Raw genomic sequence first — 288,358 nt, 5'->3', positions numbered from 1 at the left:
GGAGGCAGTTTGGCATGGCTGTGTGAAGCTGAGTTGCAAAACTTGTCTCCTATGTTGCATTCTTCTTGTGATGCCTTCTGGCTGTAGCAGACTTTCTGACCTTCTGTGCTCTGGTGGTTGCTGTTGCACAGACAGGGAATGTGGTACTTGGAGTTGGAGTTCATTTGACAGTTTGGTTAGTGACTGAGGTGATGTCCTTTAGTACCTCAGATTTTTCATCAACAGTTGGCCGTGAAAGACTTGTTCATTCTGGGTTGTTGTTGAACAGGTGCTTGTCATCTCTGATGCGGTGCACCAGGTGATCACCGGCCTTCCGTTCTGTCGCTGGTCACAGCGAGCATGACTCAACTTTGTGGTCACCTGCATGTAAATTGTCTTGAAGGAACTCTCTTAGTTGTTCCATGACTTGTTCCGTGTCTTCTAATGGTAAGCGGTTATGTTCTTGTGCATACTCAGCACTGTGCATGTCTGAGTGGTGCTGAGGTGGGTTTTGTTGTCGCTTACCCACACGAGTTGCTCTTGGATGAGTCAGGTGATTACCTTTGGATATCTGGTTAGGTTTCCAGATGTTATCCTTTTGGTTTCTTGAGAAGCGTGGCTGGTCCCATGGATTTTCCCAGCAGTTGGGCTGAAAGCGGTCGTGGATATGGGCGTCACGTTCTCTGTGCTCTTGATGGAAGACTCTGGTGTTGTGATGCCACTGGGTGTCGTCCAGTGCAAGGCTTGAGTCTTTGTTGACAGAGTTCAAGAGTGTGGATGTTTTGTTACCTTTCTTTGAGGCCAACTTCTGCTTGTTATAGGCCTTCTGTGTTAGGTCACGCAACTGTTGGATGGTCATGGAGTTCGGACAGGCCATGACACCTAGATGGTGACTGACTCCAGGGTGCAGATTCTTTAGGAAGAGGGTTTTGAAGTTCACATCCTCTTCAAGGTCAGAGTTGTTGTGTGCACCAAAGTAGGATTGTCGGAGTCGGTTGTAGTAAGCTTGTGGAGTCTCTTGACGACCTTGTTTGGTTTCCAAGGCAGTTAACAGTCCATGTTCAGACTCTGGGTCTGTAAACTCTTTAATCAGGACCTCACAAAGTCGCTGGTAGTTTGACTTGGTTTGACTGGGCTGTCGATCTAGAAAGTTTCGTACCTCGGGACTGGACGTGGCTCTAAGGAGGTATAACCAGTCTCTGTCAGTCACATGAGGTCTCACTTCCAGGTGAAATTCGATATCTCGCAGATAAGCTTGGATGTCGGGGCTCTCTGTGGAGTTCGGGTTGAACCTGCTGATGTTTTTAGACAGCTTGTTGAGGTCTTTGATGGTCATCCCGTGTGCAGCTCCAAGGCCTTGGACGGGAGGTTTTCTTTCGTTGGCAGAAAAGGTTTGTGTGGCGAAGGCAGGTGAGGTTTTGGGTTGTGGCCCTTCGCTCCTTTCATCAGATGCCAGTTCTTGGACGTGGGACTCTGCTCTGCTCAGCAGTGATGAGGCTAAGAGATGTTTCTCTTTTCTTGGCTCTAGTTTGTGCTTGTAAGCATTTTGGAGTTCTTTTCTGACCATGTAGAGCTCATCGTTGGTATCATCTAGTTGTTGGGTCAGATTGTCCATTTCAGTTCTGTACCTTTCAAGGTGGTCTTTCAAAGCACTGATTTCAGAATTCTTGTTTCTGATGTCTATCTTGGCTTTCTCTAGTAGCTGTTCGGCATACTGGAGTCTGTTTACCAGGTCTTTCTGAGCAGCCGTTGTATGTTGCTGGTCGAGCTGAGCTGCTGCCAGGGCTGCTAGGAGCTTCATAACTTGTTCTGTTGTATCCTGCTCCCTCTCGCTGGGTGCTTTGAGTTGATTTTGAACTTTCACTTCCAGCTTGTCTATGCGATGTTGAGCACGTGTCAGCTCCTCTTGAAGGTGGGTGATGTGCTTGTCGCTCAGTTTCAGCTGGGTTGTGAAGGCATAGCTTAGTGAGCTTGTGATCTTGACTAGCTCCTCGTGGTTGTTGTTCTGGCTTGAATCTTGTGTCAGGAATCTTCTCAGGATTAGGATTATTATTAAAAATAATAACAGTTCAAATGTCTTTAGAGTGAGGCTGTCTGTTATGCCTCTCAGCCAAATGTTCACATCTTCCCCATGGGAAATGGGGTCTGCAGTCTGCGGCATGTTGGCACGCTGGGAAGAAGAGAGACTGACACAGATCTGTGTGGAGTAAAAGCCTATGTGTGGTGGGACAACTAAGTGTTGTATCAGTGATTGTGAACCACTAGTGAAATGTGGTGATGACTGTGTTGGTCTCAGGGTGTCTAAGTAGACTAGAGATGCGAAGACTTTGTCACTCTAATGAGGAAGAGGAAAAGAGAGACAGAGGTGAAAAACAAATTCAACTGACAAGCAAAATTTCTGTTTTTCAAATGAGGAAAATTATTTTTTTCCAATTAAATGTTATCAAAAACATAAACAATATTATTATATTTCTTGCTTTGGACAAAAGAATACAAAAATAATTCTGATATCTCTTTTCTTAGTCTGACAGGATTGACACTGTACACCTTTCAGTTGGACCGCTCACCAGGGAGTCAGCGAAGGCGACAGTTGCTCAACACGTATCTCTATTAAATTGATCTAAACGTTGGATGAGATGCTAAAACTTGGATTGTGTTTCCAAATGTAGGGAGGTTAGGAAGAACATATGAGAGGATGATTACAATCAAATTCATAAGAATGATTCGTCGTCTTTGGCACGATTGTGTATTTACTTCACTTAGAATTGATTGATGGTTCTTACATGTCCTACAAATGTAAAAAGAGAAGAGCAAAGTAAAGGAGAGAGAGGACGGAGATAGTAAGTCTCAGTAGCGGTTACCTCAACTACAAGGAGAGCGTTGTGTTAGTTGCTGCACAACTAATCAAACAAAATAAACTTTAAGTGAAAGAGAGTTGTCTTTCTAATTTATTTGAACTCGTAGTGAGGGATAACAATGTCTCCTTTTAGGGCTCAGGTTTGTCGTTCCCAGGCTAGGATACACAAAAGAAATGGTAAGAAATAGGAAAATTAAAAAATTAATAAATGGGCAAAATATGCAAAAATAAAATTAAAAAGAGGAAATCAATACGTAAAACAATAGTGGTTAAGTGTATAACCAAAACAGGAAGAGGGGTAAAACGCATTCAAATAAGTAAAGGTCTGAATAGCATATATTCAGATGGGTAATAAATAAATTAGGAAGAATAAGTTTAACTTCCAAAGAATAACTTCCAAAGTTCAAGGCTTATTCATTCCTAAAATAATTAGACCCAAAAGAGAATACTAGAAATAAAAGATCATATGAAATGATCTGAGAGGGAAATTTTAAATGATTCAAAATAAATTTAATGTTTCAATTAAATTTCAAATTGACAATTAATAATTGTGAGTCAGTATTTCCCTTTCTAGTAAAATGAAAATAAGTGGTCTAGTGAGAAAAGAGAGCGATAAAAAGAAAGGGACTAACAAGTGTTAGTTAAGATGTTCAAAATGGTTAAATCACGTCAGCGTTGCCCAAACACACATTATTCTACCACTGGATGGTGATGCTAACGGCTAACCTTTGAGGCTAGTGGCTTTAGTATAGACTTCAATGTAAATGCAATGGTTTCGTTAGCTTAGCGACACCGTGGAGTTTGTGCGCTGCGCGTGCACAGTTCAGAGTTGCTCCGGAAGTACGTTAGGCTTCCTGGTCACGGTCGTCACTATGGCAACCAAAACATATTCTAGTGGATTAGCACATGAATCGTTGCATTGTTGCAAATACAGTTAAGCATGTTACATGAAATGTCGGCTCATTTCAACACTGTACAAATAACAACACCGCCTTTCAGTTGGTTTTGCGATGTGGCACTTAAACTCTCAGTTTGTATAGAGTTAAATTTATCTTAATTCAAATAGCAGCTTCCTGCTGTAGTTATTATATCAATCTCAGCAATTTGAATCTCCGTGCCAGTTTTTCTGGACACAAACATAAAAGTTTTCCTTCGCTGTTGGTACACAGTTAAAATTTACTTGATCAAGCTTTTAAAACACTCCCATTCAAATTACTCTCGGACACACGCAGTGTTACGCGAGATTGCATTCACTTTGTGAACGGATACAAATGGGCAAACATTGTTCTCTAATGTTTAACGTTAACTTAGGGGAGTCGAATATCAAATTTGATTCGGCAGTGGAACACGCACTGGCAATCAAACTATATGAAATATGAATACGGGGACTTTGATAAATAGATTGAGGAACCCGCTCAAAACTATTCTTTATTCACCGATTTATATCCCTTTTGAAACACAACAGTTTAGCTCCGTTCAGCAAACAGTGACTGAGATAGCGTTTGAGACACTGGAACACGCAGTGAAATCAAATCAGCTATAAAACAAGGCATTACACAAATGAGGAACACGCTCAATTTCTACCTTATTGCACGATCTCAGATGTTTACTTTTAAGTTCACTTACTGCTGTTAACAAAGGGGAGACGGACTCGAGTTAAAGTCTCCTCTAGCTCCTTTCATTCAAGCGGGAGGGCGCGCGCTGCTTACGTCACACTCTCAAACACACACGTCTCGCAAGCTTCTCATCTTTCATTCCTTTAGCAAAATCAAAGATTAAATAACTTGGTTTATGCTCACAATTTAGATTAAACTGCCCGCAATCATTCTCCACCATTATAAATGTAAGGGAAACAGGTCAATTTAGCTCAAAGGGAATCATTTAAGATTTTAAAGGGAATTTGAACAGAATCACTGTTTCACGGCTGTTCACGGAGACGCGCCTGCGGTTCAGTGAACGAGCCGTTTAACATCAAATCTGCGCTGGATACTAATATCCAAACTATAGTGAAAACACTATCAATTAGCACAGTAACAAGATCGGCAGTTTAAGACATTAACTTGTAAGCACAAAACACAAGATACTTCTCTTTTCAATATGAATAAGGCTTTATTAGATAAATCTAAGACATATAAACTAATCTAACACATAAACACACGCACACACACATTCACACAAGTTGCAGGAAGGTCGAAAGTTAGGGAAAGATGAGTTTAAGAGAATGGAAATATGGAATCCCAAGTTAACAGCAATACGTTAAATTGCATAAACATGAACAACCATCAATCACGTAATTAGCGCTCGCATTGAGTTCCTCAATGAGGTTAAAATTATATTAGATACACCAGTAAAGGTCACAGTCTGGAGGTAAAGTTACTTGCATCTCCTGTGAAGAAGGAGCCTCGGTGAAAGGGCTATCCCGAGGTCGTTGATTGGCTGGAAGTTCAGTCTCTGAAGTGACGTCTTGGGAAGCCCGTGGTTGTTGGGCGTTGGCTGAAAGTGCAGAGTCGTGTTCGCTGGTTGAAGTTGAATGGACGTTACAAAACTTAACTCAGAACACGAAACTCTCAAACGGAAAAGAAAAGAAATAAAGTTTGACGAGACTAGGTTGTGTTCCTTCTCATAGTAGCAGCAGGCAGGCACGCTGGAACCGCGCTCAAAGAACAATGATGACTACCGCATGGCTAGATGCTACAAGCTAAAGCTGGGTAGCAAAGCTACAAGCTAAAAGCTAAGAGCAGGCATGACTGATAGCACGAGCAATGCTAGAACTAAAAGCCGACATGGCTAATAGCAGCAGCTAGACTAGAACTAAAAGCAGACTAAAAGCAAGGCATGACTAAAAGCGAAATTACATCGTGTCCAAAGTATTTAAAACTTCCTGTTGGCCACCCCTCAAATGTTGCCTTGACCAATCAGATATGTTCTTGAGTCTTGGGTATCATAAATCATTTGTTTATCTTACCAAGCATGTGGTTCTTGCCTCACAGGGTCTAATTTTGGACATGATTCCTATAACATGATTATGATATATTTTACAAATAAATGATTGTCAGGACAATATCAAGCAAGAAAATGCGATTATTTGAATACTAGACATGACTAGGTATCCTATAGTTATCAAAAGACATACACAATAAGTGATTATACATGATAGTCAAATGTGTGGGTTACACGTAAATGAATATGGAGTTAAGCAATGGAATGATTCATTCATAAGTCTTTTTTGAGTTCATTCTGGTCCATATATAATGTATAAAAAGGGTTTCTTTGCCATTCTCTGGCAAAGGACTTTTCTGTGAAGACAAAGGTTTAAAGCCCTTCCCCCTTAGGAATTTCAGTCTGGTTTCACTGGCTGGGGGGGGAAGTCAATGCAAGTATTTAACTTGATCTCCTGGGTTTACATGTGATGTCCAGCGTTGCATTCCAATCACGAACAATAAATTTGACAATCTCTTCTTCGAATTAAAATTGTCAATAATTGTTCTATTGGTGTTAATGTTGAAAGCTGTTGTGTGAACAAGTTGGTTGGTTGGTTATCTTGCTTGGTTCCTGTGGCACTAGAACTGATTTATGACTTCCTTGAGGAATTCAGCTCATGTTTCAATGCACACAGCTCTGATAGACTCTTTGATTTGTCTGATTTGACTCATTTCTGCTACAGGTGAACTAACCCTTTAAAACCGCAACAGGCAAAAATGTAGGAAACCAAAGATAAAAGAAGAGGATATTCTATAAGCATTTCATGTTTGTAAAATCTTCTTGCATGAAAGTCTATGTTCGCATGACATAAATAAAAGCTAAAACAGTTCAGCAGTGTGAGCCACAGAGACGGTTGTATTGTATTGATGTCAGAACAGCTGGGCACCGCCTCAGCCTCGCTGCTCATCATAGCAGGTGTGTGCACATCCTCAAACGCACACACACAGAAACAAACACTAACAAAGTGCCTCTGTGATGCAGCAGAACAGCATCTTTGATACTATAATGTAAACTGTGAGCATCATCTAAACTTATGTGTTTGTGGAGTCTTTTTCCACCTTCTGTTCTTGTTAGCGAAATAAAAGTACTGTGCCACCCTAATCTTTCTAAACTGTTGCTCACTCTGCAAATGTTGGAAAGCTTGTGACTTTCAACATAGACCCCCCCTTTTGGACTTAAACACACAATTGCACGGCAGACAAATTCACGCCTGCTACTCTGCAGGATTAAAAGTGAAATAATTCCCTGTCACAGCCTTTGGTTTTGGTAAGACACCCTCCTTCTGTTGAAATCCTGCTTTAAAAGCGTGTTTTTATTGTGCTGCCCATTTTCTGAATGCTGAAAAGCTGCCATAAATAATAAGAAAAAACAACAACAAAAAAAAAACAAATGAGTCACCACAGCAGCTCTCCAACATAGAGAGTGGGGTGAGGGAACATTTCCAAATCTGCACTTCACTTATCTATAAAAAGCCCATGCGTTTACGGAATAACACATCCGGTGCCGGGAACTGTGTGTTGGAGGGATGAAAATATTGGTAAATGGATTGTATAACAAGTGAGGATCTCAGCTGCCTCACACTCAACGGGGAGCACATCAGCAGGATTAAACATGCATGTGCGGGCATCGTCCATCAATGCAAATGCTACAATTTGCACAAGATCTTAGAAATTATTTGCATGTGCTGCAGACTGCTGATAATGTCAGTTCAGGGTCTTTCGCTCTACATGTTGGCATGTCTGTGGACAGCGGCAGGAGACAGCTGTGGTTGGGTGGTGTTTGGTTCCAGTGCATGGCCTCATTTGGCACCCTGCTGCCATACACTGTAAAATGAAAAAAAGAGGGTTTGACCAGCTCTGTGGTGGCGGTGAGGGGACAAACGGTCCGATGCCGTCTGAGGATACAGAAGACACTCATGTGTGGGCATTCTGCCCGGTAACATTCGACATCAGACAGACGATTGGCCAACATTGAGTCTTCAGAACTCAAACTCTGTGGCCTCTTCACGCAGGCATGGCGCCAAACGTGGGGCTCTCTCCCCTGCATCAATGCATTCAACCTCTCATCTTTTCTTTAGAGACAGATTAATGTGAATGTTGTTGTGCAAAATTGATTTCCAGGGTCAAGCCTTCAAAGTTTAAACATGCATTCATTTCCCAAATCAAAATGTGCTTCAAGGCTCTTCGCTTGAGAAGTCGTGCTACTGGAGAAAGAGAAAAAGAGACTAACAGATTTATTTCACTATTTTTCGCTTTACAGTTCGACTGCGTTTGTGGGGACTTATTTCTCTCCTTTCAGTAGGGCCATCCGTTACTTTCTTTAGATACACTCTCAAACGCAACACAACAGGATAAAAAGAACTGAGTGAGTGCGCAAAAGAATGAGAGGGCACAAAAAAAAAAAAAGAGGTAAAGCCTTGGTTTTGTCCTTCGGTAAGGCATTAGAAAGCATTTGGAGAGCAAGGATGGGAAATTAAAGGCTGTGTTGATTAATTGAAGGCAGGAGGACTGAGCTGGAATCTAGCTAGTCTCATAGTATTTATTAACCGGAGACACTGTCAAGAGGAGCAGACGGGCTCCTCAGAGTTTAAACCAATTGGTGGAAATACAAATGTTCAATGTGACAGATAAAGTCTGTATTTTCAATTTAAAATATTCAATTGGCTTTTTGTAGATTCAGTACCTCATTTTTCAATGTAGAAGGTAGCTTGCCAGTTTAGACTACTGAACTGGTCCCTGCGTTCACCACATGGCAAAAATGAACCACTTTGTTGGCTTCATTTCTGTAAACACCTCTGAATTCATTCAAAATTACTAGCTTGACCAATGGAAACCAAGTTAAGAACACTAAACCACCTTAGGTTTTTACAAGGGGAGCTAAACCATTACTGTTGGATCTTATGTGTTTCAAAAAAAATTATTAGAAGTAACTCATTTTGGAAATTTTTATAATTCTTGGGTGCGTCGGCAAGCTGGCTGTCGAGTAAACCAACTTGCTCCATTTGCATACTAACAATCAGTATGCAATACAAAAATGCTTGAGAATACAAGAGAGCTAGTTTACAACAACGTGTGGGCATTTATTTTGAAAAGCTATGACCTCATGGATGAGAGGATGTTGACCTTCCATCGACTACATAGAAGTCAATACGACTACTGAGTTTTCTTATCCAGCATTCCAGAGCCCAGTCGATACCATAGTTAGTAGAAGAGAACTAAACTGACAAATCAACAGAGTACAAAACACACCGTGATTTATATAATCAGATAGACCAGAATAGAACTCGATCCCATAATGCACCACTTTCTTTATTTGCAGACACAGTTGAATGCCTTAAAAGCAGTTAGCATTAATGTGTTTCTCAACAGTAAAATCACAGTCACCCACACACAGCTTCTTTAATGTTAGTAATTGAGTATGCTACAGTCGGTCATTCTAGTGCAAGTTAATTTTAGCAAGCTTCTTTCTTTTTAGGGTTAATATTACAATAATTAATCTGGCACTCACAATCATTGTCTAAAAGAGTACTTTATAGATTTGGACTTAAACACTGTAAACTGATGATTTATCTGACAACATACACGCTCTTATGAGACTGTTACAGAGATCATCGTGAATTGTAGTGAGACTGATGACAAAGGATCTTGCTAGACCAGTTCTGCTGTGTCACAGAAATCGAATCCGGGCGTTGACTCTCAGATGGGATATGGGGGTTTCAGATGAGACCTACACATGAAGAAGCGCTCTGTTTAGTGATTGTAGGACTTACGGGTGGTGCTGGTGGGGCTGGGGACCCAGTTCTCTGTGAAGTTGACGTTGCACATGTTGGTGCTGCAGCAGCAGAATCTGTAGGTGCCATTCTGGATCTGTGACGGCGTGGTGGTAACCACGCAACGGTCGTCATGGCAGTCCTGCTGGTCACCAATGTAAGTCCAACAGCCTGCAAAGAAACAATGCAGATGGTTGAGTGAACGATAGTGAGACACTGAGATAGAAAGTCTGTAAAAAAGTGCATGGATGAAAAACATTTGTGTGTGTGTGTGTGTGTATATGCATCGTAAGGTCCACATTTCTATGAAAAGGGCCTGTAAGGGGTAGCTTCATTTAAAAGAATAGTTCAGTCAAGATGAAAACCAGTTGCTACAAATTTTGCAATGATTTTTTCTGGTGAACTGTCTCTTTAAGAAAAACACAAGTCAATGGCCAGTCATCATAAGTATATATGCAGAAGTTTTTATGGGTGTTTGAGTTCATTTTGACCTTGTTTGACCAGGCGGATCTCTCCGTCATGTGTTTTCTCCCACAGGCCATAGCAGCGGCTGCTCTTGCTGCACAGGATGGTGTTATTTTCTCTGGTGATGTGCCAGTCAGCAGCCACGTTCTGCTCATCCACCTGCTGGTGCTGGTCATTAAATGCACACTCCCGCTCTCTCTCCTCACTCTGAGCAGCTGCCGAGACACAAAATGAGAAAAAAGATGAGATTATTAACAACAGAACTCCAGCAGGAACACTTGCTGTAGGCCTACATACACACTATGGAAAAGCAAAGTGATCATTACTTATACCAGGCCCTTTGAGGCAAGTCCACATGGCAGCCATATTGGAAACACCCCCAGGTGGCTATTATCTTGTAAACAACTATTTAAAGTCACCATGAAATCTATTTTCTAAGTGCATGTTATAAATCTTACTGTGAACAATGCATCTGTGTAGGTTTTATTTTTTGAGCTCATAATTTTTAATCAAATTGTCATAACTGGACTTCTACAGGATTCTCCAATCATTTTGCCCCTGCAAGCATCTTTACTAAACTCAACAACCAATGGATAGAACCCTGTCCAACGTTTTGTTTCTTTTGTGATAATCAATAGGGAAAGATCGAAATCTCCAAACCTGTTGGCTGAGATGGTCAATAACGTATTTTAACATCAATAACGTATTTTAACATCAATTACGTATTTTAACAATTTAATCATCAAGAAAAATCTTTTTTGTTGTACACGCTTAACGAATTATTATTATTTTTTTTTGTCAAAGTTAGTGTGTTAAGTATGATGATATACACATACATACATAAGTATTCTTTTTGATTTACTTCACCTTAAGTCATCAAGAAAATCCTTTAATAATATGAAATTTCTTACTCTTTTAACAGCCATACTTAGGTTAGAAATTAAAATACTTAAGGTTTCACAATGCACAATAAAGAATTCCATAGTAAACTCCACATACTTCTACAGAATTCAAACACACATCATTCAACAGAGTCCTACACATCCCCTGCCTGTTGCATTCTCATTTATTACCAATTTTAATAAAGCCTTCAGCTCCGTACGTTCATCTTTAACACAGATTTCCCCCCACAATCAGTGCCGGATGCCGTGTGCACCTACTTGACTTTTTTCAGTCCTACAAAATGATTTCCCGCCTGGAGGAAGTTGAAGAGTTCATTCTGTGCAGAGGATAATCAGGTTGAATGTGGGCGTGTACTTCTGATCGATGGCTAAACATTTGATTAATCGGATGCAAAAGGAGGGGGAGGGGATTTGAAATGGTCTGATGGCTTCATGCTGGGAGCAAAACACCTGGGGCCCCCACGGCACCTGCTGCTCCTCCATCCAACCACGTACACATTCACTTACGTGTACACAATGCGCACCACCCAAAAAACTCCCATTACAGAGCTTCCCGTAAGTCACTGTAATGACAACAAGGGAAGGGACGGGGAAACAACAGTGTGCTGAACGTAGGTGTAGAAAATGAACCTTTTGAGCGGTGCCGTGTTTTTAGAGAACACAAAACCGTGATGACAGATAAGGGCCCTAGCCAACGGGACTGCCCTCATTTCCATGAGCAGAGCCAGCAGGGCTGAATTCTGCTGTCGGCTGATCGCAATCTCCGTCGCAGCTGGCCAGCGCTCACCCCAACTGTATCCAATGAATTAATCCTCTCTCTTTACCACACTGTCATGCAAATTGTCGGGCCAGTGTCTGAGTTACCGAGAGGGAAAAATTATAATGCCACTCATTTAACAGGCTTGGCGAAGTCATGCATCTGGACCATTGTATACACCGCATTCAGACAAGTGAGCTGGGAGGGGGAAAAGCCCCCTGGTAGCATCATCGCCGGTATCCACGTCCCCTCGGAGTCCAGAGAGAGAGAGAATTGCCGCTGTATGTCCCTGGGGGTGTCCTTTGTCTGCTCCTCTACAGGAGCGGAGCCTGAAACGGTTGCACCGGTGTGCATCCCGCAACACACACACACCAGCAAGAGGCAGCGCGAGCACAGATGAATGTGTCCTCAGCGTAGCTGCGGATTCCTGACGCTGCAGGACTCCTCATTATACCAACCAATCCTTAATCAAAAACACGGCTGGTCGACCCAAGACCGAGGTGTAAAAATGGTCCCTTAGGGGCTTGGAGGGAAAAAATAATAATAGTTTCAGTTTGCCGAACCCTTCTTCAAGACAAAACACAGAGCTCCACTGGGGGCCGATAAGGGTCACTAATGCCTCCCAACTATGGGGTAAAGATGGAGGATCCAGTCTCAACTGACGGTAATGAGTGCATGAGGGCTGAGCCAGATGGATGGCACTCACGTCCTCTTCAAGCATTTGTTAGGGCAGTTACGAGAGAGTGACCGGGGTGTAATATCACATTCACGTTGATTGAGTATTTTAAGCCCCTTCTTTGTTTTTGTCAGTGAGACATTAGGCGCGACAGTTTCCTGTAATTTGGCAGTGAAGCCGCGCGCCTATCCCACAACATAGGGGTGCAGAGGGAAAAGAGAGGCCTACAGCAGGGCCTTCAGATCCAATCACAAAGCAACACGAGGTGAAGGAAAACACTGAATCATTTTGGCTGGCTCCAGAGCAACGCCTCAGAACATAAGTGGCTTAAGAGTCTGTGCGCTGGAGAAAAACAGCAGGATGCTAAACCTTAGAGCAGGTCACTCAGACAAATTCTCTGTCTATTAGCATAGATTTGGTGAAGGAGCTTTCTCAACTGTCGTCTTAAAAATCAAAGTGAATTTTCCTCTCTGAAAATGGACCCATGTTTCTGAAATAAAAGAAAACAAAACAAACAATGCTGGTTACTTGAAAAGTGTTTTTACATTTGTTGTTGGCACTTCTCTTTTGCACTGATGAATTTGATGGAGGCAGAGGTTTGCTCAGGATGGAGTGTTTAATCCCAGTCCCACAAGATTCTATCCTGCTTCTGCCTGCAAGAGATCTTTGCCAATTTTTCAGTCTCGGTCTGGTTAGATTTAGTCTTGTTCCTGTGTCATAGGCTATATTTTTTCCAGTTCCCAAAATAAATAGGCTTTCCATTGCCATCACATTCATTTGAGAAACAAAGATAATATCCAACCCTGTGCCTACGTAAAATGATGTGCAATAGATAATATTATACAAATTACATTTAAAAGACATCTCTTAAAAACATTAAATAAACTTTTGTGTCAATTTGTAAAAATAATTTTTACTGTATTATATACACATTAGGGGGACTGTAAAATGAAAAAAGGTGCTGCTGGCACAATATATTTGCCCTGAAATCTCAAGTGATGCTTTTGTCTCATAAATAGGACTGACAGCGTTATCTAAATTCCTTTCATGCCCATACAGTAAAGCTGGGACGAGAGCATTCTGGTCAAGCGTTTTCCTCATATCGTGATTAATTCATCTTTCACCAACTGGCTCCGTTCCATCCGGACATGCAAGATGGGCATCGTCGAATCTTCCAAATCTTCCTTTACTTTTGCCTGGTGGGTCACAAGAGAATAATCCTCCACCTCTAGGTGGCAGGGTGCTCTACTTTCCACCGAGAAAGGACACCAGAAAAGGGAAGAGGGTGGAGGCAGGGGAGGGGAGAGGGGATTGTGGGATTGTTTTTGGGAGCAGACTTTACCAGCCTCTGTCCTGCTACTGTTTGTGCACCAGCTCAAGGTTAGAGCTGCCGCTCAGAGACATGTCAGCATTTTCCCCAGATAACACTCAACTCTGCCTTACTGAGGACCTTCAGCCCGCGTTAGTCCCACCTCTCAGTCTTCATTTTAAAGGGAAAGTGCAGTCAAAAAAACTGGTGTTCTCCACAGCAGCAGTAGCTGACTTGTCTGCTAGTGCTGGGAAAAACAAAATGTGCTTTCTTTATAAAGCAAACAAACATCAGAGTAAAAGGACTACATGAACCTAAGCAGAGTACAAATCGTGATTAATTTATTACATCTCCGGCTGAGGCCAAAAGCCAAGGCAGTGTCTGCCAAAGAGCCGGAGGGCCTGCGGCCGTTTCCTTTCGAGTAGATTATCTGAAAGTCTGGCAAAGGCCCCATCTCCTGCCAATGTCTTTATGGACAGGGAAGCTGTCAGGCTGGCTCTCAGATACAGGAAGGTAGAGGGGGAGTGCTGGCCCTGGAGGGGGCACCAGCAGAAACCTCTCTCCAGCTTGGCCTACGAGAACTTGGGGGCCAAATGAAAGCAAGGATGATGGTTCAGCAATTCCAGGGCCATCTGGCAGAGCAGAACCACGCAAGACCATCAGTCAGTTAAATTAAGTGGCATATTTATACAGCTTGAAGGTGAAATGCAACTAGCGTCATCAAATAGAATTGAAAATATATAGGTTTCCTGAATACTCTTCTCATCTGCCATCAGTCGGTCAAACAGACTGTCCCGCCTGCAAAGTTGCACCACTGGTCAATTCAATGTTGCTGTTGCAGTCCAGTCAGGATGCTGAAAGAAGCTTTACAATTCCACAGAACCACAGTATACACATTTTAAATCAAATGGACCATGTACCATATCAGTATTACAGATTATGATTATCTATTCTGGATCGGTATGTTTAAATGCACATGCTAATTTTCTATTTTTTACAGTTAGATTACCTTAGTTGTCATCTAATGCTCACCATAAGTTATTTAAAACATATTTTATTTACATCAAAAATTAATCAAAAAAAGTCATTTGATTGCAACTGCAATTACAGAGTCCCGTTTTCATGAGGACGAGCTCAAGGCGGCGATCAAACACAGGAGAGAAAAACAACAAATCCATCTTTTTAAAAGGCAGGAATTTATTTGGACTTGTGGTTTCATAAGATAACATCTACCGGGCCTCAGGGACCATCAAGGCCATCGACTTAGAACAGCCAATTGAAAAATAATACAATTACTGCTTTACAGCTTTTGTCCCTTTAGCTCAGGACAATTTGTGTTCATTGTATCTCTATGAACTCGTTTAATCAAAGTTGAAGAGAAAACCCGGCTGCACAACAAACACGTGCGAGAGAGATTCAGCTGCAGGGTCATAACATATAAAATACATGAAAATGTATCTTAAAAAGTTTAATGCCAGTGATATCGGGCTTTATAGGCTTTCTGAAACAAAAACATGCCTCTAGATAATTAGCAAATCACCAGGCAGAGAGCATTTTAATGAGCTGAACAGAGAGCTCACAGTGCTACTCAGTTTAATAATAATAATCAGAGTATCGTCCACCTCGTCCAGGACATTACTTCCGCAGGACTCCAGCTCTCCATCCCTGAACGCAACCACTAATGTCTGCTTTATATCATGGTCATCTCAATAAGATTAGCTGAATGCATATGAAAGCAGAACGGATGTAGATAGATACAAGACAACAATGTGCTTGCGCTGTTGGTTTCAAAATAAGGCTAATTAGTTATTAGATTATCTTCTGATTACTTCTATACACATCTGATATCTTTCCCAATGCTTTCCTTCAAGCATATGTGCATTGTGAGCAAAAAAATATCAAAGCCTTGTTGCGGCAAACTAGCCAATCTTAAACTATGCTAATGACCTTCTTTGAAGTGTTTAATATGAAGCATTTTGGACAACTTGCCTTGTGCACTTTTTTTCCCCCCACTATTTCTGAACCCTCTGGCATTTTTTCATTTTTTCAGGATTTTACTGCAATGTGACATCAAGGATGAATATTATAATATAATGATATTAGTTGCTGACCATTTTCACTATCGATTTTAATCATTTGGTTGTTCCAGCCCTGCTTCGAACCAGGGTTATTATCGTAAGCTTAAAATAAAATAAAATTTACTTGACAAACATCAACTAAATGAAATTAGAAATGTTGCCTTGGCAATTAAATAGAAGTAAAAGTAAATAAATAAATAAACAAACAAACACTAAAAATAGACTAAAACTCAAATAATACAAAATTACACCTAGCAATATGTAAACCATACCTAAAATCACATAGCCAAATTAATGAAAACTGAAACTATAAAAAATTTATAATAGTACATAATACTACACTAAAAAAAAAAAAAAAAAAAAAAAAAAAAAAAATCTGTAAAATAAGGTCAAATGTAAAGTATTAATTTGAAGGAGTTTTTTACACAGGTGTTTTACCTGTAATTTGAATTTTACACTGCAATGTGTTTTGTTTTAGAGTTGACAAATGTCTGTCAAATAAAATAATGGATAATGTCCCGCTAATGAGCTGCCAGTACATGTTCTGTGATTTTACGGATTCATTTTTTTATAGTGTCAAATAACTAAAAAAATAACTGCTTAAACTACAAAACAGACTCAAACGAGTCAAGCACCAAAATGCAATATGTGTTTTGCTACTGCAGGCATTTGACGGAGGTTTCATAAGTGTGATATTAGCGTGCAGTGCCTGTTTGGGGCCCTTTGGGAATTTTTTTGCCATTGCTCAGAAGTTTTACATTGCATTACAGTACAGCTCATCTGCCTGTGGCTCTATGAATGCAGACTGACAAAAACAGAGAGAGCGCGTGCGAGAGAGAGAGAGAGGAAGTTTTCCCTGCAATTCCACTTCCTCAGGACAAAACTGACCCGCATAAGTGGCGTTGCTGCAGGCTAATGTTAGAGAGTTTTGTAGCCATTTGTCCCACAGAGAGTTGGTTGAAGAGGAACACAGGGATGTGTATACAAGAGCGGCCCATAAGTCAGTCATTAATCATCCGAACAACACAAAATTCTTCCTTCAAAATGGCCCCATGCAATACAGCAAAGCAATCCCAAGAATACAAAACCACCCCGAAGGAAACATAACCATGCAAATGGCCTTTTCTCTACAACAAAATGGAAGTGATTCCAAAATGTATTTATTTTTCTTCCATGTGAATCAGCCATATACTGCCATTACGGTGGGATGACTGTTTGGTAAATGGACAAATGTCACATTCAGCCTGTTGGCAAAGTCTAATGGGAACCTCTAGTATATTTTGAGTGTGAGAAGGAATTACACGCCACACAACAAGACACTCTGACCTGAACCTCACAAAAAACAAACCTCAACCTAATGAACAATCATGACCTCTGACCAGATCCTACTGCCTAGTGTCCTGACAGCTGGTGGGAGATATGTACACTGCCATGTGTGTGTGTATATCTATGTCCAGACTTTGAGGGGGCTAAGCGGGGGAACAGATAAGTCTGTCTGGACCCCTCCCCCCTCCTTTTTTTTTCCTGACAAACCAGGCTCTCCCTTAATGCAAGGGAGTCCTAAAGCTGCTTTGGCCTGAGTAACCCCAGTGTCTCTTTCTGTGTCCGTCTGTCTGTCTGGATAAATCCAGACGTAAAAAAAAAATCTGGCTGCTCTGAGGGGCTGATTGGTTGCAAGAGGAGGTCAGCGCAGCAGGTGGCTACAGAGGAATGGAAAGTTCAAAAATGCAAACCCAAGATATATAATAGATAGTTCAAGTCGAATCTGAACTCTAATTTGCTGGGCTTCAAATCGAAATGGTTGTAAAATGGTGATAAACACAAACAATGCTACGTTGAATGGCAGCAATGTTACTTAGTAGAAGAATGTTCACAGTCTCCAAACATAATTACAAAAATAATAATTGCAATAATTAAAAAAAAAGGTTTCTCAAATAATCCCAAAATACAAAATAAATACGCTAAATAAATATTCTTTCACTCACAGAGTGATAATTATTTTTTTTTTAATTAAAACACTAAATTAAATGCAACTGAATTCAAACATAGAAACCAATGTTAAATTAAAGGTAACTGACTTAAAACATCAAATATATTTATTTGAATTAAAACATTAAAGAAATGAAAATTAAATTAAAGCATAAATTGAATTTAATTTAAAAATAACAACACACATGTAAACAGACAACATGGGACATTTGAACTATGGCATTTGGATGAAATTTGGTGCTTTTGGTACATTATCACATTATGGTTGCTTGTCACTATTTCTGTTTCCTGTCATAGCAGGGGGTGAAGAATGAATGCACTTGTCTAGAGCACGCTATCCCATCACCCAGGCAACAGACATCATGTAGCCGAGTCTGGCTCCTGTGTCTAAGCAGCAGAAGACAAAACATGCACGTCTTAACATATGCAATTCTCACGCATGTAAAACTTGTGAATGACGTGAGTGAAGGTCGCAAGAGGAAGTCAGATGCTATCTTACAGCAGAGCTGACAGAGAACAGGAAAACAAAGTAAAGTGTAAACTGTGGTGGAGAGCTGCCACAGAACACACCTTTTCCTCTTGGTTTGTGTAGGATCTAGACATGTTCCTGCTTTCCTGGTGAACAGTGCCGCTTTAAAACTCGCCCCTGATTCATCGCGCCAAACAAGACACCTTTAAATAGTGCGACAACTGTAAAACCTTCACATGAACCGTGTCTCGTGGAGGGTTTTCTCAGTTGGATGTAGCAGGCAGTGGTTCAAGAACAGCATTTAACAAGTATGAATCAACAGAAGCAGGTGCGATTAAATGGATGACATCACTCAGAAAACAAGGAAACACTTTCTCAGTCGGCTCACCTGTCGGCCCACCTGCGGGAAAGCAACCAGAGGCACTGACACACCCTTGCTCTTAACACTACAAACAAATCTCTCTGATAGTCAAACTCCTACCAGGACAAGTCCTGACACGCTCCACCTGCAGCAAGTCATTGTACAATACACACCTTTTTTTATTGGCTAGACGGCAGTAGTAGTCATGAGGACGATACATTTCTGCAAGGAGAAAGTAATGCCAGTGGGTTCAATGACGTGTTCACAACAAAGAAAATGAACAAAATAAAAGTTTAAACATATTTGCCTTAGAAATTTAAGTTCTTAGAAATCTACACTTTTTTTTATATATAAATTAATAGATGGAAAAAAAAAAAAAAAAGGTTACGTAATAGACCCAGTAAATAGCTATTACTAACAACAATCTACATACTGCCTTACTTTTCGCAACATAGAAAGAGATTAATAAACGCATCTAATCCTAGATATGAGGCGGCGTTGAGCTTCACTAAGGAAGGAAAGTCTTAATAAGGAAGCTTCTTCACTGGGGAGGAAGCGAATGAATGATTATTATAAAGCATACTGACGTAATGAGCAGAAAGAATAGTCTGAAACTTAATTTAGTTTCACCCTGCCTCATACGGCACAACGTTCTAATTAAAAATGATGATCTGAGAACAAAAGGCATGTTCGGACATGAGCTAAACTGCCTCCATGTGATCCACAGTCAGTTAGACTGGATATTAGTCTTAGCCTCAGACGTCACACCCACGGACCGTCGGTTAAACGACTGATGCAAATGGGACACAAAAGTGGAAACACTTCAGAAGTGTTGAAGTCGTCATCGGATTGGTTGAATTCTACAGGATTTCCGCGAGACGTTACAAAAATGACGTGACGCCAAACCCCCTCAGGAAAGAAGAAAGCCGTAGTGTTTATAACTGTGATGACGAGCGCTTATCAAGATCAACTAAACACTGGAGTTTCTAAAGTATGTGAAATATTTAAATTTTGCGGCATAGAATCCTTCAAATATGTCAGAGTTTTACTCACTGCTCTGTTATTGTGGCGCCTTGAAACGTGACGATGAACAAAACAAACTGTGATTGGTTGTTTGACATGTCGGTCAAACGGCCTCATAGGCAAGCTTTGACCAGTGAAAGCTGCCATGAATTCCAGACCTTCAGCTGTCAGTCTGGCTACGCGAGACTAGCTGGATATCGACAGGCTTCGAGACTGATGGTAAGAGTAAACTTGGGAGGACTGCACCTGCTGTCCTAGTCGGTCACACTACAGCGCCCGGACACGGCTCACTTATGTCCCATTCTTCCATACGTTCATCCATCTGCTCCACAGAACATGGACCTCACAGCTGATTGCATTATTGGAAGAAAAACATCAACACTGGAGGGACCAGAAGTCAATGCAATGTATCTTGATTGTTGTGTGCTTCATTTAGGCATACAAAAACAGGATTACATATAATAATGATCACAATACCATGTTTTCAATGCCAAATATTTAAACATACCAAGACTTGTTTTTCCAACTCAGTAGTTGAATTGCCGTGATATCATAATTTCCACTTAAGCAGAGCAACAGAGAGATGGTTAGAGATAGTACTGATTTTCTGATGTTAATGCAATATCTTAGAATGCAAGGTGGCCAATGGCCAGTATTAAGCTGATATATATTTATGGCATCAGATCAGACAATATAATGTAACAAAAATAAACAACACATGCATAATTTCTGCAACTACATTTATATTTATTCTGCATTTGTTGGTATAGCGGACTACTGTTTAAATGTTGTTTTGTTTTGTTTTTTCATAAAAAGTGAAGAACAGACATTTACAATTCTACAAAAGATTTGTAGTTCAAATTAACGACTGTTCTTTTAAAGTTTCTATTCAATTATGTTTCTTGAGCAGCAAATCAACATATCAGAATGATTTCTGAAGGGTCATGTGCCACTGAAGACTGAAGTAATGATACTAAAGATTCAACTTTGCCATCCCCGGAATAATTTACATTTTAAAATATATTCAAATAGAAAACATGTATTTTAAATTGCAATAATATTTCATAATACTATGTTTACTGTATTTTTGTTCAAATAAATGCAGTCTGACTACTGAACAAATATTATCATAAATAATAAATATTCACATGGACAATTTCTAAATAACTTAAGTTTGCTATAAATATTTCATTTTTTTTTTTATACAAATTGATCATTTATATTCATTTTAAAACATTTATGTTTTTTTTTTTTTTAATTCTGTATTTATTTAAAGGTCCTTTTGAAATTACTTTGTGATCATTTTATGTAAAAGAATCAACAATTATTCATCTCCAATACCACAATTAAATCTGAGCCTAAAACATTTTCATCTTGCACTTTCATGACAGCAAATTGTTGTCTCAAGGCCACTAGCTTGGCTCAATAAAACAATGCTCTGTTGGAAAGTAGAAGGTCAGCTGAGCTCTTGTGGGACAGCCACTATTTATAGTCCAATCCTACATCTAAATGATGCCAAGCCAAAACCCAAGTAGAGGCTCCAAAAGGCAGAGGTAAACATTCACATGCAAAGCATCACCTTTTCCCTTCCTTTGAGGGGATTGAAGAGGGAGAGAAAGGGTCCCAGCAGGGGAAATAGCCCTAAATTCGGACCCATCCCAAAGCTCTTAGCTTCGCAATAAATGCTGAATGGGCTCACAGTTGCATTTTGTGTTCCAAACGATGAAAGCCAGGAGAGAACTTGTTGATCATGTGTAGAGAACTGGTGGACAGTCAAGACATACATGTCCCAATCTGATGATTCAATTTGCACATTTACGAGACAGAATAATGATGACACATGGCATCAGATTGCAATGAAATCAGAGAAGCTCCACCGCAAGATAAAATTATGACGCTGTGATTTATTAGCAGTCAGTAATGGAAAGAGAAGCAGATTTTTATTGCATATTACAATGGAGACAATAAGCCTCTGGGCTCTTCCACGAAGTACGTGTGATAACAGTGCAGATAATTCGATGCATTAAGGCAGTGAAGGTAAAGATCGAGACGCCAGTCTCACAAGCTGGTTTACTCAGACCTAACCGAATCCATATAGACTATGCATGAGTGACTAGTTGATTAGTGAGGAAAAATGAATACATGTAAAACAATACAGAAAGCAAAGTCATTTCTACTTAACAACATTCATGACATGTATTTTCTATAATTATGGCCCAGACAATGATCAACAAAGTTAACTCAAATAATGCACTGACAGGATATTTCTATGTAGTATACTTGTTCCTGTTTGCAATTGTACTGTAACATGGCAACTCTGGTAAAATTACGCTACCCTCTCATTCACTGATCTGCTCCCCGCTATGCTCTGCTCACATGCTCTGCTAATAATAGCTTAGTAAGACTATAAATTATTTGGATAATTAGTAAAAAAAAAAAACCTAAAAAGTTATATCTGATTCTGTTGCATAAAACTGGATAAAAATAATATTTAATACTAATATATTTTCTGTCCAATTTTATTGTTACTTTTAATAAAAGCATGGTTATTTTATTGTTTTTTATTATTATTATTATTATTATTCAGTATCACTGAAAACATTGAGTTAAATTAAAAAGTCTTTATAATCATTTATAAATTATTTATAATATTTAATAAAAAAAAAAAATACTACAAAGCATTTCCAGTTTCGGTTTACAACCAAGTGCATCCAAAATTTTCCGTTTCAGCCCAGGATTTTGATAGCCACAATATTAAATTTACATGAGGAGAGAATCTGATCACATTTACATCCAAGCAAAAATGAATTAGTGATTAAATTCTATCCAAAGAGGCCTATTTCTATCCAAATTTTGGGGTAGAAAACAAAGATAACACATACAGGCTAACTGTACCGTTTTTATTTAATAAGAAGAAATAGAAGAAAAATGTAAAAAACTACAATGGAACAGAATGAATGGCTAGATGTGCATCAAAAAAATTCATGTCACACTCGTTTGAAAGAGTGTCCTGCACTAAACAGGCAACAGTGCAAATCAGTGAAAAGTCATGTGACTAAATAATAAACCATATCATTGCACCAATATCATCACCAAGCATCTGTAATAATGTGCCATCTCTAATAATGTGCCATTAAATGATTGGCTACTATTACCTCCCATAATTGTCTGACAAGCACTCACTCCCAGACATATGGCATCTGTCGCCAATCACTGACAAACAAGAAGTTCATAATACACATCCCCAGTTTTGGTAGTCTACAGGTCACACACAGTTTCCTACCAGCTAAGCATTAGTCTCATTCACAAGTAAACAATTGAAATGACTTAAATACAAACATCCTGTGCCAAAAATGAACACCAACAACAACAAAAAAGGCCTCAAGAGCGAAGAGACTCCTTTAAGAGAGGTTTTCAGAGAGGCAGGTTTAATATGCAGCTGCATCAGCCTCTGAAATGTGTGAAATGTGAGCTCACAGCAAGCGGCTGCTCCTCTTACTGATTGACGACGCTGAATCTGATTACGTGCCAGTACCTAGACCACAAACACACCTTGCTCCTTTTTACACCCTGCCCACTTTCAACATCCACGTAAACACACTGTCAGACACCTGCCGTTTGTCTGCCTTTCAAGGGGCAAGATCCAGGCTTAATCCTGCAGATTCATATTTCGTGCACCAGTGAGATGAGGAAGTAGAAAATGTCAGAGGGAAAAAGTCAAAACCAAAATAAACTCAGCCGTGTCCTTTAAAGCACAACGGCACCATATAGCACCTCATCCTGAAGAGCCAACACAGCCCGCAGATATACAGAGCTTAACAATAACACGAGGAAAAAAAACAAGTCCTCCTTGCACTAATTCTCCACCTCTTTCCCTCCCTCCCTGCACGTTCCCAAGGAATACTGCACAGACTCACATCTTAGTGGCTGGCAAACTTCCAGACTTCAGTAATGCACTAATGAGTATTTGGAGACTCCCCTCAGCATTGCCGACGCCATTTGGGACATGAAAAAGGACAAAAAGAAGAGGGGGAGAGAAGAAAACATTGGCTGGCCTGCTGGCCCGACAGTCAGAAACTACAGTGACTTACTGTCAGGGAGTTTACTGACGCTTATTTACAACACTGACTGACATGTACATTCATCGTTTGTGACGTAACATTAGCTCGACATATGCCACTGCTAAAACACACTAAACAAACACACGCCACACAAAAGAACAAAGACGTGGTGATCGGCGCCAGTGCAGCAAACATAAACCACAAGCAGGGATGCTATGGTGTAGCATGAAACACTCCACCGAGAACTCCAGAAATAAACAAAAACCTCATAAACACATTTAAATAGCACAAAAGCAGTGACGCGGCCCAATGCAGTGAGGGCTCAGCTTATCAACAGAGCTGGAGAAGAGGAACAAAACACAGAGAATAAACAAGAAATGAAGAAAAACAGAATGAATCACATAGCACATGAGTCATGAGCAAGAGTACACATAAGTGGTCTGCAGGGTCGCATGCACGATCAAAATAAAAGATGCGCTGTAAAAATAAGTTCTGACAGCGAATTTGCATGGTTGACAGCTGTTAATGAACAATTACCATTTTATATTTACCACTATATGAGATTTCTATTTAATGTGAAAGCATAAATCTAGGCTATCCCATGCCGTTTTCAAAGCACAATGTAAAATTGTGGCATTCATTCACCAAAGCTCTTTAATCAGCAGCAGCGCTACATCCAGAAGATCGTATACTGACTTGCCGGCAACCCGCCAAAATAATAGCCTGCTGATTTTAAATTTGGAATTGTTTTGGTTTTGGACGCTTTTATCCAAAATGACTTACAATTGGGGAATACATAAAGCAATTCTTCTTCAAGAGGCAAACAAAGAAAATAGTACTAAATATTAGCATTTTATTTTTAAGTTTACTATAAAATAATTGTATTTGTATTGGGCCTACCTTTTAATTTTAAATGGTATTGTCACACATTATTATTTTGTTTATAATTTTATAAAAATAAAAAAAACTAACTAAATAAAGTGCAATAATATTATAATTAATTCATTTTATCTAGTTGTATTTAATGGGTCACGCTATATGCAGTGTGAGGACCAAACCAAATCTCCAGGCTGAAAAGTGATGTGCACTCCTGGTCATGAGTTTTACTCCTCACTTCAATAGTTCAAACCCAGTTTCCTCTTTCCTCCAACTTTTATTATCTCCAGCTTGAGCAAAAGAAGTTTTCAGCAATTTTTTTTATTTATTTTTTTTACTTTTTTGAAACTTTCATGGACAGTAATAGTTGATCCAAAAGGGAAGTGACAGAAATTTGACTCACATCCAATTCAAACTTCTGTTATCTGCATGAGAGAAACAAATGATGTGTTTGGGTGCACGTGCTAACCTCTACACTGTTGAAAAAAAACAGCATATGCTGGTTCATTATGTTTTGAAGCTGGGATGCTGGTTTGAGCTGGTCCTTTGCTGGTTTATGCTTGTCCTTAGATGGTAAACTACAAAACTACGATGCTGGAATGAGCCAGTGACCGAGGAAGGTGGTCTGGAGACGGGAGGGGTGAGACGCACAGTCTTTTAAGCCCCTCAGACGCCACTCTGTTCTGGAGGAGGTGTTTGGGCAGTGAAGCTGTCAGCTCAGCAGGAACCACTGACACATCAGCAGCCTCACAGTTACTGCAGTCTTCAACACACTTCAACATTACAATGACCTAAAACAGCAGTCTTTGGCAAGTAAATGGTGAGTTCCTCACTAAGTTACACTAGGTTGGAAATTAATTGCAAGAATGACCCTCAGTGATACAAGTAATTGTTTTTGTTTTATTTTTGTTCTTCAAAATTCCAGGTCTCGACCAGGGATGCAACAATAAAAAAAATTCAGAAACGATCCGATCCCAAAGATTCTGAGTATTTGCCGATATCGATCCAATCCGATACCAGTGCAGTGCAGGAATGTAGAATTTCTATACCTCTCTGTGTTGACCTGATCGTCACTCTTTTGTGTGTTAAACACAATCTACTACATATAGACAACTTAATTTTAATTAAAATTATAAATGAAAAAAAATATATAAACAATTACTATTATAAACTATGTTAATGGATAATTCAGCAGCTAAAGATACTCTCGAAAAATCACGGGTGCACAATAATTGTATAAAATATAGTGAAATATTTTATTTACAAATAAAAGAGTAAATGAATTACTCTGAGATATTGGTTTATTTCGACTCAGAGTGAGTGTCAGTCACGGTAAAAAAGTGAATAACTTAAGTAATTTGTGGATTAATGTTTAATGGAGAAGTTAACCATTTCAAAGGATTCAGTCTGTACAAAGTTTAACCTGTTCTTCTTAGCGAATGATTACAAAGGGAAGATGTGCGTTAGTTTGAAACTTTTCTTTTAACAGTTTTAAACTCAATTATTGTGTATCTTGAAGAGAGTTTTATCGTTTGAAATGTAGTAACCAAATGCAACACGCAGTTTGATTTCAGCTTCAGAACACTTTAAATATAATGCACAAAAGAACATTTTTGCCTTAAGTGGGGCACAATAATAAAACAAAATAATATGCTTACAATATCGAATTTGGATCAGACTCGTCTGACTGTTAACCGATCCACAGAAAATGCTAGTATCGGAGCCGATACCGATCCTGAGAATCAGATCGATGCATCCCTAGTATCGACAAAGACCTCTGTTAAAGGTGCAGTCAATATTTTGACAAAATGTTATAGAATAAAAAAGGTCTTTAGTCAATAGCATATATGATGCTATACACCACACAATGACCTGTGCTGTTGGTCACAAATACACAAAATCTTAAAAAATCCAGCAAAACAATTAAATAAAAAATAACTTCTTAAAATTAAACATGGTACATATTTTGCATTATTTCAATTAAAAATTGTATATCTTTGTATATTTTAATACTATTTTACATTGTATAGTTTAATAATAAAACGCATATTTCTAGGGCTGGGTACCGAACTTCGATGCCTTTATGGTATCGAACGAAAAAGTTCGATACTATGAGTATCGAAACATTATTTATCTTTCGGTGCCAAATTTCGGTTCCAAAAGCCAAGCTGCAGGCCGTTTTTTTTTTTTTTTTTTTTTGCCAAATGGCTGTGTCTGTGTGAGCTTGTAGCATACGTGCATATTAGGACCTAAATTCGCCCTGATTGGCTGTCCACCACCATGTGACGTGACGGGGAGGATTTCTGAAGATACTCGCAGTCACACAACACAAGTGTAGTTGTTTTTTCTCAAAACGTTTCCGTTTTACAATGCCAAAGAGGTCTAAAGTGTGGCAAAGTGCAACATATGCGATAAGAGTATTGCAACCAAAGCCGGCAATACCACCAATTTAATGAAGCATTTGTTTGGATGAGTTTTTTTGCCCTCCCTCCCTGTTTAGTTTGGTCTACTCCATTGCGTATCTTTAAACACGCCCCCTTTCACGTCGTCTAAAAAAACAGAGAGAGAGAGAGAGAGACAGATTTATCCGGTACAGCGAATTTCTATAAGCAGCAGGCCTCTGTATAAGATCACTTAAAACATAACCGACTGTGTTTATGAGAATACTTGCAGATACAATTATTTTGATATAATTGTGTGTGTATGTGTTCATTCAGAAGTTACGATACGCGAAAGATGAATTAATTCTCTGTACGCGCATTGTCTGAAATGCTGCTCGCAGCGCGTGCTTTGAATGAATGAGTACAAGCTCCGATCGCGCAAATTGTTTAAAACACTTGAATCAGCAATATTTAGAAACAAGTGCAAACGATCAGCTACGATCAGTTTCACCCCTTCAAGCGAGTGAACAACGCGAAGCAAGTTAGGAATTTATTATTGGAGATGATCTATTATTGAACATCTCGAATGAATAAAGACTTCAAGTTCATCTGTAAAGCACATAAAGCTATCGTTTGAGTTTATAAACTTCTATTTCATGCATGATTCGTATGGATCTGATAACTGAATGCAAAGTGTGAGTTCTAGAAGAATGTTTGTGTCTTGATGAGCATGTAACGCTCACTAGGAGTTGCTAAATGAACAGCTGCTGTTCCTTTTTTTTTTTTCAACGGAGGATCAGTTGCCCTATTGGTTAAAATCCCCAAACTGTTTACTTAAATATTTAATTAATAAATGACATCAAAACAGGGCTGTGTTATGATGGTGGTGGGCTGCTGTGGGCCAGAAAGTCCAGGGCAACTTTTTGGTCCCAGTCCGCCCCTGAATGGTGCACCCCTATCCAAAAAGCACAACCAGTTTTAGTATTAATAATGTTATCCTGAATGTGAAGTGTTACCAGTGTTTTAATTAAGGTTAAAAATAAAAGTTTTGTGTTAAATGTATTTGTGTTGATGTTGAAATGGATTTTAAAACAAATGGTATCGTAAAAAGCATCGTTAGGAACCGGTATCGAAACTGAAGTATCGAAATTGATTGAAAGATTTTGAACAATACCCAGCCCTACATATTTCTTATACTTAAAAAAAAAAATTGATGCAAAATAAACATTTTCACGGCGGGTAAGGCACATGTAATTACTTTTTAAATGCATTTTTTACTACCGCAAAGTGACATTGCTTCTCCATGTGACTACACCTATTCAGCTAATCAATAATGAAACTCACTGTTGATCATTTTTATTACAGATTTTATGGATTCATTGTTGCATCCCTAGCTGCTTCATTTGCATGAAGACCAGATACAGCTTGTGACCACTGAATCTCCCTCACACTAGTCTGTCTAGTTTGTGGCTATCATAAGAGAAATGCTGGAACAGACATCAGATCAGCTCTGTGCAGTAATGTAAGATTCCACACTTTCTAATCCTACTGACTGAAAAGTAGATGGACTAAGACTGGAATAAACCATGCAGATCAGACCACTGCTCAGCCAGATGGCGTCTCTGTCTCCGTCTCCATCCATCACGCCCCATTACATGGCCCAGATTAGCTATCTCCAGACTTGTTTACCTATCACCAGTAAAGAGGAAGTCCAAGATTATCCATGCAAAGGATCAGGAGGTTTGTGAATGCGGTAGGGGGAATTAAAACTCGCTGAACGTGCAGTAACCACAGGCCTTCGCTGTCACTATGGGAACCTGCTGCGAGAAAAAAGACAAAAAAGAAAGCCACAGCTTGCAGAAATGACCACAATGACTGTCACTAAGTGACTGGCTCTTTCCTCAACAAAATAAGACAGTAATTAAAGACACTCCTGAACATCCTTAAGCTTATTAACAAGGTCAAGGACCTTAATACATGAGTGCCACCACATTCATGGCTGGTTGTGAAGATACGAGGAGAGGACTACACAACTGGACAGAAGACGGTTAGCTTTACTCTGTGGAGATGTGCCGAAATCGCGTTGGGTCTTGTACTGTATTGTGGAACTTGTCAGTATCGTGCACTTGCTCGGCCATTTGTTGTGGTAAGCATTAAAGCATGTCAAATTGAATTCCACTGGAGTTTTGTTGAATGAATATTAAAAGCTTAGTATACCGCGGCAGCCCTCGTGTGAAGACCAAAGAGTTTAAACACCATTCGAGTCCGCCAAGCAGGGACCCTGACTGATTATCGACCCCCTGGACCACTAGTTAACTTTGTGGAAGAATTATATGTGCTCCTCTCAACCTTTCCTGAGGATGTTACTCCCCTATTTATGCTTGGAGACTTCAACGTCCACCTAGTTAAACCTCAGGCTTCTTGCCTTTTTTGATCTCAGGCAAGTGTTAACTACAGCTACACACAAACCAGGCAACCAACTGGACCTTATGAACACACAACACTGCTCCGCTGCAAACTTCAAATAACTTCCTCCTCCCTCTTAACCTCAACATGGTTCCTGACACAACACATACCCCATCCACATGTCACTTTTCAACATAACCTACGCTCACTCTCACCCTCCCGGCTATCTGCTATGGTCTCATCTTCGCTCCCTCCCCCTAATTATAATCTCTTGATGTTAACAGTGCTATTGATACTTTCTGCTCCACTTTAATGTCATGTTTTCCCCTGGGGTTTCAGGCCAGCTCGTCCCACCTCTTCTGCCCCTTGGCTGTCTGATGTTCTCCGTGAGCATTGTTCTAATCTCAGAGCTAATTTTCTGCTAATGTCACCACTGCTAAAAGAACATACTATTACTACAAAATTACTACAAATTTAACAAATCACCTAACTCCCTTCTCTCCACTCTTTCAGGCAGAAGTCTCTCAACTCATCCTTTTCAATCATCCCACTACTTGTCCGCTTGATCCCATTCCATCTCATCTCCTTCAAGCTATTTCTCCTGTCATTGTACCTGACCTGTACTCACTCACATTGTTAACACATCCCTTCACATGGTGTTTTCCCTTCAACATTTAGACAGGCTCATAAAACCCCAATTCTTAGGAAACCCAGTCTTAACCCAACTCTTTTAGAGAACTACAGACAGGTTTCCCTTCTACCTTTCAGTGCAAAAAACACTTAAACGAGTCGTGTTCAACCAAGTCTCTGCCTTTCTCACACAGAACCACCTCCTGAACAGCAATCAATCTGGCTTCAGAAGTGGACATTCGTCCGAAACAGCCTAGCTCTCAGTTATTTGAAGCCTTAAGACTGGCAAGAGCGGCTTCCAAATCTTCTATACTTATCTTGCTGGATCTGTCTGATGCTTTTGATACAGTGAACCACCAGATTCTCCTGTCAAACCTATTGGAAAATGGCATCTCAGGAACCACACTCCAATGGTTTGAGTTTTACCTCTCATCTCAGCATATCGAACAGATATTTCCTGTTGGATGACGGACCATCACCTTCAACTCAACCTGGCTAAGACAGAACTGCTTGTGGTTTCAACAAACCCATCACTTTAACTAAATTTCACCATCCAGGCTCATCAACCATAACAACTAGAAACATTGGAGTTTTGATTTATAAGATGAACTTCTTAGACCACATTGCTAAAACTGCACGGTCCTGCAGATTTGCATTATACAACATTAGGAAGATCAGGCTGTGCACCCTTTCACCTAAATTCATTACTTCAGAGTTATATGCCCCCTAGAAGCTTGTGTTCTGCAAGCAAATGATGCATTATTGTGCCATCTCAAAGAGACACAAAGTCACTTTCACTGACTTTTTTTATTAACTGTTCCCTCCTGGTGGAATGACCTGCTCAACTCAACCCGAGCAGCCGAGTCCTTAGTCATCTTCAAGACACGATTAAAACACATCTGTTCCAACTTTATTTGATCCTCTAACTCTATCACTTTCTATTCTATTTAAATTCTACTTTATTTATCTTTTTTAGGTTAAAAAACTAAACACTAGCTTTCTATTTTTTTTACATTTTATCTACTTGTTTTACTTTTTGTGTGTGTATATACACATTTATGTGTGTAGGGCTAGCCGAGACTTATTTGCACTTGCATGTTGTTGCTCTTTTGTTGGTTTTGGTTGTTTCTATTGTCCTCATTTTTAAGTCACGTTGGATAAATGTCTGCTAAATGACTAAATGTAATGAAAATGTTAAGACAAAGCAGACAAGGCCCTGTAAAACCATACAGTTTCAACTGTGCTGCAAGTGATAAGCTGCATAGGTCAATGACATGATGGTTATTTCGTTAAATTCATTCCAAATTAAAAATACAATTCATACATATAACGGCTTGAATAGACCTCTTCAATGATACAAATGTAATGCCCCAATATTCTTCAGATGAAATTAAAGAACAAAACTGATGTGGCGTCCTTAAGAACAATATCAGTCCAAAATGAAGTTTTGGGAGTTTGAATTGGCTTGAAAATGAAATATAAATATATAAATATGAAAAATAAAAACTGTTGCACTGCTTATTAATATTTGTACATCAAACAAAACTGTGACCAACATGCTGAAAAAAAGGAAATAACATTATAGAAAGTTCCCCTGCAGACCCAAATGAGTGTGTGGCAAGGTCAATTATTTTCTTAAACTATCAGATAAACTGACAAGGAAAGGTTAGTTCAAGTTGTGCAATTTCATGTGGTAAATTAGTAATTCATGACAATTACTATATATTATATATATATATATATATATATATATATATATATATATATATATATATATATATATATATATATATATATATATATATATATATTATTACTTTTTATACATGATGGTTACACCAAATAATATAATTCATTTATTATACTTGTTAAAAGCCATATGAAACCAACAACTTGGCATGTGTTTAAAATAGATTTTTAAAAGATTTGTCCCTTTTTTTAAATCACAAACACAATTAGAAGTCATTGACCTGCCTAACGTTTTAGTTTCACTTTTGTTTTTGGCCATCGTTCTAGACGAAGACATATCTTGTGGAAAGAGGACACGTACCATCAGGACTACTCATGTCTACAAACTCCAAGTTTCTGAAGCACTTGCACGTCTGTGTCCAGACAGCATTAATCACACGAGGGGCCTGACAGCGGCAAACTATTTTTGTCACCGGCAGAAGCTGAGGGCTGAACTTGTATCTCATTAAAACGTATTAAATACTATACAAATTATCTTGAATCCAGCTTGCTGGAATTCATAAATCGTCGATGGCTTTGGCTCGAGGTCAAGCCACTGACGCAGAGCTAATGTTGAATGTGTCAACAGTCATCTTCCACTGGGACGAAGCATGTTTGCTCACCAACCTCCCACGAATGTGAAAGAACTGCATTAAGTGTGTTTGTAAATCAGCAGAAACTCACACGACAGGACAAAACGAACCCACATTAACATGCAGAACACCTTTCATGCACCGACAACTACACGCCAACTGGGGTGATTAACGGCTGACAGGTTTGTCTGCTCCTCACCTTTTCCACTGTCTTTGCTCATCAGGTTTGCCGTGTGACTATGACGGAGATCAGCTCGAAAAGCTTCGGAATTGAGCCACTGACCACAGAGAGAGCCATACCAGGGTTTTGAAATACCCCTCCACAAATACACCTCCCATCCAGAGAGCTCCATTTTGCACTTGCCTCTCACCACCCAGACATGTAGGCGCTGTTGGCAAGAGAATGGATCCCCCTCCCTGCGCTGGAGTGACACTCGCCAAGCTTTCCCTTATGCAATCCGGCTCAACTTTGTGGGGTAAAGTCTGCTTAATGCACATCTTCGTCCAACTCAAAGGTATTTACGCATTACCTTTACCGCAGCATCTCTGTGATGGAGAGGAATTGTGACTTAGAAATGCAAGTCCAAAAGAGGTTTTATTTAGTCTCTGCTAGATTTGTGCACAACAAATGGCGAAGCTTGACATAATAAAAGCAGTTACTTAGTACGTTGTGTACAACCCACACCATTTTAATGCAATTTCGAGCAGGTTCCATATTATTTGATAAAAACAATCAATTCATCAAAGCTGCATCTGTTATTTCACAACAGAGAAACTGCTGCGTGGTTCTGAAAGCAGCAGGCACAACAGTGCTCAAAGACAACTGAGGGAAAAAAGGAACCGAGCATTGGACTGAATGTGGCAAACAGCCAGAAGAAAGCCAATGCATTCTAATGTGAGCTAGCTTGAGTGTTTGCATCTCGGTGCTCAAAGTGGGGGAAAAAAAAGAGGTGCCGGTACTTGCTTTGATATTAATCGCTGCCACATTTAGCTTATTAGATTAACTAAATATTTACTGGTGTTAAATGTAATTGAATTCTAAAGTCCATTAGAATAAAAGCAACAGCACAGTGAACATCACAGTGTTCAAAAAACAATACTAAATGTTTAATGAATACCTTTATGCTGAAAAGAAGACGGCTAGGGAGGACTTGACCCATTATTTTTATTTAGAATCATATTTAGATCAAAATTAAATCATTTGCAGTGCAGGCCTGGTGAAATGTAATTATTTCAGTAAGTATTAAGTTCAGTAAGAAATATCACCCAAGTCATGAGAAACATTGTTGATGGCACAAAAGTTACTGGTTATGGACAACTTTGCATCCATCCTTTCTCCGAAGCACTTCTGCTCTGTAGGGTCATGGGAATGCTGGAGCCAATCCTAGCTTCTTAGAGCACAGACGGGAACACACTGGACAGTCCTCACACACACACCTATGGGGAATGTATTTTGTCCAATGCATGTCTTTGGATTGTGGGGAAAAACAGCATGCAGAGAACATCCACTCCAACACAAATGGAGAATGTGCAAACACTACACAGCCAGGACTCAAACTGGGCATCTTCTTGCAACCTAAGAAAAACTAAATGCAAACAAAAATTGGGGGGCAAGTAAGATTTTTTTTTTTTTTTAAGTTATCTTAAGTCTCTTATGCCCACAAAGGCTGCAAATATATCGTAAAATCAATGTTATTGTGAAATTATTACAATTTTAAATAAACATTTTCCATTTGACTACATATTTCCAAATGTTACTTATTCCTGTAATGGGAAAACTGAATTTACAATAGCATTACTCCAGTCTTCAGCATCACAGAAATTTCCTTCAGAAATCATTCTAATATGCCAAATACCATCATGAAATGTTGGATTGAAGTTATTGGGCAACTGTCATAATATAATCATTTTAGAAACCAAATACTTAAAGCTGCAATCGGAAACTTTTGACGCTCTAGCGGTTAATAAACAGAACTGCTTGCGTCTTGCGGAAGAACATTGTAGCCGGATCTACTTCTCACTGTTTATGTCTATGAAGAATCACAAAGGTACTGGGTTACTCCGCCGCGGTATCCCCGAAGCAATCTAAAATAGTCCGAATATAAACACTTATTATAGGTGCACCCTAGTAATTCAGGACAGGTTAAAAACACGGTTTGGAAAATGGATTCATGGTGTACTCGCTTATTATATAAATTTTTCTACATTTTGAACACAAACAAAGTTACGGACCGCAGCTCTGATTGGTTGTTTCTTAACGGGAGTGGATGACTTTCTGCAAATGGCAATAGGGAGGAGCGAGAGGAGCTTGATTTTTTCACAGATTATCTGTCTCATATTCTACTGTCAGGACATAATGACAGGTTTAACAAATATGTAAAAAATATATATTTACAAAAGTTACCTACTGCAGCTTTAACCTTTAGGAATTATTTTAAGTAGGTTGGCTGCAAATTAGATATCTCTGCTAATTCATTTGTATCCTATATACTACCCTGACTAAGGTCCATTATATTCTACAGCATATACCAGATTTAATGACAACAGTCAACACTTTGCAAGACTGAACAGTCTGCCCTATTGCTCTAACTACACAAAGACTATCTTGTCAAACAGGGAAAGAAGCAAAAACAATAGGTTACTGTGAAAAGCATGTTTCAGAATCGACCAGAACCAGAACTCACATCAAGCACTGGTGTGTTTATTCCACCACAGTGTGCGCCATCCAGCATTGAAGGACTGTAATGCACCACAACAGGTCCATAAACCGAAGATGTAGTTTTATGACGGGAGTAAGCGAGGAAAATAATAACACTGAAATAAGCAGGGCTTAGAAACTGGTGGGATGGAGCGATTAGAGAAACATAAAAAGAGCAAGATTGAAATGAGAGCCGGAATATGGTGCCCCCCCACCCCCGAAGCAACATGGAGAAGAGCAAAGGGCCTTATTACATTCCTCAAGTGAAATGATTTTTCAATTAGTGTGTGAACTGCGTTTGGAAGAAGGGGAGTCTATCAGAGGAGGGGTCTCAGATTCAATCAGTTCAGCTGCAGAGACGGAGGGCACTGTGTGAATGTGAGAGGGGGGTTTGGCGTCACCGCAAGGGAATGTCTCTCTGTCTTTCCTCCCCCTGCCCAGCCGCCTTGCCCTGGAGCCAACGAGAGACACATTGTTTAGTCTAATCCTGCAAGTACAGGGCAACACACTCCAGACCCAATCACACACACAAATAAACGGAAATGCATTTAGAAAAACAACCGAGAACTTCAAGAATGGAAAATCTGTACGTTTGCTGCTTTATTTTCAAGTGAAATGCTACAGACAGTTGTATATACATGATACTTGCAGAATGAAATGCAGGTGCCGCACTGACATGACTTGCAATACCGCGCTGCGTGATGCCGCTCATGCATACAGTACACCCAAACTGAAGCACTATCAGAGTACAAATCAAAACCGTGGAAATGCTTGACAGAGTGAGACAGCCAACTCCTACTTCCGGCCCTCCCCCACAGACAGACGGGCAAATTCCTTAACCGACAGAGTTCGCAGACGCAGACGAGGAGAAGGAAACGCACAGGGCAACAAAACGCCACTGCGGTGGGAAGACGGTGTGTTTCAAAGAAAATATCAAAGAGCGTCACGTCTGTGCTAATTTGCACTCGTTTTATTACTCCGCAGAGATAATTATCTTTGCTTCTCAAACGCTCAAATCAGAGTGCCAGAAACCATCAAAGGAAGTTATAAGACCAGACGTTTGAAATCATATATTTGTGTAAAAACAGAACTGGATCCAAGGTCACACTTCCCTGCGTGTAATTTTCTGTTAACCCCTTCAACGTGATGAAAAGAAATAAATGTGAAGACCAATGCTGAGGTTTTCTGACATACAGTATACTGGGAGGGGGGTTCAACTTTTTTTAAGACAGAAATAATTGTTGTACGTTAAGCCTGGCCTACGTATAACAATGTGTGTATAGTCAATACTAATACTTTAAAGGATAGTTCACCCAAAATTGAAATTTGTGCTATTATTTATTCACCCTCATGTTGTTCCAAACCTGTATGACCTTCACTCTTCTGAGGAACAAGGAACAAAGAAGATATTTTGAAAAATGTGGGTAACCAAACAACTTCCGGTCCCCATCGACTTCCACTGTTTTTTGGTGTATAATATGGAAGTCAATGAGGACCATCACCTGTATGATTATCAGCACTCTTCAAAATAACTTCTTTTACATTTCTCAGAATAAAGTTATTTAGTAGATTAGTGTTCCTGTGGCTCAAGTGGTAGAGCATTGCGTTAGCGGCGCAAGGTTGTGGGTTCGATTCACAGGGAACACGTTAGGTAATAATGTTAGCCTGAATGCACTAAGTCGCTTTGGATAAAAGTGTCTGCAAAATTCAGAAATTTAATTTTTTATTTCATTGAACATTTTAAAATGTAAAGAAATTTGGAAGATCCCGAGGGTGAATAAATTATGACAGAATTTTCATTTTTGTGTGAACTATAAGCAAACTTAATTTAAAACTTTTAAAATTGTAGTTAGTTTAAGGTTAACTTAAAATTACATTTTAACAAATATTTGTTTATTTTTTTTTTTATTTTTTTACAAACATTAATTAGCCATTGCAGACTTAGCATTATAATCCTGTATTATAAACTTGTGTTCAAACTATAAGTTAAGTTGGATAAAAGCATGTAAAAATGCAAAAAACCAAAATATTTTGTATAGAAATAAACAATAAACATGGCAAAGCTTACGGAATTCTGCCACTTGTACATGAAGTAAGCTGCTAGTTTGGCAGCAAGGTTTGATACTGTGTCCAAGATAAGACTTGAGGTCAAGACGTGTTTCTAACATGGTGACACAGCCCATTATCCAGTAATTGATGCAAAGTACTGGATGCTCCACAGAACGTCCTTGATCAAGAACACAATATCTCTCTTCATGGCCCGGCTAGAATCTCATACCATGGCCTGTCGTATTTAAAAACTGCCAATACTGCGTATGAACTACCACCAGAGCCATAATGGTCATGTTACACATATACGAGTGTGTGTGTGTGTGAGTAATGAGTGCTGATGGGCTTAGCAGAGTGGCAAAGGATCCATAGCTTCGTGCTTTCACAGGGGTCACAGACGGGGTAAGGACTCTCATACACAGCACAGCCTCCCCTTCATCTTAATCTTTTCCATGCTCGACAAACCGTCCTCTCACTGGTCTCTAAAGGGCCCAGGCCTAACTGTGGCATAATAGTGCACAACCCCCTCAAGTGAAACTAACTACCTGTGCAGGGTCTAACTCAGGTCTAAATCACTGTGGCAGCTCCTAACGGCTTTAAAATGAGCTTGTGATGAGCCCTCGAGCCAGTTTACCAGCATGGTTGGACAAGACCACATTTTAATTACCGTGTCGCTCTCATTGTAAGCTCATTGTGTGGTCTTACCACTGCATTCCTCACAGGACATGTTGGTGGGCTGGACAGATGATGGTGGAATATGGACCCCAGTACGCTACTTTAACTAAGAAAAATTATTATAGAGATGACACGGAGCTGAAAGAATTTGCCAAGAAGCTTTCATTCTAGAGATAGACTATATGGGAGATATGAATGTGCCATTTCTATTGGTGGGGGTTTATTAGACGATTAATGGAAAACCATAGCTGAAGTTATGACTCATAATAAAAACAACATTTTGCTTTTAGTTTTTAATTTTCTCAAAAAAAAAATATACTGCTATACTGTTATACTGTCATTTGCATGACTAGAAACTGTCTCTGTATTAATATAATGGGAAATATTTTGTGGATGCACTTGCTGCATTAAAAGAAGGTTCCATGACAATATTAACATTTTGAACGTGTTCCATAGTGCCATTGTCTAGTACCATGTACATACTATAGTATTTGAATATGGTAAATATTCAGTAAAGTGGATCATGGGATTACCATCTGTCACATCACTGTACCTCAGTAAGGTTTCAGGACTCTAAGGTCAAAGTGAAACAATGGAATAAATCATGTGCTGCTTTGTGCAATTACAAATCCTGAGTTTTGAAAAACACATGCTGTATATAAATCCTGCATTTTCCCAAAGGGAATATTCTCGAACTCAGAATCTTGCTCTCCATTAAACTGAAAGATGCACTCAGTAATTTTTGGGTTATTTTTTATACGTATTCATCCCAGTGGTCTTGGACTTTATACTGACAAATCAACATTGACATGATTTTCCATTTTTCATTAGAGCTGCGTGGTTGACTTTTGTTGTAGTCCTTTACATTCATCTACACTACTGTTCAAAAGTTTGGGTTCGGGAGATTTTTTATTAATTTGTCTCTTATGCGCACCAAGGCTGCATTTATTTCATTTCAAAATGCAGTAAAATCTGTAATATAATACAATATTATTACAACTTATTTGGGCTCTATATATTTTTTTGTTGTTATTACTATAAAATAGAAAAAGTTAAACAGTGATATATTTTTCTAAGAATTTGAGGAATAGAAAATTCAAAATAAAAACGGACAACATTTTTTTATTATAAAGTTACATTGCATGACACATTTGTTCATGGGATCACAGCATGGCAGCCTCCATGAGGGAGCAACCCACTCCATAAAACAGCTTTTTCGTGGCTACGTAGGACTGGAGTCTTTTTCTAATGCAATATTTTAAACATTTGTCAAAAGTTCTAATTTCATTAGGGGTGTGATATATGATGCAGCCATATGGATATTTGTATGTATGTTAACATGTATATATGGGTATATGCATGTATATAAGTACGTACGTATTTACATATAGGTGTATATATGCTATACGTCTGTGTAAGAATGTATATATGTACAGGTGTATGTATGCGTATATAATTCCTTCCCCTTTTTTTTCTTCATTGGGTGTAGAAAAGGGGAGAGAAGGGGTAAGGAAAGGAGAAAGGAAAGAAAGGGGAAAGAAAGAAAAGAGAAAAATAGTGTGTCAACACTAAATGTATGATTGTTATATGAAAAACGCCACAATAAAAAGTCTTTTTTTTAAAGTGTATTTCATTAGGGGTAAAACATTATAATTGAGGAAATATTGCTGGATGCACCTTTAAGGGATAGAGCACAACTGACACTTATCTCTTGTACCTGTGGAGACAGAGTTAACATTAAACACTAACCCACAAAACTCTGTATATCTTGTGATTGATCCTTGATCAATGGGGCAGAGGCTTGAACAAATTATTGCACACAACATGGGAAATATATCCATCTATCACATTCCTGCAATTTTTAGGGACTTTTCTAGGGTCTCAAAAGAATCAATGGTACAATATCACATGCTGCTGATTAGAGCCCGACCGATATGGATTTTTGGGGCCGATGCCGATATTAACTCGAAAAGAGCCGATTTATAAGCCAATATTTTGATTTTGAAAATAAACTGGATATTAGACCCATTTCCTATAAACTGCACTTACACAACATTCAATAGCAAAATATCTGCCTGTTCCATGTATGTGGGCTGTATAAACCATTTTCCAGAAGGGATTTATGTTTAAAAAAAAAAAAAAAAAAGCCTTAGATTACGGTCTCAATGGCTAAACAATTGCACATCAAAAGTATATATTTTTTAATGATCAAAAAACTGTCTGATTTTAAACATTTAACACTTTTACTTTCTTCCAGTTGAAGCTGGTTTTAACAGTCTGTGTGTGTACTGTAAATAAATTATAATACTAAAGTTAAAGTATTTGCAGAAGTAGTCCCACACTTTGCTGCTACAGCATTCACCTTTTTCAGGTATCTGTATATATATATATATATATATATATATATATATATATATATATATATATATTTTTTTTTTTTTTTTTTTTTTTTTTTTTTTTTTTGTCAAGCAATAGGTATGACATATTACCTACTTATATTTAACCATATTATTACAACATTTTCCTGTTATGTCTGTAAAGCTGCTTTGAAACAATCTGTAAAAAAGAAAAAAAAAGAAAAAAAGCTCGTGTTCAGCTCATATTTATTTACATGTCCTCTCTGGTTTAATCATTTCTGATGCACCTACTGTAGTTACTCTAACTACACTATATTTGCTCTCACAGACATTCACAACGGACCCGTATATCTTCTCCTCTTCTCTTTGTGCAGGGAAGCGACGCGCACGCGGTGCAACGCGCCCGTTTTATCCAGGCGCGTCCGCACCGCATTGAGTTAAAAACATTATGTGGGAAACACTGCAGATATATTTAGAATAAGATAAACGCTAAAGTTATAGTTTGACCTTTTATTAATGTTAGCGCTCTTCCATTGATAAACATGGTATTAGCTTTGTGGCTAATCTAATATAGCAATGCATTAGCGGCTGTAAGTGATGTTACAGAATATTTAGAAGTGATAATGATAGGACCGTTAGCTAGAACTAAAAACACCGTTTTTATATACAGTGTATGAACTAAATCGTCTCACATGACGAACGACAGACTTACCGTCAAAACAGTACATCTCTGTGGCTTGGCTGATCGCTTTCTTCTATAGTGGAGTTGCAGACTCTCTGCAACTGCGGAGCTCCCTCTGGTGGGCAAACTATGCAACACTCATAACATGAGTGAAGCATGAGACTCTGTTTCTCATGTTTCATCGGCCGTTATAAACGCAGATGCCTATTTAAATGCAATAAGCTCATATCGGCCGATAATATCGGCCGGCCGATATATCGGTCGGGCTCTACTTCTGATCTGATGACTAACTGCATATCTATAACAACTGGGCTCTAATGGCCGACACACAGCATGGACGAACTGATCTGTATGAAAGCAAGAGACGAGACAAGAACACAAAACACTCTCTGATAACAATGATTTATACATGAACACAGCCTTACTTTCAACGTGATCCTACACTACACTACTGCCAGCATTTATCACAAATAAAACTGCCCAGTCAATATTTGCAATGTTGTAGCCTGAATCCTAATAAACCATAAAACATCACAGGCTGCAGGTCATTTTCATTTCGACTTAAAACTACCACTCTATGAGATTAATATACCAGGAGACATTGTCAATGCATTTGCTGCATACAAAGACAAAAACATTCAAAATACAGACAAAACAAACTCAAATAAATAAAGTCAATGGCAATTCAGAGATTTTTAGGACATGTGCCAGGATAGTGCTATGGCATAGTAGGGTCGCTGTGATTTTGCCAAGTATTGCTCCTGGATGAACATCTTTTGATGATCCTGGATCAACATTATTTTCCAAAATTATAGACTTAACCCAATCCCTACCCCTAAACCTATCCCTACCCATAATTTATTCCTAAAATCAGTGGTAAATGATAGCTGATTAAAAAGGTTGTAGAAGCATCTAACCCTGATTTTAAGCCTAAAACAGATATTTCTTGAAAAGTTATATCTCAATTCTGATTAGTTGATTGGAATGTTGTTCCAGGATCAACAAGGATGTTGATCCAGGAACATGTTGTACTTGGTGAAATCACGCTCACCAGCATGGTCACATGTAAATGCAATAATGCATGAATAAGGAAATAATTCAGAAACGTGGACCAAAATATTAGCACTTGACACCATTACTGTGCTATAGTACCACAGCTGCACCCACCTTCAATGTTTTAGGGAAATGCACCTCACCACAGTGCTAATGTAAAGACTACACAAATGAATTACCATCAAGTGAGTTCTACATGCATGTAGAGATATTCTCCGATTTGGTTCTAACATTTATTTACAAGTAGTAGGCTAATAAAAGCATCTGTGTAAATTTTGACCAATTCAAAGTAAATTTGGTTTAACTTAACTAGACCGACACACAGAAGACCCCCTTCAAGCCATGATACTGACATTGAAACTAGATTCAACACAACACATCTCTTGTAAATAATAAGTCAGCGAAGCACGACACTTCAGACCGTTCACATTCGTACAGTGAACCGATTCAGTTCACTTCACAATACAGCGTCCATGCAACAACGCGTGACTCTGATGAACAACACGCGCTTAAATCTGCAAATAATGTAACATGGACCCTGTACATCTCACAGGTAAATATTTGAAATGTAGCTCTGAAGCATATTTACCAGCCACAGCACTGAGCAGAAGCATTGAGCACAGCCCCAGTGACAGCACCGATGTTCGGGTTAGGATCCGCAATCCCATCCTGATGACCATCCTGGTGTTTCTCGATAGGTTCAGCTCCCCCGCAAAAAAAAGTTCCAGCCGATTTTCTTTTTTCCTCCTTCTCTTTTATCGACCGAGTTTCAAGCTCATGTGCTCGGAAGGAACAGTCCGAAATGAGACGTGCAAATGAAGTTTTGGAGGCAGTGCATGACTTCAGACGCCTTTGGGTTTGTGTGTGCTGTAATAAATAGATTATAAACGCATTTTCTCCACGCTGTTTCAGAGTTTGAGCGATTCAACTTAAAGCAATGTATGTTACCCACTTCCTCGCATGTCTTCAGCCCTCTTAAGAGAGGTCTCAAAACATGCAGCGATCGCGTCCCGGTAGTTGTCGGTGTTTATAAACAAGATTTCGTTTCGATGTATTTGGTTCTGGTCCAGAAGCTCGAGCAGTATCTTAATATGGGTCAGGTTTTTTTCGTGTACATCCGCTTCAGTCGATGTTTAGCTTCACGAGCTGACGACATGCACGACATTTCCCGGCTTTATTTGGTTTTATTCCTGCATTAATGCAAAAATAATATGTCTGAAATGAAGCAAATCTACGGCAGAAGGCGTCGAGCACATCGGTCGGTCCAAGCGGCCGAACAGGAGCGACATTGAGTCCGATCCAACGCGACAGAGGCCTTTAACAAACAGCGCAGTGAGTCTCAGTCGATGATTGTCGGTAAACTGATCGCCGCTCAGAGTCTGCTCGGGTAAATTAGCGCATTCCCCGGTGTGGATGATTATCGCCCCGCGGATCACGTCGAGCTCCCGTGGCCGCTCTCGGTAACTTCAGCTCCGCCTAGAGCAGACAGATGAAGGGCAGCCAGTCCTCCTCCTCCACCCCCAACTCCACCTCTCTCCCTCTCTCTCTCCAAAAACCAATTTATAAGTTGTCTCGCTTTCTTTCTCCCCTCTCACCCATACAAATGTCCCTTGGTTACTTTCCGCCAAAACACCACACTTTCTACACTTATGATTACTACAACTCAGTTAGTTTGGTTTTACACTGACATAAATGGTTCACACCAGGTAAACAACTAAGCAAAATATTATTATAAATACCTTGGTGTAAACATACCTATTATTGTGCTATTAAAGTCCTTTTTTTTTACTTTGTAAAAATAAGATGTTAAATAAGAATAAACTGAAATTATTTTTTTCTTTTTTCTTCTTAATGGCCTTTTAATGACTTATTTATTATTATTATTATTATTACTATTATTATTTTCAAGAGCATGCAGAATGAGAATATTGGATCTTCAGGAATAACTAAATGAATCGTGGTTAATAATTCAATCAGTATATCAACGCTTCCAGTTTTTCTTAACATAAAAGCTTGCAAACAAGCAACGTTGTCATTGTTAAAGTAGAAATACCAGAGGAAATATCTGTGCCAATAGGGGGGCATTTCAAATATTTGTGTTGTAAATGGAGTGTCTTGAGAACCGCTATTGTTTGATATTTTTTGCAGAAGTAACCCATAATTAACTATATACATGTATAATTGTTCTAAATTATGTAATGATTACAATGCAATAATGATTATGTATGTGTGTAGGTATCAGAAAGCCAGGAGTTCAATTACTGTTTTTCTTTCCTAATATATATATTTTTTTTTTACATAAATGCTTATGACTACAAATTAAAAACAAATATATATATATATATATATATATATATATATATATATATATATATATATATATATATATATATATATATATATATATATATATATGTCACATTATATATTTGTTTATTTTGTAATTAAATATGCCTAGAAATGTTTTTATTCAGTTCACCTACGTATGCAACAATACTATGTTAAGTCCTGACGTCTCAGTACATTTTACAAGCAATGCTTTATTGTCATGTTTTTATTTGGTATTGTGAAGACTGAGGAAGCACTGCGTGTATTTTGATTACGGTTGGTAATGTCAAAGTTGATTAAGATAAGACTACAAGCATGTACGGTAGGTTTGGCTGTGCGGGTGACTTGGGGCCACACAAATTTTCCATTCAAACAGCGCCCCCTGGTGACACACTGTAAGAGTTCATATGAAGTAAAGCAACAAGCACTCACAGTAGCATGAGAGCCTTTAAATTACATAACCCGTCATTAAAATCAAGTGCTTTGTAATTAATTGTAAGACTCTGGCTTTCAAGAGAGATGCCGACACTGAGAGACAATCGGAGCTCTTCCTCTCTGATGCTCCTGTCCAGCCTCTGTGTCTCTGACTCCAGCGCTGAGGGGACGGGCCACTGGGACACCGCAGCTAGAGACTCAGTCAGAACCTGTCTCAGAGACATCAGACTCTGGCTGTTCTTCAGAGAGCGATCTATGAACTCTGCCCTCTGCTGATGGTCCACGGCCAACATGAGACGAAGATGATGAACCTAGAAAATTGAGTTGAAGTTTTGAGGGTTATTTTATATGCCAAAATACAAATGAAGGGTTGTATTAAGTGTTAAGAATGAACCTGTTCCTCCACCTCATAGGCTCGGACTCTGAGACATTTAAGCTCTTCCTTTTTCGGTACCATCTGATGGCCTATACAGCACAATGTTTAACTATTTTTGCTTTTTCACTAGCAATTACCCAAAAAAAAAAAAAACATAAAACACAACAGACTTTAATATTTTGTTATTAGCATTTTACTAACAGTGTTTTTATTTTTGACAAACTATGAAAAAATTTTTGGGTAAAAAGCTAATATAAAATAAAACAAGTATTAGATAACTATTAGATAACAAATAAGAAATATAAGTCAATTAAAGCTGCATAGACCTATTAAAAACTAGAATAGCATGAGTAAAACATTAAAATTAAATTAAATTGAAAAAAATATTATATATATATATATATATATAGCTAATCAAAATATAAATAAATACTATAAAATTATATAAGTAATTCTAAACTAACACTGGTTGTTAAAACTAACACATTTATATTGTAATAATAAAAATAATATATTCCACATGATATTTTAAATAGTGGCAATCACAGATAGACACCCAGAACAAAACACAAATGTATTTCCTCCATCGTATCAGAACCAGAACTCCAGCTTCTGTCTGAGAGCTGACCGCTGACACCTTATCTTCCCCCTCTCCAGCTCAATCTGGTGATGGCCAAATATATACAGTGATCATGGCTATGAATCATACTGACATCATAATATATGGTCCCTTTGTGAGCCGTTTAGGTCCCTGTGTCAGCATCTCTCTCAGATGCTGTCGCTCAGTTCTTAGTCTCTCAATCTTCTCCAGATGAGTGTATTTCTTCTGCAGAAGGTTCTCTTACATCCAGCTGTGCCACGGCCAGCTGCATCGCTGACAGACGCCCCAGTACAGCAGAGTCTGTCTCCAATTCATTTACAGACTGGGCCTTTGGTTCAAGCTCTTTCTCCTACTAATATTGCCCAAAACAATTCAAATTCACTGAATGTGTGTTCAAAGGGGACATGTCATGAAAAACAGATTGTCCTTGCTTTTTAGCATTATAAGAGTACTACGTATAAATATCCCATAGCTCAAAACAAAGCTCTTTAAGAGCACATACTTCAACCCTTCTTCTCTCGGAGGCTGTCCCTCTCCTCCTTTTCTGAAAGGACAGCAGACATTTGTTCGTTAGCCTTCCCCAGTCCTCATTCTCTAGTGGTCTAGTTTTTATGTTCTCATTTCTTATTGTGGAGTGCAGTCTGTCTGTCTCAGTCTGCAGGGTCTGAGCCTTGGTCCTCAAACTCTCTGTTTCTGGTTTCTTTTTTGTAAGGTCCTTTCTAAGTGTGTCTGTCTCTAACAATTTGCCCTGAGACAGCATTTATCTCTACGAAGTCTGATAGAGTACAGTGGCCACTATCCCTCTTTGTTCCTTAGGTTTTTTTTTTTTTCAGATTCTCTAAGATTATTTAAATCGTCTTCCATTTGGTCCATTTGGTCTCGACATCTCTCTTTTCCACTGTTTCTACTGTGTCCTCTTTTTCTTGAATGACTGCCTCCATTTTGGTATTGAGATCTTCCAATTCTCTTTTCAGTTGTTTCTGCTGTTCTTAAAGCTCCAGTTGCTTCCGGTGCACCTCTCTGCTTCTCCATCTCCTTCTCTTTCATCTTTGAGTTTTGCTACTTCAGAAGTTTAAGTTGCTTGTTCTTCTGCTCAGCATCGGTCTCTAGCTTCTCTTTGATGACCTCTGAAATCTATCCTTTGAGATCACCGGTGTCCTCTTCTCTCTTTTGCACCTCTTCCTCTCTTTCTCTAAGAAGCTCTCTTAGTTCTGTTCTCTCTCTTTCAGCAACCCAGTTCACGCTCTCCTTCACATTTTCTATGTTGTCAGCTCATCTCTTCCACCACTCCACCTTGTTTTTCACCTCTTTCAGTCGCAGTTAAATACTTCTTTATCTTTCTTCCAAAAAAAATGAGATATGTTCTTTATCGCTCATCAGTTCTTCATTTCTGCTTTTGAGCTCTATCAAGTCTCCATCTTTCTGTTCTATCCGTCTTCTCCACCTCATTTCTTTCTCCCTCTCTTCTCTTCTTTTCTTTTGTTTGGTTTCATTTTCCCTTGTTTCCTCCAGTTCTCTTTCACTGGAGTGTTGTGTTTCTCCAGGGCTTCTAATCTGCTCTCCAAGGTGTCTTGTAACTTTATTTCCAGACTCTCAATTGTTCGATTTTAACTCTTCAATATCCTCTCCTCTCTTTCGTATTCATCCTCCTCCTTTTTTCAGTAGATCAGACATCTTTGCCTTTTCTCTCTTTCTGTGACCTTGAGGTTCTGACTTTCTCTTTCCACACTTTCTATAAACTTCTGATTTAACTTTTCTTTCTCTCCCTGAACCTCATTTTCTCTCTCCTCCCATCTCTCAATCTCTTAGTTTGGCTGTTTTCTGCTCTGCTGGTTATTTCGTATGTAGTTTCTCAAGTTCTGTGTTTCATTTATCTATTTTGTGTCTGAAAGCTCCTCTTTTTCTTTTAACAAACCAACAATCTTGCTCCTCAGTATCTCCACTTCTCCATCGCTCTGGGTGTATTCAGAGCTTCTCTCTCTTTTTGCCATCTTTCTCTCTCGGTTTTGCTCTCTTCAGCTTGTACTGTTTTTGTATGTGTAAGTGTACTGTATGTAAAACATGTACATGTTTTCCTGTGATTCTTGTTCAACATCTCTCTGAATCCTCTTGTATTCCGACTTTGTTTTCTATCTCTCTTTCACTCTTCCTTCTTTCCTCCGTTGCTTCTTTTCTTTCCCTTTCTGTTTGTGCCGTCTCTCTCTCCAAGTCTGTCTGTAGACACTGAATCTCTCCTACACAATTAAGAGAGAAAAATGTAACATTTTAATTACACACACAAATACACCAACACATTAAACCAAAGTTATTTCTAATAAAACAGTTTGTCCTAACAAGACATCTTTGGTCTGTGTGAGTGTTTCCACCTGTGTTTGTAGCTGACTGCACTGCACCAAACCTGAGGCCTGTTCCTGAACTGGTTCAATCTGCTTCTGGAGGCATGCTACCACAAGAGACAGCAGCATGTTAGAAACTGATAGGAGATTGGTGCAAAAAATGGTTTAAACAAAACCCTTTTAAAATGTATATCAATATTAATATCTGTTTGAAATACCCATTTAATAAGTTTGATCTATTTAATTTGATTAGATTCTGATCTAGTATACATACTTAACATAAAACAGTTTATGTTGGTTTTAAATGTAACAACCTAGCAATAATTATTTATTTTAAATAATATACACACACATGTATAGAGAGAAATACTTGGAAACTTGTCACCATGCACCTAGTTAGAACACACTGTTTACTTTTTTGTTTCTCACCTCTGCAATCCTTTGTTCATTCTTCTTCTTCACTTCTGCGAGAGCAGTCACCTCCCTCTCTCTGTCTCCAGCTCTCTCTCTCTCTCCCTCTCTCTGTCTCCAGCTCTCTTTCTCTCTCTCTCCCTCTCTCTGTCTCCAGCTCTCTTTCTCTCTCTCCCTCTCTCTGTCTCCAGCTCTCTGTCTCTCTCTCTATCTCTCTGTCTCTGTCTCTGAGATGCTGCAGAGTTTTCAGAGCAGTCTCTCTCTGTTCCCCGGAACACAGTGCGATCATGAACACAGCTGCAGTAAAGAATCACTGGTTGAGAAAGCATAGGGTCAACATACGACAGCCAAATATAACAAGCTGTTGAGATAAACTCAGACATTTATAGTATCATCTAAAGCCCCATGTATTCATTCATTAGTATTCCTACCAAACTCATTCAAGCTCATTATGGAGATGATTAGCTGTTATTTAGAGTCACAGACACACTTCATCTACAGATTGTAAACTGCCTACACAAACATATTTTACTCTGCCTTGTGAATAACAAGCAGGTAAAAGTAAGGGGTAGGCAATATAAACAATATTTAAATCAAGATATTCTTAGTTTAGTAGTGTTATAATATATTATATACATTCTTTTTTATTTTGCATTTCCACCATTATAAATATGAAGCAAATGCTTCCACGTGAATATACTCCACAGACTTTGATTTACATCACATCTATAGCCTTTTCATCAGCTGACTTGTCTGTTATGAATTTCTAAATATGTCTGTTTCACAATGTCGCCGCACCTTAATTCGTTGGCCTCTAGTGACGAGGTCTTCACTTTCCCGCTCAGACCTGGCATCTCTGCACCACATGTCTGGATCGGGGCCTGGACTTCTGCCACCTCCGTCCCCAGCTGAGGGGTCAGGAAAACAGAACTCACACCTCTCATCCCTCCATTCCAATCCTGGCCTACTAGCAACACAATCTGGCGCTGGATCAAGTAATTACAAGCAAGAGGCCACTGGCAGCATGCAGGGATTTGGTCACATCCCTAGGAAGTGTAAGAGATCTATGCTAAAGATGGGCTAAAACCTGCATGCCAAACCTGCAGAGCACGAACACAGAGTTCTCTCTTGTCCTAAGCCAGAGCTTCATTTAAAGTAGCCATTTTCTCCAGGCATCTCAATCTTCTGCCAGCTCCCTCTTGAGTTCGGTTTGACTGGATGACAGGGCCACTAATGACTCCCATGCCTGGAAGTCAACATAAGAGGCTACATAAAGCAGGGGTCTCCAAACTCGGTCCTGGAGGGCTGGTGTCCTGCAGAGTTTAGCTGAAAGTCTGGAGACCCCTGATGTAAAGGAATGATGGAGAGGTTTGAATGGATGACAAAAAAAATGGATGGGAAACAACACAACTCGGACAAAACTCCATGGATCTATTTAAACAGGCAGAACTGCCTGATGTCTGAGGGCCAGTGTGTGGGAGTTTTGGGTGAATTGACATTATTATTTACATATACTCTCTCTGGCCATGTACATTTATTTATGTTTTGCTGTCCAGACTTTCAAATACTCACCTGGATGAAACCTGGATATGCAAAAAAAAAATAAAAAAAAATTTGCCGACAGGCGAACGATTTGGCAAATCGATGGAACCCAAGAGTAATCATGTGCACGTTGTAAAACATAGAGGGAACGAATTAGTAAATTGTGCAAATGATTTAGCCTACTATTTTTTCCTGCATGTCATGTGCGGGGCTCCGTAGTTTTCAACACTGATAAAAAGAAAAGTTAGAGCAACTCTGTATGAACATTGTAGTAATACACTTTACATTATTACGGTTTCTACTGTATTTTTATTAAAAAATAAATTCAGCCTTGGTGAGCATAAGAGACCTTTAAAACAAACAAACTTTTGAACGGTAGTGATGAGGTCTTGCTGGAATTGTGAGAATGTTTTGTGGCAGTCTCTTCACTCTATCAGTTTATCTTTAGTGTCGCCACCTCTTGCTCAGCTCGTGCTCCGTCCAGCTTCTCTCTCTCTGCAGGCTGTGCATCTCCAGACAGGCACGAGTCTCTCTCCCACACAGCTGAGCAGTCTCTAGCATCTCTGCCTTCATGCTGATTTACAAATAAACTTAATCTATTTTATTTATTTACCAGCAGAATGTAGCATGATGAGCATGACTGAACAGGGCTCTAATGACATGCAAATCCTAAATGAATTCTGCATAATGTAAAGTGGTGATCGACGGATAAGCATACCGTTTCTGTCTCTCTCTGTCTCTCCAGCTGAATTCTCTCCTCTTTCTCCTTCTCTTTCTGTCGTCTCAAGTATTCATTCTCGTGTCTCAGCTCCTCTGCGAGTCTCTCAGCCTCCTCTATCTGACTGCCAAAACTAGTTACCATCTCCTTTTCACTGCCACATTCAACACCTCCATAGATTATTCTTCTATATTCAACCATGTCAGTTTACAACAATTTCAGTTTGACCAATTAGCCTATAGCAATTAGCCAATAATTAATTGTAATCACCACTAATAAATTCTATGTTATGTTGTGAAAAATACATTAGCGTTCAAAAGTCTGGGGTCAGTAAGATGTTTTTTTTAATATATAATATATATTTTCAATTACTTTTTTTATTTACATATATTTTGTAGCTATTATTTGATAAAACTACGACAAAAACAATAATATTGCTAAATATTACAATTTAAAAATAAACAGCATCACTACCATAGTCTTCAGTGCCACATGATCCTTCCGAAATCATTCTAATATGCTGCTCAAGAAATATTTCTTATTAGTATCATCAATGCTGAAAAGAATGTTCAGACGTATATAATCTACTTGAAATAGAATTCAATGTGACTTTGCTGAATAAAAGTCGTAATTACTTTCAAAAAATATCTTACTGACCTGAAACATTCGAACAGTACTGTAAATTAAAAGTAAAAATAAAACTTCATTCTCGTTTCAATTTAAAAATGAACTTATCAGTTTATCAGCATTTTAAGGATAAAGGTTTTAAGTAATTTTGAAGAACAGGTTCTTTTATTTAGATATTTTTTTTCCTTGTTTGGAAAAACATTCACTAATGAATTGTCCACAAGAAGACAAAAAAAAAAAAAACAATTATTAAACAGGGTTAATTGTGATTTCACAATGACCAACCTGTACTTCCTGTTTTCTCAGTTGCAGGACAGTCTCAGATTGAGCGATGATAGTGAGGACAGAGGACAGTCATCTGAAGACAGAGAGCCTGACTGCTGAGAGCTGAGAACCCTGGACAAAAAGGCAGTGAATACATGAATTAATTCATGCTTCACTAAAATAAGGACAAATTATTTCCTGTCCCCAGTGATGTGACAGCATGTCTGACAGACTCAAAGTTTCTCTCTATTTCTATCAGATTCAAGAGCTTTTATTGTGATATTCAGCTCTGTGATCCTGAAAAAAAAGCAAAAGTAAAACATCAATATACTGAAACACTGTACGTAATTAACACGTAACTTCTAATACCTGCCTGGATATTTTGTTGTTATTATGACAATGACAATAAAAGATACAATATAAGATAGTGTAACTTAATATCTAAATATTTTTGGAATGATGGTGTAAAGAGGATGCATTCATTACCATTTAAAGCTTCTTTTTTAGAGAAAAATACAGCTTTTCTTCAACAAGGACACATCTCTTTTGACAAACACTGATCTTCTGAACTTTCTATTTATCAAAGAATTCTACAAAAACATTAAGAAGTTTATATTAATAATATTAAGCATTAAATATAAAAAGATAATAAATTTTTTAACTGTGAAAATAATAATAAATACAATGATTTCTGAAGGATCATGTGATGATGAAGACTGGAGCAATGGTGCTGAAAACTGCTTTTTTAGTTTTAAAATATAAAAGTTATTTTAAATTGTAATAATATTCACATATTACTGTTTTTTTTTTTTTTTTTGTATTTTGATCTCCTTTCAAAAAACAATTCAAAAATTAGTCTTCAGAGAGTGACCCTGGTGTCTGAGAGTGACAAATTAATAAAAATGAATGTAAAATAATAACTATTGCTTATATTGCATCAATGAAACCGGAAGATGCTCATGTTGCATTGCGGCTTATCTGAAGTGTACAGTTTCTCAGAAACAAGTAGTTCAGTCAGTGTACACAAACACTCATCCATCTGTGTCTGCCAGTGGAAATACAGGAAAATACAAAAACAACAAGTGCAGCAACATCTCCCAGCTATATTTACAGAGCCTTTCTCTGCAATTCAGTCTGAGCAAGAGAAATAATTGTGCCAATGGTAATGTTTACAGCTGCAGAGGTGTGAATGAGGTCACAGACAACCGAGTGATGCAATCGTTACTGCATAACAACATTGTGAGTCAAATAAAATGCATTTTAAAACATTTGTGCCCTAATATGTAATGTGAAAAATGACTGAACGCAATCTTTGAGGTTGCCTTTTCGCTCTCATCCACTTTTGGAGGACACACATTCAACTTGTTTAATGCACTGATAAAATCCTCAGAAAAACTGAGCCATTGCTAAGCAACCTGAAACGTGCCACGCACGCACTGCAAATTTCAGGACTGACAAATACATTTACAGCTGCACATTGAAATTACTGTAATTACGAACTAGGTGACAACACAAAGATACTTCTGCATTTACATCTTCAGACACAGAAATGAACTGTTTCTATGGCAACACTTAGAAATTGATTTTGTTGTTGCAACATAAAACCTTTTTTTTTACATGATATAAAAAAAGTTGGAGAAGGCAGCGATAACATAGATATAAATAAAGTTCCTATTAAAAAGAAGCAACTTTTTATAGATTTACACGTATCACTATTGCTTCATCCAATCAAAATTTATTTACAGTGCATTCAATATTTTATCAGTATGTGTGTTGACTGCGATGTCTGGGAATCTGTCTCTAGATCTGAACTGACAAATATACAAGAATGTCACAAATATAGTACAGTAATAATTCCTATGGTATAATAATAGTTATTCCTCCCCTTTTTATCTTTTTGCCAATCGATTTCCTTCTGCACCACCCCCTCCACCGCTTTGGACCAATCGGCTGTTAGCTTTCGTAGGTCGTCCTGCAGGGCTTCATTAGCCTCTGTCGAAAGGCTGAGCAGACTCTACAGAAGAGCGCTGACCCCCGAGAGCCCCAAACATCTGCTCCGGTGAACAAACACCTCTCAGTCACAGGAATTCAAGCTCTGAAGACGTAATAATCTTTATTTACACTGTGTGGCTGCGTTCATCCCGCAGCATCCTCTGTGAAACGCACATACTCTTTCTTTCACTCTCTCTTGAAAAATCTACTGTACTATATTCATACATGATAGAGATGTACAACACATATGCGTAACACAATCTTAAAACAACACTACACTGTATGTACTGTATGTACATTTAACTTCATTGTTTTTGTTAATTGTCAGACTTTATATTTGTTTATATATGTATGTATAATATTTACATTATATTTATATAGATATATCTTTCTAAACCCCTCTTTTCCGTGAGCCTACTCTGCTCTGATTGGTCAGATGGCCCTGTTTGTTGTGATTGGTCTACCACGTACAGCACAAGTCGGAAACAATACACCCATTGCCACAGCTGTGTATTGAACGCTCGATTGAAAATGTAAACATCTATTATTTATCATGCTTACAGTTTTTGATTCAGTGGAGCCAGCTGGTCCAAATAAACCTGGCCCTGAGCCATCTTTCAAGAGCAAGGGTTTTGTGAATCCCACGTTGAACTCCTGAGATTAGAGAAGCAGTCATCGGTAAAACAACGGGAACACAAAAAAGAGTTTGCGGTTGTACTGCTAAATGAAATTTAACCACTGAGTCTTCGCAGCCTCGTCTTTCGGAAGTAAAAAGTAAAAACTAATTTACTTTCACAGTCTTCTCGACGGCCGGCCAACACACTGGAGTCAAAAAGGTTGAGAGTCAACTTTTCTCGACTTTGTTGCTTCACTGGACAAAGTTGCTGTTGTTAATGTCATGCAATGACTAACACTTACTGAAGATAAATAACTTCCAGTTACACTTTCACTACAGATCACTGCAAGTGTGAATTCCCCTCAAATTCCTACAGGGACCTTCACCATCACTATTAAAGGAGTTTAATGAAGCGTTATTAAAGTTGCGATGAAGTTGCTGTGAGCTCAGACCTTGTTCTGAAGTGTAAAGATTATCAGGGCCTGTCTGGCTTCTCTCTCTCTCTCTCTCTGTCCTCTCTGGACTTCCTCCACCATTCCCTCTGCTCATCATCCAGATGCACTGTTAAAGACAGAGAGGGGTCCAGCGTCTGAGACAGCTCCACAGCATGGGGACAGACAGATCGTCAGTTTGGCAAGTGTTCACTCTGTTATTGATGGACCAGACTCCTCTCCGCTCTGCTCTCTGCCAACTCGTCCTGCAGACGTGATAACTCCGCCCTCAGCTCCGCCCTCTCCTCCAGCCAGCCAATCAACAGTTCGGATTCCATAGTCAGCCCTGAGCTGTGAAAAACAAAAACATTTATTTAGAAGAAATGTTTAAATGTCACATGAAACACTGATTGCAAGGCACTACACTTGAAAAAATGTATTTGACTGTGAAAATGATGGTGGTTAGAGGGTAGAGGCTGAAATAAAATTTAGCATAAGCATTATATTTTGACAGGAGATTGACAAGACAATCATTTTCTGTATTTTTTATTTATTTTTTGGAATGTTTGGAGCGTCTAGGTTTTGTGTTAATCGTATGGAAGTATTTCAGTGTGACTGCACTGACCCATTCAGATATCTGAAGCATGTTATTATATAACGTATGTAATGAAGACTGTTACATCCCAGTCAGTGTGTACAGAGAGCTTTTATCTGCTTCATTAAGTGTTCAAGTGCAAATATAAAGTAATGTTAGTAACTAACTTTTGAAAACACGGATTAGACTGAAATATTTTTACAAATATTTTACAAATAAATGACTAGACTACTAGACTACTAGACTTTGAAAACAGAAGTGAATGAAATTTTAGACTCTCTGCTTTGTCCTTCTGAAGACAATAGATTTTAAAATTGTGTCAATGTTATATTCTGTCCACTGCAATATATTTCTTGTGCTACAGTTCATCTGACTGAACGCTTCCTTCATGGTTCTGTTATATTTTCCTCACATATCTGTCTCTCTACCTTTCATTCAACTTCCTGTGAAGTTTACTCACCCTGGACAGTGAAAAGCAAAATGTGACTGCAAGAATTCGCAGAAAGAGATGGCGGAGGGGAAGGTTGTCCAGTCGGATGGGTTTAGCCGAGAGAGACTTGATGGATCTTGTGTGAATTACATCTGACCACTGGCCCGAAGTATTTACAGATATGTTTGCATGAGATGCTTTGAATTCTGTATTCTCATCTTACATGATGACACACATCTATGACTTGAGATAAAAGCACAACAGGAACAGGTTTGTAATCTGTTTTATTATTTTCATCTTCAAGATGAGTAAAATAATAATAACATGACACTTATTTTGAATGGATCTATTAATTTATTCAAAAATACATAAAAAATGCAATTCATACATACAATGACCAGAATGTACTTCTACTTCTGTAATGCTGAACATGTATTTCATTTTTGAATTGAAAAAAATAAAAATAAAAATAAAGTTCTAAATTAAAGATTATTGGAGTACATTTTACAAGAAAATACCATTTTAGTCTTACTATTTGACATTTTTTCATTCAGTTCAGTGTGTTACTTGGTATTTTTTAGTTATTATTTTTTTAAAATATACTAATGAGTAAAAATTAAACCCTATTTTTTTTTCAGAGTATATGGAAAGATTAGTTAAGGTTGAAAATGTCATTTGGACCCCACAAAAACCTAAAAATTGTTACAATAAAAATATACTTAATAACATTTTGTTTTTTAATTATGATGATTAATGCATACACACATATGTATTCAAGGTGTAAGAAAAAACTGTCTTGTGCATATATTTTAGTTTATGGTTACAACATAGTTTGCTTTATTTAACATGATCTGTAATGTACTGTAATATAAATTGTCTAAATATCTGGCACTGCCAAATGAATCATAAAACGAGAAGAAAAGGTAAACACATGTCAGTAGTCTGTTGTCAAGTGAATTATGTTGGGTCCATTTCATAAGTTTGTTGTTTCAAACACGGCCACCTAGTGGACACACAAAAGAAAGATTAAAATGAACAACAGATAGGAAGCGTAGTTAAGTAAACCTTAATGAAATTAATACCTACCACAGTTATACATGATGTTTATTTTGTGAATATCCGTAATACTCGGTCCATCTCGCTGTCCCATGGGAATGTAGGGGTCTGGTTTAGGGATGATGGTGGGTTCACCATCCTCTGAGAAGGCATACCTGTATGTGCATTGGTATTAATTTAACCTAAAATGAATTGCTATTGTTTTTCATTGCTTCATTTATAAGAAACAAAATTCTTGGGTTTAAGAGACTATTTAAACAGTTATAGACACAATTTTTAAAGCATTTTAGATTGACAACTAATACTTTAGCAGAAGTAGGGCTATGCATACTGTACAGTAGATTTCCAATACTCACCTCCCATAGTGCATGACAGAACTATAGTCATATGCAGTATTGAGGTTGCTCGTCTCATACTTCCTAAAGTTGTCCCTTTGATCTAGGAAAAGAACCGTGCATTACTGTCATACGGAATGCATTGGCTCAAAATAAGTGCTGGTTTCATAAACATACCCTCAAGGATGTTTTCCCACAGGATGGAGATGTGGTAGTCACGATCAGAGCGAGACTGTTCGTGTTCAAATCCCAGAGCATGCATTAGCTCGTGTGCTGCCACTCCTGACCACATACAGCCCGGAGACTGCAAAGACAAGGCCTGACTGCCTCCTATCATTCCCAGATATGACCAGCAGCTATGGGGTCGACGGTGGACAACAATAATAATAGTAAGTAAATATATAAATAGATATGCATACTGTTCAAAGTTTAGGGACAGTATGATTTTGTTTTTAAGCTCTAATTCTCACAAATCATTTATTTGATAGACTATACAGAAAAAAAAAAACTGTAATATTGTGAAATATTATTTTTATTATTTAAAATAGCTGTTTTCTATTTAAATATATTTTAAAGTGTCATTTATTCCTGTGATGTAAAACTGAATTTTCAGCAGTCACAAATAACAGGTACAATGAGTTAATAATATTCAGACTTTTCATATGGTCCTGTAAAATGTGAAATCTTAAAAAGAACATTAATAGAACATGGCTGTATATGAATGCAACGCACTCACCCAGTTCTAGACTCGATATTAAGGAAGTTTGCTTCATGTGTGCGAGGCACAAACTTCACACACGTTGCAGAGGAAATGTCCAACATTCCTGTTTCTATGGTGATTCTATCCATATCCTCTGTTAAGACAAATTATATAAATGTGCTTTTTAATAATAAAGACCTTGATTTAACTTCCCTTTATATTATCTGTCATGCACTTCCATACAGAGACTTTACTCACCATATAGTGGGGAGATGATGTACGGTACATACACAAAACCGTCAACAGATCTGGGCCAGCGGCAAGGATCTGCTAAACATGTGACATGTGCACCGTGGGATCCGGAACTCAGGATGTCACCCTCTCTTAAAGGAAAATCTCTGGACACTGGCGGAGTAAGATAACCACACGTTTCATGCTAAAGGAGTAACTCCCTGTAAAAATATATCTGTGTCTATACCACACATACGTTGATTGACTCCGAGGATCCTGTCCATGGCATTCATGTCCTCTGGTTTCACATAATGCTCTGTTAAAGAGATTAAAAATGGTACATTTACTGTACATCAATTCATTGTAACAACCTACACTGCTCACCATGAAATACCAGTTTACCTGGATAGTCTCTCTTTGACCTCAGCCTTGTCTGATGAACCAATGAGGAGTTCTAATGCAAAATAAATACTTAAATTGGGTATGCATAAGATATGAATAATATCATCATAACTGCAGTGGGATTTAGCTGCTCTTACCTGCACAGGTAAAGACCAGGACTCTAACACCAGTCCCACAAAAATACCCACACAGAGCATCTTGGTAGTCACTTCTGCGTGCGTCCAGGTGTCTGGATGGTATTGCATGTGAACTAAAGTTGGAACAAGAATATATATACTCCGAGAACCACCCATCTGTGCTCCAGTTTGCAAATGGAGGGTTAGCGCGACATCCTATGTCATTATTTGATATTCATGTATTTTCCTAATGAAAGGTTTGGAAAGCATTCATTGGAAAGACAGTTCAGCAATTTTAAGACCGATCGCAATAATGGCAATCTGAAGTCGTGCTGATTCTTGCGTTATTCACCCTGACCATGCAAAATGTGCATGTAGTGTTCAAACTCATTTTAATCTGTGAACCAAATCTCAGTAGTTTTTTTGTGCTCTGTTCAACACGTGATGCAAATAAATAACACCTCGCCCTTACTTAAACATATATTTTTTTTTATAAATGATACGAAACAAACAAATAACAGGCTGTTTGTAATTCAGCTTGCGTATTTCATAGGGTTGACACCTCAGTGCTTATTCATTAGCTCTGAGATCAGCTGATTCTGAACATTTACGTAATATTATATTATTCAACTGATCTGATTGCAGCTGACTCATGTGCAATGAAATGAAAGCTTAAATGAAATTTCAGAGAAAGATATGTTTATGAACAAGGTTTATTGATGTAATGTGTTTATATAAGGCATCAGATGTGGAAATCTGAAACAGCAGGTTACAACAGAATATTCTTAATATCGATTATATTAGCAATTTTTATATCAGCAGTCTTCACAATCAGCCATTCCCCTTTAAACAAATTATGATGCTAAAGTGTTAAAAGAAGTAAAAGCATTAATGCATTAATAATGTCAGACTTTTAGCAATGTGATGGATCATCCGTTACTGTAAATGGATTTTATTACACATTACATTTATACATATTATTAATCTTCATTATATCCAAGTCGCTGGGTCCAAATCGCTGTCCAAACTTCACATTCCAGTTCCTTTTTGGTACAATAGTAGGTTCTCCGTCCTCAGAGAAGGCATACCTGAAATTACAAAGAATATGATTATAGAACTGCAGTTTATTATATGCCTGACTTATCATTTCAAATGTACGTCGACATACTTTCCAAAGTGCATGATAGAGCCGTAGTCGTAGGGGGTGTCCAGGTTGTTTGTTTTAAACTTTTCAAAATTCCTCAGCCGGTCTAAATTGAATGAACAGGAGAATAACTGAATGATAAAGAGACTTCTCAGTAAAAGAACATGGGAATATAAGAATGTTACTTTACCTTTCCATATATTGGACCACATGATGGTGACATACTTGTCCCGGTCAGCTCGGGATTGCTCATGGACAAAGCCCAGGGCGTGCATTAGCTCATGGACGGTGACCCCTGACCCGGTGCATTCGGGCGTCTGAAGAGAAATGGTCTGTCTACCACCACGTGCTCCCAGATATGACCAGCATCTAAAGTATCAGTCATCAAAAAAAAAAAAAAAAAATTAAGGTAAACTCAAGACTGCTGAAGTAATGAAACCACTGAATCTAATGCCAATACCCAGTTTTTGGCTGAATATCCAGGTAATCCCTCTGGTAAGTTCTGGGCACAAAGCGCACACAGGTGTCCTCTTCAATGAGCTTCATGCCTTTCTTAATGTTCTTCACATCTTCCTCACCTATGTAGAAGAACAATTGAAACCAAATTGCAAGAATTAGCTGGTGATTACTGCGGCACTGTTTATAAAAAAAAAAAATGTGTTTGCTTTTCCTGCTTACTGTATGCATGAGAGAGTGAGTATGCAATGTAAACTTTTCCATCCACAAATTTGGTCCACAGGCAGCTCCTGGCGAAACATTTCTTCTGACTCCTACCGGATACGGCTATATCTCCTTCTCTGAGGTTGGTGCCGTCCACGGAAATGACACCTACAGTAAGAGAACAATGGTTCTTGATTGGCATCTGAGGTTGAAAACATTTCAAAATCTATGGAAACTTTCCATTGCACAAAATGTTCTTTATAGTGGAAAAATGTTCTTTCCAGTATCAAACTGTTCTCCACACTAAGAACTGTTCACTGAATGGTTCTTTAGGCAAACTAAAATGGTTATTCTATGGTATCAATGTGAAAACTCATTTTTAGAACCTTTATTCATAAGAGCGTTTGGATATTACAATAAAACAGAAGCTAGAACATTTGCATCTTTACAGATTGTGCAAAAGCTTTACCTTGACGGTCATTAGCGTGTATGATCTTGTCCATTGCAGTTGAAGTGTTTTCTTCAATATAATCTGGGGAAAGGTATAAAACTGTTCAAATATAATTCATTTTCAATGAATAATGACAATTAATACAACACACTTTACCAGAGTGGTTTCTCCTTTGTCTTCTTTCTCCAACAACTGGGTGAGAGGAAATCTGCAAGAAAAATTGACCAAAATATGTGGTTTTGACTATATTTTGATAAAAACAAAATATACACTGACTGATATGCAGTTACCTGACCAGGCAGGGACAAACATGGTCCTGCTAAGAAGTCAAGCAGTATGATAACTAGTGTGAACTCCATGAGTGCACTGAGATTTGCTGTCTATGTTCATGCTACCTGCCTTTTAAGGGATCTCTACCAGCTTCCTGCTACATAATGTTTACTTTCGGTGGCCTACCAAATTTATAATTAACACATGCACTTACACATACTTATCCACTATTTTCATTATATGATATCTGTGTTTTATTTAGGACATAAAACTTCATCGCCCGAACAGGGACTTGAACCCTGGACCCTCAGATTAAAAGTCTGATGCTCTACCGACTGAGCTATCCGGGCTCTTGCGTAGCATTTTCGATGTGAAGCTTCTCAACTTTCTATAAATGTGTGTTCATTAAGACTTTTCACTGTAAAACTTTCAATATTTTTCATGTTTGTATGTTTTCCATAAAAATATAAATGTAATATAAAAGTAAACGGTGGAGTCAGTTTTGTGTATAATCCACAGCCGCTTTGAGCGTCATTCATTGGGATTGTACACGGTACGGTCCATTTCATTAATTCAGTTTATTCGATATAGAATAGAAGTGTCTTTTGTTCATCAAACAGTAAAGTCGGTTTGGATGCAAGATAAAGGTTTGCTTGGCTTTAATAGAGACCCCACGAAACTTATAGACAGTAAAACTCTTCAAACATCTCCTTCCAGGGCGATATTAAGAAGTAACTTACAGGCGAGACTCGCGGCCACATTAGCAAGTCAAATGTGAGTTTAACTCGAGGTATGGGTTTTGTTTTTGTTTTGTTTGTTTTTTCCCGCTGTCAGGATTTTTTTTTTTAAACAACTCAGGGATGCCTAAACTGAACTACAGCTTACTAAAGACGAGGTGGAGCAAGTAAACAAACATCGGTCTGAAATGAAGATTCAGCATGAGTTATTTATATTTAGAATGTAAACGTAGTTTGAAGATCATAGGGTGGCATCATTTACCTCATGTAATAATAAAACCAAAGTTTAATACTGTACAAAACAAAGTATATAATTATTTCGCTGCATGCATCAGGGTTGTACACAGCCTTTCTTTTGCAGACATGAAGCAGCTTCTGTTAATATTTTTGTAGCACAGAGGAGATGGAGATGGAAAGCCGTTGTAACATTTAATCTGTAAACCGTGATAGTATTTTTTTAGTACTAATTAATTTTAGATACTAGTATATTTTCCTTTAAGTACTAGTAGTACTTATTTATTAGGTACTAGTGCTTATTCTTTAGCTACTCGTTTATTCATTAGGTAGTGTCTTTTGTAAAGTTACTAGTACTTATTAATTAGATACCACTTAATCGTTAGATAGTAGCCTACTTATTCCAAAATCCAATAATGACTAGCATTTAATTAACCTCTTCTTGTTAAGAATAAATAGAACTAGTAGCCTACTTATTTTTTATTTAGGCTACTAGTAACTTTTTAGACCAGAGATATCCTGAACTTAACAGATACTAGTACTTTTTAAATTTGCATTTCTGCCCAGTATAATCGTATGTTGAATATTAATGAGCCAGCAACATATAGGAGAGAGATTATACAGGAAACTGAAACAAGAAGATGGATGTACTTTTCTGAGTAAACCAAATAGAAGATAAACAATTATTTGTACACAAGCACATAGAAAACATATTTTTGTCAGTTTTGTAAACACTAATTTCGTAAACAGCCTAATGTATTTGTTGGTCATCGAGTGACCTCTGGTGGAAGAATGGAGATAAGACACCAATTTTATTATCTGTTATTTTCTTATTTTCATCCAGTAAAAACAACCATGGCCGAAGCTGGGGTTTGTGGGACGTGTTTGAAATTGTTTAATTTATATGTTCATTCTATTTATTTATTTGTGCTAATTGCACAATGTTTAAGTTGTTTCATGTTTTTAGGTGTCCAGGTACAGAAAACAAATAATCAAATATAAAATAGCACTGCATAGCCTTCACTGTAAAAATTAAATTAACAGTTAAACCAAAATGTATTCAGACACCTTAAACTTTTATTACATTATCACAGTTTATTTGCTCTAGTTTATAAAATGGTAATAAAATATGACAAGAACTCAGAGTTGAACTGTCAGAACAAATTCATCTTGACAATGTCAGATAACTTTGATAGAAAGATATGTAATGGATTACAATCAACCAAAACTTCAGACAACTGTCAGTATGACAATATTTGCACAACTATCAATACTTTGTTGAACAATTACCAAGCAATGCTTAATTTTGTTCAGTCTGTGGTGTGAAAAGTTTGCATTACCAGTTCAGGAAAAAAAAAAAAAAACACGTAAGCAAAACATGGTGAGGTCAAAGTGTCTGAATAATTTTTTATCCCATTTTTTTTCTATCAATTTCTCTAGTAGTCCAATGTATGAAGTTTTTTGGGTATAATATGTCACAGCTCACTTTATTTTGCTAAACTCTCTTATCTAAATTAATTATAGTGTCCTGCACCTACTATTAAAACTTAAAACTTTATTTTCTTAGATTAACATTACAGCAGCTAGTAGCTAAATTAGGCGCAGTCACTTTAAGAGACGATGAAGCGTCCAATATAATACACATCCGATATTTTTCTCAACTGTTTACTTTCACTTAAGACATAACCTACATTTTAATGGTCTTACATTAATATTCTGTACAGAGCACACTGCAGGTGCTACAGACACTGATTGTTTTACATGAAAGGGTTAGTTCACCCAAAAATGTAAATTATTTCATATGATTCACCCTCATGTCGTGCCAAACCCCTGAGACCTCCGTTCATCTTCGGATCACAGTTTAAGATATTTTAGATTTAGTCCGAGAGCATTCTGTCCCTCCATTAAAGCTGTGTGTACGGTACACTGTCCATGTCCAGAAAGGTAAGAAAAACATCTTCAAAGTAGTCCTTGTGACATCAGAGAGTCCGTTGTCATTAGAGGGTCAGGGTCATTTGTTGAAGCATCGGAAATATATTTTGATCCAAAAATAACAAAAATTACGACTTTATTCAGCATTGTCTTCTCTTCCGGGTCTGTTGTGAGTTCAACTGCTGTTACTTTTGACATACAATGCTGCTGACGTGTTATCTTTGTTATTGGCTGCGCCAGAAAACAGGTCAGCAGCGTCATACACCAGCAGCGTAGTGAATGCTCTCACAACAGACCGGAAGAGAAGAAAATGCTGAATAAATTTGTCGTTTTTTCTACCTTTCTGAACATGGACAGTAAACTACATACATTTTCAATGGAGGGACAGAAAGCTCTCTGCACACTAAAAAATGTTGGGTTAAAAATAACCCAACCTGTAACCCAGCTATGGTATAGCACCTTCCCATCTGTGGGTTATTTTAAGACACATGAAGTCAATAGGGAAATAAATTATTGATCAATATTCCTATGAATTATGAGATATTCTTATGAAAATGTTGCCAAGTTATTACTTCCATTATTACACTTCTTTTTTCATTATGGGTTGCCGCTAGAACACATTAATATGCCAATCAGATGCAATGTATAGATATATTGTATAGAATGTTAAAACCCATTTATAGTCATTTTATGTACAGTTGCAGTCATATATCAAATCATTTTGTTATATCTTTCATAACATAGTTGAGAATCATCTTCACAATCATCACAAAACCTTTTTTTTTTTTTTGGTTATGTTGATGCTGCTCTTTTCCTGCAGGGTGACTAAAAAGCAACATAAAGTACCATAAAAGTAGTCCAAACTGCTGCTCTGCTAGTCTTCTGAAGTCATGTCATAGCTTTGTATAGAAGGATAGAAATACATTTAATGTGTTATGTTAATCCAGCCCCCGTCTTTTAGTAGATGGAGCACTGCAGACTTGACTTACACCGCTTCGACCTGAGACAGCGGCTGGAAGGAAGATCAGTGGTCACCGTGGAGGAGTTTGAGAAGAAGACTGGCACAGTCATGCATCCTCACTGAGAAACTGTTTTATGTTATCCGCTTTGCATAAGTGTAATTTTTGCATAATCTTCCTGTCTGCCTTTCTGTTAACAGGCGATATTTCAAGCATTTCGGGTTCAGACTCAGACAGTGAGGATGATGAAGTGGGGCCTGAAGAGACAGACAGTGCTCTGGACACAGATCAGTCCACACAACAACTTTCTACCAAAGTAATCTTTCAAAACATGCAGGGACAGTACCTGTCATTGTATCGATTGTACCCTTGACAAAAAAAAAAAACTAAAATAAACAATATGATTTTCCTCTTGTCATTTGGACTATTCCAGAAAATAAGCTTTGTGACTAACAGAGTTTTACGATGTGCTTTGTTCATCAAGATAATCTTCACTAATGAACACACTTTTTAATTTTATTTTTATTTGAAGCCTAATAAATAATCATTAGAGGTAAAAAGCTAAAATTGTACAGTAAGTTAGGCTGTAAATGAACTACACCATGGTAACTCTTTCAGTTTGTTTGAGTGAGAATAGAGAGTGTGGGGTTAAACAAGGCTGTAAAAGCAGACTAGTTAGTACATGAGTTGTCCTGTTTGGTGTGATTTTGGTGATATTTAATGCCCTATTAGTCCCATTTAGCCACTTGTTAGCAACCCCCCTTTTCAAGACACATAAAAGCTTTAAAAAATGTAAAAATGAATCACAATTGAATGTCGTAGAATAAAACGTGAAAATATCTTGAGCTTGTGCAGACTTAATTTAAGGCATTTAACCAAAACCCTAATCAAAAGACCCATTGACTTTAGGACAATAGAACCAGAAGTTTTAAGTAGCACTCTATTGTTTCCTTCTCATCTAATTCTGTTGTCATACTCAGGACAATGAGCACGACTTGGTTTCCTCTTTACGGAAAATATCAAACAACACTATTTGGGTTGTTCTGATGACTGGCGGTGGACACTTTGCTGGAGCAGTTTTTAAGGGGTCAGTAAAAAGTTCAGACGTTTGTCTATAACTGCAAATATTATCTAAATGCTATTCCCCAATTGATTTGTCTAACACATAGAAAAGAGATTCTGCAGCATAAGACATTCCATCAATACACAGTGAGAGCGAAGCAAGGGACCGCACAGGGACCGAGGGACTCTCAGAACCACAGCCACAGGCCGAAATCAGCAGGGGCGGCCCTCAGACGCTACAATGAGACAGCGCTGCTCAAAGTATGTTCCTCCAACTCAATTCTGAATTCTGAAAACTTATGACACTGACTTTTCTAAATTCGTGAGTTTGGAGTTGTTTTTGATGTACACGTCCTTTTTTAACCAGGATATTCACAACCTTCTAGAAAGCTGGGTTGAGTATTTGAAGGAGGCAAGTGCCATCTTCCTGCGCGCACCAAGTTACAATAAGACCATTTTTTGGAGGTTGTGGAGCACCACTGGACAAAAAAGATCAGAGAGTCCGTGAGAGTCCCAGAGAGTCTTTGATCTTCTCTCAACAGTACATGTTTATCCTAAGTTTAGATTTGCTACCATGTAATATATATATATATATATATCTTTTAATTTCTTTCCTTTAATATGAATGTCTTTTACATTCCAGAAAAGGACACTGAAATCTCTAGTATTTTCAGTCCTTCGAAGAGAGTGTGGAAGAAGAAACCTCCTAAACCTGTTTGTCATCCAGTCTCAAGCACCAATGGTGCGTCTGAAGCACTGATCAATAAAAGAGAACTGGATTGCTCATGATGACATAAAAGTGAAGCCACCGCTGACACACCAGCCTAAACTATTTCAATATCGTGTATCCTGCAGGAAAAGCCACATAACTATAGCCGATAACATATGAAGTGACAATTAATTTACAAACATGTATCCTAAAAAAACAATCTTGCATGACTGATAGGCATCAGATTGGGTGATTTCATGTCTGTCAAATGATGCTCTCTGCCGGGAGGGAATAGTAAGATGGCTTCACCTCCAAATGTTTAGAATGCCATGAAAAATCCCGACATTACTGTACATGAATCAGTGGTCTGAACCCTGACTGTGTCTTAAATGCTGTTTCTCAAAACGTAGTTCTTAAAAGGCTTTTTTGTGGTCAGTGCCTGCAGAGGGAGAAGAGGTTAAAGAAGAAAGTTCAGGGGAGGAATACCCAGGGACGATAGAGATTGTGGAGATGACACTAGGAACTCTGGAATATGAGGTCCTGCCTAATAAGAGGAAAAGAAGGAAATGGAAAGAGAAGAGAGAAGGTAAAGACCCTTAGCTGAACAAAAGGAACATGCTTTTGTAAAATATTTCCTGTTTTTTTCTTGTGTCAGACTCAAGCAATCGTGAAATAACTGAAGAAAAGTCAAATTATGAAAAACTGGAAGAAGGTAAACTGAAATGTGAAGATGACTCTAAAGAGATGCAGAAAAAGTCAAAGAGCAGGAGGAAACCCAAAGGCACAAAACATCAGCCAGAAGAAGGTAAAACACTAATATTGGAGCCAAGAGTCAACTCACAGTTGACCATTTATAAAACGTTTCTGAGCAGCAAATCAGCATTTATTTACATGCAAAACTAATTATGAAGTATCATGTGACACTGAAAACTGTAGAAAAGATGGCTGAAAATTTGACTTTACATTACAGGAATACATTACATTTTAAAATATATTCAAATAGAAAACAGTTATTTAAAAAAAAAAATTCTCTAATTTTAGAAGAATTGGATAAGTCTTGGGAATATAGTTTGATGGACACTTTCTACACCGCCTGTAAAACAGGCGACATACAATCATTACACACCCTCCTGCTTCTACCAGAGGACCAGGGAGAGGAAAAGGGCAAAGGAGAGAGAAACGCCAAAGAGAATCCTACCTCGAGGGTCTCATGTCTCCTCAACAAGCCCATAGACTCAGCAGGCTTTACTTTACTGCATGTGGCATCAGCAGCTGGACAGAGTTCAGTCATCAGACTTTTAATGGATGAAGGGAGTGATCCAGCTAACAAGTAAGCACATACATAATCATTGCAATAATCAATTAGCAGCAATAAAAACGTACCGCATGGATAAGCTTTCATGTGGCCAGATGGATTGTTCAATTCTAAATAGTGGCCAATGTGTTTTTCAGGGATAAGAAAGGACAGACTCCATATGGAGCTGCTCCAGAAGAAGATACCCGCAACACATTCAGAAAATACATGGCTGAACACCCTCATAAGTATGACTACACTGAAACACAGGTAAACAAAACTAGCAGCACAACAAATAGTAACAAAACCTTCATATGCATGGCAAAACAACAACAAAAATAAACAGTGAAAGTCAATTTTTTATTTATTTTACTTTTTAAAAAATCATTTTGTTTAATGCACATTAAAAACATTTATAAAATATATTTACTAAAAGAGATGAAGATAAAGGTTTAATATGTCATTACATATTTTTTTTTTGTTTTGTTTTTGGCTATTGGTTTCTGACCTGCACCAAATACAAAGGTTTAAAAATAAACGGGTTTTTTTTTTTTTATTAATTTATTTCATCGTGTTACCATTTTATATCATAACATTTTATCAAAATACTTTTGTTTTCGGTTTAAATAGTTTTTTTGTCTTTGCAACCCAAAGTAATATATCTGTCACTTACAGCTGTATACTTTTTGCTTTAATGTGCCTGGACCACTGACTGAGGAAATTGAGTCAAAAAAGGCAGAGAAGAAAAAAGCCCAGAAAGCAGCACGGAAACAGAGAGAGAGAGATCAAAAAGAAGAGAAACTCAAGAAACACCAAGAAGAGGAGGAACAGAGGAGGTTCATAACTCTTAGTAATAGGGAGAAGGTGACTACTTAATTTCTTCCTCTTACTGTAGTTCTAACCTGGAAGAGCTCTTGTGATTGGCTGATTATGTCATATTTCTGATGTCACACAGCGAGCTCTGGCTGCGGAGAGGAGATTGGCTGAACATATGGCCACAACTGGAGTAACACTCAACACCATTAGGTATTACCTTTTATTATGATGTAATATATATCGGTCCTTTATTTAAGTGATGTTTAAAGGAATAGTTCATCCAAAAATACGTTTTGTAATCATTACCATAAAAATATTTTTAAAGGCAATGCTTTCAATTTGGGGAGTCATTACTGGGGAAGATTCCTTTTGAATATCTGGACTACTCTTTCTGTACGCCTCGCTGTGTCCAAGCCCACCGCAAAGCCAATGCTGCCGCCCGACCCTGACCTCTCACTTCCTGCCACACAGTATCAGAGGAGGGGAAGGTGTTCTGCCATATTTTGGACATATTTCATCTCACATGATCTGGGAGTTCACTGGATTTTACAATAAACATATATTATGGATTTCACAGTTGTCTTTGGAAATAAGACTATGAAAGATTGGTACCTAGAATAGGAGAAATGAATGATAATTAAGTCATGAATGATTTACAGAAATCTTGATTTACTGTAATTGAACATAGTTTAACTCAGGACACGGACCAACCACTGTGATTCAAAAAAAGTTATATATCTTCATCTATACTTGAAATTATTTAATAGCTCATTAAAAATTATATCTAATTCTGAACTGTAAATTAAAATTATGGCGTGTTTTGTGTTTGAAAATGCAAAACTGTGGGGAATTTGCAAACCTTTGGTTAAAATGATGTTAAAGTTATCCGTCCACATTGTTTGGCAGCTGCAGCAGTTTCAGGTTCTACTAATACAGTTTCTTGCTTGAAATCATCATTGATGTGATTCTTTGTATTATTGTTTCCAAACTAGCATGATTTATGATAAAGAACATAAGGTAAGGCTGACAGCACAAAATGCTAGTCAATTATATTAAGTCAAGGATTACAGTTTAATATATATATATATATATATATCCTATCTATTATTATTCTATCTATTATTAATTTTTTACTCCGTTATTGTGTGAATAGAAGGTTTTTATTTTAATGCAAATATTTTACATCATGCCTGTAAAAAATGTTGAATTGTTATGAGACTCAAAAAATGAAAAGAATTTTCTTTTGAAACAGAAAAACTTTAATGTGCATCAAGGTCTTGAATTCTTAGATTTGTCAGTACGAAAATTAACTGAAGCATCTTGGTGTGGAATATTTTTTTTTTAGCATTTTCACCTTTTCTTAAGAAATAAATTGACCAGTAAATCTGGAAAATGTGGCAAAAATGACATTATGATGACTATTTTAGTGTATTTCTTTGTAATACTTATGCAGATACTCATTGTAGAGATGAGGCGAGATGAGAGGAGTCACCAGCATTCTGTGGCAGTGTCGTTCGGTAAAGCATGAAGCCATAGTACAGCACACAGTTGACATAACACAAGCTCAGACCTGCTATTACTCTGAACTAAGAGCAGCCTCCAAACCCCAAGCCATATATCCACATCTATAGCCATTTATGAGGAATTAAAACACTGGCCTTTAATGGCTGGCTAAACACAACAACATAAAACATTACTAATCATAATTACATTCTGAAGGTAATCTTCATGGACGGTTTTAAGTTCTTTTAAATATCATACCTGTTTAATCTCCTCAAACGTCACAGGATATTGAGATTGTACTGGATATTGAGGTGACAGCATATCCAACAAGACAGCATGTCCATACCTTCTGAAGTGTAACAACGCCAAAAGCAAACTTTGGAGTGGCTGGTTGCATGGGACCAACTGGAATATCACGAAACTGAAAACAAACTCATATTATTATTATTTCAATATAATGGAGGTCTGTTTTGTGATTCAACAGGTGCTGGCTACAAATACTAGCTGTAGTATATGTGACCATTGTTGACAATTACTGTAAATGCTAATTAATGAAAGTTAGTTGACGTGTAGTTACATAGTTACTTATAGTGAGTAGAATGTCTAAAGTGGATTTCCAAAATAAAGAGTAATAGTTTTTATCTTTTATTTATTAAAGTCTTAATTTTTTTAGCTGCTTCAAATTTCTACATTTGAATAACATACAAGAATCCTTTCTACCAACTAATACTTCCCTGTAAACTGAATATTGTCATAAATGTATACATGTACATTGAATTACTGTATGTACAGTATGCTCTTACATTCTTAATGACATCTGAAGGCAAGCAGTTTGTCAGTGGGGTCTCTTGCCTCTGATACAGTTGCATTGTAATCATAACTGGTCCCCACAGACCGAAACCTGGTATCATGATCCGCTCCTATGAGTGATGACATTACATTCATTCACACATTAAGATGATTGCATTAGGTATTATCAGTGATATCGGAAGGGGTATGATAGCAGATTTATCATTCCAGTAGCCAAAGTTTGTTCCTCCCTCAAACATGTACCTGTGATTTGAAGAAGGCCCTTTCAGTTGGATTATTGTGATGCATCAGAAGTTTTAATATTAACTAGTTTTAATTAACCAAATGGCTTTATACTCATTATCCCAAGGAAAGCATTACATACATGTTCACATTGGCACCCATGGACAACATCTGTTCAAGCGTTTTGCTCACTTTGACAGTGTCCACAGATGCATGTTTTTCATCCCAGTGATCCAACCAGCCCGTATAGAACTCAGAATTCACCTGAAATCATCACACATCAATTACTGCCAAATCCTACAGCTTGAGAAATAGAGATGCAAACAATCAATACATGAATGCTCTATCTCTTACTTACCAATGGGCCTCTAGGTTGAAACCTTCATGAAGGCTGCAGTGACCTTAGTTATGCCAAAGTCTATAGCTGCGTACAGGCCCCCAAGTGTGCCAAAGATCACCTCTTTATCCGTGTTCCCATCTGTAGTGAAGATAATGACGTGCTCCCCCAGGAACAAACAGAAAAGAGTGTGAATGCTGCATGTAGTTGTAATCACAGGTAAAGTAACTGCCATACTAATTTTCTACCTGATGAGAGAAAACATGCACAAAATATTCACACTTGGAGAGCCATACTTGTCTATGCACTGTAAAGAACTGTTTACATATCAGCACCATTCATAATTACTATGTAGAGGCTCTACAAAACATAAGCGCCAGTCACGGTGATAAGTACTTTTGTTATTATTGCCTTGTCCGTAAATATTATTTTACATTTGTCTCTGGGTGGAGCAGTATGGTGGTTAAATATATCAGCTGGTAAAGAAATGCTTGTAGTTTCTAACCCAGCCGCCAACAGTGTGTCCTTGAGAACGTCATACCAGGTTCATCCAGGGGGACTGACCCATTCATCTGCGGATGCTGCATTGGAAGAATGTGTCTTGTAATGCTTTTGTATTTACTTAGAAATGTAAGCCCTATTTTTTACCTGCACACTGGTAATATTTCCTCCACTCTGATAAAGCCACGGTCTCATCTTAGTGAGAAGCACACCAAACCAGTCACTTGTTGCCTTCAAATACTAGATAAACACTACCATTAAAGACCGATCTGGTTTATATGAAGTCATGTCTCACACAGACGTAACATTTACCTGTGTCAGCTGAACGAAGGATAATGTTTGACTTCTGAAGCAACCATGCAGGCAAACCACCCTATCAGACAGATAAGAACCCAGAATTTACAACTCACAAAATAACAACCACAAGGGTAATAATTCTATTAATAATAATAATAAAAAAAGTTTAGAAACAAGTAGAACTGTCATATTAACAGCAGGGGAAAAAAGGCTTTAAAAAAATGTAAAAAATTCACTATTTTGTTTTAAATTAATTTCAGACAACAAAGGCAACTCAGTATTGACCTTTTTATATAGATAATAAACTACTTTGGATGTGCACTGTTGATTGTAAATGTGCTGGTCATATAATTAGAATATCATCAAAAAGTTGATTTATTTCACTAATTCCATTCAAAAAGTGAAACTTGTATATTATATTCAATCATTGCACACATACTGATATATTTATTTTAATTTTGATGTTTATAACTGACAACTAAGGAAAATCCTAAATTCAGTATCTCGGAAAATGTTAAATATTGTGAAAAGGCTCAAGTTTGAAGACACCTGGTGCCACACTCTAATCAGCTAATTAACTCAAACACTTGCAAAGCCTTTAAAAATGGTCTCTCAGACACAAAAGGTCATTGCAAAAGAGGCTGGCTGTTCACAGAGCTCTGTTTCCAAGCACATTAATAGAGAGGTGAAGGGAAGGAAAATATGTGGTAGACAAAAGTGTACAAGCAATAGGGATAACCGCACCTTGGAGAGGACTGTGAAACAAAACCCATTCAAAAATGTGGGGGAGATTCACAAAGAGTGGACTGCAGCTGGAGTCAGTGCTTTAAGAACCACTAGGCATAGACAAATGCAAGACATGAGTTTCAGCTGTCGCATTCTTTGTGTCAAGCCACTCTTGAACAACAGACAGTATCAGAAGACTGGACTGCTGTTGAGTGGTCCGAAGTTATGTTCTCTGATGAAGGTAAATTTAGCATTTCCTTTGGATATCAGGGTCCCAGAGTCTGGAGGAAGAGAGGAGAGGCACACAATCCACGTTGCTTGAGGTCCAGTGTAAAGTTTCCACAGTCAGTGATGGCTTGGGGTGCCATTACGGGGAAGTCGTGGCCTAATGGTTAGAGGGTTGGACTCCCAATCGGGCCGGACGGAATTGTGGGTGGGGGTAGTGCATGAACAGCTCTCTCTCCACCTTCAATACCACGACTTAGGTGCCCTTGAGCAAGGCATTGAACCCCCAACTGCTTCCCGGGCGCCGCAGCATAAATGGCTGCCCATTGCTCCGGGTGTGTGCTCACAGTGTGTGTGTGTTCACTGCTCTGTGTGTGTGCATTTCGGATGGGTTAAATGCAGAGCACAAATTCTGAGTATACTTGGCTGAATGTCACTTCACTTCATGTCTTCTGCTGGTGTTGGACCACTGTGTTTTCTGAGGTCCAAGGTCAATGCAGTCGTATACCAGGAAGTTTTAGAGCACTTCATGCTTCCTGCTGCTGACCAACTTTATGGAGATGCAGATTTCATTTTCCAACAGGAATATACACCTGCACACAGTGCCAAATCTACCAGTACCTGGTTTAAGGACCATGGTGTCCCTGTTCTTAATTGGCCAGCAAACTCGCCTGACCTTAACCCCATAGAAAATCTATAGGGTATTGTGAAGAGGAAGAAGCGATATGCCAGACCCAAGAATACAGAAGAGCTGAAGTTCACTATTAGAGCAACCTGGGCTCTCATAACACCTGAGCAGTGCCACAGACTGATCGACTCCATGCCACGCCGCATTGCTGCAGTAATTCAGGCAAAAGGAGCCACAACTAAGTACTGAGTGCTATACATGCTCATACTTTTCATGTTCATACTTTTCAGTTGGCCAAGATTTCAAAAAAATACTTTCTTCGAATTGGTCTTAAGTAATATTCAAATTTTCTAATATTCTAATTTGGAATTTTCCTTAGTTGTCAGTTAAAATCATCAAAATTAAAGGAAATAAACATTTGAAATATATCAGTCTGTGTGTAATGAATGAATATAATATACAAGTTTCACTTTTTAAATTGAATTAGTGAAATAAAGCAACTTTTTGATGCTATTCTAATTATATGACCAGCAGCTGTATGTTGTTGAATGTCTTGAATGGCTGCGCTCAGACAGTCAGAGGCGCTACAGGATAGAAGACTGATGTAGCGTTCATCCATATGCTCTTTGGCGCCCTCTAACGAGAGCCTGCTTTAAGTGCGGTCTAAACTTTGTACTGTGTAATCCCACATTAATGTTCTGTGAAATCTGTCTCAAATGCAATACTAATGCTAATTTGTGTTATGTTGTATATGTTACCACAATATCAATGCTACATGCAACTATCACTAGAGTGACTACTATCTGAAATACCATATATTATACACCTAGAAATGCAGCTTAAATTCTGTTTACTCAATTCAATATAAAGAGACATTTATCATTGATTACATCATTTGTCAGCGACAGATGAATATGTATTTCCTTCTGCCATCCGGTGAGCTGGTGAAGTGACTTGTCACCAATTTTCACTTGTGCTGCATAATTGTGGATGTTTATACTGTTGGATCCTGACACCCAAATAAACAGTGGAGGATCCAGTGGCATTGACACATACACCACACCACAGACACTGTTTGACACCATCTGCTGAGCACCATAAAGAGGTACACTGCACAGAATGAGGGAGAATTCAAAGACAATGCATAGAGTTTGTCCTAAAAGGAAGGCAGATGCTGTCATTTAAAAAAGATTTACAGATTACTCCCACGTGCCCATAAAGTGTACTGGAGGAAAAAAAAAAAAAAACCCTTATGTGAGGAGAGCAAGCCTTTCGGTTTTAAAGTCATTCTTTTGAAAACCATGCGTAATGCTGTAGGCAATAATGCAGTCATTATCCTTCTGAGCTGAGTAAGCAAACACACATAGCTCCTGTGTTACCTTAACACACACACACACACACACACACACACACACACACACACACACACACACACACACACACACACACACGCCTGAACAGAGAACACTGTTTTCATCTGTTAGGATGTTCTTCACTCAGTTTAATTAGTAATTGATTGAATTTATACAAAATCTAAACTATGAGTCGATGTACATGCATGATACTCACTACATATATAGAAATAATCAAGTACAGTATTTACCAGAATATAGTCATGTTCCATTTACATACATGTATATGTAAATGTAAATACATAAACCTGACTGCATTTCAGTGTCATCTAGTTTCTAGTACTCTGAAAATAGGTCTGCATTAATCAGAATTTGGATATCCACTTTAACAGAACATTCATTTATATCAGCAAATGAAGGTAATTCTGTGGGGCATTAAATAATCTGTTTGTCGGTTTATTTGGATTATGCTGCCTTGTGTAAAAGAAGTACACTTTAGCATACTTTTAGTACTTATTACAGAAACATTTACTCAAGTGTGAACCGAATGCATCGTTTTCAGTAGTTAAAGTTTATATTAAATGCAGTCAGCTGATGTTTGGAATGATGTTTTGACCCACTCAAGTTTTATAATTACTTCTATTGTCTTTAAAATACGGTTAAAGTGCAGTATGTACTGACAATCATTCACAGTGAGATAAAATATACAATAACAAAATATGTTATTCTTATTGAAACCTGTATTTAAATATACTTGTAATTACACATTTGTAATGGTGAAGTTGCATTTTTGTACATTTGAAATATTAACTTTAAATGTAATGTCAAATAACAAACAGTGATTGAATTTGCAGCATAATGGTGACACTAATCACACACATCTTGTAAATTATCAACATCTCTATCTTAACTTTGTTGGGTGTTAAGGCTGCCACATTTGCAGCGTTTAGTTTGCTAAGGTGACAACTCAGATTTGACAGCTCTATCTTCAGGAGACTATTATGCTCTCTGTAGGGAAAACATCCATCAGGCACTAATTAACCCCCAACCCCCCACCCCTCCACACTTGAATAAAAGTAATAATACTATTAGTGCAAATAAAAGATTGGGACAGATTGGAATCACATTGTCTGTGTGTCATTATGGCTAAGCAATGCCAGTTAATGAGAAGATCATAAATGAGTCAGTCTCTGAGGTCTTGTGAGATGATTTGGCTGTGAGTCAGGTCCTTTATCTTTCAGGATCCAGAAATCGTGTAAAGGATTACATGGTTATTCCAGTAACTAGGATGGCTTTGGATGGATTAATACAATTAATGCTGGGTTAATAGCTTTATTATTGTGACCTAAATAACTGAACTATGGTCTTTTGTATTTTTTAAAAGCTGGATCAGAATGTGTGCTTTTGCTACCAATTAAAACATCTGCCTCAGTAATTGTATCCTGAAAAAAAAATATTTTCAGAAACTGATAATCCACTTATTCTTTGGGAATAAACCAAACTCCTCACTCACAGGGGAGGTCAGATCTCCAAATATTGAGAGATTTGTCTTGAAGATTACAGGAAGTGTTTCAATGTACAAGTCTTTGAAGATACATGTCATTGAAGTCAATTTTACCCCCTTTTTGAGACAAATCAACATGCTTTTTAAACATCACAAAAGAGCCACATAATTCCTGTTCTTTCGTTGTTGATCCTTGTTCTTTTGCTCAGTTTGGGTCTGTAGATGCACACAAAGCACTCCTTTAATTACTCACTGTTTATTATGTGTCACAGCTGTAGTTCCAGAGCTTTTCCGGAAAAGGCCTCTCTTTATTTGAGGATTTGCTTGAGTCAGAGCTCTCCTGAATGTTCAGATAGGCCTCCTGATACTGTATGCTTCAGATAGGACTCCACCTGTTCTGTTTGTGGAAACAGTAAACTCCTTAATGTATTAGCTTATTTTACTCTTTGGAAGAGATATATATTCCTGACTGTTTTATTTGGCTTGTCAATAGACAATGACTATTATTGTAATAAGGTGATCATTAAAAATGTAGATGTTGTACCTCTTATTTAAAATTTTATACATGTAATAATGAATTACAGTTTTATTGTTTACAGATTCCTTTTTCAGGAAAAGAAAAGAAGCAATTTTAAAAGTTAAAATTGTGAAATGTCAGTGCTGATTACTTATTCTGGTCTGACTTTACAACATAAACCAAATATTTCCATCCTGCCTCCCTGAGAGAATGTCAGTGACCACCAGTCCAACAGTCTGGGGAATCTTAAAATCATCAAGCGCCTGACCAAACAAACTCCTCCAGATTTCTCAACAGCGAACAGTAACAATTTTGCCATTGGAACCATTTTGCCATGGATCATGTTACACTGCATTAACACATTGATAAATGTCTCTAAATTCTTGTCATAGACTATTCAAGGTCATCTTTCCTCATAAACATGGATTAATTTTTAACCCTGATATCTGGGTTCTCAGGAAATTCCCAGAATGTGTCATAAGTTTTGCATCACACTGAAACTTCTTGTGTCTAACTGTTTGCTTATTTGGCAGTTTGTTCATATCCATGAATAAAAGACATATTAAGAAACAAATGCTATGTATATTTAAAATGATAATATGGACATGTTTTACAAAACAATCTGGAGGAAGTTTGTGGAAGGAATAAGTGCATAACCTCTTCAGGGCATGAAGAATGAGGAATGATATGTTATACTATATTACATAATGACTCCCTTCAGAGGCTTCCGGAGAACAGTTTTTTTTTTAATTTTTTTTTTTATTATCATTGTGTATCTGTAAAAATAGAGTATTTTATATAGTTAAACAAAGCTTTATCCCAGCTAACAGGGAAATCAGGCAAGGTTTTCTCAAAATTAGGAACAAACATGCTTCGCCTTTCTGTCACGTTCGGCGTTGCAGGAACGAAGCGAGAGAACCATGTGCAGGTATGCATCTTTAATAAGGGTAATCCAAACGGGTAGTCAAGCAAAGCAGCGTCAAAACCAGAATATCCAAACAGAACATAAACAGGACACGAACACAGGGCAAGGCAAAGCAAGGCAAGACAAGGCAAGAGTAGATGGACATGTAACGCTCTGACATCAAACAAGGACTCCGTAACAAAGACAGAAACAAACCAGGTATTTATAGACAGGTACAAACGATGAAAGTGAAAACAGCTGAAAACAATGAACAGTGACGATAAGGGGAAGTGAGACCTCTAGTGGACACCCAGGGATACACAGACCAGACATACTGTGACATTACAACGTCGGAGTCCCACAGGGCGGAGCAGATGACCACCACGTCCTTGTGGTCAACGTCGGAGTCCCCCAGGGTGGAGCAGATGACCAACATGCCCCCGTGGTTGAGGCTGGAGTCCCCCAGAATGGAGCAGCAGACCACCCAGTGACTTGACTTGGCTCTGGAGGGTAATCGGTGACTGGTCCTGGCTCTGGAGGGTCCACAAATACCTGACTCGACTCCGGAGAGTCCACCGGAACATGACTCGACTCCTGAGAGTCAGCCGGAACATGACTCGACTCCTGAGAGTCGAGAGCATTGGGCCTCGCCTCGACCTCCGGAACAGCATCGGGCTTGCTTCGACCTCCGGAACAGCATCGGGCCTCGCCTCGGCATCGGGCATCGCCTCGGTCTCCGGAACAGCATCGGGCATCGCCTCGATCACAGGAACAGCATTGGGCACCGCCTCTGCATCGGGCACCACCTCGGTCTCTGGAACAGCATCGGGCACCACCTCGGTCTCTGGAACAGCATCGGCCCCCGCCTCAGTCTCTGGAACTGCATCGGCCCCCGCCTCGACCTCTGGAACAGCATCGGCCCCCGCCTCGACCTCTGGAACAGCATCGGCCCCCGCCTCGGTCTCTGGAACTGCATCGGCCCCCGCCTCGGTCTCTGGAACTGCATCGGCCCCCGCCTCGACCTCTGGAACATCATCGAGCACCTCCTCGTCCTCCGGAACAGCATTGGGCACCGCCTCGGGGACGGCAGCGGTCCGCTCGGGAACGTCCTCCTAGACGGCAGCGGCCCGCTCGGGAACGTCCTCCTAGACGGCAGCGGCCCGCTCGGGAACGTCCTCCTGGACGGCAGCGGCCCGCTCGGGAACGTCCCCCTGGACGGCTGCGGCCCGCTCGGGAACGTTCTCCAGGCTTTGAGGAATGGTAGAAGCCTGTCCCCTCTTCCTCCGCCCTCTACGATGGCGAGTCGGGGGTACATTGACTGGCGACTCAGACGTTGAGTCGGCCATCTTGTGCTGTGGCTCTAAGCTGGCGACCATCTTGGTCTGTGGCTCTAGGCTGGCGGCCATCATGTGCTGTGGCGCTGGGCTGGCGGCCATCTTGTGCTGTGGCTCTAAGCTGGCGGCCATCTTGAGCTGTGGCGCTGGGCTGGCAGCCATCTTGAGCTGTGACGCTGGGTCGGCGACCATCTTTTGCTGAGGCGCTGGCTCAGCAGCCATCTTGTGCTGTGGTGTTGGTCTGGCGGCCATCTTGTCTGGAAACTCAAGACAAGGGGTTGTTGCATCCCACTGAGCACAATGGTGCAGGTAATCTGTAAACCCTCCATCTCCCATTGAGGCAACGGATCATCCAGACAGTCATTAAAATAATCCTTAAGGGCCGTCTCATTGTAGCCCATGCCCTCTGCCAGGGACCAGAACACCTGAGCCAGGGCACCCACTTCATTACCCTCTTGGCGGAGGGCGGTTAACCTCAGATATTTGGCTCGCCTCTCCGCCATCTTGGCTGGGGAACGGGAAAACGACATACCACTGGTTCTCTTGGTGACGGAGTCCTTCTGTCACGTTCAGCGTTGCAGGAATGAAGCGAGAGAACCATGTGCAGGTATGTATCTTTGATAAGGGTAATCCAAACGGGTAGTCAAGCAAAGCAGGGTCAAAACCAGAATATCCAAACAGAACATAAACAGGACACAAGGGCAGGGCAGTGCAGGGCAGGGCAGGGCAGGGCAGGGCAGGGCAGGGCAGGGCAGGGCAGGGCAAGGCAGGGCAGGGCAAGGCAGGGCAGGGCAGGGCAGGGCAGGGCAAGGCAAGGCAGGGCAAGGCAGGGCAGGGCAAGAGTAGACGGACATGTAACGCTCTGACATCAAACAAGGACTCCGTAACAAAGACAGAAACAAACCAGGTATTTATAGACAGGTACAAACGATGAAAGTGAAAACAGCTGAAAACAATGAACAGTGACGATAAGGGGAAGTGAGACCTCTAGAGGACACCCAGGGATACACAGACCAGACATACTGTAACACTTTCATAATGCTCTCAAAACATTAGCACAAGCAAATTCAGTGTTATTCAAATGTCATTACTTGCTGCAGAATGTTTAGAGAACATTCAAAATTAATGTTGCCATAATGTTTGCAAAATGATAAAGAGGAATATTCCCTTAACATTTAAAAAAACTTTATGTTTCAAGTGCTCAATGAACATCCATAAATCATTTTTCATAACTTATTGGGAGGATTAGCAAAACTTTCTTGGAACGTATATTTGTTAGGCACTATCTTGAGCGAACAGGAACAGTATACTCTTCTATAATGTCAAGAGGTCGATAACTTTTAGATTTAAAATATAGAGTAGGAGATCAGTTTGCTTTGTAATACTGTTATGATGGGCTTTAAAAATTAAAATAAATGAGATCTGTATGTGATGTCTGTGTACATTTATGGAATACTGGAGTGCTTTGTGCGGTCGATTTATCTTTTTTTGTAGTGTATGTTGATGTGAGATGGCTGCAGTGAGCATCATGTTACAACAAACATTAGTGATAGTCTCCTAAGACTATAAGTTCCCGGACATTCATAAATAAACAGAACTCAATATAAGTTGTCCTTTTTTTAGGCATGTTCTGGAACTGCTTCGTCCACAGTAGGATTCCTCCTTATCTTCCAGCACAGTTAACTGTGAGGTCATTTAAAGCCCCCCATTGATCTTCTGCATTCCACACCTTTGTATGCTTCTCCTGCACTGCAGGATGATGGTTCCACAAACTCCTAAACTCTTTGGCCTTCCATCCTGATTATATTATTAAGTAAAATGGCACAATAGCTCTATATCAAAACACAATGAATGAATGCAGTTCTGTATTATAGTATAAAATTAGTAATCTTATGATGCTGCTTCTTAGATAGCTCACTGTTTTAACCATTGTAATTATTAACTGAAGACTGTAGTGTTTTATGTGACCTAGCTAGCATAACACAAAATGCAATGTTCTAATGTTGTGACATTGAAGACCTACTCTGTCACTTTGAAAAAATCCATCAATTTAGAAAGCTCAATTAAATTAGTTCATTCACTCAGCATTAATGTCCTCTAAGAGACTTTCCCAGTAAATAGATTACGACTTTGAGCAGAAAGTATGAGTGAGATAAACTAAATCACTGTTCTAGTATTGTGATGTCTAGTGCACTGTCAAAATCTGCCAGATAGACTTTCTTTCTTTTGTGGTGCATAAAAAGAATGTGTTTTGATGAATATCTGGTAGGGGTAGGTGGCTAAAATGTGCTTTCACAAGATGGTGGTAAGGGCATAAAATTAGAAGTTGCAAGTTCTTATGCTATTTTCCACTAAAACACCAGAAGAAGAATCGCGCATTTCCTCCATATACTGGACTGGAGTGTGCAGGGCACCATAGACAGTAAAAGAAATGGACACAGCGACCCCATTGGAACTCAACTGAGACAATTGAAGCCCATTTTTAGCACTTCCGTTTCTGACGCGCAGACTCAAACGAAGCTTGACGACGTCAGCAACCTGTCTGACAGATTTAAATATTCTGGTAGCTGTGCGTACAAACTGCCATCGTTAATCTTGCAGAGACGGCGAGCTTGAGCGGGGAGTTCTTTGGCGTGAGTGAGCAGGAGTAAGTATTCTGATTAATTATTTTGTATAGTATTTTAAAATGTAACGCCAGTACGCCATATTAAGTTAATTGCCTGCGAGCTTCTCCTCCTGTCTGTACAGTAATGCGACAGAGAGTCGAGTGGTTCTGATGCAATCGATAGCCTATTTTTTACAAAAACTGTTTCTAAGGGGCCATAATGTAACATAGAAGGTAATGGAGCCCTTTATACATTGTCGTGTATCTTTAGAAATAAATAATGGACAAACGGAGTCTTTAAACGCCTCAGATGTAAAGTTATTCGCTGTCAAAGTGACGCCAAAATGACTGGGAGTCAATTGGAATGCTAACGCAAGTGAAGTTCTGCTTCAAGATGGCAGCACGCAGCCGACTTCAACTTCCGGTCGACTTCCTTGCCCCCTGCAGGGCACACAGGAGAACAATGATGGCCGCCATGATCTTATTGTCAAAATTGCTTAAATATCAGGTTATTGTTTTTTGTACCAAAACTGACAGGAGAACTTTGCTAAATGATTTTTACTCACCTTGTTAATGCTTTAAATGCTGATGCTTAATTGGGCAGTCTGTATAAAAACATACATTTTGTAACAAGTCATTGAATATGTTTATGTCAGTAGTAAAGGCACTAGTTAAAGGGGGGGGGGGTTGTTAATCTTGAGTACCTATAGAGTAGTACTGCATCCTTCATAACTCCAAAAAGTCTTTAGTTTTATTATATTCATAAGAGAAAGATAGTCTGTACCGATTTTTCCCCAGAAAAACACGACCGGCTGGAGGCGTGACGTGTGGGCGGAGCTAAAGAATCACGAGCGCGAGTAGGCTTTTGCGTTGAGAGCGTTTGGAAGTTGTGACATTAACGTGAGGAAAAAAACCCATCATCCAAAACAAACCATGGCTAACAATCAGATTCAGCCATTTATTTATGATCCAGAATCAGATCCCGAGGCTGAAACTGAACGAGAGCAGCAGCAGCAACGACTCGCTCCGAGCGGGGCTCGAATCCGGGTCTCCGGCATGGGAAGCGGACGCACTAACAAGGAGGCAGAGACATTTTAAGCTATTTTACTCACCGCCTGCGGTTCCAACACACGATCGTGACCCTTTTTCGTTGGGATTGCATCATCCTTAAGAAATAAACGATACGCAAATCCGTCGTCAAACTGGGCCTTGTTTGTAAAACAAGCATCTTCGAAATGCAGGGAACAAACACAAACACTTGCACAACTCCGTTGATGCTCTGTAAAAATAAAATCCATCCACTGGTCCCTTAATCAATGCTGTTTTTTCTTTGGTAATCTGTGCAGGGTTGACTTGCCCTGGCAACCAAAAACACACTTCTTTTGTGACATTTCGCGACGCTCTCGCTCTGATCAGTGAACGTCTGTGCTCTCAGTGCTCTGCTATACGGGAGCGCGCGCTCTTCTGGGAGAAGTGCCTTAGGACCCATATAAAGAAATTCCGCTCCATCTAACGTCACACAGAGCCATACTCGAAAAAAACTTTCAGAAACTTGTGACAAACCGGAAACCATGCAAACCATGCTAAACATGGACAAAGTTTCAAAAATTAAGTTGTACGTTTGAAGGAGTATTTTTGTTCCCAAAATACTCCTTCAAACGTTCAACTTAATTTTTGAAACTTTGTCCATGTTTAGCATGGGAATCCAACTCTTTAACAGTGTAAAAAACTCAGTATGCATGAAATAGCATTTCACCCCCCATTTAAAATAATAAAATAATACACAAGTATGGTGATCAGAAATGCATTACCCCAAGACAGTGCTCTTGATCGAGAGAGGGGTTGTGTGTCCTCTCTAATATAATTTTATGTTTGAAGCGACTTATCTGATGTTTCATTGGTTGTGACATAAGATAAATACATGTGTTGTTCATCAGCTGCTGCATCAAGGCATTAGAGCCATTCTGTTTTTACATAATCACCACAAGTCTGATCATATGATAATGCAGTGGTTGCACTACAGCCGAGAGTCATTAGAAAGACTCTTTATCTAACATGTTCCCAGTATATCCCCCTTTTCGCCCCATTAATTGAGATCTGATGCTTTCAGCCAAGCTGTTATTGACCTTGCCTCAGGCCTGACTGAGGGTTAGACTGTTACAAAGACTGCCATTAATCCACAAGAAATCACTGTCAAAATACAGTGCATAATACATGTCTGTGTTTGCAGATGCTGCATCTACAATTTTGGCAGCAAGTTAAGTAACCCAAGGTTAAGGGACTGAAATAAACTCTCAGACAGACAGAACTGGGATTGAGAATAAGAGCTGTGAACTATAAGCAGTTTTTATATTTTAATGAGAGATAGAGAGAGAAGACACACTGCTGTCTACTGACACAGAGAGGCTATTCAGGATCTGTAGTGGATCTTCTGACAGCTCAACTGGTAGTGGCTTTGTTCTGTTTTTCTCACAAGAGATGGTATGCTAGATCAGGAGTGTCATGCACCTACTCTCTCTCTCTCTCTCTCTCTCTCTCTCTCTCTCTCTTGCAGACCTTGCTTACTTTGTGCCAGTCCAGTGGTTTTCAAAAAAAAAAAAACTGGTTTTATGTGGTCATTGTCATAAAGTAAAATATTATCTGGAATATATTTAATAAAAGTATATATTTTTATATGGGTATTAGAATAATGTTAGATATATAAACCTACTGTAGTAAAACTGAGCTCTGAAATGAGCTGAATCTGAAATGAAACGATGCTAAGTGAAACAATAATAATATCAAATATATACAACCCCGATTCCAAAAAAGTCAGAAACTGTATAAATTGTGAATAAAAACAGAATGCAATGATGTGGAAGTTTCAAATTTCAACATTTTATTCAGAATACAACATAGATGACATATAAAATGTTTAAACTGAGAAAAATGTAACATTTTAAGGGAAAAATAAGTTGATTTTAAATTTCATGGCATCAACACATCTCAAAAAAAAAATTTTTTTTAAGTCTTTTTATAACGGAGGAAAAGGAATGTTTTTCCATTCTTGTCTACAGGCTTCTAGTTGCTCAACTGTCTTAGGTCTTCTTTGTCGCATCTTCCTCTTTATGATGAGCCAAATGCTTTCTATGGGTGAAAGATCTGGAGTTCAGGCTGGCCATTTCAGTACCTGGATATTTCTTCTACACAGCCATGATGTTGCAGTTGATGCAGTATGTGGTCTGGTATTGTCATGTTGGAAAATGCAAGGTGTTACATGAAAGAGACGATGTCTAGATGGGAGCATATGTTTTTCTAGAACTTGGATATATCTTTCAGCATTGATGGTGCCTTTCCAGATGTGTAAGCTGCCCATGCCACATGCACTCATGCAACCCCATACCATCAGAGATGCAGGCTACTGAACTGAGCGCTGATAACAACTTGGGATGTCCTTGTCCTCTTTAGTCCGGATGACAAGGTGTTCCTGTTTTCCAAAAAAAACTTCAAATTTTGATTCGTCTGACCACAGAACAGTTTTCCACTTTGCCACAGTCCATTATAAATTAGGTTTGGCCCGGAGAAAACGCCTGTGCTTCTGGATCATGTTTAGATATGGCTTCTCTTTTGACCTATAGAGTTTTAACCGGCAACCTCGAATGGCGCGGTGGATTGTGTTCATCGACAATGTTTTCTGGAAGTATTCCTGAGCCCATGTTGTGTCCTCAATTTTTCGCCGCAGCATTGGGGGAAATTGGTGATCCTCTGCCCATCTTGACTTCTGAGAAACACTGCCACTCTGAGAGGCTCTTTATATACCCAATAATGTTGCCAATTGACCTAATAAGTTACAAATTGTTCCTCCAGCTGTTCCTTATATGTACATTTAACTTTTCTTGCCTCTTATTGGTACCTGTCCCAACTTTTTTGTGTAGCTCTCATGAAATCCAAAATGAGCCAATATTTGGCATGACATTTCAAAATGTCTCACTTTCAACATTTGATATGTTATCTATATTCTATTGTGAATAAAATATAAGTTTATGAGATTTGTAAATTATATTGTAAATTATCATTCCTTTTTTACTAACAATTTGTATAGTGTCCCAAATTTTTGGAATCGGGTTTGTATTAAAATTATTGTTTTTTTTTTTTGTTTTTTTTTTTTGTCTTTGAAAGGATCTAATTAGTTTTGAGTGACAGATGACAGACATAATTTTCTGTTTAAAACAAGTATTTTAGACAAAACATTTTATCAATATGCAGTTACATTATCAAATCATTATAAAATATATTCATATATAATTAAAATAATTGCATATTGATAAAAATGTTTGTATAAAAAACTTTCCAAATGAGTTTTTTTTCCCACAGATAATTTGTTTTAAACAGAAAACTGTCATCAGCTATCACTCCAAGCTCAACAACTATTTTTAACACATTTTTTTATATTATTCTTGTTTCGTCCAGAATCCAGCATATTGTTTTCTCAAACACATGGTTCTCCGAAAGCTGAACCTGAAATAATAAAATGACTTCATGTATCACATAGAGTTGGTGCTGGTTAATGAAGAAGAGCTACAGAAACACTGCCAGTCTCTTCCCCTCCCCCATTTCCTCATGGGCCGCTCTGATTAGTCAGTGCCTGCCTTTGTCTGAGCTCTTTGTCTGACCTCAGGTATTGCACAAGACTTCATCTATTTGTTGACCTGAAATTTCTATTATGCTAATCAGCAAGTGCACCATAACTGGGTTAGATTATGCAATGGTGTGATACTAATTACAAATCGACTTTCTTTTGTGTTTCTGAAATACATGGGGCTTGGTGCACCACTCTAACACAACACTCACCCATCCAAACAGACAATGTACATCATCCATGAATACTGGTAATGTCATAAAAGCCCACTTAAGTTCAAAGTGATCATTCAGATTTTCTTTTCATTTCATTTATTTTCATTTGTAATCTGAATTACTATCATAAAGAAACAGCACTTGTTACAAATCATTTCCAGATAAGCATAAAGCAATATAACATTATATCACAATGATCAGCAACCTAGCATGAAATTGTCATTTAATAGATCTCCTTCTGCTGGAATCTGTCACCGGCACCTGATGCCATTCTCATACCAGCCACATGCCTCAGTCTAAAGCAAACACAAAGTCAAAGGCTATTTATAGCAGCATTTTGAATTGATGTAAGAGAGATCTGAAATATGCACAAAATACAGTTTGATTGTCTGAATAGAGCTGGATATAAATCTAGGTAATGAGCTTCACTGCATACTCAAGTAATCAATTTGCCTGGGCCGTGGGATTAAAGCATAAAATTAAAGTAACCTGTTAGGTTAAACCTGGCTCAGAAATACAAAAGAATGTTTCCAGTCCTGAACATGTTCTCTGTAGTTTACACATGACGGTGGCTAATCTCTTCTTAAAGGAGTAATTCACCCCAAAAAATTACTCACCCTCACGGCAACCAATAAATGAATGAGTTTGTTTCTTCATTGGGATAAATTTGGAGAAATTTTGCATTATATCACTTGCTCACCAATGGATCCTTTGCAGTGAATGGATGCCAAAATTTGTCTCTAATGAGTCCAAACAGCCGATAAAAACATTACAATAATCCACAACCCAACTCCAGTCCATCAATTAACAAAAACTGCATGTTTGTAAAAATACATTTTCAACAAGTTTTCATTTTGATCAAACCATTTCTTTAATAACTGAATAAAAAAACAATTTCAAGAGAGGCACCCATTTTCAGAGTCCATTCATGTATGCAGCTCTTATGATTGTAAGCATCTCTGTATTTGCGCAGGCAAGTCTGTCATCACAGACAGCACTAAATATTCTGTATTGACTTTGATCAGAAGCATGAACTACTTCTTGTCTGGCAATCTTTGGAACAAGAAACATTTGTTAAATATTAAAAAATTTCCGCTCTTTCATTTTACGTTTATAAAGATGATGGTTGTCACAGTTGTTTACAAGAAATCTTATTAATCCTGCCATATAAATTGTATTCACTTCAAAACTCAGTATTCGGAGCAATGCCATTTAAACTGCATCTTTAAGGCTTCTAAACTTTCGCAGTCCACTCAACCAGAGATGAATGTCCTCCTCAGTCCTACGGAGTGCTTTTATGACAGAGCACTTTGAATATAAAGCCATGGATCAGACAGAATAGAGTTTAGGGGAGGACATTATTTTATCCCCAGAAGAACCACTTGACTCCATTTAAGTTGAAAATGTTATAGGACATACATTTTCAAGGACAGTTGCACTTAAATTTGGGCCTATATCAAAGTACTTTTGAGTTCAGACTTGTAGTTTGGGGATCCAAGTCATTTTAAAACATCCATGCCATGTCCCAAACTCCCAAAGACCACAGCAAAAGTCAAAAAAAAAATATATATATATTTTGTGTACACCATGAGTTCAGTTTTTCATTGTTCAAACCTATACCTTTCTCTGTCCTTGCAGCCCTGGCTGATAGAAAGCTAACTTAAATGAGATAGGTCACAGCACAGTGCCTACAGCAAGAGCAGCAGTAACACATTCACACGGACACACCTCCCTCAGCCTGTGACTCCTAATAGAGTCCTAATAGAGACTCATAGGAGCTCACTTGAATATCATTAATCTCATTGTAAGGGTCAAACCACCAGAGATAGTGGCTCTCATTATTGATACTGACAGAATGTCAGGGTGTGGACCCCATCTAACATATCATTCATAACCATTACCAAATACTGATTTGATATTTGTATTACACATAAATATATGTATGCATATTTTATGGATAGAGTTGTTAATTAGCATATGCAATTAATTTTCTTTAAATGTTTTACAATGATGACTGATATGTAGGAACTTAAGGTGAATCTGGATGACTTTCCTAAGAGAACAGTGGTAATCCAGACACTAAGTGGGTCAAAGCCATTCCAGAAGATTTTTCCCAAAATAGAATTCCCTGGATATATATTGTTTTTTCTCTTTCTACTGGAACGCTAATGAATAAATAAATCCATGAAAGTAGCTATTTATACAATTATAATAAGTCTGACCAATTTCTGCCTTCAAATGAAAAACACGTATATATAATCAACATGTTAACTGTTAACAGCAGAAACACATATACACATGCATTAATTAGCATTAAATATGTTACTCATATTGTTTATGTATTTTTTTTTATGAATAGGCTACATTTAAAATAACTGGTGAAACGTTCAAAATGACACAAATAAAATAAGCTAATGTGAAAATTTGCTTACAATATAACAATAAAGGTGAAGAAACCCTTCCTATGACGGAGTCCTATGCCATTATAGGCGGCTCTCGCGCTCTCACACGGGTGTGTCTAGTGGGCGGGGTGTCTATGTCAAGCCCCGCCTCCAGCCGTCATACCCAAATGAGCCGGTGGCCTCTGTGTGGTTTCTCTACACAAAGATAGACAAGCGCACGCCGCGTGAGACGAGCCGGACCGCTGCTGGATACACACGAGCTTCTTCAAAATCACAGAAGAGACATCCACCCCTCATAGCGGTATCCGAATCAGTTTTTCAAGAAAACTTTAAGCTTATTCAAAGGAATTACTGTCTGGATGGTGCGATGGGGACTTCAGCTGGGTGTTGGAGAGCATACGCGTGAATGAAGAGCATCTCTACAGAGTCAGTGGTACCCAGAGCACCAAACACTGGACAGGACCTAAATACAGATGGATACTTTTTTTGTTGAGGTGGGTGGAAGACTTGAACACTTCACTGGAACCGTCTCTCCCTGCTTCCTTTGTGATAGTGCTGCCTTTAAAATAATGTTTCTGAGCTTACTTCAAGTTTTGATCACTTTGCCATATTAAACTGTCATGAACTAAAACCCTTTAAACCCGACTAATACGTAGAAAAGTATTTTAATAATTGTATATATATATATATATATATATATATATATATATATATATATATATATATATATATATATATATATATATATACATACACATGTGAAATATAAATACATTTTGTATTTTGTTGTACAGTCCTCTGCTGAATAACTGTAACTATAAAAACATGGTCTATAAAGTGTAAACAGTACTTGTTGTGGTTCATTATTAGGTGGTAAATCTGTTAGGATTTTCTGTCACTTCAGGTGAGAAATAAAGGGGAGTCCCTCTCACATTCATTACCAGTTCAAAGGTTATTTAACACCAGATCACTGCCTTTGAAGATCACTAGCGCTTGCAGAAAAGCGGTGAACAAAATACCATCTTGATCCAGAGTAAATTGATCATAAATGCCCCAGTGAGGAGCCCCCAGGATGTGTTTAATGTCTCCCTCTGTCTGCTTTGCTCTTGAGTCTCTGTCAGCATGAGAACAAACCTGCTGGCAATGAAAGCTCAGACCTCACACACAGCACACTGACCCACTGCAGCAGTATAAACTAGATATTACTGTACAGATTTTGGATTGCCTTAAAATCCAAAATCTTCCAATATTTCAAATCACTAAATAGTAGATAGCACTGCATGTGTTGCTCTTTCCAAACTTTGGTGGTCTATGTTTTGAAGAGTCTAATTAAAGAATAGTTATTTGTGCCTCATTTAATAAGCAGCTATTTTCTACACAACCCTTTTACTTTATCAGACAGACTCAAATACTATGTTGTATTGTGAGATATGAAGCCACATATAAAGTCAGGCTTTCACCGCAGAGCTTAAATGGGAAGAGTAATTAAACATCTGTCTGGGTTGGATGGAGGACAGAAAGGGTCTGAGACACATCTAAGATTAAGAGCTTGGACCCAGATGCGTGGATCCAGCCAGAATGAAGTAGCAATGCAAACATTCCATGATTATTTATAGTCCTGGGCCGCTTTCGGGAGGAAGTTCCCATTCATAGGCCAGTGTGGCTTTAATTAATCTGAAACATTGAAAGCATTTTAATTCAGATCTAAATCAGAGTTATTGAGGCATGAGTTAAAAGTATGATTTGGAATTATTAAAACAATGTGTCTGATAATCAGGATGGATTTTACTGAGCTGTGACCTACACTTCTTGTGTTCTTCACATTGCTTGTATGATTTATAATTCAGGGTTACACTAACATTCCCGCTGTTATGCTTCACTGATAGGTCGTAACCTTGCCTTTCCATCGAAATCCACTGTTGGGACAAGGCGTAATGATATTGCCAAATCCCTAACTTTCCCTCCAGGCGGTGTTCTCCCTGAGACAAACCCTCCTCCTTCCTCTGCCAGCTGCTGAGTCACTAGATTATTGAATACTCAGATTGTGTCATTTTGATCATCCTGCTGGAGCTTACCTGCCCATGGCTACTGATCCTTATGACTAAGTTTGGTTGATCCCAGACAGACTAGTTGGTTTATACACCCAAAGAGAGATTTATGAAGCATATAGGCTTGTCGTTCCGTTCAGCTCTCCCACCTAGTCTCATCTAGACTTTACAGTCAGAGTTAACCCTGTGTTCCTAGAACAGTATATATAGGGTGTTTTAGAAACCTAAATTATAAACATTTAGAAAGCCATTCAAAATGTATTAAAATGAAATTTGCGTATTTGGATAATTGAACTGTTCAGAGTGTTGTGTTCACTGTTGATGAATGCATATGTAGTAACTAAAACTAGTCATTCTTCAGTAATGCATGAAATAGATGATTACACAGCCAAAATGTTTAACTGGAAAAGTGCTGTTTCATTCAGTGCTGTCAGCCTGTAATTTCATTAGAAACTGATTTTTTTTGCCTATATTGTAACTATTTCAAATTATTTATTTTATAAATTGAAAATATAGTGCCTTATATCCGAATAATTCATAGTTGCATCAGATAAAAGTATACTCAAAAAAACGAAAAAACCTACATACTAATTGACTGAAACATTACTAATAAAATTTTGTAATGCATGTTTGAGTAGTGTTTGGATGTTCTTTCTTACACAAGTTTTTTCGGTAACACGTTACTTAAAGCCTTTGAGTATAATCCATTATAAAGGGTTATTAAAGGGTATAATACATGATAATTATTCATAATGTGTTTCTTTGAAATCAAGTCTTGCAATTACTGTACATGTTAATTTACTCTGGCACTAATGCCCATCCATAGCATGCAGGGATGTTTATGTTTCTCGTTCACATACTGACCAGAGGAATGCAGGTCATTCCTCAAACAGCACATGCGTCCATTCATTAACAGAACCACAAATACATTTCCGGCTCAGTCCAGTGTCAGCTATGTTAAAAATACCCACTTCGATGTAGTGATCATGTCGCCTGGAACAACAGCTGACTTGCTTTAAAAAAGGAATTCCTACTTTTAAAGCGTCTGTCTCCCATCCAACACCGGATTCCTTTTCCAGATACATTCCTGTCCTGAGGATCTCAGTCTCTTTAATCCTGACCCGGGATTCCAAGCCATGCCTCTTGGTCACCCCATAGCTCTTAGATTTGAAGTTCCTCTGGTTTGGGTTTCACACTATTCTTCTCAGTGTGGCTTTGACTTCCTCACACAACCTAAACTGAAATCAAAGCTTTTCCTCTTTGCTCTGTTGGGCGTACTAGTCAAGAAGTACAGAATTACAAAACAATAAAATAGATTTTTTTGTGTGTGTTCCTGTTCCCTGCAGTGTCTATTTTGTTTGTCATACTTTACATGGGTACATATCTTCTTCAGGAGAATCCATATATAGAGAACGTTTTTTGGTGTTTGCATGTTTATTCTCAATAAAGCTGTTTTAGGTTCCAGGCACCCAGTTGCATTGCTGTAATCTCTTGTGAAATGATCAGTCATAGGATTGACTGTAGGAGTCAATTATGGATTGTCCTCTCACACGTGCAGGAGTTATATCAGTTCAAACCGGATTGCTAGTTGAGTTGGGCTACATGTATACAGCAGCCATCCCACAAGGTCATGTTAATCCTTTTCACTGTGGCCTGAACTTTAGCAAGGCTCACAGCTTCTCAGGACTGACTTATTTATTAAAGCTTGCCTGTCATTTACAGTTTTTGTGTGTGGATATTGACAGGATTAATTCTTTGTGTCCAGTTTTTGTTGGATGATTTAACACTTTAACACTGTTAAAGAGTTGGATTCCCATGCTAAACATGGACAAAGTTTCAAAAATTAAGTTGTATGTTTGAAGGAGTATTTCTGTTCCAAAAATACTCCTTCCGGTTTGTCACAAGTTTCGGAAAGTTTTTTTCGAGTATGGCTCTGTGTGACGTTAGATGGAGCGGAATTTCCTTATATGGGTCCTGAGGCACTTCTGCCGGAAGAGCGCGTGCTCCCGTATAGCACAGAACTGAGAGGCTGAGCACAGACAATCACTGATCACAGCGACAGCGTCACGAAATGTCACAAAAGGAGTGTGTTTTTGGTTGCCAGGGCAAGACAACCCTGCACAGATTACCAAAGAAAAAACAGCATTAAGGGACCAGTGGATGGAGTTTTTACAGAGCATCAACGGAGTTGTGCAAGTGTTTGTTCCCTGCATTTCGAAGATGCTTGTTTTACAAACAAGGCCCAGTTTGACAATGGATTTGCGTATCGTTTATTTCTTAAGGATGATGCAATCCCAACGAAAAAGGGTCACGATCGTGTGTTGGAACCGCAGGCGGTGAGTAAAATAGCTTAAAATGTCTCTGCCTCCTTGTTAGTGCGTCCACCTCCCATCGGAGACCCGGGTTCGAGCCCCGCTCGGAGCGAGTCGTTGCTGCTGCTGCTGCTCTCATTCAGTTTCAGCCTCGGGATCTGATTCTGGATCATAAATATACGCTGAATCTGACTGTTAGCCATGGTTTGTTTTGGTTGGTTTTTCCCTCACGGTAATGTCACAGCTTCCAAAAGCTCTCAACGCAAAAGCCTACTCGCGCTCGTGATTCTTTAGCTCCGCCCACACGTCACGCCTCCAGTCGGTCGTGTTTTTCCGGGAAAAATCGGTACAGACTATCTTTCTCTTATGAATATAATAAAACTAAAGACTTTTTGGAGTTATGAAGGATGCAGTACTACTCTATAGGTTCTCAAGATTAACAGGATATTGAGTGAAAACGAGCATTTCACCCCCCCCCCCCCCTTAACTGCCTAAGCTTGCATGTGCCATTCTTTCAAAAAAGGCTAGAAAAAGACTCTCAGATGTTCACAGTATGGTGGTTTTGGAGCCCTTTTGGAAACATTGTACAGTAAACCACAATGTCCATGGCTCAAGAAGTCTTAAGCATGACTCAGTAAGAACACATCCCGTTTGGTGTGCTGTATTGCAGTGTATTTGTTTAAGACATACATTTTGAGGTACTGAATATAATAAGTGTTGTTCCTTTTGTTGCGATCAGACTGTTAGACCCAATGTTTTTTTTTTTTTTTTGAGAGAGAGAGGTAATTCATTGTTTGGTACATTATATAATCACTATTTTCTATAGCATTCTTTTTTCAAAGAGCTCATTTTGGAGTAATTTTTGACCCAGACATTGCTGTTTTAGCTGCACTATCAAAGGCATTAATGGCAATTCTCTTTAGCAACACTTTGCAGTGTCTTTTAAAGGGTGCGGTCTGTGTAAATAGCTCTTCCCCTGTCCACTCCTTGGAGGATGGTGTGTGCACTGGACCCCTTCCCCCTTCATTTCTTAATACTGTACCTCTGCAGTCAGTTGTATCTCCATCTGCCGCTGCTCCTGCCCCCTGCTGAGGTACAGCGGCTGTGCTTCCTCGCCATCAACACCAAATTGAGCATATTGAAAAGGCTTTTGTTTTGCTTAATGGGTAAATTATGTGTAAGGAGCTGCCAGTTTTTGCCAATATACCATTCAGGCAGCTCGAGGACTATTAAAGGTTCGCTAGTGGTTGAGAGACTTTTTTGGTGGATAATGTTTGGGTTGGTTTGTGTTTTTCATCTTTTCTGTAGTTACAATACGTGTTGCATAGGCCGGAGGGCTTCAGATTCAGATTCTACTCACCTTCCTATGAAAATAGTAATTGTGCTAATTCCAAACTGTAATCATACAGGGTTAATTTCTTTTTAGTGAAACTGATTGTAGACTGTCATTTGTTTTCTCTGCTTAAATTTTTTTCCTAAAGAACAGGACCTGTGATAGCGGGCTACATTTAACAGATTTTTTTTTTTTTTTGACCTCTATAGCAGCATGAGATCACTTTCTGCTGCTTTAGACCTGTAAGAGTTCATGAAAAAACAATGATCTGCTAAAACCCTTATAGAGGAAGCTCAGTGACTTGAAAAACAGTTTTCCAGTGAGAAAGATTCATGAATGTTTAAATGTTTTGGCATAATAGAGCATCGGTACAATTATCACCCACTCTGGGCCAATAAATTAGTCAGGAAAACCCACCTTTTCATAATAAATGTACCACCCCATCCTTCCTGTCCTTCTGATGATGGTGCAGCATTATTTATGTAGCTCGGGGCACTGAGAGCAGACAGGCTTTAAAAACTCAGTTCTTGTGCTATAATCTGTTCACAAGGATGGTCCCCTGATTAGACCCCTGAAAAAATTCACTGGGGCCATGGAAGGCCTCATTTTCACTGTCTCTTCCAGAGTAGCCCCCCCCCCCCCCCCCCCAAAAAAAAAAAAAACACATAAGAGGTGCAGGGTATGGTTAATGGTGCAGGACATTTATTTTAAATTGGTACTTAAATATTTGATCTAATATTTGACAGTGTTTGCTTTGATATTGTACTAATCTCTTTTTGATATTTCTTTTTTTAATAAATATTTTCTAAATGTTTTAGGCTTTTATCTGTAAGAAGATTAAGTAGTTGCAAAGCTGACATGTAATATCATCCTTCAGTTTAAGCTTGTTTAATGTCAAACCGGCTGTGACCATCAATACAGTTGGAATATTATGAGAAATTAATGTTGCTGGTATATACAGGACTTATCTATCTTCTGTGGTATTTTTTGCAGTTAATGAAATGTGTACACACAATGCATACATGCTACGCAAAAACAAACTTCACTGATTCTCATGCATCAAGCAAGCACTTTTGAGCTTCTCTTGACCATATTTGAAACCCTCTATGTATATATGCATTTATCAGTGTTTATAAATAAAAAATTATATAGCCTAAAATAAATATGTCCGTCATATAAAGTGATTGCGTTAAACTCAGTTCATGTGGATTACTTTCACAATGTTTAATGAACATTTTAAAAAAGTGTAAATGTTTTTAAGGAAAGAAATCTCTACATTTTTATCCTTAAGAATAAAAGTCTTATTACTAAGTAATTAGTGAAAGAATTTGTATTTTTAGGTGAATACCAATTTAATAGAAGGAAATTTACATAATCCTACACTTACCAAGAGCATCTAGAGAAAAAAAACAAACAAACATGTAATTGTTTATCCAGCACAGATGGCAAGTTTCCTATTTTAGCACAAGTTTTGCCCTGTGATTAAGACCTCACTGAGAGACATCTGTGACATGTTGTGGAATACAGTCATAGGTTAAAAAATGGGTTCAATGGGTTTTTTGAAACCTACCATGTTGAAATAACTGTAATTAATTTATTTATACGTGTCTGTAAATGGTGTTTAAACTGGTTTTAGTCATCATTAGATGATCAGCAAGCTAGCTGTTTGCTTACTGGATGTGGCCAAGCATATAACTTGAGGCTTTGGAGCCCCAACCAACTCCTCCATCAGAGAAATACACTTCTCATTATGTTCTCTGTGGGTAGCACGACCTGTGTGGCACTATCACTCATATGTGCTCAATATTTGTGGTGTGATTCTGTACATAGAGCTACAGTTGTTTAGAAAATACTATGCTTCCTTTTGAGATTGTTGTTCATTTGAATACACTTGGCTTTAGTATAATATTTGGCTTTGCTTAAGGGGGTAAAGGATGTGTTTGGACATAATTTGTCCAACTTCCAGCATCCAGTCTTTACCACTTAAGCCCAAATTGTACTTATTTTCTCCATTTGATAGCATGATCGAACACGGGCATTCAACACTTGTACACTAGGAAGTTTCATCCTTGTGTTGTGTCTGCACTTAAGAGTTCTGCAGGGATGATGGCTTCTTGTAGGCCATTTTTAGCATTTCCGGTTCCATTGTCCTGAAGTCAGATCGTTTTTTGGAATGGTGTTTTAGTTAAATGCCTGAAATAAGGTCTGTGGTTAATACGAAATATTTTTAGGTTTTATTCTACAACAATATAGTAATACCCTGTCAATATTCCCTCATGATGTCTTGAGAACTTTCAAAAAACCTATACGTTTTTAAATTACTCTTTTATACCATTTCAACATATTACTCAACATTTAAAAAAAGCTGATATGGCATTAAAATGGCAACCAACCATTTACATTATCATTTACTTGTCTTGAAAAAAGGCAGTTGCTAAGTGCCTAAATTGGACTCCAAAGCTTGTTGGGGACATTAAACATCATCGCGCCTATCAGGTAAAGTAATCTAATTTATACTATAATTTTGTTTATACTCGCGCTCTTGCTTTACGAATAGCGTACACACAAAAAAGGAACTAGTTTTTTAAAGTTTTAACAGGAAACAAATACCCCAGAAATGGCCCAGTCTACTTTCATAGGTGTTTTGAAATCAAATTTCATGTCATTTCATGTCCAATCAGTGCTCTTTTCAAAATTGTGGTAGCTGCAGCACCAAACATTACATATTCCCTTTTTTCCTCTTTCATTTTCAAGTGTCATTTATTTAGAATAAAATACCACCTGTCATGACACTTAATCACCGACTCCAGACAATGCTTTATGCAAATCAGTCAAACATCTCAGTTGTAAGGTTAATACCATTAAGTGTCACCATCTCTCAATGCTAATAGCACTCTTTCTGTCCATTGTCTGGTCTGGGGGAAGTCTGGGAAGTGTCCTTCCCCTGGGACCAGGATCTCTCTATTAGCTAATTTCTAAACAGCTTCAGCTTCCATCATTTATTCATACTGCTGTCAGCCTGGTGACGAAGTGTCAAGGCTGTTTATCTGATCTTTTACAAAACACTTCTCCTTCTCTGATTCGCTCTCTACTGTCAATTCAGTTGTGAATTTACATGTTCTAAATTCTTCATGTTGTACTCGTATTGCTTGAGCATGACATAAGGGCTCTCTAAACATCATTTCAGTGAGGACCTTGATTCGAGGTGAGGCAAAGCTCTCATTGGCTTGCATGATGTAATGCAGGTCTGGGGAGGTTGAGGTTAACACAAGGTAGGGAAAGCTGTCTTGGTTTCACTTGGTGGCCGCGGTAGCATGTGACATACAGTAGGCATCCTAAGGTACAGTTCCCCTCTTGCACTAGATTGGGCTTGCATTAATCTTTTGTGTGGTTCAGTTGCTTTTGTCATGTATTTTAAAGTAATCCAGAGTTGGATTACTGAGCAAGTGGTTAGATGTGCAAAAAAGTATTTTTTTTTTTATGTTGCATTAACTTAATTAATAATCATAATCTTAGAAAGCCAATGAAGCCAGTAGAGACATTTATGTTATGTTTATAAATATATGTTATACTTATGTTGCAGTAGATTTCCATTTCAAATAAATGAAGTTCTTTCGAACTCTCTATCAAGTTATTCAGAAAAAAAGCAGAGGCAGTGTCAATCAACACAACTGTTTTTTTTTAACAATAATGAAGGAACTATGTTTCGCTTCTAGTCATTGCCATGCAATGTGCTAAAAATTACAATAAAATTGATTTTGACTTTGATAATAAGAAATGTTTCTTAAGCAGCAAATCTGCATATTAGAATGACGTCTGAAGGATCATGTGACCCTGAAGACTAGAGTTGTAATGGCTGCTGAAAAATAAATACAGTCTTGGTGACCATGAGATCTAACTGGCTTTTAATGGTAGTGTATGCTTATCATTTGAACAAGTGAATTTGTTGCAGAAATAATAGTAACTCTAAATTCACCAAATTTCAGTCACTTACAATTTGAAAGCTAAAGCAACAACAAGCTAGTCAGTTGTTGACTGTCTTAAACCAGCCCTGGTCAACACTGTTTAAATGACATATGTAGATCTGGTAAACATTTAACTTGAGCCTGTAAATTCAGCTGTAATTTCCGTCCATCTAATCAGATACCAACCAATTTTGCTCATTTCTTGGCCAATTTCTCTCCATTTCCTTCTCTACTATTCTTTAATCTACTCTGCTATCCTGTAGATCAAATCCCTGATCCATGTTTCTGCAACTTAACTAAAACTTTCCATTGACTGATTTTATATATGAAAGTGCAGTTTTATGATAGCTTTGAACTGTCATCTGTCCTATAGCACAGTAAATGAGCAGTTGGACCAGTAGAAGTACTAATGATGGAGAAAAAGGTTTGCTGGAATGAGTTCAAACCATTTTTTGCACGGTTGTTTTCTTTGCTCTGTTATTGTCTTAAGATATTTACAAGAAAGATGCATGCAATTCACAGATTAAACCAAGACTTGCTAAAAGGTATGTGTATGTATGTGTGTTTGTTACTGTGCAGTCTAAAGTCAGTCAGTACTGAGTTTCATCAGACGGTTTACTCTTTGGTAGAGCTCAGGCCCTCAGTAATATGAAGAGCTCTTCACATCTGGACAGCTGCACTGAAGGAGAGCCAGAGGTCAGCGGAGGGTCAGTATTGTTATGATAATCTGAATCAGTGTCACTATTTGAGATCTCAATCAGAAATCTCTTTAAAATGTAGTGTTGCTTTCTAAAAGCATCTTTATGATATTTGGGAAGTCCACAGGAGTTCTTCTGTAACAAGCTGTCTTAAACAAAATGTCTAATAAATTCCCTGTCCCTCTGTTTTTTGTCTCATGCATAATCCATCATCCCAGGATTAGTAATAGTGTGAGTGAAAAAAAAAAATTGTTTAGGACTAATTGCCAAATAACATCTAATTTGGTGGATGTTGATTAGTTTTCTTTTGTTGACTTGATTGGATCACTCGATACTCTTGGTCTCGGGCTTCCTGCCACAAGGATAAAGAGACACGCCACCTTGCACTGTGTCTCATTAATGTTTCAGGCTCATTAATTAGCAAATCTCCTCCAAATTTGGCATTGTTAAACACACAGAGGTAATAGTAGCCGTTTGTGAGGGTTCAGACTGACGGAGCGTTTTAAATCGTGTTTTATGTTTTAAAGGGCAAGGGACCATTTTACTCTTCTGTGTTAACAGTGAACAGTTACTGTTAAGAATTAAGATCTTTTTAATTTCACATTTTTTTGTATTTATTTGTTTTAACAAAACTAGATTAGTCATACTGTAATTCAAGTAGTGACAGGTTATTCCGTCCATATTGTGATGTACTTCTGAAAATGTAAAAGTGTAAGGTGGCGTCTTGGTTCTGTCCACTGGTTGTTCATAAAGGCAGATCTGAATGTGAGCTTGCAGTTAATTGTAAGAAAGAGGTGGCTTTAAGATTTTCACTGGAAGATGAGTTATGACATTCTGATTAAAAATGAATGAAGATCTAAACATAAAAAAAAAAAATTATACCCATGCATGGATGAATTGGTCATAATGAAATCAAAGATATGTATAGCAGAGAAGAATGTTGCTATCGATCCACTGGCATTTCTGCTGAAAGGACCGGATTAATGTCTCTTACTCTAATATACAATATAATATGAAGGAGTTATTTTGTTTGCACGTGTGCTGCTGTTTGACAGACAAAACCATGCTTCATAGTTGCTCAGCTGGCCTTTGTTGAGGGATTTCTGCTCACCTGCCCTCTGGGACCCGAGCATGACCATTCTGTTTTGAGACGGCTGATGTGATGGAAAGGTGGGGGAAGGAAGGGATGAAATGATGGAAGTGGAGGAGCGAATGGAAGGAGGCGGAAGGTTTGTGTGTCAGTGACCATCTGTTGCCTATACAATACGCCCCATGCACAAAGCAGGTTTACACTGCTGTCCTTTCAGAGGCACGCTTCATGGAGATCGCTTCTGGAAAATCTGTTAACCTCACCACATAATCGATGACATCATGTGGCGGTTTCCAGCAGTGCCAGTGGAAACATGTCTGGTCTTAAACGTTGTCATTATAGTGGGGACATTATAAGACTTTCAGAGTTGTTTATCTCCTTCTTTGAGTTCTCTCAAAATAAATATGAAATACAGGACCTCAAGGAAGAACCCATTGTTGCTGTTTCAGCATGATTTAAAATAAGATCACATGGTAATGCAGTAAAAAGAAATGTTTTGGGAAAAAGATGTTTGTTGAGCCCAATGGCTTTACTTGGCCAGATGCTACAAGTGTAATTTATATCTGTCCATTCTGCCTTTATATGGGGTCATGCGGGGAAAAGTCACATGTTTTGTGTCCTTGATTAGAGAACATCTGTTATTTGGCTGTATTTTTCTCTGTAGACTAGAAAGATCAACTGCTAGTGTGCTTGTTTGGTGGTTGTTTACTATCCCAAGTCAAAGAGTTTTTATGATAATCTTCTCCCTAGATACATCTGGAGATATGTAAAAATTTTAACTGATTTTATCATCCATGGACAAAATCAGTCTGTCTGATTGCTGTGAAAAGTTGCATACCTCTCAAAAAGCAACCCAATTGAAGATATTATTTTTGACGATATGGACAAGTTACATGGTCATGTGTAATTGTTTTGTCCATTTTTTTTTTTCTTTCAAAATGCCTAACATGAATTATTTGAGCATTCCTTAGGGAAACATCAGAATGATACTTGAATATTTAATGAAAGCTAATCCTTGTTCTTCTATCCCATAATGCTAGATTTCAGCAGGCTGAACCACAGTTATCTGCATCATTAGTTCTGTCCATGCCAGCATTTTATTATTTACGTTAGAAATCATTAAAGTGACCAAACCACAATACCCATTTATTAATGGTATATACCTCTGAATTATTATCCATCATGGAAGATTTTTGTGATTAACCTTAATTTGCAACTGTCATATGTTTTTTTTTTTTTGTTGTTGTTTTTGGTTGTTGGTTTCATGCACTAAGAGTCTAAGCAATGGCATCTGATCTTTAATCCATAAACCCTGCTTCAGATTTAATTCAGTTCGGTCATGTCACGTGAAATGGCTTTTCTGAGCCCTGTGCTTAAATCATTTTCCTCTCATCCCAGTCACAGACCTGGCTGATCTCTCTCATCTTATCCTTGATTTCAGCTCAATAAAATGATGCCCTTTGGTGGCATTAAATGTATTCCTTTAAGTAAAGGTATTTTGTTGTCTGGAGCTGATTGTGTTTGGGCAGTAAATGCCGGTCAGTGGCACACATTAACTTATGGAGGTAGTCATTATAAATTTTCTTAAAAAAACAAAAAATGTTAATAACTGTGGACTTTGGAAATGCAGCACCACAGTCTGTGAAAAGGCTCCACTAAAGTAAATGGTGACAAGGTGTTATCGAGATCCAAAAATGTCAATACAATATAGATAAGTGCATACAATTTGTACACTATATTCCAAGTCCTACAATTTCATGTGATAGCCTTGTAATGAACAAACTGAAATCTAAGCACCATTTACCACTTTTATGTTACTTCAATGGTGTCTTTTTTCTTATTTTGGAGCTTGACAGCCTTTGATCACTTTTGGAAAAAAGCAGCATTAACATTCTTATAAGTTTCCCCTTTTGCATTTAACAGAAGAAAGTAAGTCAAATGGGTTAGAATACTCAAACATCGTGATTGTGAGTAAATGATAACCGATTTTTCATTCATGGATGAACTGTCCCTTTAATGAATGCCTTTACTTGAAACCTTGAATGTGTCTGGACTCATTATAATCCACGTCTCCTTTCCAGTGGATCATGTGTCTATGATCATCTTCATTTTTCATTGTTTTGGAAAGAGTGGATGTGTGTGCCTGCACATGCTGCCAATGGGACCCACTGCTGTTGCACATGTAAGGTCATTATCAATAGTTAATGAGGATTGATATCTCTGAGCTCTGACCTTGGGGCTTGGGTTTCCTGGTTTCCTTTGGTTCTCATGTGCTGTTGGACAAACTACTCTCTCAACACTCCATTGGCCGTCTGAATGGCTGTGCTGTGAAGATTAATGCCTGTCAGTGTAAGCGTGAGGGCCATCAGAACCTGGCACACCATACACACCAAAAACCCATTCACAACCAGAGCTATAACTTCATATATAATGCTAACTATAGTTTTATTATGTTTATTTTAAGAATGCACTGCAGTTCTATCATCTGCTGCTTTAAATGTTTGAGCTATTTAAAGTCTGATGGATGCTGGATGGCTGTCAATGTTTTTATCGATAATCAAAAAATTGTTCTGAAAGTGATTCCAACAACATCACTCCCCTGCTTTATTATAATTATTATAGTTGTGGTATTAATGGCTCTATTCCTCTAGAATTAAAACATTTTTTAAAACTTTACAGTTATAGTTAACGTTAAAGTTATCGTCCTTGGTGTGAACAGCCCTTAAGTCAGTGTTAAGGGTTCACAAAAAAAGGAAATGACTAGTGGTCTTAGCTGCCAGTCTTGTGTTTTCCTGTTTTTACATCTACATTTTCTGCATTCTTGGCCTTCCGATTGAAAACATGGAAGTTGGCGGCTTTGTTTAAAGGATGCCACACAATTAGACAAAAGCATAGCTAGACCAGTCTTTCATTGCAGCTGTTTTCATCATCAGAGATTTTGAACAAGTGCCAAACTTTAAATACATAGTTGCCATTACATTTCAGAGTGATCCGACTTGGGTCTTTGGACTTTATTGATTTGGAGCTAGTAAGCAACCACCCAGGACACCCTAAAAACCACTTAGCAATGCCTTGGTATCCACTCAAAACACTATTATGGCGACAAATGCACAAGCAAAGGCCCCTTCATAACTCTGAAATAAGAAATAACCATTTCTTTTTACACAGAGACAAGTACAGGGTTTGATGATACCAAAGGGCCTTACTTTGGTTTGCAGCATATGCTGTTGGCATGAATAGGGTTCTGTGTTGCCCATGTGCCAACAGTGTGCATTTAAACCCATTGGGTGGGAGCTTTTTCCCAGTCAAATGCACCACTTTATGTATATGAAATGAAAGCGTAGCAAGACGGAATGCTTGTGGTGCATTTATTATGATGAAGGAAAGACCATGTTGGGCTGTGGTTGAGATTGCTGATTGCTATTGGATCAATTGAAATTGCTCACATATATTCTCTCTGTATCATCTTTTTCCTATCCTAAGCTCTTTTTAGAGGCACATAATGTTGCCTGCTAAATATTCTACATATTTAATTTCTGTACCAGCCAAATAGGAAGGAAATGTCTGTCTGTTTTAAGCCAGATTTTTAATGCTTGTGCCTTCTCTGGCTGTTCGTGTCTCATACGGTCTGTTTGTCTGTCTTTTAGGGAGCCCGTGTGTGGGTGCGGGATAAGGAGCAGCTTCTGCCCTCCACCATCAGCTGCTGTGATGACAGGACACTCATCCTCACCACAGACTATGGAGAGGTAAGAAAGACTCTTGGCTGAAAACACATTTAGGACACATATTTAAAGCCATATTTTGCCTGTATTTTAAGACATGGTTCATCCAAAACCTTAATTTTTGGGTGAACTACCTCTTTAAGATCTTTAACATCCAAACTCCATCTTTATTTATGACTAAACAAGATTGTGTCATTGCTTTTGGCATTCTATTCTTAATGAATTGGACTGCCCATCTGTCTGAGAGAGATACGGAAACTTAAAGGTCTTAATTGTATGAGGTTGTGCAGGTACATGGTTTGCACCACTAGAGAAAGACCTTTGAGATGAATAGCAGGAATGTCCACAAGGGAGCCAAGTTTAGCTAGTGTGTTTAATCAGTATGGTCCTCTGTTAAAGATTTGTGTCTGGCGGACATCCTGCTCTCATAGCACAATGAGAATGCAGGTCAGAATATATTTATCAGATGTGTCAACATGTGGCCAGTGTGCTTTGTCCTGGTACTTCAGAATGTATGAATGTGATATATATATATGTTTAATCTATCTTTAATCCTGTTTATATGTCAAATTTAGAAGAAAATTTGATTCTTTGTAACATATTGACAGAACAAGTGGACCATTTTGTTGCAGGAAGGCTTCCAAGAATTTGCATGCATAATAGTGATCTGTGTGTGTCATTCTGAACAGACAGCTACAGCACAAATTGATTTATCTCTTACTATTCTGGTCCACATTTACATCAATTCAGACTCATTGCCATTTGCCTAGTTTAGTATTTGAGTATTTAAGTAATAGATTAAACGTTCAGTTTTTTAATTCTGGATTTAATGTGCATTCTTTTACAAGCGTACTGTGGCATCCATAGTGAAACAGGGGTCAGCAGAGATCAGGAGGGTGTGTGTGAGTAGAGTTCAGTGAGGCGTAGAGAGACGGACACACTGCTCTGTGACTGTCTGGGGTGAAAGTTGAGCTCAGGCTCCTCCAGAAGAACAACAGAGTCATGACTATCTGTCTATCCAACTATTCTTCTATCTACCAACCTGTCTAACATTCATTCTATATTTATTGTTCATTTGTTTGTTCATTCTAACATTCTTTTCTATCTGTCTGTATGCCGATCTATTCGTTATATTATGCTATCTGTCTATTGTTTATCAATCTATCATTCTTTAGTTCTGGTTACCAATAGTTCTGTCATTTGATATATTGTCATTGTTATATTATCATTCTGTCATTCGTTCTATATTTGTTCTATTGCTCTTTCATTCGTTATATTTTTCTATCGTTCAGTACAATGTTCTTACACATTTTCCATTTTAAAATGTCATACTCCTCCAGGTATTCTCTGTAGAGTTTTCAGTCCGTATATCACAGTCAAAACAAATGTTTTAGCTTGTAATGATTAAAGGTTCAAATTCACAATATTGAATTTACAATCATACACTACAATAATACAAATATTGTTGTCACAGTATCAGCATTTCAGTTCATATCATTTTGTCTGTCATCTCTATCATTTTATTGGTCTATCTTTCATTCTGTTGTTCTGTTTTTTGTTCTATTGTTCTGTTGATAGTTCTATTATTTTGTTATTCATTCCATTCTTCTATATATAATTCTACAACTCAGTATATCATTTCACCTACCATTCTATCCATCTGTTACGGTCTTTGATGTAAAAAAAAAGAGATTTAAATGTGTTTTTACTTAAAGCTTCAATAAGGCCTCAATACTTTTTTAAAGTTATCTGCAGCATTTCTCTTGGCTTTCACTGGGGCTATAGTTAGTGTCTTGTAAAGCAAACCCTGTGTTTTTCTGGGATTGCTTTGGGCAGGGTGTTACTCAGCTCCTGTACAGCGGATGGGTTGAGAGAATACTGCTTCCTGTGAAGAGTACAGCCATTTCAGCTGGCCTCCATGTGTCTGCTCACTACTGGGCCGTCCCTGTCCTCCAGACCACACCCACATCATGCATATTCATATAGGCCATGCTCAATAATACAGCAGGGTGTGGTCTTTCAAACACAAAGCCTCACGCAGGACACTTGCATAGAAGAACAGAGAAACAAATATGCCAGTTACTCTTTAAATTACAAACCTTTAATCACTTAACAACTAATCATTTTAATTATATGCACACAATGCTGAGTTGCATTAGAACTTATAATTTTTTATTCAAGAGTTTTATTCCTTAAGACATACAGACAACAATATTATGTTTTAATTAGATGGAGTGTAGAAAAGTGCCTTGATGTGATGTCTCATTACAAAACATGATTGCTTAATTTGTACATCATATAATTATCTGTGCTAGTTTGAACACAGTCCTTCCAAAATAGTCTTTGTTTTAGTCACAATGGTGAGTCAATCAGCAGCACTGCCCTCGGTGAAAAGGCCACATTAGGAAAACATTGATTGTGTACTTAATAACTTTAGATCAATGGATTTAGCAGATGGTTTCACGTGAACATGCATGTTTAGAGGAGTTTGTTGGTGCTCATGTGAGTGCATTGATGTTGGATGTGTACACAAATGCTTTTATTGAATGTTAGGACTTAAAGTGTAGAATACTTACAGTAAGAAATATGTCATTTCTCATGCAAGGCATGCAAAATGAAATTAAGATTTTAAATAATTCCTGATGCACAATCACTGCGGAAGTCTTGCTGCTGAGGAAGAGAGATAAACCTGCATGGACAATGGAAGCAGTTCCGCTAAACCACTGAAAATGTAGTATCTTACCAGTGATTGCATACTGGAACACAAATAATAACTCCAGGAAATTCCATTTATTTATCAAGCACAGGGCATAATTTTTCAAACTGACTGCACTGCTTGTTTTTTCCTCATGTTTTATTGATGACCTCATCATCAGGATTCCCAGTACTCCTATGGCTGCTCCATTGCTTAGCAACCAGAGGCGATGTTCCTGTTGTCTGGCACACTGTCAGCACTGACACCCATTGTCCTGTCTGAATGCCTGAAATGTGCTCATGGCGCTATGACAAGCTGGCTCCTTGATATGTGTCAATTTGCTGAGCACAGCAGGCCACTATAACCCGGGGTGAATAGATGACCATAGGTGTTAAATACACCCTATACTGCTGTCTTGAAAAAATCTCACACATGTAATGACAATTTAGTTGCATTTGTAATGCATGGTCAGTTATCATCGCTTTAGAATAAGCTCAAAACAAATGACAGCAATAGCATGTTCTTTTATGATAGCTTGCATTATGTTTAAAATGATCATCTGCGCTGTAGGCCATTTTTTATGTTCACTGTTTACTTTATAGTTGCAATGCTGCTCAGTGGGTTGTCACATCCCACTAATTGTGTTACACAATCAGATATATTGCCTGACATCAGTGAGATCACAGCGACACAGTCAGATGAGGCTTTATAAAATGTAGCTTTGGGAGCCAAACTATTAGCGGTGGGAGCAAGCATCTCATGAACAGGAATTTGGGGAATTTGTCTCTAGATCAGCAGGAATGTTTTATTGCTTAAACATCCTTGACTTCTGTGCTGGATGTTTGTGATTGGATCATATGGCTCAAACTTGTGTATTTTGTGGATGAACTTTGACCCGCGGCTGGCTGGCTGCCTGCTGTGTTGAGAAATTACCCATAGAGAGCAGATTCCTGGTTGAGGCATCACACAGCAAACGTAAACGTTGAGACACATTCACACAGCTATAAGCTTCGTTATACTTGAATGAATCATTATAATAGTGCGTTCTAGAATGAACAAGTGATGAACTCTTATTTGGTAAACAGCCTCAGGTGTTACGGCACATTGATTGTGCATCTTGTACAGTATCTCCTTACAGATCACATTATCTCACTCAGATTGGGGCGGGTATTCTGTCAAAGTGCTGTTTACTTCCTGTCATGTCTGCTCAATTAAGCTTATCTATCTGGAGATAGGCATGACGAGCCACAATGATAAGATTGTTATTGTATGACATCATTCAATTTTAGTTGCACTTTTTGATAATGGATTTATCATCCATCTCAGTTACAATAAAAAATGTGAACTACATTCATCAAAAGACACATTCAACACACATAACATTTGTATAATATATATATATATATATATATATATATATATATATATATATATATATAGGTGCTGGTCATATAATTTGAATATCATAAAAAAGTTGATGTATTTCACTAATTCCATTCAAAAAGTGAAATTTGTATATTATATTAATTCATAACACACATACTGATATATTTCAAATGTTTATCTCTTTTAATTTTGTTGATTATAACTGACAACTAAGGAAAATCCCAAATTCAGTATCTCAGAAAATTAGAATATTACTCAAGACAGATACAAAGAAAGGATTTTTTGAAATCTTGGCCAACTAAAAAGTATGAAAATGAAAAGTATGAGCATACATGTACAGCCCTCAATACTTAGTTGGGGCTCCTTTTGCCTGAATTACTGCAGTAATGCAGCGTGGCATGGAGTCGATCAGTCTGTGGCACTGCTCAGGTGTTATGAGAGCCCAGGTTGCTCTGATAGTGGCCTTCAGCTCTTCTGCATTCTTGGGTCTGGCATATCACATCTTCCTCTTCACAATGCCCCATAGATTTTCTATGGGGTTAAGGTCAGGCGAGTTTGCTGGCCAATTAAGAACAGGGACACCATGGTCCTTAAACCAGGTACTGGTAGCTTTGGCACTGTGTGCAGGTGTATAGTCCTGTTGGAAAATGAAATCTGCATCTCCATAAAGTTTGTCATCAGCAGGAAGCATGAAGTGCTCTAAAACTTCCTGGTATACGGCTGTGTTGACCTTGGACCTCAGAAAGCACAGTGGACCAACATCAACAGATGACATGGCACCCCAAACCATCACTGACTGTGGAAACTTTACACTGGACCTCAAGAAACGTGGATTGTGTGCCTCTCCTCTCTTCCTCCAGACTCTGGGACCCTGATATCCAAAGAAATGCTATATTTATTTTCATCAGAGAACATAACGTTGGACCACTCAGCAGCAGTCCAGTCTTCTGACGTTTTCTGTTGTTCAAGAGTGGCTTGACACAAGGAATGCGACAGCTGAAACCCATGTCTTGCATACATCTGTGCGTAGTGGTTCTTGAAGCACTGACTCCAGCTGCAGTCCATTCATTGTGAATCTTCCCCACATTTTTGAATGGGTTTTGTTTCACAATCCTCTTCAGGGTGCAGTTATCTCTATTGCTTGTACACTTTTTCTAACACATCTTTTCCTTTCCTCCGCCTCTCTATTAATGTGCTTGGACACAGAGCTCTGTGAACAGCCAGCCTCTTTTGCAATGACCTTTTATGTCTTGTCCTCCTTGTGCAAGGTGTCACTGATCATCTTTTTGACAACTGTCAAGTCTGCAGTCTTCCCCATGATTGTGTATTCTACAGAACTAGACTTCAATTGTGAACCTTTTCACAATATTATAATTTTCTGAGATACTGAATTTGGGATTTTCCTTAGTTGTCAGTTATAAACATCAAAATGAAAAGAAATAAACATTTGAAATAAATCACCCTGTGTGTTATGAATGAATATAATATACAAGTTTCACTTTTTGAATGGAATTAATGAAATAAACTTTTTGATGATATTCTAATTATATGACCAGCACATATAAATATATATATATATATATATATATATATATATATATATATATATATATATATATATATATATATATATATATATATAATATATTTGTATTATATTACAAATGTTATGAAATTTATATTTAATAATATACCATATAATGTGTGTTGTCATGAAATCTTTTTAATATGACGGAATCTGTAGGCTAATTAACGTGATCACAATTAAATAAAGACATTAGGCCGAGATAACAGTTACTTCACCCATTGAATAGATTTCTCACCAAAAAAAGTGTGTCCAAGGTTTTCTGAGGACAGATTGTGGAAGAAGTGCTAAGGACAGTGAAAGTGAGAGAAGTGCTGTGAGGATGTCATGGGGGTATGGTTTCAGGAATGTGAAACAGCTTGGCAGATAGATGGAGCAGGTCCGGACGCATTAGTAAAACAAGCTACAGGCCCACACATACACTCCTGTAAATGAGCCCTGCCTGAGTGCACTGTTGATTCATAGCAGCATAAATCACAGCTAATTTCTTCACACTTTCGAGAATGCATATTTATTAATGTCAAGTATGCGTTCATTGTATACTGTATACTTTCTGGTTAATCTGAAAACAGTAATATTCCCAGTTGCTCCTCTGATGACAGCCCTGAGTGTGTGTTCATAATCACCTTGGATGTGTGATTTTGTGTATTGAAGGTGATAACTCTGGATCAGGGTGAGGTGAACAGACTCAAGGTTTTCCCCATGCATCCCACCAGCATCAGTGGAGTGGAGGACATGTCCACTCTGGCCGAGTTACACGAGGCCGCAATCTTGCACAACCTCTTCCTGCGATACCAGAAGGACCTCATTTATGTAAGTTTCATTTTTGAAAACAGATCTACATAGATTTCTCTTTTGTTTGTTTTGTACAGCTTGTTATAAATACTGTAACCTGATCCACTCCCTAACCCTAAATTCAAACATGAATTTTTGTATGGTTTTTACAAATGAGTACTTTCTCCAAAGAGAGGGTTTATCAGATTTAGGTCACCTCTGAGTACAAATTTGTCCCCAAAAATCTGCTTAAGTAGGTTCACAGACACACACATTAGTTCTCTTCTTTACGTTCAAATAGGAATGTGGAATTTGCAGTGTTTTTGAGTAAACAATGGAACGGTCTGTGCTTTGAAAGGTCTTGTGCCTGAAAACAACTTTATTCTTTGAAGCTTTAATGGTGCTTAATCTTAAAGCTGTGCAGCTTTTTTCTTCCCAAGAAATTGCTGATGGCATTTTTAATAGATTTCATTTTTAGAAAATAGTGGTTGCATGGTCTTGTAATACAATTGTCCTATTATGATCATTTTATCTGTATGAAACTAAATAGCATTCATGCTTTATGAAATAAGTTAGATTTTTATTTAATTCTTATTTATTGATAGTTTTTGTTATCATTTTACGTTACTATTTCCTTAATCGTTAAAATGAATTTTAACATATACTGGAATTATCATGTTAAACGTGTATTGGTAGCTAAAAGCATTATTTGATTAGCCAAAAATATTTAACAAATGAACCTGCAGTTGTCAGTGGATTTGTAGAGCTTTGGGAATGACTGTAGATTTCTGTAGAAATCTGTAGAATCCAAAGATCTGTGACAAAACATACTATTACCATGTTTCATAGAAATAACTACTTTCATCAACACTTGGAAACTTTTGAACCATAATAATGCTACAATACAAAATACTTTTACAGATTTTTCATTTTCCATGTTTTTACTTGTGTTCAACATCAAATGTATAAACGGTGTAAGATCAAACTTGTATGTTTTCATTATCATTCTACCTTACAGACTAACATTGGCTCCATCCTGGCAGCTGTGAATCCTTATAAGCAGATACTAGGTCTGTATGACGCCGAGGCAGTGGATGTGTACAGCAGACATCACCTGGGTGAACTACCTCCACACATCTTTGCTGTGGCCAATGAGTGTTACCGCTGTCTGTGGAAGAGACATGACAGTCAGTGTGTGCTCATCAGGTAACGTCCTGCTAGTTTGAAGTTGCTTCTTTAAAAGGCATCACATCACATTTAATGGAGTTGAATTATAATTTTAATGGATGATTAATCAGATCCTCTTCATATGAAGCTTATCAGACAGCTGCTGGTGAATTGTGCATTTCAGATGCACACAAGATAACTGATGCACATGGGCGTTTTGGTCATCTGCTGTTCCATAGAACTCCAATCAGAGTGTGACTGATGAATGTAAAAATGGATTATGTTTGATATATAAACTGCAAGGTTTATTGCATAACTCATCTTGGCATGGAGGTCAGAATTATTTGCTTTTAGGGGCAGCTTGGAATCAGAAGACCTCTGAAGTGAGAATTTGTAATGATGAATTTGTTCCAGTTGCCCCATGTGTGAAACACATTGTATTTGGTCATATTAATTAGAAATTTCTAATTTTACAGGCCTAAAGGAACTGCATCTAGAACAGTGGGGAGGAAAAATTGACCCACCGGTCACTCACTATTCACATATTCAGTAATTCACAAAGTTTGTAAAGTGCTAAAATAAAAGTGTTGAAAATAAATGAAGGGAATTCACTGTCATTCACCATTAAGGGGCAGATGTTACTAAATGTAGTGTTTTGGCTATGATCAGTGATCCGATTTGTATTCATTTCAATATACCATTTAAAATTAGGCACCAATATCCTCGTGGGCAGCACACTGACACTTTGGGAGTCCCGGCTTTCCAATTGCCCAAAAATTCCCAAAATACTTTTTTCTCTTTCCATAGGTGGAGGTTGACCCAACACCAAAGTAAGGCTTTAAAGGAAACTAATGTTAGTTTAATCTGTTAATAAAGCACATCATAAACAGAAAATGTGTCATGTCATGAAATGTTTTAAATGCAACGGAATCTCTAGACTAATTAAAGTGATCACAAATTAATAAAAACATTAGGCCGATTAATTATTTAATTTCCACGGTTATTCAAACAACGTATAAATTATATAAGAAAGTGAGCAAAAAACATTTAAAGTATCAACTGAGCTTTTTGAAACTCCGAATCAGTTAAACTCCACACACAGTGTATGGTTAATTATTCACTGTTTTGAAGCTCTCCAATCGGATCGCGTATTGCGAACCATTTGATTCAGATCGGAACTTCGGCACTGTTCGCGGGATTTTTTTTTTTTTATCCCCACCAAAGATAAAAATTATTCAGCAGAGGCAGGCTATATATATATCAATCATAGTTTGCACAAAATTATCAAGCAGTACAGCTGTTTTCAACATGGATAAGAAATGTTTCTCAAGCAGCAAATCAGCATATTAGAATGATTTCTGAAGAATCGTGTGCTGAAATATTCTCCATTACCATCATAGAAATAAATTCAAATATAACAGCTGTAATTATTTTAATTACTTTTGTTTACTGTATTTTTGATCAAACAAATGTAGCCTTGGTAAGCAGCATAACAGACTTATTTCAAAAACAAACAAAAAACCACAGACAAAATGTGTTTTAGATCATGTTTATTCATTCTCAGTGGAGAGAGCGGTGCGGGGAAAACAGAAAGCACCAAACTGCTGCTGAAGTTCCTGTCTGTCAAGAGTCAGAGCTCCTCAGGCTCTCCGCTGTCAGAGAGGACCACCAGAGTAGAGCAGGCCATCGTACAGAGCAGGTCATGTATGCTCTATCACACCTACTCTCTTCTTACAGATGTTGTTGCATTTCTGTCCATTTTAACACCTGGCCTTTCTCTCCCGCTTTCTCAGTCCAATAATGGAGGCGTTTGGAAATGCAAAAACCGTTTACAACAACAACTCCAGTCGCTTTGGCAAGTTCATTCAGCTTCACTTCTCTCAGAGTGGAAATATCCAGGGGGGATGTATTATTGATTATTTACTTGAAAAGGTATCTTTTTATTATTATTATTAGTAGTAGTAGTATTGTAAATATAACAGATAATATAAAAATAATGACTGTTTCTAGCCATGGATTTAAGCAGTTGTACTAAAAGCTTTGTGCTTTAAAAATGTCATTGCATTTCAGAATCGAGTTGTGCGGCAGAATCCGGGAGAGAGGAACTACCATATTTTCTATGCATTGTTGTCAGGTGCTAAGTATGAGCAAAGAGGTGAGATTTTAGCATTATATCTAGTTTTCTTTAGTTTTGGTGGCACAGGAGTAACACACTTCACCGTTACACAAGCTCTTTGTTTTTCTCTTTGGCCATTGTGTTGTGGTATGGATTGTTCTCATCAGAAATGTACATGTTGGCTGATTCTCCTGAGGCGTATCATTACCTCAACCAGTCCGGCTGTGTGAAAGACAGAAGCCTGGATGACAAACACCTCTATGATAGTGTGATGGTGAGTCAATTCTGTATGTTTATTGGCTCTAAGGCAGTTGCTTTTTTTCATGAGCACACAGATTTTAAAGCAACATTTCACCCACAAATGAAAAGTCTATCATTGTTCCTCACCTTCATATCATTCCAAGCCTTTTCAAAATTTGGGTTAATCTTTGGAACACAAATTAAGATATTTTTAGTGAAGTCTGGTGAGGTTTCTATCCCCGTTGACCAGGTAATTAAAACGTAAAAGATCCAAAAAGCTCTTAAAGGTGTTTTAAAATGAATCGAGATGCATAGAGCAGTTTAATCCAAGTCAGTGAAAAGAAGACTAAATTAAACCTGTTAATGATTAAAGCAATCACAACTCTTCACAAGACTTTCAGTTTGAATTATGTACTGTAGGTTCATTTTACAACACCTTTTTAACCTTTTTTAATCGTTTTAAGTTTTGGTCACCTTGACTTTCAACAGAGGCACATAAACCTCTCAAGTCTCATTAAAATGATCTTATTTTGTGTTTCAAATATTAACCAAGGTCTTATGGGTTTGGAACAACATGAAAGTGAGTAAATGACAGAAATTTTACATTTGGTTGAGCCACCAACAACCTTTAATACCATGCAACTGGGCTTTAATAAATGGTCCACTAGAGGGCACCATATCTTTTATTTTCTGTAATCTGTTCGGAAGTACATTACTAATTTAACTCGAGTTATTCTGAGTTTTTCCGCCTATACATATTTATTGGTTAAGACTCTATGATCATAGTAAGCATGTGTAAGCATGATGTATCCACATCCCATTACCTTTTCTCTTTCCCTTAAGAATTCAGTATCAGCTGTCAAATATCTGTCAAATAAAGCATGCTCATATTTTCATTCTGTTTAATGGCTGTAGGAAGCATTGAAGGTGATGGAATTCACTGAGGAAGAGATCCGTGATGTCTTCAAGCTGCTGTCTGGGGTCTTACAGATCGGAAACATTGAGTTCATGACTGCAGGGGGTGCTCAGATCACAACTAAAGGAGGTTGGATGTCTCAAGAGCATACCTAGCATGTTATACATGCGTTTTTAAATAGTTATCTTAGTGGAAGGATCTATACCGCCTGTAGCCCCGTCACACAGTATCAGCCTATATCTGATCTGTCAGGAGTTATGAGTAAAGCCTTCACTGAGTAGAGTGTGTAGGGGCATGTTACAACATGTCGGTATTCACTCTGATAACTGCACTTCAGACGGGTGATAACTCACTTCTTAATACTGGAGCAATTCCAGAAGTCTGCTGATAAAAAAAAAAAAAAAAAAAAAAAAAGAGGAACTCTGTCATCATTTACTCAACTCTTCTGGTTGCTTATTTCAATGCAACTACAATGAACTGAGTCCAAAGCTTATTACGATTTAGTTTAGTTTTATTACCACTGCAATACATTTTACATTTATTCTTGTGATGACGAAGTTGAATTTTCTGCATCATTACGCCATTCTTCAGTGTCACATGATCCTCCAGAAATCAATCTAGAAACTTGCAATATTATTATCAGTGTTCGAAAACAGTTCTGCTGCTTAGTATTTCTATGGACCTTCTAGTCTTAATGCATTTTCCCCCAGGATTTTTAGATGAGTATGCATTAGATGAGTATGCATAAACACCATTTATTTGAAATAGGTTGATTACAATGATTTGGTCACCTTTAATTTGCGATGCATCCTGAAATGTGAAATCGGGTCCAGTTATTTCCCAAAAATATGCTGGAGACATAAATTTAATTTGAAAGTCAATATTTGAAATTTGTATAAGCAATTAATATACATTAACTGCTGTATATGTGCATACACACTTTTGACAGTGGTGAAGGCTTATGCGGTGTGTTTATCTGAATGACAGTGGTCAGTGTCGTCAGTGATCTTCTGGGACTCGACTGCTTTCAACTGTCTGAGGTTCTGACTCAGCGGTCCATGATCCTGAGAGGAGAAGAGATCTGCTCACCCCTCACTGTAGAACAGGTAAGGAACCAGGACATCAATCCCTCTTTATGATGTTATATAGTGCACCAGCATATATAGAAATGAGATATATTTATGTGTTAGTCTATTAAAATCTGGTTTATTTACAGTTTTGGCATAAGTTTTAGGCCATGGTTTCAAAAAAATGTTTTTTTTTTTGGTTTGTTTGCTTTAGCCATCATGTTGTATCATGTCGTGGCATGTCTGTGTTGTGCCCTCAATGTGTCCAGAGACATGTTCCTTTTTCCCTGCATCCCCAGACTCACTGACAGACTGTCATTAAAAACATGTTCACACCCATACGCCTGTGTAGAAAGCGTCTTTGCGTGACTTGGTACCGTTTCCTGTTTTTTGTCCCCTCGGATTCCTGCTATAATAACGCAGTGATAAAGATCTCATGAGAAGCAGCAACACAATAGAGGCCGAGTGTGGAGACAGCGGTTAGCAGATGCCTAATGGGGGCAGTCTATCACGCAAATATGCACAGTAAACACAAGAAACAGTCAGATCAGCACTAGTGCAATGCTTTCGAAATGTACTCTCAAGAATTCCTCGTTCCCACAATGAAAGTTCAAGTGAACAAAAATCAAAGGCCTGATTTTGGTCATCTGAAACTGGTTTATGAAAAAGAGCAAGACTGATGAGGGGAAAGTGTGTGCATGCCAAGAATAAAGAGATCTCAACCTACATTAACCCATAAATTGCATCTAGCGTATAGAATGGGCTCTGGCTTTTGTGACCAACTCGGTGGAAACACACAAGCAATCTTTTCATGAACAAAGACAATGGCCACTAACTCCAGCCTGTGTCAGTGGTCATAAAGCAGTGCCACGTCTTAATGGAGGCCCTTATTCCTACTCCTCCTTTCCTCATAATGCCTTAACACAGTGGTCAGGACTAGGGGTGGGCGATATCTCGATATTTAAAATATATCGAGATATTTTTTAAACACGATATGGATTTTGACATATCGTATATATCGATAGATTGTTTATATTCTGATTCCGCCACTTTGCTTGTTTGCCTTCCCTGTGCTGTGCTCGCCCCCGCTCGCTCGCCCCCTGCCTCCTTGCTTTTGTTCCCGTCTCAGCTCGCGTGTAGAGAACTAGTCAAAAAAAAAAAAAAAGACAACTGGCTCCATTATATGGAGATACTTCAGTTTTAAGGCGTAGGGCGAACGGCAGGCAGATGTCTACTGTAGGGCCCAATGAAACGCGGACGGAATCGCGGAATCCAGTCATAAAAATGGAATTTACAGTTTAACGCGGAATGTCACGGAATTGGTCAAATTTTAAATGAATTAATCAAAAGTCGGTCATGCACTTACATCAAATCGCGAAATGGACTAATATCTGCAAATATTAACCCGGAAAAGTCTATTTAAATATGAATCCTGCATGTTCTGCGTGTCTGTGTCAACGAATGGAGCAGAAGCGCGTCTTCATTCATTAAACACGGAAGCTCGCATAACGCTCGCGCTGATTTCATTGTCTTTCCTCTCTCTAAATAAAGACGTGAACACATGAGGAACATCTCCAGAACTGCACTGAGAGTCACTTCATGAGCATCTGACCGTTTGATTTGAGTAAGACTAGCTCATATCACATCATAGACTGTGGTATCACATAAGCCGCGTTTCCACCGCAGGAACTTTACCCAGGAACTAGGGACTTGGTCCGGTACTTGGTGTGTTTCCACCGCAGGAACCAGGAACTAAATAAAAGTTCCGGGTAAAAAAATGCCCCCCAGAAAGTCCCTGCTGGCGAGGTGGTACTTTTTTAAAGTTCCGGAACTTTCGGGGGCGGGACTTTGGCGCTAAACATGCTGATTGGTTGAGTTCACGCAGCATTGGTTGAGTTCAACCACCATTTATTCGGATCAACATTTTCAAAATATTACTGTTATTGTGTCATGAAATGTAATTTTAAAAGTATTTCAGGCGAGAATGTAGTTGTTTGAAACTCAAATCTGTTGTTTATTTATAAAGACAGCGCCTATTTAAAAATGTGTTTCGCCGATCTCATAGACGGTGAGCTCCACTCGATCAGCGGGAGCTCAGTCCTCATGTATCCGCCGAGAGCAGCCTCTCCTGGGATAGACCTTCTGATATGTGCCGCTGGCTCTGATGTGTCTTTAGTGGTTAAACATAAAATATAATTCAGCTGCGGGGTAAATCTAACAGGTTTTCTTTGGTCTGTATTCAATTTATCTATATGTTAAAATGAAAATAAAAAGGCAAGTCTATATAATATTTCTTTCATTGTAATGGCTGTATATAACGTTACACATATCCCTGAACTAAGTACATTTCTACAGCTGTTATTATGTTTAAATGAAAATGAAAGGAGGCAGTGGTATTTTATATCCTATTTCGTTTTATTGTAAATATACTGAGGGGAAAATTGCAGTAGCCAAAGCGATCTGAGTTCACGCTGCATTGGTTGAGTTCAACCACCATTTATTCGGATAATTTTCAAATATTACTGTTATTGTGTCATGAAATGTAATTTTAAAAGTATTTCAGGCGAGAAGTAGTTGTTTAAAACTGAAATCTATGGTTTATTTATAAAGATCATGCCTATTTAAAAAATGTGTTTCGCCGATCTCGTAGACGGTGAGCTCCACGTGATCAGCAGGAGCTCAGTCCTCATGTATCCGCAGAGAGCAGCCTCTCCTGGGATAGACCTTCTGATATGTGCCGCTGGCTCTGATGTGTCTTTAGTGGTTAAACATAACATATAATTCAGCTGCGGGGTAAATCTAACAGGTTTTCTTTGGTCTGTATTCAATTTATCTATATGTTAAAATGAAAATAAAAAAGGCAAATGTATATAACATTTCGTTTCATTGTAATGGCTGCATATACACATTTCCCTGAACTAAGTACATTTCTGCAGTTGTTATTATGCTTAAATGAAAACGAAAGGAGGCAGTGGTATTTGATATCATATTTCGTTTTATTGTAAATATACAGTAAGGAAAATTGCAGTAGCCATGACGAGCAGACTGAAGTTATCAAGTACGCTGCTGTTTATAGATTTACCGGACTTGCGTCATCGCGGACAACACACTCCTGAGACGAATGCACAAAGTCTGAACCAACTACCGAGGATGCACGTCCAAAATCAGCGTACTTTTTTTTTTTTTTTTTTTTTTAATCAGCGGTACTTTGTTTTGAGAAACGCGTGCAGACCTACGTCACCAGTCTATTTGCCTAATCTACCCGGTACTTTACACCGCTGTGGAAACGCAGAAAGCAACAGGTCTGGGGGGAAAAAAGTTCCTGGGAAAAAAAGTTCCTGGTACAAATGTTCCGGGTAATTTCGGTGGAAACGCGGCAATACACAGAACTGTAAAGGTAAACCCGTCAAAATAAAAGTATTTGACAGAAATCTATTACTATTGTACAGCAGAATGTAGATAGCCCACTACTACTACTATTAAAATGAAACGAACATAATTTTATAAGAAATAATCACACAGCATTTCTCCCATGTTTTATTTTTAATAGTAAATCCCCTTTGTTTACCAAAAAATAAAGTTTGCCTAATTTTAAATAATTAAAAAATAAATTAAATGAATGTTTTATGCCTTCATTTGATAATCAGAAAAATGTAAATACACAGAATTTCTGAAGGGAAAAAAACATTTCACATAAGGCTATTTTAAGAATTGTTTTTAACTTATTAAGTTGTTTTTATGCATTTAAATAATTGCACATGCTAAAACACAGAATTAGGTAACAATAAAACATATGGTGAAGAAAAAAATAAAATGTTTCATAGGCCCCTTAACATGTAATATTTGCCATATTTGTTTTTGCAGTAGTTTTTTGGGTGTTATTTTTCCTGTAAAGATATCGAGATATATATCGTATATCGAGATATAGCAAAATATATCGAGATATATTTTTTGCTCCATATCGCCCAGCCCTAGTCAGGACCTCAACAGCTGCCATCCTGTCATTCTTTCAGGTCTTTCTGATGGAGCCAGCACACTGTTCAGAATCAGGCAGAAGTGTCTCTGACTGATGAATTATAGTGTTGCTGAAACAATAGACGGGAGTTTGGCATTCTTGGGAATAGCAGAGGCTAATTTGTGGGTATTAACTTTCTCTCCTTCAGTAATTCAGTAAAAGCAGCTCAGGGTTATTGCTGGGTTTATGAGTTGAACAAACTCCAGAAGCAGATATTTCCAGAGCTTCCACACTTTTCATCACTTTTACTAAATGAATTGGTAGGCCAATTTTAGTGGATGTACTGTGTGAAGTCAGCGCACACAGTTTATTTCTGTATTCTTGCACCAGTGTAATTTATCACATTTAACATGAACATGTTCCACATGCACCACTTTTTGCCCTTAATTTTCGAGCATAATTAAAAGCAGAGCGTAATTAAAAAACAGACTTCTTTATTGGGATTGGGTGGTTTCAATGTGGGTTAAGTTTCCAAATACTTATTGGGGCCACTGTATTGTTTTCAATCTCGGCAGTAAATCAGGAAAGACATCCATTGTTTTCAAACTTTGCATGTTTAAAGACATACAATTACAGAGAATAACAACCCTGCAGATTCAGCCCATAAAGTGAACTTGTATGTTCTTTATTCACGATGTCGAAATTCAGATATATTAGTGTTTTGTAATAATCTCTAGAGACATTGCTTGTTGACACTGTGGTTTTAAATTGGACTGTCGCAGGCTAGCTTAAGGAAAATGTCGCTAGATTAATATACGTCTCTGCCCTGCTTTCCAAAGGCAATTGATTCCCGGGACTCTGTGGCCATGGCATTGTATTCCCAGTGTTTTTCTTGGATCATCACCAGAATTAACCAGAAGATCAAAGGGAAGGACAACTTCAAGTCCATCGGCATTTTGGACATATTTGGCTTTGAGAACTTTGAGGTGAGAGTTTGTTGAGTGCAGAGGTGAAACGTTCCAGCCAGACTGTCTGTCGATGGCATTTTGTCATGTTTTTACGACTTTTTCCCCCTCAAGGTGAACCGGTTCGAGCAGTTCAACATTAACTATGCCAACGAGAAGCTCCAGGAGTACTTCAACAAGCACATCTTCTCCCTGGAGCAGCTTGAATATAACAGGTGAGGCCTGTCATTGACCCTGGTTAACACTGAAACACAAACAAGGAAGAGATATGTCAGGAAAAAAGTGCTTCAGTTATCAGATTCTGACCTAGTTTTGCATCAGAAACTAGCTTAGATAGTCCAACACTGTCTTCCATGCTCCATTTTGCTAGATTAAATTTGCTTTATGCATGATCATAAGACCAATTCCATATACACAACAGTAGACTGGATTCATGGGAAAGTAAAGCGTGCATCAGAAGCCCACTTCAGAATCTTGCTGGTTGTTGTCATTAGAATATGTTTTGCCTGCTCTTTGTGCGATCAGTGTTACTGTGTCCATAACAGACTTCTGTACTCAAGGGGAGCAATATTTCTGTTACTTTAAAATCAAACTAACTTGATCAACAAGATTATCTTAAAACTGTTTGCTTAGCGTTTTGAAAGAGAAATTGACTGTAGAAAACGACAGTGCTTTGTGCGCCCCTTGTGGCCACTCTAAGAATGCAGTGCCAAGATTCTGTTCTGACACATTTCAAAGTATATTTCAGGCCTTGGGAATCTTAAAGTACAAACATGCTTATTCCTAGTTAACTGAATATTAGTGTGCAGTTATCAAATGTCTGTGCATATAAACTTAATGTGATATTATTAAGCTAGCTATCAAAATATTAAGTAAACTATTTCAAACTGTTGCTCTACCGTGACAGTAGTTCACCCGAAGTGACTAGAATATTACATTTTATGCTAATTTCATGTTATAGCAAGAAAGCCAACTGTAGAGGAGAGAACTTTATGCTAATGCTTGTCATACATTTTTATAACACAAACACACATATTTGCGCATAATGTGTTTTAAGCTTTTAGAAATATTAGTGAATCTTTCTGACCAAGATATCTCTAGTTAACATTATAGCTAACAACAACACACGTTGAGTACTGAAGTCTTTTCTTGTCAAACAGTAATTCAAAATAAGTGGATACTACTGGACTGCACACCTGCAGCCCATTTGAGCATTTGTGTGCGTGTGTGTGTGTTTGTGTGTGTGTGCATCTCTATGTACATTATGTCCTCACAGTTACAACATCATCAGGTCATGAAATCTATGTGTGAAACCCAGTGTATGATAATGGTCTGTACACACATAGCTTCAAACTATCAGGTGTCACAGAGAGGTTGAAATAGCATACACTGTAGATGTATACATGATCATGATGTACAGGACATGGACAGTCCTGCGATCTCTTTTAAGGGAGAGTGATGGAGAGGTCATTACTGTTCTTGCTGTAGTGGCTATGGAGGCACTCTGCCAGATGTGTGAATGGGTCTCGTCTTTCCCACACAGTTGTGTTCTTGTGTTGAAATGTGATGGCTGAGGGGGGTCAGCAGAGCCCGGTCACAGCTCATTTCATCACCCTGAGGATAATAGCACCTTTGTGGACTTGTACTGTTGTGATGTTGCTCAAGAGTTTCTCTTGTGTCTCCACGCAGGGAGGGGATACACTGGGAAGCCATTGACTGGATGGACAACGCAGAGTGTTTGGATCTGATCGAAAAGGTGTCCTTTTAACCTTTGACCTTTAATCAGCTCTCACAGCGACCACACAGTGCTCATTAGAAACCATTATAACGTTGATAGCACGTGAGAAATGTGATAATTTCAAACTATTATCTCCAGTAGTCATTGGATTTTTCAGAGAGATTTGCAGACTTGGTTGGTCTTAAAAAACTGTAAATAAATCAGGGTTCATGTCTAATTTAGCCTCTTCTCTGCATCATATCCTGCCCTCTGCACCATTTACACTTACTAGTTTTATTTTTTACATTTTTACTTACTATGTTAATGCGCATACATGACAGTTAAAAATGTTGAAGTCAGTATGAAATCATCATATTAGAATGATTTCTGAAAGAACATGTGACACTGAAGACTGGAGTAATGATGCTCACAGTTCAGATTACTGAATGAAATTACATTTCAATAAATTTAAATATGAACAGCTATTTAAAGTTTTAATAATTGTTCACTGTTTTTACTGTATTTTGCTCAATATAATGCATCCATGGTAAGCATAAGAGACTTCTTCCAAAAAATTACAAATAAAATAAAAATCTTACTGAACCAAACCTTTGAACCATAGTGCAAACCTCTAAGAGGTCTGAAAAGTTTCACATTATAATTGTATAAGCATCCTCTATACATTCTAAAAAAGTGATTTTGCATGTACAAAAGTCTGCTGAATGCAAAATTAAGAATGCAAATTGTTGCATATGTTGCAGTAAGAGTTGCATGTTTCAGCTGAAAATATGTATGGGTGCTGAAAGTGTTATAAGGGCATCCATATCAAGTGGCTAAAAAGGGAGATATAAGAATAATCAACAGTTTGATGTGAACCTTTGGACATTTTCTAGCAGAAATGTCTACATAACATTAATCTGTGTAAAGTATTAGACACTAGTAATGAATAACGGCCCACTGTTAAACCAATTATAACTAGCTTCTCTGATCGAATACAAACTGGAAATGTGGAGAGCCAGAGGGAGCCTGTGCTTAGATCAGTGTGCTCTTTCCTCAGAAACTGGGCATGTTGGCTCTTATCAATGAGGAGAGCAGATTCCCTAAAGGCACAGACTACACCCTGCTGGAGAAACTCCACAGCCGGCATGCCGTAAGTCCTCCTTTTCAAATCCCTCAGACATACAGTACACACTTTCTCTCTCCCCCCCATCTTATTTCAGATCACAGAGAGTTAATTCTTCTTTAACCTCACTGATAAAGGCCAGCGCTGAGCCAATAGTCAACACCCGGTCACACCCCCACAGCCTCTCACACGCACATGCACAATACGGTAACATGAACAGGCTTTCCTCAGGCTGCAGGAACAATGAGTGTGTCCTCGGAGAACCCATGCACAGTCTGCCTCGACTGAAGTGCCTCTGTCTGTGCTCAATGCAAAATATAATCAATGTCAAATAATGTGTTATGTGTTCTATCTCTGCAGACAAACCCGTACTATGTGAAACCAAGAGTGGCAGATCACCAGTTTGGTATTAAACATTATGCAGGAGAGGTAATTACATCAACAAGCGGTATTATTTCAGTATTATTTGTATTCTATTTTAATATTTATTATTGTTTTGTAAGCTGTTTGATTCAGCTTTAGGCACAAGGCCTCAGGTAATGCTAATGACTCAAGTATTCTAACTGTTGTATAATATTAAGCATAAAATGTGCTTTATTCATTTACAAGGGTGTTAGTACATTTTGGAAGCAACAGCAGGTGGAATGACCATTTCGGTTGATATCTAGGACCAATATCCCTGTCTTTCACTATTGCACAGGTGTGATTACCAGGAGAAAGTGGACACAGTCTTCTCTCATCACTTGCAGTGTCAGTTTCAGGCTTTAAGAGAGGAATTAGTCTTTTCAGGAAAGTGAGGGAAAGCAGTCTGAGCAGTATGCTGAAAAAGAGAGAGATGGAAAGCAGAGAGCTGGTTTGCCCTTTCACCATGGGCACCACACGAAGCCTCCACAGTTTAATGTGCTGGAAACCACACGTATAACATGCTCTCCCCTGAGGAGCATTTGGCATGCTGTCCAGCTCCTTCTCTAGCTGCAGTTTCTCTTTTCCTGACGCTTTTTATTTACACTTCTACTTGGATTTCACTCTTAACTTTCTCTGCTCCAAAAAAAGTAATTTTGATCAGTACTTCAGTCTTGTTTTCCAGTAAAACTATATCTATAATTGCACAGGGTTTTAAGACGTACTTCTTGTGAAGTTTTGCCTCTCAAGTAAATATCTCATCTTTTAAGGATTTTTATATATTTTTACTGGACAATGATTAATTATACCAGATATTTTCACTACAGTCTTGTGCACAAGATGTCTGAAGTGATTCATGGCTCCCACAATATCAATCCAGTCTTTCAAATGCTTTCAGATGGAGAATATCTTTAGCATCTGCACTCTAGGCCAACACAATGAAAGATCGGACTATAAGCTTTAGATTTAAAGCTCATAAAACAGCTTCTCTGTTTAAATGAGAGATTGTAATTATTGAGATGGTGTTTTAAATACCCCCTGCATGTGTCATGGATGCTGCATATTTTACAGCTCAGGCGTTTATTTCATGGTGTTAAGATTAGTGGAGGAATTTGTCACCACGGAGGCCATGACGGAGTAATACTCAACAGGTGACTGCATTAAACTGCAGCAGCTCGATCGACCTCTCTCGTCAATCTCTCATTAATAGGTCGAAAGTAAGACACAGGAACAAAGACAGTGTATCTCTTCCACACATGCACAATTCAGTTCAGAGACATGTTAGGACAGACACATGAAGTAGGTTATATAAAAAAAGGTTTATAATTAAAACAGTATTTTCCGTCCACAAAATACATGTATGTAAATGAATAAATTCTGCATTATTTTCAAGTCACTGTACTTGTATTTTAGAACAGTGTTTGTCTTTGTGTGTGTGTCAGGTATTGTATGATGTGCGTGGCATTCTAGAGAAGAACAGAGACACATTCAGAGATGATATTCTCAACATGCTGAATGACAGCAGGTAACTAATCATGCACTTCATTTCTGCTATTCTATGCAACGCAAGTGTTTGTACTGTAAATGATACTTCTCATACTACAAAAACTATATATATGTAAGGACAGTTTACAAGAAATATTATGGGGATTTTGGCATATCTTCTGATACTGTTTAGTACTACATCTAAAAGTATACATTATTGAAGCTTTTATGAGTTCTTTTTAATTAAGAGACTACATGGAATAATTCTACTTTTGAAATAAATTTGACATACTGAAGGACCATTTAAAATAATTTAATGAAGGCAAAAAGCTGTTTTTAAAAAAACCAAGGCCTAAAATATATAGTGTTCTATGTACATTTATCTAAATTTGAATTTAAACATCCAGCGACTCTGAAGCAGTTGTTGCTGATCTAAATTCCTGCTGATATGAATGATGTTGTGAGTGATATTGGCTCTATTGTGTGTCTCTCAGGCTTGACTTCATCTATGACCTGTTTGAGCGTGTTGGTAGCAGGAATGGAGACGAGACTCTTAAGATGGGCACTGCCCGCCGCAAACCCACTGTCAGCTCTCAGTTCAGGGTAGGACACGGGATCAATGATCTGAAAGCACCATCTGATGTTTTCATACAACTGTGTGAAATTATACTTTGAAAGAATCAGGACATGACGATTGTGAGGCATCTTCTCTGTCCCAAAACCTAGCCTAGCATCTTAAGGCATTATAGATGTGCTAAGATACCTTGTTTATAAAGGCAGCATCACATGATTCACAAACACAGTAACTCCCAGAATCCACTGCTCATTGAAAAAATAAATTCAAGATGGCGGATGAAGCAAGGCATGTTTCATTCAGGATTTTCAAAAACAGTTCAGTCTAATTAGAAATACATTATTTGCAAAAATGCGTTTTCGTTTTGTATGTGTTATGTATTTCTGCGTATTGTGTCATTAGCTTAGCGACATGCTAACATCAAACTCTATAGAGTGCAGCAGTCTGATTGACCCTGACTGTTAACCCTTAAAAGACAGACCTAAAAAGAAAGAAAGAAAAAAAGATCTGGAGCCAAGGCTGCTAAAAAAAGTGCTCGGCCACTGTCGCACTCTATGGAAATCAGTTGTTAAATCACATGTGTGAAGTCCTTTTTGTTTGACACAAGCAATTGTGGTCTATGTAGAATGTTCCAAATCAGTCAATTATTGGGTTTCATGATAGTTACAATGCTTCCTTAAAGGATAGATGCCTTCCCTGTTGAAAACAACAGCATGTGCTGGTTAGGAATGTTTTGACACATGGCAGCTGGTTTGAGCTGGTTTAAGCTGGTCCTTAGTTGGTTCTGAGCTGGTTTAAGCTGGTTATGAGCTAGTCCTGAGCAGGTGTTGTTTAAGACCAACCAAGGACCAGCTTAAACCAGCTCAAACTAGCTACCATGCTTTAAAACATACCTAACCAGAATATGCTTTTTTTCCCAACAGGGTTTGTGGGCAGTAGTCAGTGAAGCAGCTCAGTAAGTTTTGAAACAGAGTTAATATACGTGTGTTCTCATGTGTGGGCTTAATATTTTGGGTGGACATTCCAGGTTGTGAGTGAAAACCTAGCAGAAATCTTTGTTTATTTTTCTGCACTTGTGTGACTGTATATGTACCTTCCATGTGTGTGTGTGTCTGTGTGTTTTGTCCTTTTGTCTGTGTCCCTGTATATCTGCCTGTTTGCAGGGTTACGGGGCTTTACATGTCATAACTGCCGTGCAGGGGATTTGGCTGCTGCCCTTGTACTGTGGCTCTTAAAGCCAGGGGATTACCCACAAACCGGGCACAAGGGTTTGACCGGGTCCGTGCATGTTCCCCTGTTCCCCTGTCATTAAAGCCAGCCTGGAGCCTCTCAGTCTAAGACTGTGGGACAGAGTGCAGGGTCCTTGATGTGACTGGGTAAATACTAGCCCCGTCACTGCCCTCCTCAACAGGAGATGTGGGAAGGACAAGCAAATAGCAACTGTGGTTGCTGAATGGCAGTTTTGGTGCTGTTACTTTCCTGTGCAAGGGTGTAATTTAGTGTTATTGTGACTGTGTGTTTCAGGACTCTCTCCATTCACTGATGGCCACTTTAAGTGCCTCCAACCCTTTCTTTGTGCGCTGCATGAAACCTAACATGGAGAAGGTAGGACTGACACTTTTTGTACTGTCCATATCACACTTTCTTTCCTTATTGAGTCAAACAGACAATAAAATTAAATCAGATGTCATTTTCAAATGAATAGTTCACCCCAGAATGGAAGCCCATAATTTTTTATTCACCCTTTTATTCAAATTTATCATTGCATCACTTGCTCATCAATGGGTCTTTTGCACTGAATGGGTGCCGTCAGAATGAGAGTCCAAACAGCTGATAAAAACATCACAATAATCCACAAGGGAAGTTAAAAGCAGCTGGTTCATAATTAATGTATTATTAAGATGAAAATAGTCCATGCATTTAATGCAAACCACATTTTTTAGTTCTTCTGAATCGCAGTCACATTTACCATTGCTCAGCAAAATTTTGCAAATGAAATCTAGTAATTTCAGTTTGAATTGATCGGGAGTTTTATATAAGGGTAAAAATGTTCCCCACACGTTTAGCTCGTGTTAATGTTGGCCATGTGAAATTGCTGCACTGACCAACAGAAAGCTGCTTCGTTTGAAGGTGATTTTTACATGAGCTGTGTTTACTCAATTGATAATAGAATTGTCACTACTCAATTGATAATAGACCAATAGTGACTGCACCTTTACAGTAGCTTTGTTGGTGGAACAGATGCAAATTTTGTTAATACACCAATAACCTTTCCCTTCCCCTGTCAACAACCTCCCCAGTCAAAACTTGCACATCAAGATGTGTTCCGCAATTTTTGAGGTCAATAACATCAAACAGCGCTGGCTCTTGCTTGTCTCATAACCAAATATTTCTGCACCAAATTTGAATTTGCACAAATGCAAATGAGATTTGAGAGCTTTCGCTGGTTTCTATATGCTTTCATTGAATGGAAAAATAACACACTGAACATAATTAGAATATTTAGAATATTTATTTCTCCTTTTTTGTTAAATGAAAAAATGCAATTGGCTTTGGAATGGTTTGAGGGAGAATAAATGGGTATATATTGTTTTTATATATTTTATATATATATATATTATATTGTTTAAATTGTTACTGCCTACCTAAATGTAAAATGCTTAAAAAGACTAAACTAATGAGATTCATACTTGGCTTTAATCAACAGAATATTGATTACATTGTTAATGTAAAAATATAAAATCGTTTTATTTTTTTTATTTTTTTCTGGTAGAGCAAGTAATGTTTATTTAACCTAGAAAATGTGACTGGGACAGGAATTTATTTAAAAATTCTTATTTGCCAATCGAATTTTCAAAAATAAGCAACACTGCATAAGATATTAAGACTTGTTTTTAAAGCATTTGTCTTTAATTTGAGTATATTTTGTCCTATACTGCTTTGGAAATTTTTAAAAATTTACCTTGCTTTGAGTATGTAATGTTGCTTCTGATTTATTTTATAATTCAATATTTTCATTACTTACATACACAGTTATACTGTAATCGCATAGGCGTGACAACGGAGTTGAGGATCCAAGTGCTCAAGGGCACCTCAGTCAGGGTATTGCCGGCCCGAGACTCGTACCCACAACCTTAGAGTCAAACTCTCTAACAACTAGGCCAGGACTTTACCCAAATTAGTTACATACACAGAGTATACAAGAATGGTCAAAACAGGCAGGGTAAAACAGCTGCAGACAGGTATAATCCAGGGCAGACAAAAGAGTAATCCAATAAACAAGCAAAAGGTCAGGGCAAGGAACAGTCCAGGGTCAAAAACAAGGCAAGGCAACAAGAAACACAGGAACTAGGGCTAAACACAGGCTTTAAATAGGGAGACAAATAAGGTAACAAGACACAGGTGAATGCAGTCAGTGATGACGAGTCCAGGTAAAGGATCATGGGGAATGAATTTTGGGGTAAAGTGGCAAGGGTCTGTAATGGAGTGCCCTCTAGCGAAGCTCACAGGCACTCCAGAGATCATGACTTATATACATAATACAATTTGCAGTGAAATGTAAACCTGGTCAGCTACTTAATCTGTGCATTAAATATTGAAATGATGGATAAAATGGTAACATAAGACAAACAAGAAATAATGCATTTAAAAAAAGTTTAAAAAAAATCTGCTGGAAAATGTCTAAAAAGACTGATTAAGAAGTCATTATTAGCAGTGCAGTTGTGAGAAGCTGTACAGCCAGCAGCCTGCCGTGTCCTGCACTCTGTACAGAGTCTCTTTGTGCTGATCTGCTCAGATTGGAGTGGCCCATCCCCACTGCCAGCACATTCCTGCAGCCCAAACCCGCCTGTGCCGGGGTCAGAGGTGACGGCTGTCTGCTTCAGCGGCACTGAGAGGAGTATCACACTCCTGACCTGCGGCAGAGGAATGTAGAGATAACAGCCAGAAAATCACACAAAGCCTCTACCCTTCATCATATGATACAATTGAGCCGTAATGGTGCTCATTCGTGCTCCTGTATTACTGGAATTATTATGATTGCATTGATTTATAGAGGACTCTCGTTTCAGCGGGCAGAGGATCAGGTTGGTGCTTCTGACGGGGTTGTAGTATTGTGATAACTGTCCTGAGGGAGGGGAATCATAGTCTCGTCTGGCGTGCTGCCTGGCTCCCTCTGTCATTACACTCCTTTTCTTCTAACATTTATGCCACTCAACATCTCACCTCACTCCAGGCCCCTAAAGACAATTGTGATACTGCATACTTCATGTCTGACCCAGGTTTACTGCCCAAATTACTGGGAGACCAGAAATATACCTCAGACTCTTGTCACATTAGCCTGACATGACAATTTCTGTTCAGATTGACATGAAGGACATGGCAAAAGGTAATAGAGGAACATGCTGGTTAGACACACCAGATGTCTAGGAGTCCCACTCCTTAACAACAACGATCAAATGGCCTGATGAGAGAGGACAGTGTGGGAGCAGCTGAGCACCGGGCACCTCACACAACAAACATAATCAATCCCAGATGAAAGCTCCCATTGCTGACATTGGTGTTTGACCCTCTCTTCTTCCCACAGACATCTTTTGTGCTTATGTAATAGATCAAAATAAGTATCTGAGATCTCACTGTTGTTTATGGTTAAAGTCAGAATGAAGCCAAAATAGGTCCTATTCCTGGTTTCATTGAAAAATATTCATCCAGTGTATGTTATTTCAAAGATAAAATGTTTGTCTTTGTAATTTTTCATCAACAACTGCAAAGCGTTTTTTTTTTTTCTAGCTGACATCACCAAGCCCTCTTATTTTTCGGATCCTCAATTTTGTTGTGCACTGCAAAAATAATTTTCTTCAGTGTTTTATATCAGTATTTTTTTTAATCTTTTTTTTAATTTAATAATCAAACTGTCAAGAAATGTCTATTTGACTTACCGGTAAATAAGATAAGTTACTAAGATTTATTGTCTGAGAACATATTTTAAAGGGTTAGTTCACCCAAAAATGAAAATTCTGTCATCAATTACTCGCCCTCATGTTGTTCCAAAGCTGTATGAGTTGCTTTCTTATGTTGAACATAGTATAACTCATACAGGTTTTGTAAAGACATGAGGGTGAGTAATTAATGACAGAATATTCATTTTTGGGTCCTAGGTAAACTATCCTTTTAAGTTTTTTTTAAGTTTTATTATTATTATTATTTAACAATGATATTGAGACACTACTACACAATAGTGACCAAGAATATGGGTAACTGTATAATTGTCTTCATCATCATCATCATCAAAATATTGCTATGAGGAAAGACCAATAAACTAAGAAAAACCTTGCATCAGATTATGGAACTAAAATGTGTAACTATGAACTTTATTTCATGTTAACTTATGCTATTGTAATAGGACCACAGTCAAATATCGAGATTTGATCCATTAATTTTCAAGTAATATTGGACACAGCCTATCTATTTCAATGCTGATGGACATCTCCTTCTGTCTTCTTCCAGAATGCAAATAAATTTGATGCAGATGTTGTTCTAAATCAGCTACGTTACTCTGGAATGCTGGAGACAGTGAAGATCCGTAGAGCAGGCTTTTCTGTACGGAGAACCTTCCCAGACTTCCTCAGCAGGTGAGACACATAGCCAGGAAACCATCACCAAACCACTGACAGTCCATCAAAATACAGTGTGAAGCGCAAAATCTGTTCCAGATGCACACAGTCGATTCCTGACAGTTTTTTGGAATGGAAAATATAAAGTCAGTGTCCTTGAAATCATAATGAACAATAGCAGGGAAGTTTTTTTCTGAATCTATCAGTATATTGTTCTCTTACAGTAAAATGAGTGAGGTGGAATGTGTGTATGTGTTCAAGCTGTGCCCGCTTCCTGTGCAGATACACAATGATCCTGAGGGACAAAAACCACACGGCGGACGAGAGGAAGAAATGTGCAGATCTACTGATGAAGTATGAAGTCACAAAAAAAGAGTGGCAGCTGGGAAAGACTAAGGTGCGGTTGCATGACCAACACATTGACACACAGTTTAACGTTCCAGTATAAATAATCTGTGCTAGACCTCAGGGCAAGAGTGCAGAGACTTTTTATAAAAGCTTTTTTCGACTACTTGACCTTTGTGTAGCCTGTGGGTATATCCCTGAAATTCATACATTACAGTGTTCAAAGAGTCATTTGAATTTAAATCCAAAAAGAAGGAAAAGAAGATACACTTTTACTTATTTGGAAATTCACACTGTGTTCAATTATCATGGCGTTTACAGTTTGTGAGCCCTTCGAATATATCCAGATTTCTGCATTGCTTACTCGTAAAATGTGGCCTGAACTTAATTAAAGTCACAGTTATAGACAACCCAGCCCTAGATAGAGTCTTTAGCAATGTTTTCATGGCTTCTGCCAGCATTGTGCATCTCTGCGTTCTGTTGAAAAAAGTTCTGTGAAAGCTTTTGGGACGAAGCTATGGAGCACACAAACCATTCTTAAGAAGGTTATATTTGTCAGAGAGCAGGCTCTTTGTATGCGTATATTTTAAGAGCAGGGCACCTGTGCGACCCATACTTCCGATTTATTTTCCTAATTGACTCCAATAGTTGTTCATTTATGTTTTCCACACTGCCCTGTGAACGATGACTCAGTGTCCTCAATGAATTTCATAAAGAATAGAACTGTTTAGCTGAAGAACAGAATACATTTAATGTGTAATTAATTCAGAAATCCAGATATTTTCAAAGGGTTCACAAACGTATTGTTGCCACTATGGTACTCCGAGGGACTTCTTGTAGTCAACACATAGATGATACCTCGATATTAGCATCAAGGACGTGATAAAAGATGGTACTATTTTCAAGGTAATGTTTTGCAACAGTTTTGGACTTTCAAAGGGGTTTTTTTTTGTCTTGTGGTGTTTTTTTTCTGTCTGTCCTCTCTACATTTTTTCCTCTTTCTTCATCGCACTTCCTCTGCTCTCACCCCTCTCAAAAAAAACCCTCTCCACATCTTTCTAAGGAGTTTTGCGGTCCCTCACTTTACTGAAATGACTCATCCTGAACTAGCCGTCTTGAAACGAGAGCGCAGCACTTTAAGGGGCGTTTGGCAACAGGAGCACAGCAGCTCTGAAAAGAATACTTTCTGTTCTCTGTTCAACAGTGTCTATTCATTCTTATCTTGTAATCAGTCAATTATTCACTCTCTTTAGTCAGTCTCTGCCATACATTAAGCACAGCACTGTTACTGTTTTTACAGTTAGCGGAGCTCTGAGGTTTCTGAGGAACAGGAAGGCGCTGTAAATAAAAGGCATTCCTGTGTCCTTTGATTCAGACCAATTTTCTTTAAATTAATTGAATCCAGTGTGCTCTGTGTTATTTCCTTTGGGGTCTTGTGGTTACTGGTTTTCCTGAGAGCTAGTTTGTTTATCTCTTTATCTGGTGTCGCATTGTTAGCTCGATGGTGCATTAATGCGTTGTTGCTGTGATTATAGAAATTGAAATTGGACTGAATAACTTGAGATGGAAACAGTGATGACCTGTCAGTGCTCCTTTCGGTCATGAGATGCCGAGTGGGTCATTATGAAAGGAAAGCCAATTCAAACCAAACAATTAGATGACAGTACACCGTTAAACTGAACTACGTAAGGATCATTTGCTTTTCTTTGGATTTTTAAAGAAATTAGTTTGATTCAACAAGGACACATTCAATTTGTATATTTGATCAAAAGTAACAGTTATGGCATTTATAATGCTACAAAAGACTTTAATTTCAAACAAAGGCTATTCTTGTACTTATACTTTCTAAATATTCATCAAAGAAAAATAAAATCAAGTTTCCACAAAAAATATTTTTAAAAGCTGCACAACATTGATAATAATAAGATTTTTTTTCCTGAGCAGAAAATCAGCATATAATATTATATAGATCATGTGTCACTGAAGACTGGAGTGATGATGCTGAACAGTCAGCTTTGCATCACAGGAATACATTTATAAATACATTTTAATATATATTCAAACAGAAAACAGTTTTGTAATTTTTACTGTATAGACTGTATAGACTATTACTGTATACTCAAATAAATGTGGCTTTGGTGAGCATTAAAGAGTGCATTGTTGTGTTACTCATATATAGTAGTGTAAGTATAATTTAATATATTTAATAGTCATACATTTTTGTGAACTGGTGCTGCAAAAACAAATATACCTTATATTTTAAATATCATAGAAATAGATATGCCTTTAAGAACAATTTCATATATGTGCCATTAAATGCACAATACATCTGAATTGACCATGGCCTCAATAGATGATTCAATGCAATATTTCTCCTTTTCCTAGAATGTTGCTTTCCGTCTCCCACACACACATGCATAAAGAAACTGAAACAAATGAATTCAGATACACTCACTGGACACGCAGTCTCGCTCCCTGCTGAATAGAGTCATGCTTTACAAATTGTTTCGCTGTAAAATAGCCTCATTGTTCTGAGTGGTGGGGTCAGGGCTGGATGGCTCCAATTTGTTCTCAGCACGTCAGAGCTCCAATGTACTTAAGGTCAGCTACTCTAACCTACAGCTTTCACTGCTCTACCAGGCTCCTCCATCATATTTGTTAAATAGCCTGTTGCCCTAATGGTGGTGAAAAAAGAAAGAAAGCTGGTGTCCTCATGACAGAAGCTGGACTAATGGACCATGCACAAATCTTATTCCAAAATGCACGTGTATGACATTTCACCCAACATAGTCCTTCACTAAAACATTACGTGCATTAGTTCCCCACAGTTACCAGTTGATTGTGTTTATCCCTTTCTGAAAAGACCAGGGTAATTGGCTCCCAGCATATGTGCTGTGTTTTTGGTGTCCACACAGGATATCTTACCTAGTTTAATGTCAACATGAATTAGCATTCCTGATTTATTTTGCTTTAATAGAAACAGGTTTTCTGTTATAATAAATGTAGGTCATAAACTGGTTTGTATCTATTGGTAATCAACTTGATGTTGAAAAGTAATATTTATAAAATATAGCCTATGAGAGTTTGCCTAAATATCTAATTGGCGATTGGTTAACATCATCCAGAACTTGTATAGCAATGCTTCTCAACTTTTTGGACTCCTTTGTCCAAGACATTCAAAGGCTCTGCTGTCTAAACTGATATAACTACATTTAAATTAATCCTGTCATCATTTTCTCAACCTCAGGTTGTTTCAAACCTAAATGAGTTTCTTTCTTCTGTTGGGCACAAAAAAAGATATTTTGAGAAATGTTAGTAACCAAACATTCACTTCCATAGTATGGAGAGAAAAAAAATACTATGGAAATCAATGGCTACTGTAAGCTGTTTGGTTACCAACATTCTTCAAAATATCATCCCTGTAAATTTTGCTAAGGAAATCATGGTTATAGTGATTCACCAGTAAAACCTGCACCAAACCACCTTAAACCAGCATTGGCCAACAGTGGTAGACACATTACGAATCTGGAACTTATCTTGTATTTCAGTAAAACAATCATATTGAAGATCCAACTTGTGTTCTGTTGGGTATAGGAATTTAGTTAGGAATCTACAGAAAAACACAGTCAGAGTCAGGATTCTGGACCAGTGTCGTTGTAGGGCCACATGAAGTGTTATTAGCAGCAGACACCAGGCTGTGCTGTATGAAGGTCGTTTGATCAGTGTTTACACACATGTTCCACACATGCATTTCATGTTTCTGTATAAATACAGTCTTATGTGTTAAACAGTTTAATGTATTCCAGCAAGTCTAGGTTGGGAGTCAAAGCTCCAGCCAGTGACCTTAACTGTATCCATCATTGCTGTATGTGTTCACGGATCCGCTATAGTTGTTATCATGGCTCAACAAGGTCTGTTTTCTTTTATGATTTCATTTAGAAGTGTGTGATTGTGATCCGTAGAGAATGTGTGTTCACTACAGGTCCTCTTGAGTGGTGGCACTGGTTTTTGTTCGTGCTGTTTTTGCGAGTGTCAGATTTGAGGTGGAGGTGAGAGGAGGGGTGTCAGATCGAGAAAGGGGTCTGGGATCGTGTTCTCGAAACAAAACAACCTGTGTGTAATTATATCCATGCTGATTGTGTGTTGAGGAAGTGTGATCCCTAGATCGGGGCTCAGGGTTTTTTGCGTGGGATGGGGGAAGGATGTGGACGAGGAAACTTCCTCCAGTGTGTGTCTGCAGCTGTGCGACGTTGATTACAGGAACATCTGGGCCGTCGGTTCCAGGAAATCTCACAATGAGCTTAAAAGATGTGTGGGAGGCCAGACATGAATCATTATGCTATGTGTATGGGTTGATATTAATTGAAAATACCTGATTCTGGTAAAGCCACCACAAACAGACTTTACAGAACCTACATTATGCATGATGTATATTGGATGCTGCTTTGCTGTTGTCTTCTTTACTAACTTTAAGAGTATAAACCCCCATGAAGACCATACTAGTTGAGCGGCTACATCTCAGCTCAAGTTTTAGTGGTTTTGATGGTATCATGGAAATTCATGTTAGCATAATAACAGTTTCCAAAAAATATTAAGCAGCACAACTGTTTTCTGCATTGATTTGTAAATGTGTCTTGAGCAGCAAATCAGTTTATAAGAATGATTTCTGAAGGATAATGTGACACTGAAGACTGTAGCAATGTCTGCTGGATATTCAGCTTTGCAGCACAGGATTAAATCACGTTTAAAATATATTCAAATATAAAACTGTAAGATTATTGCACAATATTACTGTTTTTTTTTTTTTTTTTTAGTTTTGACCCAAAAATGCAACCATAATAGATTTGTGAAATTACAGGGAATAGCAACTGACAGTATATCATATGAAAATGCCAATATGGAGGAAACGCAGCTTGTAATTATAATACATACATGCTCACTATTTGAGAAGTTTTATGCAGTTCATTGACAGTATATATATAAAAAAAATTCTTATGCTATTGATTTTCTCCATCATCAAATCTTTCCACCTTGTGGGCTGTACCAGTGTTTAGGGCAGATTTTTGTTTTATACCTGTCTCTCTTATGGCTTTTCACCTACTCTGCTTCTTGGGCTGTACAGGTACTGCGTTCTCCTGTTGTCTCTGTTGATAACTTATCTAATTTTCACTCTCCACATTACCTCATACACAATGGTACTAGAATATCTTTAGAGACGGCACGTCATTTCAACATAGCAAAATACATTGAGAGTAGTGAACTACACAATACAAAATTAAAACAATGTTAAGTACAGTCTTTATCACATGTGAATGACACCATTGTGGTAAAAGACAATTTATTCCTTAAAGGGACAGTTCTGCCATCATTCTGCCATCATTTACTCACCCTCATGCTCTTCCAAACCTGTTTGAGTTTCTTTCTTCTGATTATATTTTGAGGAATGGGGGTAAAACAGATGACAGTAGATACTGACTTCCGTGGAATGAATTCCAAGTCAGTGGTCACCGTCAAGTGTTTGGTTACCCACATTCCTTAAGTTCATCTTTTGTGTTTGGCAGTAGAAAGAAACTCAGACAAGTTTAGCACAGCATTAGGGTGATTAAATGATGACAGCATTTTTGGGTAAACTCTCCCTTTAATGTGTACAACTTTTTAAATAAGTGTCAAACTACTCTTTGCACCTTTACATGTCCACTTCTATTTAGTATAAATGTTCTTTTACTTTTATAGATGTATTGATACAGTTCATTATGAAGTAATTTATGCAGAGCATCTCTTTAATTCCCCAGTGTTTCAGAGGTTTCTCTTCAGTGACTTAGCGTCAGTGCCTAAAGAGTTAAACCTTCATGTCTCCTGTCTCTGAGACAGAGAGAGAGTGAGGGTGTGGCCTGCTCTTTGGCCGAGAGCCACCCTTTCCCCCTCCTCTCTCTCTCTCTCTCTCTCTCTCTCTCTCTGTCCGTGCACGTCAGTCTGTCTGGAATAGCCCAAACAGCAGCAGTAACAGGAAATCAGAGCGCTGTGGTTTCAGCACAATGGCAGAGCTCCACAGCTCAGCTCCCTGTAGCCTGTAGCCTGCTGAGCACACTGGAGTCGTGCTCTTCACATCAGTTTACCTACACCTACCCTCTTCCCTCTCCCTCTCCTTGTCTTTCCTCTTTGGTGCCTTGCAGGTGTTCCTGAAAGAAGCTTTGGAGCAGAGGCTGGAGAAGCAAAGAGAAGAGGTGCGCACAGCGGCTGGTATGGTGATCCGGGCCCACATACTAAGTTATGTGGCAAGGTTAGTGCAGATTGGTGTGTGTTTGTGTGTAAACACACTCTGTTGAATGGTGTCGGGTGACTTACCAAAGTCTGTTGATGTGACTTTAGTAACTTTTTTCTGAGTTGAGTGAATGGATTGCTTTCATAGTGTATGTGAATGAGATGGAAGTTTGCATCACAGAATGATTCACCAGAGCTGCGTGAAGAAGTTAATTGAGAGCAATGCAAGGTGGATTAGATTCATTATGAAAGTGCTGGGAAGCAAATGAGGGATACACAATGAAATGTCCTCAAGAGTCTTTGCACTGCAAATACTGAATATTTTGCACTAAATGCACAAGCTGAATTAATTAGCATGCTGGTAATACATCAGGTTTTCTTTTGCCAGTTTTGAGGGATCTTGCTTTAATCAGGGGTTTTATGTTGGTTTACATGCACTTTTGAGTTTCAGAAGTGTTTTTTAAACTAGCTTCCCTACTAGAAGAAAATTGCTTAAACTGTGCTGGTTAAGTTTTAGTTTTGCTGGTTTTAAAGGGGTTTTGTGAAATTGTCAACTAATCAGGCTGAGAGAACATTGGGTAGAGCAACTAAAGACCATCTGGGAAAGGTTTGGAGACCAGCTTAAACTAGCTAAGACCAGCAAACCAGTTTAAGATGTTTTCAGCAGGTTGCTTTGATGCCATTGTAAATCAAAAATGACAAACGACAAATGATCAACATCTGTTTTGTGTGAAGGGTCTGCTGAGATACGATGTTGGTTCCTGGTTAGGATTCATGTTTAGTATTCATTTGCACATGATGTTATTTATGGGGTTGATGATGTGTCTGTTTTGCCTTCATTTTTTTGTATCCACAAATTCACATATATTACATTACAGGTCTAATTTTGCTGGCCTGGTATACATGTATGAGAACTGTGGCAGATCAAATGTCTTTTATTATCACAGACACCAACTAGCTAGATTATTTTATATTATTGGCCCTGTTTCATATTTGTCACGCTGATTGCTTTTTAAATGAGCTACTGATGTGTTAATGACAGTGTTGTTTATTTAGCAATAAGTCGCTGTAATATACTCATAATTACTGTAATATCCCTGTCAACGAATCATTAATGAAAAGCCTCAAGGGCCCACTCTGTAATGTTTTAACTCTCCTTCTCACAGAAAAAACTATAAAAAAGTCCGGACCAGCGCCATCACTATCCAAAAGAACTTCCGCGCTCACTTCTGGAGACAAGCTTTCCTGCATTTCCGCTCCGCTGCAGTGGTCCTCCAGAAACACATCCGTGGACAGATCGCTCGACAACTCTACCGGCAGCTCTTGGAGGAAAAACGGAGGAGAGAAGAGGAGGAGAGAATCAGAAGAGTGGAAGAAGAAAGGAGACGACAAGAGGAGCTGAGGAGGCTTGAGGAAGAGAGACTGAGACAAGAGGAAGAGAGAAAGAGGGAGAAGGAGGAGAGGCTTCAAGAAGAGGAGCGGAGAAGGAAAGAGGAGGAACAGGAGGCTTTGTGGAGACAGCAGGAAGAGGAAGAGCTGAAGAGCAAACAGAAACAGGATAGAGAGGCAGGGCACGGCAGGTAAAACACAATCAGAGTTTTAATTTAGGTCATCTTAAATCTGTGTTGGCTGCTGGTCTGTGCTTAATCCCTGTCTAAAAGGATTCCCTCCTGTTTTGCCTCGTTTTAGGAGTCTAGTGGAGAAAAATCATCACAACCACAAGGTATTATTTCTTTTGGACATTTGATTTTATATTTTAGAGAGATTTTAAATCGGGAAAGGATATATCTCTTGCATTGTCCTAATTCTCTGTCTTCACATGGTATAGTAGTCATAGAACAATGGTAATGCCATGGTACTGTGCTATATGAGCTATAAAGTCTTTTAAAAAGCATAAATAGTTTGTAAAATGAGTTTAGTAAAACTGCATCACTGAATATTTATTTTATTAAAACCAATTATTATATTATATTATATTATATTATATTATATTATATTATATTATATTATATTATATTATATTATATGGACATGTAGACATGTGCAGAGAAAAAAATATTTATTTGATATCGTAGAGACATCGGTGTCAGTAAGCGCCTCAGAAGTTTTGATAATGTTGTCTGTTTAGGATATGGTGAGGTTAGTTCAGATTGTAAGATGTAATGTGGTGCAACTCCCCAAAACCTTAATAATTTTATTTACATGTATTCATTTTTAAAATGCAGTATATACATTATACCTTTTACTAATATACCTACATTTATCCATTTATGAATTAACGTACGGTAGCTCAACTGGTAGAGCATTGCGTAAGGAAGCAAGGTAGCGCAAGGTTGGGGATTCGATTCCCGGGAACACATGATAGGTAAAAATTGATAGCCTGAATGCACTGTAAGTCGCTTTGGATAAAAGCGTCTGCTAAATGCATAAATTTATATTTAATTTAATTTTAAATTTTAAATGTAAGAATTAATACAAATATTTTGTTTATGTTAATTTATATTGCATATTTTATAGTTTATAATGAACACGCTTATTAACAAATATGAATGATTAAACCTGAATGATTACCATATTCATGTACCACAATGTTTACATGCCAAAAACCAAAGAGAATCCCATGGACTATACACAGTGCATGTTAAATCATTGTGCTTTTTGATTGGAATGTTACAATTTCTGATTTGACAGAGTGAACTGTGTATTACTGACGTGCATCCTCACTATCCCTCAGGACGTGTCCCACAGCCTGTGCCAGTACTCGTCTGAAGAGGAGAGTCGTCAGATGGAGGAGATCCTGCGGCTGGAGCGGGAGATCGAACGGCTGCAGAGACAAAGAGACGAAGGGGTGTCCTTGCTGAACGGCAGCTCCAGAGACGAGCTGCGACAGAAGAGTGACGCCGAGATCTACCGCCTGGAGAAAGAGGCTTCACGTGTGGCCACTGAGTTCCTGGAGATGCTGGACTTCGGAGGATTGGAGCAGTCGCCCTCCAGTGAGGAGAATCTCCACGACCCGTCAGAGACCACCGCACCTCTGGCCGAGGAGGAGGTGGATGAAGGCTTCCACGCGGAGGATGAGTGTATCCCGCTCTGTGACTTTCCTCTCCCATCTGCCGTGCCCATGGACAAAGAGATTCTCTCCAGTCTTCCGCCTCCACCACCCGCCTTTGCTGAAGGTGTGGCGGCCACGTCCTCACCTGCACGGATGGAGAGGCCAAAATCCAATTCCTCCATCAAACAAAACAGACTTTCAGACATCCCCCCGCCTCCAACTACAGCTCCACCCCCTCCTCCACCTTCACTGCCGTCAACCACAGGACATTACGGATTGGTGTATACAAATGCCAGGAAGACGGTAACAGAGATTGTACTGCCAGTGGAGGAGACCAGCTTCAGTATTCTGCCTGACACCGAGTCGGACTATGATCAAGAGGAGTTTGAGGAGGCGCTGGGGAGTTGTGGGGACGCAGGAAGTACTAATGATGGACACCTCACTGATGAGGAAGTGCTACATAGATCTTCCTGTACCTACAACAGCACAGACTCCTTTAGAGGAAGTTCAGACTCAGTGAGTACACTCTTTTCACACTTTGACAGGGCATTCACACTGAGAGCGACTAGAATTCAGTATATATCAGTATATTTCAGAACTATATTTAATGTGCTTTTGTGAACGAATGCAAAGTTTCAGGTGAATGCAATAGTTTTGCAAGAGAATGCAAAGGTTTGTGAGCAAGAGCATTGAAACTGATTTTTTCCCTCCCATCTCATTTCTTTTTTCTCCATAGAATGGAAACCTACACTGTAAAAAAATGCTTAAATTTATGGTAAAAAATAAATAAAAAATAAAATAAAAATGGCAGCCTTGGTTTGCTAGAAATGTGATGGCATGAGATGGAATCGTATATTTTATATGCAATAGACAAAACTCACACACACACACAAAATACCATCAGGGTAACACATGATAATAAAATTACAGTTAATTAACAGTCTTTTACTGTAGATTTTTTTACTTTTAGCAATTTCTCTGTAAAACGTGCATTAAACCTTTTTTTCTTTTTTCTTTTTTGTATGTATAACAACTGAATCATTGCTCACAGTTGTGAAATTGTCTTGAAATTTGATGTTGAGTTTTCAATTTTTTATGCAAAACCACTTAGGGCTCTCAAAATTCCTGGTAGCCCTTCAGGCAAGCACTCTTAAGATTTCGGTAACCCTAAATGAATTTAACTCTGCCCACAAAACAGCAGACGGGATGATTGAAAATGGTAATTAATTTTAATTAAATTGGAGTGACAGAAATATAGCATTTTTTCCCAGTTACAGCAATTCTGTACGGTAACACTGCGCTCATAAACGCTACTTTATCAGCCATTATGGGAAAAATTACATGAAAATGCCATCAAGACTTTTCTGAAGGCAGCCTATAATATTTAGGCCTTTTCAATGAAATCAGCCTTTTAAAGTTAGGGCCTCATGAAATTATAATTAAGACTTTTCTCATACCATTTAAGGCATTTAAGACTTTTATGGCATTAAGTTTGATACAACTTAACTGAAGACTTTGAAAGGACTTAAGGGGAACATTGGGCTAGCAATTTTGTGAGCCCTGCCACTGTTTGGATTACCGTAGCAGCAGATTTTAAAGACAGCATCTCTGCATGTTAAGAGTGGACAGTCAGCACATCGCTCATGTAAAAGTTGCATTTATTAATTCATGTCCTTTGAGGGACTGCTGCTCAAAAATATTGATATTAACAAATATGGGCAACTAGTTGACCTACAAACCTGTCCGTTGTGGCCTGTAGTGCTTCTACACTACTGCTGTATCAGCTCATGTGAGTTTCACTGTCTGTACGTCCATTAGTTGTCACTAAGAATTTGCATAAAGTTCAGCTCTACTAATCTTTGTGGCATCTCCAACGGTCACTGTCACTCACATCGCTTTCATTTAAAATGACTGACTTCCAGCTGCTTGAACACCTCGTAAGGCGTTTGGCATGACAGGAATATGCATTTTATCACATATATACAGTTCAGTGTCAGGGTAATGAGATCCGGTATTGCCTGAAGCAAAAAAAATAAAAAAACACTTTGTCCTTATTCTTTCAAGACCCTGGCATAATACTGTAATGAATGCTCCTTCAAATGCTTTATTGCTTTGGATTTCTTGTAGCAACTCATGTTTTATTTGCTAAAGCAGCATGAGGAGGGATCAGGTGAATACGATTTGATATATTTTGAGTCTTTGTCCCTCGGGGTATTTCCAGCGATTAGCCAATGCTTGTCACACACCTGCTACAAACACAGTCCTTTAGCAGCTTGATTGTTGACTCTTGGAGAACATTTGAACTCAAAAGAGCTGATTCGGGTTCATTTTGGGTGTAATGCGAAACTTGACATGACAGTTAACAATGGGAGGATATTTACTGATGTCATGCTCTTTTTGTTTGTATTAACTAGTAGGATTAGACAGTGAAATGCAGATGTCCTACCGCAGCAAACACAGAATGCACAAGGGTGTACGGTTACAGTGTAAAGAAGAGCCGTTTTAGTAAAAACATTGGCAACAGTGGCATTGAAAAGTTTGGGGGCAGTAAGATTTTTTTTAAGTTTTAAAAGAAGTCTCTTTATGTTCACCAAGGCTGCATGTATTTGAGCAAATATACAGTAATAACAGTAACATTGGGAAATATTATGATGGTATTAAAATAACTGTTTTCGGTTAAATAAATGTATTAATTTCTTTAAAAAAAAAAGGACTATAAACAGTGGATGAAGGGTAGTATAGTACATTTAAAAGCCTTTTATTGACATTCACACTCCTTTTCTCCCCACAGTTGATTGACAGCAATGATGAGAATGATGGATATGTGGACACAGACGAGGAGGTGTCCAATGGTAGAGTGCATCTGCTAAACGGAAGTGGACCGCCTTATTTCCACAGCTACCTGTATATGAAAAGTGTGTGTTTCCTACCATTTACTTCCTTATCGTTTCATTTATTCCTATGTCACTGGATGAACTTGCTCAAACTGAACATATCAATGGGTAGAATGCGGTAAAAGATTAACATTCCATTGCACTGTTTCTTATTTGTCTTCTTTAAGGTGGGCTGATGATCCCGTGGCGCAGGCGCTGGTGTGTTTTGAAAGACGAGACTTTCATGTGGTTCAGGGCGAAGCAGGATTCTCTCAAGTCAGGCTGGCTGTACAAGAAAGGTGGAGGAATGTCCACTCTGTCCCGCAGAAACTGGAAGATGCGCTGGTTCGTCCTCCGAGACTCGAAACTCATGTATTTTGAGAACGACAGTGAGGAGAAACTGAAGGGAACCATTGACATTCGAGCTGCAAAGTAAGAACCCAGATGCCCAGATGTTTGTTTCACTTTAAATGAACATACATAGCTGCATGTCTGCCTCATGTTTACAAGAAACACACCAATTGATGGAGTCCAGGCTTACTGTTTTAATGTTCATCGACTGGTGATCTGTGGCGTTTCCCATAGGGAGATTTTAGACAACCATGAGAAGGAGAATGCACTGAATATTGTGACCGAAGACAGGACTTTCCAGATCTATGCAGAATCTCCTGAAGATGCTAGGTACATTGAAAATGTGTATTTATTTTATTCCAGTGTGCCTGATCAAGAGTTTATTCATTGTGTGTAAATTTCCTATTCATCTGCTGTGCCCCCTAGTGGTGTAATGCAGCGCATATGTCATACTGTTGACCGATACTTGTAATGCTTGTGTTTCAGTGGCTGGTTCAGCGTGCTGAGCCGCGTCCACAGTGCCACTCCAGAACAGCTTCTGCAGATGCAGCACGAACAGGCCAACCCCAAGAACGCAGTCGTGAGTGTTCAACTCAAGTTAGCAAACATCTGAAATCACTTTCAGCGTTGTAGAAGTGGCATGTACATTTTATTTTTACATGATGTTTCATCCTCAGGGAACACTGGATGTTGGCCTTATTGACTCTGTATGTGCCTCCGACAATCCGGACAGGTAATAATTATATACCATTTCCAGGAATTTCTTTTTAGTCTTAAAAAAAAAAGCATTCATGATGTAATGGTCGTATTGTGCTGTGCTCATGAGATTTCTTTGCCTTAGGCCAAACTCATTTGTTATAATCACTGCTAATCGCGTGATCCACTGCAACACTGACACACCTGAGGAAATGCACCACTGGATCGGCCTTCTGCAGAAGCCTAAAGGAGACTCCAGAATAGACGGCCAGGAGTTCATAGTGAGAGGCGAGTAAGACCGCTATGTACAGGACACCGAGATTTACCAGCGCTGTACTTGCTACATCACAGAGGTCATGACGAATCATTGTATAAAAATTTGTGACGTTCATACACTACTGCAAATTTTTCAATAATATTCAGCAAGGATGCATTACATTGATCAAGACGTTTATAATGTTCCAAAAGATTTCTATTGCAAATAAATGCTGTTCTTTTTAACTTTTTATTAAAGATTTCGGAACAAAAGGGAAGGATCATGTGGAGTAATGACTGCTGAAAATTACAATTTGCCATCAAAGTTATTATAAACTGTAATAATATTTCACAGCATTACTGTTTTTACTGCATTTTTGGTCCAATAACAAAAAGAAACATCATATCAACCCCAAATGTTTGATTGTATTGTATTGTACATTTGTGTAAAAAAATTATTTAATCATTGAATCACTGATGCCAACTTTTGCTGTGCCTCTTTGGCATATTAACAAATATTTTAATTGTTGTTGTATTAAAATACCTAATAATATTAATGTCGACCCTGTTAGCATCCCTTTTATGAGCGATGAACTAATCTATAACTATTCTCCTCTCATTATTTTAATTTTATGGTCACTAGAATAACACGCAGTCAAATACTCTCTTGATTGTAATTTGTTTTCCTCTTTCAATTTTTTCATCAGGCTGGCTGCATAAAGAAATGAAGTCCAGTGGGAAGAGCACATCTCTCAAGCTCAAGAAACGCTGGTTTGTTCTGACCAATAACTCACTGGATTATTATAAATCATCAGAGCGCAGCATTTCCAAACTGGGAACACTGGTACTCAACAGCCTTTGCTCGGTTGTTCAGCCTGATGAGAAAGTTTACAAGGAGACAGGTGGGTTCACACATTTTCATGCAGCGGGACTCATTGTTAAGTGTGGAAATGAGTTCTAGAGAGATTTCTTCAAATGTTCTCTGCACCGTATCCAATACCTCTGTTCGCCACAGGGTACTGGAACATAATAGTCCACGGGAGAAAGCATTCATACCGTCTCTACACCAAACTACTGAACGAGGCCATGAGATGGGCTTCAGCCATTCAGGTGGCCATTGACAACAAGGTTCCCATAGAAACTCCTACCCAGCAACTCATCCGAGATATCAAGGTACTTTTACCTTAAAATATCTAATTGAATTCATAATTCCATGTGGAATAAGGTTTTCATCTTATTGACGATCATGTTTCAGTTGTGGAAGCCGATACCTCTCGAACCACGACAGTCCCTCAGGGTCAAAACCTGTAGTGTTAAGTGAGGTACACACGGATGGGTGCTCTGTGTGCTGTTCACTGTTTTCTCCTATTTTTTTTCTAATTTCTGTGTTTGTTTGATTATTTCTGTGTGCTTCTGTTCTTCATCTATGCAATTTGAGTCGTTTTGAATCGTGAAGATGCACTCAGTCATGTCGGTTTGTGTTCTGCTGGACGCCATAATGACATCTAATGGCGTTGATGCTTAAAAGACATTTTCAGCCATGGTTAATGTATATCCTGAGGAAAAAAAAACATACAGTGACAGGTGGCTCTGTATAAAGTCAGAACTATTAAACTGGTCATGTGATCTCAATATGGTTGCATCCATGTAAAATAAAATGGCTTTGTTTTGTTATATGATTGTAAACCAATTTTTCAAACCAAGTGGTAAACCCATGATTAAATGAGTTGGATAAAGCATTGAGTGCACCTTTATCTTGCAAGAAAATCCAGATAAAACCAAATCTAGCTTTACATGTCATCTGGTTAGCTGGACTACTATCTAGTTTAGGGTTAGGGTTAGGTTTAGTAGAGCTGAGCTGGTTAATAATGTTGAGTTAATCATTTATTCTCTGAAACTTGAATTAATTGAGCACCCTTGACCTAGTTAATCAAGCACGGTAGGAACAAAAACACTTTGTGTGCTGTGTTTCCACCTCCAGCGATCTGTGGATGTACACTGTGTTAAATGCATTTAAAAATCCCCAAATGCCATCGTTCTTTTCATGGTTGTGCAGGAGAGCAGTCTTAATGTGGAGGCTGTGGAGCAGATGTACTGGAGGAACCCCATCCTGAGATACACACAGCACCCGCTGCACTCGCCCCTGCTGCCTCTGCCTTATGGAGAGGTCAATGTCACCCGTGAGTCTCTCCTTTACACTGATCTATTGCTGTGCTTTCTGGGAAATGACACCAAATGACACCTTCTCTATTTATCAAATGTCCTGAGTGGTAGACTATCAGTCCTGTTATTGTCAAAACTGTTACTGTTTGAGCCACATTCATGTTTTTCCTGTAAAATGTTAAAATGACAAATAATACAATTATTTTAATTGATTTCTATATTTGTAAACAAAAGCGCACATATTCCATACTCAAAACTAAATTAAATTGGAGGTCATATTATGCAATAATTTAGAAAAAGGTTTTAAATTGTTTCAAAAAAGTATGTCATTGCATACTCAATAACAGAAAACTAAAATCAGACCACTTATGCTTTTAATAAAGCTAAATGTTTTCTAAACTTTGGACATTCCTTTATTATTCAAGCCAAAGCAAGCTCTACTGTTCACATATTTTAGCCTCATTGTTGAATTGTTCACTGATGATTTATTTTCTTACTGATGCACAGTTTTATTTTTTTAACTTTGGAATTGGATTGGTAGGATGATGGATTTAATCCTTTCTGTCTGTGTCCTTTTCTCAATCTGTCTCCTTTTCCTGTCCTCCTTCTTGTAGTGCAAAAGGAGAAAGGCTACACCAGCCTGCAAGATGAGGCAGTCAAGATCTTTAACTCGTTACAGGAGATGGAAGCTGTGTCAGACCCAATGCCCATCATTCAAGGCATCTTACAGACATGTCAAGATCTGCGGCCGCTCAGAGATGAAGTCTATTGTCAGCTGATCAAGCAAACCAATCATGTTCCTCAACCCAACAGCCCTGCCAACCGTGTACACTGGCATCTGCTCACCTGCATGAGCTGCACCTTCCTGCCCAGCCGCGGCATCCTCAGATACCTCCGCTTCCACCTGAAAAGGTGTTGTAGCTACTCCTTGAATGCAATACTTTAAACTGTTAACTCATACATTTTCATTGTTTTTTTTTTTTTTAATGAAATTTAGTGGTTTAAAACATGTTTAAAGAATTGTGGTGCACTTTGAGAAGAAAATAGAAGAAATGTTGGGAAAAACATCCTGGCCCAAGCCCAAAATAATCAAATTCATTGCATCATTTGAAAAGTATAACAATGACATAGACCATCCTGGCTTTGTGTTGGGTGGTCTTATTTTTACAGATAAATTATTTGTAAAAATTCAATATTTCTATTTTATCTCAGCTTTATTTTTAATTAGTTTTAGTTAACAATATCGACATTGTATTTTGTGCTATTTAAATATTTTATGATGTCAATGACTTTTTAGGATAAAGGAGCTGTTCCCTGGAACAGAAATAGAGATGTTCGCTGTGTTCATTGGCGAGTCACTGAAAAAGACAAAAGTGCGGGAGTTTGTGCCATCGCAAGAGGAGATCATCGCCCTTTTGCACAGACGGGAGATGACGACCACCGTTTATTGCCATGGTGGAGGCTCCTGCAAGATTTCAATCAACTCTCACACTACTGCTGGAGAGGTGAGGGATGCTAACAGACACAATATCATAAAAGCATCGTACTTCAAGAATCCAGTGTTTAAAAGGTATAAGAAATGAGATTCTTCAGAATTGCACTCTTGATCCCTCTTGATGTAATAATAAAAATCATAATTTTTCATGCAGTTATAAAACAAACAATGATTTAAAAAAAATATATGATTTTGGCTCTGGCCATTGAGGGGATAAAACTCTACCTGTGCCTTGGATGAACAAATCTTGCCTAGATGTAGATAATTTTCCTCTTAATCAGGAATCCGTGGTGTGATATGCTGATGGAGAAGCGTTTTGTTTCTTTTCCATGTGTAGGTGGTAGAGAAACTGATCCGAGGCTTGGCTATGGAGGACAGCAGGAACATGTTTGCTTTGTTTGAGCATAACAACTCGATAGACCGGGCCGTGGAGAGCAGGGTGATTGTGGCCGATGTGCTTGCCAAGTTTGAGAGGTAAAATTACACCACAACGCTGCACCTATTCACTCTCAGAAATTAAACTCTGTTATACAAAAACGCTGCCAAATGCATGTGGCATCATCGCTTGGTTATTAAAGCAGTAATGCTCTTAATAAAATCTCTGAAGCCTCTAAAAACACTGAAAAAAAAAACTAAAAAAAGATTGTTTGCTGTGGTGTTCGTTTCTCAGACTGGCAGGAAGTGAAGCGGAGGAAGACCGCCCATGGAAGCTGTACTTCAAACTGTATTGTTTCTTGGATGTGGAGAGCATGCCCAAGGAAGGAGTGGAGTTTGTCTTCATGTTTGAGCAGGTCAGTCATTTATGGTTTCATTTCTCGTCTCTAATTCTGTTCAATTCAGTCAAGAGGTGTGTAATATCTGGAGAAACTATTTTAGCAACTTAAACTTACTTATTTTAGTTAGTTTCGGTTTTAGTATCATCAGCATTTATTCTGAGCATGGAATATTTTGCATTTGGAGATATTTTCTGATATCATTCATATCTAAGAATAAAAATGCTGTTCCCTGGAACAGAAATTGAGATTGTCTGTCTATTGGCAAGTTGCTGAAGAAGTGAATTTATATTTTTATAAATTTAGAATTTATATTTTCTGTTCAAATCAATACGTGTAGTCAGATTCTGAATGGTCATCATTGGAGAAAGATTCTTGAATTGTGTGGATATAGCATCTACCAACAACAATACTAACTAGCTAACAGTGATGACTAGCTAAACCATAACCCCTATGCTTTGTTATTGATTTTAGGCTATGTAGCTTTATTTTTTCTTTTAATAAAGTGTACTCTGCAAGCATTAAAAACACAAAAAAAAGAAGTCAGATGTGAGTCTCTATCTTATTCATCTCTCCAGGCTCATGAAAGTTTAATAAGCGGTCACTTTCCTGCCCATGAGGACACCCTCCAGCACCTGGCTGCTTTACGTCTTCAGTACCTGTATGGGGATGTGTCTAAGGTGAACTGGAGCTTGGACAGTGTCTACCCCACCGGCCGTCTGCGCAACCGCATACTTCAGTTCACCAAAGTAGGAGGCGCAGCCGGATCAGGACAAACCCTGGAAAGGAGGAGAACAAGCTTTCTGGACGGCACACTGAGGCGGGGGCTGAAGACAGGCACCATGAAGAAGCAGCGCAGCATGCAGGAGGAACAAATGATGGAAATGTGGATCAAGGAAGAGACTTCAGCCACCAGGGCCAACATTATGGAAAAATGGAGCCGGCTGCATGGACTGGATCAGCACCAAGCCATGCTCAAATACATGAACATTATCAAAGAGTGGTCTGGGTATGGATCAACGCTGTTTGATGTGGAGGTAAGAACAGAGGTTGAAACATGAGCATGCAAGAAGATTACATTAATTGCAGTGGTCAAAACGGTCAAGTCTTTGTGACCCCACTTTACACTTGACATTAAAGGGTTCATGTGACATTGCTAAAAATACCATTATTTGGTGTAATGAAATGTGTTTATGTGGTTTAATGTAAAAAAACACATTATTTTCCTATTTTCCACATAATGTACATTAATGTTGCTCCCCTATGCCCCGCCTTTCTGAAACACTCATATGTATGTTGTGATTGGCTGAATGCCTCAAACGTGTGACAATAATGTTATGCCCCTTAACATACTGTTGTGCCGTCCGCCAGCACTATGAGACAAAACCAATACAACCCATTACAAAGTAGGCATTTGTTTGCATCCAGTGGGGACATAATTACTGATTATAATCACTTCTATTGTCTTTTTATGCGTTGCATTACATATCGTGCTGTGTAAACATAAAACCATGTTTGGAGAAATGACAAACAACAAGCGCTACTCTACACTGCTGAAAATTCACGTTTGAATCAGTGGCAAATTCTTTAAATATGAAAACGTACTTACAGACTGTGAGTTAGAAGCGCCAGACTGTCCTTGCAAAATGGGAACTGCCCCACTTCATAGAAACAGACACCGGTATTGTCGGCTATTCTCAGGAAACAGTCCTTGTCCTCCCCAAAATGTGCAGCACACATCTGAATATTTGGGTTGAACTGATCCGGAACAGTGTTGTAAATACAATTTAACCATTGATTTCTAGTTGTGTCCTCTTTGGAAAGGCCAAACAAAGTTTCGCTCACACAACAAAACACACAGCATTTCCACAACATGGCACCGGTGTCGACCAGCGAGAATAAAATATAACGCCTTCTTTTTTTGCGTGAGCATTTGGGCGGTGTTATGCAAATCTTCCCACATAGTGATGTAGACGTGTGGGTGTGTCTTAGAACAAGTCATTTTAGGTAGGAGTGGTTAACTCTTTAACTTTTATAAAGAATATCTCTTTGGATTTAAAACTTTAGCCTTTGCAACTTTACAGATCTTCTTTATGCACCAAGAGCTTGTAGCACCCCAAAGAGAAAGGAAAAATGTAAATCATATGACCCCTTTAACATTCATTTTGAATCCAGGATAGTATCTGGATGCTTTTCAATTGGCTAATCTGACACTTTTTGTGATTCTGTGCGTGCAGTGTAAAGAAGGCGGTTTCCCTCATGATCTCTGGCTGAGCGTGAGTGCCGAGAACGTGTCTGTGTATAAGCGAGGAGAGGCCAAACCTCTGGAGACTTTCCCCTATGAACACATTGTCTTCTTTGGAGCTCCTCACGCCAGCACATACAAGATCACTGTGGATGGAAGGGACATGTTCTTTGAGACACCTCAGGTAATAAAATGTCATTTTAACCAGATTGTTCACCAAAAAATGAATATTCCATCATCATTTACTCAACCCGATGTTGTTTCAAACCCAAAAGACTTTGGTTAATCTTCAAAAGAAATGAAGAGATTTAATTGAAAGCATGATCACCAACACTTTGACAATTCAAAAAGTCCTTAAATACATTAAAAGCATAATCAGTAAGAAACAAATTTGATTAAAGTCTTCTAAAGAGACATGATTTCTTAAAATAAGATTTAATGTAGGCTTTTATTTACAAACATCAATGCATTCACATAGCACATATCAAATATGGTCAACAGAAACTCAAATATAGTACAGTGAGGTTTGTTCTCACGTGTCATGTTTGAGCTTCCACAAGAACCAATGTACTTGTTCTCAATGTACTTCTTGTACTTGGGTTAAACCCTTAATTCAATGGCTTCAAATTTTTGAATATTGTAAATGATGACAACTTTCTGTTTTTTTTGGGGTGAACTATTCCTATGTATTCTTACATATGTATATGTAAGAAAACGTAATCAATAATTGAATAGAAGTGTTTCTTGGTTTGCCTTCTTCAGATTTGTTCACCGTGAATAAACTGTGGCTTGTTTCAGGTTGGAGAGATCACCAAGATAATGAAAGCCTACATCAACATGATAGTAAAGAAACGATGCAGTGTCAGATCAGTGGCCAGCTTTGGGAGCAACTGGATCAGGTGATGAGTTCTGACCAATCACAGTCAAGACAAGAGAGACTGGATGGAAAAATGAACTCTTCAGGGATGTGGATTGATGAATGTAAGATGATGATACAGGAACCAGTGATAAGAAATTCTGCATGTGTGTAGACAACCACCCATCTGACAACGTATCATGATTGAAATTTAATATTGTGTTATGTGAAGTAGAATTTTAGACCAATGAGTTTCCACTGTGGGCGGGGCTACTAACAGACTGTCCTGTCAATCATCACTCGCTCCTTTATCCCATCACGCCCATTTAGTACGTGGTGCAATACTAGTTGAGCAGAACATTTTCATCGCCACCTCAGTCCTGACTGATTCAACATTCTCCCTTCTGCTTTTGGCCTATTTCAGATTTGAACACTCTGTGAAGTAAAAATGGTCAAAACATGGTCTTAAATATTAGACACAAAACAATGGTTTGTTGAGAGCTTTCAAAGACTAATAGTCTGAGGTGATTGCACACATCCTAGGCCTCGACAGCCATGTTTGCCTTTCTCCACACAAGGGCTGGTCTGTGCAGATGTGTGCCATTTAGATGGCTTCCTGTGTTACTGTTTATCTGTTACCGTTCCTTAGGTCGGGAGAATGAGGAAAAGTTTTTTCTGCCTGTCTTGCCATTTCCATCCATGCATTCTCTCATGTGTATTATGCAAGAGGGGGTTATTCACACAGTGCGTGTTTTTGCATTCTACTGCACTGATTTTCCATTAATGTATTTCTATTTATATGTAAACATACTTTAGACGTGCTGTGTCTTTGTCTCATACATGACACAGCTTTCTAAAAATATGGCACTCAAGTGTTTTTTTTTTTTTTTAAACATGTCTCTAGACCCAGAGTCTTGCATTTTTGGATTCCACTGTGCTGCATTTCCATTGTTTTTCTAATTAAACAAAATAGACGGAAGTATTTGGTCCTTAGGGGCCATTCACACAAAAGTGACACGTTTTTAAAATGCAGTGTTGTGCAAGACGCCACAAAAGACCAGGACAAACACAGCAGTCAAACTTGTCCATTAAGCACGTTTACACAGAAAAACAATGTAAAATGTGAATGGCCTCTTCTGGGTTAAGCTCAGGTACAGTATAAAACATAAGCAATATCTCAACATTTCAGTGCAGTGTTGTACTTGCTATAGCAACGTGATCTGACTGGTGAAGTATCGCTGTACTGATATTTGCAGAAAAGCTATGACTCTGTGCTATTTCACACAGTAGGTCAGTTGTAAAATCTTTCTTTCAAGATAAATTGATGCATTTCAGTTCATATGTCAACCCTCTTTTGAGACCGATGTTTGGAATATGCTTGTCTTTCTTTCTTAAGAATGTTTTTTAAGGAAGCCTGCATACTTGTGACTGATGACTTTGTGTGCCTAGAAGAGAGTGAATAATTATGGGTGGGCTGGGTATTTATTCAGTGTTAGTGTCATTGTATGGATGGTGATATTGAGTTGATGGCATGTGGTGTACAGACTCCCTACATCAGTGATGTAACTCAGTCATAATATAAATGGAGGATGTCACATGTATGTGGTACCACAATCTCATTCAACGGTCTGTTCATTGTTGCTCCATTAATTAATAATTCCGGTGAGCTGCTGGTCAGTTCACTGCCATTGTGTGTCTCATCATCTTTAGTTTAGCATCAAAATATTCCAGTTTGTGTAGAGGATGAAAATCCTTTTTTTTTTTTTTTTTGTAACTGGATTTACAAAATGCTTAATAAATTATTTTAATTCCAAATTGGCGTGGATTATTTAAGTGTTGTCAAATTAACTTATATTTTCCTCTGTGCTCAGCTTTTCCACAGTCTCATGAACATGATTTAAAATGATAAATTACTATTTGCATTCATTCATTCTCACATTTCACTGCTGGTTATATATGCTATATATAAATTTGTATGTGACAAATAAAAATCTTGAATCTTGAATCATTTTATCTAAATTCCCTTGCATTAAGAATATTTTTGGAGATTAACTGTTTGATTTTGTTTTCGTTCAGCTTTGTAACAAAATATATACAGATGATATAGAGATTAACAAAAAAGTGCATTGCTGTGCATTTTAGTTTTGTTCCCAGTGAAGGCACAGTGGTCCATTATCAGCATGCATCTATCAGGTTGTTAGAGGTTTTTACAGTCGGATTCGGGGTCCACATTCTATAATCCAGTGTGCTTTATAGATTTATCTCCTACACATTTCTAATGTTTTCTAAAGTGAAATTAATTTGTCTCTGCCTTTATTAGTGTGTTGGCATTTCAATATAAATTGCCTGTGGTGGTTTTGATTACGATCTTATTGTATTTAACAAAGGGTTAATTTGTCAGTGCAATTTACAAAAGTCAAATAAACTGTCAGAAAGAAAACCATAAAAGTGAATATTGTACATTTGTTTTCTGTTTACTGTATATGCTTTAAAATGTAAAACTCTTTACCTAAATCTTATTAGTTATACTGCTAGAATACTGCTATACTGGTTTTTTATTTGTTATGGTGATGTACGTTTATTTATATGTAATTTGAATTTATTTATATACATAATTATTTTATATGTGATTACATTTGGAATATATTTCATGTTTAATCATGTTTTTGTTTTTATACATAAGACCCCAAAGAAGTAATGTTATATTTTTCATTAAGCAAACGTAATACACATTATCTTGTTGAAACTTGTTCAGAATTGAAATAAATTTTGTAGTTAAAGCAACAGTATGTAACTTTTTCTGTGTTCAAAATTTGCAAAAAGTATATAATGAGCGAGTACATCATAAATATATATCTAACAAACCGGGTCGTCACTGCTGCGGAGTAACACATACCTGCGTGTATCGCCATATAAACTTGGAGAAGTAGATCAGGTTAGAATGTTCAACCGCGGGATAAGTGCAGTTCTGTCACGTGGGGTCATACCGTCCAATAAAATGGACGAGTTGATTTTGCGCGTTCTCGAGCCTTGCTCGCTGCTGGGAATCACGTGGTTTTACCCGGGCCAATCAAATGAGGGAATCCGGTTTGCTTTGCGCGTTCTTGCAGAGCGCGTGCGGGCAGGACAGAAGCGGTAGCGACGCACTCGTGTTACCGTCACGGCCAGGTTACCGGGAGAATCCTACATTACAACAAAAATGTCCGAAGAGAAGCAAAAGGTAAATGCATGTTTCTGTGTTCTGAGCTCCAGTAGCACAGAGAGGTATATTTTGATGTGGTTATAATGCATGAATGTAGATGTCTGATTTCTGCACTTTATATGTAACGTTAGGGAAACAAAGAGGTTTTCAACCAAGATTTTGCGCATTTTCCGCATGATGGCTATGAAACTCAGCCATCCATCAAACCACATGGAGAATTATAGTATCTCTTGTCGTTATAAATTAACCGGCAGTATTTCGCTTCGTTACAGTATAAACGAGATGCTCAGATTGTCTTTCTTTCATGGCGGATAGTTGCTTGAACTTTGCGCCAAACGCAGTTGCACCGAAAGCGTCGCAGAGTTGTTTACGTCTCAGCTCCTTTTTTCTCCCAAGCAGATACAACATGATACAGACTCAAGTCTGGCTTTTTAACGAGTCGTTCATCGCTTAAAACGTGTTACTCAGTACTACCGGAATATCTTGTGTTGTGAATACAGGGACTGCATGTGAAGCACAATGTGGCTTCAGCTCGAATCATCTATCTGATGTTTATTAGTGTTTAACTGCGATTAAAAAAACTTCTTACATGTTCGACATTCGTCTTTATTAAACACCACACACTGCATATTTCATTTCAGGAGGGCGTGAAGACCGAAAACGACCACATCAACTTGAAAGTGGCGGGTCAGGATGGATCTGTGGTCCAATTCAAAATTAAGAGGCACACCCCCTTGAGTAAACTGATGAAGGCCTACTGCGAAAGACAGGTGACACATCATGAGGCATTGTACATTTGAAGTTGCGTTGATTTGAAGATCAAACTTAATTAAATTTTATTTTTTTATAGGGTTTATCCATAAGGCAAATTAGGTTCAGGTTTGATGGTCAGCCAATCAATGAAACGGACACACCATCGCAGGTTTGTACTCTTATTCTTGAATTTGTTGGTACAGATGTGAGCAGCTTCATATGGAAGCGTTAACTGATTAAAGGGATAGTTCTCCCAAAAAAAAAATGTATTCAAGATCTAGATGAGTGTTTTTTCATCAGAACATATTCGTGGAAATTTGGCATTACTGACCTTGCTCTCAAATGGGTTTTCTGTAGCATATGGGTGCCATCAGAATGAGTCCAAACATCACAATCCACAGTATTTTTTAAATAAACATTAATGTATGCTTTCTTGCCATAGCGACTGTTGTCCTAATCCTAATTCTGTTCCGCAATGATGCAGTCTCTGTCAAAATTAAGCAATCCGTATGCACAAATTCAAGAATTTCATTTGTTGTAATATATTTACAAACCAGGAGCTTGGAGCACATAAATTGTTATAAGGCCTCAGATGGAAAGAGTTTCTCAATCGATCTTTTCCTGCGAATTTTCAGCTGGAAATGGAAGATGAAGACACTATCGACGTATTCCAGCAGCAGACGGGAGGAGCCTGCTAAAGATGAAGCACATGTGGACGAAGCTGGTTTATTTGTGCTCCTCTTCCGCTGCAGTTCAGAGCTGTAATGGAAAAGGTTTTGGAAATCTAATCTAAGTTAACTTTTTATTTTTTTATTTTTTGGTTCTATTTTTAATCATCCAGAGACACCTCTTCCATTTTTGCAATGTCCCCCCCCCACACACACACACTTTTGAAGTTTGTTTGCCTGTTGTATTATGTATGTTTGTACCTCCCCCATCTATTTTTATATACAAGGAGGGAAAGGATATTTGTGATTTCTTAGTATGATCTCATTTTCTTTCATGGCAGTATACTAAACTTCACGACACTTTTTATGAACCGTTTCAAATGATGACATTACAGTGTTGTATTTTTCTGATACCTCAGGTCTGATAAAGCTAGATTGTGGGTTTAATACAGTTAGCCATTTTTTATTTTAAAAGCTTTGATGCATATGTCTTTAAATGTTTGCTTGCGTGTGAATTTAATGATACAAATTAAGTGTTCCTCTTGATTTTTATCATCTCCTAGTTTGCCCTCTCTACTAAAACATGATATTATAATGTCACTCTCATTTAGTCTTTCTGGCATATCAAGAGTGTTAAACACACTCCTGGTAATATTACATCTCCACATTGTACTCCTGTCAAATCAACATGTGTGATGGGAATGGGGAGGTGTTTGGGAGAACAGAAGATCCTGTGTTGTCCACTTACTACTGTATATAATAAATCTAGTTTAATACTGATTTGTATTTGTCTTTTTCTGTTGGATGTATGAAGGTTAGTTAAAGATTGAACTGATTTGCCACTAGATGGAGTAATTCGGTTTACTGTGATGTTTTTCCCTAAAGAGATTCCACGGTTATAGAATATTTTCAACTCGGTAAATAATCCAAAATTTGCTGCTACTGCATTTAATGGATCAGTCTTGGTACACTAAAACATTTAATGTATAGTCGTGGCCAAAAGTTTTGAGAATTACATAAATATTGGAAACTGGAAAGGTTGCTGCTTAACTTTCTATAATAGCAATTTGCATATACTCCAAAAGTTATGAAGAGTGATCAGATGAATTGCATAGTCCTTTGCCATGAAAATGAACTTAATCCCCCCAAAAAAACTTTCCACTGCATTTCATTGCTGTCATTAAAGGACCTGCTGAGATCATTTCAGTAATTGTCTTGTTAACTCAGGTGAGAATGTTGACGAGCACAAGGCTGGAGATCTTTATGTCAGGCTGGTTGGGTTAGAGTGGCAGACTTGACATGTTAGAAGGAGGGTGATGCTTGAAATCATTGTTCTTCCATTGTTAACCATGGTGACCTGCAAAGAAGCGCGTGCAGCCATCATTGTGTTGCATAAAAATGGCTTCACAGGCAAGGATATTGTGGCTACTAAGATGGCACCTAAATCAACAATTTATAGGATCATCAAGAACTTCAAAAGAAAGAGGTTCAATTCTTGTAAAGAAGGCTTCAGGGCGTCCAAGAAAGTCCAGCAAGCGCCAGGATCGTCTCCTAAAGAGGATTCAGCTGCGGGATCGGAGTGCCACCAGTGCAGAGCGTGCTCTGGCACCAGGCAGGTGTGAGCGCATCTGCACGCACAGTGAGGCCAAGACTTCTGGAAGATGGCCTGGTGTACAGAAGGGCAGTAAAGAAGCCACTTCTCTCCAAAAAAAAAAAACATCAGGGACAGATTGATCTTTTGCAGAAAGTATAGTGAATGGACTGCTGAGGACTGGGGCAAAGTATTCTCCGATGAAGCCCCTTTTCGATTGTTTGGGACATCTGGAAAAAGGCTTGTCTGGAGAAGAAAAGGTGAGCGCTACCATCAGTCCTGTGTCATGCCAACAGTAAAGCATCCTGACACCATTCATGTGTGGGGTTGCGGGAGTGGGCTCACTCACAATCCTGCCCAAAAACACAGCCATGAATAAAGAATGGGACCAAAACACCCTCCAACAGCAACTTCTTCCAACAATCCAACAACAGTTTGGTGAAGAACAATTCATTTTCCAGCATGATGGCGCACCGTGCCAAAAGGCAAAAGTGATACCTAAGTGGCTCGGGGACCAGAATGTTGAAATTTTGGGTCCATGGCCTGGAAATCCCCCAGATCCCCACTAATTCTGACTCCAAGAAGGGATTATGAAAGAATGGGTTGCTATCAGTCAGGATTTGGCCCAGAAGTTGATTGAGAGCATGCCCAGTCGAATTGCAGATGTCCTGAAAAAGAAGGGCCAACACTGCAAATACTGACCCTTTGCATAAATGTCATGTAATTGTCGATAAAAGCCTTTGAAACGTATGAAGTGCTTGTAATTATATTTCAGTACATCACAGAAACAACTGAAACAAAGATCTAAAAGCCGTTTGGCAGCAAACGTTTTGAAAACTAATATTTATGCAATTCTCAAAACTTTTGGCAACGACTGTAGTGTATTTGGTTAAATTCTTGCTACCACCATTACACATTGAAACTGGTCACTGTAGTTGTGTATTTATGTCTAACTGGTCTATTCTTTCTGAAATGTATTCATGCTTGAGAAAACTGTTTTGAGAGACTGAATTGAAAAGTTGATAATTTTATTGTCATGTCAATTTTTGACATTTCTTTTTTATTTCTGAGCCCCAGAATCATTATAAAACAAGTCTGATCTATCTTTTTTTTAGTCAAAGTTTATTTTCATACCTCAGGGTAATGTGTTTACATTTCATACATCATATTTTTTTAAGCATTGATATCGGATTGTGAAATAAGGAAACTTGATAAGATTATGAAGGAAATAAAGTGGAAGGAATTATTTGCATTAGCATGCTTTGTGAAAAACAGAATAGCAGATTTGCATGGCCTGTTTTTTTTAACTCCGCAATTAAATAACAATGTCCTCACCACACAATTTACATTGTTCAGCTGTGAACTAAAAAAAAAAAGATATACATTTTAATTTGAACTTGTGTTCTGGGATGGCACTTTAATATCAAAGTTTTGTTTGTTGGTATCAATGTGTTTGCATTCGGTCTGCAGAGGATTTCAAGTAGAGAAGTCCCACTAATGATTGAGTTCACAGTAAAATACCTCCCTCATATCTACACTGTGACACATACTGCTACAGAGAGATCAGAGAGGAGCAGCAGAGAAGTGTGTTTATCTCAAGCTCTTAACATGAAGCACTCAGTAATCCCCTCTAAAGGAGGATGAATGATCTCTTGTCCTGCCTGTGCATGTGGAAAAGAGACATTTACCATCCCAAAGATTGAGTGGGAATGTCGTGGCTAGGAAACATCATGCATCTCTTTTATTTGAGATTTCATAAACATTGTAAAGCAAAGATTTCTAGTAATACTCCTTACACAAACATTTTCAACTTCATTGTCTTTCCACAATCCCATGTTGACATATTTTTGCCAAGGTGATTGTTTCACAATCCCACTTGATCTGCAACATGACGGCTAATGCTAATGGTGATGAATAAAATGACTATTTTGGATCAAAGAAAGGACAGAACATCTGTTTCATTTCTGGTTTCTTTTAGCAAACTGATAGTGAAACCCCCATGTTTTTTTGGATTCTTAGCTGGCTGGAGTCATATTTGCCCCTTCTAAATTCTTAAAAATATAAAATATTTATGGGCATTGATGGGTCCATGAAAATCATTGTACATCCATCAAATCTTTTTTGTTGCACAAAATGTTCTTTATAGTGGTAAAAGGTTCTGTAAAAATTATTAAAATGCTCTTCCCACTAAAAAAAAAAAATATTTTAAGATGTGTTCAATGAAAGATTCTTTCGGGGAACCAGAAATGGTTGTTCTATGGCATCACTGTGAAACCCCTCTTTTTGAACCTCTGTGTATTCATTTTGCATTAGAACAAAGGTTCCAAAATGTTGTTTTCACAGTGATGCCATAGAAGAACAATTTCTGGTTCCCTGAAAGAACCTTCCAATGAACAGTTCTTAAAAGAAACACTTTTATTTCTTGGTGTGAAGAACAATTTAATAATCTGATATAAAGAAACTGTAGGTTCTATGGATGTTAAAGGTTCGTGGGACCACAGATGCCAAATAACAACCTTTATTTCTGAGAATGAACCAATAATTAAGTCACAGCATTTTTCTATCTTTGCAATGATAAATCTTTGCACCTTGAAGATCACAATGTCAGTCACTATTGTCTCTATTTCCTCAGACTGTGGATGTCACAGTTGTAGGGTGTTCCACTCCAGAGGACAGAAGATGTTCACATGCAAACATTTCTCACATGCACTGATCAGTTATACTCCTGCCCAAACACACCAGGATTCTTCCTCACACTGATAATGAAACAAAAACAGAAATGGAAGAACTGCTGCTTCCATTGAAAAGAGGAAATGAGCTACTGTTGCCTTTAAAAAAAAATCTATCTATTTGGCATATGTTTACATCGCAGAGTTGTATCCATTATGCTGTATTACACACAAATTATCTTTGGCATCTCTGGACAAAACCTGTGAGGCGTTTTGCAGCCAGCATCAACACAGAGAACAGATAAATGTCGACCCTGAAAGATCAATTCCCCTTGTGTTGTGCTCCGTTTTATTATTTTCCTTTAGACATTGTCTATCAGCTCAACCGCTAACACAACAAAATGCATGACTGTTTTACTTTGACCGTGTGTGTGCTAAACAAACACAACTAAACACAAAGTAATATATTTTAAAGAATGTGTGGAACCAAACTGTTGCTGGTCCCCACTGACCTCATAGTTTTTTTTCCCTACTAACTCAAAAGTTCTGTGCTCAACAGAAGAGTGAAAATCATACAGGTTTGGAACAACTTGAGGGTGAGTAAATTAATGACAGAATTTTGCTCAGTTTAAATGTATATCTGTTTTATCTCTGGGTTAAACAGACACGTGAATCACAGATAATTGTTGCTGGCAGCTACAAGATTACATCACTGTCAGGTAATTGTATAATGTTAAGTTATAAAATTATGAATTATGTATAGATAATTGAAAGCTTGAATCGTTAAAATGCATAGTGAACATTACTTTTTAAAATTAAGACTTAAATTAAGACTTAGATTTATCAGCTGATGAGCATATTTAAAAAAAGAATTTAACAATTATAATTATATTTAAATATATTTAATTTAGGTTCCATAAGTTATTTTATTTTTTTTTCTTGAAAAGAGAATTAGTAACAAATAAAGAAATAAAACAAAAGTGTTTCAATGCACTTATTGAAGTATTCTAACTTCATTATTTACATTATAATTATAATATAACATAATTTATTTCGAAAATTGAAGTCATACAGTTGTAGTATAGTATTTATATTTTAGTTTACTGTTTTTTTTCTGACTTTCTAAATATTGCTTCAGGCAAAATTACACAACTCCCTTTCATTCACATACTGTGGTCTAGTAGAGTGAAACAAACACTGAAGTCCCAGTGATGTATATTGGACTGTATATCGCATTTGGGACCCTTAATCGGCCAATCAAATTCAAGGACCGGAAATGAGTATTATGCAACATGTTTATCAAATTAGAAAAGTGTTAACAGTGTTTACTTATAAACATTTGTTTATCCAGTGCTCTTTTCCCTCAAGCCAGCCACATGGGGTGTTGTTGAAGACTTGGGTTGATGGGTTGAGATGCAGGTGAGGAAACGATTGACTGAAAGGAGATTTCCTTGGCAAGGGGTGCTCAGGGTATGGTGCTCATCACTCCGATCATAAAGAGCGATGCAGTTAATAACAAGAGCAAGCTGACACACACATATGTACAATATGGAATTTCTCACGACATTAAGACATGAGATAAGAGCTGGAAAAAGCTTCTTTCTCTCTCTCCTGTGTGTTTCACTCACCCCACCTTTCCCTCTCTTTAATGTCGACCCCACCTTTCTACAGCTGACTTATTCTCATTTAAATGTCTGCGGGGTAAAACACCTCTCCCTGCTCATAACTCACTGGTGAAGTTTACACTCCCCTTCATAGCACACTGACATGTACAGCAAAGCAGAGAGACCTCAGCCGGACACTGTTCTAGGAGGAAGTTCTTCACAGCCATGGAGTTCTGATAGACTCTGTTGAACTAAAGAAGTTTGGATTTGGATAACGCAAAATGCATTGGTGTTGTATTCTACATTGTTTGATCATATATTAATTGCAATACTTATTAAAATAAAAAAGGACATCAGAGGACGGCAGCATCTTCAGGAGTGAGTAAGATGTCAGTTTGATTAGGAGTGACACCTCATCCTCAGAGTGATTTGTTGTGTTGGGATGTAAGGATGATCTCTGGGCTTTGGGGAAGTCATGGCCTAATGGTTAGCGAGTCGGACTGGCAATCAAAAGGTTGTGAGTTCGAGTCTCGGGCTGGCAGGAATTGTAGGTGGTGGGAGTGCATGTACAGTTCTCTCTCCACCTTCAATACCACGACTTAGGTGCCCTTGAGCAAGGCATCGAAACCCCAACTGCTCCCAGGGCGCCGCAGCATATATGGCTCCAGGTGTGTGTTCACTGCTGTGTGTGTGCACTTCGGATGGGTTAAATGCAGAGCACAAATTCTGAGTATGGGTCACCATACTTGGCTGAATGTCACGTCACTTTCACTTTCACTTTCACTTTGAAAATGGCTTTGTTTCAGTCTGGCTGTGTGTGAATGGATAGATAGTGGAGCCCCTGATGTCGGAGCTGCTGCTGCTGTCCTGTGTGCTCCTCTCCTGGATTGTCACCTGCCAGTCTGGACCATGGAGGCCTTGCAAAGGTCAGGCCTACTTGCTGAGTTAACAAGAAGCATTTTAAGCATTTTTTGGAAGAATAATTCATGATCCGTTTTTTTTTTTTACATTTTAAAATTACCTTTTTATTAGATTTTAGACTCATTCACAACCTGTCCCTGTTGTTAAAGACATTATTTGAGTCATGTTATCTTAATTATTGCAGATTTTCAAATTAATTGCCATTGATTTTTGAACTTTTTCATAAACTTTTTACCATTTCGGAATACTAATAAAGGCAGATTGTCATGGGAGAAAAAACAGCTCATGTAATGTTTTTTTTTTTTTTTTGGGGGGGGGGGGGGGTTACTTTGTAAAACATCAGCACTTCTGGTCTGGTGTTGCACAGTGGTTTCATTTGAAAGAGGTCATGCACCATAGAATGACAATTAAGGGCCATTTCTAAACCATCTATACTGTAACCGTTCACTGTTTGTAGCAACTGTTGCTTGACTGACACAGCTAACAAATATATGTGCTAATGTTTTACCTGCATTCCCATTAGGTTATGAAAATGTTATTTCTGAACACTTAACTGAATGTGAAAAGATCTAGTTTTTTAAATGATTAAAAAATCATGGAAATGCTACTTCTCTGAACATTCTGAAACAAGTTCTTATGTTTAAAAGAATGTTAGATGAATATTCAATTAAAAGGTTTCAGAAAAAAAAAACTTTCGTGGACAATATAGTAATAGCATTTTGAGAACATTATTAAAGACTACATTGCTCTGAATGATTTCTATGAATCTAACTGGAAGAATTTTGGTTCAGAACTTTGCAAGAACATTAGCCAAAGTTATCAGAACAATCCCAGCAAAATTCACTTGTTAGTGACACCGTGTGTGTAATGAATTCAACTTCCTAATCATCGGCAAGGAGGAGGCGGGAACCGGCGCACAATCAAAATGAAACTTGAATAATTCCAAATAAACACAAAACAGCGCACCAGCCCCTCACGGACGACTGGTGCGCATAAATAAAAAGCAAAACATAAAATAAGGCCCAGGCCTGGTCCTCTCTCGTCCTTCACTATCGTCGCTCCAGTTTTATATCCTTCCATCTCCTACATGGGACTCGAGAACGGCGGTGGGGCGCAGGTGTCGCTGATTTCCCAATCATTCCGCCGGCCTCACTCCTTGTTCCCATGCACGTCCCTCGGCCCTGCCCCACTCGCCACATACCCCCATCGCCCCTCGCAGGCCGAGGGGGACTCCCGAGACTGCGCTCTACAAAACATGATATGGTCCCAGGACAGAGCAAACACAAAATGGCCAGAACACCTGATACGTTTTATATTATATTAGAAAGAACCCAAAAAGCTGTGATAAAACATTGAACCAGAAGAGTGTGGTTTTTCTTCCTGTCTCCTAACATTTAAATCATAAAGGGGTTTATAATGTAACAGGAATAGATTTAGTATTCCCTCAAGGTACACTAAATCTACTAAGAAGTAGATGCAGATCTGTTAACAAAATCAGTAACATCTCTTAGGTAACATTATCCACACAAAATAATCTAAAGAATAAAAAATCAAGAGGTGTGTTAGTAATCGAACATTCTGAACAGCGTATGCTGCTAAAATGTTAGTCTTCACTCTTTGATGTGCAGAAGAGTGAATATATCTTCACACTGTTGGAGGGAGATTTCAGATGAGCTGCTCCTCGGCCTGCGTCTTTCCCAAAACAAGTTCCACTTCCTGCAGAAGGGTCACGGTGGCAGGAAACGCATCACTTTTAAGGCAGTAGGGCTGGATGATAACTGCTGGCACACTGTGGTCTTGGCATTGACGGGATGCTACACAATTCTCACTGCGGACTGTGGCACACCTCTAGAACTGTAAGACTCTTTTTGGGAATATTGATGTCAGCTTGTATAATCTAAGTGATCTACGATCCCAAAAGCGTGATCATTTTTATGTTTATGTACTGAACTATATAATTTTGTTGCATAAACGTATAAAATGTTCTGTTTTGTCTCAAACAGAGTGCTTGAAAAACCTTTCCCTGATAATCTTGATACAACTGGTTCCACGTTCTTCATTGCTAGCCGAAGAAGATCGGACGGCCTATTTTCTGTATTGGTCTAATTTCAAAGCTCTTTTCATTATATTAACATTTACAATGTACTTAAAATCTAAATGTATCAGTTTATTCCACTGTTTTCTGCAGGGCCTAATGCGGCAGCTAGTTTTATTACCTGGTTCAGATGCTACTTCACAAACTTGTCCCTCGTCGGAGCCCCAGCTGTCCACTCTCTCAGATCCCCAGGCCCTCTTACACCTGCCAATCAAACCATCATCCACTGACCTTCCCCTCCGCCCTTATGGTGAGACTACTAAACCACAAACACTAGAATCATAGCCTGCATTTCAATATGCATACGAATCCCTAACAGTGTATACTCGGTTGGCACATATTAGGAGTATGTTGAAAGAAGAGACACACTATCACCTTGCCACCACAGTATCGTGTATGGTTTGGATTTGCATGAAGGTGTTAGCAAGTCTTCATTCAGTAACGTGATCTTTTAAATCAGGAAACTCGTCTGACCAGTAAGAATCAAAATGTAAGCTAATCTTCAAAAGGTGCAGGTGTTATATACTGTAGATTGTTATGTCCTCTAAGGATATCTTTTAGTCTGCAGGAGTCCGTCCTCATAGATATGCTGTGTGTTTTAGCTGTAAACACAGGTCTGTGATTGTATGGGGATGTGAATAACCCTATCTCACAGGTCTGTTACTGATCTGCTGACATTGACTGAAGGCCTTGTGCTTTGAGTGTCTCTGTGGCTCAGAAGAAGTGCTGGTGTTTGAAAGCAGAGGCAGAGGTTCGGGTCACTGCAGGTGTGAGTCCTCCCTGTGGACACTCAGAGGAGGGACAGCTGTGGTTTAAGACACTGAAGAGAGGACTATTTCTCTGTGATAGTATTATGTGGCTCACTGTGCTGCAAGGTAATTTGGTAACAGAAATTTGCAACTGTAGTTTGTATGAGTACACTGATATGGTATCTAACTATCACATTGCCATCTCTACAGTGAAAGAGAAGCTGGACTACGTGGAGGATCACCAGGATTTTTTTACCAACTCTGTGACATTTGACATTGAGGTATTCCACATCCCTTCCGTGGGACTTTTCATGGCGACCGCCAATCGTGATTCCAACCTTGGTTCAGGAATTTACAAATGGACAGATGGGAGGTTTCAAAGATATCAAAACATCCGCACCTATGATGCAAAAGCATGGCAATACTTCACAGTGGGCAAAAAGGTGTGTGTGGACTACCAACAGAATGTGATATTGTATTTATACAATAAACAATCAGCCAATACTGAGTAACTTACATTTTAGTAAGCGTATTGTTGATCAATTCGTTTTTCTTAGTAGTTGCATTTAGGATGAATCACAAGTTGGTTGGGTGAATGATTCAATGACTTGCCCATAAAGGCAATTGCTTGTTTTGATCCAGAATTAATCAGTTTGCTTGAATGAAGCAATTTAGTAAAGACCTTTTTCTAAATTTTTCATCATCTACTGGCATATCTGTCTAACCTGCAGAAAGAATCAGTAAAAAAATCCACACCACTAATACAAAATTAACAGTATGTTTGAAACAATCAGAAAAGTCGAGTGGTACAAATAATAAAAACTCTTAGTGAATGCTGTTGGACTGATATATCAGCTCTCTCCAATCAAATTTGAGGACTAGAACATCGTTGTATAAATGTAAACCTGTGATATTGATAGGTCTGCCCAGCGGAACAGCTGCTGGGCCACTATCAGAAGATAGAACATCTATTTGCTAATCTCCAACTGTTATTTATAAATAAGAGTAGTTTTTGATGTGGTTTTCCAGTGGAAGAGGGGGTGGAAACCTGGCTCTCAAGTTTTAATGTTGTAAATCATGTGTATAATAACAGAAATTAGTTTTGTCTGATGCTGTATAATAATTAAAGTCAAGAGTTGGAAAGCTGTATGGGACTGTTAATACCTGCAGTGCAATGATCCATGTGGTTTTCTTCTTGGAAGTCTAAGATCAAATTATGATTCATGTTCTTTGTAATTGCATCAGTGACCAGTTATTAAAAGATAAATCAATACACCATTAAACTGCAGTTTAGAGCTAGTCAATTCATTAAAACATTTCCATCAGCATGCGCAGCATGCACGATACAATGAAATGGGTTGTAACATCATCACTTTGAGGTACGATATCAGTAAGATTGATTCCATGCAATATAATTAAATCTAGTGTATGATTAAAACAATGAGTGGGCCTGGTGACATTTTGCTTGACTCCAAAAGAGATTATTAGGTCAGTAAACGCAAGTCCTAATGCATGTATGTATTTGTATTATCAATGTTAAAATATTAAAATCTCCGACGATTAGTGCTTTATCAACTGTAACCAAAAGGTCTAAGAGGAAATCTGCTAATTCTTTTTGGAATTCTGTATACGGCCCTGGTGGTCTATACACAGTAGCCAGAGCAAGAGATACAATAGATTTCTTTTGCATATCTGACAGCGTAACATTAAGCAGAAGTATTTCAATGAGTTAAACCTGTATCCTGTTTTCTGGGTAACACTGAGAATATCACTATATATTGTTGCAACACCTCCGCCACGACCAGTCTGACGGGGCTCATGCTTATAACAGTAATTTGGTGGAGTAGACTCATTTAGACCAAAATAATCATTTGGTTTTAGCCGGGTTCCGTCAAGCAGAGTACATCAAAACTATTATCTGTGATCATTTCATTTACAATAACTGCTTTGTTGAGTGTGAGTGATCTAATATTTATTAGCCCAAACATTAAAAAAAAAATGTTTTTGGTCATTTATTTTTTATATTTTTCTGGTTTAATCTTGATAAGATTTTTTTCTAGATCCTACATTAAATTTGTAAGACAAGATTTCTTACAATCATTTTCCTGTAACAGAAGTTCCTGGTTGTTGCTAACTGCAGAAGTAAGGATGCAGGGGACAAGGAACAGTCTGTGATATATAAATGGAGCTCAAGGAAGCTGAAATTGATTCACTATCAGACTCTGATCACACACAGCTCTCGTCACTGGGAGGCTTTTAGCATTCAAGATGAAACTTTCCTCGCCACATACAATCATAGGCAAGGTAATCTTTCTCAGAACAGTGCCTTGCACATCTATCATCTCATGTGTCATTGTTGTCATTTTGAATTGTATAAGTTCACAGTTTTTGTCTGAAGAACAGGAGGAAGTTCATTTTAAGCCAGTCTGTTATGCTCACCATTTTTTTTTATCAAGCATAAAGTATACTTTACATTATAAATGTCTTTACAGTCAATCAGTTTAATCAATTTAATGTATAAAAGTATTAATGTCTTAAAATACTAATCTTTCAGACCTTTCGGGCGATAGACTGGGAGATGTTCCAGATTGAAAACGGTCTTCTTTGCTGTGGCGAACGGCCAGATGCTCACAGAGGAGGGCAGGATACTGTACTCTATCAACTCCACCATCTATGAGCTCAGCGTCACATCTCAGACCTTCATCAAGTTTCAGGAGACTGAAACGAACAGGTGAATTGAGAACTGGTGTTCATTACAAAAAGCCTTTCATTTTCAACTTTCATATTTTTATTTAAGGAACACTTTGTTGTCTCGGACTTTCAGTGCTTTGGACTGGGAGTATTTTACTGTGGGAGATGACAAGTTCCTGGTGGTCGCCAACACCTACGATGGAGACTCATACTCTCTTAATAGTGTTATATACAGGCATAGCTCTCATATTGCATCAGGGTTATTGTAGTCAACTAAACCTAAAACCATAAAAAATGGTGTTACTTGAAATAAAATAAACATTAACTGAAATAGAATATTGAAAAACCTAAGCTTATTTAATTTCAGATAGTTACCAAGGAAACATTCTCATTTTTGTTTAGTTTAACTTGAAGTACTAAAACAACTAATTAAATAATACATAATAAAACAATACAACTACAATATACTATACAAAGAAGTACACATATTAAACAACAAAATGATTAAAACTTGAATTATTTCAACTGAAAGCTAAAATATTATTATTAGCTAAAATAAGATATAAAAATTAAATATGAACAAAAACTATAATAGTCCAGAAAATGTGTTTTGCACACATTTACAATCAATGGAATAGTTTTCTATAGATATACGTACAGTATTTCTCATGTCTGTGTGTGAAGTCAGTTTTGAGAAAAATCTAGTTTTCTGAAGGTTCCAAAGCAAAAACCACCTAGCATCCAAAACTCTACGTTCAACTCAGAGGATTTTAAGAGACTGTTGTGTTTTTGTGTTCACGGAAACATGGCTCAGCAACAGCGTTCCAGACTGCTCGACCAGCTGACGTGCTATTGAGCGGACAGAGCTCTCACCGGGACGGGCTTTGTGTTTACATCAATAATGCGTGGTGCCATGATGCTGTTGTGATCTGCAAACACTGCTCACCCCTGGAGGAGTTTATGTTTATTAAGTGCCGGCCGTTCTATCTGCCGAGGGAATAAACTGCCATACTGCTCGTTTCGGTTTAGATTCCCCCGATCAACATCAACTGCAAAAGGAACGATGCACTAAATGAACTGTACCAGCACATCAGTGAGCAGCAGACAGCACACACTGATGTTTTTCTAATCATTGCCGGGCATTTCAACCATGCTAACTTAAAGAGTGTGTTTCCAAAAATACACCAACACATTAACTTTCCCACACGAGGTAATAACATTTTGGACTTTGTTTACACCACACAGAGAGGAGCTTACAAATCCCATCTTGAATCACATCCTGCTTCAATGACTACCATCCTGTTGCACTTACTACCATCCTCATGAAGTGCTTTGAATGGCTTGAATGTGCTATGTCATGCACCACATCAAGTCTGCCCTCCCCCCCTCCCTGGACCCCTTCCAGTTTACATATCAGTTCAACCGCTCGACCGACGATGCCATCGCCACTGCCGTCCACTCAGAACTCACACATACAGAGAAAAAAAGACTCATATGTCAGAATACCCTCAACAGCTTGTTTACAAACTGATACAGCTGGGGCTCAACACTTTGCTGTGACACTGGCTGTTGGACTTTCTGACTGGAAGACCTCAGGCAGTACGGGTCGGTAGCAACATATCCAGCACCATCACACTGAACACTGGGGCCCCCCAAGGATGTGTGCTGAGCCCCCTCCTCTTCACTCTGCTGACCCACGACTGCACACCGACTGCACAAAACTCCAACCTCTTCATTAAGTTTGCGGATGATACGACTGTGGTGGGTCTCATTAGCAACAAAGATGAGACAAACTACAGGAACGAGGTGAGCCGCCTGACCGGGTGGTGCAGGGACAACAATCTCTCTCTGAACATGGAGAAGACGAAGGAGATTGTTGTTGACTTTAGGAGAGTGCACACTCAACATGTTCCTCTGACCTTCAACGGTGCGACTGTGGAGAGAGTGAGCAGCACCAAGTTCCCGGGTGTGCACAACACCGCAGCACTGGCCAAGAAATCACAACAGCATCTTTACTTCCTCTGCAAATGGAGGAGAGCCAGTATGTACTGTACATGTGGAAGAATTGACAATAAATCAGACTTGACTTGAATTTAACATTTCTGGAAATATCACCAAATGCAGCATACAACAATCTATTGGAAAAATATATGTTTTTTATTTTTTTTTATTATGAAGCCAAAATGCACCGCGTGGGGTATTTTGACCACTCACAGATGATGTTATTGCAATGAAATCTGTGAATCTTCACTTGCCTCACGATTCGATTACGATTTTGAGGGTCACGATTAAAGACTATAAAACGATTCTCGATGCAACTGTTCCTCCAAATCTTTTCTTAATAATAATTCTGTAATTATTACTCAGCTTTATTTCATTTTCCCTTTCATTCATCCATGTAACATAACTGGGGGGTCTGTACGATACTTCTCCATTATGACACTACCAAGGGTAATATAGATGTTTCTTCAAAGACATTCAAATGTTTTACATTTTAAAGATGGAATTCTAAAAGTGTTACATTTGTTCTATAGCTTTATTCAAAATGGATGGTCAAAATAACCTCTTATGTCATCTCTCTCTTTTTTTTTTTTTTACGTTTATTAACCTTTTGAGTTTGTCAAGAAATGCAGGCCGTATTCATCCTGCCTTGGGAACAAAGGCTCAAAGGAAAATAATTGGCCTATTTTGTGTTAATACCCATGCATTGATGCATTTTTCCTTTTTGGGGGGAAGATCACACTTCTAAGATCATCACTCTACATGTGCTTATTTGTTTATTGTGTTATTGGATATTATAAAAATCGCTCTGTAGAAAACGTTTAAATCTACAAAATTCATAATGTTTAGGAGATAGCAGAAACCACTCCTGTTGCTCATTAAAATGATTTTTTACACGAAAATGCAATTTTGTGTCTTAGGCGCCATCTACTTGAAACTCTGTGGAATGACTTTTGTTCTAGCTGTCTGACATTTTACAGCTATTTTAAACGTAGAATCTAAAAAGTGGGTAAATAATGCTGGGGGGGGGGGGGAAATCAGAATGCAATAGCCTATTCTTATTCTCACGGCATTATAAACATTATCAATATACAAATGCACATGGGCTTTTCTACTTGCCCAATATATTCTACAATTTTTTTTTTTTCACTTTAATTAAAGTTAATAAAAATATAATTTATATAAAAACACTAAGAATACGTGTTTGTGAACATGGTTATGTATAAAGATAAGCTTTTTGTTTTTATGTTAGTAATATATCCACATCTTTTTCACCACTAGTTTTTTCTAAGATAGGAGCCGAGGAAAAAGAATTACATGTGCAAGTTTACTGTTGTGTATAAAACAACATTAAGACAGCAGAATGGTTTTTGTAAGTGTAGCACATAAATAAGTATTTGAGTATACCTCTTCTCCAAACAAAGTCAAGTGAAGAAAACCGCGGGAAATACAATTCAAGTTACCCATTCATATATTTTTTAGTGTGGTCAACGCGGGAAAAATTGCTATCAGTGCCGTCCAATCGATGTCTTGCACATAATCCTCTATTATATTTCGGCCAATCAGCCCCTTGTTTAATGAGTAGTAAAGAGTCTTTTGTAGAGCAGCCACTCCGCATTTGATGTCATTCAGCAGAGCCGTTGACAGTTGGATCGGATTTGTTCTGAGTACAATGAATTTAATAAAAATTGTGCAAAACATGTTTATTTCAGATTTATGAGTTGACAAGAAGCTTTTACCTGTGTGTAGTACTTTCGACGCCCTCTTGCGGCCGTTGCTCGTCCGCGCAAGTGGGAGTGGAAACGCTGGTTTCTAAATAAAGCTTCTACGACCGAGAAAGGCGTTCATTACCAGACGTTCGATCTGTATGTGCGTTTATGCGTTCTGTTTATGTTTAATCATATGTAATTTCTCTCACAGTGTTACAGTTGCAGCGTAATACACACTAAACGACAATGAGTGACGCTGAGAAGGAATTCGTGGAGCGGGTATGTAGTATTTTTTATGTTTTCTCTTTTTGCACGCGCCCCTACACGTTTCTTCTAGAAATGGCCTCCATGTTGTATGCTAGCCAGCAGGAGTGAGTCAGACTGAGTCATTGTGTAAAATCTGATTATTAATGTACAAATGCAATTGTGGATTCTATGTCTTTACTTTTGTAATTTTTTAAAAAACGTAATAAAACTATAAAATGTTAACTTAATATGGATTTGTATCGAAACCAAGTTCAGTTCAGTGCTAGCAGACAGACAGCGTGCTTCAGATCAGAAAGACCTTTATTTGCCTTTCAGTTTCTGCTTTTCTCTAGTAAGCAAAATGTTTAACTGTCTCTACTAAGTGTTGTTTTTTTCTTTGCATGTTTTATTAAATCGATATAACCTGTATGAGTATTACTTGCTGCTAATACATGAGAGAAGGTCATCCTGAGCCTTGAACGCTATAATGCACAAAATGCAAATTAGTTTCGAAATCACGTGCACTTTTAATATTGCAGCGACATTACACTTTATTAGTTTAATAACACGATAGTAGGCTTGATATGTGTATGCATATCAGGATCGTTGTTTCACCTTTCAGGTTGGCTTAAATTACCGTAAATATGTAAGTAACGCATTTGTTTGTAATTGGAGTAACGTTAATTGCTTTTGCATGCATGCATAAGGCTCAGGATGCTCTTGAAAGTATCTAATTGTTTTTCATAATGGATATTATAAAGCTCACTTTTCATTTCTGTTGGTTCATCTATAATGTTTTTTTCCCACACTGATGAAACAGTAGGTTTATTGGTTGTGATGTCCAGTGTTTACACATTCTTCATCCTTTTCTTTTTTGTTAAGGTTAAGGTTGGAAGAAGAGAAATCTGGACGAAGTCAAATGTCAAGTTGTTAATGCGAATAATTTGAAGCTGAATTTTCAGTGCATGCTAATTTTCGGAGCAAAAGAAGTTCCCATATAGCATTTATGGGCAGTGAGAGAAATGGGGGAAGAGGAATGAAGTCAGAAATGAAATTGAAACTGAAGAAAGAAGAAAAGATGTGTTATGAAGTTAAGATCAGAAGTTATCTGGGATAAGATCGCAGCGCTAAGTAACTCTTAGTATGTTTGTCCCATGCGTGCATGCATAAATCAAATCTTCTGTTGTCCATTTGTATTGCAATAGTTAATGTTGTCCTGTAGCATGACAGATTTACAGCTAGTTATTTTCATAAATTGATACATTACATGTCAAAATAATAATATGCAAATTCCTATGTTGTAAGTGCTTCAAAGTGAATTTACACTAACACTAGTTCATGAACTTGAAGGGAAAAGGCCATCATCACTATATATTATCCTAGTCTAGAATGGTCTCAAACTCATTTATATGCACACAATAATTAGTTAAACATTCTCAGTGTGACCATGTTCTCTGGCTCAAACATGATTTGGATGTGGTTGGTTTAGGAGTCCCGTTCGACTTCTAGGAGCCCAAGTCCTAGAGGATCTGCTAAGACCGCTAGTCGCTCTCCGGAGCGTTCACCTGCTCGGTCGAAAGAGGGGTCGCACCACTCTCGCTCGAAGTCCCGCTCTCGCTCCAGGTCCAAGACTAGGTGAGTATTTCTAGTGTGTTTGAGATCAGACAGCCTGCACAGGGAAGCAAGGGTCTTCATCCTCGTTCTTAGCTAATAATACTTAACATTACTTGTATAGAACCTTGTCACAAAGTGATTTACAAAAAAAAAAAAAAAAAAAAAAGAAGAAACTACTTCACAGGAAAGCAAGTTAAAATAGTAGTAAAATTTATATTAGTGTAAATCTGCATTATTAATGTTTGTTTTGTGTGTGTGTGTGTGTGTGTCATATAAGGCTTAATTCACCCTTCCACAATTTAAGACATCATAAAGGGTCTTAAATCAGCAGAACATTTCAAATTCATAAATTTAAGCCATACAATATTGTATCCATTGCAAAATATGTGTCTGTGTATATGTGTGTGTGTGTGTGTGTGTATATATATATATATATATATATATATATATATATATATATATATATACACATACACACACACACACTTTTATACTTTAGTCACCCTTTTACTATAAATTTACTTTGAAGTGTAAAATAATGTCTTGAAAACTTGAATAACATTAAGTATGCTTAAATCACGAATTAATGAAGGCGTATGAATAACAAGCGTATGAAAACTTGTTCTCTTAGAATAGTTTTTTTAATTCAATTGGTAGATATCTGTACTTGTTTTAATAATAATAATAATAAAATGCTTCTTTTGATTGTAAACGACTGAAGTAGATTCGCATCATTGGATTTTAGGGGCATAAGAACCCCATTGTGGATTTAAAAGATTTATTTTTCTGCACAAAATGAATGAATGTTTGTTTTTCGTTTTTTTTCCTATTATTTCATTCATATTGATGAATATGTTTGCCAAATGTTTTTTTTTATTTTTTATTATACACATAGAGAAGCAGTTGTGTTGCTTTCAAGTACAAAACTGCATGTCATTTGAAACTTTTGAAATGGCCTCATGGCTCAGCTCCTAGTGGGATTCACAGTGCTTCGAGTCGGCAGAGTGGAAGTCACACCTGCTGCTTTCCGGTTAAAAGTAGAAACGATGGCTAGGCCAGATTTTAAAAATGTTCCCCCACCCAGGACTACAATGTTAAGCACTCTGCAGTTGATCTTTTGACATATGCGTTGGAGGGAACTTGATATATAATGAAATTGAAGCTGGAGGTTCTTGTCTAGGAAGTTTAAGACAGGACTTATTAGTTGGTAACTTGATAGGCTCCAAGTCATTTTACTTCATCCTTCTGCAGGTCTCGTTCCCATCGGAGTTCTCGCCGACATTACAGTCGGTCCCGTTCACGCTCTCATTCTCGCCGGCGACGTTCACGCAGCCGCTCAAACAGCAGCGAATACCGCCGCCGCCGCAGTCATAGTCATTCTCCTATGTCCAACCGTAGACGTCATGTTGGAGACCGGGTGAGATGATGAGTCCGTTCCAATCATGATGTTTTCTGCAGTGTTTTTGTAGCACTGTATTGTAATCTGTGACATTTTCTTCACCTTTAGACAAACCCAGACCCAAACTGCTGCCTGGGAGTGTTTGGCCTGAGCCTGTACACCACAGAGAGAGACCTGAGGGATGTCTTCTCCAAGTTTGGCCCTCTGAGTGATGTCAGCATTGTGTACGACCAGCAGTCTCGACGCTCCAGGGGCTTCGCCTTTGTCTACTTCGAGAACAGAGAAGATTCAAAAGAGGTGAATTTTCCAGCTGAATAGCAACGTGCAATTTAGCTGTGAAATATGATCAGTTAATAAACTTCAGCTGTCATTTGTATGAACTTCCATATAGCAAAAATGTTTGTTCATACAAGAAATGAGAATGTTCTGCCTTTGCTGAAATATTTTCTGAAGTGTTTTTTTTTTCTTTTCCTCAGTTACTTCAGAAGGTTAAAGGATTATTTCACCCCAAAATACAAGTCCTCTATCCATATGGCTTTCTCTAGTAAAAAAAGCTGTTTGAACTTTCATTCTGACGGCACCCATTGACATTTCAGAGGATCCATTGGTGAACAAGTAATGCTAAGTTTATCCAAATCTGTTCTGATGAACGGATGAAGAACTCCTCTAGATCTTGGATAGCCTGAAGATGTTTAGCAGATTCTCATTCTTGGGTGAACTCTTAGTCAATTGTATTTTTCTGTATTGATTGTTGTAAGCTGCATAATTGAAAACACTGTGGTCTGTTTTTAAGTTTTTAAGTACAGTACAGAATGTATTGTTCTCACAGCTACTTTATGGCCATCAATAGAGGCATACCTGGGATTAATGGCCTTAAGCAGAAATAATGTTGGTGTGTGCTCAGAATGACTTATTCTGGTTTGTTTGGGTCTTAGGCTAAGGAGCGTGCTAATGGTATGGAGCTAGATGGCCGCAGAATCAGAGTCGACTACTCTATTACCAAGAGGCCACACACACCTACTCCAGGAATATACATGGGCAGACCAACGTAGTGAGTCGGATTCATCACACACTCCAATAACTCATCTGAATGTTCTAGATGATAACTCTTGAGTATTTCCCTCTTGGTAAATAGTTTTAATCAGTGTTGTGTATTTCAATGACCAGTGTTGAACTACAGCCATCTTTTCTCTTTCGCAGTGGTGGAGGCCCGAGTGTAAGCCGTCGCCGTGATTACTATGATCGAGGCTATGAGCGTGGATATGATCGCTATGATGATCGTGACTACTATAACAGCAGGTCGTACAGGTGATCTCTTATTATTCAACAGTCTGTATGTGTTTGGAGGGTCATCCCACCATCCAGCATGGCTCAACAATAAGGATTCCTCTCTGCTGGGCCAGGAGATTCGATTTGGCCTTAATCAGCTGATTTTGTTTCTCATTTTACTACAATATTTGATGTTAAATATGCAGTATACTGTGAAACACACTACAAGGCCAACATTAAAAAAAATTTTTTTTTTAGTAATTGTTTTATTCAGTAAGGATGCTTTTGATTGATCGAGTGACATTAAAGTCATTTATAATGTTACACAAGATTTATACTTCAAATAAATGCCAAATGTACTAAATTTTTAGTAAAGAATCCTGAATTAAATATCACTGTTTTCACAAATATATTAAGCAGCAGTTTTCAACCTTGATGATATAAAAAAAAGCTTGAGCACCAACATTACAGGAATACATTTTAAAGTGTGTGTCTGTATATGTATATATATATATATATATATATATATATATATATATATATATATATATATATATATATATATAGCTATTTGACAACATTAATGTTTTTAACTACTTTTGATCAAATAAATGCAGCTTTTGTGAGCATAAGAGACTTCAAAAATTACATTTATTTCAACGTTTTTAATTGGCAGTAATATGTGGAGGGTATGCAGCTACAAATTATTTTTTTTTTCTTTGTGAATGCTTACCGTGCTAATCTACAATGCTAAATAATAGTACTATGATAACTGTTATTCAGTTGATTTGTAAAAAGGCGAAAATTAATTTGTATGAGATAATTAAAAGAAAAGTGTAGAGTTGAGCACCACTGGTCAAATAAGTCAAGTCTATGCAGCTGGCCTGAGACACTCACACACTTGTCCCAAGGCATCAACGTATCCTTATTGTTGAGCCCTGGTCCTACAGATTGCATACTACATCAGTTTACACTGCATATAGCAAGATTTATTTTTTCACATGCAACAATAGCTAAATGGCTTTTAAATTTTGAAATGGTTTGCTATTGCACAGTTTTGAATGCCACTACTTTGTTGTGAGTTGTAGATGCTGGCGTTTCCATTAAATCTCTGTTTTCTGTTCACAGGAGAAGATCCCCCTCTCCCTACTACGGTCGAGGACCATACAGGTCAAGATCACGCTCTCGATCCTACTCCCCTCGTAAGTACTGAACAAGCACTACCACAAACTTAAGTGAAAGTCATTTGTATTGTCTGCCTGGCTTTATGATTGAAGAGTGCTTTAAGCTCAACACAGTATAAGTGCTCTGGTGATTTGTGACAAATTTATAAAACCTTTATTTGTTTTTACAGGCCATTACTGAAGTGAAGTTTGACTCCTTTCACCCTCCCTGAAGATGATATTGATGCTAATGACATTGTTTATGACGTAGATGTTTATTTCTGGTGGCATGAGTTTGGATGTACTTTAAACGCAGTCCCCTTGATTTCTTGCCTAGAGGTTTCATGTGTCGGTGACCGGTCTGGATGTTCCATTAGTTTGAATGTTTTTGCACTGTTTACTTTTAATTTTTTTTTTTTTTTTTAAAGTTTCTTATTTGATGATAAACTTGCATTTGTTATATGATAGTTTCCTGCTCACACACAATTATGTTTTTATGCGTTTTAAGCTTAGAAGTGGTCTTGCAATAAACTTCTTTATACCTCCTCCCTGATGTGAGTTTCTGCGTGAATTATTCAAAACGTTGAAATCTGAGAGTTTTAAACCTAAAGGATTGAAATCCTTGTCTTAAAATCCTCCAGTGCAGATTTATGGACCGCATATTTATGCAATGCATACAAATATTCTCCCAAGACATTTGCCTTGAACTACTGTGAAATTAATAGGTTTATTGAATAGGAACGCTAGAACACCATTGCCTGAGCTCTGTTCCAATTTAAGTCTCATGACATCAGAGAATAAATTGTTAATAATAGGATCATCTGAAATACTTCTCCAGTATGTGTAAAAAAAAAAAAGTACTCCGGGATTTAGACAGTGTGTGGACGTCTGCTTATAGCGGACCATTCTGGAATACACTACTTTTACTGTACCTGGTATTGGAAGGATTTTAATTGGCTTTTAAGAGAAAACCCCAATAAACAGCAATACAGAGCAACCCTGTACTGATGTACAGTCACTTGAAATGCAGAAATCAGCAGAAGGGGCCAAACATTTCAGGTAGAGACCTAATATGAGACTCCCACCCAGATTGGGTACTATTTTAATTAATTAAATCATCTAGATATTCCATATATATATATATATATACACACACATCTGTGGCATAAAAATGATTGGAGATTGCTCAAATATTGGTCTTCTTTGGAATGCTTTATACAGTCTGCTTAAGTGAAATCAATGCATTATATTCATATATAACGGTCATGCTCCTCTTGAATCATAATTCCATAAGGCTTCTCCACATTACTGTTTCTTTTCCATCAACATCAACATGGGCGTTCCCCAAAAAAAATCCCATTTTCCAGCAGCTATTCTCTTTTGAGTCTGTGTTTACAGCTTCACGGTTCAATTATTAGATTAAATATCGAATCAAACTCTTAGAGTGTAAACGAATATAAATCAAAGGACGAGTTATTCACAACAGACAGAGGAAAACGCCCATCAATCCACAACACCCCAAAGAAGCCAATCAAGCTGTCAATCACGTGTAAATGAAAGCTGCCTTTGAAAGTTATTTAAATACGCATACATCCGTTTATTAACACACGCTGAAGGGCTATATGATCTGTCATTAGAATACAATATTGGATTTTAATAGATATTCTCTCTCTGTAAGTGGATATGAACTAAACCCTCCAGTGTTACTCTCTGCGTCTCATCATTATGCCGTATCCGATGATGATTTATGCTTTCAAACTGAACACCAGACACCAATCTAAGTCCATAAACTAGTCAAAAGTGATTTTGTGATCTTTAAGAGCGGTTTTATTTAGAGGCGGCGCTTGTTGGCAACAGAGTAGCGTCGCAACGACACTTTTTTTTCAGTCCCTGTAAAAGAGTTTGAGCAGGAACAGAGTTGTGTATGTAGCAGGGGGGGTCGGGCTGCATCTGGGGGGTGACTGCTGATTTTCAGCACATTTATTTATTTTTTTTTCTATTTTATTTTCCTCTTATTTTGCTTGCTTCGAGCAATCCGCTGCACGCGCGCACGCCGATATATTTTGACGTACAGATCTTCGTATAGACCATGAACAAACTCTATGTGGGGAATCTGAGTCCTTCGGTGACCGTGGAGGACCTGAAGCAGCTCTTCGGCGAGAGGAAGCTTCCCGTGACCGACCAGGTCCTGCTCAAATCCGGTTATGCCTTCGTGGACTTCCCTGACCAGAACTGGGCGATTAAAGCCATCGAAACCTTATCCGGTAAGTGCGTTTATCACATCACAGAAAGTCCTGGTTATATATTATATATGTATCTTGGACTGACACCGTAAAATACTTTCTTTGGAAGAGAAATTAAAAAGTAGCGCTCGCGCATCAGCCGCGCGCTGCTCCAGCTCTTTACGCCAGCGGACCAGTGCGCTAATGAACGCCCGCGAGCTCAATCGCACTCGTGCTGGCTTCCAACACGCGATACAAGTTGAATTTCTGATATAAATCTTTAAATGCACGCTCGTTTCACCAAGGCGAGGTGCGGAACGGGGGTGATTCCTCAGCAGTCGTCCCATAGGAATGTATCGGATGAGTCTGATGCTCGGGTGGCAGGCTAATTATTTTTCAGTTATTTTTTGTCTTGATTTTATTGAAAAGAAGCGAGCGAACTGAGCGAGAAGAATGCGTCACATGCATGTTCCCATGGTGTCCAGGTATGTTTTTACGAGGTGTCTTAAAGGTGGGTGAAGGGGGTCTGGAGGAAAGTGCTAATAAACAGGTAGCTGGGGGGACGGAGGTGAAATGCCAATTTTTTTTGTGCTGCGCCAGGCCACTCATACAACAGATGCACAGCATAACACCTCTTTGACGCTCGCGAGTCGTTGCACATGCAAAAGAAAAGTACACATCCAAACCTTGAAGAAAAAGGATAAATTTAGGCAGAAGACTTATCCTTTGACCTCCCATTCTTCAAACTCTCCTCGTTGCTCGTATGTGGTTAGTTAGTGGGAGTGGAAAGCATGGCTGCCCATTCTTAAAATCGTATCAGCGCATCAAGCATTTCGCATAATATCATCAGGCATAATAGGAAATGTGGTTAAGATATTACACCTTACATTTAGACATGAGAAAACTCACTACCTCGCCAGCGTGCATTTATAAGCACGGACACGTGTGATTGTACCCCACGTATTTACGGTGCACGCGCGGTTGTTTGTTTTATAAATGTGATTAAGCACGCTAAAAATATTTAATTTCAGCAGTGCCAATAATGCATTGGAGGAATGCAATTTTCTGATCATTTGTTTTGTTTCCTGCTCGCAGGGAAAGTTGAATTACATGGGAAAGTGATCGAGGTCGACTACTCGGTTCCTAAAAAACTAAGGTAATAATCATTTTGATTTGTGCTTTTGCAGTGCAAAGCAGCATTAACTCTGCTGCATTTGGAAGTTGCTGGGTGCAGTGTTTGTTTAGTCTTTGTGAAGCTGTGATGTTTTTTTTTAGGTTATTTTGCATATTTGTCAATGAAGCTTAATCTTTATTTTTTGAAATACTACATTCTTCATGCCTGTTGGGTTTATTTGACCTGCATGTTTAATTCATTCTTGTCAGCGGTTAATGAGCTTGTGATATTTGCAGTTCATCTTAAGCATTGAAACTGGCACAATGTGGCCTGGACCCAGAATACGCGGATTACCTATACCCAAGTTATAAACTGATTACATATAAGTTATAAACTGTAAAAGCGCTGTCTGATTGTATCAGGTTTAGAAAAGAGTACTGATGATATTTAGGTGTTTCCTTGCATAATCAAAATCACAGATTTTCCGTTTAAGAACAAGCTGTGTTTACGTGCTGTAGGTCCAGGTACTGAATGCAAATATAGAAATAAAGTTTTAACAAAATTTCTTAAATTATACATTATACCCCCCGCTTTCTTACGCTTGAATTGTCCAAGAGCAAGATCATTGTGCATGACCTCATGGCGCGTGTGTAGGCCCTTCCGTGCCCACGTGACTTCCCCTATAGGCCCTGCGTTTGTGTTCCACGGGAGGGCGGCATAGAAATGGCTAGAAAACAGCCCAAAACCATGAGATTTAAGGGGTTTCTGTGAAATTACATGTACAGGGTTAGTTTATATCAAAAGCACGCCCATTACGACGTATTTTTGTCAGACAATGCGTCACACACAACGAATAAGTAGAAAAATAACCTTTCTGTAAAGGTGTAAAATCGTTAATTCGCAAACCATATGAATTACAGGTCTCTAGCGCCTCGAGGTCGCATGTAACTCGGGGAATGTGTTGCTTAAAGTGCGCAGTCAAGATGGCCAGTCTTTGATTTGGAAGAGTCGGCCATGCTGCTAACTAGACTCAGCTTAACATGACTGAAAGCAGCATGCACGAGCAGAACGCACGCGCGCGTGTGTGTGAGAGTGAGTGTGTAGCTCGTTCTAAAAGGATTCACGCAGTAGAATCTTAAATGTAATCTGAAGCGAACTGGAGCTGCTCAAATTACAAATGTGCGATATCTGGACGCATTTATGTCGCAATATAATCCTCACGAACAAGGCGCGTGTGTTTTATATGTTAGATATGGTACTTCAGCCTCTCATGTCCATGTTTGCAGTGATTATAGGTATTTCTATAGGTTATTTTTTTTTTTTTTTACTTCAGTATTCGTGTCACAGTGCATAGTTCAGACGTACTGAGCACTGCTATTATGGAGCACGCATGTGGCGTAGATATTCAGTGGAGCAGCACATAGGTTTGTTATTGCTGTTGTGATTATTTGCATTAACTTGGGACACTGAAATGAGAGGTGTTATCGATATTTCACTGAATCCTTGGTATATTCTGTGTTTAATGCAGTTAAAGGGTGTGTTTAGTTTTAATTTACAAGCGTAATTTATATATACATACTTTGAAAAATTACCTTGAAATTCTTGTCACTAGCATTTAACACAGGTTTAAAGGGAATGGCCAGTATCGTATGTGATTTTTTTTCACACAGACTTGCTTGATACAGAATTGTTGCCTTAGTAATTCTAATGTTTTTAATTAATTGTTTTATTGTTTAATACTGGGATGCTTTTTGTCTTTAAGTCTGTAATTAAAGTCTTATTATGAACTGGTTTTTGTTAGAAGAGGCTAAATTAAAAAAACTAATTTAAAGAGACCAATTTAGCCCATATAAGGGAAAAGATATAGATAGTTTTAATGCGTATTATTGTATATTGCATTTGCTGAACAGAATTCCCTATTTACAGAAATAATTAAAAACAAACATGCTTTTAATGCAGTTGATTGTATTTTATTTTTTGTGTGATTCGTTTTAAGTATATTATGGGTGTATTAAATAAACAATATTACATGTAAATGTATTTTAATAAAGCATGTAAAATAATGTTGAAATAATATAAATGATCACATGTAGGCTAGTGAATGACAAAATAGATAGTCAAAATAGATATTATGTTTTAAATGAGTATTGTTTTTGCCAAATTGCCATATTGATCTGTAAGTTATTAACTATTGTATGCCAGTGATCCATTATGTTTTCAGCAATTGTTTTTTATATTTTCACAAATCAAGCTGTATAACAAGTCAGAATTTAATGAAAAATGCTTTTAAACTCTTTACCTTTTACATGAACATTTAGCATTTAGCATAGTCAGCTGTCTTTACAGTGAAATACTTTACATATAATTTTAACATGTCAATTCAAAGTAGCACATAGATAATTTGTAAGAATGATCAGACAGTTTATTTTCACAGGTTTTCAAATTTATATAAAAAATTGTAGCATATAACTTGAATAATCAGAATGAGAATACAGAAAAATGTACAAGTGCATTATTTAAATATATACATATACATGAATATCTTTTTAGAACAGAAATGTCCCAGTATTTTTTTATGTGCATTTTGTAAAATATCTATTGCAATGTTATAGAAAATCTCTTGAAGAGCAGCTGTACTTGCCCTTGATGTTACTTTTAGATTCTTTAAATTGGGCTTACACCAAGCAACATGTGCTCCATTCAGGATTCAGGATTCTCCCTGTTTTCATCTGATCTTTTATTAAGGAGCAGAGCTGGATGTATGTAATGCTGTAAATAGTTTCACTAGTTTCTCATATGTGTCTCCAGTGCTTCTACAATATTGTTTTTGTCTATAATTTTAATCTATTTAAAATCATATTTATACACTGTGTTGGTAATGTTTTAAGCACATTATGCTATTTTTAAAATTATTCTGAAATGTTGACCAAATTACTTCCATATTTAAATGTATTTGTATACCAGGAAAGGTTTAAAAATATTTTCTGTTTTCTTTTGTCACGTGCTTATGTCTAGTTTGTTAAGAATGATTCAGCTTGTTATTGATCTGATAAAATGATAGATTGTTATTTAGCCAAATCCAAACATTAAAATATTTTGTAGCTCGCAGAACAAAAATACATATTTAAATTGTAGAGTAATGAACAGATATTAATTGAATACAGACAATTCGGTTGCGTTCAGAACAATAATACATTTTATCTTATGAAGGATGATTGATTAATGTAGTTTTTAAATTGAGTGAAATTGTTACTGTATTATAGTGATGCTCTGTGAGTTTCTTTAAATCAGATTATTTGTTGTGTAGGAATATTCATACTCTGTTGAACATAATGGATTTTACATTTTCCGTTTACATTTGACAGGCTGATTAAAACAATTTATTCTTTTTGCTTTAATTCCCAATAACTCTGCTTATCTTTTTTCAGTTGAAACATTTATTTAAGGGTGTCTGTAATAATCATTATTCTTTCCCCTATCACAGCTTTATCCATTGTCACTTACGGCAAACAACTGACCTGTAATACACTTTGAAAAATCATAAAATCATTGTTTGAAATCCTGAAAGAGTTTTAGAATGACTCAAGAGTCTTGTTAAAGTTTGATGCACGCTTGAGTGTTCATTTTCTGAAAATTAAAATGCAGTGGATGCGGTACTAAAAATTAATATTCTTTCAAATTTGTTATGGTTTTTAGGTGCTTTTAAATTTAAGGCATCAGTCTTGACGTTATTTGTTGTCATAAACACATCAGTAACGTTTAAACTCTGAGCAAATGAAATTCATTGCACTGCGCTCTTCTCTTTTTACATAATCATCTGTAAAGCCATGCTCAAATAGAATATCAAGTGATTTGTTCTCTTTGAACTCAGTTTTTATTATTTTAATTTACAGAGGTTTACAACAGGCACATTGGTTTGTCAGTCCACTAAAGGTTTTTATTGAAATGTTACTATTACTGTACTTGGCTTTCTACTATGCCTTCTTTAACCTTGCCTCTCTTGAGATTAAAATACTGTAACGCATTATTCCTCATTTGTTAATCCCTTTATCGCTATAAAGGGTGCAGAGAAAAGAAAGGGATTATATCATAAAGAATGTGAGAATGATTGTTGTAGAAGCTTTTATGCTGTAATCTCCGACGAAGCGGCTTTAGCTGCTCTCTTCACTGACTTATCAAACGTGTGTTTGGATACTCGTGGGTTAATGGTAATGATTCTCATTTGTTGAGTATTTTAAAGAGAAGGTCTGTTCTGATTGTGTGTCATTTGTTAAGTCGTGTTAGATTTTCCTCAGTGGATTCTGTCCTTCGAATGGCAAATGGCTGTCAGTTAGTGTAGCTCATTTGCTAGCTGGCTTATTTGTTGTCATTTGTATGTATACCTTAAAAACTTTGTCTTTAACTGTGCTCATGGTGACAGGAAGCGCTTGAAAGGTGGTGGACTGTGATCCCAGACTGTACAGGCTCTGTTCTTGTGCGTACAGTAGATCTTCAGATTTAATCTCTGTCTGTCTAGATCACTGCGTTAAGGAAAAAGGCTTCAGTCTGGTTAATGTGAAAAGGCTTAACGTGAATGGACGCGGTTTCAAAACAAATCTGCAATCATTTCCTGCTCGTTTGAATTGAAGTTTAAAGTCGGCATGAAATGAAAATTCACCCTATTTATTTTCTAAAACACATTGATGGTTTTATCGTGAGTAATTCATTGATGCAGAGAAAGATTAATTTGTTTAAAATAATTGATCTCGTAATGTTATCAATGTGTTCATAGTATCGTAATCCGGTGGTTCATAGATCATTCTGTAAAATGACAGATTTCTCTCTGGTGACATATGTCGAACTGATTTAGTCTGCTTAAACCTCTCCCCTTGATTACAGTCGATGGAAGCTTGCATTTGTTCCTTTCTTCATCCAGTCAAGAAGTGATGGATTGAACTGTACGTTCTACTTTATTTTCAGATAATCCAGTTCACTCATGTGTGTCTCCGTACAAAAGAAAAGATTAATCGCTCCTTTAGTTTTACAACATTTATTCTGATGTTAACTTACATGACATCTGCGCTTTTACCCTGTATTCACACACACACACACACACACACACAAGCACGCACAGAACAAATATAAAATTATCAAAACATCTGAATTGTCCATCAGATCATGTTATCTGCATTGTCAAGCATAAAAAAAACATAGTGTTTCTGTTACATTTACAACAATCTTATAATAAAACTCTTCAGTATAAAATTCAATTTAAAATGATCCACAAATAATTTTCCATTAGATATATTTGCGCAGTAGCTTTGGCTTGATGTAAGCCTACCTTTGCTGAAGAGGACTGTGGGATATTTCAGCTGAGGAGGGAAGCTGCTGCGTTTACAGTTTGGTTAAAAAATGAGTTTGAGCTATATAGCTAATTTTGCCCTTTGTGAGAACTCGCTGCCAAGATGGCGATGGCCGGCTCCGCCCACTTTGACTCTACGTCCATGTTTTTATACAGTCTATGGTCCAGACATGGTGCAGTGGCACTGCTTTGGAGTTTGTCTTACTCTTGGGAAATGGGCAGCTGAGAACCCGGCAGGTGCCACGTCTTGCACTTCGGCTCTGACTGCCTCACTGTACAACTGAGTGCCATTAGTGCGCGTGTGTGTGTGTGTGTGCGTGTGTGTTGGAGCAGTTGTTATCCACCAGAAATGGTGAGATGGTCTCAGGCTTGCTCAGTACCACCTGTCCAGTACAACCTATTCTTCTGCTGACCATTCATTCATTTTTCATTCACTGAAGATGCCAGTCGGTTGAACTTGATGGCATTTATCTTGTCCTTCTGCGCAACTGTCACAAGAAATATGCGTAATATAGAGGAGCTTTAAATATTTCATTGCGGCTGCATCAAGGGCACGCTGCTTGTCTTACAGCGTTCAGAAGAGAGTGCACCATACCATTAAAGGGAGCTTTTCATCACCCAGCGGTGTTTGCAAATATTATCAGTACTCCAACTGTTCCTGCAGAACAAAGTTTATACCCAACAGTGATTTCAGCAGAAATATCTTATGGTTTCTATGGAAACCAAGTAGGAGTGTTTCTTTTTTTTTTCCGTGAGGTCAGAGATGGAGAAAAGGGGTCCTGTATTATACATTGCATTTAGCTTTTCTTTTTTGGTCCAAAGGCAAATTGTATTGCTCAGAGGTTGTTCTTTCCTGGCTCAGGAGACCTGTGGAGTTTGCTGTTGTTATGTTTAAATATCAGCTTTGTCTCAGAAGTGTATTATAAAATGCTTTAGGAGGAATTGAAAGAGACACAACTGAGATCATTTTTGGGAAACTACGTGAGAATATACAATTTTGCAAGTTTATGGGTTTGATTCTCATGGAATTCTTGAACTGAAAAAATGTATACCTTGAGTTCAGTCACTTTGGATAAAAGCACCAACTACATATGTATAAAATGTAAATAAAATGTTAAATGGCACTCATTTTTGGCCACATCTATTATTTTTTTGTCTGCTGTAAGGAGCATGTTTGTATTTCTGGATTTAAATAAGTTTTGGTTGATCTTTCCGGATATCATAATGAAGAAAATAAAAATCTAATTAAAACCTTATGAAATAGTTTGGAAAACCTTTTATTATTTCTGGGAAAATATTTTAACAAAACTGGTTGATTGCTTATTATTGTTTGAAAAAAGGACATCTGCCAAATTATAGACATTTCTTGAAATAAAAAATGCATTCAAAGAAAAAAATAATTAATTTGATGGTTTCACCACATTTAAGAGTCATCAAATTGAAAGTCTTATAATGGTACTAAAGGTAATGTTTTTTTTTTTTTGTCAAAACCAACATGAATACAAACAGTACATTTCCTTGGCATATGTGCTTAACTGGATTTTTAAGACTTTTCTTTGCCTTTAATGTGGACACGTTTAAATGTCATTGCTCATAATGAATGTACATAGCACAGCTCAAATAATTGGCAAATCTGAGCAAAGCCTGTCACATTATTGAAGTCTATTTCAAATAATTTTTTAGAAGATAATAGCTCTCTAGGAGAAACCGTTGGAATAGTACAGGATAGATTTATGATTTTGTTTTCATGTTTAATTAATTAATTCTGTTATTCAGAAAGACTGTGACTTTGTATTTTTATTTGTTAAATTTCATGATACCTTGTATCCTTTTACAACTTGTTAATAATTAAATTGTCACTGTCTGTCCCTCATGGTCCATCTGCATCTCTGCCTTTGGCATTTAGAGCACAATGTCCCTGGTGTTTGTGGGATCTTCCCCTACGCAACTTTACAATTGTCACTAAGATTTTTATTCATGAATCCCACTCATGCATCGGCTATTTACATTTTGCCTCTCCATATGAATGACTGAGAGGGCATCAACAACACGTCCTCAGAAAGCCCTGAGGGAGTCAGCAGCCACCAGCTCCCTGGGCACAAGTCTTGAGTATTGTTTTGCAGTGGTTGATTAGTTATGAATGAAGAGACAGTGCTTCATCAGTGGACTAGAGAGATGGAGTGATCACAGCCGTCCACAGGCCTTGAGAACGTTACTAAATGAGTTTTGATGGAGTTGTAATTCTTAATTCAATGTTCCTGTGAGATGTTTGCCTTATTTGATGTAGGTTTGAGGTGATGGAAATTTTGCTCAAATGGAAAGTGTCTTCTTAATTTTAGCAGTCAAGCTGGTTTAATATAATGTCAATTTCTTTTTATACATAATGTATATGCTGTCTTTAGAGAAACCTTTCCCAGAATATCTGCAGAAATCAGAGAGTGATACTTCGAGAAACCTCAATGGCAGTTGAGTTTGGGGTTGATAAGAATTTGAAATGTTTTTGGAAAAAGTCTCACCAAGGCTGCATTTATTTGATAAAAAGATGAACAGTATTATTGTGAAGGATTATTACAATTTAAAATGTTTTTATCTTTCTTTTTTTATCATATTTTGATAGTCTTTTAATGATGATTTGCTGCTCAAGAAACATTTCTTATTATTAGCAGTGTTATAAAACAGCTTAATATTTTTGTGGAAACTGTAATGCATTTGTTTTCTGGATTCTGTGATGAATAGAGAAAGTTCAAAAGAGGAGAATTTATTTGAAATAGAACATAAATGTCTTTACTGTCACTCTTAAACAATGTCCTTGGTGAAAAAAAAAAAATAATTTCTTGAAAATCTTACTGAGCCCAAATATGTAGTTATAATAAATTGTTTTCTTTTATTAAAAACATTTTGCATAAATGTCGCACTGAAGATAGAAATGCCATTCTGTTATAGGAGGTAGGTATTTTGTATAAAAAGAAAATTCATTTAAATAATTGCTGAATTAATGAAGCATTAATAATAAGTCTGCTCTTGGCACAGATCAATAGTTTATTGTTAGAAACTTTGCAACGAAAGTCACCATCAACTGTCTGGGGTCACCATACAACCTCACATTCTGTACCAGTCGAGTGATGTCAGAGCGGGATGTATTTGATGCATTTGATCAGATCGATGTTGATATATAAATTCTCATTGAGTCTTGTTGGGGTAATCTTTAGAATGTCTGCATTGGCTCAGAGAGCTGCTGGCAGAGGGCAGTGTTTCAGAAGTGACGAACAAGTCTCCCTGCTACAGTATGTGCTGGTGACATACCGTATATATATAAAGGCATTAATAAGCCTAGAAGTCGGTTCTATGGCTGTGGTGTACTCCTAGATAATCTGTTGTGGGTGCAGTTCGACAATGGACGACACCATGTCAGCCACGTCTTTCAGTTACACCATTTTTGGACGGTGTGTCTTTGGCAGCCTCTTGCTGACTGAAACGCATCAGCCTTCATTGTGGGAATCAGTCAATGAGTAGACCAAATGAAACTCTTCCTGATAAACGTCTGTTTCACACATACTCCGTCTGCAGTGCGTATGCGTTGCGTATTTTTTCTACTCACCCATGTTAATGGATTCCAGCGTTCACACTGCACGCAATTGCGGTCCGTCGGTGCGTTCCAGGAGCGGCGCGTCTGCAGCAGTGCAGCGATCGTTTACGTACCGAGTATATTTTTGCTGTGCTGTGACTAATCTATTGAATTCATAAGACTTTAACAGTGCTGTAATTTCTAAAAATGGAATAATAACAGTGCCCTATGAAATGTTTTACATTTATATTTGTTTCTTTTTCAGAGGTTTTGTGTTTTCTGGCTTTTCTGTTTTATGATTTCTTGATTTTTTTTATTTTTATAAAAATGGTAATACAATGAATACATGTAACTTATTTTCAAATGTAATTAACTGTAGCAATTCTTTATATTTTTTTTGGAAAACTAAATTGCTGTTTAAAAGAACTTCACAGTTTAAAACATGGTTTAAAATTTGTGGAAAAAAAAATATTTGTTTTGATCAAATAAATTAATAGTACTTTAATAATGTTTTTTAGAAACAAATAAAAACATATATATTTTTACAGTGTATATTGAGATATCAGTCACTGAAAACACCACGAGCGTCTTGTGTTCTTGACTATGTGTAGATGAAACAGTGCTTCTCATTCACATAGAGACACGCAAAGCATTTCAATAACAGTCTTTTTGCAGTTTAATATTCCCAGGCTCTAGTCTATACAGGCATCATTACAAAGCAGCTGTGAAAACTATACTAGTACATAAATGATTCAAACTACGATTGCATGACATTCTGGTTCATTCGCATTGTTTGTTCTCCTGTAGTCTCTCCTTGTTCTGGGTCTGAGTGCGGTTTGTAAATACCAGTCCTCTCACTCTTGCTCATGTTGCTTATTCTCTCTTGTTTATTGCCATATGCTAGATATGTGTAAGCTCCACCCCTTTCTGGAGTCGGGCGGGAAGTTTCTAGGCCCTTTTCATGTAAGGGAACACACCCCTGAAACAGCACTTTTCAGACCCACCCCAAAATTGACACTTTTCAACATGTTATACTAAACGATATGTATGGTATTTTGATCTTAACCTTCACAGGCACATCCAGGAGAGCCATAAGATTAATATTACATCATACAATGTACCTGTATGTTTATAATTGTAATATATTTGATTATTTTCAAATATATTCAGGGTTCAGAGTTGTTCAGGGATTCAGGGTCCTTAAAAAGTCTTAAATTTGAGTTTAAATGTCCTGCAGAGAAACTCTGATGTTAAGTAGACTGCTACTGCATTTCCTCACATACAGTATATATTTTCCTTACAGAGATTCATCACTAAACAATATTCTCGATGCAATGTTTGTTCACCAAAAGCGCATGAAAATATTGCAGAGAAAATGGTTATTGATTGTACTGAGACTTTTTTTAATAAAAAAAAATATATCTTTTAATGTAATCTGGTGAGTGAGCAGTAATATTTTTATGAACATTGCTGGTCATTCATTCAAATAAATGTATTCACCATATTTTGTTGTGAATCCTTAAACTGATGTCTGCATCCCTTTTATTGATCTCTGTCCCATTAAATAATACCTGAGTCATTTAATGTTTTAGATGAGCATAAGGAACCAAAATAGTATCCACAAACCTTGACCTTGATCAGATTCCCCTGACTTGTGGCTCAGATGCCAAGTTCATTAAGTGATTCATTCAGAATGTATTTGGTCATGTTGTTGACTCAGTCCCCTGAGGAAAAAATAGCATGTGGATTTGTGTGGTGGCCTTGTGGGACGACTGAAGAAGTAAATTTGTTGAAACCCAAATCTAAAAAGACACGTTTATTTGACCCATCTGTTCCTTCGTTAGAGTCTGTCTTTCTCTCTTTTGAGGGTGCAAATGGCGCTAACTGTCTCAGTGATATTGTTTACTAACAGACATGTTGCTAGGATACAGAATGACTTCAGTTAGCACTGAGTTTCAGTGCTTTGAAAATGACCATGGTGAGTGCTTTGTGTCTTTCAAACGTACTGAAAGAAACTTATAAAAAAAAAAAAAAATTAATCAGTATTTTCCACCTCTATCTGATAGTTTCAGTTAGTCCTATAAGAAACAAAATTAGGCAACAAAGTATTTTTTTAAGTGCCACAAAATAAATGTTTTATTTTATTTATTTTATTTTTTAACACTTTAATATTTCAGTCCTACCGTCATGCGTTTGTCTCCCCTATATAAGCATTTTAATCCATCTTGTATATGTCCTGGGAACTAAGGTTCACCTAAAGTAGGATCTAAACATCTTTTCACACTTGAGAACTGTTTTCGCTTGTTAAGTCTGGCGTCACGTAGCAGCGCTTCCGTGTCCAAACGCTCTATCAGTTACAACGAGAAAACAACAAAAGGTGCTAATATAAACTCACAATGTTATAGAATACTAGCGAAAAAGTTATAATCGTAACATTTAACTCCATACCGAAGTCCCAGATAGCCAGACAATGAAAATATAAATATAAAAAAAATATATTAAAATTTTTTGCGTTTGGGACGCTGTGAGCACGGAGACTGTAGTGTATACCGTAAGTTTGAAAGCGTTTAGCTTAAATGATTAATATGAATAAACAGTGCTCATAAACGGCTGCTGAGGTCGTATTCTCAAGTGAAGCGAGTTGAGGCTTGGACCCGGAAACAGCACTTCTTACGTCATTACTTAACAACCGAATAAGAACTGTTTTATCTGTCCCAATATCATGGACCATCACTTGCTTCTTGAGTGTAGTTTGGGCTCCTCCTCAATGCATCCTATAAATTTTGTCATATGTTTTGCACACATGCAGTTTTATAAGAGTCGAATTTAATCTTTAGCTCCTTGCAGTCTTTCTTATCATGTAGACAACAGATTAAGTGAAAATATGCAATATAGTGCATATATTTAGCTAAATGCTCCTCTATATGGTTATTTCTTTTTGCTGACTAATGATTTTTATGGACACAGTTTTAGCTTTAGATGTTTTCCACAGTTTGAAACACTGAATGAGCGATTACGTGAGACATGATAACATTTGCGCTGTAAACACTGGAGTATGTGTTCGTTGTGGAGCTAAGTGTTTTCTGTGCCTTCTTTTCGCAGACTGTCGAACTGCTATATGGTACTCAGAGATTTATTTGATTGAATTCGAAGGCCTGTATCTCTCTGTGCACAGGTGGATTGTGATGGACGTCACTTTATGGAGTGGAGAAACTGGTCTCTGTGCGCCAGAGCAGGCTCAGAAAAACCACAGGCCTGCCAAGAGCAATTCATGCTATCATCAACCCGCTGTCTGTGCCAACTGGGTTTCAGATCTCTCTTACACATCCCTGTTTTGTCAACACTAACATTTTAAAATGTCCTCTACAAATTCATTTGTTGTTTTTGCATGTCGTATTAAAATACTGTTGATGTTCTCGGTTGCTCAGTTTGGTTTTGCTCCTCTGCTGTTGGCCTTTTCACTAGACCTGCACAAATAATCAAATAAATTAAATTACAAACTGAATAAAGCATTGACTGCATGAATATCATTTAGGTCTGCCTCAATAATTCCTGTTAGCAATGTGAGTGTGTTTTATCAACGGTGGAGCTTTGAACAATCACAGAAATATCTGTTATCACATTATTTAATTTAAATATTAATAATCAAAATGAACAGTATTATTTCTACTCCTAACAAACCCATTGAAACATACTGTACATAATCCTGCAGAACGATGAATGCATCTTGTAAGCAATAAGGCACTGGATTACTTATTACATGAGGTAACTCAATCTCATTTTACACGTTGTTACTCGTTACATGAAGTCACATTAATGTAAACTATAACAGAAAGTGATTTTAAGATTTTCCAGAGACGTGCTTGATTTAAGGCTGTCTTTTGCTGGATGAGTACTGAAGAGTAGGGATGCATATTCTTTCTGAGAGTGTAGGGCAGGCAAATGAACATGTTTAGTGATGCAGCTCTTATAATCAGAGCAATTGACGCTTGAAGTACCATCTTTTTGTGAATAAGCAGTTAGTTAAAGCTGTTTTTTTTGTTGTTGCTGGTATCCCAGCCTGCCTGAAACCACTCTAAATGCCCTCCGAAACTCTTTTGAGACTTAAATCTGATCACTCAGACCTCAAACTGGACAAGTGTAAATGAATCTGGTCGTTGAAATATGTAAATATTTGTAATGTGTATAACATAAATTATACTCGTCCCAAAGTCTTAGATTAATAAATGTGAGAGAGTGTGTTATAGGCTATATGACATGTCATAGCCAGATTGGACAGTGTTGATGCGACACGCATCGTCACAGATGAGTATTGTGGTCTCTCTTCAGCAAGATGACGTGCAAACTGCCACAAATGAAACCAAAAGTAAGTCGCACAACCTCAACACACAATCATCTCCATTAAAAGTAACTTATCTTTTCAGTGTTGATGCCACTCTCTCTCATGTTTTGGTTTTTGATCTTGAAATTAGCTGATAAGGAATAAAATGTGGCACATATCTGTTGCTTTCATTGATGTGAACTCTGTTAAATTGAATTGAAGAACTGATTTATATCCATTTTGCAGATACACATTTATGTGGCCAGGTGTAAATGGAACCGTTTTAACAAATCTGATAACTATCCGATCAGAGAAAACACATGAAGTGACCAGATGTAAACAGTGAGGATGCCTCATGTAAACACTCCTTCCTGTCTCTTGCTGTCTCAACCATTAATATCCTTGAGCAAAGTGGACAAGCTCCTTACTGGAAGTACTCTTTGTGTTTCTCTAATGGGGCCGCTATTTAGAGCAGGTATTTCTTAAATAGGAGAACAAACAGATCACTGTTACCCAGGGAAGATGAAAGCACAAATAACTGATAAATACTTGCAGAGTCTGTGACTGACCCATAAAATGGAGCAGTACTGGAAACAGCTGGCAGACTTTACCTTTATTTACCCAACAACAACTCTGCACCATGCTTTGAAAGTAAACTGCCAGCATGCTGATTACTTAATGCATCAGTGAACTAACAATGCCCTCCTCCAAATCCTGTGATCTCTTCAGCTGGACGTTTAAGCAAACATTGAGTGAACACTGTACCTGCAGGGTACAGTGTGCTGTTATGAAGCAGGATGCTGTGGTAATTTTTGTCTTGCTTTCCCGGCTCCATGCTGAATTTGGTATTCGGCCAATCACAACACACTGGATAGCTGGCCAATCAGAGCACACCTTGCTTTTCAGACTGATAAGCCGTGAAAAAATCCACACATTTCAGAAGGCGGGGCATAGAGGAGAAACAATAATGTACAGTATTTGGAAAATAATGTGTTGTGTGAAACTTAAATCACAAACACATTTCATTAAACCAAATTTTTTTTTTTTTTTAGAAGCATCATATGACCCCTTTAATGATTTTTAGTCAATAATTTTGACCCATACAATGTTTTTTTTTTTTTTTTTTTTTTTTTGGCTATTGCTAAAAATAACCCCCCGAGACTTAAGACTAGTTTTGTGGTCCAGGGCCACATTTACTAGTCCTCTAAGTGATTAGAAATAAATAATTTAAACTTAATAAAATCTATATTTCTACATTAAAAACAAAAACTTATGGATTTTGTAATTCTGTTATAGTACTAGTGTTATAGTACAAATAAATATATTGTTCAAAGTATTACTAATAAGAAAGTGAACACTGTAACCAACAGAGCATTCAGAGATCTGGTGCACTGGGAATTATATTTTCTCCAGTAAACAATGGCTAATAGGCTATGTGAAATAGTGGCTGGTTATTCCAAACATGTAGGACTTTCTTTCTTCTGTAAAACACAAAGACCAGAATTCTTCAGAATGTCTTTGCTTGTGTTCGGTGTGAAAACGGTTCGGTTTGGCATCATGCGTTGGACTCTCAATGTGGTTTCTTTACTGAACACAAGGGATAGGAGTTTTGCGGTTTTGAATCGTAACATTTTCTTTTGTTGATCCTTTTTATTGATTGCTTTTTGGGACTTTTTAAGAAGCCACTCTGTAAATGATTATTTTCTTTTCTATGAACAATGATAATAATATGAAATGACAATTCATTTAGATGAAACAAAGTTGAAAAATTGAATGAAATAAAATATTGTTCATTTCAGGACTTGGACCATTCACTTTGACGGTTCCTTGCCACTGTTTTGCCTCTTCTGTCTCTCATTGGATGAGAGTATAGTGCTCTCTGATAGGCTGTGCCAGTCAGTGGGTGGGGCTGTTACTGGGTGGTGCTTGCTCAGGGTGCTGCTGTGTGATCTGTGCGTGTGTGTGTGTGTGTGTGTGTGTGTGTGTGAGAGCTGCAGTGCAGCTGCTCTAGTGGTAGTTACGCCTGCAGCAGTGAGCAGTGCCTCGTAAATTGTAGTTAACAACATAATCTTATATGTACTCTGTAAAGCTGTAACAAGAGTGTCTCAGTGAATTGGACTCAAATTTTTATCTTCTATATTTGCATTTGATGTATTTTTTCCAGTTTTAAACCACTTCAGTTGTATTAGCGGCAAAGATTAGACACATTTAAGATTGTAACTATAGTGATATTAATAGTACGTAGCAATCCGAAGTCTGTCAGAAATCTGTCTAATTTCTTCTGTGGTTTAACGTAGATACATTTTATGGGAGATGTATTATAGTTATTAATATTAATAACTTCTGCATCTTCCTGCTGTGTAAACAGACAGCAGAAATACTGATAACCTAGTCAACAGTTACTGCTGTTACTGGCTAGTACATACCATATGAATTTATTTCAACTTTGTCTGCATTTGTGGCTGCAGCAGGGAGGACTATCAACGGGTGAGATGGCAATGGTTAGGGGAGACTGAGTGTCTGAAGTGTCTTGAAAGAGTGCATTTCTAATAGTGTTTTTGTTAATCTATAAAAAATTTAGTATTTCCTGTAAGAAGCAGCTTCATTTTACCGTTGGTCAGAAAAACAGGAAAAGTCATGATGACAAAGATGAATTAATGTCAGTTATCATGAAGCGTGACTGAAAATATAATACTCTCTCACTTCCTGTTTTATAACATGACATCTAATAGTGGAGATATGTTAAAAGTACATGTTTTCAAAAAAGGTCTTTAATTGTCGGTTCATTTAAAAATGAAAATTCTGTCATTATCATTCATTCACCCTCATGTTGATGCATTGCTGTGTGAGCACAAAAGATTTTGAAGAACATTTTGGTGCCCATCGCCTTTTCACAATATACAAAACATAATTTCACAATATCTTTTGCTTTTCACAGTCAAAAGCACAGGTTTGGAATGACCGGAGTAAATGTTGATATAAATGTTTTAATTTTTAGGAGATCATATACAGTGTGTAGAAAAGAATCACCCCGTTTAAAATAATCACATTTTGTTGCTTTGCCATCTGAAATGAAGACAGACACACATTTTTGTTTTATCCAGCTGTATTTACTCATAACATTTATAACATCCAAGTTAAAGATATACCAATAAAAGGTATGAAAGCCTTTTTTCCATGTCTTTATCACTTTATAAAATACACATTCATCCTCGATATAAAGAATGCATCCGGGCACTTTCATGCATCCTCTCTACTTACGTTCTAGAGTATTTGGATTGGACATCGACGGTTAATGATGACGTCGAGAACACAAAGACACAAGAGCCTTTAAGAATGCATATTGAGAAACTGCCAATGGCATTAAAGCCATTTGACTTTCAACTATCATCAGCGGTGGTCATTTTGATTAGCTCCATCTGCATGAAAAGAGCTTTCCTGAAGCATTTCAGTCATTGGTAGTGCAGCTGAATGGGTGGCAAAATACTGTCAAAAAATCTCTAGGATAAAGTTGTGGAAAGGCACAAGTCAGAAGAAGGATACAAAAAAATTAAAAGGCTTTATCAATTCCTCGAAGCACAGTTAAGTCTGTTATTAAAGGGATAGTTCACCCAAAAATTAAATTTAGCCCATGATTTACTCACCATCAGGACATCCTAGGTGAATCTGACATTCCTCTTTCAGATGAAAACAGTCACAGTTATATTAAAATTGTCTTCCAAGCTGTATAATGCAGTGTATGGTGATCCTGTTTTTGAAGTTGAAAAAAAGTGCATCCATCCATCATAAAACTACTCCTCACAGTTCTGGGGTGTTAATAAAGGCCTTCTGTAGTGAAATGATGCATTAGTGTAAGAAAAATGTAGACTTTTAAAAATGTATAAACTGTAACCTCCATCTTCCAGTCACACAGGGCGTTTGAGCGTATGACACAGTCGTAGCAGAAAGCACAACGTAAGCTCCGGGGAGAGAGTGACGAATGCCGAAGCACAGAGGAGTAAGCTAAATTGTCAGAGGATTTCAATTTGGGGCAAAAGGAGGAAGAGTTTTTTGTTTTTTTGTTTGAACCGGAGTATAGCGACCAGGAACAGGAGGAGGTTGTAGTGGTGGCACAAACTACAGATGTAGTTCACAAGGTTTCCCTGTGCTGTAAACTTCTCCCTGGAGAATCATGAGTAAACTTATCAAATTAAAGAAAGTTTATCTGTTGCTTTAAACCCAGTGTTTAGGAATGTACAGTGTGAAATGTTAGTTTATGGATACCTTGGATTAATTGTTAATCCCGGGGTAATCCTCATTTATAACATGATGAGATTATTTTACTTCCTCAAATCTTTAAGCATGGACGAAAAAAAAATCCTAAAAAGCTGTATGAAGTTTTCCTCCTTAAACTACGTTTAAGAGTCCATGAGTGGTTCCTAAGAGCACGACTTCCTGACTGCTGTTTTGAATGAGTGAATATTGACAGCAGCAGAGGGCCTGTCAGAGAGTTGTTGCCTCCATTGACCCATGAGGAACATCTGCCTCACACAGGACCTCAGCCAGGCAGGTGAACACACTGCATTCTCATTAGCCTTCGCTCTGAGAGTGAGAGTGAGAGAGACGGCAAATGAGAGAGAAATGGAGAGGGTTTATATGGCTTTGTTGTTCCCCTAAGGTCCTTTTGTAGGTATGTGTAAGGCACAGGAAAGAGGACAGTATAGATCAAAATAGGCCTGTCAAGATAACAAATTTTGCTGGACGATAAATTGTAAAATAAATTATTGCGATAAACGATAATATTCTCCTTCCAAGTCCAGTTTCAACTAATACAATGATAATGGCATAATAACGCAGGTACACCTTTTCAAAGATCAATACACTTTTATTTTATGGCAGATTCCAAGCAAGAAATAACATGTTGACTTTGTGTGGCTTAAAATTAATAAATTGTATGTTTGTATGTTATATAATGTTTATATGCGGTTAACCGAAAGTAAACATTTTGACTGATGAAGGGCCGTTCACATATCGTGTCTTTTGGGCGCTCAAGTTCGTTATTTCAAATGCGGTATGCACACTCATAATGGAAGCGACGCGCACGTTTTTTCCAGGTGGGTCCGCCCCACATCTACTTAAAAACATCTCAGCTGTTCCGAATGACGCAAGCGCACCAGCTCATGTCACAAGAACCAACTCAATCAGCTTCCTTCGGGGTGAAATTCCCCGTTGCACCCAAACTCTACAGAGTTTTTATTTTTTTTATTTTTACTTTTCTTCGTAAATAAATCTTGTAGCAGTGTTACAGCAAGGGTTTTTTCGGTGGAGGAAATCCATTACTGAAATGTCCTTTTTGAAACAGATATTGCGGCTGATGGATGGTTAGCAACGACAGAGGCCTTAGGAGTGCAACTGCCCGAGTGCTTTGGAAAGGAGAAAACGACACATCTAGTGTTTTCCACGTGTTTCTACCATGGGCTGTCCACAGGCTGCGCTCCAGACTAACCCCACATCATCACATGTTACATTTTTTAAATAAAAATTGAAAAAGGCAATTATCGCGGCTGAAAAAATTATCGGGCTAATTTTCTTTTTTATCGGGTAATTAATTGATTTATCGAATATGGCGACAGGCCTAGATCAGAATGGTTAGGAAGGTTTCTGCAGTCGTTAAACATCATTGAATGTTTTTGGTGGCATTTAATCAAGTTGTATAAAACATTGCCTTGCCCTGTGATGTTTATTTGGTAGGAGTTCTCTCTCCTCAGTTTGCCTCCTTACACTCTCAGGTAAATGTAAATATAAGTTTTGGTACATTTTTCCATCTAAGAAATGTAAATATAAATTGTTTTTCGTACTTAACAGATGTGTTGTTTCCCATATTGTATACTCCTTGAGTTTATTATTGAAATGCAGTGGCATAGTCTTGTTTTTTCTTTATGTTGCTGTTAGAAAAGTTCCAGTGAAACTTGGACTGTTCCAAGTTTTAGTTCCCGTCGTGAGAGGTTTTGTAGCGATTTCAGGAAACACTGAAAGCTCAGTCTGTTATAACAGTGGGGAGGAAGTCATTTGTGTTGATATAAAGGCAGACAAAACATTTGTGCAAAAGTACTCCTAGCCCCATCTTCAGCTAGGCTACTTATCTGACAAACAAGAGTGACCCTGGTTGCACTCTGAATGCTGGTAGTATTATAGTATTACTGCAGAATTTTCATTTGACTTTTGTGAGTGAGAAATACTATGGGTTACTATCATCTCATTCAGTACTTTTTTAAGCCACAGAGCCCCTTCTTTGAATATAAAAAAATATTATAAATTGTGTAAGATATAATATTGAAAACATATACTTGCCACTCATCATTTAATTACTGGTAGATTTATATTATCGTTCAAACGTTTTAGGTAGGTAATTTTTTAAAGTTTAATGTTCTTAAGCTATTTAATTTGACCAGAAATGCACTATAGTGTATATTGTGAAATGTTATAACAATTAAAGCTGCAGTCGGTAACTTTTGACGCTCTAGCGGTTAATAAACAGAACTGCTTGCGTCTTGCGGAAGAACATCGTAGCCGGATCTACTTCTCTCTGTTTATGTCTATGAAGAATCACAAAGGTACTGGGTTACTCCGCCGCGGTACCCCCGAAGCAATCTAAAATAGTCTGAATATAAACACTTATTATAGGTGCACCCTAGTGATTCAGGACACTCGCTTATTATGTTCATTTTTTTACATTTTGAACACAAACAAAGTTACGGACCAGACCTCTGATTGGTTGTTTCTTACCGGGAGCGATGTATTTCTGCAAATGGCAATAGGACCACTGGGAGGAGCCAGAGGAGCTTGATTTTTTTCACAGATTATCCGTCTCATATTCTACAGGACATAATGACAGGTTTAATAAATATATAAAAAATATTTTTTTTTACAAAAGTTCCCTACAGCACCTTTAAAATATTATATTTAAATATGTTTTAAAATAAACATATCTTTATAAATATAAATTATTCCTGTAATAGCAAAAAGCTGAATTTCAGCAGTCATTACTCCAGTTTTCAGTGTCACAGGATGCTTCAGAAATCATTCAAATACGCTGATTTGATACTCAAGAAATATTATAATTTGTCTGATCATTATCAGTGTTGAAGACAGTTGTGCAAACCACAATGATTTTTATTTATTTATTTATTTTATTTAGGATTCTTTGATGTATGGAAAGTTCATAATAACTGTTATGGATAGACGGCTATATTCCATTACATTATAAATGTCTTCACTGTTACTTTTGCTCAATTTATACCATTCTTGCTGAATAAAAGTAACTTTTAAAAGTAACCAAACTTTTTAGTGGCAGTGTGTAATCTGTGTCTATAGAATAAAATAATTGTGATTGATCTCATGGCCAGTCTTCAGAAAGAAGTGCTACATGTCCACATTCTTCCCATATTTTTTCAAAATACTCTATGAATCTGTAAAATTCTCAAGAAAACCAGCACTTTTGCGAGCATAGATGCTTCTTTATCATTGGATTGCTGAGAGTGAGGGAAGCCCATTGTGGCTTTTAGAGTTCATGAGCAGCTAAAATGATTAATGCCAGGAATTTGAATTTTTTTAAAGGTCCGCACTGACTCACAGACCAAGTGTAAGGCATATGAAGTGGGACTGCATTTCATGCATCTCAGGAGGGAGCAAACATTTCTGAAACTGCTTACTTAACTCTTCTTCTTTGAGTCTTTTTGAGGCCACACTGTGGGACTTATAGGACAGACATTGAACATTGGCCGTCTGTGGCTTGTGAGCTGCTGCCTGGTGTCAGTCCCGCCAGCCATATGGAGTGGAGCCAGTATGTCTCATCTCTTTATGAGTGCGGTTTTTGTTCCTGTGGATGTTACCCATCATGACTTTTACTCCTCCCATGAGACTAATATTGAGTTGAATTAAAAGATGCAACAATCAAAAGGTAGGGCTGGATATTGACAAAGATTTCACCATTTCTAATTTAATCGAAAAGCTCTTGATTTGACTTGGATTATTTTATTTTCCCTTTTATTTGGATATAAACTTTAAGTCAATTTTTTGTATTAAGGAACAAAATCTGTCTCTCAAATATACAGGGAACCCTTTCACTTACTACACTACTTATTTAATTTTAGACATGACAACATGATTTGTATACATTTGATATGCACAAGTTCAACTTTTTAATGATGTGATTTCTGATTATGTGTCATTTATATATCCTTTAAACAGTGGCTGTCATTGGATTTTTTTTTACAACATAACATTAAATAAGACAGAAGGTAAAAATATTATAATGAATATGTAATATAATATATTACGCAAAATATAGTTGTTTTTTCTAGCGTATTATTGATTCATAGATATTGCATGGTTTTCCTGAGGTAAATGTAGCATTATGTGACACTGATTTCTGACCGTGGTTGAAGCCATGTCTATTTTGTGCTTTATCAAGTGGTAAAGAAGAAGTGCTAATCAGTTCACACGCACTGTTGCTTAAACTGAGGTGAGAGTACTGATTAGAAAGTATCTTCACAACATTTATTGTTTAAATTTCATGATAAAATTAAAAAGCTGAGATTTAGTTTAATATCAGAAGTAACAAAGCTGAAAGCTTTGGAAATTTTTGTTCATGCATCAACAGCACAGACTAAGAGATTGATTCTTGGGATTTGAAAATTAATATTAGTTCTGGAAATGAATATTGATTTAAAGTCAAATATGCCATTTTTAAGCTTCCTAATACTGTTTTGGGAGTCTCCTACGAAAGGTTTACATGGATGCAAGGTTTGGTTTTCTCAAAATATGCATTTAATATCATGTAATCAGTCTTTTTGAACCCCTCCTTTCTCTGAGCCTACACTGCTCTGATTGGTTAGATGGCCCAGTTTGTTGTTTGTGTGTCAGAAATGATACTCCCATTGCCATAGTTCTGTATTTTGAACACGCAATAGAAAATATAAACATTTATTGTTTATCATACTAATAGGGTGTGATTCAGTGGAGCCAGCTAGTTCAAATAAACTTGAGTATTGAGTCATCTTTTAAGAGCAAGCATTTTGTGAATCCTGCGTTGAACAAGGGTTAAGGCTTCTGGATCTTTAGCATCCTCTGAAACTGTAGTTATTGGACAATCGTGGAGTATGGTTTCTACTTCAGTCTGTAGTCTGTAGACTCTCATCATCAAGGTTCTGCTCCCTCAGGACATAATATAGGATCTTTTTGAGAACTCAAATGATTCGTTCCCATACCCCTCCATGATGTGAACCTGAATGAGGATTAAAGGTCCACTTTACATTCTCTCTCAGCAGTACCTTCTGTATTATGTCTTGGTTGATGTCAGCAAGTGTCTCTCTCAATTTTCACTCTACCCTGATGAAGTTGGTTACATTATCCATAATTATCTCTTTAACCCCTTACATATAAATCTACTGAGAGCACAAATACAGGAATCTGTTCAGCGAATAGGCCATTTTGACATGAACAACTCTACTTTTAAAGCAGGTGAATATCACTCAATATCTTTTGACACGAGCTCTCACCCTCTTTACCTCAATGGGGTCAAAGTAATTGATTCCAACATGACTGAAAGGTGGTAAATTGATTCAGTGAATCAGTTCAGGGGAAAGTGTGCCATCTTTTGTTCAATTGCAAATCCATGCCAACATCTACAGAATAGGCGATCTCTGACTTTTCTGTCAGTAGCTTTACAACTGGTACTTCAGTGTTCCTGTGGCTCGGTGGTAGAGTATTGCGTTAGCAGCGCAAAAGGTTGTGGGTTCAATTCCCAGGGAATGAATGCTGGGTAAAAGATGTTAGCCTGAATACACGGTAAGTCGCTTTGGATAAAAGCGTCTGCTAAATGCAAACAAAAAAAATTAATTCAGTATCTTTTATGGAGTTTAGTAGGCAGTTGACTCTTATCACAATGACCTGACATATTGTGAATATGGTCCAATAATAGTCCACACAGTAAGGGTGGAACGGTACACAGATGTCACGGTTCGATACCATTTTGGTACAAAAGAGAAAAAAATATATACTATGCTCGGTTTCTTTACATTTACTTTGAACAGACAGATCTGCAGTACATATATACATACAATGAATAAATTATTTTAATATATTTAATTTAATTTACAGATAAACAAGGGAAAAACAGTTAGACACATAACGGAGCCTATATATGCTGAGTTTCAGTTCATTTTAATGACAGGCTTCATTTGTTCACCGAAAGGAAACTCAAATGGCAGAGAGCACAATGTTTTGTTTTCATTGTGAATGTAACATTACACAAATAAAAGCAGACCTTTATACAGTAATGCATTAATAAGACAATAAGTGTTTAAAGTCGAAATGCCAAACAATCATACTACTCTTACTATCTCTGCAGTATTCAGTATGTATGCTGTGCATAGTGTGCAAATGTTCTATATGCATCAAATACCTGGATGAACTACTATATTTTCCAGAATCTGCTAAATATAACTCAAGTACACTTGAGGACTGAATCATCCATAGTTAACTCTAGTTCTTCCTTCAATATTCTGCCAACTTTTGAAGCAAGAACTGTGGTTGCCAGTTCAAGTGTAGGGATAGTCATCACCTTCAGTGGGGCTACTCTTGCTCTTCCAATCACAAAAACAACATGGACAGAACTGCTGATGTCTGCAAGATGTAAATAGCTAGCTGTACCATAGCCAATTTCTATATATTTACCCAAAGTTGTTGGGTATGGAGCATCTACTGAAGTCGATCTCAAATTCGAAAATAGCTTGAGCTCCTCTAGCCACTTGTCCCATTTTTTTTCCATCCGTAATTCATCCAGCACAATTCTTGATCAGTATTTATAGCTGGCAGCATTACTAGAGCAAGTAATCCACATGGGTCGTAAACTGAATTGGTAGCTGACAAAATACCCCTTCTGGTAAATTGTTGTTGCTTCAAAGCTATTTTGAAGAGAAAGGTATCAGACTCTGTATTCCAGTGGAGTCTTATTGTGCTGTTTACAGGAAGTTCATCTCTTTGCAAGTCAAGATGTTTCACTTCTTTAGATCTCTTCTTATCAAGGATTGAGGCTAGCACAGCGTGGCTATTACTAAACCATTTGGTGAGCTTAAATCCACCATTAACACATGCTGCAGTGAGCTCCTGAACCAACATGATGGACTCGAGGGAATCATCCACATAAAAGTTGTTGCTAATTGTGGAAAAACATTCTGAAAACGCTTTGCCTTCATTATCATCTGCTGTCTTCCTTAACACAAAGTTGGCACAACTGGGGGAAGAAACAGCTCCAAAGAGATGTACAGTCATCCTGTACAATCATCCTGAACTCTTCCAGTGGTTGACTGATATCACCATTAGGCCACCACAGGGAAATTCAGAGCTTTCTCTGTGTATGCACTAGCAAGCTTAAATTAATCTTAAAGGGAAAGGTCACCCAAAAATAAAAATTGTCATTAATTACTCATCCTCAAGTCGTTCCAAACCCGTTAGACCTTTGTTCCACTTCAGAAAACAAATTAAGATATTTTTGATGCATTCTGAGAGCTCTTTAACTCTCCCATAGACAGCAAGGGGACTATCATGATCACTGTCCAGAAACGTAGTAAGGACATAAGTAAAATTGTCCATGTGACATTAGTAGTTCAACCCTAATTCTACGAAGCTACAATTATACTTTTTGTGCCCAAAGATAATAAGAATAACAACTTTGTTCAATAATTCTCCCCATTTCGAAGAGTATCATGATGCTCACAAACACTTCCGCTTTGTTTAAACAATGCATGCGCATTGCACTGTTACTTACGCCAACATGCATCAGCACGCCCATGCATTGTTCGTTCGTTCTTGCATCAACCACTTGCATCAACTTAAATAATTGGCCCATATTACATAACTTTGAGCCATCTTGCAAGAACTGCTTTCAATAGCCATTGCCATCATCAAACCTCAAAACGTGCACATGTGCCAAAAAACTTGCTTTGAACACTCTCAAGTTCATAAATAGCCTTCACTTCTCATCATATCAGATCTTATAAGCTTAATCACACATGCATCGCAGCTCCACAGCAGGCATAATTTATAATAAAACTTTGCTGAATGGCTACCCACAGGATAGCACATTCAAACAGCGCCTTAATGAAGTCAATTCCTTCGCTGAATAATCAATAGGTGCAGTACAGCAGCAGACATCCATATCAGTATCCAGCTGGTCGTTTCACAGATTTAGTGTGATCCATGTCCACGTCTTCGTGGAAATTTTCAGACTTCAGTGTAACGGCACACATTTGTGATAAGCCACTATTCATATAGAGGTGAACAATTGACGCTTGAGTCCATAGCATAGCTTCTTAATCATTTATTTTTACAAATCAACAGTCCATAAAACCAACAGTTGAGCCATAGCTTCACCGCTAATCATTAGAACACACAGCCACATGAACAAATGGTCTGAACATTGTCTCTGCTGCTCCCACCTACTGCTTTACCTGCACTAAATACGTAACTGCAATAATATAACTTTTTTGAATTCATCATAAGACATTGCAAAGTAAGAGTTCTTATTTCCTGTGCATGGATCCAGAGAAGGGTCCATTTCCTCTCTTTGTGTCCACAGCCAGAAGATTAGAGAGAAGTGAGGTCCACCTCTTCCTAATTCTCCAGTGAAGAAAGTCTGAAGGTGTGTTCTCTGTCGGGACACGTGTGACTCCAAATTAGCCGCCCATGCTCACGTGCCCACGTTGTGGCCAGGTGATTTATGTATGGTGAATAAAAATTTGTCTGGCTGACAGGGATGATCAGATGGTGGTCGTTAGTAGGTCTGAGAGGTCCTGGCTCAAGTTGAATGGTCCTATTCTGGCCGTCTGCTGCACGGTGCTCCTCATGGTGAACGTTCCTCCACACCATCCATGCAGATGTGAGGATCTGTATGTGAGCGTGTGTGCTTACATGGTTTTCTAGCTTGAGCACTGCAGCTGGCTGCCGTAAATATTAGCTTTTCAAATGAACGTGGCCACCCTCAGATATTCAAAGGCAGAAATTGAGAAGCATGTTTTTTTATTTAGTTGTCTGGCACCCTTTTCTAGACCAGCAGCAGACAGCTTGGTTACGTTCAACAAACATACGGTAAGCAGTGCATTCAGCCTGCCTCTTCTAGTGCTGGTGGTTTTGGACTGGGGTGAAGGGGTCTGTGAGACTGGTTTCAAAAGGGCATTGGGTTCAGCTCCATTACACATAAATATAAACAAATACTCACTGAAGAGATTTGAAAATAACAAGCTAATAAACCTAACCTCCCTTTAAGCTGAAGCAATGCAGAACTTGAAACAGAATTGATTAGTTCACCTCTTGAGTCCTTGGGTTTGAGTTGTTCAATCAGTTAATGCTATGCAGTCTGTACAGGAAACAGAATTGATTAGTTCACCTCTCGAGTCCTCGGGTTCGAGTTGTTTGTTAAGTTAATGCTATTCGGTCTGTATGGGAAACAGAATTGATTAGTTCACCTCTTGAGTCCTCAGGTTCGAATGAATTCATTCATCTCGTGACAGCCCCATAGGCTATAATGCAGTCTGCACCAGAAAGATAATTTATTAGTTCACCTCTCGATTCGGTTTGAGTTATTCGTTCTTCACCTGGCCGCTTCCCGCCTCAGTATCTTATAACAAACACATTACATTAGCATATAATTATTATTATTATTTCAACGTTGTTGTAGAACGTTGTTGTGTACAATGCATAATCTGGTAACGCTTTAAAATAATGGTCCGTTGTTAATAAGTAGCTACGCAGGAAGTAATAGGTAGTACTACATTAACACTTAACTTAATACTATTAACTAATATAGAAGCAAGATTAACTAAGCAGTAAGTAATAGCTCATTTAGGACATAGGTAGTTCCTTATTAGTTATTTGATAATTACTAAAGAAAAATATCGTCATTGAGAACTACTTTGGAACTATGGCCAACTAATGAAGAATAACCAATTAATTACTAATCACAACAGCTACGTCTATAAAGTGAACAATTAGCTTCTTTATGGAAACGTGTATATATATATATATATATATATATATATTTATATATATATATATATATATATATATATATATATATATATATATATATATATATATATATATATATATATATATATATATATATATATAGCCTATCCATATGATATATTTTATGAGCTCCATTTAACGTTAGTGATATCATGCTGGGGAGGGCTTCTCTTCAGGAAGTGACAATAAATAACGATGTTCTCTTGTCAAAACATCTTTGCGTCCTTCATGAAAACATTGACTGCATTTATAGTGTTAAGCACAAAACAACATCTTCCAGATTACAATGTCTGGTAGAATATCACTAGTTCCTCACAGAAATATATGGCTGTACAGTATGTGTCAGATAATTTTATTGTAAATTACTTGTGAAATCCATTACTCATTACTCAAGTGTTATCTTGTCAGTCCGCAGGAACTACTATAGTGATCTGGCCCTTTATTTTAAAGTGAAAAACATGTCAACTCCTGACTAATTGCTCAAGCGTTACCTTGTCAGTCCGCAGGAACTACTAGTGATCTGGCCCATTATTTTAAAGTGAAAAACATGTTAACTCCTGACTAATTACTCAAGTGTTACCTTGTCAGTCCGCATGAACTAACGTTACTAGTGATCTGGACCATTTATTTTAAAGTGAAAGATTTTTTATTTTAAAGACAACATTTCTTAAAACTACATAACGTTACTGTTGTAAATAAACAAATAACAAACAAACAAACGTAATGTTAATCATTTATTTTTTGCGAAAATATCAAAAGTGGTACCAAAAGTAGTTCAAATGATAATGAGTTCCAGTCGCAGTCCTCTATATGGAGGTAATAGTTTTTATAGGGTACAGAGCAGAATTTAATTTATTAATCCATGAAATTATGTATCTGTCTTCTCTCCATGAAGGCGCACTGGCGCAGTATTCAAATGTCATAAACTGAAACACAACATGTCGCAATCTGTGACGAATTGGATGAGGACCAATGAGCGTTCGATATCAGTGCCGTAAACCATGTCATAACGTGGCGCACTGGCGCTATTTTCAAATTCATAACGAGCGCGAGCTCAGCTTTGACTGTGACGGACGCTGTTGCTGAGAATGAATATGAAGAACTATTGATAAAGGGCTGAATTTGGATATGTTCCTTGCAAACATCTGGATTCTAAAGATATGCAGTACAGCAAACAAATAAAATGGATGTGATTTGTAATTGTATGCTGTGCTTTTGTGTGTATCTATGGTTTGCAGCATGCACAGAAATGTTAGTTCCTATTAAATAGACGAGTAAACTGCTTTCAATAAATTGAATAAAAACATGTATTTGTACGTTTTACTGCTATAAATACGTATAAATTGTACGTTTCTATGTGCATGAAAACTTATGTAAATATACGTGTGATAGAAACACATTTAACGTAAAAATACACACGTATTCTCATGAGATCACATTGAACACTCGAGTCATGGATTTCACAAGTAATTTACAATAAAATTATCTGACACATACTGTACAGCCATATATTTCTGTGAGGAACTAGTGATATTCTACCAGACACATTGTAATCTGGAAGATGTTGTTTTGTGCTGAACACTATAAATGCAGTCAATGTTTTCATGAAGGATGCAAATATGTTTTGACAAGAGAACATCATTATTTATTGTCACTTCCTGAAGAGAAGCCCTCCCCAGCATGATATCACTAACGTTAAAGTTATTAGAGTTGGAGACTATTAGAGACTATTAGAGTTGGAGACGATAAATATATCATATGGATAGGCTATATATATATATATATATATATATATATATATATATATATATATATATATATATATATATATATATATATATATATATACGTTTCCATAAAGAAGCTAATTGTTCACTTTATAGACGTAGCTGTTGTGATTAGTAATTAATTGGTTATTCTTCATTAGTTGGCCATAGTTCCAAAGTAGTTCTCAATGATGATATTTTTCTTTAGTAATTATCAAATAACTAATAAGGAACTACCTATGTCCTAAATGAGCTATTACTTACTGCTTAGTTAATCTTGCTTCTATATTAGTTAATAGTATTAAGTTAAGTGTTAATGTAGTACTACCTATTACTTCCTGCGTAGTTACTTATTAACAACGGACCATTATTTTAAAGCGTTACCCATAATCTTACCTTGAAAAAAACTTGAACATTAAGAAAAACAAACAAAAAACATATTTCTCGTTAAACATCATTTAAATAAACAAATATTTGAATATTTGTTTTTTTTATGAGCACAAATATTACAATAAAATATTTTCGATTTAGAAAAATGCCTCTCCCTAGTTACGATGACACGAAAGTAAGGGACATGTTCATGTATTTAAATATCTACTCTATGACAGTGACACGCTCTAATATTGGCTATAATCAATTTCGTACCATTGTTTATAATTTTTGATTCTGATTCAGTGATCCAAGTTTTCTAGAAGGGGAGACCACTGACAAGAAAAAAAAATCCTTCAAAACCCATGCACCTTTTCCTTTTTGGCATTAGAAGCAATTAAATGTGCCTAAAGTAAATAAACCATCAAAGGGATAGTTTCCCCAAAAATAAAACTTCCTTTTATTTACTCAAAAGGAGATATGAATAAGAATATATCCAAAAGCTTGGTCACCATGGACTTTACCATCACTGTATGGACTAACCAAAACAAACAAAAAAACAACACCGATACATTTCTCAAAATTTCTTTCTTTCTTTCTCAAAACGTCATAGGCTACAGATTTGAAACAAAAGTCAGTAAATGTTGACGGAAATGTCATTTTTGGGTGAACTAGCCTATCCTTTTAACAGTTCATCCCGAATTATTTATTAGGAGTACATAAGATAATCTGTACCATAATATTATCATAAAATATTGGAGTTTTTTTTTTTAATTAATATCATCCTTTAATTAATTGAGAATTGAATTCTCATTTCCCCTACCGTTATGTTTGCATGCTCATTTACTGTAATTTAAATCACGTGCTCATTTAATCTTAATCTTAAACAATACTGTACAATGTATAATGTTGTGATGCCTAAATTCACTTTAGCATTTAAAATATTCAACTTTTGTGTTAAACGTCTACCATCAAATTAAATTAATTCTTAGTACTGGGCAGAATTCTGAATATTGATGCATTCCTAGTAGGGCTGCACGATGTGTTGTTTAAGCATCGATATCGCGATGTACGAATCCACGATAGTCACATCGCAGGATGTGCGATGTAGGCTGTCGTAGTTGATCCGTTATTCATTAACTGTACGGGCCAGCTGCTCCCCGCCCCTTGACGAATGTGATTCGTGGATTAATTGCACAGCTTAACCATCATAGAGTGAAAGTTTATCATTGACACTTCACAGGACTGAAAACCACATGCAAGTTTAACAGGGCAGATAGAGCGCGCGCGAGAGAGACAGAGAGAGCGCACGCGCGTGAGAGAGACAGAGAGAGCCGTCTTCAAACAACACGAGCGCTGTCTTGCTCTCTCTCCCTCGCGCATATTAATCAATTGACACAATGGTGTCGATGTTTAAATAATTTAAAATGAGAATGTAAATGTGCTCACCCCATTTTTGTTTGTAAGAAAAAATATCGCAATATATATCGCAGAAAAATAAAATATCGCAATGTCATTTTTTCCCAATATCGTGCAGCCCTAATTCCTAGTATACATTACCATTTAAAAGTTTGCAGTCCATAAGATTTTTAGTTTTTGAAAGACGTCTCTTATGCTTGCCAGGTCAGCATTTATTTGATCAGTAATAAAAAGAAGAGTGATATTGTGACATATGTGAAATAACCGTTTTTTATTTGAATATATTTTATTTTAAAATGTAATTTATTCCTGTGATAGCAATACTGAATTTTCAGCAGTCATTACTCAGTCTTCAGTGTCACATAATCCTTCAGAAATCATTCTATTATGCTGATTTATTATTAATAGAAAATTTAAAAGAACAGCTGTCAACCTTGGCTACCATGAAGCATGCTGGAGACACAAGTAAACAAAACAGGCTTTTAATCCACAGAACATCAAGATGGGAGACAGAGACAGAAACACATACACGTAACGAGTAGAACCAACAAACACTAACTGTATGGACTGGGGGTTTTAAACACAGGATAATCAGGGAGGAACGAGACACACCTGGAATCAAATTAACACAATCAACGGGAGACAGAAACTGGGTCACGGAGCACATGAGTAGCAAAACAGTCTGACAACAGCATTTGGAATCAAAATATTTTTAAACGTTATAAATATCATGTTTGACCAATGTAATGCATCCTTGCTAAATATGTTATATTATATGATATTATATGATATTATATATTAAACAACCACAAACATTTTTAATGATAGTATACACATGTTTAGCAATATAACATAACATAAACAAATACAATACATTTTTGTAATATTCAATAAATGAGGGGGTGGGGGGGACATATACACAATGTCTGCAAGTAAAACCTGTTCATTTGTAGACCTGATAATAACATGGCTAGAGTGGCTCTTCAAAGCGCATTAGAACTAGAAACAGCATGCCTGTCAACCCAAATTGTGCTTGAGCTGGCTGCAACGGATTTCTCCAGTGTAGACAGCATTATTGATTATAATGAGAGCAATTTAGTTTATCAAGTGGTGCTGCTCATGTCTGCTGTGGACACAGTGTTATGTCGAACCTCTAATTGGACGGTCAGGATGAAGATGTGGAGGTTTGAGCTGCTAGTTGAACTGCCATGCTCAAATAGGATATCCCATATTGCCCTTTCTCAACAGGAAGGATTGACAGTTTGCAGGTTACAGCATTAGCCAAAGCCGAAGGGATGCGTTAAGATCGAGGCAGTTAGAAGGGATGAGGAAGTGTCACGGTTTATAGAGCTGTGTGAGTGATGGATTCCATGTAGAGTGCAGCTCTTTCACTAGAGTATTGCAAAGTGTGCTGGACAGTGAGAAAATGGCTAAAGACACGAGTCAGAGCAGCTTTACAGTGTGTTCAGTTCACTGTAAAAGAATGAGTTTAATCTCTTCCTTTCAGGCACCATGAAAGATGATGCTTGGCACATCTTTGTAAGCCACTGTTCACTGTTATCAGTCTGTTTACTTATTGCATTCATCTTATCAAAGTCTACCTGCATAAAAAAGCACTAATGAACTGAGAGTGAAAGACAAATGCCAATGCAGATCTGGTTCTCCCTCTCGCTTGCTGCTCTGTTAAATCTCTTTCCTCTGGCCAGCTCATTTCTACTCATTTTAATGTAGTTGTCAACAGCTTGCGGTGGAGCGGTTTGAGTGGCTTTGGTGTCCGTACGCTCACAAGCTGTTGGGTAGTGTCAGATCCGATGAATGAAGGATCGCAGACACACTCAAATCCCTCTGGAGTAAAGAAGTGAATGAGGGACCTGCTTTCCTTTTACTACTCCATCTCTCTCTCTCTCTCTCTCTCTCTCTCTCTCTCTCTCTCTTCCCTGAGCATGTGTCATTGGACAGTTGCCAGCAGTGAGCACGATGAGCTTGTGATTGGTTTAAAGGATTTCAGGAAATATTAGAATGGTGCAGAAAGACTTTGATAATGAGTGAATATGCAGCAATGCAACATACTTTTAAATACTGTGAAATAACCATATTAAAATTGATGGTTGCATAGTAGGTGCGAATTGGAAGTCGATAATATCTTATTTTCTTAATTTCATACTGAATACACGGTATGTGTAGTTTTTTTGTAGGTTATAGAAATATATTAACAATAGTTATCAATTATTTCTATTGAATTATTCAGTATGTTTTGATGCCTGATGAGGTGTGCATTATTTTTCTAATAATTTAACAACCCAGAGTCAATTATTCTGCTTATACTACGGTTGCCACACCTCAAGACATCGACATCAGATGATATATTTCAAGGCATTCATCCAGTTTAAAATGCTGTTGTGGGTAGGATTAATTTCTTCCGCATCTCATCCCACTCCTACATTGCTTATTCCAAAACATCATTTTAGAGAGAGAGAGAGCTTGTATATTACCTCTCTGAGTCTGTGTGTTTCTCACAATTGTGACAGTGAAACTTTAAGTAAAATTTCTTCGCGAACAACGCCATTGTTACCTCGCTTGTGAGAAATATCATGTAGCTTTTAAAATAAAATCGCCAGAGTAGCGATAACGTCAGCACGTGTATGTTTCTGTATACTGTAAGTTATGTATGTGCGTGAGGGAGAGCGGGAGAGATAGAGTAGCCTATGTGCTTTACCAACATAATAAAACGTAATTATGCCATTTTTATCATATTACTATATTTATTTGTCTGGCCAGTATGGTTACAGCGGTGACACTTTAACTTACATTTACTATATATTGATTGTAAGATAACACAACTACGCAGACTTATTTTGTGATAGCTATTTATCAATTCAACATATTTCAATAGGCTAGTAGATTATTTTAGTGGCTAACCAATCCAACCCATGAAACAAGAATTAGACAAATAAACAAACAACAGACAAAACTTATTGAGGAGGAAAAATAAAGCTCTCCTTGCTAACGGAACAATGAGTTCACACAGTATATTCAAAAGATGTATTTGTAACATCAACACCTGACTGATCAGACAGTTTACCTGTGATTATGGAGTGTTTGATTTGATGCAGACTTGAGACAGAGATTCAGTACTGTGCCTGATCAAGTCTGAAGGATCATGGAAGGCAAAATAATGATCACTATTACATCATTGTAATTGTGCATCCCAAACCCATGCCATTAAAAAAAGAAAAAGAAGAAGAAAACAAACAGCCCAAAGTAGCGCAATTACCATGCCCCAAATATATATTTTTTTTATTTCCATCCCTAAAATACATATTTTATAGTCACTGTTATGCACATTTATCATAAACACAGCTCAAATGCTTCCTACTAGTGTGGCCCAAAACATTTAGCACAGTTTTATTACAGGTAGAATGAAAAATATTTCAGTGCAAGCATTTCAACCCAATGTAATTTATGCAATATTTCAAACCTATAACCCACTGGGGAAAATCAACCAATGGCAACAGTTTAAAAGCAGCCCAATTTCATGGAAAAAAACAACAACTCTGCATCCAACACGAGCTGCAGAAGTCCGATTTGGTTGATCACGGGTCAAAAGTAAGGAGAGATAACTGACAATACTCATAAACAGTTCCACAGCTCATTGACAAATATAGATGTGCTTGCTTCACACAGTGTGCGCACGATCGCGAAATTGAAAGTGAACTGCGACTGTGAGTGCTCTTTCAAAGGGATTTAAATACCCGACATATTGATAACAGCCTCCTGATGTGCGAAACTTATATACAATATTAGAATGTTTACGGGAGCGGGTATAAAAATGGCATGAGCGGATGGGAGCATGCGGTAATGGTCAGAAATTCAGCGAGAGCGGGATCAACAAGCCCCGCGCTATCATGCAGCAGCACACTCATTGAGCCCTTAACAGATGATGTAGAATCTTGCAGGATTCCATAAATTAACTGCACAGAACCCCCATTTTTAGACAAATATACACAATAAAAAGATGGCATTTAAGATTTTTTTTCTAAATGGATTACCGGTAATCAACTTTTAATACTTTTTAAGACTTTTTAAGGACACTGTTTTGGTTACTGTGCTGTTTTAAGAACTTTGAAATAACAGAAATCATTTGGCGAAGTGATACGGAAATGTAATGCGGTCCAGAGCTGCCTGGAACTACATTCGCCGTTAGTTCCTTGAAAATAATTGCACACCTTAGAACATTCGTCAGCCAATCAGATTCAAGCATTCAACGTCCTGGAGTATAATAATTAATAAACTATAAATAGTTATGTCTTATGACTTGCAGTGAAGACAGATGGGAGATACATGAAATTATACCATAATATTCAATATCTCAACATGTATATATTTGCTCTGCATTTCAACCTTATGTAAAAAATATTACAAGGCATGTTTTTCACGTTTAACACAAAAATTTAGATTATTTAATTGAATTAGTTTTTATTTATATACAGTATACCAGTATCACAAAATGGCACTTAACAGCAGTGCTTTTTTACTCAAATATTTTAAAATGAATTATTGTGTTCAAAATCTTTGAATCAAAGTTTAGAATTGTTTCACATGAAATTCAGTTATAACATTTCTGTCTTAGTTATAAATCATGAGGTCTTGGAAACTTCATCACTAAATTCACAAAATTTCAAGAATACGGTGACTGTTTGTCATGTCACAACAATTGGACAGCTCAATTTATAGCTTGTCAACTACTGTAGTTGTATGAGTATTTTGTCTCACTCTGTTTCTTTGGTTTCTGCTGGATCTGATCTAGAGGCAGTCAACTGTTCGTTTTGCACGCTGTAGCACCTATGCTGAATACTCTTTCACTTTCTTTTTTGTCTCACTGTTTCTTTTGCTTTCTTTCTGTGTCCCCAGGAGTCGGAAGATTCAGATCCGGAACATTCCTCCTGATCTCCAGTGGGAGGTGAGTGTCTAAGCGCTCGGGCAGAAAGAACAGTGTGTGTGTGTGTGTGGTCAAGACTCTATCTCCTGTCTATCTCCGCTGTGCTGCAGCACTTCTTTCTCTAACTTACAGTGCGTTAGGGAAGCTCCGCCCATACACACAAGTACACTTCCTCTGCAGTCCATGAGAATCTGTCTGGAGAGAATTCAGCCCTTGTAACCCAATTGTAAATCCTAATGACATCATCACAGTGAGCGCTGGCCCACTTTCATGCTCTCACACACTTTTGCATGTATTTGGACACTGTGCCCCTATATTCGGTATTCAAATGTCGAGTTTAGTGGTTCACTGTGTAAAAATCCAAGTGTCCATTTAGTATCATACCAAGCCATATTGACATTTGCACACCAGTTTTGAATCTTGAGCATCAACAGTCACTTGACACAAGCTTGGGCAGAACTAAAGAATATCACTGAATAAAAAAAAGTCTCAGGCAGTGTCTCAAAAACAAAAACTATTAAATGATTTGAATTATAATGAATGTACAGTATGTACACTTTTTGAACTTTTTTTTTTTTAAGAAAGTGGGGATGGGAACAAAAACAGCATTAGGCAGCATATTAACTGATAATAGTAAGAAATGTTTCTTGATAATGATTTCTAATGAAAGACTGGAGTCAATTAAGCTTTACCATCACATAAAAAATAAAAAAAATATTTCTCAATATCACAGTATTTACTGCATTTTTTTAAAATCAAATAAATACTAGGCATTAGAGTTATAAAATATGAGACACCTTACAAAACATTGAAAATCTTAATGCAACCATACTTTTGAATGATAGTGTATGTATTAGTGGATGACCAATGTAGTTTTTTTGACTGCCGATGCCGATATCTTGAAAAGCAGGGGGTGCTGATAGCCGATATAAAGACGATTTAATTTTATATTATTATTTAAGGAATTTGAAATAATTTGACAATGGATGCCATACTTATACTTCTGATGACAAAGTTTTTTTTTTATTTTTTTTTATAAAAATACAATTAAAAAGGAAGTAATTACTGTAAATCAACAGGGCACTCAGTATTCTGGGAAGTTTTTGTGCATTGGGAATCATATTTTTCAAATAAAGCCAGTGTAATGAATGTGACCTGAATATGGCAGTGGGCAAATGCATAAAGCACAGCATAATCGCGAGTTTAAAGTTTAACGCATTCAATTCACATGGACTGACCATCACAGAAAGAACACGTGATCATGCTGGATACACATACACACTTCACAAGATCTCACAGCTGGATTCGACTAAGTTTGCAAGGTTTGTGAAATTAAATGTTCGTTGGTTAATCAAAGATTTGTTTAAATGACATAAATGCATATTTGTTTAATGCTGACAGCAAATGAGAAAGTATTATAATGTTTGCCTTTCTATTACTAATATATAATATTATAAAAGCAATCGTTATAATACTTTCTGTATACATTAATTCCTTTGTTTAAACATTCTATCGAAAAATTAGACAGACTTCTATCCGTATTAGACAAAACTGTTAACAACAACAGTAAAAAAGAGGGTGAATGTGAGCACGGTGTGCTCTGCCGCTGCCGTTTAAAGCGCCGTCAAAATAAAGTCCCACCTCGAGCACATCAGCCAAGCAGAAAAACGTATCGGCCGATGCCGTTATTGAATAATGCCAAATATTGGCCGATATATCGGTCGACCACTAGAATGTATACTTTGTGTTAGACAGAAAAAAAATAAAAGCATACAGGGTTTGATCATTTAAGTAATACTAAGTATAATGGTGGCATTTTCATTTTCAGCTCTTTCCAATCTTTATTTTTTGGATTTCAATCTAAAAACAGTTTATGAGATGTTTGGGTGTGTGACTGATTGTGCTCTTCTCATTGCAGGTTTTGGACAGCCTATTAGCAGAGCATGGTACTGTAGAAAATGTGGAACAAGGTAAAGGAGTTGCCACAGTCTATAAATGGACTATACTTAAATATAACTATACAGTATATTAAGCTTTGTTTTTGTTTTTTGTTTGGGTAGTTGACATTTTATGCAGTGCTTTAAGATATGACATGCTAAATTCCATCAAAAAGCTTGTATCAGTTGGTTGCTCAATCACATTCATATTCATGTTATTGGTGAATTAACCATTTATGAAACAATAAATAGTCTTTTCTGTTGGGGACTTTTTCATACTGCACTTGTGCTGATGTACCCTTGTGGATGAGTCTAAATCACTAACAGACTCTGGAGTACAGAGACAATGAGTGTGTTTAGATCACACGTTATCCAAACTTAAATAACATCAACACATGCTATCAGTAAAGGCGTTTTAGTTTTGAGGTTCTGTGATTGTCTTTCCCAAATGAGAGAGAGTGTGAGAGGGAAGCACCCATGCAGGGTGTTTGAGAGGAAGTCACAGACAGACAGTGCATGAGAGAGGGATGAACTCTGCTCTGGCTGAAATGAGCAGTGTGTGGATTGAAGTGGTAATGCAAGGCTCCAGCTGTAATGTGTGTGTTTTCAGGGAGGTGCGGCGTGGTATTAGGGAGGTAAATGTAGGCGCCTGTGGTCTCTCTCTCACTCACAGCTGAGAAAGATTGCATTCTTGCCGGGTTTTAACTTGCATATCCTGCAACCACTTGTGATTTGATTGAAGGGTTTAGTGACTATACATTATTTTATCTGTGTTAACTTAATGTTGTTACAGTGGTGTTTGACATGACCTTTCATTGTATGCTGATAACCGACGCAAACACCTGTTCATAATCCAGACAAAGACAATCACATTTAAGCAAACGTGTCAGTGATATCCAAAATGTCCACAGAAATGAAAAATTTACTTTAAAACCTGCTGAGTTCTTAGAAATATACTATTTGTATTTATGCTGTTTTCGTATACCGGTAGTTTTGAAATTTCCAGACAAAGAAATGACTTTAAAACTGTCAAATGTTGTAACAGTCAATTCAAAATCTTGTTCTAACACCTTATATGTGAGTGACATTTTTGCAAATATCATGAATTAGTAATTTTTTTAATTATTTATTAGATTTGCTAGTTTTGGGGCGATACAGCTAAAAAGTTAAATTAATTGGATAATTTGTCATTTTATTAAACAATCAAAAAATTTTTTAATATATTTTAATGTATTTTAAATATGAAATAAAAGATTTTGCTAAAGTACTTAGAATTAATTTAATGAATAAAATAATTACTAATCCGGTTTTTATTTCAAAGAATAAGTTTTCTTCATTTTTGACCATCCTCACATTTTGACTCTATTCCATTAAAACGCATCATAATGAATTTTAATTCAGAAATGAAATAAAAAAAACATGCTTATTATAGGAAATGTGTATTCAGGTTATTGTATGTATGAATTGCATTTTTTAAAATAAGTTAATAGATCCAGACAAAAACAGTCATACTGTCATCCTCAGAATTGCTAATCCAGTCTAGGCCCCGTTTATACTTGTGCATTTTCGTTTTTTAAAACGGCGTTTTAGAATTAAAACAATTGACATTTAGAATGCCGTTTTAACTGCGTTTCTGAAACAATCTCCATCTACGCTAACAGAAAACACGTCACGTAACCGTACCAAAAGTTATGGGTTTCAAAAATGAAAACGCACTAGTGTAAACGGGGTCTTAATGATTGAATTTTCAGATTATAATAATTGTAACCCCAGCATTGTTTAAAAAACTAATCCCATCTAAATAGTGCTGTTGTGTGATGTGTGGTCTGCATCTTAAGAAATAAATATGATAATGTTTGCATGATATAAGAGCATAATTACTACTTCTCATCGTTCTTTCTCAGGGCTTATTGCATGATGTGTATACATTGGTGACACTCATTGGTTCTGAGATTGATCACTTGAGCTGTTTTATTACAAGGCTTTGTGGTTCTCTTCATGTGTGAAACTCTGGATTTCTGCCCAGCTGTCTCCCTCAACTTCGTCCAGACAGACTGTCTGGTCCTCTAAGCACACAACTCCATCTAATCAATAAAAAGGCAGGCTCTCCTCTTAAAAATGCCATTCACATGCACATTGTCTATACGCAGTGGCTTCTGTCTGTAATCATTGTACACAGGTGCTATAGTTAGCTGTTGGACCTTAATCGCTGCATGAACTCTTGAAGTGGAGGTCTTTTCCTCATTGTGTGTGTATTTACACGATACACAGGGCTTTGATCTACGGACGTCAGGGTTGTTTTGTGCCTGTTCTGTGAAGTACACATCTGGTCATGGCACAGTAATCCTTCTTTTATATGCAGACACTGTGACACACTAGTGGCTCTTTGCAGCAACACTAGTGTAAAACTGTGTTTGTTTGTCTGTTTGCACTTAATACAGAAGCATGCAGTCTCATGTTTACGAATATGACTGAGTTCCCTGTTTATAACTCATGTTTTCTCTCTGTATTCATTCACATTTTTTTTGTTTTGTTTTTTTTGCAGTTAACACTGATACAGAAACAGCAGTGGTGAATGTGACATATTCAACAAAAGAAGAGGCTAAAATGTAAGAATCTAAGAATTAAGGTTTTGTATAAGGAATGGGCAGTGTTGCCACAATCATATGTAGACATTGCGTTTTTACTGTAGTTATTTTTGCTCATTTTAATATTATTAATAATATTCATTATTATGATATGAATTTAGAAATAATATAGTAATTTATAGATTTTTTTTTTAATTACAATTATAGTGTAAAGCTTGTTGACTAAATTGTTTTCGTTAATTGGAATAAAACCGGATTTAAAATAAAATCTAAATTTTAGTTGAAAAACATAAACTAAAGAAATTAAAGCTAAATATAAATATTTTAACTAATAAAAATAAAAGCATTTAGCAAAATGACTAACAAACGAGAAATAAAATGAAACTGAATATATAAAAAGCTGTCAAAATATTCTAAACAGTGGCGGTTTCTCCATTAGGGCGATTGGGTGACGCACCACCAAAGGAAAGGGAGGGATTTGATTATTATTATTTTTTTTACATTCAACCACAGTATTACACTAGCTTTCACTATTCTAGACTGTTTGTGCTGCCTCTAAATAGTCCAATCAGCATTGAGTCACGTTTTGTGCAGTACCGCCCCTTTTTGGGCGATTTCTGTCAGATTGAAAATCGCCCCGAGTGCTCTCATAGACTTCCATACAAAGAGGGCTCCCACTAACGTGCTTTCGTCATTGTGCGTAACTTCAACTGGTGGAAACAGTGACATCAATAATATTTAAAACTATTTGGAATTTTAACAATATTTTTTTTTAAAAAACTCCTTTAATATCTTTAATATCCTTTAATATCTATGTGAAAAAAAAGAAAGAAAAAAAAAACTGAGACGGGGACAGCTATGCTATGAGGATTTTCGAGGACGTGGTATGAGCGGAGAAAAAGGTTAGCAGGCTGAGAAGTAGCTGTTCCCCCGCGAGAGCATGACGGACATCACATGGACAACTACAGGTGTCACCGAAATGCATCATCTCTTGGAGAAGGTGAAAAAACACGAAAACGCAAAAATTCATGTGGATAGTTAGGAGCAGTGTAATATAAGTGAGCAATTTAAGTAAGCAGTGTAATTTAAGTAAGAAATGTGATATAAATGAGCAGTGTAATATAAGTCAGTTGTATAAACAGTGATTTATGTGACTTCAATTATTTCTTATTAAACTGAAATCGCAGTAAAACGTTTTTTTGGAAAAACCCACATCCTGTCATCAGTCTTCATTTGCTGTCGAATTGTGTTAAAATGCATATAGAAACATAAGGAGAGCAAGAGATTTTTTTTAACTAGCCGTTAATTTATTAATTGAATGGGTGGCCTATCCTCATTAATCGAGCAAACATTTGCCCCCCCCCTCAGAGAATTGGCAGGAGCCGCCACTGATTCTAAATACTAAAATAGTAAATAAATAATATTTATATAACACTGGCATAAAATTGTATACTATAACTAAACATTGTAAATTAAAGTATGCATTTAGTAGACACGTTTATCCTTTTAAGCAACTTACAGTGTATTCAGGCTAACAGTTTTTACCTAACATGTGTTCCCTGGGAATCGAACCCACAAACTTGCGCTGCTAATGCAAGGCTTTACCAATTGAGCCACAGGAACACTATTTACAAATTAGCAGTACAAACTCACCATCTGTACACTGTCATCATATTCCACTGATAATTGTCCCCCTCTGTGTCTTCAGAGCTGTAGAGAAGTTAACAGGACAGACGTTTGAGGATTACTCTTTTAAAGTGTCTTATATTTTGGATATGGATGCTGCTTCACCTCCACCTGCGACCCGGAATCGTCGCAGTGGAAGGACTTCACGGGAACAGGACTCGCAGCCCGGGACCTCTGGAGGCTCCCTGGGGCCCCGGCAGAAACAGCCAGACTTCCCCCTGCGCATGCTGGTGCCCACGCAGTTCGTGGGAGCTATCATTGGCAAGGAGGGGCTCACAATCAAAAACATCACCAAACAGACACAGTCTAAGTGAGTGAGAGAGTGAGATCCTTACGTCTATTCAACAGACATCTGTGCTTGATGTGATTCTGAGGAATTCTTTCAGTGCACTGGAATTAATATGCAGTTATTTTTATCATTTACATAATACATTCATTAATTACAAATGTGATCTACACTACCATTCAAGTGTTTGGAGTCAGTACTATATTTTGGAAACACTTTACAATACATTTTCAACCACTTTATTTAATGTGAACTAACAATTAACAGTAACTAAGATTAATAAATGCAGATGTATTGTTTACCTAAACTTTTATATAATACATTTATAAGATCAAAAGTTGTTAGTTACATTAGTTAATACACTGTGAACTTAAATGAATTTTTTTTATTAATTAACATTAACAAATGTTAATAAGTGCTGTAAAAATATACTACTGAATTGTTAGTTTATTATTTTAATGGTTTACTGATTTTATTTTTATTTTTTAAAGAAGCCTCTTGCTCACCAAGGCTGCGTATATTTAATAAAAAATACAGTAACAACAGTAATTTTGTGAAATATTATTAAAACAATATCAACTTTAGTATTTAAATATATTTGAATATATTTTCAAATCTAAAAATTATTCTTGTGATGGTAAAGATGAATGTTCAGCATCATTACGCCGGAATTTCACAAGATCCTACAGAAATCATTCTAATATATATATATATATATATATATATATATATATATATATACACATATATATTGCTCAAGACATTTTGCTCAGTTTTTTTTTTTTATTATCAATTTTGAAATCAGTTTTGCTGCTTAATATTTTTTGGTGGAAACCATAATTTTTTTTTTTTGAGGATTTTTTAATAAATAGAAAGTTAAAAAGAACAGCATTTATGAACATTATGAATGCCTTTACAGTCCCTGATCAGTTTAACATCCTTGCTGAAAAAAATCTTTAAAAAGACTTAAGTCAAAAACAGTAGTGTACATAGAAATTTAAATACATATTTTAAATATATTTAAATGCACACACAAAAAGAGAGCAATATCAATTAGATCATCAGTACACATTGCACTTTAACTATCCTGGAAATATGTTACATTTATTAATCAAATTTGGCCGTAAGTGTCAATTCACCATGATTTTAAAAACCTGCTTGAAGACAGTAAGAACTCTTCATGAAGCATTGCTCTCTGCTGATTAATCAGGTTCTCGTCCTTACAGGGTGGACATCCATCGTAAGGAGAACGCAGGAGCGGCGGAGAAGCCGATCAGCATCCACTCCACTCCTGAGGGCTGCTCGGCCGCCTGCCGCATGATCATGGACATCATGCAGAAAGAGGCTGATGACACGAAGGTGTAAGTCTGAATCTTCTGAAGTCATGGGAGTTCTTAAATTGCATCTCTAGTTGCCAACTTGTGGTCTTGCTTCTGTAGAACTGAGGATATTCCTCTGAAGATCCTGGCCCACAATAGTCTGGTTGGAAGACTGATCGGGAAGGAGGGCAGGAACCTGAAGAAGATTGAAGAGGAGACAGAGACCAAAATAACCATCTCCTCGTAAGTGTTTGTTGCATTTAATGGCGTTCAGCAGGTGAAAACAAGGAAAGCACATAATTATTTCTCTATTATATGAACTTCTGTAATGTTTTGTTACACTACACTTCTCTATGGAGGCATACATGATTACTTGGATTACCATGGAGAGCTCTTTTGATAGGAAATACAGTGTTTTGTAGTTAAGACATTGATCGTAACATGACCTGAACATGTGACATCTTGTAAAGGGCTTCTAAGTAGGTGGGATCTGGTTCAGAGGATCAGAGTACAGGTGGTTTTATATATTTCCCAGAAATAAGTGTGTGCTGGGCACACAGATAGCTTGGGAAGTGAGTCACCCAATTAAGCCCTAACCAGGACTGCTGACGTCATTGCTTAGCTGTCCCTCTAAAAACAGCCTGATTTACCAATGCTGTAATTATTTAAGATTCTTATATATAACTTTAATAAAGATTAGTGAAAACCAATATGATCACAGAGCCAGTAAGATGAAAATTCTAAGCTTCCTATCACTGTTTATAAGTCCTGTACAATAGGTTTAAATCCATCCAAGGTTAAAAAAACATTGTCATTTTGTCAAAATATCATTTTAAAATTACCTCAATTCTCAGAGATCCCTAAACGGTTTCCTTAAAGGGGGGGTGAAATGCTCGTTTTCACTCAATATCCTGTTAATCTTGAGTACCTATAGAGTAGTACTGCATCCTTCATAACTCCAAAAAGTCTTTAGTTTTATTATATTCATAAGAGAAAGATAGTCAGTACCAATTTATCCCGGAAAAACACGAGCCGCTGGAGGCGTGACGTGTGGGCGGAGCTAAAGAATCACAAGCGCCAGTAGGCTTGAAAGCTTTTGGAAGCTGTGACATTACCTTGAGGAAAAAACCATCATCCAAAACAAACCATGGCTAACAGTCAGATTCAGCGTATATTTATGATCCAGAATCAGATCCCGAGGCTGAAACTGAACGAGAGCAGCAGCAGCAATGACTCGCTCCGAGCGGGGCTCGAACCCGGGTCTCGGCATGGGAGGGGACGCACTAACAAGAAGGCAGAGATATTTTAAGCAGTTTTACTCACCACCTGTGGTTCCAACACACGATCGTGACCCTTTTTCGTTGGGATTGCATCATCCTTAAGAAATAAACGATACGCAAATCCGTCGTCAAACTGGGCCTTGTTTGTAAAACAAGCATCTTCGAAATGCAAGGAAGGAACAAACACAAACACTTGCACAACTCCGTTGATGCTCTGTAAAAATAAACTCCATCCACTGGTCCCTTAATGCTGTTTTTTTTTTGGTAATCTGTGCAGGGTTGTCTTGCCCAGGCAACCACAAATACACTCCTTTTGTGACTTTTCGCGACGCTCTCGCTCTGATCAGTGAATGTCTCTGCTCTCAGTGCTCTGCTCTACGGGAGCGTGCGCTCTTCCGGCAGACGTGCCCTCAGGATCCATATAAGGAAAATCCGCTCCATCTAACGTCACACAGAGCCATACTCGAAAAAAACTTTCCGAAACTTGTGACAAACCGGAAGGAGTATTTTTGGAACAGAAATACTCCTTCAAACGTACAACTTAATTTTTGAAACGTTGTCCATGTTTAGCATGGGAATCCAACTCTTTAACAGTGTAAAAAACTCAGTATGCATGAAATAGCATTTCACCCCCCCTTTAAACCCCACCTTTCGGTAGCAGACTGCGTTTCTGATTGGTCAACTGACATAGTTTTGATTGGTTGTTCCGCACACAACTTCATGGTAAACAATGCGTTAGCATCTTTTTGGGGTGAATTATGTCTTATTCCTCTCACCGCGAAGCAAACAGTAAAATAAAAAACTTGAACAGTCTCGCTGCTTTTTCTTCTGTGTGGGTGTATTCAAGCCGCGCGCTTCAGTTTGAATCTGAATAGCGCATTCAGCGCGGGGGCGTGGTCACATTAGATATAACGAAGGGAGACATGAAAAACGGACATCGCGTTGTTTTCATATGGATTACTTTATCACAGACTATCTGTTAGCAGCACTTGTTACACTTCATTTTAATGACGTGTTTATAAATGAAGATCAGCAGCGCAGTCAAAGGCTGCAGACAGCACACATACTGATAAGACGCTCGGGAGAAAACAAACACATAACTTCATAATCATACTTCGCGTTGTGATTCGGAGATGCTTGTTGGTCTAAATAAAGTTGGTAATGAACCCTCTTTTAGGGCCAAACGCTTTGAAAATCCCGCCTTGTACTCACTGAGATTAGAAAAGCAGTCATCAGTGAAATGTTGTGAACACAACAAAAGGGATTTGTTGTACTGCTCTGTTATTGTGGTAAAAATGAATTTTAGCCATTGGTTCTTCTGATCTTCATTCTTTGGCAGTGAAAATAAAACAAACGGTCTCCTCGACATGATGCTCTCACACCAACCAGAGCGTCTGTGTGTGGGGGGGGGGGGTGGGGCAGGTCAGAGTTTTGTTTCTCCCAAGACGGTAGGTGGAGATTATTATGCAAAGTGCTCCTAGTGACGTACATAGAAATGGGAGAAATATTTGAAATCTATAACGACTCGTTTCAGCGATTCAGAGTCGACTCCTTACTTTAGAAGCCAATAACTTTATAAATCGTGTACTTTTTGGTTTAATTACTTAGCACATTGTTTACACTGATGGACAGCTACATCATACACTGTAATACAGGTAATTTTTGATTTCCCATCTGTGTGGCTCTTTAAATAATAATAATAGAGAATATATGGAACCTTTCAATTGAAATCATTAAAACACTTCCTCATATTAATCAATACTAATATGATCACAATATAATGACAACAATAATAGCAAAAGATATTGAGCCATTCATGCTGATGTAATAATAAAAAATCCATTCTGGTCACATCATATCCACAATATAAGAATTAATAAAGAACTTAATAAAAAACAGGAATAGGAACACTGCCCTGATCTGACAAAAGTAATGTGTTTCTTAAACATGTACCAGTGATTTCACTCTCACCTGCTTTTTGTCTTTCTTGATTCTCTCCACAGTTTACAGGACTTATCTATGTATAACCCAGAGAGAACCATTATAGTGAAGGGGAGCATCGAGGCCTGTTGTAGTGCTGAAGTGGAGATCATGAGAAAGCTGAGGGAAGCCTATGAGAATGACATTGCTACTATTAACGTAAGTCTTTGCGGTTTTGACGAAAGGAAAATGTGATTTCCACTTTTAAGCCACCGTTTTTATGTTATAATGAATATGTTGTTTTTTTTTTGACTCTCATAAGAAATGCTTATGTGCTCTATATAAAACACTGTTTATTCTGTGTTGAGTGTGGTCAGCCTTGAGTCAGCGTCTTATAGAAGACGAGGCAGTTAGATGCCTTGTCTGTTTACTTGTATCTAGTTATTGACTGTTTATATGGAACAGCCTTGAGTCAGTCCGTCCCCTGGATCCTCAACAGCCGTTCACACAGACACACACGCACATGTACACCATTCCCCGTTAACAGGCATGACATCACTGCCTTTGTCTGAGGGAGGTGAAGCCGTAGACTGAGAGCAAATACTGCAACAATAGCATCATCATTCTTGTTTACACCGCGCATCCAGCGTCTCCCTTCATCTTCAGTGAGTCATTTATTTTGTGGAAGAAGCCTCTATCAGCTACACAGATCAAATTTAGGTGGTTTCATTTATACTCGCGCATTAGTCAGTCCTCAGTCAGGCGTAGAGTAAATTATTCATGCTTGGATCAAATGTTTTTGTGACAGTTTCATGTGTAAATGTCTGTTAGTTGATCCTTGTAACCTTCATTCCCTTTTGAATGAAAGAGGTGCAGCAGATGAATCAGACAGAACATGAGAAATCAGGCATATGATCTTCTCTGTCAAGAATAAACAACATAAAAACTTATATCTAAAAGTGTTTTTGCCCCATAAAACGATGCACCGGGTTGATGGAGCCATCTAGCGTGACAGTAGCTATATTACAAGATGTTATTACAAACAATTCACATGGTTCATACAGCTCAGAAATAAATTGAACTGATAATTCTTTGAGTATCTTTTAATCTTGTATGATAGTGTCAAGAAAAACACGATAGCTTGAGGTCATGCTCTGCGTAATCATTCATAATCCATGATGTCTTGCAGCAACAAACCAACCTTATCCCTGGGTTAATTCCAAGTGCACTGGGCATCTTTTCAACTGGTTTGTCAGTATTGCCACCAGCTGCTGGGCCCAGAGGCATCCCACCTGTACCCCCAGCTAGCTTCAACCCTTTTCTTGTGAGTACGTGTGTGTGTGTTTATATAAATTTTAATCGATGAATTATATAAATTGCATTTTAAACCATTATTATTAATAATAGCCTATGTGTTGTGTATAATTAATTATTTATATTTAAACAAATGTTTTTTACATTTTTGAAATGTAATTAATTGTATATTATATTATGAGTAACAGATTAGTGTACACATTTCTGTAAGTATAAGCATTTTAAACAATTATTGTTAATACCACGAATTTGTGGAAATACCCAATATGTTGTGTTTAATAACATTTTCAATGCATATTCATACTGAAACTTTACATGTATTTGAAAAAAAATATATGAAAGGATTTCTTTAAATTTCACCCCATTTACATCCTTAAATTTAAATTTGAAGAACCACATTCTGTTCTGTTCTCTGCCTCAGTTTGATCATCTAAATTCTCAGTTTAAATCTAAATGGTGCAATCTCCTGACATTTAGCCACGTTGTACATACACTGTCCCTTTCTCACTGAGTGCTCATCTTAGCACACACTTACTCATTATTGAGTTGTATAATCATTCCAGTTGGTTAGCGTGCTGCAGGATTCCCCTTCATATTTAGTGATGAGTCAGACAGGACAGCTTATGGCTCAAGGATGAACTAATGAAGGTAGAATGTGTGTGTGGGTGTATGAGATGGCACTCATTAATGAATGAGTGTTAGCTGGTTTCAGTAGTACTGTAAAACGTGAGTAGTCAGTTATTGTTATTTGTAACAAAAGGTTTTTATTGTTGCAGTTCTTTCCTTGTGGTAAATTAAGTTCTCTTCATGATTTTGGAGACTTTGGCATTTACTCTGAATAACATATTAACTTACATTATAACACATTATACTTACAAACTGTTACAAAGAGCTGCCAGCATGTTAGTATCCTTACCAGCCAGCTAGTAAACTTTTATACTAGTAAATGGCCAGCTGGTTAGCCAGCTTTTCTATTAAACCTTGGATATGAACAGCATGGAAATGCCCTTTGAAAACATAGTTCCCAGATAGGTCTCTGATGACGTCAGAGTCCCTACCCTGTGGCGTCTCTGATAGTGAAGCCTGATTTTTTTCACATTCATGTAACTGCATGAACCAATGGTGCTTCAGCCCACCCAAAGGGGAGGAGCTGACCACTATATATGTTGGCTCTGACTGCCATTTCATCAGACTTTTTCTCCTTCAATGACGAAGATCATCTCCTTGCTGAGTCTGCAAACGAGAAGCAAAAAGAAAGAAGCTCAGCCTGCTGCTCGCTGCCGTGAGGATCCCCTGGCAGTGGAAGAAGCCAGAAGCCTTCCTCTGTGACCATCCATCTAATTTTTAGAGCAAATTTCTGAGTAAACGCCCCCTGCCTAAAACACGGGGCTGGAGTGAACTCACTTAAGACCGCCCTCCTTCTGGCTTTAGCATCAGTCAAGCAAGTGGGTGACCTGCTTATAGGAGGCCTCAGTACGGGTGCTCCAGGGCTGGGCTCGAGAGCGGCTTCGTTCTGCATTTGCTTATAGTATGGCACTATTGGATGCGCTCCCCGTAAGCTTCAGCGATGCTACGGAGCGACCGTTTGAAAGGCAATGCTCTTGTTACTAACGTATCCTTGGTTCCCTGAGATAAGGGAACGAGTGTTGCGTAGGCTGCCGTGCTATAAGGCTGCATGCAAATCAATGACTGTGTAGTTTGAAGTGCCATTGGTTTGTGCGGTTCCAAGAACGTGAACAAATTAGACTTCGGTATTAGAGTAAAGGAGTTTCTTAAAAGGAACTCGGGTTACGTTAGTAACCGGATTGAGTTACTAAAGAACAGTAGCTAAATAGATTGCAGGGTTTTTTTTTTTACTCTATTTTTTTATGTAGTTTTTTCTTCCGTTTTTAAATAAGAAAAACAGTTATGGTCACACAACACCTATAACACTTACAATAAATTAAAAAGAATAAAAAAGAATTGTAAAAAGTTTGTTAAATGTGGAAGTGTAATTTTAAAGCACGGCTAATGAGCTATTAAGAAAAATAAATGAAAAAAATTATAAATAATAATTTCATAGTCAGGTTTCTGTAATAATTCAAAATTAATCGCACCTTACATAAAGATTTGTAATCATTAATACATTTTTACATTGAATTTCCAAATGAGTGTGGAAACAACATAAGACATGTTCTTGCGATGTAAAATGTTTGTAAATTGATCCATCACATTTGTTCCAGGGTCACTCATCACAGCTGGGTGGACTGTACAGTGTCCCGCCTGCTAGTGCCATCTCTCACCAGCACACAGTGAGTACTCTTAACTGGAACTGACCAATAAAATTAATTGTTCTGGTTGTGGATGATGATTGGTGTATACAGTGTTCCAGCCAACCAATTTTATGTGATGTCATATTTTATATCATATATTGATATCTAGAGAGCATAATCGGCGATATAATGCTAATATATTTTATTGCATTTGCAGCACAGTTTAATTATGGCAAATATGATGTCCAAAAAAAAAAAAAAAACTATTTTACACAATATATACTCAAAATTCACCCCAAAATACATAATAAATAAATAAATAGATAGATAGATAGATAGATAGATAGATAGATAGATAGATAGATAGATAGATAGATAGATAGATTAAATTAAATAAAGATGGAGTGACAACTTTTCTTAATGAGCAAATCGGATGTCATTTTAATAAATAACTTGATAGTTATTCAACAAATATCAACCTCTGTTTCTGTCAGGCAGTGCTGAACACCTTAAGCTAATGGTGTTGACTTGAAATGCTGTAAATTCCTAAATGAAAAAGCTCTCTGGCATCATAAGTCTTTCACTGTTGCTCATGCAGAGAGTCTGAACAATGAGTCATTGGTTTCCTATGGTCCACACTTCAGTGCCAGGCAGGTCCTCTAGAAACAGATAAGAGGTTTGCATCCTCATCATCAGTTTGACTGTTGAATGAATTGTTTTAGCCTCCGTACAAACCTGTGTGAACTTTCAGGGCTTGACCTCCAGCCTGCGCTGAAGTGAGCAGTATCTCAGTGGGATTGTAGGTGGTTTGGGGAAACTAGACGAGTAAACAGACAGAGCGACGAAACCACTTTTAAAGAGGATGAATCTACAGTAACTGACATGCTCAGATGGATTTTAGAAGGCCTTTGACGAACCCTGATTTGTAGAATCACACTGAATAAGAAGCCGTAATATTTAGCATGTTTTTTCTGCACTCTCCACAGCAGGCTCCTGAACAGGAGGTGGTCTACCTCTTTATTCCAACTCAGGCTGTTGGTGCTATTATTGGCAAGAAGGGCCAACATATTAAACAACTGGCCCAGTTCGCAGGAGCGTCTATTAAGGTAGGAGTTTCTGCCCACTGGAATGCTACTGCTGTCATGTCAAATATGTAAAATGAAGGTTCCTTTTGTGTTTTTGTTACGTCAAGCACAATAATCCATCTAATTTTGTTTGCCCTATTGCTAAGATCCTTGATTTGAATCTAACCATATCATGCTCAGATTTGGCCTAGTGCCTCAGTATGGGTGAGCCAATCATCTGTAACCTTCTTTCTGTTGATTCAGCCAGTCCTGTGGGTTGCTGGGTAATCCGAAGGGGTGAGAGCTCACCGCCAATAGTTCAGAATGTGTTTGTACCTCAGTTCATTTCATGTCTAATGGCATCTTTGAAAATATGCAAGAATGCATTTATTTTGTCAAAAATACAGTAAAACTGCATTATTGTGAAAAATTATTAAAAAAAAAAATTAAAAAAAAAATTATGTGATTTAAATTTGAATGAGTTGAATTTTCTGCAGCAATTACTCCAGTCCAGCCTTAAAATTTTGTACAATTCTCTGATGAATAGAACGTTAATGAGAACAGCATTTCACAGATTTTTTTTGTAACATTTTATAGCGTCTTTATTATTGCTTTTGATCAGTTTAATGCATTTGAATAAACTGAATTTCTTTCAAAAGAAATTACCCAAACTTTTGTAGTGTAAATGTGTTTTTCAGTAATTCTTAATATAGATGAAGTAATTTAGACTTAGAGAGTAACATATTGATGTTTTATGTGTTCTACATATTTCAATAAAAGCTGATTTTACAGTGTGGTGTATTTTAATGCAGCATATGGTTTAATGACATCTGATATTTTATCGAATTACTGATTTAACTGAATTCATGGCCACAAAATCAAAATACAAAAGAAACATTGAGAACGTAAACAGTTTAACCCCTATTGATCAGAGACTGCCATTGGAAGTAATTGGAAACAGAGACCTCTGGTGGCTGTGTGATGAGACTTTTCGGAGAATGAGCTCTATGAATGGTTCACACTTCAGATATAGCAATAGAAATAAAATGTTCTTTAAAGCAAATATTTTTCCGTCAACAGCATTTGTGGCATGTTGTTGATTATGTCATAAAATAATGTCGTGTTGTGGTATGTAAATAGTATGATCTTGATATGTAAAATCAACGTGCATGTACATTAATGTGGTGTTCTCTATGTTCAGATCGCACCTGCAGAGAGTCCTGACGTCACTCAGAGGATGGTCATCATCACTGGCCCACCAGAAGCTCAGTTTAAGGTAAAGGTAAACTCTCTGAATGTGAAAAATAAAAACCGAATTGAGAGGATGGTAAATCAGGGACACAAAATAACAGGGAGGAAGCAGATGACTATGGCTCAGTTATACCATAGACATTAAAATCCCAGGATTAATTAGAATATGAAAATTGAAAAAATATTTGAATTGACTCTGTATGGCCTTTAGTTCTGTTGTACCCTATAATGCCCCTGAACAATGGACATTGACTTTGCTTCTGCGTTTCAGGCCCAGGGCAGGATATTTGGGAAACTGAAAGAAGAGAATTTCTTTTCTGCAAAAGAGGAAGTGAAGCTGGAGACACATATAAAGATGCCCTCTTCAGCAGCGGGGAGGGTCATCGGGAAAGGCGGCAAAACGGTGAGAATATGGTGAAACACTGAATGTTTCTGATCGTACTTACTACTTCTGTGATGTTCCAACACGGTAGGACTGCTTCATAGTAGGGCTGTGCGGTTAATCCAAATCATCATCAAATCACGATTTGGGCGTATAGCACAATCTTCCACGGTCCCAGCCTCCCGCAGTATGCTATCCGAACCAATCAGAATGCAGTGCGCCTAAATGGAGCGTGAGAACAGAGCAGAACGGGGAATGGCCTACGCAACTCCAGGTTCACACACTCTGTTTGTGGTGTGTATTTATATTAATGTAGTTTGGCGCTACTATAATGCGCTCTCACTGCTGCTTCTGCAAAGCATACACATACTGTATACGCACGCAGACAGAGTACATTTGAACCTGGTACAACAAAGATATTTCAACACCTGAGGCACGGCTACAATGAGCTCTATGACCAATACATGGCAAATACAGGACAGGATTTTATTTATTTATTTATTTGCCATATGTCTAGACATTTTACCTATGTACCAGACATGTTACAACTTTTTGATTAAGCTCTAATTGGTTTTCCTTTGGAAATATGTTTCAAATTCATACTGGATGCATTTATGAGTAACGCATGTCTGTGTGTGTCAAAATCGTGATTAAAATCGAAATCGCAAAATTGATCAAAGAAATCGCGATAGGTTTTTTTTGTCCATATCACACAGCCCTACTTCACAGTGTTGTTTTATCCTGTGCACGATTATAAATGGTTAAGTCAAAAATAGGTTTGCAAAAGTTAACAGTTTTTGTCAGAGTCCATAAAACATTTAAAATAGCTTTACAAAAACAATTAAATGTTCGGGAACATTGTTGATTAATCAGAGTTAATGTGGTGTGAAGAGTTCCTAAAAGAGAGCTATACATGCCACTAGAGCAAATTATTGAAATGTTGTTATTGTCTTTGATAATCGTTTTGTATGTACCAGACAAATTTTTCTGTGTAATTTGGTCAGCAAATTCACTAAAAACAATGAAATGGCGGTGAAAGTTTTTCTTTTTTTTTTTTTAAGGGGAAAACCTTTATTATGGCAAAAGATTTTACTCTAAGGCTTTGCAGAGGACAGGCTGATCCAAATCAACGTGACCTGTTCTAGTCAGGATTATTATAAGTTTCATGAATGGTACATTTTGTTTCTAGGAAATATTTGGCTCTATTCACAGTGACACAGACCAAAGGGGCATCATTTTTAGAGTAGACAGGGGTTGCTGTTGTTGCCTAAGGGCATCATAGCAGCTTGGTCTTGACGTAGGTCGTGTACAAATGAGCAAATGGATATGTGCTACTTGTTTTTGTACGAGTCTGATTGAACCACGGTGTTTGCACATTTTGACCCAATTGACATTATTATTAGGTGTACTGTTAGGAAGTGGCGTCATCAGCCTGTTTTTCTAAACCTGTTTCAGGTTAATGAGCTGCAGAACCTAACCAGTGCAGAGGTCATAGTGCCACGGGACCAAACCCCAGATGAGAACGACGAGGTCTTTGTCAAAATTAGTGGGCATTTCTTTGCCAGCCAGGTGAATTATACACCACTCATCACTACAAATGTGTATTTTAACTTTAATTTTTTTTAATGTTGCTTCTTGACCATATAAAGGCTAAATGCAAAAAGTAAAATCCCCTCTTATCAGTCAAAGACACATGGCAGTGACAAAACATAAAATCTTACAATGGCTTATAGCGTCACCTTCATTCAGCCACCACTCTTACTGAAAATAAACCCAAAGTGAACATTTACCATTATAAACATACTCTCCTCTGGTCCCACAGACTGCACAGAGGAAAATCAGGGAGATCATCCAGCAGGTGAAACAACAGGAGCAGAAGCACCAGCAAAGCGCCCCCGTGACACACAGTTCCAAGTGACCATCAGGGCAGTCCCAGCGGGCACCTGCCAGTGAATGTAGCCCTCCCAACTGGAATCAGACCAGACCGGATGAAGGGGACCGGCCGGGCAGACCAGCAGCCGTGGGATCAAAACCAAAGAACTTCTTTCTGGGGGAGATGAAGGAGCCACAGGCAGAAGGGCTCTGAGTGCACTGCCAGCTTGGGGAGGGGGGGAGGGGGATGAAGCGCAAGGAAGACAAGCGTTCCTTGTATCGTTCAAACACACCCTTAGTATGAGAAGGGCATCTGTTATCAGGACGGGAAACATCAGGGTTGCCCCATGTAACAATTTCTTTATAAACTTCTTAATTTAGGCTTAATCTAGGGTTAAAGTGTTAGTTCACCCTCGAAGCATCCTAGGTGTATGTGACTTTCCTCTTTCAGAATAATCCAATCAAAGTTATATTAAAAATTGTCCTTGCTCTTCCAAGCCTATCAGTGGGGGTAAGCTGGTGTTTGTTGTCAACAGTTCAGAAGACGTGAAATAAAGTGCGTGCATCTGTAATAAAACATCCCTCACAAGGCCGGCTCCGGGGGGTGAATAAAGGCCCCCTTTAGCGAATCCATGCATTTTTGTAAGATAAATATCCAGATTTCAAACACTTTTTTTTCTCACTTGCTGACGGTTGGGAACAGGAAGACTTCTGACAGAATTATTCTGAAAGAAGAAAGTCACAAACACCTAGGATGCTGAGTAGAAGATGGACGAATTTTTGTTCTCGGGTGAACTAACCCTTTTACACAGATGAGAAGCTCCATTAACACGTGTACACTGATGCATTTTGACTGAGTTGTGTTGCTGTTTTCTCGGGTAGGTAAAGTGTGGGTGTGCACTAGCAGCTGGCGACCGAGATTTTTTTATTTTAAGTGATGCCCAGATTGCGATTTCAACAATCACAAGTATTCTCACCAGTACACTAGAACAAATATACTGTTATGTCTGAAGCAGAAGCACGATTCTTCTTGTTTTGCACAAGCCATTGGGCATGTAGTTGAAATGATGTTTTTTTTTGGGATCTCTTTGATGATGGGACTAGCAATTTGGGAAATGTAAATGACAGAACGTTTACACATATCTTAGCCTGTTTGCATTTCGGGACACATCATCCAGCTCCACAACTCAACCTTGTTACTTAGCCTGTGCGTGCCAACGGATGCCGTTGAAACATTTCTTTCTGTGCATATCAAATTTTTTTGCTTTTATCATATGTAGTTTGTTGTTATTTCTGTCCAGCTCTTACACTCCCTTTTTATTTTTATGCCAGTGTTTTTGCAGCCTCTGCATTTAGTCGTTTCAATGCCACCGAATTCTTGTGGCGGCAGTCATTACGAGACGGAAGTAGGGATGTGGTAGATGTGGATTAGGAGTCATTACCCCTTGTTTGCTTTAGGGGATATGAAAAGAATATAAAGCAAGCACCAGCGTCTGAAAGACAGCGCACCTTTACTGGCTTGGGCAGAAGCAAAATCGAATGTGCACCAAGAATTCTGCCTTAATCTATGCTGAAAGAAAACGAAAAGTTGAGAGACTGAAAATGTGATTGGAGGGTCAGGTTGATGTGGGATTAGGAGGCATCTTATGACCTGTGGTACACACGACCGCGTTTGGCTTTAAATCTCTTTGTCAGGGAGCTTTCTAAATGGCATGACAGCTGTGAATGTACAATAAGCAGCCTTTTAGAAAGAGAACCACCCTGTCATGTTTGGTAAGGCTGGTTGGTCGGCGAGATTGGGTATTTTTTTATTTACTGATACTCTGGTTGTTTTGGGAAATGGATCAACTGTTCCAACAGGATGTGCAGGCATGGATATCCCTTTGTGCTTTATTTTCTTCTTCTTTTTTGACCATGGAAGTTTGTGGCCTTAAACGTCACCGGTCTACGTCATCACTGACAGCTCCTTCACCCAATGAGAGCTAAGCCTCATCTTCCAGACACAAGGCTTATGCCAATACGCACAGCTTCCATTAGTGTGTATGCATGTGTGTATATAGATATATATAAAGAGAGAGAAATATTTATGAATCTATTTTTTTCCTATTTTGTGACGAGAACTATTAATAAGAAACAAACAGAAAAAAAACAAGTCTTTTTTGGTGGAACACTGCCATGTTATTCTGAAGGGAAGTGTTTGTTTTCTTGGAAGTAGACTATGAATATTGGTTGTAGACTAACGGTAAGAACAGTAATGAATCACCGCAACACTTTGATCCGAATGTGATCGGTGCGCATGTCAGTAATGTGATCTACCTCATGCGTCAGGGTACCTCAGTCCAATCTTAAATTTCCCTGTTTTTTCTCCTCACATTTTGTATGCCTTGTAAACTGAAAGTTTTGAACATTTTCCTTTTATTAATAATAAAAGAGATCAAGAAAAATATCTAGTCTGAAGTCTTCAGGTCCATCTGACAAAAACGAATGGATCTTAAAGCTTTCAAAACTGTATGCAAATTTTCTGCGTTACTTCACTGATCACAACCTCATGATTTATACAATTTATTTACTTGCCCAAAAGGGGTTCTGAATGTGGATACTGTGTACTGACAAATGGTTATTAAGACGATGAATATCAAGTATAATGGCTTAATTCAACGCATTCTCCAGGAGCAGCTTCGTGGTCTGAACCGTAAGCCAGCTTTCTCTTCACATTTAAGTCTAAATTCAGGAATTACAGTCAGACCAAATTTTTAAATTGAGGTTTTGTTTTAATTTTTTATTATTTTTTATTTATCAAGACCTTTCAAAAAACAAAAGCAGGTTAATATGAAAAAAAAAATATATAAAAAAAAAGAAAAATTCTGATGTAATCCACAGAGTAACTGTTTTTTAAAAACATTTATTGTAATCCCACAAAAATCACAAATGCAGGTATTTTTGTTGCCTCAGATAAAACAACAAGGCCTATGTAAAATCAAGATCGAAGGCCGTAGATGGTCATTATGTTTGGTCCAGGTGCATGTACTTGCAATGGCTGGTTTGCTTTCACACAGTTATTCACATGATTTGTCTGTGGACTGAACTGCAAGCTGTCCCACTAGTTTTAGTTGTAACGTTTAACTGTATTCAATAGAGGTGTATTACTGTAGACCTGTGTAATTTGACACTTTTACCTACTGAAGCAACCCGTCCACACGTATTTGCAAAGAGTAGCAAAGATATCAGGTGCAGATCAGGTCTTACGAACTTTTCTCTCAAGAATCCGAACACAGATCTTATGGTTCTTGACTCTGTGAAGGCTTGTAGCTAGACGAGGCCGTCATTTCCCCTGAATGATGCTTAATCTCAGGTGTTTGCTCATTGATGGAGTTCAGGTTGTGTAGCAGTATGATAACGCTGATCACTTTGAACTGTTATTGTAACTGTAACTCACACCACGCTGTCGATAGACACCTATCTAATGTTCAATAGTGGTTCTTAACTTTTCTGAAGAGTTTGTATTTCGAAGCTTTGTCACGTGTGCATCAGTCTTGCATCAGTAATTAACTTTATGGAAGCATTAGTCGATACATGCATTAACTAACATCACACTGTTATATTGTCTCTGTAGTCTTGCTATCCAATATGATTATCTTGTAATGTAACGCTAGGAACAATTGAGGTCTTTGCATTAACTTTAGGCCAAAAAGTCATAGCTAAGTCGAACGAATCAGGTCAGTTTAGGATAGCTGTTGTTTGTAGTTTTGGCATGAAATCTCATAGTGGTTCACTTTGGGCCCTAAAGCTTTTAGGGTGAGTGGAGACAAAGTAGGTGCTGTTCTATGTACATTTTCTGAAATTAGAATAGACCACAGGCACAACTATAGTTGCTCACAGTATGACGGCACCGTTCTAGAAATGTTTAACTCGGGACGAGAGCAGGAAATCAGAGCGATGCATGAGAAATCAATGCAAATCATAGGCTGTGAAAACTTCTTTGCGCCTTTACCACGGCGGATCCATTCCTACGCAGCTCTCTAGCTTCTCACGTTTGTTCCTTTCGAGCAATGTGAAACAGAGACTGGGCTCGCTGCATGGCCTGCCGTGTCCCCTGACTCCCCTCAGCTGGACTGTGGGCAGTGGGGGGTTGGGGGACTGAGAGCTGAACCTTTTTTTTTTTTTTTTTTGCTAACAACCATGTTGTTTTGAAATGTAGGTGAACTGTACTGCTGACCAACATGGATTTGAGCAATAAAAATTCTTTATAAAATCCTTGTGTCTGAAGGATGTATCCACAATACTTCCCTCACCCTCATTCACAATTCCTTACTGTACTCAACTAATATAGTCCACAGGACGAGTGAATGAAAATGAGTGAATTTGAACACTGAGCATGTTCTGACGAGACATGGAAATTCATTTAGCAACGCACTTAAAGGGGTCATATGATGCAATTTCAAATTTTCCTTTCTCTTTGGAGTGTTACAAGCTCTTGGTGCATAAAGAAGATCCACTATATGGGAAGATTTGCATAACGCCACCCAGATGTTCACGAAAAGAAAGAAGGCGTACCTTTTATTCTTGCTGCAGTATTGTTGTTGCCGCCTCCGTCATGTCGTATAGACGCTGTGTGTTTCACTGTGAAAGAGAAATTAAAAGTTAAATGTACATATAAGGAATAGCTCAATGACCAATTTGTAACTTATTAGGTCAATTAGCGACATGATTGGGTATAAAAAGAGCCTCTCAGAGTGGCAGTGTGTCTCAGAAGTCAAGATGGGCAGAGGATCACCAATTCCCCCAATGCTGTGGCGAAAAATAGAGGCGCAATATCAGAAAGCGGTTTCTCAGAGAAAAATTGCAAAGAGTTTGAAGCTATCATCATCTACAGTGCATAATACCATCGAAAGATTCAAAGAATCTGGAACAATCTCTGTGCATAAGGGTCAAGGCCGGGAAACAACACTGGATGCCTGTGATATTCGGGCCCTTAGACAGCACAGCATCACATACAGGAATGCTACTGTAATGGAAATCACAATATGGGCTCAGGAATACTTCCAGAAAACACTGTCGGTGAACACAATCCACCGTGCCATTCGCAGTTGCTGGCTAAAACTCAAAAAAGCCATATCTAAACATGATTCAGAAGCGCAGGTATTTTCTCTGGGCCAAGGCTCGTTAAAAATGGACTGTGGCAAAGTGGAAAACTGTTCTGTGGTCAGACAAATCAAAGTTAGAAATTCTTTTGAAAATGTTTTAAAAAAACATATGCTCCCATCCAGACGTCGCCTCTTTCAGTTAACAACTTGTATTTTCCAACATGACAGTGCCAGACCACATACTGCATCAATTACAACATCATAGCTGCGTAGAAGAAGGATCCGGGTACTGAAATGGGCAGCATGCATGCAGTCCAGATCTTTCACCCATAGAAAACATGTGGCACATCATAAAGAGGAAGATGCGACAAAGAACACCTAAGACCAAAACCTAAATCGCAATAATATCACCATAAATATCAGTATTGCAATTTTACTGTTATAATCTAAATTAAAATATTATTCATGAACTATTTACAGTGAAATATTAAAAGTTTTTTGCATAATTTTTATATTACTATTTGGGAGTAATTATTATTTTATTTTGTATCCGTATTAAAATATTATCGAAATTGTGCAGCCCTACAAACAAGCCATCTTTATTCTTTATTTTTTTTATTAGAAATGATCAGAAAAATTGCAATTAGTTTAGAAAATATTCGGACAAAATCTAATGGAACGAGTTTATTATCAGATGATTGATCACACTGTAAACGGCTTTACTCACATGATGTGGGTGTTCGGTGAATAAAAATACTGCATTCTGCTCCCAGCATTGCTAATGCCACTGATACATAAACCAGAATTAGCTTTAATTCATCATTTCAACACTATTAAGTTGGATGGGCTTTCAGTGACAAGGCAGGACTTCACATACTGCCCTCTTCCCCATAAAGAAACAAACCCCATAGCGAATATTTACACATTGATGTTTTAATATTTACAAGTACTCCAAGAAAGTAAAATATGAAACATTTCACTTCAGTGAGGTAGGTCACTTTTAAGGCTGAGGTGAAACTTCAACCAAAATCCATGATATTACAGTTTGTAAATACAGAAGAATGGTATCAAATACCTCAAATGTCTATATTTTGCTGCAAAATTTCACTTTTAAACCACGAACACCTGTGATGGACAGCTGATGTGCACTAGAATACATGTACAGTACATATAGTAAGAGAAAACTGACCTATTAATATAGTTTCATATTTCTGTGATTTGCACATAAAGGCAGGAATCAGAATTCAAGACCACCAATATTATATTATATAAATACAGAACTTCCCAAAAAGGCAGCAAAAGTCATTTTTTCTCACTTAAATTTCAGTCCATGCCAGTAAAGACATAGCAGCCTTCCAGGTGAAGTCATTTAAAAATTTTGTGAGGCCACAAAAAAGATTTAAGAGCTCTTAAAAGCCACTGTAAATACAAATAGTAGTCACCCACAAACCAGCCAAGGGGGATCGAATCTCTGACCCCACACTGTCTTTTATCTGTTCTTCTTCTCGTCTTGACCGAGTCCATTTGTTTCATGACCATCCAGGTGGAGATGCCGAGTGTATTTACGAATCAGAGCCCCAGGCAGCAGAGCAACACAGGCAATAAGCAGTAGTTTTAACACCACACTCCAGGAGAACAAGTCATCCAGAGAGGAGATTTGAGACAGCATTGATCCCGTCTGGACGCAGATGATGTTGTATGGCATCAGGCCTGAAAGAAAATACAGATGTTTCAAATAAATGCTAGAAATAATGTTCTGAAATATCCTCTGCTGCCATTTAACTGAGTTTACCAATGAAGACAGCCATGATGAAAAGAGTGACTGGAATATTCAGTATCGGGGAGGTCATGTTTAAGAACCAGTTTGGACTCATGGGAAAGAATCTCAGGAACAGCAGAAAAAAGAACAAGCTACTTCTGTTTTCCTCAACCTGGAAAAGAGTAAACATGAACTTGAGTGACGATACTTTCACTTTTGTACTTTCTGACATCTTAGAAGACAAGATAAGTTGATGTACCTTCTTTTGCAGGATGGCGATCTTGTCAGGGAAGAGTCTCACAATGTGCTGCTTGCCAAATGCCTGGGACATGAGGAAACAGAGAGTGGCACCCACTGTGGTGAGGACACAGGCCAGGAGAAGACCATACCATGTCCCGAACAAAGCACCAGCCAAGATGTTCTGGGGGGAAAAAATGATGAAAGTTGAAAGTATAAACTGGTGCATGCATATTGTACATAATCCTCCTGCTAATATTAAAAACATAAAACCTGTAGTGCAGCTACTAGAGCAAAAAAATAAAATATGAGAAATCATCAACAGTTTCTCCCTTTGTGTTGGGTCAATTTGACCCACGTTTTTGTTCAAATTTAACTTAATTGACAAAATAAAACATTTTGTAGTGACTGCACACTGAGGTGCAAATGACTACAGCTGAGCAAAGTATAAACAGTATTTAACATTATTTGTTGTAAAGTATTACTACAGTATTTGTACTTGTTGGATTTTATATTGAACAGCCTCTGCTTTTTTATGTTTGGTTCTCAAACCTTTGGTAATGTAAACTGCATTTCTCACACTTCTTTTCAGTTCTGCAACAGAAGAGTTTTTTTGTCTGCTGTTTCCATGTTGTTTGTCAAATATAGAAATATATAGAAATGCTTATATACTAACTAAGAAAGAGGAACCCGGTATTGCAAAAGCCTGCTTGTAGAGGTAGGCACTGCAGAAGAGTAACAGCACATATCCTGTGTGCTCTGTCTTATAAAACTGCAACAGCTCTGCCATCTCTTTCAGTTCATCCAGATCTGATGGGAACTTCATCCTGGACCAAAATAAAATCACATGACATGCACACTGGTAAACTTGAGGGACGTATCTCTGCTGATTATGCATCTGGTTCAAAGACACTATTATGGTAGATGAAGAATTGCTCATTTGCAAGGTTTAAACATACAACTTCGACATTAAACCAACTCATCATCAGACAAAAGAAGAAAGTCTTCAGGTTAAAATAAATTAAGAGACTGGGCTTCTCTAATATGAGTGGTAGGCAGGGCATCACAGACGATAGTAGGAGTAGTTTAGGAATAAAAGTCTGCATGAACACTGTAGCAACACAAGATCTGATTTCACTGCCAAAGGACAGATGACAGCTGGAGACAAGGACGAGACAGAGAGCATCCATTTTGGAAATGTTTCACACATATGTTTTTTTACACTTTGATACATCCTCAAAATGTTTAGTACAAAATTGAAAAATCAGCTGTGAGAGCTGCAAATAGCAAAAGACAGATGGTAGTCATTACACATATGCAGGAGAAAAGCACACCTGGAGGCTGAAGTCTCCATTTCACTTGGGTTGTCTCCATCATTAGATTTTCTCGTCTCTCCTTCAGGGTCTTGCTCAGGCAGCCGGGGACCAGGGGGGATGTAAAAGGACAGTAAATAAAGGTAAAGAGTAGCCGTCAATAAAACAGCAATGAGACCAACTAGCGAACGCATGTCTGAGTTACTAGAGAGCGCAGATACCGCATGACCAAATCACTGCGGATCACTTCCGGGAGAGAAATTACGAATCCTACGCACTGAGCTATAATAGAAAACAATATCCGTGATCCTACGTAAGAGACGGACAAGCTTATAGATGTTAATTAGTCTAGGCTACAGTTCAGAGAAGCTGATTGGTACGATTGACATGCCTGACCACGTGATCTATTTAATATTCAAAAGCCAGACCCTCGCTTAGCCAGTTTACTGAAAATTATCAACATTTGGCCAGAGAACAATAACATATCAGGGAAAGCTGAATATTATATTTAACTATTAATAATATGCATTCTCTAAAACCTATACAAAAATATTACAGTATTGCAGTTTTTTGCAATGCATAACATGTTGTAACATGTCTAAAATATACATAATCATGTAGCCTACTCAAAATAGAAAATATTATTTATCCGTCATGTTATTGTGACCTATTCATTTCAGGTTTTTAAGTAATTATTACCTTTTTTCACACAAATTACAATGATGAAACTGTCAAATTATAATGCAAGAAAATTATTTATTGGGTAGAACACCTCAAAAAAGTTTAAACATGAACTCAAACATTCTCAGCAACAGAGAGAGAGGTTGTGGGGGGCTCGGTAGGCTTAGTCTGAGTCACAGTTGTAGCAAGTGCAGTCCTTGTGTGCCCAGGCTTTACAGGACCATCACTGGAGCCAGACCTCCCTTGACCTGGAGAAGCTTTCCAAGCACACAATGCAGAATTCATTTTCATCATCAGATGAGTCCTGAATTTTCTGCTTCTTCAGTTTGGATTTTTTGTTGTTGCTGAAATCTATTTTTCTTTTAGCTACAGACCTGATTTTCTCGGCCTCCAGTTGTTTTTTCATGGGATTATCTGTAAGGACAGCGGTTTCCCTTATTTTCCTGCTCTTTGTCGGGCTAGCTTTTGAGTGTGGACAGATGGACATGGGTGAAAAAATTGTGTCCATAGAAGAGGAAGATGGCTCAGGCTCAGTCTTGGACAGCACACATGGTGTGATGGGATGATGCTCTAAGTAGCATGGAGGATGCCACCGTTAACACATTGGGTGAAGGAGTTGTAGAGGAAGATGGAAAATCTGGTGTCACTGCTGGCATTGGACGGTCTGTAACTAGGGATGGTCCAGTATCCAACACTGGAAAGTATCTTTGACCTCTGGCTCCTCTTGTGGAATCGGTTCAGGGTCACATGGCAAATGCCATATGATTTGGCCAATCCTCTGACTGACTTTCCCTGTCTGATTTCATCGGAAGCACTTTCCAGCACAGGAGATGGGACACCCCTGTCTGTCTTCCTCTTTCTGATATTTGGCATGCTGTTTATCACACTGACTATCTTTATATAAAAACGATAATTACCTTAAAATGTGATTTGATGACATTTTACATTTAATTTGCAATGCACATTGCACATTTGTCTTTCACAAGTCCTTGACCACAGTAGAATTGGTAATTTCGCACTCGGGGGTGGAAGTGCTCTCTCCTGCGGTGACCAGATGTTATTTGAGTAACTTTAGCTTTATTTTGGCAAAGCAATGTTTTATACTCATAGTTGTCATGGAAGACACGTAGGACATGCAACTTCCTCACAGGTGCATCTAAAAAACAATTTGAATATCATGGAAAAGGTCTTTATTTTTTGCAATTTAATTAAAAAAGCAAAGTTTCTTATATTCTTGAATCACTGCACACAAACTGAAATATTTCAAGATATTTTTATTTAATTCTCATAGTTTGGACTTACAGCTTAGGAAAATTTAAAATTAAGTCAAAGGCAAAGTGTCCTTGAAATGCCCTTTTTTTAAAGTTAATGAGGAATAGTGATTTGATCGTGTCCATCTGCTCTTTCTCCTGCAGTGCGTAATGCCATTGCAAAGAGCATGGAGCGTGCCCTGAGTGTCCCAAAGGTCACGGCCGTGGTCATCTGTGGAGAGAATGGAAGTTTTTGTTAAGGATAGACTGTTAAGATAAACATCCACCAAAAGCTTTTTTTTTTTAGTCTTTCAGTGAAATGCTTGCTCTTGCTGAGTTATGTAAAGGCTGAAAAACAACTACACAACTTTTAAAATCTAAACAGACTTTAAAACATTAGGCGAAAGAAAAACTGCCAATACTAAACAACTGAGGATCAGACACTGCCAGACTTTAAACTTGTTCAAACTCATCTATTGTGTATTCAAACCTTAAGAAGACCATCTAATATCTGATGATGAGGTGTTCTTCTGCAGGTGCAGACATCAAAGTTTGCTGGACCTTTAAAAGGGCCTATATTGGAACCCTTGTTGGATGCTGCATGAGAGTAAAGCGCTTTTTTGTGTAGCCTACAGCAATACACAATTAAAGCGCTCTATAAATGCCTCATTCATTCATTCATTCATTCATTTTAGCAAGTACTACATTTAATCTGATAACTGACATATATGATAAAAAAAAAATGAAAGCAATAGAGCGCTTCATAGTGTTTTCAGTAATAAATAACATTTCCCCACTAGGTGTCAGCATTATACATTGTTTCTGAATGATTTGCCTTAGGCTTACAGCAATAGTTTATTTAAAATGAAAATTGTGTCATTATTTACTCACCCTTATGTCATTGCAAACATATGTTCTATATATATATATATATATATATATATATATATATATATATATATATATATATATATATATATATATATATATATATATACTGGAAGAACACAAATAGAAAGAAGAATTTTCACAGTGCCATTTTGACAACATTTATATTGATGATTGATTGATTTGTGGGCACATGTGAACATTTTCTTCTGGTAAAATAACAGTATGCAAGATTTGAAGCGCTATGAGGATGAGTAATTTATATTTCTGTGTTAACCAATCCTTTAACTAATAAGTAATCAGATTTCAGTTGTTTTAAGATTGTGATGGGATTTTCCTCACCCGTTTTCATGTTATATTAAGCAGACAAATAATCAATAAAAAAATCACTCAGTTTCTCTACCAACAGCTGCGTTATTGTTTGATATTGCAGGCCACCATATGTCTGCCCCCGAGACCCGGAGGCTCAGGTCACAGAACAGAATGCTTGTGAGATGGCTGTGGAGTTTGCCATGAGAGTTGTAGGTATGTCATGAACTGGCAAAGAGAAATACACTCAACAGTAAAGGGAAGATAAATCATTTGTCACAGCAAAAAAAATGGAATTAATGTTTCATATCCCAGTCATTCTTTGCTTTTTAAATATTTTTCAAGAAGTGAGAAGGAACAAACTATTTTAGAATATTAATTGTGACCCCTTATTGGAGAATGATTTGAACAAATTACATTTTTTATGAATGTTTTTTTTTTCATAGTAACAGTCAAGTTCTTGAGTATAAAAAATATTATATTCCCTTTTATGATAAGATGGTCTTTATATTACCTCAAACTAGTTCAAAAACATGCAAAATGCTACTGATTTTACTCAGGGACTAGACTCTTTATTGTTTATACTGTCGCTTGGAGGGTGTTTAATCGTGCTCGGGCTGAAAAAGTGATTAGAGACTCTCTCTGCAGCTTCTGAAAAAATGAATGCCAATTCTTCACCTTCTGCTTGACCCTCATTTCCTCCAGTAATGAAAAATCATATGAGAGCAATTAAATCATTGAACGGATTACTGGACTCTGAAATATTTCTGACAAATTATTCAGCTTTTCTAGGTCTAGAGTAAGTGCAGCTGTTCGTTGTACTCTACACGCCACAAATTCTCTCTTAGACTGAGGGAGGCAGATCCCATGTAATGTGAATGTTTTGAGTGACACTCTTAGGGAGAGATCAGGGTTCATCTAGAGTCAGGATAAGCTGTAGAGGGAGATTAAAGACTGGCCACAACTAATGCTGCACTGTAATCACATGCTGAGCAAAGATCAACCCCACCAAATCCTCATGACAGTCATCCAAATGGAACTGTGGAGCTGCTATGGTGGACAACAGCCAAATGTGCCTGATTTACTAATTAATGGTAAATAACTAGTGTAAATGGTTCAAAATAATCAAATCTGTCAGAATGTAAAAGCGCGCGTACACACACACACACACACACACACACACACACACTGAAGACTGGAGTAAAATTAATCTCAGGAATAAATCTAATTTCTTAAAAGTATCTATTACAATAGAAACCAGTTGTTTTAATTTGTAATAATAGTTCACAAAATGACTTTTTTAGTGTATGTTTCATCAAATATATCCAGCCTTAACATTTTATGCTTTTGATTCAGTTACATAATCCACAATGCTTCCTGAGCAGTTTGTTTACTCATGCAAGAATGTAAATGTCTTTTTACTGATTTCAGATTATTTATTTATTTGCCTCAAATCAATGCTGAAATGTTATTATTCATCTTGTAGCTCTTGAAGAATTAGTTTAAAATCCCTTTTCACGATGATTGGGAAAAAAATACTTGCAGAACCAAGATTATTTACTCATTTTTATTTTTTATTATTATTTATTTATTTAACAGGGAACCATGTAAAAAGGATTCGGAAGTGGCATATTCATATTTCCTAAACACTTTTTGTAGTCTTGCTCTCTGCTCTCATACAGTTGCTACAGAGATTCATCTTGTTTTCCAGTTGCAGAAACATCAGGATCTTACCCAGCCCTACAGGATTTACAATAAATCACAGCATTAGTGATTCAGGTCCTGCCCACAGCATCACAGATTAACCACAGATACATCTGTTATAGTGCAGTAGTGTGCACACTAGACATCAAACTGAACACTCCTTATGTGTTACTTTAAAGGAATTACTCATAGCCATTGTATAGTATAGTATTAGTATAGCATTGTCCGCAGGCCTGCAGAGTTTTGCATCAACCCTAATCAAACACACCTGAACAAGCAAATCAAGGTGAGTTTTTATTAAGGTTGAAGCTAAACTCTGTAGGGCTGCAGGACCGGAGTTTGACACCCATGGTAATGTACAATGAAAATGCCACTATGATCATTCACAGGTAAACACAACCTTAGTTAATCAAGTTTAGTGAAATAGCTATATGCAGTATTTGCACCTCTGAAATTTGAAGAATTATTAAATCATGCCCTTTTTTACTCATTCCTATCAATATTGATTGCTTAAAACAGGACAGTTCAGAAAGCAGACAGAACTGTCAGGTTCTGGTTTTGCTGGCCCTTTAAGGATCATCGGTGTGACCCAGATTCCAGAGAGAAAGATGAATCTAATGCAGTTAGAAACTATATTGAATCAAGCACCGCCCTGAATAATCCTTTTTGTGAGGCAGGAAATCAAAGTTAGAACTTCTGGTAAATTCAGAAAAATGCAGTTTTGAAGGGCTGTTGTGTGTGTGTGTGTGTGTGAGTTGGTTTGTTGTCCCAGTGTATATATGAGGAAGTGTGAATGAGTGTATGTCAGACTGAATATGACTAAAGGCAGGTCTAGTGTTTGTGTCTGACACACTGTGCTTTGGTTATACACTTTCAGACTTTCAGAAATTCAATTCAGATTTTAGCAAGTGATATAAATTACCATAAGGATTTTGAAGTATTGGTAGATGAACTTGTTGACAGATTCAGTACTGTATGATTTTTGTGTAACTGTATATAGATCATTACCACTTTCCATTGTTAATCAATTATCTGTAAGTCAAATCGGGAACAGGCAAAAGGTTCAGGACTGTCCACCCAGCACTGTATCTTTAACAGACAAACCACTGTCTTCCTGAAGAGTGAGCCAGGCCTGGGCTCTTCAGTACTGCTTCTTTGCTCAGTGGACTGCTGGTAAATGGACTTAACCCAGTGGAGCGCAATGGATCAACAGCAAATCCAGAGAGATCCAAAGTGCAGCCGTCACAGGTATCCAAAGAGAACATCTTTATGTGTATGAATGAACAAGACCAGAGTTATTGTTGTCAACTAAAACTATAAAAAAATTAAGGTTAATTTAAATAAAGCTGAAAACTTAATCTTGGCAACTGACTGCAATAAGTTGAAACACTGAAATCACTAAATGGACATTAAAACTAAATTAAAACTTTAATATGAACAAATGATAATTCAGTAGTATATTTAAATAATAAGATGACACCTTCGCTAAACATTCACTATAAATTACAATTAAAATGTAAAACTAAAAGCTAATCAAAATCTTAATAAAAACTATGATAGTATATTAAAAAAAAATGCTAAAATAACACTGGATGGTATAGAGTTTTAGTTCACAGAAATTTGATAAAATATCATTATTTACTTAACTTAACTTACATTTATTTTAATTTATTTAACCCAAAGTGACTTTAAAGCATACATTTGATTAGTGTGCCACCTGTTAATTGAAATCATTGATGTTGTCATTCTCTCAACAATATTAAAGTTAAATTATTATTATTATGATTTTTTTATTAAAAACCTCATTGTCTTATTCTTGTTGAATATTCTCATCTTGGACCACTTTATACAGTTATTGACTGTTAGTGTGCTAATGTTGATTTTCAGCAGTGTTGAAAACATCTGTTTGCTTGAAGTTTGAGACAAGCAGAGCTGTTCTCTTATCACAGAGGAAGGATGCTGGCACTGTGCAAACCATCATGCATGGAATTCTGGAAGTTTTGTGCTCTGCTCAGTTTCACCATCTGCCAGTTGACAAGTATAATTGTGACTGTGGTTTTGAATTGGTGGTTTTGTTTTACTCTGTACTGATCATCAATTTGTCACTCTTTAAGGTCTGGGCACTATGGGAAGGGGCATTGCTGTGTGTCTGGCAGCACGTGTGGGAATTTCTGTCATTACTATCGAGTCAGAAAATAAACTCTTGGAGACTGGCAGGCTGATGGTGATTGGCATGCTGGAGAGAGGTGTTAAAAGACGGGAAGTGAGTGCCTCTCTCAATTTCCTCAAATTCACCCTCAGCTTACAGGACCTGAAGGATGTGGACCTTGTAATTGAAGTGGTCTTTGAAGAAATGGCACTTAAGAAGCGTGTTTTCCAAGAATTGTCCAAGGTGTGTAGACCAGCCACCCAGCACCAACACGTCTGGTCTGGATGTGGATGCACTGGCTGGTGTGACGGACGGACCACAACTGGTGGTTGGGATGCACTTCTTCTCACCTGCACATGTCATGAAGCTCCTAGAAGTTGTCTGTGGGCCTAGTTCCTCAAGTGAAACTATTGCTACAGCAATGAACCTTGGGAAGAGGATGGGAAAGGTGAGTGTTGCTGTTGGAAACTGCCTTAGCTTTGTGGGAAACCGCATGCTAAAGTCTTTCACAGATCAAGCCACCTTCCTTCGACAAGGCTCTGGAGGACTTTGGTTTTGCGATGGGAGTCTTTAGGATTTAGGATGCCTGACCTTGCAGGCCTTGATGTTGGTTGGAGAGTCTGGAAGGAAGCTTGTTTGACCGGGCCTGGTGTTGACCCCAAAATATCCCCCACATAGGTTCCAAGGACGTAACTGTCCCATTCTAGATATGGTCTGTGAACAAGGCAGGTTTGGCCAGAAGACTGGTTGTGGTTGGTACATGTATGACAAACATGGAGGCACAAACACAAAATGTGACCCACTCATCCAGGACCTCCTCGAGACATACAGGAGCAGGTATGGCATTCAACCACACAACATCTCAGATCAGGAAATAATCAAGAGATGCCTTTTCACCCTGGCCAACGAGGGCTTCCATATCCTGGAAGACGGCATAGGTGTCTGACCCGAGGATATTGATGTCATCTATCTGTTCGGTTATGGGTTTCCAAGGCATCGAGGTGGGCCCATGTTCTACGCCAGCGTGGTGGGCCTGGAAAGAATGCTGGAGAGGTTGGAGCATTACCACAAAACCCATCTTAATGCACCTCATTTGGATCCCAGTCCATTGTTGAAAAAACTTGTGGATTGTGACAGTCCTCCTGTGCAAAATGGAGAGAGCATATCAAAACGATGCACAGCCATCTCTAAAAGCACCATACACAACACACAAAATCCTTAACCTAAAGACTTAACCCTGTCTCATCGCTCTCATTGTTATGTCTCCCTGAAGAGGTTCTAATATACTGTATTGTATTTTTAGCATTTTTTAGAAGAAGATGTCTTTAGTTTTGGCAGAGAGCCAAACAAATTACTCTGTTTCATTTTTGCACTATGGTCTCATGGCCCATTGGTGTTTCATTTACCCTGCTTTCAAAATGTATTGGAAAAGTGGCATTTTATCTTTATAGAATTCTTGGAAGAAAGGTTTCTCAGATAGTTGCAACTGGCCATTCAGGTTCACAATGACTTACATTCTGTGTACACTACCATACTTTTGAAAGAAGTTAATTATACTAACCAAAGCTCAATTATTTGATCAGCCATACAGTAAAACATGAATACTGTTACAATTAAAAATAACGTTCCCATTTATTTATTTATTTATTTTTTAATTGTAAGTCATTTCTGTGATGGGATGGCAAAGCTAAATATTTTAGCAGCCACTATCAGTTATCTGTGTCACATGATCCTTCGGGAATCATTCTTAGGCTGATTTGATCAAGAAACATTTCGTATTATCAATGTTGTAAACAGTTTTTTGTGGAAACTGTGATGCATATTTTTTTTTTTTGATAAACATAAAGTTATTTGAAAAATCTTTTGTATTTACTGTCACTATTTTAATTAATATAACGCGTTCTTGCTAACTTGAGGTCTTATTTTCTTACCAAAATCTTACTGACCCCAAAATATTGAACAGTTGTATATACGATGAATGATGCTTTATATTATTTATATGGCTGTGCTTTCAGTTTGAGGGAAAACCTTTGAATTAATCTGACTTTGAGGATCTATGTGGAATAAGCTTGTCTGTGAGGTGTAGAGTATGATGTGATCTGTGCTTTGCTGCAAGGCATAAGTTCATTGCTATTGCTTCTGTGCTGCTACCCAAATAAGATTGAGGCTGTTTAATTAAACATCGCTAAACCCCTGTGTTCACCCCTTTGAACCAAAAGATGGTGTTGAAAACTATGAAAACCAATTAATTTGTACATATAGAGAGAGAGCTAAGAATTTTGCACTCACCAATATACCAAGGATAAGTCTAATTAATATAATAATAATAATAATAATACATTACATTGGAAAATATTTCTAAAGTATTTTCTTAAACATACACATTACAATAAAATCATGTAAATGAGAAAACCTTTATAATGGCTCTCAGGAGAATACAGCGCCGTCTGCTGGTCACGTGTCGTCTCTGCCGCCGTGTGCAGTATAATATGTGTCCGCGTGCGCGAGCAGCTCTCAGTCCCGGAGCAGCATCCGTCGTGGCAGCAGCAGAAGCACGAGGAGCGCCACCGGGGTTACGGTGCACAGGAGTTTCAATCTCCGCTGCTTTGCTGAGCGCTTTGCTGAGCTTTTCCTATTCAAATAGCGAACGCTCCAGGACCCTTCACATGAATGATTGCTCCTCAACATATACCGTTGTTTTAACTTGTTAATTTGACATTCCTCTGGAAATCTACGAAAGCCAAAGGATTATCCGCATCCAGAAGCCGTTTCGTCAGTTTAATATGGAAAAATGTCATTCTTCATATTCGTTACGGCTGCAGGGATTTTAATACAGTTGTTGTGGCAAGTTTAATCCAGATGTTGTGTGATGGCAGGATATCACCAGCTTTAAGTGCTCAGCCCTCATTAAGGTATGCAAAACCAAACTATAAAATACTTGTGTGGTTCTTATTATTCTTATTAAGAACAGTCTGCCGTTCTTCATTTATTTTTAATACAGTAACATTTTACATAGCATAATGATATGACATTGTAATATTATATAATGCTAAATTTGAGATTATGGATGTGGTATGGATACTGCCATAGAAAGTGTCCTATAAACATTTTATTCAATTTATTCCTTATTATTTTAGACTAAAACTTTCATATTTGTAATGCATTTTAAATTTGTAGGTAACACTCTTAACAGTGTATTTTCATCCCTTGCCTCTTCTCTTACAGTTACCATGGCTTACACCGGAGCTCAGAAGACTTTGAAGAGCGATAAGTTAGATGAAGCTCAAGCTCTGGCCAAAAGCTGTGCAGGCAGGCCGGACTTTCTCCCCTGTGATGGACTGTCCGTCTGCGCGACACACAGCCACGGAAAGTGTTTCAAACTGCACTGGTGCTGCCATTTGGGCTGGTGTCACTGTAAGTGGTCAACTTCAGACATGCAAATATATTCTGTTCCAATCTATTCTATTCTAAATACATCACCTCATAATACAAAAAGTATCCTCTACTCTGAAATGGGTAGTAAAATAAATATCATACACACACACACACACACACACACACACACACACACATAACTAAAAAAACTAGGTTATAGTAAATACATGTACAATATTTAATTTCTTCACTATTTAAATGAATCTAGGATTTTAAATATGACATTTATTTGATAAATACTATGTGGTGTTTTTATGATCGCACAACCTATTTTCGGTATTCACTGTCACAGTTGCTTTGGAAACATTTATGTGCTTGTGCTGTCATCAGAAACTGCTGTCTGGTGTCGCTTGGATGCTTTTTAAGCATTATATGACTTCAGATGTACCTGAGCAAAAGCTTGAGAATTTCTTAGTAAGCAAGATTTGTCAGCCATGAATATCTCCCCTGCAAATCTAGTGTGAGGGTTAACCTTACCCCACCTGAACCTTGAAGCCACCTCTATATTCTCCAGCCGTTAGCTTGACGTGACCCTGAATCCACCAGTCATCAGCGTATACACAGGAAGCAGCTGCTCCGCTCCTTTAGCAGGATGTGTTCTTCTTCTAGCTCACGTCCCTCTCACTGAGTTCAACTCCTGAGTGACTGTAAAAGCTTTCATTGTGTTTTAAGGAGGTAAATGTCAGTGTGAGGCCTTTAGAACGGTGTGAACTGATCAAACTATATTTAATACCCTATCATGACACTTCCGTCAAGGGAACTGAACTTTATTGGGTTCAGCCGTCAAATAATAAAGGAATATTATCCCCGGTGTCCCTCAAGAGTAGTTTTTTATTTTTATTTTTTATTGACCTCATCCTTTTCTAGCTTATTTCGGATGAAACACTGAGCAGATACTGGCCAGTCCTATGTTTGTGATTACTTCTACAAGAAGAAAGTGTACTCTATTTATTTGAGCAATAATATATTGTCTGTTTTAATCATCAATTCCCACTCTCTGCACAATGTAATACTGGTCTACAAGTTCAGTTATGCATCTTCTATTTTATGACTAATTAATCATTATTTGCACGCATTATGATAATGTAATAGTTTTTACCTTTCGTTAATGTACCTTTACCTTTCAAAATAATGAACTTGGACTAAAGAATGGTGGGAGACACTTATCTGTGCACATGATGACAGCTTTAAACTAACATCATTGCAATAGAGACAAAGAATTATGTTAATGCGTGCTCATGGGCCAGCAGCACACTTGCCCTTGATATAACTACTGACTGGTGCGCCATTGTGAGAAGCACTAAATGTATCATAAAATTACAAACACAGAATGCTCACCCCATATATATTGTTTAGAATGCCTGTTCTGTTAAATAATTCATGGCTGGAGATCCTGTTGCATAGCTGTGTTGCAGACCTTTGAAATCACACCTAGCACAAATGGTGACTGCTATTCACAACCCCACGATTAGCTCATTAGCAGGTGGTGGAGCACTGTTATTTTACAACAGATCTTCAAATCCTTCGCTAAATTGGAGAGGTACACTACAGTTTAAAAGCTTGGCGTAAGATTTTGTTTTTCGGAAAGAAATGAATACTTTTATTCCACAAGGATGCATTAAACTGATCAAAAGTGTCAGTAAAGAAATGTTCAATCCTACCAAAGATTTCTGTTTCAAATAAATGCTGTTGTTTTGAACTTTGAAATCAGCATATTAGAATGATTTCTGAAGGGTAATGTGACACTGAAGACTGGAGTAATGTCTGCTGAAAATTTTGCTTTGCATCACAGGATAGAAAACCATTCATTTTAAATTGTAATAATATTTCACAGTATTATTATATTTACTGTATTTTTTTATCAAATAAATGCAGCCTTGGTGAGCATAAGACAAGTTTCTTTTAAAATCTTACTGAATCTTACTGACCCCACTGAATAAATATTGAGTTTGTGCTCAATGGCAAAAAAAAAGTAAATCCTCTAAATCCTTCCGTATGCAATTCTGTTTCTAGTGTAGAAACCGTCTTTATTGTGTCTTACCTCTTCTTAGGGTGCAATGAGAGCCCCAATGGGACATTGCTATGCTATAATGTACATTGTGATGATTTACTCTACTACTCAAGATACCATCAGCTTTGCTCATCTGTGCTTGGGTTTGCAAGCATCCAGTTGTACTCTGAGCAAACCCAGGGCTGTGGTGAGAGAGCAGAAGCTGTAAGAGTGGCGTCTGTGCTTCAGGTGTGTACGTGCTGCTCAGTGATGTTATTTGGCCGTGTGTGAAACTAGAGAATGAAGCGTTATGTTTCTGGCGCTGTGCCTGCAGCTCCAGCTATGATACACTGATTTCCTCTGTGAGCTCTGTTCTGGCTTGGAGATCTGGTCCTTTGTCCAACAGATTTATAAAAACAAAGAACCGAAAGAAGTCTGTAAATAAATGGCAAACTGTACAAGTGGAGCCTCTATTGTTGATTGCACATGAGAAAAGTACAGCAAAATTATTATTGTTATTATTGTTGTTATTCACCACCCCTGCAATTTGCTTCATTTGCACTTTTCACAGGACAAGTTTGGAATCACATTAGAATGTAATGAGTTTGTTTTGCTTTTGTAATTTCTTTGTTATCATTGCTTTTGTTGGCAAGATATGTTTATTAAATGGTTAGTTCACCCAAAAAGGAAAATTCTATCAATAATTCCTGAAATAATTCCATTCCAAACCCGTAAGACCACAAAGAAAACAAAAATAGCAACTTTATTCCACAATTTCTTCCCTTACATGTTGCGTTGACATGAGCACCACAACACATGCATGAGTTAAGATCTAGTCAGGAATATATCACTGAAGTCATATCAAATCTCAGGGCTGCAATAATTAAATGCTTATACACTTAAAGGGGGGGTGAAATGCTATTTCATGCATACTGAGTTTTTTACACTGTTAAAGAGCTGGATTCCCATACTAAACATGGACAAAGTTTAAAAAATTAAGTTGTACATTTGAAGGAGTATTTTGTTCCCAAAATACTCCTTCCGGTTTGTCACAAGTTTCGGAAAGTTTTTTTCGAGTATGGCTCTGTGTGACGTTAGATGGAGGCCCAGTTTGACGCCGGATTTGCGTATCGTTTATTTCTTAAGGATGATGCAATCCCAACGAAAAAGGTGAGGCGGTGAGTAAAACTGCTTCAAATATCTCTGCCTCCTTGTTAGTGCGTCCCCTCCCATGACAGAGACCCGGGTTCGAGCCCCGCTCGGAGCGAGTCGTTTCTGCTGCTGCTCTCGTTCAGTTTCAGCCTCGGGATCTGATTCTGGATCATAAATAAACGGCTGAATCTGACTGTTAGCCATGGTTTGTTTTGGATGATGGGTTTTCCCTCACGGTAATGTCACAGCTTCCACATGCTCTCAACGCAAAAGCCTATTCGCGCTCGTGATTCTTTAGCTCCGCCCACACGTCACGGCTCCAGCCGGTCGTGTTTTTCCGGGAAAAATCGGTACAGACTATCTTTCTCTTATGAATATAATAGTAGTACTACTCTATATGTACTCAAGATTAACAGGATATTGAGTGAAAACGAGCATTTCACCCCCCCTTTAAAAAGGTACAAAGTTGTCACTGGGACAGAACTCTAAAGTACAAAATCCTTTGTACCTACATCTTTGTACCTTATTTACTCCTAAATGGAACATATTTATGGTGGCTGAGAGAGCTCAATTGGCTGCAACTAAAGAAAACACCAACAAATAGAAAAGCAGGTCCAAGAAAACATCTTCATTAATTTGACAGCACATGCTGCAAATATTCAAAATACAGAAATGTGCTTCATATACACACGACGTGACCAAATAAATAAAAGCATTGTAGCGCAGACCACAGAAAAGGGAAACTTGTAAAAACTGGTTTGAAAGGTTTTTAAAAGGTAAACCATTCTTGTCTCTGTTTAAACTATAAAAACATAATTTGTGAAAATGGTAACGACATGTGTATTACATGTTCAAGTCTATAGGTATGTACTAGTTCTTTTTTTACAAAGTGGCATCGCCATCTACTTGGCCTGGCATGCAAAATACAACGTTTTATTAATTTTTGCTGCTCTGTGTGATAAGGGAGTTATTTGTTACTTGGAATTCTTTGGAATAATTGAATAATATAGTATATTAATATTATTATTATTATTATATTTTTTATTACACTTTAATACACAAATTCTGGATAAGCTACTCTCATGCTGTTTTAAAATGTAGTTTAGTTATGCTACTTTTAGTTAGTTAAAACCTGGCACGATCATCTGTTTGCAGCCCCAAACACAAGATATTTGACAGCTGCTGTCTTATACTTGTCCCCTATAAATAAATTCTTGGGAAGTAAATGGGATGGATGGGGCTACTGTCATATGTTATCTCTGTAGATCTGACTTCTTTATAATTCAGAGGATGCTTTTTTGAAAAAGAAAGACGGAGATTGAGCATGTGAAAGACTCTTAGACAAAGAGACATGAGACAAGAGACTTTCTGTGAAAGGCCATGAGCGAGTGAGTGGATGTTTATCTGGGCCTTAGATAACGGGGATTAGTGTCGTCAAAGCTGTCCTGATCACACCCCAGCTGAATTCTACCAGATGTGTGGAATCGAATGAAACCAGCTGTATGGTGCTTTCTGTCCCACCCTCTCTGGACTTTTCTTTTTTACGATTTTTCAACAAGGGGCCTGCTGAAACACAAAATGAAAAATGGGACAAAAAATATACCCCTTGATCAAACTTTTGATAAACAGTAGTTCTCTCAAATTGCCATCTGTAATATTCACAATATGATTCAAAGGGGCCATTCATGAAAACCAACATTTTTCTTTTCAATTTTTATAGGTATTTAAGAAAAAGCTGCAAAGAGGGGTGATTGACATCAAAACCATGAGCACATTTACATATGACCACCAGAATTCAGGGTGAAAATTTTAATAAAACACTTCCAGCTCTAAAGTTTTAAATCTGAAAATGTACTTTAATGGTAAACAGTGCAGAAAGCTGTCCGGCCAATCATGTAAAAAGTATTCAAACAAATTTATGATACATCTTCATTATTTACAGCTATTTTTGTATTTCATGCTGATTTGATTGTATAATTAATAATTAACCGACAGATCAATAGAGGTCATTTATGTGTAGAAGTATTAAAGCTACAGTAACAGAGATTCAACAAAAAGAAAACGAAAATGAAAACATAAAATGGAATCTGGATTCTTTTGGTGCAAGAAATGTTGCCTTACATTCTTAGTTGTTTATGATGAATATAAATTGCTACAAAATTACATACGCCCCATTAATTCATTCTGAAAGACGTATTGCTGAACTGTAATGTCACCACAGTGGATAATTTTTATTCTGAATGTACACAGGTTTTTATTATGAAATGAAATATGCTTCAGTGAATTACATTTGACAATTTTAGATTTTTGATCTCTCTTTTCTGACAGCAGATCCAGAGATAACTAGCAAAAGTGGTGTGTCCCAGTAGTTTTCATCGGCATGTAGATGCACGCCACAGGTTTTTGGATAAATGTCTCTGTGTGAGATACTGATATTTGTTTTAATGAAAACAAAACAGATTGATTTGTAAATGATGATGACATTCAGACCAGAGGACTGGCACTAATACTGCAGTGCACTGCAAGAAACTACATAATGAAGCATCCTGTGAGTTTTAATGAAATGCAACGTGCCCCTTTTTCTGGATGCCTCAGTTATACTTAAAGGAACAGTTCACCCAAAAATAAACCACCAAACCATTCAAGATTTAGATGAGTTTGTTTATCCGTTGGAACAGATTTAGAGAAATTTAGCATTACATCACCTGTACACCAATGGATCCTCTGTAGTGAATGGGTGCCGTCAGAATGAGAGTCCAAACAGCTGATGAAAACATCACAATAATCCACAAGTGATCAACATGTCTCCACTCCATTAATTATCATACTGTTAAGTGAAAAGCTTCATATTAGTAAGAAACAAATCCATCACTTCAAATGAGTCATATATACATAATATTGCTATCTCAAGCGAAAAAGTCACCTCATATGAATCGAGAGAAACATGCATGGATCAAGCATGCCTTAATAGTTTATTTGTTTCTGGACTGGAGTCATGTGATGTTTTCATCAGCTGTTTGGAGTCTCATTCTGACGGCACCCATTCACTGCAGAGGATCCACTGGTGAGCAAGTGATGTAATGCTAAATTTTCAAAATCTGTTCCAAAGGAAAAACTAACTCATCAACATGATGTCTTGAGGGTGGGTACATTTTCAGCAGATTTTCATTTTTTCAGCAAATTAAACCATTCCTTTAAAGCTTTGCTACCTAAATATTCCCAAAGCCTCAGTTACTGCTTGCTCCAGTCTTGTTGAGGTAATAAAACTGTGATGCACAAATTAGTATGTGCTTTCTGTGACATCAAGGTACTAATCTCCTTTTACTCTGTCTGTACAGGTAAATATGTCTACCAGCCCATGACCAATGTCGCTCAGCTACCCAGCACACCTGTGCCGGCTGCTCCATCTGACTGCCCCGACACCATCGATCTGTCCATCTCACTGACTGAGCGATTCCTCCGCATCTCCCCCTGTTTCCTGCCTCCACCTTGTCCCGAATCTCCCAAATACTGCAACATTGCCGAACTGTTCATCGATGACTACATTGTCAAACGCATCAACGGCAAGATGTGCTACGTTCAGCGACCCCCAGTTCACACGGAGGCCCCTCCCACCCCGCCTCAGATAAAACCCGCCTCTCCGACACCACAGAAACAACACACTGAAGACAAGGAGACTGTTGAGGAGACTGTTAAAGGACCAAAAATGGGCCACTGCTCTTCGCCCTCCAGCTCCGAGGACTCAGGGATCAATGCGTTGGGAGGACACTATCTGGAGTCCTGTGAGGAAGAGTCTGAGGAAGAGGATGGACTTAGCACAGATGGACATTCCAGTCCAGGAAGTCTATGGGACCAGGATGAATGCACCCTACTGTCCCCTTCCAAATCCATTGTGGAGATTGTTGAAAATATCGAAACTACAGTGTGATATTTGTGTGGTCTCTCTATCTTTGTCTGACAAGATAAGCTCATTGTGTTAAAAGAAATATTGTATGTAGAGAAAAATGCTTTACCCATAAAGACACTGCTATATTTACATTTGTCTTTAATCTCTACACTTATTTTTACACCCCAGATTGTTGTAAATTTGATGTTGATCGCAGTCCTTGATTATAAACCTGCACTATGGAAGACTTTTTGGATAGAAGTAAACCAAATACCATTACTGAGCGAGAATCAGAAATGTGTTCCTGGCTAACCTCAGTTCACTATAGTATGTCACAGTAAACTGTGGGTAATTTATGCTAAATAAATTGGGGAATTGGGGCTAATTTATTCTAAATGAATTATTTTATAGTCATGTTAGTAAATAGAAAATATGTCAGGCTACTTATGGTGGCATAGCTGCTATTTTTTTCACATTTTTCAGATATTCATCTTGTACGATTTTTTCTTAGTATTAAATCTTTGAGTAGCTAGTAAGATATGGTGATAACATTCAACCATGTAACCTCAAACAATCAGAATGATCTGTGAAGAAGAGCAGTGTTGACTCACAACCAAAACTCTGTAAGCTTGCAATTTTATGTTTCCATCACTGATGGCGATAGAGAGGTTAACATTTTGTCGTGCAGGTTTGAGGAGAACAACAAAGAAATGACACTTCTTCACCTAAATCTTCTTTGCCACATTATAACTATCCAGCTGACCAGTGCAGAAAGTAAAATTCCCTTCTCAGAGAACATTTCATTCTCAATGAAGGAGTTGTTTTTCGTGTGTTTAGAGTGATCAGTGAGCAGAGTCTCAGTGATACTGAAAACTGGCATCCGGTCAACCATCATCAAAGAGGAGGTCAGGGCTTAAAATATGCCATTTTTTATATTCTTTAAAAAGAGCAGAGTAACATACAAGGCAAGTTATATTTATACAGTACAATATGTTTGTTCCCTGGAAATCAAACACATAACCGTGCTATTGTTAACACTATACTCTACCAACAGAGCTATGGTAGCAGGTGCAATGAAGACATATTGGTCTTTCTTTAATCTGTCATGTTGCTTCTACAATATTTAGCTGGGTTCACTATTCCTATGAGTTTGGGAGAGGAAAAGGCTTTGGTGGTCTTTGATAATTTAATAGTCTCTTAAGTGCTGAATATGACTGGCCTTTCAAACTACAGACTTATGTAAGACCATCCAGAGCCCTATGCAGTGCAGACATAATGCATTTTCATCAAGGCTAATCCTATTCCAAAACACAGAACATGAATAGGGCACATCATTAACATTGGATGCAAATTATATTCATGTTATTATAACTAATATTAGTCATAAATGTTCCTTGCAATCCTTCCCTTCAGTTATCCTTCCAGGTTTAATAAAAAGAAACAGGTGTCTTGATATAAAAGTTTATTTTAGGCCAAACGTGGCTGAAATGTTTTCAAAATGTCATGCTTGAAATGTTCTTGAAATCCACAAGTGTTTTTTTTTTTTTTTTTTTTTAATTGACATGCTTTGTTTCAGGATACCCCATTTAAGGATAATTATGAATAATTATTGCAAATGAAAAGTTGCCCAGATGGAAATCAAGACACCTGCCAGATGGCACACTGCATCAAACTCAGTAGATATAGTTTAATGAACAGAGATGAGATGATTTACGCTGACCCTCAGTTTGATTGAACATTACTTCCTAAACTCAGATCAAACAATGGACAAATCTGAAGAAATTTGATAAGGTCATGCTATTTTAGTGCATCTAGCCATGTCACAAAATCAGCTTAGCCTGTTTGAAAAAAAACAAAAAAAAAAAACATTTATCTAAAATAGTTGTCTTTGAATCCCATCAGTGCATGGTGAAAAAAAAATCATCTTTTTCAATTTCATGTTTGTAGAAAACATGAGTAATGCTTGCACCTTGCTGTTCTTGGTGATTGCCAGTGCACTGCTTTTACGTCTGTTAAGGCATTTTGTTTTAGTTTGTTTTTATGTGGTTGGGTGGTTGTTTTCCTCTAAATGTGATCGCTTAGAAAAGTTATTACACTCCTTTCCTTAACATGCCACACAGTTTGAGGTATCATTCATGTTGATACCATAACATGCTGATGTTCATATCACAAGATGAAGCTTAAGTTATTACTTGACGTAAAGCACATTTCACTGCATTGACCAACAGAAAGCTGAAAGGTTTAAAAGTGATTTCTGTATGTGGTGTGCTTTATGTATCATTATGCTACTATATATATACTATAATGGACATTTTTTTCCTGTGAAATTGTATTAATTCGACCATATCTTTAGGATTAGAGTTTTCCTCAGTCCCTAACCATAATAATTAGCAATAGTATTACTATTTGCCTTATTCTTATTATCAAATTCAAAAATTTCACTAATAAATGACCATCAGAAACAGCAAAGAATGTTTGTGAAGACAGGTCAAGGAAAAGTCTTATTGCACTGCAGGCTGCTAAATCAAAAACAGAGGGTGTGATAAGCTTCAATCATTCCTCACAGGCTGTCAGGATACAGTAGATACTGATTGATTTCTTCTTGAGGTGCTTTCATGTTTGAATAACACTTTTCTTAGACTGCATTTTTAAGACAGCACTTTAGTGCCACTCCATCTGCTCTCGTGTGACCATCTTTTATACAGAATCACCCCAAACATAAAAATTCTGTCTTTGTTTAATGACTTTGCCTCATTCAAAACCCCTCTTTCTTCTGTAGGACACAAAAAGAATTGTTTTGAAAAATGTTTATGCTGCTCCATATGACAAAAGCGTATAAAGAAAAAAAAAAGCAGCATGGACATTCTTCAGAGCTTTTCCTTTTGTGTTCCATGAAGGAAAGAAAGACATACAGATATGAAATGACATGTTGTGTTGAGTAAATGCTGACAGAATTTACATTTTGCGGTCCACTACTCCTTTAATAAGGCAGAGAAAACACAAAGGCGATCTTAATTATGATTTGACATTTACTGCCCTCACTGGAAATCTGTGCTGCATAAAGAATCGAAAAAAGTCAAACAGCAGGTTCAAATTCTCTTGGTTTCCCAGAATCCTTTTGCGTGTGTGCTTTTCAGCGTTTGAAAGATTCCTCAGAAAATATGAATATTTTAATACATAAGCCCACACTAGACTGAGCACACACACAGACTGAGTCAGCTCAATGAAACCACATGCACAGACGCATGCGCCGAATGACGTCTGTAACCCCATGAGCGGAAACTCCGCCACTGAACATTCTTATTTTCAGACAATCTTATTTTTTCTTCGTTGAGGAATAATATCTCTCTGACTGAGGTAAATCAAACAACTACTGGATCGGGAACTCACCATTAGTTCACCTGATAAACAGCTTGCCTCAGTCTGTGGTCCGTGTGCAGACCTCTGTGGGAGATCTGGGTTTGATAAGCTCCATAAATGTCTCTGAGTCACCCCGCCGAGCCCTCCGCTGCACACACCCTGTAAAATATTCATTGCTTTTCTCTTCTCCTCAAAGATTGTTTTTTGGGGGGTTGTTGTTTTCTTCAACATGGCCCTGACTCCTCAGTCCACAGTCTATTCAGACATTCATTATACTAACCGTGCACAAACAGTGCTTTTTCAAGGAATAGAAATGCTGACAGGGTCGAATTCACAATGCAAATGAAGAGGAATACTATTGAAATTATAGGTGTGGATGTTGCGGAGGCAAAAAGGCTGAAATTGATATATTCAAATGTGCTTGATATGAATTGTATGAGGCACGTTTGTGTTTGATGGCTGGAAATAATTTATACCTTATGAATTAACACTAGCACAGACGCGTATTGTTCTGTATGTGTTATTAGCTCTCTTGGGTAGGAAATTAGGAATACATTCATAATAGTGTGAGTCACAGGTATCTTCTTGTAAATGACTTCAGCGTTCATATGAGACTATGAATCTGATTAAGGTAATGGTTTTTAAGTGTCATGTCCTGTCTGCCTCTCTGTTCATTCAAACCTGAAGTGCTCTGACCTTGGAGCATTATGGATAAATGACTATGAAAGAAAATATCAACGGAAATACTGATGCTTTGATGCTTTTACTTTAATACATTTTAATAATCCACTTCAAATAATCTACTTGCATCCTGCCTCAAAATACATTTAAAAGAAATTTTTATATATATAAAAAATCACACAATTACTGCCAAAGCTACATGTAAAATAAATATGCATTGCCATTCAAGCCAAAACCTCTTAAATTATTTTCAAAAGTTATTTTGGTTATAATACTCACTTACGGTATTACTAATTAATATGAAGTGGTTATCCATTATTCATGAAAATATTAATAATTCATATTCATGAGAATGTTTTTTTTTTCCCTGACAAAAGTACTTTATTGTAATCTGTAATCAGTCCATATTCAAATTCAGTTTTTATTCCATTTATAGTGAAGCACTTGTGACAAATGAGGCACTCAATCTGTTAGAGAATAGCACGATAGTTATTCAGATTTCCATTGTTCTAAGTGCTTAACTGAAGATACCCAATCTAGGGAGATGAAAGTAGGATAAATATTGTGCTAGGCAGGCATAAGCAGTCTGTCATCACAAATATGGGGCAAAATATTCCATTCAGCTTTATGTACATTTTAGAAACCATCTCTTGTTTGCTACATAATTGCATTATGAAGAATAATGCGAAGTGTTTACTGTCATTGTGTAGTTGTCTTCACTTGGTTAAATTACCGAAAGCTTACATTTAAAATAAAAGCAGAAAATACAACAATAATATTACATACATATATTCATTGAACACATGTTGACCTTTTGTGTGCCCTCTATATGAGGTATTTTGTCAAAATTAAACTTTCCATTAAACCACTTTGACTGTTCAGCTAATATCAATCACAAATGTTTTAAAAAGATTTACAAATGTATACAAAAGTATATTTTAATTTTAAAATTAAATGCCGTTATTAGATTCAACTTTTCACTGTTTAAAATCTACTATCTTGATATGGATCACTCTTGTCTCACTGTGTTCACCTCACACCCATGAACCAACAGCTACGGTAAAATTATTATGATATTAAAGGTTTTATTATTATTATTATTATTATTTAATTTTTTATTTAGAATTGTATTTATTTTAATTCATAAAAATGATTCTACTTTAAGAGGGTTTTGTCAACGTTTTGTAGGTTAGAATAGAGCACAAGTTGTAACTCTGACGGTTTTTACAATTTCACTATCTGACGCCCAGGGTTTCCCTATGCTGTGCATAATACATGTATTCATGGAAACACTTTGCTTCGAAGCTGCACATTAAACCGTTAAAGGTAGAACCAGCCATAAAGCATGGAAATGTAGAGTAGCCTCTATTTCACAGCTTCCTGACTCTCTCTTTCCTTCTCCCCCTCTCATTTCATCTTGCATCCAAAACTGAGCAATTTTCTCCTCTATTCAATATATGGAAATGAAATGGTAACAAAACCCAGCGGCCGTCGTCACACTGTCGAGGGAGTTGAATATGGCAGGCTCATTTGTGTGTGAATGGCCGACCGTGTGGGAAGGGCTGGGCTGGCAAACACAACTCTGCTGCTGAAGTGCCATGTAAATGGGCTGTGGTCTATGCAGATGGGGCTCAGCAGATGGTTTTCCACATCACAGGGATGTGTGCCATGCTGACCTGGAAAATGGCATGCCAGCGGTTTTCCCTCTCATCACCTCTCCACCCCCAGTCTATTATGAGAAAGAGCAGCATGCTCGCTGGCAGTGAATACTGATGGCTCTGTGCTGATAAGTGGAAGGCCATTGTGGCTGGATTATGGTTTTTGACAGATGTGCTATAAGTGCTTGTTTTGGTGATTTAGTTTGTGTGCTTTTATAGGTTGTCTGATGTGGGCTCAATCTGTGCTTTACAGCGCTGTTGTTCTTAAATGCCAAGCTTTTAATCAATGTACAGGCCAACAAATCTGTGTTTTTTTATTATTTATTTCCTCCTAGAGAAAGCAGTGAAATAGCAAGCAGTGAAGAAATTCTCTGAGCTTTTGTAATGAGAAGTTATTTTAGTTCAACCATTTTTCAGGGTCCTCTCCACTCTTTCACTGGAATAAATATGACAAATAAATGGGGAAAAAATGGTGATGTGTTTCTATCCTTAGTGATAGCAATAAATAAAATAATTTTATAAATCTGTGAGACTAAATAATAAATAATATTACATAGTTATTAAAATATATAAGTAAATATTTTTTAATAATTGCATATATATCATGCGATTAGCAAAAATTTAATGAACACTAATGACTATCCTAAAATAAAAATTATCTTAAAATAGTAGTACGATATATTAAATATATATTGAAATATTATGATTATGCAAATAATTATAAAAATATTATTATTTTTTTAAATTGCATATGTATTGCATGAAAAAGACTAATGCGCCAGCTTTCTGAAGAAATCTGAAAAACAGTATCTGTTTGTTTCTGACTCATTGTCTTGTTCTGAATGGAACAAAAACAGTTCTATTCTCTCTAAGCACTGGCAAATCCACTTCTAATCAGTAAAACTTCCCATGGGACAGAGACAAAGTGTCTCTTGTTTGCTCTCTTGAATCCTGTCGAACACCTGCAAAACTCCAGGGGCAGTTGATGCAAACCTATTTGAGCCATCACTGTTAATCCCACTGTTTCAAGAAGAATCCCAATCAACACTGAAAGAGTGATGGATGGTCACTGTCTACCTCTCTATCTTTCCTCTCTCAGTTCTGACTAAAGATATCAGCAAAGTTTACTGACTTTGTAAATGGATGACAGTTCGTGCTCTGTTCAGAAACTGTAGTTACTCATGCCCTCATTCTTTCATTAATTTAGGGAGCCATTAACTCTGAGGTTTTTTAGTTCTTTAATCTTCTAGGGAAATAAAAAGTTATTAAATTTGATCTCAATATTTATATAGTGCCAGTTTTGGTCTCTCAACTCTTCTACAAAATTTAACATTTGCATTTACTGCATCAATGAATTCGATGGCGAGGCTGTCATATAGAAAGGGGGGCATTTTTGTATTCATAATGCTTTTACATATCAAAGGAAATCTTGATATTTGTCATGTAACCATACCCTGAAAAGCACCTGAATGGTTTTATCTTTCAACAGACTTGTGTACGGTCCAGTTTTCAACATAACTGGATCAGATCATACAGAGTGCTAAAGGGGTGACGTGTTTTTGTAGGCCAAACCCCGTAAATGAGTCAGCATTTTATCTCTCCTGGTTCCATTGGCCCAAAGTAATTTGTTTTTTTTGAATGAGTTTTTGGTTAAATGCATGGAATAAGGTCTGTTAACACAAACTCAATATATCTTCATGTTTTACACTGCAGCATTAAAATAATTTTAACGCAAATAATGCAAAATAACTGAAGCACAATTTCTGTCCTAACCCTTTATGCCAATTTGGCTTCTCTGCTTGCGATCAGGTTGCCTCTTAACTCTGGGAAAGTTTTTTAGTCCAATGATCCAGTAAGTGACTGCATTCAAACAATCAGTCCAAAATATATATGTATATTCCATATGTATAATTTATCAGCTGCATATTAAGTAGTCTTATCAACCATTATATGAACATACACAGAAATGAAATACCTTTTCAACAAGTTGATAACTTGATGAGGCAAATTTATCTTTGTCATGTGATACCCCAAGGTTCCATGTTGTAAATTAACACTGCAAAACTCAACATGCAAATTTAATGTCATTTTAAATAAACTAATTGTTAAAGTTTTAGGAGACGGATCAGAGAACTTGAAGGTGAGACTGGTTGTTGTTGTTTGTTTGTTTGCGTGTGTGTGTTGTAGATCATTCTACATACAAGATGGTGAAAACGCAAGCAAGCAGTTTGGTCTTAATTAGATGTTCTTCTACAGATCTGGCACTCTGCAAAATACTGTGCTTAGACAACAAAACATAACGAAGAATGAATGTGGTTAAAGACTGTGGGGAATGTTGGTATACTTTAAAACCCAGAAAAACAACAAAGATGAGAGATACCCAGTCAAAAAGCTGACAGAACTAAATAAATAAAATATATATAGAATGCTGTCTGTTCTGACTCACAGATGTAAGTACGTTTACTTATGTAAAGTATTTGCCACCGATGATTCAAACACGAGTTTTGAGCAGTGTAGAGTAGCGGTTTTCAGTTCCAGTCCTCACACCCCCTGCTCTGCACATTTTGTTTTTTTCTCTTACGGCTTCACACGTTAGTTCTATTCAAACGTAAGTGCCCTGCGAAGTGGACATCACAGGATGTTCCGCCATGATTCTAGTTAGAAGCGAACGTATATATGTTCCATTCAAAGTGCATTGAAGTGTGTGAGATGTGAATTTACATTGTATTTATATACAGAGGTATACTGTATGATGTCACACTTGTCCCTGTGTTAAGCACAAATCCATGAATGGATGTTCCGGATTGAGGTAAACGTCAACAGATTTCCCCTACTGGATGCAACAAATGGCTCGTTTGTAATGGGTTTTATTTTTTTCTGTCTGGTCTGAGAGGGACATGCATCACAGTATGGTAAGGGACGTAACATTTCCGTCACACGCTTGAGGCATTCGCCCAATCACAATGCACTGGATGGCTGACCAATCAGTGCACATCTCGCTGTTCAGAATGGTGAGCTTTTTCAAAAAATTATGCGTTTCAGAAAGGTGGGACATAGAGGAGATACAATAATGTACACTATGTGGAAAATAATGTGTTTTTTAAACATTAAACCACATGAACACATTTCATTAGACCAAATAACGTTATTGTTAGAAGCATCATATGACCCCTTTAAAACATATCCTGGACCAGCTCTTCAGTCTCTTTCATCAAATTGTTAGTAACCATCTTTGCCAAGAGGGGTATTACTGATGTATCCTATAGCATGAAGGATTGTAAAATGAGTTAACACGTAATGTTGACAGCCCTAATATATATATATATCTATATCTATATCTATATCTATATCTATATATATATATATATATATATATATATATATATATATTAGTGCTGTCAAACTATTTATCATGATAAATTGCATCCAAAATTAATTAATTGCATCCAATTTTATGTTTGTATTTACATAATAAATATATACAGTACACACGTTTTAAAAAAAACCTTTTGACAGCACTAATTTAAATATAAGTTTTAACTCTTCATCACTGGCTATTCAGACCCTGTTACACAATCTTTATTTATCATCAATTCACTGTCAAAAACTGGAGATCAAAAGCTCACCCTCTCCGAATTTCCACTTGGTGTCTAATCCATTTCTGAATGCAATCACAGTAATCCCACAGAGATATTCTGATGTTGTTTCGACTGGCCAAAGACTCTTCGTGCTTCACAGATTCCAGATGGATGTCACTGTGGTGATTAGACTCTGCAGGATCAGGGTACTGTGATCGTGGAGAGAGTTATCGGAAAAGAGGCTGAAGTTTTAACCGAACAAAACTGCATGTCAAGATATAATGAGGTCAGTTTTTAGAGAATGGATTTTAAAGGTTTTTTTTAAATTCTTCCAAATGTGTGCCTTGCTTTGATTGATATATCAGTTTGAAGGACTTAATAGAGTAAAATTGCATGTCAGCTTGTAATAAAATGTTAGGACACTGTAAATCTTTGATTGATGCACCAGCATGAAGGAGATCATTTTTTAAGTATTAATTTCAGCTCTTAATATTCTTTAGATATCAAAAATTAATTTGAAAGTGAACCATCCCTTTAAAGCGTACTGTCTTTTTTTGTCAGATTTTTAATGTTCTTTTTTTATGTTGTAATTTACCTCATAGCTAGCTGTTTTGACTTTTTCAATATCAGAGGAATTAGCTTTTTTTTTTTTTTTTTTTTTTTTGTGCTGATGCTCAACCAAGTATAGCAACATTTGAGGAAGTCAACCAATCCCTGTCTGTGCATATTACACGAGGACAGGAAAAACTTTCTTTATAATGGCACTTTCTGTTTACTGGCACAATCTCACGGTTCATCACTTTCTGTACAAATTATCCACAAACCTTAACTTGACATCTGTCTGGACATCTGTTTCAGCACATGCCCCTTAATTCAGTAAGTAACTGGGGGAACAGAAAGTGGTTTGATTGCTCTAACCATATGTGTCCATTGGCACAGAAAGAACATATTACATATTTCTTTAGGGGAACTGAACAACAGTGAAGTGAGGCCAGTGATGAGAGCATCAAAACATTAAACATTCTAAAAACTTTATGCAAATGAGATGAAAACTCTCTCTCTCTCTCTCTCTCTTTCTTTATATATATATATATATATATATATATATATATATATATATATATATATATATATATATATATATATATATATATATATATATATATATATATATATATATATATATATATATATATACTTACATAACAATACATAAATAAATCCTAGTTAAGTCAGATTTTAGATGCAGTAATTGTTGATATGGTTGTGCCTGGTAAACAAAGGTGTATTAAAATGACATACAGGTACATCTAAAAAATTAGAATATCATCAAAAAGGTCTTTATTTTTTGTAATTTAATAAAAAAAGCAAACTTTCTTATATTCTTGATTCATTGCACACAAACTGTAATATTTCAATATTTTTTTTGTTTTAATTCTGATGGTTACAACTTACAGCTTAGGAAAATAAAATATTCAGTATCAAAAAAAAATTGAATATTCCATTTTGAGCTTGATTTGTTTGATTAATTTTGAGTATAAATACTGGGTACCTCTTGGGCTAGTTTAGAACATGCAACCACAATTATGGGAAAGACTACCGGATTGACAGTTGTCCAGAAGAAGTTCATCAACACCCTCCACAAGGAGGGCAAGCCACAGAAGGTCATTGCTGAAAGGACTCGCTGTTCACAGAGTGCTGTATCAAAATATATTCATAGAAAGTTGACTGGAAGGAAACATTTTGGTAGGAAAAGGTGCAGAAGCAACAGGGATGACCACAGCCATGGGAAGATTCAAGGAAAAGCCGATTCAAGAACTTGGGAGAGCTTCACAAGGAGTGAACTGAAGCTGGAGTCAGTGTATCAAGAGTCACCACACTCAGACATCTTCAAGAAAAGGGCTACAGCTGTCACATTCCTAGAGCCAAGCCACTCCTGAACCAGAAAAAAACGTCAGAAGCATTTCACCTGGGGTAAGGAGAAAAATAATTGGACTGTTGCTCAGTGGTCTACAGTCCTCTTTTTAGATGGAAGTAAATTTAGCATTTCATTTGGAAATCAAGGTCTTGGGGAGCTGTGACATCTGCTGGTGTTGGTCCGTTGTGTTTTATCAAGTCCAAAGTCAATGCAGCCATCTACCAGGAGATTTTGGAGCACTTTATGCTTCCATCTGCTGACAAGCTTTATGGAGATGCTGATTTCATTTTCCAGCAGGATTGTAGCACCCGCCCACAGTGCCAAAACCACTTCCAAGTGGTTTGCTGGTTTGTTGTGCTTGATTGGCCAGCTAACTCACCTGACCTGAACCTCATAGAGAATCTATGGGATATTGTGAAGAGGAAGATACAGTAAGTAACATCTGACAAACAATACAAAGAAGCTGAAGGCAGCAACCTAGGCTTCAATAACGCCTCAGCACTGCCTTTAAGAAAATATAATTTCTTTTTAGAGATACTGATTTTTTATCTTATTTTCCTAAGCTGTAAGCAACCATCAGAACTAAAACAAAAAACTCTTGAAATATTTCAGTTTGTGTGCAATAAATCTAGGATATGAGAAAGTTTGCTTTTTTGAATTATGGTAAATTACAAAAAATGAAGAACTTTTCCATTATATTCTAAAGTCAGTGAGAATCACTGTGCATTTTGTAGACACATACCAAAGGCAGCATATATCTGGTGTTTTGGGCGCTACTAAGTTTCCTTAAATCATTAAAGTCACCAAAGCTCAATACAGCAGTTTTACATGCAAGTGTACGAGGAAATAAAGGCTTACTCTGGTTATTAAAGTATTGTTGGCCGGATGTTATTTGGCAGATGAAAGCCCAGAGGACCGCTGAATCCCTGCTAGTTCAGCCCTGTCAAACGGTTCTGTTGCACACATTTTTCCAATTGCAGGCAGCTTCCTCAAATGAGACCCATGGGGAGGAAACAGACCAGTGAAGCAGCATGAAGACATGTATGCAGACACTGTGCTCCAGATAGGACATTTTCACAAAAGTGAACGAAGAAGTGAACCCAAAGCTCTCAGCTTCAAAACAGCTCACCACCAGTGGCACAAAGAGGCGCATCCTGTTTGTTTTTACCTGACAAGTCAATGCTGACTCTGGCCTTGGATACAATTAAATGACACAAAATAGAATGACGAGCATGTCCATCCATGGCAAACCCCTGCAGCACCCTTTTAACCATTCATGGAAGTCTTTGTTTCACACTCTTTAGTCTTTTGTGAGCACATCTCAGTCATTCAATAGGAAAAAGCTTGTGCGTTGGTCTCAAAAATATCCCCAGAGTGCTTCTACTTACATAATCTTTGTCCAATGTGGTGCAATAATGATTTTCATTGATTGTAAGACCTCTGTATAATAATTAAACACGTTTTGTGGTGAAATAAGCTTTAATCGCTTCATATAACATTTTCACGTTGGATATGAATAGCAAGTCTGATTTAACGTCATTCAGGATAGTTGAATCAATAATTGTAACACCTTCTCCCCTCTGCCCCGGGCACACCGCCATGAGAGCTACAGACTCCATTTAGCAGTACACACACACTTAAACAAACATTGGGCTTTTCTTTGGCTATCAGAGTGTTTACCATCACCTGTTCAGCACCTTTGTGAGTTAAGTCTATCAGCATCTTTTCTGGGAATATATTGTTGAATATTGAGCTCACTGAAGAACAGCTGAATACGAGAGAGAGAGAGATAGAGAGAGAAAGAGACAGTGAGTGCTGGCAGGAGAGGCCGGTTCTGGAGCTGTGAGACTGAAGCAGATGGGCTCTCATCTCTGCATGTTCTTTTGATGATATTCTCCATCTTGTGAGATTTGTTGAGATTCAACCAAGTCGCCTCCCTTCTAAACGTTCAGGCAGATGGCTTTTTGCACTATTTATCTGTTTCTCGTAGTGCATGTGTGTGCTTGTTTACGTACGTAGCTATTTTTTGAGGACAATTTTGTCACCAGAAGTTTAACTAAAGCAAACGAAATATATATAAAAAAAAAACTACAAAAACATACCTACACATACAATTTGTGGAAGTAAAAGATCAGTATATTTTATTATTTTTCACTCAAATTTTCACTTAGGTAGATTATTGATTAATAAAGACTTTTTTTTCATAGTTCCTTGCACAATACTATACCATAGTGCATGGTTTAAAAACTAATACATTTTCACATAAACAGCTCCATGTGTTTTTTTTTATTTTTTTTTTTATGTGTTTTGATCAGTAGCTCACCTGGTACAGTATTTTAACTCTTTAACTTCTCATTTAGAAGAAAACGCTTCCCTGCCCTGCCACTTTACTGTTATACTCAGGGGCACTATTACTTCTGAACCAGTACAAAACCTCCCGAAAAAAAACACACATGAACAGAACGGAGAAACGAGTGATCTAAAAATAATGCGATCATCAGCAATAGACAGCATATAAATGAAAACTGCATAATGTTACAGAGTAAAATGTTGATCCAGGAAGTGGTGTGTCTGTGCAAGCTTTTGAGGTATTGATGGAACTGATTTAATGGATTTATGCTTTGATAATTGTACTCCATCAAATTAGAGGGAAAATCATCAAAATCGCTGGCGGTGGCTGGCAACTTTTTCAAAAATACTGGCAGGAAAAGAGTTAAAAATTTCATGCAATATGCAAGAAGCATCTTAATACCATTTTACAGAAATTCAGCCACAGGCACATATTTCCAGTAAGTCTGGGTTGTTTGAGAGCATCCTCAAGTGAAAAATCAATCAATAAATGTGTATTTTCAAATTATATTTCTTTATAGTAATTTTTATTCCGAAATGTAAATCTATAATTGTTTTTTATATAAAACAGTTCAGTGGCCATATTTAGAAGTAAATGTGTGCATGTGTGTGCATGTGTTTGTGTGTCTCTGTGTGTGTGTGTGTGTGTGTGTGTGTGTGTATGTGAGAGAGAGAGAGAGAGAGAGAGAGAGAGAGACAGGGTGATAATATTTTTTGCATTTGTGTTTCTCTCTGTGACAAGAACATAGGCTTACACATGACAGCACAGCTGCACTCTGGGTCTTTCCAAGCTCAAATAAATTAAAACGGATCCCCATTAAATTGGATTTTGCTCGGTCATTAGCATACAATCGCTAATTTGCTAATGAAGAGACTACACATTCAAGCCTCTTAATGATGGAAAGGTCATACACATATTTCAATTCATGGCTGATATCAGTGCATTTTTTTATGCTTTATCTTGTGTCACATAACCCTTCTGTGACTACAGTACCTGACATTTCCATTCATCACATGCTACATAACAAAACCACTGGTGACTTTAAAGGTGAGCTGTGTCACTGCTGCTCTGCAAATGGAACCAAAGGGAATTGTACAATTAATGACTGTTTTCAAACAGGTTTCCCTAACACTCCCCAGATTTCTTTTACACAGACCAACTGGTGGTATGATGTCACATGGAACGTGTAATGTTTAGCTAATTTGACCATATAAGGGTTTTAGTCAGGGCTTCTAAAGACAGAAAAGGTCGGAACCAATGTTACTGATTAATATTAAACCATAATATCTGTGTTTCAGTGTAATACAGGTTTGGAATGACAGGGTAAGTAAATTATGACAGAATATACATGTTTGGGTGAACTATCCCTTCTAACTGGAATAAGATAAATTATTGTTGCATCATCTTTACATTTGGTGAATTCAGTTACAAAAGTACATGTAATTTCACTCACTGTTCTCTCTACCTGCTGCTTCTTTTGAAACAACTTGACAAAACTGTGAATTTTTGTTGGGTACTGCATCAGCACTAGATCCTGGGGTTCTCTTTTATTTTTTGGTCACATTTGGTCAAGGGCAGGGTACGTGATGGCAGGCAATTACTGGCTGCTTTTAATCTAATAGGATGGCAAGGGCAGCAGGCAATGTGGCTGGAGGCAGAGCTGCTCTGAAAAAGAGGAAGTGAGAAAAATACAGACAGCACAGAGAGACCCCTTAAAACTCTGCCGTGCTGTGACTGAATGCTTTACTCTCATATCAATCAGTCAAGCATGGCACCATGTTGTGTGCCCATAATGAGTTTTTGGCAACAACCATGGCAAATGCACAACAGTGACAGGGAAGTTCTTACATGCCTGAAACAGGTGTTATAAAACAGTAAAAAGCGCTCATTCATATTTATTTGTCACCTGCTGAATGTCTATGGAACTTGTAGCTCTACTGGGCTTTTGTTCGTTTGAATTTCTGCAGTGTGCAGCCAGTGCCTCATGTAGCCAGTTCTTTGACTAAAGGGCATCAAATGATCTATTAATGCAATTTATACATACACTTAATCAATCACACATTTTCTTTGATGAGCATGATTTTTAATTCAGAATTATTATTAATTTTATCCGGTAGCATACACTTTAAAAAATGTCTGGTTATTTCAGCCCAACTTTCAGTCAAATATGGACTAACCCATGCAGCTGTTTTTTGTATTAAATTTTTAACCCAAAATTTGGGTTAGTCTATATTTGACCCAAAGATGGTTTGAGTGTATATAAAAAAATGTCTGGGTGATATAATATTGTCCCAATATAATGATCAACTGTCAACTGGCCTGATATAAAATTTGAAAAAAAATGTACTTTGATCTCCTCTCCTGTGGCCTCATTGGATTGTAAAGTTTCAGATGTGTACTTGAGAACCTTGCCAGAAGTTATAGATAATCTCTGACTTTTTGCCTGCTGTTTTTCAAATGCCATGAATTTGGACTTGCTACTCTTTTACGTTTTTCACATACCACAGGATGTAGTATGGAAGTATAGGCAAGCATAGAGTGTGTCAAGGTCAATTAAAAATGAAATAGAATATAATAATATAAATAATAATTTGACCTTTATGCGAGAGTTCAGGGTGTAATTATATTTATTGAAGCTGTAGTCGGTAACTTTTGATGCTCTAGCGTTTAATAAACAGAACTGCTTGCGTCTTGCAGAAGAACATTGTAGCCGGAACTACTTCTCTCTGTTTATGTCTATGAAGAATCACAAAGGTACTGGGTTACTCCGCCGCGGTACCCCTGAAGCAATCTAAAATAGTCAGAATATAAACACTTATTATAGGTGCACCCTAGTAATTCAGGACAAGCTAAAAACACGGTTTGGAAAATGGATTCATGGTGTACTCGCTTATTATATACATTTTTCTACATTTTGAACACAAACAAAGTTACGGACCGCAGCTCTGATTGGTTGTTTCTTAACGGGAGCGATGTATTTCTGCAAATGGCAATAGGACCACTGGGAGGAGCCAGAGGAGCTTGATTTTTTCACAGATTATCTGTCTCATATTCTACTGTCAGGACATAATGACAGGTTTTACAAATATGTAAAAAATATATTTTTACAAAAGTTACCTACTGCAGCTTTAAGTAGCAATTTATGATATTTGCAAAATACAATTTTTTTTTTTAATATAAACAGCTTTTGTGGGGAAGTAGTGGCCTTTGGGGGAAGTCGTGGCCTAATGGTTAGAGGGTTGGACTCCCAACCGAAGGGTTGTGAGTTCTAGTCTCGGGCCGGACGGAATTGTGGGTGCGGGTAGTGAACAGTTCTCTCTCCACCTTCAATACCACGACTTAGGTGCCCTTGAGCAAGGCATCGAACCCCCAACTGCTCCTCGGGTGCCGCAGCATAAATGGCTGCCCACTGCTCCGGGTGTGTGCTCACAGTGTGTGTGTGTTCACTGCTCTGTGTGTGTGCATTTCGGATGGGTTAAATGCAGAGCACAAATTCTGAGTATGGGTCACCATACTTGGCTGAATGTCACTTCACTCACTTTTTCACTTTTCACTTTTGTTGAAAATAATTATTAGATAATGATTACGATGTGTACACTCAAGGTGTAAGGACGGTCTTCTTTCTCAGTGACTTTTTTATGTGTTGTCACACACTTACAGGAACGCCAACATGGAAGGTACAGAAGTGGTCAAAACACCTCTAAAACCAGCCTGCAAACCAGCTATGACCAGGCTGCAAGACAAGCTAAAACCAATCAGGCAGCTTAGACTGTTTTTAAGATGTTTGTTTTTTTTCAGCAGGGTATTTAGCTGCTTCTGTTTGTATTTCAAAGAATTCATCATTACAAATCCAGCAGTTCTTTCTTAGTAAGTGCTATACAGTGATTTCAAACAAACTGAAATATGCATCACATCCCGAAAAATAAAAATAAAAATAAATAAATAAAAAAAAATTAAGAAGTGTGTGTTCATGTTCCCTTCATTCACAGATATTATCATTTCAGTTATCTTTTATTCTGCATGAAGGGCCAGGCAGAGGTAAATGCTTTTTGGCCTACAGAGCTTATGGCTGAAGAGAGCAGATAAGTAATTTGAGCCACTAAAAGCTTCTCGAGTCCCTGTTGAAAGGCGAAGGAAACTGCAGTTGCCACCGAGGACATGCTGAAGACAGAGAACAAGCAGTCCCTGAACTGTATATTTAGAGTCTTGTGTAATATGCTTTTAACAAAAAAAAAAAAAAAAAAAAAAAGCCTGGATACATTTTTAATGCCGATAGGCAGGGGAAAAAATGAATAGATTTAAGTATTTAATCTTCAGAGCTGCTGCTGGATGCTGTTCTGTGTATCAGAGACACACAAATGCCATGTGCTTGAATGTATAGCAAAAAAATGGGGGCTAGGAAAAGATAAATTCAATGTGTTTATGCAGTTTAAGGATAAAAAAAAAAAACATTATTTTCCACATACTGTACATTATTGTTTCTTCTCTATGCCCTGCCTTTCTGAAATCCGTAGATTTTTTACCAAGCTCATCGTTCTGAAAAGCGAGGTGTGCTCTGATTGGCCAGCTATCCAGTGCATTGTGATTGGCTGAATGCCTCAAACGTGGGACTGGAATGTTACACCCCTTACCATACTGTGATGCTGTGTACTGGTGCGATGACACAAAACCAATATAACACATTACAAAGAGGCATTTGTTGCATCCAGTGGGGACATAATTACTGAATATAGTGACTTATGTAGTCTTTTTATGCATTGGGTTGCATTGCGCCGCGTAAACATAAAACCATGTCTGTATTTGTGATCAAAGAAACGACAAACAACAAGCTCTTACAGTTATTCTACACTGCTCAAAACACATGTTTGAATCGTCAGTGGCAAATCCCTTAAATATGAAAATATTCTTACAGTCTGTGATTCAGAACAGCCGGGATTGTACGTTACTCTCCCAGGTTCAAGGTCCTCCAGAAAATGCATTGCACACATCTGATTATTTGTTTTGAACTGTTCTGGAATGGTGTTGTAAACATTTTAGGAGGATGTGGATGAATCTTAACTTTTATAAAGAATATCTCTTTGGGTTTGAGACATTAGTCAACTTTAGGGATCTTATCTATGCACAAACAGCTTGTAACACTCCAAAGAGAAAGGAAAACTTTAAATCACATCATATATTCCCTTTAATGTTATTGACAATGTAAATGAATCATGTCTGTTTTGAATGAATCTGATGACATGCTATAATTGTGAGCCAAACTGTTGTTCAAATGTTGATTTCAAAGTCAAATGTCTGTCAATGTCACGCAGGTAAAAGAAGGATCCAAAAGCAGAGATGACAGGAATAACAGTCTTTAATGAAATAATATATAACAAAGGCAGTCCGTCCTTACAGCACACAGAACTGGTAAATAGAAACTAGAACAAACGGAAAGACTCCTGTCTCGAAGAGTAACAGAACAGAACTCCCTTGAAGCAGACTTGAGGCTCAGGAGTGGATAATTCAGGCAGGGTGAGAGAACCACATAGGTTTACAATCAGCAGCAACGGCAGCAGAATACAGCAACAACCTTGGGGCTAGACGGTTCCAGGCAGACAAGACAAGAATAGGTGAGTACCTCTCAATGCGGACAGGATGTAACTGCTTGACAAAACGCATGACATGTAACAATAATCCAACAAAGAATCTACCAGAGCAACCACCAGATAAAGGGTGAACACTTAGGGCAAAGTAGAAACAGGTGTCAAAGCAAATCAGCGCGAGCGCTGATTGCAATGACAAGCAGGTGCATGAAGAGAGAGAGGTCAGCGGGACCGAGAAAGAGTATTATAATAAAGCTAATAAGGTGTGTGAGTGTGTGTGTGTAAAAGAGTGAGAGAGCGTGCGAGAGAGAAAACGGAAGAAAAACCTGACTTATGACAGTACACCCTCCCTCAACGAGCGCCACTAGGCGCTCGAGGAAGGAGCCTGACGGGACCGGTAGAAGTCGTCAATCAGCGAGCGGTCCAGGACATCCCGGGCTGGAATCCACCGCCTCTCCTCAGGACCGTACCCCTCCCAGTCCACCAAAAACTGGTGACCACGCCCCCGGGGACGAACGTCGAGTAGTCTTCGAACCCTGTAAATGGAGGCCCCCTCGTCAATAGGAGGAGGGGGAACGGAGGGACGTGCGGGCGCACGAATAACGGGTTTAATGCAAGACACATGAAATACCGGATGAACACGGCGCATCTGACCCGACAGTCTTAGCTTTACAGCGACTGGACTGATGACCTTAACAATAGAAAAGGGTCCAATAAAACGAGGCATGAGCTTGCGAGACGTCTCCTGAATAGGCAAATTGCGGGTGGATAACCACACCCTCTGTCCGCAAAAATATCTGGGAGATCTCACCCTGCGGCGATTAGCGGCACGACGAGTACGTTCCCTAGTCTGACATAAGGCAGATCTCACCCTCCTCCAGGTACGCTTACATCTCTGAATAAAAGCCTCGACGGACGGAACCGAGGCCTGAGACTCCTGGGCGGAGAAAACAGGCGGTTGGAAACCAAGGCAACCCTCAAACGGAGATAACCCGGTGGCGGACGAAGGGAGAGAATTATGAGCATATTCGGCCCATGGTAACTGCTCGCACCAAGACGCGGGATTCTGAGAGGTAAGACTACGCAGCATGCGACCAAGAATCTGATTGGTCCTCTCGGCTTGCCCATTGGTCTGTGGATGGAATCCTGACGACAGACTGGGGGAAGCCCCTATCTGGCGACAGAACTCCCTCCAGAACAGAGAAGTGAATTGCGGACCTCTGTCAGACACAATGTCCGAAGGAAGACCATGGATCTTGAAAACGTGATTAACCATAATCTGTGCGGTCTCCTGAGCCGACGGTAATTTAGGGAGCGGAATAAAATGCGCAGCCTTAGAAAAACGGTCCACGACGGTGAGAATGACCGTATTGCCAGACGAAGAGGGAAGCCCAGTAACAAAATCCAACGCAATATGCGACCAGGGACGCGAAGGAACGGGAAGAGGTCTGAGAAGACCCGCCGGAGGATTATTACTAGATTTAGTCTGAGCGCAGATAGAACAAGAAGCAACAAAACGACGAATATCGCGTTCACGAGTGGGCCACCAAAATCTCTGACGGATGGTCGCTAAAGTACCTCTAACTCCGGGATGCGCGACTAATTTAGAAGAATGACCCCAGCGAAGAACCGTCGAACGAGCAGCCTCGGGAACAAACAAAGTTCCCTCAGGAGCGCGGGGTGGTCTTACAGTGTGAGAAAGAGCACGCCTGACCGCTTGTTCCACTCCCCAGACGGCTGCCCCGACCACACAGTGCTGAGGTAAAATCTTCTCATCGGTCGAGGCACCCTCTGATGAGTCAAACTGCCGAGAAAGGGCGTCAGGCTTGAGGTTCTTGGAACCGGGTCTAAATGAAATAGAAAAATCAAAGCGATCAAAAAATAATGCCCAGCGGGCCTGACGAGCGTTAAGACGTTTAGCAGAGCGAATGTACTCCAGGTTGCGGTGATCCGTCCAAACAATGAATGGTACACTGGCTCCCTCAAGCCAGTGTCGCCACTCACCTAGCGCCAGACGGATAGCCAAGAGTTCTCGATTACCTACGTCATAGTTGCGCTCCGTGGGCGAAAGACGGTGGGAGTAAAATGCGCAAGGATGAACCTTGTCATCCTGGGAGGAGCGTTGCGACAAGACAGCTCCTATCCCAACCTCGGAGGCATCGACCTCAACAATAAACTGACGTTCTCGATCAGGAGTGATCAGGATGGGCGCAGACGTAAAAAGCCTCTTAAGACGGTCAAACGCATCCTGAGCAGTCTCAGACCAAGCAAATTTGGACTTGGACGAAGTGAGAGCGGTAAGAGGGGCGGCAACCTGGCTAAAGTTACGAATAAAGCGCCTGTAAAAATTCGCAAACCCCAGAAATCGCTGGAGCGCGACTCGAGAATCGGGAACAGCCCAATCAAGAACCGCTCGAACCTTGTCAGGGTCCATACTAATCCCCTCCGCTGAAACGACCGAACCGAGAAACGTAACCGATTGGGCATGAAAAACGCATTTCTCAGCCTTGACGAATAGGCGATTCTCTAATAAGCGCTGCAGGACACGGCGAACGTGTTGAACGTGCACCTGGAGAGAGGGTGAGAAAATCAGGATGTCATCCAAGTAAACGAACACGAAAACGTTTAGCATGTCTCTTAAGACATCGTTTACTAACGCTTGAAATACAGCGGGGGCGTTGACCAAACCGAAAGGTAGAACCCGGTACTCAAAGTGACCGACAGGAGTGTTGAACGCGGTCTTCCACTCGTCTCCCTCCTTAATACGCACTAAATGGTAGGCGTTGCGCAAGTCTAACTTTGTAAAAACCCTTGCGCCCTGTAGGATCTCAAAAGCCGACGACATAAGAGGCAAAGGATAACGGTTCTTGACTGTTATGTCGTTCAGCCCTCGATAATCGATACAAGGACGCAAAGAACCATCCTTCTTCTTTACAAAGAAAAACCCAGCGCCGGCGGGGGACGAAGAAGGAGTAATGATCCCCGCATCGAGAGACTCTGCAAGATATCTTTCCAGAGCCTCTCGTTCGGGCGCCGAAAGAGAGTACAGTCTACCGCGAGGAGGCGTGGTGCCAGGAAGGAGCTCGATAGAGCAGTCATACGGACGGTGAGGCGGTAAGGATACCGCCCGGGAACGACTGAAAACCGCCCGCAGATCATGGCACTCCTCCGGGACACCAGACAAATCATCAGGCTCCTCCTGGAAAAGAGGAACAGAAGACACGGGAGAAACAGCGGAAACCAGACAATTTACATGACAAGCTAAACTCCATGAATGAATAGACCCCTTAACCCAATCAATGTGAGGATTATGTTGGATAAGCCAGGGATGTCCTAAAACAATGGGGGTAAAGGGAGACTGAAAAACATAAAACGAGACTGTCTCAAGATGATTACCGGAAACAATGAGACTAACCGGACTGGTGACACGACAAACAGAAGAGAGCTCTCTGCCATCCAGGGCAAAGACAGTGGCGACATCAGTCAAATCAACTAAGGGAATCTTGTTCTCACGAGCCCACATCTCATCGATAAAATTGCCCTCCGCACCCGAGTCGACGAGGGCAAGACCGGTAACAGAAAAACCAGCCCAACGGAGAACAGCGGATATAGTGGTTCGAGACCTTGGTGATGAGGAGATGACAGAAGCGCTCACCAGTACTCCTCCGTCTACTGGCGAGCTTTGGCTTTTAAACTGCAGGATGAAGCGAAATGGCCCGCCGTACCACAGTAAAGGCAGAGACGGTTAATAATTCGCCGCTGTCGTTCCTCCGGGGAGATGCGTACGCCCCCCAGCTGCATGGGTACAGCATCAGGTTGGTTCTGAACAGAAGCAGTAGCAGAAGGAAAGTTATCACAGGATGTGAAAAGTGGAGAACGAACTCGACGCCTCTGCTCGAAACACTTGTCAAGGCGGATGGCCAGGTCGATAAGTTGATCGAGCTGAGTTGGCGACCCCCGCGCATAGATCTCCTCCTTAAGGTCTGCATTCAACCCTTCAAGAAAGCGAGCAGTTAGTGCAGGATCATTCCACTCACTTGTAGTAGCCAGAGTCCGGAACTCTATTGCGAAATCTGCTACAGATCTTCTGCCTTGACGTAGCACAGCAAGTAGACGAGATGCCTCGCTGCCGAAGACGGATCTATCAAAGACCTTGATCATCTCATCCTTGAAAAGAGTGTACTTGCTGCAGCATGCAGATTGCGCCTCCCAAACTGACGTACCCCACTCGCGTGCTCGTCCCGTGAGGAGAGAGAGAACATAAGCAATGCGGGCCCGATCCTCTGCATACGTCTGGGGCTGAAGGGAAAAGACAACCTCACATTGGATGAGAAAAGCTCTGCACTCAGTAGGCTCACCCGCATAACAGGAGGGATTGTTGACTCGTGGCTCAGAGGGCAGCTGACGGTTGTGAGACATGGCAGATTCCTGATGCAGGTGAAGTAAACGGGCAGATAGATCAGCAACCTGAGCTGAAAGACTCTTAACAGCCTGATGAGCGGCGGCCAACTCCTGCTCATGCTTTCCAAGCATAGCTCCCTGGATCTCGATCGCCGACCGGACAGGCCTCTCATCTGCTGGATCCATGATGGTTGGATTATTCTGTCACGCAGGTAAAAGAAGGATCCAAAAGCAGAGATGACAGGAATAACAGTCTTTAATGAAATAATATATAACAAAGGCAGTCCGTCCTTACAGCACACAGAACTGGTAAATAGAAACTAGAACAAACGGAAAGACTCCTGTCTCGAAGAGTAACAGAACAGAACTCCCTTGAAGCAGACTTGAGGCTCAGGAGTGGATAATTCAGGCAGGGTGAGAGAACCACATAGGTTTACAATCAGCAGCAACGGCAGCAGAATACAGCAACAACCTTGGGGCTAGACGGTTCCAGGCAGACAAGACAAGAATAGGTGAGTACCTCTCAATGCGGACAGGATGTAACTGCTTGACAAAACGCATGACATGTAACAATAATCCAACAAAGAATCTACCAGAGCAACCACCAGATAAAGGGTGAACACTTAGGGCAAAGTAGAAACAGGTGTCAAAGCAAATCAGCGCGAGCGCTGATTGCAATGACAAGCAGGTGCATGAAGAGAGAGAGGTCAGCGGGACCGAGAAAGAGTATTATAATAAAGCTAATAAG

The 288,358-nt window shown here is 37.9% G+C and overlaps 9 protein-coding genes, 1 non-coding gene and 3 pseudogenes across 24 annotated transcripts in view; 8 read left to right on the top strand and 5 right to left on the bottom strand.

Annotated features, from left to right (window-relative positions):
• The window catches only part of LOC113053604 (bone morphogenetic protein receptor type-2-like), an 87,530-nt gene extending 44,187 nt beyond the window's left edge, over window positions 1-43,343 (bottom strand). Inside the window, exons 1-3 of one of the 3 annotated variants that reach the window (XM_026218751.1) lie at window positions 42,395-43,343; window positions 10,079-10,267; window positions 9,588-9,758 (exon numbers count right to left, since the gene is read on the bottom strand). In XM_026218751.1, the coding sequence (XP_026074536.1) occupies window positions 9,588-9,758; window positions 10,079-10,267; window positions 42,395-42,485 (451 nt within the window). In that variant the 5' untranslated portion in view covers window positions 42,486-43,343. Of the gene's footprint in view, window positions 1-9,587; window positions 9,759-10,078; window positions 10,268-32,490; window positions 34,085-42,394 lie in introns of those variants that run through there. The other 2 variants (XM_026218750.1, XM_026218749.1) reach the window with 2 other exon arrangements.
• Window positions 43,344-56,392: 13,049 nt separating this feature from the next.
• Window positions 56,393-58,476, bottom strand: LOC113052858 (high choriolytic enzyme 1-like). The gene is made up of 9 exons (XM_026217298.1): window positions 58,369-58,476; window positions 58,214-58,283; window positions 58,077-58,127; window positions 57,857-58,003; window positions 57,635-57,752; window positions 57,076-57,254; window positions 56,920-57,001; window positions 56,594-56,718; window positions 56,393-56,510 (listed from the first exon to the last, which is right to left on the bottom strand). The coding sequence occupies exons 1-9, from the start codon at window positions 58,474-58,476 to the stop codon at window positions 56,497-56,499; spliced, it is 894 nt and encodes a 297-aa protein (XP_026073083.1). The 3' UTR covers window positions 56,393-56,496.
• A 781-nt stretch (window positions 58,477-59,257) lies between these two features.
• On the bottom strand, window positions 59,258-60,961 carry LOC113053785 (high choriolytic enzyme 1-like). Its single transcript, XM_026219048.1, has 8 exons — window positions 60,893-60,961; window positions 60,759-60,810; window positions 60,621-60,683; window positions 60,170-60,319; window positions 59,952-60,069; window positions 59,682-59,860; window positions 59,516-59,597; window positions 59,258-59,435 (listed from the first exon to the last, which is right to left on the bottom strand). Exons 1-8 carry the CDS (start codon window positions 60,959-60,961, stop codon window positions 59,303-59,305), a joined length of 846 nt encoding a protein of 281 aa, XP_026074833.1. The 3' UTR covers window positions 59,258-59,302.
• A 188-nt stretch (window positions 60,962-61,149) lies between these two features.
• trnak-uuu (transfer RNA lysine (anticodon UUU)) lies at window positions 61,150-61,222 on the bottom strand. The gene has a single exon. It is a non-coding gene; the product is annotated as a tRNA-Lys (tRNA).
• Window positions 61,223-64,739: 3,517 nt separating this feature from the next.
• On the top strand, window positions 64,740-69,149 carry LOC113052857 (ankyrin repeat and zinc finger domain-containing protein 1-like; annotated as a pseudogene).
• Window positions 69,150-89,501: 20,352 nt separating this feature from the next.
• LOC113053603 (unconventional myosin-X) lies at window positions 89,502-156,407 on the top strand. The gene is made up of 40 exons (XM_026218748.1): window positions 89,502-89,809; window positions 104,409-104,507; window positions 110,804-110,962; window positions 111,942-112,129; window positions 113,655-113,789; window positions 113,884-114,022; window positions 114,161-114,245; window positions 114,374-114,480; window positions 115,362-115,491; window positions 116,350-116,468; window positions 121,224-121,370; window positions 121,464-121,564; window positions 123,039-123,105; window positions 124,124-124,216; window positions 124,550-124,618; window positions 126,034-126,116; window positions 126,571-126,679; window positions 128,175-128,255; window positions 132,156-132,280; window positions 132,545-132,659; window positions 138,781-138,887; window positions 140,035-140,448; window positions 140,558-140,591; window positions 141,603-142,436; window positions 144,712-144,835; window positions 144,982-145,225; window positions 145,379-145,474; window positions 145,631-145,724; window positions 145,822-145,877; window positions 145,986-146,128; window positions 146,803-146,997; window positions 147,111-147,268; window positions 148,152-148,275; window positions 148,873-149,170; window positions 149,556-149,763; window positions 150,091-150,227; window positions 150,424-150,544; window positions 151,105-151,563; window positions 152,764-152,955; window positions 153,570-156,407. The coding sequence occupies exons 1-40, from the start codon at window positions 89,789-89,791 to the stop codon at window positions 153,672-153,674; spliced, it is 6,315 nt and encodes a 2,104-aa protein (XP_026074533.1). The 5' UTR covers window positions 89,502-89,788; the 3' UTR covers window positions 153,675-156,407.
• A 282-nt stretch (window positions 156,408-156,689) lies between these two features.
• LOC113053602 (small ubiquitin-related modifier 3-like) lies at window positions 156,690-159,030 on the top strand. 2 transcript variants are annotated; one of them, XM_026218746.1, is made up of 4 exons: window positions 156,693-156,847; window positions 157,471-157,599; window positions 157,680-157,751; window positions 158,218-159,030. In XM_026218746.1, exons 1-4 carry the CDS (start codon window positions 156,827-156,829, stop codon window positions 158,278-158,280), a joined length of 285 nt encoding a protein of 94 aa, XP_026074531.1. In that variant the 5' UTR covers window positions 156,693-156,826; the 3' UTR covers window positions 158,281-159,030. The 2 variants fall into 2 exon arrangements, with proteins under 2 accessions (XP_026074532.1, XP_026074531.1); XM_026218747.1 differs by lacking the exon at window positions 157,680-157,751 and having other exon boundaries at window positions 156,690-156,847.
• A 5,928-nt stretch (window positions 159,031-164,958) lies between these two features.
• Window positions 164,959-170,839, top strand: LOC113052856 (thrombospondin-type laminin G domain and EAR repeat-containing protein-like; annotated as a pseudogene).
• A 3,533-nt stretch (window positions 170,840-174,372) lies between these two features.
• On the top strand, window positions 174,373-180,524 carry LOC113053600 (transformer-2 protein homolog beta-like). 10 transcript variants are annotated; one of them, XM_026218742.1, is made up of 9 exons: window positions 174,373-174,559; window positions 176,016-176,161; window positions 177,392-177,557; window positions 177,648-177,836; window positions 178,016-178,027; window positions 178,475-178,587; window positions 178,740-178,838; window positions 179,937-180,010; window positions 180,163-180,524. In XM_026218742.1, exons 1-9 carry the CDS (start codon window positions 174,527-174,529, stop codon window positions 180,171-180,173), a joined length of 843 nt encoding a protein of 280 aa, XP_026074527.1. In that variant the 5' UTR covers window positions 174,373-174,526; the 3' UTR covers window positions 180,174-180,524. The 10 variants fall into 10 exon arrangements, with proteins under 10 accessions (XP_026074527.1, XP_026074523.1, XP_026074524.1 ...); XM_026218738.1 differs by having other exon boundaries at window positions 178,740-178,847; XM_026218739.1 differs by having other exon boundaries at window positions 174,374-174,559; window positions 178,475-178,590.
• Window positions 180,525-181,807: 1,283 nt separating this feature from the next.
• On the top strand, window positions 181,808-238,761 carry LOC113053599 (insulin-like growth factor 2 mRNA-binding protein 2). Of its 3 annotated transcripts, none has more exons than XM_026218734.1 (16): window positions 181,808-182,235; window positions 183,289-183,349; window positions 219,067-219,115; window positions 221,013-221,064; window positions 223,577-223,640; window positions 225,328-225,615; window positions 226,818-226,952; window positions 227,031-227,153; window positions 230,194-230,329; window positions 231,300-231,434; window positions 233,647-233,715; window positions 234,666-234,782; window positions 235,942-236,016; window positions 236,263-236,394; window positions 237,829-237,942; window positions 238,196-238,761. In XM_026218734.1, exons 1-16 carry the CDS (start codon window positions 182,061-182,063, stop codon window positions 238,289-238,291), a joined length of 1,821 nt encoding a protein of 606 aa, XP_026074519.1. In that variant the 5' UTR covers window positions 181,808-182,060; the 3' UTR covers window positions 238,292-238,761. The 3 variants fall into 3 exon arrangements, with proteins under 3 accessions (XP_026074519.1, XP_026074518.1, XP_026074520.1); XM_026218733.1 differs by having other exon boundaries at window positions 181,811-182,235; window positions 234,663-234,782; XM_026218735.1 differs by lacking the exon at window positions 181,808-182,235 and adding an exon at window positions 182,404-182,678 and having other exon boundaries at window positions 234,663-234,782.
• Window positions 238,762-243,985: 5,224 nt separating this feature from the next.
• On the bottom strand, window positions 243,986-246,999 carry LOC113053598 (transmembrane protein 41A-A-like). The gene is made up of 5 exons (XM_026218732.1): window positions 246,660-246,999; window positions 246,002-246,152; window positions 245,348-245,509; window positions 245,122-245,260; window positions 243,986-245,039 (listed from the first exon to the last, which is right to left on the bottom strand). The coding sequence occupies exons 1-5, from the start codon at window positions 246,830-246,832 to the stop codon at window positions 244,819-244,821; spliced, it is 846 nt and encodes a 281-aa protein (XP_026074517.1). The 5' UTR covers window positions 246,833-246,999; the 3' UTR covers window positions 243,986-244,818.
• A 4,846-nt stretch (window positions 247,000-251,845) lies between these two features.
• On the top strand, window positions 251,846-255,198 carry LOC113052855 (peroxisomal bifunctional enzyme-like; annotated as a pseudogene).
• Window positions 255,199-256,127: 929 nt separating this feature from the next.
• On the top strand, window positions 256,128-264,454 carry LOC113053597 (UPF0524 protein C3orf70 homolog B). The gene is made up of 3 exons (XM_026218730.1): window positions 256,128-256,531; window positions 256,845-257,033; window positions 263,535-264,454. Exons 2-3 carry the CDS (start codon window positions 256,850-256,852, stop codon window positions 264,122-264,124), a joined length of 774 nt encoding a protein of 257 aa, XP_026074515.1. The 5' UTR covers window positions 256,128-256,531; window positions 256,845-256,849; the 3' UTR covers window positions 264,125-264,454.
• The last annotated feature ends 23,904 nt before the right edge of the window (window positions 264,455-288,358 follow it).

Source organism: Carassius auratus, chromosome 34, assembly GCF_003368295.1.
Source record: "Carassius auratus strain Wakin chromosome 34, ASM336829v1, whole genome shotgun sequence".
Lineage (NCBI taxonomy): Eukaryota > Metazoa > Chordata > Actinopteri > Cypriniformes > Cyprinidae > Carassius > Carassius auratus.
Note: the sequence above shows the minus strand (reverse complement) of the source record. Positions and strands in the feature narration are given on the sequence as shown.

Coding starts and splice junctions, on each gene's coding strand:
- LOC113052858 (XM_026217298.1), bottom strand. CDS start 58,476: ATGCAATACCATCCAGACACCTGGACGCACGCAGAAGTGACTACCAAG. Junction 58,004..58,076: donor AGTCAATCAACGTATGTGTG/GTATAGACACAG, acceptor TTACTCCGCCAG/TGTCCAGAGATTTTCCTTTA. Junction 57,255..57,634: donor AATATCGAGTCTAGAACTGG/GTGAGTGCGTTG, acceptor TCGACCCCATAG/CTGCTGGTCATATCTGGGAA.
- LOC113053785 (XM_026219048.1), bottom strand. CDS start 60,961: ATGGAGTTCACACTAGTTATCATACTGCTTGACTTCTTAGCAGGACCA. Junction 60,811..60,892: donor GTTTGTCCCTGCCTGGTCAG/GTAACTGCATAT, acceptor TTTTTCTTGCAG/ATTTCCTCTCACCCAGTTGT. Junction 59,436..59,515: donor TCTATCATGCACTTTGGAAA/GTATGTCGACGT, acceptor TTGTAATTTCAG/GTATGCCTTCTCTGAGGACG.
- LOC113053602 (XM_026218746.1), top strand. CDS start 156,827: ATGTCCGAAGAGAAGCAAAAG. Junction 156,848..157,470: donor TGTCCGAAGAGAAGCAAAAG/GTAAATGCATGT, acceptor ATTTCATTTCAG/GAGGGCGTGAAGACCGAAAA. Junction 157,600..157,679: donor AGGCCTACTGCGAAAGACAG/GTGACACATCAT, acceptor ATTTTTTTATAG/GGTTTATCCATAAGGCAAAT.
- LOC113053597 (XM_026218730.1), top strand. CDS start 256,850: ATGGCTTACACCGGAGCTCAGAAGACTTTGAAGAGCGATAAGTTAGAT. Junction 257,034..263,534: donor CCATTTGGGCTGGTGTCACT/GTAAGTGGTCAA, acceptor CTGTCTGTACAG/GTAAATATGTCTACCAGCCC.
- LOC113053599 (XM_026218733.1), top strand. CDS start 182,061: ATGAACAAACTCTATGTGGGGAATCTGAGTCCTTCGGTGACCGTGGAG. Junction 182,236..183,288: donor AGCCATCGAAACCTTATCCG/GTAAGTGCGTTT, acceptor TCCTGCTCGCAG/GGAAAGTTGAATTACATGGG. Junction 230,330..231,299: donor ATGACATTGCTACTATTAAC/GTAAGTCTTTGC, acceptor GATGTCTTGCAG/CAACAAACCAACCTTATCCC.
- LOC113053598 (XM_026218732.1), bottom strand. CDS start 246,832: ATGCGTTCGCTAGTTGGTCTCATTGCTGTTTTATTGACGGCTACTCTT. Junction 246,153..246,659: donor ATGGAGACTTCAGCCTCCAG/GTGTGCTTTTCT, acceptor ATTTTGGTCCAG/GATGAAGTTCCCATCAGATC. Junction 245,510..246,001: donor TACCGGGTTCCTCTTTCTTA/GTTAGTATATAA, acceptor TTTTCCCCCCAG/AACATCTTGGCTGGTGCTTT.
- LOC113053600 (XM_026218736.1), top strand. CDS start 174,527: ATGAGTGACGCTGAGAAGGAATTCGTGGAGCGG. Junction 176,162..177,391: donor CGCTCCAGGTCCAAGACTAG/GTGAGTATTTCT, acceptor ATCCTTCTGCAG/GTCTCGTTCCCATCGGAGTT. Junction 177,558..177,647: donor GACGTCATGTTGGAGACCGG/GTGAGATGATGA, acceptor CTTCACCTTTAG/ACAAACCCAGACCCAAACTG.
- LOC113053603 (XM_026218748.1), top strand. CDS start 89,789: ATGGATACTTTTTTTGTTGAG. Junction 121,371..121,463: donor TTGGCTTTGAGAACTTTGAG/GTGAGAGTTTGT, acceptor TTCCCCCTCAAG/GTGAACCGGTTCGAGCAGTT. Junction 132,281..132,544: donor TTCCCAGACTTCCTCAGCAG/GTGAGACACATA, acceptor CTTCCTGTGCAG/ATACACAATGATCCTGAGGG.